The sequence below is a fragment of the Rattus rattus genome, chromosome 3 (genome assembly GCF_011064425.1).
Source record: "Rattus rattus isolate New Zealand chromosome 3, Rrattus_CSIRO_v1, whole genome shotgun sequence".
Classification (NCBI taxonomy): Eukaryota; Metazoa; Chordata; class Mammalia; order Rodentia; family Muridae; genus Rattus; species Rattus rattus.
Window position 1 is genome coordinate 173,059,382 of NC_046156.1, and position 288,358 is coordinate 173,347,739.

At 43.9% G+C, this 288,358-nt stretch overlaps 2 protein-coding genes and 1 pseudogene across 4 annotated transcripts; 1 reads left to right on the plus strand and 2 right to left on the minus strand.

Annotated features, from left to right (window-relative positions):
* Positions 1–36,125: 36,125 nt before the first annotated feature.
* Egflam (EGF like, fibronectin type III and laminin G domains) lies at positions 36,126–209,133 on the plus strand. Of its 3 annotated transcripts, XM_032898808.1 has the most exons (23): positions 36,126–36,344; positions 107,953–108,062; positions 109,882–109,965; positions 120,568–120,685; positions 121,725–121,860; positions 135,491–135,657; positions 162,632–162,747; positions 163,406–163,712; positions 164,298–164,398; positions 165,519–165,619; positions 166,666–166,810; positions 169,923–170,112; positions 172,970–173,095; positions 174,221–174,464; positions 178,713–178,824; positions 182,303–182,419; positions 184,772–184,952; positions 191,455–191,478; positions 193,304–193,382; positions 196,360–196,503; positions 204,394–204,477; positions 207,499–207,602; positions 208,306–209,133. In XM_032898808.1, the coding sequence occupies exons 1-23, from the start codon at positions 36,248–36,250 to the stop codon at positions 208,458–208,460; spliced, it is 3,042 nt and encodes a 1,013-aa protein (XP_032754699.1). In that variant the 5' UTR covers positions 36,126–36,247; the 3' UTR covers positions 208,461–209,133. The 3 variants fall into 3 exon arrangements, with proteins under 3 accessions (XP_032754699.1, XP_032754700.1, XP_032754701.1); XM_032898809.1 differs by lacking the exon at positions 191,455–191,478; XM_032898810.1 differs by lacking the exons at positions 36,126–36,344; positions 107,953–108,062; positions 109,882–109,965; positions 120,568–120,685 and having other exon boundaries at positions 121,761–121,860; positions 135,496–135,657.
* On the minus strand, positions 84,326–84,938 carry LOC116895185 (annotated as a pseudogene).
* A 14,000-nt stretch (positions 209,134–223,133) lies between the features above and the next one.
* On the minus strand, positions 223,134–284,501 carry Lifr (LIF receptor subunit alpha). The gene is made up of 20 exons (XM_032898811.1): positions 283,489–284,501; positions 260,571–260,731; positions 258,307–258,418; positions 255,931–256,064; positions 251,132–251,295; positions 248,465–248,639; positions 246,270–246,524; positions 242,374–242,503; positions 241,859–242,028; positions 239,909–240,054; positions 237,943–238,105; positions 237,570–237,640; positions 236,821–237,034; positions 234,340–234,519; positions 231,456–231,557; positions 230,734–230,901; positions 228,910–229,071; positions 227,798–227,891; positions 225,923–226,001; positions 223,134–225,568 (listed from the first exon to the last, which is right to left on the minus strand). Exons 2-20 carry the CDS (start codon positions 260,707–260,709, stop codon positions 224,945–224,947), a joined length of 3,282 nt encoding a protein of 1,093 aa, XP_032754702.1. The 5' UTR covers positions 260,710–260,731; positions 283,489–284,501; the 3' UTR covers positions 223,134–224,944.
* Between the last annotated feature and the right edge of the window lie 3,857 nt (positions 284,502–288,358).

Consider the following 288,358-nt stretch of genomic DNA (forward strand, 5'->3'; position numbering starts at 1 on the left):
AGCACTCCCCAGGGAGAGACAACTGCTCTCTTAAAGTGATAGGCGGATGGATGGCGGTTACTATGGAGTCTGTTAGGTGTCAGTCACAAGCCCTGGGTTTCTCTAACATTTTGGGGTCTGTGAGGCAGATGACAGTCTATTCTCTATCTCTTAAGTTTCCAAGAGTTTCTTTGGTATAGCTGGAGTCTTCACACCCTGAAATGGTTGCCCAGCCTCCGGAAGTTAAATCTTCAGAGTTAAATCTCTGGAAAAAAGAAAGGGATGTTGGTTGCGAGTAGGAGGATGTAGAACTGTCTGGCGAAAAATGGCCTGAAGCTGAGGAAGGGAGTTTTAACAATGAGCCATTGATGATGAAGACTTTCAGTGATGATGCAAAGAAGATATTAATGGAATCCATGGATGGGGGGCAGGGGTCAGGCGGCCCCAATACAAACAGTGCTCTGGCTTTTCATCTTTCATCTTTTGTGGAAACGTGTACTTCCAACCATTCTTGCATTTGCAAATCGGCTGAATTTCACAGAAAGACGTCTTCCTTCCCCATTAAGTTCAGCAGAGGGATATTCTCAAGTAAAACACAGCCTTTCGTTTAGTAAAACTTAACACAGTGATACTGAGCTCAAGATATCGCTGAGCAGTGTTTCAAGGGTTAAAAGTGAAAAACAAAAACAAACAAACAAACAAAATCCTGAGGGTTTGGAGGATAATCAGTCACTGTCAAATTATGCTCTTACTTTAAGAGGAACTTACAGCCCCATTTGTCATTAATCATTAGAACACTTTCCCATTTTATTTTTGATGAATTTTATCTAAATGGCTATAACACAGGTGGCTGGAATCCTTCTGTCAATTTCATACTTTTGATTCATGACTTTTATAAACAAGGACTTTACTATGTTGTTAGATAATCTTCAAATATTAGAGTGCATCGGGACCCACTGGAAGCCTGGTAAATTGTGCCCCCTTGAAGAAGTTACGATTCAGAAGGATGGGACCCAGGAATCTGCATTCGTAATCGACACCACAGGAGTAATTCTGAAGGCAGTTGTTCCATCAACGGCACCTTGCAAGAGTCTCATCTGTTTCCATTTCCGGTGTCCTTCTTGCTCATCCTAACTCCGCCCAGTTCCCACTTCCTCCATAACTCTCCATGAGAAACCCCAGTGCATACAACTTTCTCACAGCCACTTCTCAATGACGCTACAGCCAACAGCTCCATCTTTCTATTAGGAATAGTTTCAAATTCCACCTGCTTTATGTCACTGATCAGTGTCACCAGAACCATTAGTTTTGTGTTTTGGTACATCAACTTCAAAAGGAGACAGTCAAGACCACTGATTCTCAAACCTGCTTGGGAGGTACCTACCTAGGAATCTTTGGGGAATGGCACAGAATGTAGAATTTTCTACCTATTTGTAGAAAATGATCCGTGAACAATTTTTCTGGAACAGAACATGAGTATACAATAAAGAACCATAGAAGCCACTACAGGAGTGACTGATGCTCTACAAGTGGCCATACTCACTGTGTCTAATCCCAATATTCTCTGCTGCTGGTGTTATTATTGTAATACTAGGGATTGGATATGAGGTTGCAAAAATGCTGGACAGGTACTCTATCATTAAGCAGTAGTGCCAATCTTCTTTTTACTTTATATTTTGAGGCAGGTGATTCAGGGACTCACTAAGTTGCCCAGGCTGCCCCTGAACTCGCTCAGTAGCCTAGACTGGCCTTTGAGATGTTCTGCCTCTACCCTCCAAGTAGCAGGGAATTATAGGCCTGAGCTAAGCAGGCCTGACCCTACATATTCTAGCAATGTGACTCTTAATGTTAGTTACTTTTCTACTGTAATAAAATACCACAGACATGGTTACATAGAGAAGAAAGAGTTGATTTGGGTTGATAGTTCCAGATAACGATCTGGAACAAGTACATGATGGAAAAGTAGAGGCATGGGAACTGAAGGAGAAGGTGAAGATTCACATCTTGACCTTCAAGCAGAAAGTAAAGATAGGAAGAAGGAAATGGTACAAGTATTTAAACTCCCAAAGCTCACACCCAACGGCGTACTTCCTCCAGCAAGACCATGCTTCCTAAGCCTCCCCAAAGTGCCACCAACTGTGAAACAGTGGTAAAGTCGGTAGGGCACATTCTTTTTCAAGCTAGCACACGCTCAGAATCTCAAGAGGAACTTGTGACTGCTCTGGTCCACAGAGTTTGTTGAAAATGGTACTTTGTGCTGTCCAACGTAAGGTCATGAGAGATTATGGTTTCCATCTGCCTAACCTGCTACTCTACCTCCCAGTATTTTCACAACAGTCACCATGTCAGAAGGAAGCACATCTATGACATGAAGCAGGAACATTGGGACACTTAAGTGTAATGGCTGAGCTCTGAGATGAAGTCTTTCTCTGTCAGCCTTGAGAAAGCTCATTGTTTATAAGCTGCAAGAGCGTAGGAGTTTTCCACTTATATCTAGTGGTTTTCTCCAACGGATTTGACTAGCACCATAGATTATAGTAGGTTTTAATCTAAGTAACAAAAATAAACTTTTGGATTTTTGTTGTTATTGGTTGTTGCTTTCTATTTTTTTTCCTATTTGGGATGCAGGGTCTTGCTAAAATGCAAAGCTTACCCTATAACTTATCATTCTATTGCCTCAGACTTCTGAGTGCTGGAATTACAGGACCTGAGTCACTATATCTGGTTTGTTGAGTAGTTTTAAGAAGAGGAGAGACATGATGCTAATGATGCTCCTCCATTCATTTGTTTGTTTGTAGACAGGGTCTCCCTACATATCCTTGGTTGGCCTGGAAGTTGCTATGTAGGAAAAACTGGCCCTGAAGTCATAGAGATCCACCTGCTCCTGCTCCCTGAGTCCTGGGAGTACAAAGATATGAACCATGACCCCTAGACTCATGCTTTAGGAAGATTACAAGCTTATGAAGAATGACTTTTATAGACAAACATGGAATCTGGGAGACCTGTGGGAACAATTTAGGAAATAAATTATGCTGATTTGGACAAAAGTAGTAATGTTGCAAATAAGGAAAGCTCACACATTTCAGCCATGAATGGACGTTTAGGTGTGGGTTGACAGGATTTGCCACTGGGATGTTGTGGGGAGCTTTGAGGTAAATGATAATCTTAATTTTTTGACTTGTTTACCTGGATGGAAAATAGAATCATTCTAAAATAATTACAATATAGGAGTGTGGTAGTGCATATAGGAATGACCTCTACAGGCTCATATATTTGAATGCTTGGTTTCCCATTGGTAGAACTTTTTGGAAAAAATTAGAAGATGTGGCTTTGTTGAAGAAAGTATGGGCTCTGGGGTTTCAAAGCCTATAGCATTCCCAGTTAGCTCTCCCTCCCTCCTTCACTCACCCCTCTCTCTTTCTTTGTGTCTCTCTGTCTTTCTGCCTTTCTGTCTTTGTCTCTGTCTCTCTCTGTGTCTGTGTCTGTGTCTGTCTCTGTCTATCAGTCTGTCTATCTCTTTGTGTGTGTGTGTGTGTGTGTGTGTGTCTGCCTCTGTCTCTCTGTCTCTGTTGTCCTTTCTCTTTCTCTTTCTCTGTGTGTCTGTCTCTGTCTCTTTGTCTCTCTGTCTTGGCCTCTCTGTCTCTGTCTCTGTCTCTTTGTCCCTCTCTGTCCTTCTCCATCTCTCTCTGTCTGTCTCTGTCTATCTCTGTCTCTCTGCCTCTCTGTCTGTCTGTCTGTCTGTCTCTCTCTCTGCTCCTATTGCTTGTGGGTAAGGTTTTTGACTTTCTGTCTTGGTGCTACATTGCTGAGTCTTCTTCAGAGTCCACTCTGGAGATGATAACCACGGAATGGCCATAGTTTTATAAGCCAAATTGTTTTTATGACACAAAGCTCTCAATACATACCTTAGCTGGCAACCAACCCTGAGGAATATTCCATTTTTGGTACAGCAGATCTAGTACCAATCTGTGTCAGAACCCTATATTTGAATCATTATTTGGCCTGCTATTTAGCTAGATGTATGGCGTTGAGCACAGTCCTCAGCTCAGTGATTCTCAACCTTCCTAATGCTATGACCTTGAATACAGTTCCTCATGTTGTGGTCACCCCAAACCATAAAATTATGATTTTGCAACTTCACAACTTTAATTTTGCTATTGTTATGAGTAGTAATGTCAATATCTGATATGCAGGGTATCTGCTCTATAAACCCAACAGGGTTGCAACCCATAGGCTGAGAACCAGTGTCTTAGCTTCTCTATTGCTTAATTTCCTTATTAGTAAAGTTGGGATTTTGACCTCACTGTGAAGATCATTCATACTTTTTGATTTCTGAAAAAGAGACATGGGCTTTGCTGAGTTCAGTACATCTCTGTTTTGTAAGGAAGTAAAGCACACATTTCTCTGATAAAGGAAGAAAGGAAGGGAAGGGGGTAAAGGAGGGAGATGTGGAGGGGATGGAAGGTATTTTGGATACTGGCATTGGGACTGTTTGACACTTTGGGGAGTCATTTGATTGCATGTTGTAAGTTGAATCTAATTCCATTGAGAAAGAATTCCAATATATAGTAACTATTTTTTGTTTGTTTGTTTATTCTCCCGCCATTCTCTGTCCCCAGGAGTCACTGGTATCTGCTCTACCACACTTGGAAAAAGCTAACCTTGGATTTTACAAGCTTCCTTCCTTGGGGGATATCCTAATAAAGGGTGGAAGACAAGGATGTTTGGCTAACTCAAAAGCCGGGCAGCTAGCTGCCGAGTAACGGAGTTTGCTGGTCAGGCTTCGTGCTGGTTAGTGAGCCCACCAGTGCTGGGCACACCACAGCTATTGAGGGGATGCTCAGCTAGGCCTCGGAGAAACCCATAACCCTGAACAATCCAAACGCACAGTGTCCAGGCCGGTGTGCTCTGTGCGTAGCGCAGTCTCTTCTGAGTATGCGCACTGTGTTTGCTTCATCCATATTTAAAGGTAAGCCTGCCGTGCTTCCTAACAACGGGTGGGAAACGAGGATGCCTGTCTGCAACATCACTCACTTGAAGCAGAATTAAGAAAAGTAATTCCTCTACAGTTCCTGGAGGAATGTTGGCGGGATGATTTTTAGGTTCTGGGTTTAGAAATAAACAATCGTGCAATAATTAAGTGAAATCTATTTAAGTTTTAATGGGGTTTGTTTGCCTTGCCACTTTGAATGCTGAATAAGCAGGCATTTGGACTCCCAGAAGAATCACTGAAGAAAATAAAAAAGGCTTTTTTTTTTTTTTTTTTTTTTTTTTTGCATCATTCGGATGCTACTGTGGTAGAATAAAATGCCTATCAATCAATGCTGGTGGTATAAAAACTGCAATTTCTTCTACTCTCTAGCTCAACCGCCTGCCAGGGGGCTCATTAGCACAAGGTAGATAGTGATGCACTTCCAGGAGGGCATGCGTGCCAAAGGAGAGAATTCAGTGCTTTCTGGGAATAAATGGGGTCTGCAGTCATCACACGCTCTCCAAGTTCTTGGTCTTTTCCTCTGTCTTCTATGGAGATGAGAGGGTTTTCCAAGGGACCACATGCACTGTCCTCTTCTGTGCTAGACAGTTTGTCAACTTTACACAAGCTGAAGTCATCTGAGAGGAGGGAATTTCAATTAAGAAAATACCTCCATAAGATCAGACTGCAGGAAGGCCTACTGGGCGTTTTCTTAATTAGTGATTGATGGGGGAAACATAGCCAATGCGGGTGGGGGTGGGGGTGCCATCCCTGGGCTGATGGTCCTGGGTGATGTAAGGCTGGGCAAACCAAGATGAACAAGACCGTAAGTCGCACTCCTCCATGGACTCTGCATCAGCTCCTGCCTCCAGGTTCCCTTCCTATTTGAATTCCTGTGGGAAATTCTTTCCAGGATGAACAGTGACATTGAAGATTAAGCCAAATAAACCCTTCCCTCCCCAAGTTGCTTGTTGCCATGGTGTTTCATCGCAGCAATAGTGACCCTGACTAGGACTCCTTCATCACTGCCCAGGATACCACAACCTGCTTCAGGGAGCAGACAGCTAGGGCACATTTATTGAAGCATTCACCAATGAAATGAAGCTAATGGCTGGAGAGGTCCTGTGTGAAGTGGGCCTGCTCCTCTCGTCCCTTACTGAATTGCACCCAGATAATTCTTTTCATTTATAATTTATCAGGGTGTGAGTAGGGTGTCATCTTTGAAAAGCTGCAAAAGAATGAGTGTTGGGAGCGCCACCTGTGAAGACATTCTTTTTTCTCTTCCAGAAGACTTGAGTTTTGTTGCCAGCATCTAAATCACGCAACTCAGAGAGGCTACAGATTCACTGGCCTCTGTGAGCACCATCACTAATGTTTATTCATACACACACACACACACACACACACACACACACACACACACACACCAGTGTATGTTTGTGCCTTGCCTTGTATGTACACACACACACACACACACACCCCAGTGTATGTATGTGCCTTGTATGTACACACACACACACCCTAGTGTATGTATGTGCCTTGTATGTACACACACACACATACCAGTGTATGTATGTGCCTTGTATGTACACACACGCACACGCACACACACACACACACACGCGCATGCACGCATGCACACGCACACACGCACACACATTAAAATAAAGTCTATCTTAAACGGTGAGGAAAGTGAAGGTTCAGATAGTTCCGGGAGGTTTGTCCTCAGAGACATATATACAAGGAGAAGGTAAGAACAGAGCAGGAGTCTGAAGCAATCACCCTGGCTGTTATTCTAGAATACCTGGATTCAATTCCAAGTACACCTTCACAAAAACATGGAATCCATTTTGGGTTGGCCATCTGGACAAGGGACCTTTCCTGGAGGGTAGTTGATATACCCAGTGGCGCCCCACTGGAGAAAACTGATTACCCCCTGAACAGTGGATGTCCATTGCACTCCTTGGTTAGGGGTGGAATTTTGTGTCAATTTCCCCTTCTCTGGGCTAGGATTTTATCTGGTTGGAACTTGTACAAGTCCTGTGCATATAATCACAAACTTGGTGAGTTCCTGTCTATCTGTTTTGTCTGGAAGACAGTTTTGGTGGTGTCATCTTCTACCTCTGGTCCTTATAATCCCTCTGCCTCTTCTTTGTGTATGCCTCTGAGGCTTGGGAGTAGGGTGACAACAACATCCCATTTAGTTCTCCAATTCTCTCACCCTCTGCGGCAAAGCAGTGACATGGCTCCTAATGCTATACTGCTATACCTGTATATCAGCGTCTCATTCAACCCACATCAGAGAAGTTCTGCTTCTGATAGATTAACTTGGAGACCCCCAAACAGACAGCGCTCAATTTCTCTGTGTTCAGTGACATAAGTAAGTTGTGTCTTCGGCAGAAGAGGGACTTACCCTCAGGTTGGGAAGGGTAACCTTGGCAATACTCTGTGATGTATAGACAAGAGGGGTCTATGGAAACGTTTTGGCCAATGACTTACAAGATGCAACCCATCACTGTGACATCTACAACTACATCCATGAGGGATATTGATATAGGTTTTCTTCTGGTGTCGTGTCTTTGTGTGGTTTCGGTATCAGGGTACTAGCAGACTCATAAAAATAATTTAGAAATGTTCCTTCAGTTTCTACTTGGCAGACTAATTTGAGGAATATTGGCATCACTTCTTCTTTGAAGGCCTGGAGGATTCTGTACTAAGCCTATCATCGGGCCCTGGGCTTTTTTAGTTGGGAGATTTAGATAAGGTGGTGGTTCACTAGGGTGGTGTAGACCTGTGGATCATGGCTCCTTTGGAGACAAATGTTCCTTCCACAGGGATTGCACATCAGATATCCTGCATATTTACATTACATTTCATAACAGTATGAAAAAATACAGCTATAAAGTGTCAATGAAAATAATTTTATGGTTGGGGTCACCACAACATGAGAAGCTATGTTAAAGGGTAGACACATTGGGAAGGTTGAGAAGCACTGCAGTAGGCATCTTGGGTCTATTTCAATTGTTTGTCTCATTTTGATTTAATGTTGGTAGGTCGTATATATTAAGGAATTTGTACATTTCTTTTTTGTTTTTTCAGTTTGGTGAAATGCAGATTTTAAGGTATGTCCTTATTATTCTCTGAATTTTTCAGGGTCCGTTGTAACATCTCCCCCTTTCACCTCCAGTTTGAATAATTTGAGCTTTTCCTTTTGTTTAATTTGAGTAAAGGGTTTGTGAATTTCTTTGATTTTCTCCAAGAACCAATTCTTCATTTCATTGGTTCTTTGTGTCATTATTTTTTGTTTCTATTTTAGCAATGTCAACCCAGATTTTTATTTCTTCCTATCTACTCTTTTCGAGTATTATTTCTCCTTGTTTTGTGAGAGCTTTCAAGTATGTCATTAAGTTATTAACATGAGAGCTCTCTAGGTATTTGATGTATCACTTAGTGCTATGGAGTTGACTCTTAGTACTGCCCTCATTGTGCCCCATAGGTCTGGGTGTTCTGTGTTTTCATTTCCATTCAGCTCTAAAGAGTTTTCAGCTTCCTTCTTGATTGTTGCCTCGACCCATTTTTCATTCAATAGCATGTTATTTGGCTTCTGCGAGCTATATACTTTCTGCCATTTCTATTGTTGTTGACATCCAATTAAATCCATTGTGGTCAGATAGGATGCAGAGTGCTATTTCAATTTCCTTATATCTGTTGAGACTTGTTTGGTGTCCAAGTATGTGGTCAATTTTACAGAAAGTTCCCTGAGCTGAGAAGAAGGCACATCCTTTTGTGTTTAGGCGAAACTGAGGACATTGGATTTATGGTATTACTTATCACTAGCATTTCTCTGTTTAGTACTTGTCTGCACGACCTGTCTATTGGCAAGGGTAGGAAACTGAAGTCATCCACCATCATTATGTAAGCTTAGGTCAATATATGAGTTTAGTTGTAGGAGAGTTTCTTTTATGAATTCTTGTTCCTCTCCTAGTGTTTGGTGCATAAATGTTTAGAATTGCAATATCGTCTTGGTGGCTTTTTCCTTTGATGTGTGTGCAGTTTTCTTTTCCGTCTTTTCTGATGAGTTTTGGTTTCAAGTCTATTCAGTCAGATATTAAAATATCTGAAGCTAAGACTAATTGCTTCTTGGGGTGCCCCATTTATTTGGGGAACATTTTTCCATTGATTTACCCTAAGATGGTATCTATCTTTGATGGTGAAGTATTTTTTGGGGGGAGGGATATAACAAGAAGATGAATTCTATTTTCTAATTCAATATGTTAGACTGTGTCTTTTTATTGGGGGAATTGAAACTATTATTACTGAGTTATTATTGAGTAATGTATATTAATTTCTGTTATTTTGTTATGGTGATGGTGGTGGTGGTGGTGATGATGATGATGGTGTGTGTGTGTGTTTTCCCTTCTTTTATTTAATTGTTTCAGGTTATTTATTCCTTGTCTCCTCATGGGAGTAGTTAATGTCTCTTCAGATTGAAGTTTTCCTTCTAGTGTCTTCTGTACTGCTGGATTGCTAGAAATTGTCTAAATTTGTTTTGGTTTTTTTGTTTTGTTTTGTTTGTTTTTGTTTTTGCTTTTTTGTTTTTTGGGCTTTTTTGTTTGTTTTTGTGAAATGCTTTTCTTTCTCTATTGATAGTAAACAAAGGTTCTGCTGGGTTCAGTAGTCTGAGGTGCCATCTGTGGTTTGTCAGAACGTGTAGAACAACTACCCAGGCCCTTCTGCTTTTAGAGTCTCCAATAAAAAGTTGGGTGCTATCTAATAAGCCTGTCTTCATATGTGACTTGATCTTTTTCCCTTCCAATGTTCAATGTTCCTTGTTGGTGTTCTCTACATTTATTGTTTTAATCATTATCTATCTTGGGGAGTTTTGTTTCTGGCCCTGTGTGTATGGTGTTCTGTATGCTTCTTGTACCTTTGATAGGTCTCTCTCTCTCTCTCTCTCTCTCTCTCTCTCTCTCTCTCTCTCTCTCTCTCTCTCTCTGGAGAAGTCTCTCTATGTATTCTTGGTTGTCCTGGTAGACAGAGCAGGCTTCTATCTCACAGAGGTCCTCCTGCCTTTGCCTCCTAAGTGCTGGAATTAAAGGCATAGGCCATTATTCCTGGCAATCTCTTTTTTAAACGGGGAAAATTTTCCTCTATGATTCTATTTAAAAAATTTTTTTCTATGCCTTTGACCTGTGTTTCTTCTCCTTTCTCTATTTCTGTTATTTAAAAACTGTATTTTTACAGTGTTTTAGATTTTTCTGGATGTATTGCAACTGGTTATTTTATACTCAATAGTTTATTTGATTGAACTACGCATTTTCTCTACTTTGCCTTCAGAACTTGAAATTCTCTCACCCATATCTTTTAATTTGTTAATCTGAACGTTTTGCTTAATTTCATGCATTTTTTTATTTCAAGTTTTATTTTAGCTTGGTTTGTTTGTTTGTTTGTTTTTGGGATTGTATTTCCTTGTTAAATTCTACTTTCGTGTCTTCAATTGTTTTCATTATCTTATTGGACAGTCTTCATTAAGACATTCATCACATCCTCTTTATGGTCCTTGAACATCTTCATAATCACAATTTTGAAGACCTTTTCTTATGCCTTAACTAAACTGATTTTCTTGGGGCATAGTACAATAAAGTTACTGGCTTCTGTAGGAAGTAGTTATTCATATTTATGTGTTTATATTGGAACTTTGAATTTGGAGTGGTGACATGTGGGATATTTCTTGATGTAAATATCTCATCTCACTTTTGTCCTGATCTTTGGCTGCCATTGCTTCAGTCTGATTCCTAGCCAAGGCCGGTAACTGTAGGATCCCTGCTAATGAGCATTCCATCGGGTCAATGGGGAGTCACTAAGGAATGGAGAAGGGCTAGAAGAAATGGCTGGCTCCTAACCAAGTAGGGCTATGGGGGGTGGGGGTGGGAGGTAGAAAATTGTTCTGAGTCCTAAACAAGTGTGTCAGCTGTGGACTTCCTGGTGGAGAGTGGTTCTGGGTCCTAGCCAGACAAAGAGGATACAAGCCACTGGAGAGAGCAGTTCTGCAGTTCATCAGGGAGTCACAGAAATAGAGAGAGTGGCTGAAGTGGGCAGAGCAAAGAAAACTAGGGAGATCCTAGGTTCACCCCATGAGTCCCAAAGACAGATGTGGACTAGAAATAGGACTAAAATAACAATTTTTAAAAATTAAAAAAAAGAACAAATGCAACAGTGGTGCAAAGTTTTGATCACTTTGCCCCAAGGATAAAAGGAGACCGGCATCTGAATGTATGGGGAAGATATCTGGTTTGAGGTCTTAGCCTTGCTCTATCCCCGTATACTTCTGAGATGGAGTCATATGTTGTCCATAATTAGCTTAGGGGAATTGTCAAGCATATGAAACCTAAAGAGTCCATGATCCAAAGCACAAACGTCTCTTCTTTTTGAGTATGTGAAGGGAAAACTTTTGTGTCTAGTCCGCAAATAGCGAAGATTGTAGCACATACTCTTCTGTAACCTGTCACCTGCAGGTCCTGCTACAGAACAGGACTACACAAGGAACCAAGGGAAGGTGTCAGCTCAAGTGAGCAGAGGATGATGATCTGCAGAGGATGACCATCAACAGAGGATGACTGTCAATAGAGGATGATTGTCTGCAGAAGATGACTATAAGCAGAGGACCTTTCCTCCAGAGCTCAGAATTTTAAGAAATGGCTTAAGATATCATGAAACCATTTCCTTAGTACTAAATTACCAAAAGAGATCAAATTTTTTTAAGTGATGTTCATTTATTATGAAATAATTTCTCAGAAAAACTCAAAATATTTCCATAAGAGGCTTGTAATTTACAAAAGATTATTTCATTTTGAATGTACAGTAAGCATCATTTCAGAACTCTCTTCCATTGTCTTCAGTCATGGGGTCTCTAAGAATACATACTGTGTACACATTCACCAAATTATTTCCCTTTCTTCACTGACAGAATATTACTCTGCATTTTCCAGCTTCCCTTGCAGCTAGTAGGACCTTGAGAATGAGCTCTGCGTCTATGGGATGTAAGTAGCATACAGTGCTGCTGCTACTGTTAACACTGAAACCTTATGAACAGTATTCCTGGTTCTCCTGTTTCCTTGTGGATGACTGAAGCAGAGGCCTCAAAGAATCAAGTGGGCAGGAGGACCCTCTTTAATCTAAAGAGTTCAAACCCAAGAAAAGTCTATGGATAGAATTCAGGGGGATCTGAAATCTCCAATGGGGAAAATATTGTATCCTTACACTTTCTAGAAAATTGAAAATTACTTCAGTTGTGAACAACAAATTACAACGGAATTCACAATATCTGTGGTTTCATCACCATTAACAAAACAGTTGGCTGGAGAGATGGCTCAGCAGCTAGAGCACTGACTGTTCTTCCAGAGGTCCTGAGTTCAATTCCCAGCAACCACATGGTGGCTCACAACCATCTGTAATGGAATCCTATTCCCTCCCCTGGTGTGTCTGAAGACAGCAACAGTGTACTCATATAAACAAAACAGTTGCTTTTCACATTATGTTCTGGTGATTAATCATTGAACACTTTGTGGGTATCACTACTCTGACATTTTGCTAGTTCTGGATAGTGTTCTAGTAGAGAAGCATGTGCATCGCAATTACTTAATACTTAGCTGGCTGTGCTTTAGCCTGGTGAGCCTCAGTGATAACCTCCCGCTGGTTCAACCAGCATGGTGGTGGGGGAAGGGAGGAAGTGGGGAGGAGGCGGGATGGGAAGTGAGGTATTCCCCAACATCTTCCAACTGAGCACTCCCACAGGAGGTCAAAGTTCAGCTTCTGAAGGGATACAAACAACAAATGCAGTGTGATCCAAGGACAAGATGGTTAATTGTTCTGAAAGCTGGCATGGAATAGGACCTGCCTACATTCCCCACAGTCATGGCTAAGACAGTCAGACATGTCTGCCAGCGTGCTCAGTAGTCCTCTGTTCTTCCCTTCACACAAGCATTTCCTTCGACACATAACCCAATCTTCAAAAACATGCTCTTATTTCAAAAATTGGTTTTAAGACACGGAGAGCCTTTCCATGTGGTCATCAAAGTCAATAATTAAGTAAGTTAGGAAGAGTGCATCCTGGGAGCACACATGTGCTTCTCATTAAGTTGAGCTTCGATTACTTTTTCTTTCCTTTTCTTTTCCTGATTTGATTAGCAGAACATTTCCTGTGATTCTGTCTTAATGGTCTCTTGTTGGTGTTATATGTATTTACGTGTACACTTTTGGAGACCAATGGGTTTGTTAGCTTAATTAGTTTGAAAAGCATAGAAATTCAAACCAGTATCTCACAGGCAATTCTTGATTCACACCATCTTCATCTACCTTTCCAGTTACTAATGACTTGATGCCATTTTTCTTTCAGCTTTTTCCATAGGCACAAGGACAGAAGGAACCCAGCATCACTGGTGTTCCCACCACTTAAACCGCAAGGAACCATCTAACATACTTCAAGTTGAGTTTGCCAGTGAGTAGCCTGAATATGTTAAAGACACATCATCTCGTGATTAAAATTTGACTTATTTCATAAATAGATGATAGAGCTAAGGCAATATCCAAACATGAAAAAAGACCAGTGAGGTAGCAAGCTTGACTTTCTCCTGTGTTCTAGAAAACTATTTGCCTTCTGTAAAGGTTGCCATCCACCATTATCAACTTAATATATATCATTTTGAAGAATTGATTCTTATGTGTATGTTCATTTTTCCATACAAATAAGCTAGTATGCTATGGATACCCTTTAATGACTTTTAGAAACTTAATAATAACATCTATAAGATCTTTCCATAAAAGGATATAAAAAATCTTCCTTTTGTCTCCTGTATAATATTCCATATTGACTGCATCATGAAGCAGTTTCTTGTTAATGAATATTTAAGTTGCTTCTCATCTCTTATGCTTATAGCACTTCAATTAGTCTTTACCCAACAAGGTCATTTTACACACAAAAGAGTGTGTCTACTAAGCAACTACAAAGGAGAGGACAAGAGTATTTTAAACTAAATAAAAATTATAATTTTATAATACTGTCTTTTTGCAATGACCAATAAGTGAACTTCTCCACTAGAAAGAGATTTCCTCCAAAGAATTCTAGTGTTGAGAGAACCCAACAACTTATTTTGCCTCTTTGGTCCTAGGATTAAGCAGGTACAATAACTTCTACCTAGAGATGGTGATCAAAAAGAAAGTTTGCAAGATGCAAAGTGTGGGGATTCAAGTAGGCAGGCAAGGGGAGTGAGGGTGTCTGGGAAGGCCAGGCTAATGACATTTAGAGTGAGGCTGAAGATTCCATGAAGTAAACAAGAGGTCAGAAACGGCTCTGTGGAAGCCCACAGTGCAGTGGTGAGGAGGAATAGTGACAGGATGGGACTTAGAAGGCTTAGGCTCCATTTCTTCCTCCTCCACTCACTAGGACAGTGTGATGCTGAACAAATTAGGACAACACCTCACTGGTTGTTACGCTACTTACTTTTTTGTACCCAGAAAGAAATAATTTAGGGGAGCTCTGCTCAGAGCTCACAGGCCACCGTGGCAGGGAAAGCATGGTGGCAAGAACACGAGGCAGCTGGCCACATCATGCGGTTGGTAATCAGAAAGCAGCAAGCAGTGAACAACCCTGTCTTTCATGCTTTCTCCTTTCCTCCATTTTAATTAGCTTGAGACCCCCCAGGAGTTGTTGGGTCTTCTTTCCTCATTAAATGTATCCAAAAAATACCCTCGTAAGAATGCCCAGAGAAGAGTATTTCTCCTCCTTCCTTCCTCCTTCCCTCCTCCTTTTTCTTCTTCTTTCTCCTCCTCCTCCTCCTCCTTTTCTTCTTCTTCTTCTTCTTCTTCTTCTTCTTCTTCTTCTTCTTCTTCTTCTTCCTTCCTTCCTTCCTTCTCCTTCTCCTTCTCCTTCTCCTTCCTTCTCCCTCCTTCTCCTTCTCCTTCTCCTTCTCCTTCTCCTTCTCCTTCTCCTTCTCCTTCTTCCTTCTTCTTCTCCTTCTCTTCTTCTTCTTCTTCTTCTTCTTCTTCTTCTTCTTCTTCTTCTTCTTCTTCTTCTTCTTCTTCTTCTTCTATTTCTTCTCTTTGTACCCCAAGAAAGGGTTTCTCTGTGTAGCTCTTGCTATCCTGGAACTCACTCTGTAGGTCAGGTTGGCCTGGGACAAACACAGATATACCTCCCTGTGCCTCCCCAGCGCATGGATTAAAGGCGTGCACCACCACCTAACTCCCAGCTTTGACGTATCTTCTGAGTCTAAATATGGTCAAGTTGACAATGAAGAGTAATTGTCACAGGTATCCTAGGGAATAAAAAGAAAGAGCATATGAATTACGAACCTGAAATGTAACTGGGTCTGAACTACATTCTCATGCATATGGGCATAAAGGAATGCTAACTATTGGAAGTTCTCAAGAGCATCAGCACCTAGGAGCTGAGGTCACAGCATGCTGGCCCATTGGTATCTCTGCTGCTTTCAAATTGTGCTCCTCATCGAATACAGGCCAGATACTCAATGCGATGTCAAATCTGTCAAAATACTCAAGTGATGCTAGGTCAACTCCCCTACACTGGACAAGGGAACAGAAATGCAAAGTGAGGGGCTCGTTGGTGCGAGTGCTCTACTTCAGTGAGCCATATGCTTATAAATAATCACCATGAGGAGAACCTAGCAATGCTTGTTTGACATAAATGCATTGATTTGATAAGCAAATAAATGAGTGAACATTTCAAAGTACAGAAGTTATTTTTGCGAAGTGAGTGGGCTCCTCAAACCCTCCTGTAAGAAAATAAAATTTAAAAAGTATTTAGATTTGAAATGTGTGTCTAGTAGTGATGCGCACTGCTGAAATTTCGCCTTCTCTTATTTTCTTCTAGTTTTAAACTGTTTTTCCAAACATGTTTGGTTTTGAATTGATGAAAGCCTTCGGACTGCCTGCTGCTGGCTACTGGTTCTAAAACCTGGCAGGAGAGCTCTCTCCATATGGAAATGTGCAGATAAGGAGATGATAACTCAAGTGTGGCCAAGCATCGGGGTTTCAAAATAAAACCAGCGAATTGGGGTTAAGTCAACTCAGATGCTCTTTCCAGCCCTAACATTTTCAAATGTTTGCCAGGGAAGGTGTAATGGAAGAGTAAGGCTTAGAAAGATTAAAACAATAATAAAAGGGACCCAAGTCTCCTGTAAGACAGAAGCCACACTGCATTTGGAAGGGATCATAGGCACCCCATAGGCTTATCTGTCTTGGTGTCTAACTTTTGCAGTCCCTGCCTCATGTGTAGGAGAGCCTGCCCAGAGCCCAGCATCTGGAAGAAACGATGGCTTTAAGCTCTATACCGTGACTCTGAGCAGCAAACTGGCCAACAATCAGGGGCTTTGTACAAGAGCCTTCTGTCCCAAATCAAAGAACAATCTGCCACAGAGTTGAAAGGGCTATTAAATCGGGGTGGTCTGCCAGCCACAGAAACACTCAGAGATAATGTCAGTGGCAACCGAAGGCCAAAGTCTGTGACATGGACCCTTCGTGGTCATGACTCTGTGGTGTAGGCCTCTTGCCTTGCTGTATCCTTTCCGAGAAGCAGTTTTTGTTTCCTGCATTGGTGACATTTTTTTTCTATTTCCCACTTTTGATCTGAGTTAGCATGGACAATCTGACAACGCGAATCCTCTAGTTTCTTTGTATTAATATCAGGTATAGCCTGATAGTCAGAAGAGGTGAGGTGAGGACCACATCTGTGGAAGCCCAGGTCCTAAAAGCAGCACTAGGAGACCCCTGCCCCACACGTTGCTGACAAGCAGACATCAAACAGCATGCAACCCAGGAACCCCAGATTTTGCTTCTTTTGATTGGTCAATCACCCCCTGTTTGAACAGTTCAAAGATAACAATATCACAGCGGCATGGCTCAGGTAACCTATTGCTATCATGCTACTAGAATTTTCCAAACTGGCAAATAATTTGGTGCTTTTTGAGAGCCCATCTTACTGCATGAAGAATACGTATTCTTGAAACCTGTGCATTCAAGGACAGTTGGTGCTTTCTCCACATAAAGACACAAGTTGGCAAGCTATGGGACACGGGTCAAACATAGCCCATGTCTGTTTTAGCAAATAAAGTTTTATTGAAACACAATTGTGTCTACTTGTTTACCTTTTCTTCATGGCTACAAGTATTTGAGCTTCCCCTCAAACCAGAGAGCCTAACCCAGCATGAGGGAAAGTCCCGTTACAAAGGAGCTAGAAAGGGAACTTGACCTTCCAGTCCTATATGGACTGGGGGTGAACTGACTCATCTAAATGAAAAGAATATATTACCGGAGGCTATTCAGATAAAGATAAATTTTAAAAAGCCACTTCCCTCAATTCTTCTTGCTGAAAATGAAAAAGTTCACAATTTCTTAGCCATGTAATCCTATCTCAGGGCTGTCAGCGTCTTAATAGTGTATTGATTGGCCCACACTTCAACTATCTCTAAAAAGCATTATTACTGTTGGGCCAAACATGAAAAACTACTTTTTCAGGCCTTTTAAAGGGCTTTTTGATTTTTCAAAAGCTTCTTGGGGGCTTATTGAACTTCTCTGGGAGCAGAATTAACTCTACAGAGCTTCCTCTGTTCCCAAGACCGTGAATTCATCTGCAACCGGCAAAGTCTCAATGACTCAAGGAGGGGAAGTGAGGGGCCCTCGAGATGAATTAATGCAGTAATTAGTTACACAGACACCTGGGTTTCTAGTCCCTTTCTCAGTAAGAACATTTTCTTTTCTGCCACTGTATTGGAGACTCACGATAATTCCCAATGGTCTTTAAAATATGTGGAATGGACTCTAGCATGAAAAGGTAGGGAGTAAGGAGAAAAGAAGATGGATTGTACAAGTTTAATTCTGCTAGTGCATAATACTGTTTTTCAATTATCTAAATGCCCGGCGAGCAGAAATAAGACATTTTCATTTACAGCCTTCACGGTATTTATTGATCGCTCATATGTTTTCCTTCAACAACAACAAAAAATAGCATAAGAATAACTCTCACTGAATGCTTAGAAAAAGATTTGGTGACTGTACACTAAATGTTATCACTCCGGGCTCATGTTGTGCTCTGTCTTTCCTGAAGCCAGGGGCAATCTCTGTGGCCCCTGCTCCATTAATCCTATCTTCCCGAGAAACTGCTTTCTATTTCACTGCTTTTTTAGGAAATCATTGAACCCCCTACAGCCTCATTCTGCCATATGAAAATCTGTAGTATTGGGCTAGTGAGATAGCGGAACAGATAAAGGTGTATGCCTCCAAGTCCAGCAACCTGAGTTGGATCCTCAGGACCCACAGGGTAGAAGGAAAGAACTGACTCCTGTATGGTTTTTGTTTTTCCCGACCTCTGTAAGGGCAGGGTAGCGCCGATGGGCTGCCACTCACATATGCATCATAGGCATATACAATAATTGCAATAGACAAAACCCAAAGAATACAAGACACAATTTTCAAAAGCTGTGTTTGTTGGGGTATAATTTACATACAACGTATCATTCACAGAGTTCTATACACTTTGACAAACACATACAATTGGACCACCACAATCCAGATACAGAATAGTGTCATCACATACCCTTAGCCCCACATCTATGCTTCTGTCATAGTAACTTCTTCTCCCACTCACAACTTCTGCAGTCACCAGTTGGTTTCTTGGTTTCTAGGCTTGCTTACTAAGAACATTTTTCTCTTTCTTTAATTTTCCAAATGTCTGTACTTGCCTCCTTCTTGTGTGGACAGACAACTGCCTCTTTCTAGGCAAAAAGGTGCCTCATTACTTTGGCTGGCCCAGAGAAGCCCTCCTTTCATTGGCTCGGAAAGGAGAAGGATGATGGGTCTCTAGGGCAGACATTCGATGATGCCATGCTCCCTTGGGCAGGAATATGCTAGGCACTCCATTTTGACTACCTCTCCCAGAACCAAACAGATGACTTGGATTTTGCTTTTGACAAAACAAATAAAAATGGTTGCCAGAGATCATTACCTAAGGAATGATTTAAATCCAAAAAACGCACGGTGTTGAATAAAGACCCCTGCTTGCTCTAGCTCTTTCTTAAGAAAGAGGTGCTCTAAGTACATGGGTAAGACTCTACTTTCTTAAATGCCTGGACGTCCTGAGCAGGAGTCTGCTCAGCCTTGCTCTTCATGATGCACGGTGCAGCTCTGCTTGGTATTTCTTCACCCATACCAACATTCTCCAACCAACGTCTTGAAATCATGATGGCTTCCTGCCACAATAGTTCTTCATCTGAGCCCACTCAGGTTTGAGAGTAGAGTTGTTATGTTTGATTTGTTCCATATATATAAAACCCAAGTACACACCAAGGGGAGCTCATGGAGCATTTACAAGCATGGATCACTTATTAACTAGAGATCACATTTCAAAAGGTTCCCAAATCTTGGTGTCATAAACTGGCTGTTTAATGCCATGGGAAGGTTCTTGTAGCAGTGAATTGGTTAATCTGCTTTGGCTCCTAGAAGGTTATGAGATTGCTGCACCTGCCCAAGAGTTCTCTGGACACACACACACACACACACACACACACACACCAGCTAATTTTTGTTATGCCTTGACTAGCTCAATGGCTGAGCACTTCTAAACCTCACCACAGCAGTACATTTCTCCCCATGGCTAGCATACATTCTCCGCTCCAACTTTCCTGAGTCAATTCGCTAAATCAACATTTCATCTCTGCTACCCCAGACCCAGTCGGTGAGTGGCCCCTAGGGCCACTTTCCTGAATTCTTTTATAGCTGGTTGCTTTCTTTCCTGCAGCTCTTACATCTAATCCCTCTGTTTTCCTGCCATTGTGATCCTCCTCTTCTTCCCCTCTTTCTTGGTCTCCCTGCCCAGCCAATGGCTGTAGAGCAATTCTTTATTTTCAATCAATGCCAGCTGGGGCAGAGACCCGTAGGTCTGGAAGCACAGTTTTTGAGAGACAAAATAAGACAAAGCGTTAGAACCAATCCCCCAACAGGTTCTGAGATGCCTAATTGCATCTGCCCTTGTTGGGATCTTGATCAATCCTGTTACTAGTTCTGTGACCTGCGGCCAGTGACTTTACTTTTATGTGATTTTGCTTATTTGTGAAACGTGGAGGCTCTTCATGAGTGTAGCGGCTTGTATATGCTTGGCCCAGGGAGTGGTGCTATTAGGAGGTGTGTCCTTGTGAGAGTAGATGTGGCCTTGTTGGAGGAACTGTGTCACTGTGGGGGATGGGCTTTGGGACCCTCCTAGTCACGTGGGAGGCAGTCTTCTCCTAGTGGCTTTCAGATCAAGATGCAGCTCCTGTGCTATACTCCTGCCCTGATGATAATTGACTGAACCTCTGAATCTGTAAGACAGCCCAATTAAATTAAATTGTCCTTGTAAGAGTTGCCTTAGTCATGTCTGTTCACAGCAGTAAAACCTTAACTAAGACAGTGAGGAAAGCCATTGTCTCTCCATAATGTCACATTTTCCCAGGAAACATTCTGTCCCTCTTCAACTCCGTCTATTCTTGGATTTTCAGATCAAACTATTGGTCTTGGTAGCTCTATTTTAATAACATTCTTTCTCTCTGTCTCTCTCTGTCTCTGTCTCTGTCTCTCTCTCTCTCTCTCTCTCTCTGTGTGTGTGTGTGTGTGTGTGTGTGTGTGTGTGTGTGTGTGTGTGGAAATCAGAGGACAACTTGCAAGAATTGCTTTTCTCTTTCTACTATATGGGGTCCCCAGGGATCAAACTCAGGCCATCAGACTTGGTGACAAGCACATTTACCTTGCCGTTCCTCCCTCTGCTTTTCTGGAAGCCAGAAATCCACTTTGTTCTGTGCTTTATTCTATGGACGTTACTAGAGTCCCACTGCCCTACTGATTGGCAAGCCTCTGAAGCAAGAAAAGTATCTAACACTTTCATGGGTGTTCCCGAGTGCCCATTAAATGGAGGGCACTCGCTCTCCGCCCCTTACCTGTACTGACTTACTTGTCTCACAAGTCTATTGTTAGTTTCCCCACTTCACAGGCCAAGAGGCACAACACAGCAGGCTGTGTCATTTGTCCAAATTTACCCAGCTGCAGAGTAGTTAAAATGAATTTCAAACCTAAGAATTCTAGTCTCAGTGTTCGTATTTGTTATCACACTGCATTGAGAGTGTGGCTGGCTTCATAGCAGCCATGGGTGGATGCCTTCCTACCGGAATTGGAATTGGAAGCATCCCTCGACCTCGAAGAGAGGCAGGCGCGGAGACTGCCTTCAATCTTATTCTTTATTTCCCTTTTCTTGAAAATAGAATTTTTCTCTCACATAACATATCCTGATTACAGTTTACCCTCTCTCTACCCCTCCCAGTTTCTCCCGACCTCCTCTCCCATCGAGGTCCACAATCCTCTTCTTGTCTCTCATTCTAATTCCCATCCACCTGCTACTCACCTACTTTTTAAATTTATCCTACAATTTTTATTAATTATTAATTATTATTATTGTGTGTGCATATAAGTGCATGCTTGTGTACATGTATGCTTGTGTATGTGTTTGTATATGTGTGTGTTAGTGTGTGCATGCATGCTTGTCTGTGTGTTTGAATATGTGTGTAGTTTTTGTGTTTATGTGTGTGTTTGTGTGTGTATTTGTATATGTGTGTGTTTGTGTGTATGGATGTGTATGTATGTGTGTTTGTGTATGTGTGTGTTTGTATATGTGTTTGAGTTTGTATGTATGAATGTGTGTGTATGTGTGTATGTGTGTTTGTGTATGCGTGTGTGTGTGTATTTGTATATGTGTGTGTTTGTGTGTATGGATGTGTATGTATGTGTGTATGTGTTTGTGTTTTGTGTGTGTGTGTGAGTGAATGTGCGTGTGTTTCTGAGTATGCATGTGATAACTTTGTGTAGTCCTTTCTTCCCTACCTTTATGTATGTTCTGGAAACAAACTTCATCATCAGGCTCGCTCAGCAAACACTTAACCTGTTGAGCCATCCCCTGGCTCTCTTGCCCACCTTATTCTTTTGAGTCTATTTCCACCTCCCACCATGTAAGCACCTACAACTCAAGACGACCTTGGGGTAAGCTCTTCAGTCCCTTGAACTGAGTGTTTTTTGAGTTTGGCAATATTCCTCCTCCTCTTATCTCCTCCCCTCTCTCCCTCTCTTTCTTCATTTGTCTTCCCCCTTCGCTTCCGCTTTCTCTTTCCCCTTCCTCTCCCCTTCCCTTCTCCCTTCCTTTACCCCTTTTCTGTCCCTCTGTCTCTCTTTTTCAACACAGTCTTGGCTGTCCTGAAACTCACTGTGTAGATGAGACTGGCTTTGAACTTGCTGTGCTCCTTCCTCCTCTACCTCCAAAGAGCTGAAATTACAGGTGTGTAAATCCATGCGGAGCTTTTCCGAACATTTGTTTTTCCACTGACTTGATATCTAACAGATTCTCCCAATGGTTCGATGAGGGAGTTTTGTTCTCTGGCACAGTATTCATCCTGATGCAGGGCCGACTTAGGAACCCACCATGTTAATTCAAGTATCCATGCTCCCTCTCTGGGAAAATATTTTCTCAGCTGTGCAGCCGTGAGGCCTTCAGTGCAGAGAACCACAGAATCTCGGACTTGACGGGATCCTTGATGTCCCCTCTACCTTTAACTCTCAAATGTGGCCTTCAGATCGGCAGAATTGATAACCCCTGTGAGAAATGCAGATTCCCACGAGCCACCAAGAACAACTGAGTCAGAACTTCAGTTTTAACAAGGTCCCAAGAGAGGAGAAAGCTTCCATGAAAGCCAAGACGCTCTGCTGCACAGTAGCCTCTGATCAGATGCAGCGTTCCTACCGGATGGCAGCCTTCGGGCCCAGCTTCCGCCCGTCACGTGCTCTTTTGCCACAACTGAGATTCCCAACTTTGATTGCACACTGAAATCACACACAGTGATGCTAAATACAAAGCAAAACAAAAAAGCCCCGATGCTGAGACCGCGCCCCTAAATGATTAGATTGGCATCTCTGCTGTCTGAAGCCCCCAAAGACGCTAGTGACTTTGAACTCCTGATCTAGAGCCATCTATTTGCATCTTATGCTATCTCCTTTCCTCGCTTTGATTTCCTCTGAGAATGCAAATATGCCTCCAGAAAGGCAAAACCGTTATCTCTCATTTACACTTTGCTTGAAAATAGTATTATTTTTTTTTAAATCAGCATAAATAATGTATCACAAAGTCTCAAATATCAATGCGGTCGTAGGCATGGCAATTCACACAGGAACATTCTGAAGTGGAAAGGCCAAGAGTCCAGGGAGGGGCCAAAAGTACGCAGTAGGAAGGTGGCCCTGAAGGGCAAAGGTCATGTCTGCTGCAGGTCTGACCTTCATCTACTAAGCTACTTTGGTAAGGAACTCGGCGAGGGCCAGAAGCTGAAACTCTTCTTTCGCTGGCCCACTGTGGCTCTTCCTTCTGCTTCCTCATGCATTGGGTGGTGTGAGAGGAACGGGGTGAGGCAAGGAATGCCATATATGCTGAGGTTGCAGTATTTGCCAGCAAGCTTGGGGCCCCTCTTCCAGTGAATTGCCTGTTGTTGCTTATGCCACAAATTTGCTAGCTATAAAAGCTGTCCCAGTCTTTATTCTTCCATTCAGTACTTCTCTAGACAACAGAGTAACAAACCTTCCGTCTCTGACACGGCTGTTTAACAAATTAGTAGTTTTCAAACTAATTCTATGTAGACTCTATTGCATTAGATGCTCTTTGGGAAGTATGAGTTATGTTAACAGCACCTTTAAGCTGACTGAACACATTTTCAGTCAAAAGTTGTGGGGAGAGATTAGAGAGAATGTTATTTTTTTTAAATGAAAATAAAGTCGCTCCCTATAATTTCATTAATGTATGATTAATAAAAATGTAACACAAAATAGTCCCTTGGTAGTAAATAAATTTGGGGGTACAAACAATTTAGGTGAATATTATCCATATATCAAACTTTAGAAAATGTTCAGACCACTATGACTCCTTTATATATATTCATTTCTCAAACCAAATTATTTTTGCAAAGTAAGTCAATCTAATTTAGATGCTCGAGGATAAAATCTCATCACATTTTCTTCCCCGTTCCCGATAGCCGAACTTTTAAGCCTGTATAAACATACCGAGTTCTGCTAATAATGAATTTGACACATAAGATAGACTCATAGATGCCTTGGAGATATAAAAACCTTGGTTTTCGGGTCTTTAAATGTCCCCGTGGATGATCTTTACAGATAAGTGGCTATTAAAATTCACTCTTTACATCAACCATGCATTCTAGGAAGAAGGAATTTTCTTTGGAGTTTCTGGTGAGGTATAAATGTTTGGTGGCCGCCGTCTTAACCAGGTATCCCCAGATTGTTGCCATCTTGTTGAAAGAATTGAAACACACAGGTGACAAAGCAGCAAGGGATTGCACCCAAAGGCTGCAAACGTGCAGAGTAAGCACCCTGCAAGGAAGCAGTAGGTTCCAGGCAAGATAGCTTAGTCCTCGTGAGGAAGGAATTGGTTTCTAGGAGTGAGGTATAGGTGGTTTCCTGTTTTGATTGATTGGCTTGGGTTATGTATGCCTTGGTTCCCTGTGCATCCTTTCCCATGATGCATCTAACTTCAACCATATGCATATTGAATCACGCATAGACATCTGACAGCACAGAGTTCATCATATGCCTATGTGTTCATTATGAGGATGTAGTTTGTACTGCTGTGCATGCGCATAAAGCTAGTCCAGTCTGGGCTAGTTCCTTGCCTCCAGTTGCAAGATGTATGCCAGGATGTGTTTGGCCACAAAGGGGAGTTACTGGACTTGTTTTGTTTGGAGAGAGGTAAATCAATGGCAGCTGGGGGGGTCCAAGGTTGCTAAACTACTCTCACAAGCTACTTGTTTCAAGTACATAGCACATTATTGTTATCTGCAGGCACAAGGACGCACAGTAGATCACTAGAGAAGTGGTTCTCAACCTTACTAATGTCGAGACCCATAAAAGTTCTTATGCAGACCCCCACCCATAAAATTATTTTGTTGCTACTTGATAACTGGAATTTTGTTACTTTTATGAATTGGGATGTAAGTATCTGGATGTCCTGTATACAACCCCCAAAGGAGTGACAACCCACAAGTTGAGAACTGCTGCTTAGAACATATTCATGTTCATAAATAAGACTTGTTATCATTAGTAACTATAAGTTCTTTCTCCCTGGCCTTAGTGACTGTCACCATTGTTTTCTCTGTTTCTCTGCATTTGCTTTTTTTTGGTACTACACATAATTAGAGTCATATAGTAGCCATCTGGTGACTGGCTTGTTTTACTTAACATCATGTCTCCAAAGTTCATCCACGTTGTTTTATATTACAAGATTTTTTTCAGGCTGAAAAATATCCATATTATCACACACACACACACACACACACACAGAGAGAGAGAGAGAGAGAGAGAGACAGACAGACAGACACAGAGACAGAGACACAGAGAGAGACAGAGACATACAGGACAGAGACAGAGACACAGAGAGAAGGAGAGGGAGAGAGAGAGAGAGAGAGAGGAGAGAGAGAGAGAGAGAGAGAGAGAGAGAGAGAGGGGAGAGAGAGATCATTTTCCTTTCCACCCATCTGCTCAGGGAATTTAGATCATTTCACAGCGTGTCTGCCGTGAATGTTGCTGCGGGAATGTGGAAGTGTTAAGACATCATGGCTGTTTTCCATTATGACTGAGCATTTTGGTTTCTTAGGAAAATATGAGCAGAAAATGGAGAACATTTTTAAAAGCATGCTTTTTTGGTAAGCATGATCATTTTTCCCATTAATATAATATTTAAATTCTATTTGGATACCAGTTTTGGTATAGTCTACATTTTTTAAAAACTGGCTTATATTTTCAGTTCAATTTTTGTGTTCATATTTTAACACATACAGACTGAAATGATTAACTTGAATATTCTTGACAAGTTCCCATTTTCAAACTAATATACTTGGGAAATTTCCGTGTTCTTGTTCTTGTTTTGTTTGTTTTGTTTTAAGCATGAAAAGTCATTTCCCAAATGAACCTTTTGTGCAAATTAAAATTTCTTAAAGAGGGGTGCTCCTAAGAGAATTCAGTGGCGATAGTTACTCTTTCTCCACCATGAACAGGTGACATCATACAAACACTGTCCCTTTTAAAATGGCATACTTATACATTAACATTTCTCCTGGGTAACTGAAGTACATGTATTCAGATGTTTTAAAGAAGGCTACATGTGTGCAAATTCATCAGGCCTGTGCTGATTTCATTTATCTACTTTGTTTCAAAAATGTGACAACATGCAAACTTGAAACCATGTAGTCCAATGTGAACTCATGGTAGAGAACATTTGTGGCAATATCCTAAGTTGTCCACATCTGTGCCCTTATCCAATTCTGTTTCCTGATTTCAGTGTCTCGGCTTTGCCCCATGTTCCTTCCGTATAGTTTTCTCTGTGGCTAGAGAAAGCTGGGGAATGCACAAATACATCTACGTGAACAGTTCCAGGGGGAACAATATGAGGTACACATATGTGGAGCATATAGACATACAAATATACAAACTTCCTGACACCACCCTGTTGAGTACAGTTCTTCTGTGGCCACAGTCTGCTTTTCACACCAACAAACAATAGTAGTCTTGAATTGTATGGTTTTGTATAGGTATATAATGAAGTTCACTGGTATAAAAGAGCTTGGAGCCAGAGAATTATTAAGGCCACCCCCCTTATTCACTAAATAAACAGTTTCAGGGACACGTACCATATAGAAGATACCATCTCATGTTTTAAATGCCTTTTGCCAATAATTTACGTGCGATCTTGAACTCCGCAAACATTTGACCTCTTTCTGCAGCTCAGACCCAAGATTCTTATTAGCATCTCCTGGGATACATTGTTGCAGTCTAGACACAAAGAAGGAGGATGCGCCTGGGACAACCCTGCCCTAACAGGGATCCAAGAATGTGCAAGTTGGAAAGGATATTGTGTCCCACCAGTTTAGCCCAGGAAAACTAAGTCAGAGAAGCAATGTGACTCATCCAGAGGCCTATAATAAGTAACAAACAACGCAGAAGGACAGAGAACATGAAAGTCAGGCATACTGGATAAATGAAGACGGATGTAACTAAAGCTGTTGGAAACTATGAATGGGCCTAGTGTTCTCAGCAGCAGCTAGGACTAGATGGTGTCTCCTAGGTATATTCTGTGTGCACACAGAATGGTAGGGATGGACCAGTCACTATCCCTACCCAGGAGAACCCTTGTCTCATTACTGTTTTGTAAGGTTTTTCATTGTCCTAAGAGTCAGTCTTTTGATCCATCCTTAGTCAAGTTCCATATAGGAAATGTGCGACCTGGTTCTTTGTCTTGGCCTCAGATCTTGTTTGCCATCCCAGTGTTTTGGGGGCTTCAAGTCTGGAGCAGACTTAGCTTGTGACAGTGACGGGACAAAATGAAGTAAATATTTGGTGCGTGTCCACTGCGTGGTCTGCAGAGTACATCCATTTGTCCCATGAGCCATCTTTGAAAATAGAAATGATGCCCCAATTGTTCAGGACAGGAATGCTAGCTCTCTCATCCTTGACCATTGATCTTTCTTCACATTGTCATTTCATTTAACACCCCAGACCTAAGGCAGCCTCTGCTGCTTCTTTGGATACGTTTCTTAAAAACTATCCTGTGCTGGCTCCTTGGAACACAACACCTTTCTTTTGAATCTTGCTGGCCCCACACTCTTTTCTCTGAAGTAAGTCTCCTCGAATTTAGCCATTTTCTTCCTCCTTGACACCTTCTACTTGGCAACACTTCTCAGACCAAGTAATTATCCGTTATCCCTCAGTATCAGTGAGGGGTGGATTCTAAGCTGTCCCATAGTTATTCAGGTCCATTGTATAAAACTATACAGTAAATACACATAAACCAATGAAACATCCTTCAACATACTTAAAATCAGCACTAGATTATTTATAAGAGCCCAGTGCAATGCAAATTCTGTGTTAGTAGTTGTTACAATGTATTGCTTAGACAATAAAGACAACAAAGAAGTAGATTTTCAAATGGGGGTGTAGAAGGGAGCATTTCCAATTGAGGGTGGGCGAATTTCAAGGGCACTGAGGCGCTGGCTATGGAAGGCTGGCTGTACCTTCCAATCTTTTCAGTCCACTTCCTGGTTCATATTGGCCTTCTTTTAGAACTACACAAATAAAAATAAAATCAACCTCAGACTGCAAGATGTACTTTTGATTATTTTCACGGGTTTTCTCTTGGCATCAGAAAATCCATATTTATTAGCACCATTGCCAAATAACTCAAAAACGAAGCCTTCATTCTCTTACTTCCTAGGCTTACTTCCAACAGTGGGGGTCGCTCTTCACATCCTCCCTACTCCCGCCTCCCAGCCTCTCATTTCTGCTGTGTGGGTAGACTGGATATAGGCTGTCTGGAAATCGTGACTTGCCTTCCTGGATCCTTTGCCCAGACAGGGGATGGCTTCAGTTCTGTGATTTCTATGTGTGTGTGAGTGTGTGTGTATGTGGATGTGTGTGAGTATGTGAGTGTGTGTGTATGTGTGTGCGTGCACGCGCCCATGCACAGGCAGGAGCACACCCGTGCTAAATGCTACATTTTGTTTTCTTTTTACTTTGTTTCACTTTTGGCAAGTAAATGGCTTTCCAAACCTCAGGGCTTTCTGAAAATAAACCTGGAGCCGGACTTCCTCTGCTTTCAACCAGTGACAGCTGTCTGATCTGACGGGGTTGGGGGCCCTCTTTTGTGGAAGCTGAGACTGCAGTGTCTAGGTCAAAACTGAGACATCATTTTTCTGATGTCTTCACTTTATAGATGAGAAAAATAAGGTCCTGAGAGGTCGGTGGAATCAGTAAACCCCTTCTGACAATTAGTGACAGGGCTGGGAGGAGAGTACAGATCTCCTGACCTCAAGTCCATAGAGACCTTCAAGCTGCTGTGTCTTTCACAAATGAGACTGGTATTTTGCAATCGCAGGCCAGCTCTCCACATGGATGCCTTTTAAGAAGGGACGCAGTTTGAATGTGACAACTCTGGGCCCTCCTTGTTTTGCTAGGCTGAGTGTGGCTAGCAGCTATGGGAGGCCAGATGCCCTTGAAGCACTCCTCAATATCTACTAGGCATTCATACAGCAGGATCCCTGTGCTGTCTGGAAGATGGCAGCTCGTTTCTCTTTCTTGCATGTCTAAGTTGGCAGCTCTGGACAGAGTGACACCATTTATGAGGTCTGCTCTTCCTGTCCACTTCCCCCTTGGGAGTGCACATCCTACTCGCTTCATTTCCTCCTTCTCCTAAGATGTCCAGGTCTGAATCTTTCTCTTGGTTTTTCAATACGCTTTGTTCTTCCTATCCTACCTGAATTGTCCTTTACCTGAATTGCCCTCCAGCCTTTTTTTAAGGTCGTTCATAGTTTCTCCTATACCTAAATAAAGATGTTGCACCAATTAAACCATTAAAAAGAAAACAAAAGTGAAAACAAACCAAACCCCCCACTGGTCTCCTCCATTCACTGTCTAGTCATGGACACATATCCACTCACAGCAGATCTCTCGCCTGCTTCTGCTTTGGCTACTTTGTTCATTCGCTTTTTTGTCTGGTTTTGATTTGGACAGCGTCATAGGTCCCATTGTTTTCCTTAAGGTATGTTCTCAGTCTCTCCATCTAGGATGGCTATTTGTGTTGCTTCTAGGGTTGTGCTATCCAAATCTTGCACTCTGAACTTTACCCAACACACATTTCTCCTTCCCCATCACTGTGAACATGAGTATCCTATCTGCTATAGACTCTGGAGTTACTGTCCTAGGACACAACTAATTTACTGTTAAATTAGTCCTCGATATTATGCCAATGGTACCCTATTAATGTGACTTTCCTTCCTTTGCAAGAAAAAACACACCCATTGTGTGAAGAGACATGTGGAGAAAAGTCCTTAAAAGCTGCTTATCTACCTCTCTTTATTTTGTGTTCTTTAAACAAGATGTTTATTTAACTGGAAATGTATTTCAAGCAGTGGAAGCTTTCAGTACACCCAGTAAGGTGCTTGGTGATGAGTGGTCCTGTATTCTCCAAAGCAACAGATAGGATGTCCTTCTATTCGGTTGATCCCTGGGGAGAAAGGCAGTCTCTGTTTTGGCCTGCAGGAGCCCAGGACTGAAACCTTACCCTGTAGAGATAGACCTTCCCACACTTAAGTCAGAAGAGAGCATCCAGGTTAAAAAAAAAAAGCCTAACATAACTCTGTTTCATGCTCAATCTACGAGGTCTAAATGTGGATGTTACGTTTAAAATGTTCAGAAGAAAACATGGAATGGTGTGTTCATGACCTTGGGTAATGGTTCTTAAACAAGTTATACAATGTACTATCCATAAATGAAAATTTGCCAGGAATAAGTCCAGTACTCTTCTGGAAAATCCTATTACGGACATAATCATAATCTAGACTTTAATGAGATTGATGCTGTATTGATGTAGTCTTCTTGTGCTGTTGTAACAAAGTGCCATATGCTGAGTGGTTAAACAATAGTGGTGTGCTGGGGCCAGCATGGTGGGTTCTGGGGAGAACCTGTTTACAGCTGGCACATTCTTAATATGTTCTAATAAGCAATGAGTGAAGGGGGGCAGAGAAGGGGAGGGAAGAGAAAGGAGTGCTTCTTCCTTTTCCTCTTCCCCTTCTTCATCTTCTTCCTCTCCCTCTCTCCCTCCTCTTCCTCCTCTTCCTTCTCTTCCTTCTCTTTCTCCTCCCCCTCTCACTCCTCCCCCTCCCCTTTTCTTCCTCCTCTTCCTCTTCCTCCCTCTTCCTCCCCCGTCCCCCCTCTTCCTCCCCCTCCTCCTCCGTCTCTTCCTCCTTCCCTTCCTCCCCTCCCCCTCCTACTCCTACTCCTCCCCCTCCTCCCCCTCTCCTCTCCCTCCTCCTTCTCTTTGTAGCCTGTAGTTAGAGCTGGCCTAAAACTTGCTGTGTAGACTTAGCTGCCTCATACTTCTGACTCCTCAGTGCTGAGATTGCAGTCAATGTCTTTTTATAATGCCACAGTCTTATTGGATTAGGCACCTAGCCCTGTCACCTCCTCAATTTTAACTGCCTCATAAAACCCTCTTCTCCATGAACAGTCATGGGAATTTGGAGGCACCAACATATTAATCTTGGAGGACAAAATTTGACCCACAGAGATGGCCATGCATCTCACAGTAGTGTTATTGGAATGCAATTCAGTCCACAGAGATGGCAGTAGTATGTGTCGCCTATATCATGGTGCTTGCACTCAATTATGCCTCTAGTATTCTTAAGGATCAATTGATTGTGCAACTGTTTTCCTCTCCCAGTAGAAACAGGTCCTCCTGGGTCTGTTTGTATTGTAAGTTTGTTGTATTTTGGTTGTATTTTCTGTGATATATTGTTTATGTTCTTATCACAGAGGTCGGCACATAACGAGACCCATTCCCAATGGTTGTTGGGGATGGAGGAAGTGATGCTATTGTTTGCTGATCTAGTTTTATCTTTGAGTGGGGGGGGGTCTGAATTCTCTCTCAGCAATCTAGATGGGAGAAGAGTAAGTGGGACTGGATGGGTCCCTCGGAAGGATCTATTCTTGGTCTTGGTAGCATTACAATGTTCTCATCTTCCTATATGTCTTTTCAGATAGGATACCCTGTGCTTTGCATATGCATATATAACATATATGCATATTATATATATATATATAAATATAAAATTTGTTCATATGTACCATGTGTATGCCACATATATAAGTCTAATTTGGAAAGACATTACGTTAGTGTAAGTTTGTAGAAATAGTTACGTTTATCTGTCATTTGCCAAAGCACAATGCTCTTTGACCAAATGATTAAAATTGGAAGCATTTACCTTTGGCAGAGCAAGGGCTCATCTAGAAGTGAACCCTGTAGTCTATTATAACTTGAGTCCATGGTTCCACACTCAAGGTCATTCACTGCAGCTTATCAAGATACAACAGAAAACAATAGATGAGAGCACAAAATAAATCACACACTGCACGATAGAATATTATTCCGACATTCGTGAACAGGATCTGCTGACTAGGAAGGGTCTGTGGATTAATAACTATGCAGAAGCTGCTCCCATTTGAGACAAACACAAGCATATGTAATATATATGTGTATATATGTATAATTTTATTTTATTTTATTTTTTGTGTAGTATGTAGAAAACCACTCAAAACACCTGGTGGCTTTCGAGGGAGGAAAGGTTGTTACTGCCCAATCTGATTAATAAACATTGCAGATTTTATTTCATTTAAGTCAATAAAACCCAAACACATTTTTTTTTTCTTCCTGAACTTCTGTCACCTTCATTTGGAGTATCACCAAACATCCCACAGTTGATGTTTCCCTTTATTTTCTTTGCATCTATCCGTGGGGTAGAAGTCAGCATCTTCATCCCATGATATTGAGCAAGGTAGGCAAGGCCATTAGCCTGCGGGTGATACCATTAATTGAGTTTAAATCACCAGAGAATTTAAACACTTAAAAAAAAAAAGCCAAAATAACAAAACATTCAAAGTAATTTTTGCCATTGTTAGTTCCGTCCCCCCCCCTCCCCTGAAGGCAGGAAGAGGGTGAAAGTCATGTCTCATTTGTCTTTAGCTAGATGTCTAAGTGCTGTGAGCTGTTTGTCAAACTAGGAGTGGGGACCTGGAGGGAATGTGATTTTAATTGCAGAGGATGGGAATGGGCTGTTTCTAAAGCCCATCTTACATTTGTAATCATCAAAGTCCTACAAGGAAAGTTTTATGTCTGTGGTCCCAGGACCCAGAGTATGTAGGGCCCCTCAGAAATAAAACATGAGGTGAGGCCTGCAGGAAAGAAACAAGGGGGAACCCTTGGAAAAAGAAGACCTGTTTCCTCAATCAGCTATGACTACCTAGATAGGTAGATGATTAGGAAGAGACAGATGTCAGCTCCTGTCTAGCAGAGAGCCAGTATGCTAAAACCCATGTTTGCAAAATTAGCAATAGGCAATTTATATAACAGGTTTTAAAAAGACGCTATACTGGGTGGAGGGGCATGGAGGGGTGCTAGAATTCTGTTGCGCTGTTTCATTAGCTCATATAAAATTAAAAGTAGAACTAGACCCGGTGGCACGAACCGTCATTATTCCAGTTCTTAGGAAGGCTAAAGAAGGAAGATTTTTAATTCCCAGACAAGAGTGGCCTAGGCAGGGAGTTCCAGGTGAAGCTCTCCTAGAAAAGTAAAACAAAATAAATTGCAAACAACAACACAACAACCTCCCCCCTCCCTCCATGGAAATTTAGTTATGGCCACCATCCATCATTTGGGGAACACATACTCCAAGCAGAGCCGGAGGTGAAGCTCCCAAGTCTCCAGTTGGATTTGCTCTCCACCGGGTCATCCCCCTTGAGAGACCGACTCTCTGCCTGGGCAGTGAAGGTCTGAATTTTCATCCGTTCTGCACTTTTGAGAAGGGGCGGTGCATGAGTTTAGGTGGATCACGCTGTTCCGGTCTCCTTGGCTGTGAAATGGGAATAGTGCTAAGAGTGTACCTTCCTGGTGTGGTTGCTATGGGGATTAAAAGCACTTTAGAGAGGGCCCTGTACCCAGGAGATGCCATACAGTCTTAATACTCATGATTGCTATTTACTTAAATCCGTGGACCAGCGCGTCATTGTTTTCGTTGCTTGCCAATCAGACTTCTCTTTCTTTCTTCTGTATTATTTATGTTGATTAAGTTATTTACTTTACATCCCAATCACAGCTTCGCTTCCCTCCTCTCCTCCAAGTCCCTCCCTCTCAACTCCCCTTCTCCTTCAGTGTACCCCTCCTCCCCTTCTCCTCTGAAAAGGGGAGGCCTCCCATAGATGTCAACCAGCCTTGGCATATCAAGTTGCAGTCAGACTTGGTGCGTCTTCTACCTAAGCAGCCCAGTTAGGGGGAAAGGATGTCAGACACAGTCCGGTCTACAGCTTCAAAGTTCCACATGAAGGCCCAGCTGCACAACTGCTGCATGTGTGCAGGGGCCTAGAATATACTCTCTGACTTCAGTTCAGTCTCCATGAGCTCCTGTGGGTCTAGATTAGTTGATTCCTTATGATTAGTTTTCTTATGGTGTCCTTGACCCCTCTGGCTCCTTCAATCCTTCTCCCCCGTTCCACTGGATCCCCCAAGCTCCACCTAATGTTTGTCTGGGGGTCTCTGCATCACTTTCCATCCATTGCTGGGTGAAGCCTCTCTGATGACAGTTATGCTAGGCTCCCGTCTGCAAATATAGCAGAATATCATATATAGTGTCGGGGTGGGGCTCCAACCAATGACTGGCCCAGCCTCCGCCCCATGCTGTGACAGCGAGTCATTTTTAAGTGAGATAGAGCAGAAAAATAAGGAGGCATCCTCCCGAAAGCACCGGCTTGCTTCAGGATACGCCAAGAACTCCAGGGTCAAAAGTCAGTATTGATAGGAGGTGTCTGATGCAGAAGGATGGATTCGAATGGGGGTGGCAGGCCATGCTGAGACAACTCAAAGCAGATTCCTGTGTGGCATGGAGGGGGGAGAATGACTTTAGCGGCCTCGGGGATCCTAAGGGTCTACTGTGGTATAACAGAACTTATCTCTTCAGATTCACCTTGCCTGGTTTCCCTACGTAAGTGTAGTGCAGTCTGGACATTCCTGAACTAGTTCGGTTTAAGAGAAAATAGGGTCCTGGGCTTAGACATCTTTTTTCTTTTCTTTTCTTTTTTTTTTTTTTTTTTCCGGAGCCGGGGACCGAACCCAGGGCCTTGAGCTTGCTAGGCAAGTGCTCTACCACTGAGCTAAATCCCCAACCCCTGGGCTTAGACATCTTTAGTTACTCAAGTTGGGGCAGACTTTGAATTTATTTATGGAACAATTACACACCTGAAAATACCAACTTGTAAGGAAATATATTCTAACCTTGCTAACAGGATTAGGTTCATTACGGGACCAAGGGTAGAAATCATAGGGCAACACTCAACTCTCCTAATGGAAGGTTAACAAGAAGGGGCCAGGACAGGGCTCTGCCAGGTAGGGCTTGGCGATCACCTCAGACCTCTGCCAGTGACCTGCAGTCTCTATCTGCGGGGCACTTCCTAGGGCCTTTGATCTTTCCCCGGATTCTGGCAAGGGTCCATTTTCCTTTTAGTTTATTTGTTGTATCTGTTTTCAAGAGGACTTGGGGGGTCAGAACGCCAGTTTGCGCCGGAGCTCACACCCTTTGGGGGCAGAACTGTAAACTCCAGTCAGCTACACAGATCGCTTAGGAAGGGAGGGGCTCTTTCCTCAGCTGGGAAGCTAAATGCTGGCTCCTATTCCCCAGTCCCAGCCGGGCCACAAGCGCCCCCTTTCCAGAGGACCTTCTCAACCCCAAAGAAGCTGGAGTTGCCAGTATTACCTGGACTTTGTTCTCCTTTCTCTGGAGGCTCTAAAGTTGCCACCCGCCACCAAGAGGGACCTGCTCCCCCAGCACCAGTCCCTAATCTTCATTTGGCCTTTGCCTCGGAGTGGCCTAGCCTTAGCTCTCCCTCCATCTGTGCGCCTTAAATCTCACTTATCTTCTTAGCACCCAAGCCTTGGCCAGCCCCGCCCTCCTCCTCCGGACTTGCACATTCCAGCCCCTCCCTTGCGCTTCCTCCGGAGTACCTTACTGAGTAGTAACCTTTGAGGCGTTAGGAAAAAGTGGCTTAAACTGGGTGCAAGCCACCTAGAGGGGAGTGGGGGAAGAAGAGTCCAGCCAACAAAACCGAGGCACCCCAAAAGTTCAGGGTTAGGATCTAGTGGAGGACCCTGGGACCACAGTCTGAGTCAAGGAACTCCGGCGGAGTGTTGAAGTCGGTCCCACCCCGGCCCCCAATCTAGGTCACCCGCGGGGAAGAGCTGAGCTGGGGGCTGTCTGCGCCGGAGGTGGGCGCGGAGTGAATTGATTCAGACCCTGCCCCTCGCTCTTCCACTAGATTGTAATTCCATCTCCTGCGGGTCGAGCCGCCCTCCCTCAGGCGGCCAGTGCGTCCCTCCCCTCGGCTTCCAGCGTCCACTCCCCAGCCCCGAAAAGCCTTGCCGCTGAGAGCCCGCTCCACTCCAAGCACGCCAGCCTCCCAGCTGCTGCCTTGCCTCCTCGGACTCCCGAGTGGCTCCTGGTTCAGTTCCCTGGGTCCCCCACCTTCTCATCCTCGCGTCACCGGCGTCCCCCTCGTCCCCAGGAGACGCCCTTTCCCCGCGCGCCCGGGACTTGGTGAAACTTTGCAGACACCGTCGGTGAGATGGATTTAATCTCAACCTTCTTGCTCCATTTCTTGCTCCTGGCCTGCAGCCTCCCACCCGGCGCCGTGTCACTCCGAACCGCTCTGCGAAAATCAGGTAAAGCGCTCAGTGCGCCCGGAGCCATGGTGCCCTGAGCACTTCGGTCCCGGCCTTTGGTGGGGTTCTCAGAGCAGGCAGCTTCACTCAGCTCTCTCCGCTGACCGGCGTGAGCTCAGCCCGCCAAGGCTATGCGCAGAGCTCAGCCGAGGCTAGAGCCTCGCCCTCCCCCAGCCCAGGCAGTTCCAGAGATATTGTTTGTTAAAAGAAACGATCTGTTTTCCAGAGCTAGTAGAGGCGGTGGGCTCTATGTGGAACCACAGACTGCTAAAAGTTGGGGACAGCTATCGCTCTGTCTGGGTTACAGAGGACCAAGAGAGCGCAGAGGACTTTCAACAGCTCCTCCTGCTTCTTTGAACATCTTATTGGATTCATACTGCCTAGAGCCCAGCCATTTCCTGTTGAGTGTCTGAAGGTTTGCCTGGAGCCCCCCTTCCTGGCTCTGGTCCTGTCGAAGCACTGGGTAGGGACCTGCACTTTCTCTGTTGTTAGGATTTTCTTGCAGCCCCGGGCTGTTTGTGCAGAAAGCAGCCCACAGTGGGTTAACCTGATCTCTTTTAGAACTCCTGTCTTAGCTCTGCTGTTCAAACAAAGATATATATGCACTGTAGGCTAGCTAATACAAAGAGATCGGAGAGAACGCAAAACCCACAAAAACTCACATTTCCTCTAGGTAAAAAGTATGTTTTTATCAACATTGATTTGGCTGTGTCATGAGGGAAAGTAGAACATTTTAAACAATAAAGTTCCTAGCTTTGCTTCTGGGTAATGATTTTTTATTCTTTGTTGGCCAGGACCATATTTAGAATTGTGAAAAAAAAAATCTGCTTTTTCTTAGCTTACTTTACAAGTGGGGGTTGTCTTATGGGATTAATTATGTCTTCTGAACAATGGAAAACAATCTATTTTAATTCAGCCTGCAAAACCTCACAGAAAGTGGAGTCTGCCTTCACAAATGTTTCTACAAGAAAGAGGCAAACCAGGAAAATTTATCAGAATGCAAAGAAAATATGCTTGGCAGGCGCCCATTTGCATGTTCAAATATTTCTCACTGCTCCAGAATCTGCCTGGAGTTTAGGACTGTTGCCTTTGATCCTAGGAGATATCTCGGTCTTCAGGCTCTCTCGGTCATCACCTGTATCCCCTTACCTGACTTAAAATTGAGGACCATTCTTCCACAACACATTCGGATTCAGTACAAATCTGTCTGTACACTGTCCAGTTCATTGGGGAGGCAACAGCAGCCACCCAAGGTAGATTCATATTAAATTGTCTTCCTACACCTTCCAGCATCTCAATGAGGGGAGCCTTTGAACTTTCTTGCTCAAGAATCCCACACTACGATCGCTTGCCCTCTGCAGGTGTCTGCACACGAAGCCATCTGACCATGTCCGAATAGCACATGCATACATCTGTGGCTCTTAGCCTGTGTGACCCATGCAAGGTTCTTTGAGGGTAGACTTCGATCCGTTTAGGCAGGATGTAAAACTATTGCACAAAAACCTACTGTATATGATGATTCCACACATCTTCCCCACCCCCTACCCCCACTTGCCTCTTCATTGTGTGTTGTTTTGGGTCCTTTCTCTCCTAAAAACATTTCTGGTTGGTCCTCTCAGCCTCAGCGTCTTGTTCAGATACTCACACCAACAACAGCTCGTGCTGTTTTCTTTGCCTTTACTTGAAGCATTGATGGGGGGGGTGGTTTTGAAAACTTCCTTTTAAATGTTTTTGTCTTCATCAAGGTAGAAGATATTTAGACTATCTTCAGCCTAAGAAAGGCTTTAAAAAAATAAAAAAAAAAAGATTACTTTATAATGTTATCCAGACAATGGTTTTCAGGTTGAAAAGCTGTTTGGATGGAAACGACAGCTACTTCATAAACTTCGGGGCAGATTTTCCTTGTGGGCTCATTTACATCGCATGGAAAGACTCGTTTTTTGATCCGTAAAATTGGTCCAGATTAAAAAACTGCCCCAGTTGGCTCTGATGCGAATGCAAGGAGCTCATTTGTAATCTTCCCCAGACACCAGCAAATCCCGCTCCGCTCCATATGGGAGGGATTTTGTACCTTCTCCCCCCCCCATAACCCCCCACCCCATAGAAACTGACTCGGGTGCAGTACTGTGGTGTGGCCCCCACACAAGCATTGCAAAGCAGGGCGTTCTGCTTATTCCTCTTTGCTCGGCACAGTGGGCTTCTGAGAAGTACAGTTTTGTTTCAAAGTCTTGGATTCCAATTAGCCCAGAGGTCCCGTCCCTTCTTTTAGAAAGAGACAGGTAGAAAAGAGCACCTTGCCCCCTCACCCCAAGGTGGAGTAGTGCCTTCTGGCACTGAGCATGAGGAAAGAAAGCTCCACATGTGCCAAGACTCACAAGAGTTGCCGCAGCGGTCTCAAATTAAGTCAAATTAAATAATAATAACTGACACTAATTAAGTGCTTGTTACACTGTTCTGCGAACTTGACACACGCTGATTCCTTTAATCAAGCCAGCAGCCTTGTGAGCTGCATGCTGCTAGTTTCTTTGTTTTACTAAGGGGGAAACTGTGGCTTAGTGGAGCTCAGTATCTTACCCCAGGCCACACAGAGGCTAAAGAGTGGAATGGGAATTTAGGCTCTGGTATTTGGCACAAAATCCCAATCCTGAGCTGTCTTGCTTGCAGAACTATGTAGCCTTGAGTGTTTTCAAGGCTAAGTTCCCCAGGGACAGAGAGCCTTGTAACCTAGGGAGAGAGCCTCACCTCACAATTTTGTGGTGGGGGACCATGTGCCAACTCCAAACAAAATGGTACCTAGACTACTGATGTGGGGTACAGGAAGCTACTGTCCCTTGACCCCAGCTGTAAATAGTGTAGTAGCTTTAGAGAGGAATGAAGAGCTACTCACTCTCTTTGTCAGACTCTTACTGTTTGAGGGGACAGAAAGACACTGGGGCCCCTCCGGGATAGAAAAGTGAGAAGGTGGAGAGCCCTATGTCTACACCACCTCTGCAGGCCCCCACTGTGTGTAAACACAGTGGGTTGAAAGCGCTTCATTCCTGTCCTGCATAAACTGGAGGCAAGTGCAAACTCCTCACCTTGCTGTGGGACCGAGAGGAACCATGTCCAGGTTAATGCCGGAAGCTGAGCTGGGCTGGTGTGAAGACCTCCACCCCCAACACCCGTGCCCTGTGGCCCTGTAGCCCCTTGCTTCTGGTTCTCAGCAGGGATTTCAGGGAGAAGGGGCGGGGGGCTTCACAGGGCTGTGGATAGGCAGGAAAGAAGCCACCCATGGTCCACAGGCAGATCTGTCACCCTGGCCTTCATGACGATTGTTTTCAGGCAGCTTTATTGAGATGGAGAGGTTTATGAAAATTCTTCCTTTTCTGGGATTGCTTGATAAGGTCTAAGAAACATCTCCAGTACGGATAACCTCAACTACTCAGCCTCAGCTAGCGGTAACCCCCTAAGGGGCCTTGTTCTCTCTCATCACCTGCCTACGGGCTAATTCCCCTCTTGTGAACGTTTGTTTAGCAATAAATGGTCTTGGGCTATTGTCTTTACTTAAGAATATAACCTTGTATTCCATAGTAGAAAATCTAGCCCCATCACAGCCCCTGGCAAGTGGTGATCTGATTTCTGACCCTATACTTTTGAATCTTCTAGAATCTCTCATACTTTGCGTGTACTTTCCCATACCCAACACAACACTTTCAAGATGAACCCTCGTGTGGTGGCACTTATCAGTGTTTTTCCGCTTTGTTCTTGGTTAGTAGTAGTCCTTTGTATAGGTCTTAGATAACCGATGTGTTTAACTCTTCCCTCAGGAATGGCTTTTTAGGTGTTTTCAGCTTCAGCCTGTGGAGAATGGGGCTGCTCCACACGGCTATATACATACCTCTGTGTGGATATGCTTTTATTTCTCTTGGTAAGGAGCCGAGTGGGGATCATTGCTTGTGGTAGGCTGAACTTTCCAAGACAGCACTGAATTGCTTTTCAGAATGGTTGTACTGTTTCACGTTCCTAGGAGCAATGTATGGAAGTTCTACTCATCCTGGATTTCCCCGAAGCATTAGGTACATGTTTTCATTTCATCTCTGTAGTTGTGAAGAAGAGGTGGGGGAAACCTAACACCAAAACCTGACAAAAAGAAACATATGGGAGGATGGGTTTAGCTCACGATTGGAATCTATCACTGGAAGTGACAGGAATTTGAAGCAGCCGATTGTATCACATTCAGTCAAGAGCAAAGAGAAGTTAATACATGAATGTTCACTCGCTTGCTGGATGGTTTGTGCTCAATGATTTCCCTGCTATTGTATGGTCATGATCCTCCTGACTAGAGAATGGTGCTACCCATGGTGGGCCTTCCCACATCAATCACCTTAATTAAGACGATTACCACAGGCCAATTCAATGTTGACAATCCCTTATGGATTGATGCTTTTTCCCTAGGTCATTCTAGTTGTGTCAAGTTGAAAATTAAAGCTAACCATTTCTTTGTCATTTCTCTGTTTCTTTGTTTTTGTTTGGTTTAAGGTTTCTAATTGGTGTATAACGATATATCTCATCATAATTTTAATTCTTTCCTTCTCGACTAATGATATTGAACTTTTTTCATGTGTCATTTGCCTCTCAAGTTTCTTTAAATCTTTTGACTTTTTCTAAAAAAAAGAAAGGCATTTGTTTTCTTACTGAATTTTTTACTGTACATTGTACATTTTGAGTACAGCTCTTTATTAGATGTGTGCTTTAAAAACATCAGCTTTCCAGATGCAATTTACTCATTCTGTTGCGTGTGTGTGTGTGTGTGTGTGTGTGTGTGTGCACTCGTGCACGCATTAGAAAGGGTCTCCCTACATAACCCTGACTGTTCTGGAGCTCACTCTGTAGAACAGACTGGCCTGGAACTCATAAAGATTTGCCTGCCTGTGCTTTCTGAGTGCTGGGATGAAAGTGTGTGTGCTACCATGCCAGGCCATGAGATTTAAATCAAAATTTCTTTTCTGATTTGTGGCTATGTTGGCTTTATTACACAGGTACTGTTGTGTTTGCTGCTGGTGGGGTGGGTCTTTGGCTTAATGGGTTGCTGTGCATCTAACTGCCCACGGTAGCTCTTGCCATTCAGACCTGCTCACATCCTCTTGCAGCAGATATGGGGTAGCCCTGCTATTTCTCTGAAGCACCTAACAGCGCAGTTCTTAGGGGTGTCAATGCTGTGGCATGTCTGTGGCCTGGTGCCAAGAGTCAGGACGGGTATACTGGGGGCCTGAAGATTAGTGGATTAAAGGCCAATACTCCCAATCCTAGGTTGTAGAGTTGTTCTTTACTGAGACAAAAACTCATGGCATCATTGAATCTGGTACAGGTACACAGGAAGGTGAGTACATGGGTTCTGCTTTTCCTCTTGACCTGTCCTTTTTGCCTCAGGTTCCAAAGCCAATGGGAGAAGGTAAAGCAGGGTTCAGAGTTCAAAGTTTTCCTGGAGGGACTGGCTTCCTCCACGGTCATTTTTAAAATGTGGCACAAGCCCATAATCTTTCTCCTTTCAACTTCCTCAGTATTTCTCCATCTGCATAATTAGATTAAAATGAATATCTCAAAATATTTTTTAAAAAAAAGCAATCAAAAAGCCAAAATCCTAGAAGAGGAGAGTTAGCTCGCTGGTAGGCGCATCGTTGGTGGAGGATGAAGACAGGTTCCACAAGGGAGCTTCTACAGCTGCTGGCTGACACCGGGAGGCTGAGGCATCAGGAATCATCCTGGCCAACTTCCCAAATGCACCTTCATCAAGCTCTCGGGAGATTGTTGTATTCTTACTTAGAACTCCTATTATGGGCCTTTTCCATTGGGTTTGGATGTGATTTGGGGTCCTTGTCTTTCCTGGATTCCCTGCCTCATTTCCTTTTTTAATGGCCAACTTTATTCCATCACAGTGAGGTTGTGTTGGTTCTTGGGAGCCATCCCCTTTCTCTGTGTGTATAGGTAGATGGATAATAGATAGGTAGCACCATATAGGGATATATCATATGCACACATGTGTGTGCTCACATGCACATATGGTATCTAGTAGTGCTTAGCTGGTAATGCTCCACAGACTTCATGGATCACGGCAGAAAAACCCCCTGACTCCACTGGATCTGATGTCCTCCCTTTCCATGAAGTTATTCGTCATGTGTAGTAACTACAAAGAAACACTTCCATGACTGTGATCAAAACAAACGAGAGAAGTCAAGGTCAGGGTTAGATGTGGTTTAATGTAAAGTAGTACTTTCCCTGAGGAAGACTGACTTGGACAGAAACTCTCTCTCTCTCTCTCTCTCTCTCTCTCTCTCTCTGTCTCTCTGTGTGTGTGTGTCGTGCATGCGTGCACGCACACACACACACACACACACACACACACACACACACACACACACACACACCCATCCATCCATCCCCAGGGCTAAGAGTTTAATAACCTTAGAATTCTTTGGGGAAATAGTAGTCTATAGTTTTTCTTCTGTTCTGCCACCCCCAGTGTGATAATATGGTCTGAAAGTAAACAGTGATTCCAAGCTGTTGAGCCCGATATGTCTGAGGTTATGGGGAGCCTCACCTTCTGCATGGTTTGTCCTGCGGATGTCTTGTATTTCCATACCTCAGTCTCTGAGGTTAAGTAGGTTTGTAGTTTGTATTTTCCATGAATGAAATCATATGTTTTTGGTTGGTTGGTTGGTTGGTTGGTTGGTTAAGTGGGAGTAGGTCTCAAGTAACTCAGGCTTCCTCTACCTCCCAACTTCTATGTCCCTAGGTATGTGCCACCACCCCTGCACCATGACATCTTGATGGCAGCTGACTGTTTGAGCTGGCTAGGCCCCTGCTTCTTAATGAAAACTGCATGTCAGGCTGCATGTACTAGGAATCACCTATAAATTCTGACAGAAAAGAAAAAAGGCAGGGGTGGGAGTATTCAGGAAATATAGCTAGCGGAGTCTAAGGTGCAGGATGTAGGAAAAGTTCCTCAAAGCTATTTTTGAGTCCACTGGTGTGGACCTCCCTTTTGAAGAAGGACCCAAAGTGCGGCTTCTAGGTACTGAGGTAAACCAGGAAATACTGTCACCATGCTGAACCACTGATTGAAGAGGCCAGTCTTAGGAGGAAAAAAAACTACATAAATAGCCAGCAGAGGGCATACTTCCAGAGCTTGGAGAAGCAGGTCTCAGGCTTTGGACGGGTAGGTACAGAGGTCTTCAACTATGCAGAAAGAAGTTTTAGAGTGCATACCGGGCATCCGACTGTGAAACAAGAACTCCTGGAGAGCTGACGACAGGCGACTCACAGTCTACACGGGGAGAATCTGGGCTCTGCTGCCCTCCTCCCTTCTTCGTACCTCGACCCTGCTACACCCACAGTATTGTCTCCTCCATGTCACTGTGCCAGCTAGCAGCGGCATTTGGACAGGTGCAGTTTAATTAGGCAAGCATGTAGAGACTCACTGGGAATGCTGGAGGTCGTTTTGGGGATTTGTTATCTTCTTTGTTTTTATGATTACCTTTTAGAGATGGGCTTGATAGCCCAGGCTAACTCCGAGAGGGTACTCCTCCAGCTTCAGGCTCCTGAGCAACTTTCTGACTTACCGTGCCCGAATAACACCTTTCTAGAGCCAAATTGCCCATGCTTTCCTTCCCTGCGGGATGGCTTCGAGCAGACCCGAGAAAGACTGACAGCCACACCATGCTCTACATAGCCAACCCACACCCTCCATTTTTTTTCTCACAGTCAGGAAGCTGTTTCAATTAGCTTGCAAGGGTGGCTCCTGGCAGAGCAGACCTGTACGTACTTCAATATCCGGGCAATGGGAGGCTAAGCTCTGAGTTTTCCTCTTGGTTATTTGGTGACATCTGGAAATTTGTGTAAGCCGTGCACCCTTTCTCTAGTTTCCAATAAATAACGTTAAGGAAAGTACCTACCTTACAGGCTTCCTCAGAGGACTAAGGAGGTAGTGTGTATTCCAAGGCATGGGATAAGACTGACTGATGCTTAAGGCAAACCTGAGGAAACTGTTAGTCTAGATTAGAAGGAAAAGCCTGAAAGAATATATATGCAAATTATTGACTGGCTTCCTAACAAACACACGCATTTATGATTTCATTTCTTTTTATCCTTTCCCGTACATGTTAATGTATCATTGCTTGTGATTTAATTTATAGTGACTTATAAACATTTCAGATGTTTTTTATAAATAAGTTAATTTATGAATCAAAAAATTGTTCAGCCACGTACCTTGATTCTATGCTTGGAAAATGAGGCCGCCAAGTGCATGTGTTCTCTCTGAGTGGGTTACCTCTGTAAGGATGCATGACCCCTGTGGTGAGACTCACCTGGCAACTATTTTTGAGTGACGTTTTACAGGGTTAGGGGAAGAGAATCTGTTTCTGAAAGAATGTTCTTACTCTTGATCTATGACAGGGAGTCAGCCCAGCTCTCCACGGAGCCAGGTACAAAGAAATACCTCCGCTCTTATGCATGGGTTAGTGATGACAGAGAGGCAGGCCAGGCCCTGTGGACTCCTGCGGTGAGTCTACTGTTTCTTTGGCTACACGAAGGCCTCTCCTACCCTAGGGAAGCCCACTGCTACCTCAGCAGACCCGTGCTTTGAGAGAGCTGAAGTACTGCATATGGATGAAATATTCCAGGTTGAGCATCCATATTCCAAACTCTGAAACTCTAGACCCCAAACTTTTTAAGCCCTGATGCATTGCCTCATGTGGAAAGCCCCGCACGTGACTCGATATGCAAAATGTAGTTTCATGCATGAAATTATTTAGAATATTCCACAGAGTCCCTTTAGGTTCTATGGGTACAGCCCTTGTGAAACATACACGTGTTCTGTGTCTTGACTTGGATCATGTCTTCCACAGCAAGCATCATTACATAAACGCATATATTCCCCAGTCTATAAAAACAGATATCCTAAGCCTTCCTGTCCTGAATGAATTTGGGTGAAGGAAATCTGCCTGCTTCAGCTAAGAGTGATCTCCATAACTAACTGGTGCCTTCACTAGCCAGGCTGGCCATGGCTCTCCTCTACTTTTATTTCTAAGTCTCTCTTCTCAACTCCCCTAATGACACTCGAGATGGGTTTCTTATCTGACTCTGCAAAGACCAAGCAATTTAAATTTTCACACTTTTTTTTTGTTTTTGCTGACAAGGCACCCCCAAATCCTGGTTCAGTTTTAATATAACGTTAATGCTATTTATTTTTTCTTGGTGCAATAAGTTTATATTAGCCTTTTAACAGTTTACTTTGTGCAAAAGGAGTTATCAGCAGGCACTTCTCCGTAACATCTGGGCAGTTGGGAACATAATACTTAAATATAACCTTCGTTTAAAGCCTTCCTTGGACAGATGGCTAATTTTATTGATCTAATCTTACACTTAGGAATAGGTCCCATGATCCTTTGCTTGCAATTCTTAGAGTGAGCAGAGAAATAGATAAGATGGCCGATGGTTGTGAATTAGGAGCCTGTTACTGGTCTGTGATTTATCTTTTAAATACTTCCATATAAACAGTGGCAGTATGGATTGCTTGAGTCTGTACCCTAGGGGAGTCTGTGTTGCGTTCAGTAGCACAGGGAGGAAGGCAGCACATTAGCCTACGAGTTTATGTCTATTTTCACCTCATGGTGACAGTGTCATAGCATGGTTAAAGGTAGAACATTACCTCTGCCCTAGGCAGGCATCCATGCTCCCTGCGCTGGTTAGTTATCATTTGAGCAATTTTACTGTGAGGTGCACTCTCAAAGACAGCTGTGGAAATATAGCACATGAGGTAAATTTACACAAGAAACTGTGTGTGGTGGTGCATGTCTGTGTCCTAAGAATTGGGAGGTGAAAGAAGGAAGCTTGTGAACTCCAGGCCACGGTGAGCTACTATATAATGATACTGTCTCAGTAACAAAACCAAAACCAACACACACACACACACACACACACACACACACACACACACACACACAACAAAAAAAAAAAAAAAAAAAAAAAAAACAAAAAAACAACAACATAACAGACCCAAGTTCACACCAAAGGGTTTGTTAAGCAGGGTGAGCTGTGTTCTCCCTAGTGAATATGTAATTGGCTAAGAAGTTTGCATGTGCCCCTTAATATTGCACAGACAGAGTAAGAATCCAGTAAGCCCAGTTCACTGCTTCTTCCTGGGATGGAAAATTCATTTGTCTGCTTCAGGTTAGTTCATCTTGCCCTTACAACAGTGATGTGTCAAGGGCCAGTGGTGGTGCCTGCCTTTAATCCCAGCACTCGGGAGGCAGAGGCAGGTGGATCTCTGTGAGTTTGAGATCAGCCTGGTTTACAGAGTGAGTTCCAGGACAGCCAAGGATACACAGAGAAGCCTTGTCTCAAGAAAGCCAAGAGAAACCATGTCTTGAAATAAAACAGAACACTTGCATTGGTCAATTAACATCAGCTGCTGGGTGAACAACTTCAAAGTTTGTTACCTTCACACAATGTTTATTTTCCATGTATTCACAGCCCAGTGTGTGTGTGTTTCTGGTTGACTGTTCCCTCTGGATGACTCTCTTGTGTGTGGTGACCTCAAGATCTTGCCAACCTTGTTTAGTATCTCCATCTTGTCATGGTACCATCTTTAAGACAGACCTACAAGGAGGGAGGTGAACAGCATGAAGGAGTGTGGGAGAGGCTTTATGTGTCAGAGCAGATGACAGTCACATAGCTCTAGCTGAATTGCAAGGGTTCCAGGAAATACATTTTCAGTGCATACATGGGAAGAACCTGAACCCAGGACAGTAGTTGTCTCTGATGCTCTATTTTGAAGTCCCTTAAAGGACCAAGCAGAGGTGTTAGCAAATTTGTAGGAGCAGACAATCTACCACTTTTGTGTCTTTTTTTGCCTGTGCATGAGTTTGAGCTGAAGTGTAACTTTTGTGGTAACATTTAACCTTGTTTGAAAAGCGAGTGCTTAGTGTCTGTGCACTGTTACTATGTCAGGATGAGTAAAGAAATAAGTAACAAGGATGGGTACTTAGAAAGAAAGAACTGTATGTGGGTTCATGGTCCTGGCCCATGATCTTAGGGCTGCACCTAGTGATGTTCTTGTTGGTCAGAATCCTGAGGTGGTGCAGAGAGGACACTCGACATAGAGAAGGGAGAGAGCATATGTATGGATCCTTGCTCTGACTATTTTAATGAAGGAACCATTATCTAAGTATACATGCTCTCCCTGATGACCTTATCTAATCCTAAGCACCTCTGAAAGGCCCCAGCTCTAAACACTACTCAGATTAAATTTCCACCCTCTCAATGCCTCACAGTAGTGATTAAATTTCAAGGCATGTTACCAAGGGGCATGCAGTCAGGCCGTGTCTGAACCGTGGCAGTTACCATCTGTCAGAAGCCACAGCAGTATAAGGAAAGACCCTAAAAGCCAAGCAATCCGACTGATGTGGATCAGTTTGGAACAAGGCCTAAAATATGTAGAGAGCTACCTTAACCAGGGCTCCACCATTGTGGTTGAACTCTGACAATTCCTGAAACTACAGTGATTTGATTTCCCGAATAGAAGTAATCTGTTCATCCAGGTTCTTTCTCGCCCTCACAGCTGGTTCACAGAGAGCTGGACCATAATTGTATGCTATGGGCTCCCGGTCAATCACATGGCATAAAAGGTACCACTTTCCTGTGGGTTCCCTCTTTGCTGAATGACCTGAACACTCCTCAGAGCCTCAGCCATGTTATTGTGTATCTGCCTATGTAAGTCTAGTAAATCTCTGACCTCATCGGACAATCAGTGTCTCCTTGGACCCCAAACCCAGAACTTTTCAAGCTAAATGAATATATGTTTTACATGACTGTATATTCTTACCTCTTACAAGAAGTAAAACCCCTTCATAGAAGTCACCTATGAGTTAGAGCAGTGGTTCTCGACCTTCCTAAAGCTGTGATTCCTTAATATAGTTCCGCACGTTGTGAGGACCCCTAGCCATAAAATTATTTTTGTTGCTTCTTCATAACTATAATTGTGCTACAGTTATGAATCATATCTATATAAATATCTATGTTTTCTGAATTTTTGGGGGGTTGTAACCCACGAGTTGAGAACCACTGGATTGGAGAGTATATTTTTGGGGGCTGGGGAGATACTTCAGAAGATAAAGTCCTTGCCACACAAGCATGAGAAATTTTATACCCAGAACCCACGTTTAAAAAGCTGAGTGTATGGCTTACACACATGTACTTACAATCCCAGCAATGGGGAGCTGGAGACAGGAGGCTCTCTGGGGCTTGCTGGCCAGCCCGTTGCAGCTTAATTGTTGAATTCTGGGTTTCTGATGTCTACTTCAGGCTTGTACTCGTGCACGCATGCATCTATGCAGGTGTATGCACATAAATACAAAATAATAAGGAAAAGAAAGAATGACTTTCTAGAAAGACAAATTAAAACTTTAGCCACCCCACCACCAGTTTTCTAGAAGGTCTTCTACTTGTGTTTCATCGTAGAAAGGACTCTTCATGGTAGATAATTTATTCAGTAAGGTGCTTCTTAAAATAGAACAATAATCTTTTAGACATAGAGGCCTGCTGGGTAAGGACAAAGATAGTGTGGCGAGAGCCCACTGTCAATAAACTCATCGGTTTGTTTGAATGACTTTCCAAAGCACCTTCGGAAAGATGATTTCATTATGGCTTTGTCATCTTTGTCCCACTGGGAAGTCAGGACACTTAGGATGACTTAGAGGTATGGATGAAATTGCCAAGATATGAACCTGGGCTAACCAACACTCTCACACTATTGCTTTGCAGTGTAGAGGAGTACCTGTAGCCAACACAGGAGGTAACAGTGAAACTTCTGGAAGCTGATGCTCACTTAAGCCTCCCCCTGCTGGATGTCTTGCTTTCTCATAGACTTCTTTGCTTTCCCGGTGTTTAATGTATCTCCACATTGATCTGACACTAGACTATTTCTCCCTTATCTCTGCCCAGGTAAATGCAAGATGTGACTCCATTGCCCTTGGAGGGGACTTCACCAGTGAGAGTTCCTCTTTATCCTGCCTTCTTTGGAGAGGCTGTGTGCCTGTCATGGATGCTCTAGAATGACTGAGGAGTGTTGACAGTCATACTCCCAGTGGCTGGTGTGCAGATGACAGCCCCCTGAACCTTCTGGGTGTCTCTGATAGGAGAGATTTTGGGTGTCTCATGGGTCACCAAGATGGATGCCTATCTTTGACATTTCCCATCCCTCCAATATTCAGTAGCTGCCTTCTTGGGTAGTAAGCAGTAGGTGTTAGTCTTCCAAAGCGGCATAAGTCAAGGCATTCAAGTGGTAAGGCTTTCTCCTTGATGTTCTGAGAGTTTCTAATTGGTTCATGAAATAGAGAAAACATTAGGTTGTATAATGGCTATTCCGAAGTAATGGATAAACTTCAGTTCCAACCGGGAACACAGAGGAGTCATAGAGACTCCAAACACACAAGTCTGCATTTGAATTCTAGCTTCAGCTTTTACAGTTGACTGATTCCAGAGGTGTACTTCATTTTTCATTCTTTACGTTCCTCATCTGAAATTTAAGCATCGCAATGCCTAGAATAAGGTTGTTTAGGTAAGCCCATAAAATGACTAAACCTTTGGTGTTCATCAATTACGTTCTTTATGTTTTATAGGGTTTAAGTACTAGCAGAGGTGGGATTTTTTTCCAGATTGACACAACCTCAGACTTGCATTGATGTAACATGCAAATAAGCTTAGGAGCCCATGAACATGCAAATGAAAGAATTCCATTGCCTGAATTTCATATCACAGATTTTTCCAACAGACGCTCTCAAATGATGACTTGTAAGTCTAGGTTAGACATAAAGTTCATGTCCTTGACAAAAGACCTGAAATCAGAGTCAAATTTAATAAATAAAAAAAAAAAGCCAATGTTCATTTGGAGCTTTGTATAAGATCAGGAAGAAAGGATTAAGCCACTGTAGGAGTGATAGATTTTTGGACATAAACTATCAAAAAATGGGCTGTTTGTAGTTGAAATACTTTCTTGAGGTTTCTAAGCTATTTTTTTTAAAGCATGCTATTACAGAATGAATTTCACTATTTTTTTTAAAGATTTTTTGTATTTGTTTATCTGTACATGGGCACACCTGTGTGCCGGTGTCTACGGAGGCTACAAGGTATCAGATCCTCCAGAGATAAAGTTACAGAAGGTCACGACCTTCCCAACATGGATTCTGGGACCCAAACTCAGGTTCTCCCGAAGAACAGCATGTTCTCTTAATGATTTTAATCTCTAGCTCAAAGATGCTATTTCCATGGTAAATGCTGTCGTTCACCTCTCCCCCCTTTTTTGGACACAGTCTTACATAACCTAGGCTGGCCTGAAACTTACAATGTGGCTAAGAGTGTCCTTGAACTCCTGATCCCCTTGCTTCTCCTTAATGCTGGAATTACTGGCATGAAACACCAGGCCCAGTTTTTTGTATATATATTTTCCTTTTCTCGTCTTTTATTTAACAATATTCCGCCACGATAACTTTCTCCAAATGCAGTTCTGATCTTGCAGCTCTTGTATTTAATGTTTTTCTTTCAGGGCCCCTTGGCCTCCTAGAATCTAATGCTGGACACACCAGGCTTAGAATAACATGGCCTTTCTTTTCCTGTCTCCTCTCTGGATTCATTTCACAGTCTTCTCCAGTCAAGCTAGATGGTGTAGATGGCTTGCCATGTTATAGGCCCTCTCCTCCTTTTCCAGCTGTGAATGCTGTCCACATGTTGGTCTGACTTCAAATCTTGCTTTCTCATCCCCACACAGGGAAATACCTTTGTGGAAATACCAGTTGTTCCTGGCCCGAGAGTTTTCATACAATGCCCTGTAGGCAGAAGCAAACCCCCAGGGCTCCCATTGTGCCTGGACTTTTGGTTGTGGTGGCCTTTCGGTTTTGGTGTGTTTGAATCATATCTCCCATTCTTCACATCCCCAAGAAAAGCATCCTGAGTTCTCTGCCTTTGCCTCTCCTCCACCGCCTGATGGAGTGTCTTGCGTGAGGCTGGCCCTTCAGTCGACAGCTGTGAGATGGGAAACAACAGCCTCATTCTGGGCAAATGCGTTTTCACATCGCGTGATTAATTTGGTCCCTCTCGCAGCTCCCAAACTCATTTCCTTTCTCAAGTGCAATACAGAAAAGGTGTCACCCCCGCGTGCTAACGTTGTTGCTCAACCTGTGCAGACGTTTGGAAACCCACACTGCGGTGTGATTTAGAGAAGGGAATGCCCCTGGGAGTCTGTCTGCAAGCAGCAGGTAATTTAAGTCCCACCTCTGCCTGCTGCAGGCTGTTGGAGTGTCAGGGTTTTAAGGAGACCCTGATTGAGTCTAAACTGTGAACTGCATCTCTGTTGCTACCCAGAGGCCGAATCTGCTTTGAAATAACCTGTGGGGCTGAGACCTGCCTGGCATGCAGAGGTTACAAAGTCAAGACAGGACCGTATACTTAGACATCAGAGGACAAGGGTTAGGAGGGGTTACAATAGCCCAGCGTGCAAGACTCCTTTGCCCATCTGCTTTTAAAACCAGAGGAAAGCGAGGCTTCTGTGGGAATGAGACTACTGAGAGGGTCAAGTTGCAGGAGACAGGCTAAAACCGGTTGGTCGGTCTACCATAATGAGGTCTGACTGCAAGGCCGTGAGGAAAACAGTACCCTAGTTCTTCAACATTCATCTTCAGTTTTATCGTGCTGACCCTGGCTTGCTTCCAAAAATCAATTCTGCAAACCCTGGAAAGTGAAATGCCCAAAAGCTGGACATTTTGCAAAGGTGTTTTTCATTGTTTGCCTTCTGAGGACCAACGAGGCTGAAAGTGCTTCTGGGCAGCCTGATTGAAAGCGCCTGATCGATTGACCAGTTAACTGACTTCTTGATCCATGTGGATGTCAAGAAATATGTGACGACACACTCGTGTGCATATGTGTAATAGAGAGTTATGATGTGTCCCATTACAGTTGAGATTAAGAATGAATAGAACAAACGGTTTGGTATCAGGAGAAACTGTGTTGATGTCTGAAGCTGACTTTGAAATACCCTAGGTTTTCTGACAGACGGAGAGATAGACAAACCGATAGACATATATGTGATAAATCAAGTATAGTAAAAGTATGTAGAGGCCTAGTGGTGAATACACAAACACACACACACACACACACACACACACACACACACACAAAATGCTCCATCTAAAATTTTTTCACTTTTCTTTATGTTTGAATATTTTCATGATAAATTGATGGAAAAGATGAAGCAAATATTAAGAAAACAAGCATGGACACATTTATACCCATCCATGTGAGGTTCCAACATGGCTGACTCTGAGCACAGATATGAGTGGGTTTCCTTCTTTGCGGGCCTGTGGTCTCTTCCCATGTTTGTCCTCAAGTGAATGTGTATGTGTGTCTTATCTTCCTCAATCACACCTCATGTTTTGAGACAGGGTCTCTCAGTGAACCTGGAGCTAACTGATTTGGCTAGACTCATTGGCCAGCAAGAGCAAGGGATTTCCCTGTCTCTGCCTCTCCAGTGCTGGAATTACAGGGCTGGGCCACCAGGCCTGGCTTCCTACAGGAACGCGGAGATCAAAGCTTAGGTCCTCAGCACGTTACCCACTGATTCATCTCCCAGCCTCAGCTTTTCCACTTTTGTCCTGTGCCCCCATTTCTCACCTGAATGCCAACAGCTCTGCTCTGGCCTGCCCTGGGCTCCACAGGCTGGCTGCCTGGGCTTCACTTGAGCCTGGTGGAATTCCTCTCACTTCCTCACTGATTTTGAGCTGTTACACTGGCAGTAGTTGGAGTAGTTCCTAACACTTGGAGCTCCTGACACTGCATGACCCGCTCCAATGGGCTCCAGCAACACCTTTTTCTGTATTTGTGTGTCTGGCCCTGTGGGTACTGTAATGGTGTGGTCTTTGGGGGCACAGGCATTCTAGAGTCCCTTAAAGCTGCTCATGCCTCTATACATAGTCTCTTAATTAAAGGCATTTTAAAATATTAAGTAAATTCTTCTTCCTTCTGGGACCTCGATGGATACCTTTGGTCCCCCTATTTCATAATAAATGCCTTCTTTCTGCTCTGCTCCCCCCAGGGCATACCCACAAGGCTCTGATTTGTGTGTAGCTTGCATTTACAACTCTCCCAGGAGCAGGTCTGATTCAGCTGGAGGCTGGCTGCCTTAAATCCATGCAGTAACTTTCAGCTAAATGGAAACTTTCCTCTTTGGAGATTGAGCCTGTCTGCTGAGTGAGGATCTGATGGCCATTTGGACGAGAGCTGAGTGTGACACCTGTGACTGTGAGGGGCTAAGAACCAATGACAGCCATCTCAAAGATGCTCCATGGAAATTCTACCAGCGCTAGAGATCGCTGAACACATTGAGCCTATAGCATTCGCTATGCATCTTATAATTAAACATTGGTTAAAAGGGTAGATCTTGTGTTAGATCTTTATTCTTATGATAAAATAAAAGCAAAAAGTTTAAGAAACTGCTCTTGGGGTTGGGGATTTAGCTCAGTGGTAGAGCGCTTGCCTAGCAAGCGCAAGCCCTGGGTTTGGTCCCCAGCTCTGAAAAAAAGAAAAAAGAAAAAAAAAAGAAAAAAGAAAAAAGAAACTGCTCTTGTCACACATACTAAGTTTTGATGAATATAGAATGAAATCAAAAGATAAACTAGGTGTTTTATCCAATGTTACCAGATTAAATGACAAGGTTGAATTTGAATTTCAGGCAGACCACACATGAACTGAATCTAATAAATAATTTTTTTTTTGTGTAGATGTTCCCAAATATTTACTGTGGCATACTTACACCAAAAAGGTTATTGTTTATCTTATGCTGAAATTTAACTTGACATTCTGTTTCTGTTTGCTAAATGCGGCACTGTATCAATCGAGCAGTCACAGCAGTGTTTCACATTGGTCTGTCTCAGTCTTGGTGACTCTGAGGACCAATGGGAACATGCCTCTAATAGAAGTGGCGGAGGAAGGAATCTGAGTTTAGTATCTAGAATGGTGGTTCTCAACCTGTGGGTCTTGACCAGTTGGTGGGTTCACATTTCAGATATTACATTGTGATTAGTACCAGTAGCAACTTTACAGCTACTAAGTCACAACAAAATAATTTTATGGTTGGAGGTCACCATAGCATGAGAAACTGGGTGGCAATATTAGGAGGGTTGAAAATAACTGCTCTAGAACATAACCTAGTGGAAGCCTGAATCTAAGCTCTGTCCCTTACCAACTTTGAGAAACGGGACAGGAATCCAACTTCCACTGACTTTCTCCCAGAAATAGGGGTTAACTACAAAAAGAATTGAAATTTTCTGTGAAGAGGGACCAGAAATGTGTTATGTCTGATATACTACCTGCTTGGAAAAGTAACATCACTCATTGTTTTTAGTCCAGTGAAACCAGCTGGAAAGTTTTCTAAGAACCCAGAGGTGTCCAGCCTCATGTGAAGTGAGAGCTTAGTTTTCAAACCAAGCTCTCACAACTCTAGTGACTTTGAGGGGAGGGGAGCAGCAAACTTGGACTCCCCACCCCTAGTTCTTATTAGATTAAGCTTTTCGGTGATATTCTCTCTCTCTGTCTCTCTCTGTCTCTCTCTCTGTCTCTCTCTCTGTCTCTGTCTCTCTCTGTCTCTGTCTCTCTCTGTCTCTGTCTCTCTCTCTCTGTCTCTCTCTCTCTCTCTCTCTCTATCTATCTATCTCTATCTCTATCTCTGTATTAAAAATTCTGTTCTGAATTTTTTGCCATGGGATTAATAGAACTGAACATGCTTATTAGGCAGAGTAAAGAGGAACATATTAGCTCGTACCCATTCTCCTTGTTAGATTCAGCAGAAACTGGACTTCAGGTGAAGAGCTGAGTGAGATGAGTGAGAACAGCTTGTCTGAAAGTCTGCAAAGAGGATAAACAAAAAGAATGGGGGCGGACATGATGTGAGTGGTAATCACTTATCAAGCGATCCGTAGATGGGACAACTGAGTTTAAATTCACAGTTATGATGTCTAGCAGGCAGGAAGCTGGGGTATTCAGACCAGTCCTGCCAGATTCTGAAGGAGGGCTGCTGGAGCAGGGTGTCCCTCAGTCTGTCCTTTCTGTTTAGCGTATATGTAGAGCAGGTCTCTGTGTCTTTTGAGAACCCTCTCAGGCAGAAGCAGCAGGTCCTGGTGGCTGGAAATGCGCTGCCCAGCCCTAAAGCGGCGGACCCTGAAGGCTTATAGCTAGTGCAATAGTTCTGCCACGCCACTGACTGACTAATCTTCGTGGAAAGGCAGGGCCGAAGGCCCTTTACCATTTGAATAGAAATCACCTTTTTCCCTCCTGCATCACGTGAAAGTTTTCTATATTGTACTTCCTCTTACCTGTGGTTTTACTTCTGCAGCTCCAACCCGCACAGTCTGCCTCAGTCCAACAATAGCAAATGTTCAGGTGTGAACGATCCGTTATGTTTTAAAGCACTTTCTGCTTGGGAAATGAACCATCCCCACTCAGTGTTTCCATGCTGCGTAAGTTACCAGCTCATTAGCCATTCAATAACTCATCTCATATTATTATTACATATTATATTAGATCAGCTATCTCAGGAGGGCAGTGCTTAGGTTCAAGCAACCCTTATTTTGCTTAATAATGACTCCCGTTTATCCCATTTTGTTATTAGTTACTGTTAGTTACTCCGGCATCATCCCTAATTTATAAATTGTGTGTGTGTGTGTGTGTGTGTGTGTATACAAAACAGATTACATATGTTGAAATGTCTATAGCGTTAGGCATCCACTCTGAGAGTCTTTAATACTTGGAGCTCTAAATTCTGAGTCCCAGCTTTCCCCGTGATTTTCGGGAGAGATATCTGTACCACGGTATGAAACAGCTATTTTATGGAACCACCAGTTCACTAGGTAAACTGCTGGGGTTTTCCATCTGACAATTGCCTGCAACATTCACTGAGACAAATAAACCAAAACATTTTATTCATTTGTTCTGAGGCCAGTAGATTTCAGTCTTCATTGTGTAAGTCATGTCTTATTGAGAAGCTGCCTCATAGATCACTGATTATTATGATGGGGGAAGAACTTACCTTTGCATTTAAAGGCACACCTGCTTACAACAACGACAACTAATGTTTATACAGCGTGGGCCAGGCAATGGAAGTCACAGTACAGCATCATAAGGCTGGGATTATAGGACCCTAAGATTTTAGCAGGAAATTTAGAGTGAGTGTTTTCTTTAAAAGATGAGTCATGTGCCTAAGGTCATCATGGGTAAACTGTGCCCTAGGACCCCAGTCGTCCTCACCCTGGTCTGCTGCTCTGGCTACTGCTGGATTTAACCATATGACTTTGCAATGGAGAATGAATTTGCAGCCTCTGCTTCTATTGACTTGTTCTTCACTTTAGAATGCAGAGGTAACAAACCATCAACCCAGCTCCTGTGATAGCTTCACACCTAAGTAGCCCATGTAAAGATTGTTCCGACTTCCATTTCCATCAGACTGCCTTTGTGGTCACCTCTTGTAAGCTCTAAACTATAGGTTTGTGAAAGACACAAGCTTCTAAGCCTAGCAGGCCTACAGTTGGAAAGGCAGGGGTGTCAGGGTCATATGTGAGTTATCTGTATAGTATACTCTGAAATAAGTCACCTATGAAGGGGACAGTTGTGTCATAGGACTGTGGCGGTGGCTTAATCACTTGGCTTGCTTCTCATTGTTGTGGATAACCTTGAGAAGCAATTAATTCACCATGACAAGGTTCCAGAAATGTTTTTTAAAACACAATTGCAGTCATCCCTCTCAGAGCACCACCTTGTGTAAGTCCTTTAGAACCAAGGTTAGCAACATTCTTGGTAAAGGGCCAGACAATAAATGTTTCATTGGTTAATATTTCTATCTATTGGATCTATGATCCAGCTACTCATCTCTGACCACTGTAGACCAGAAGCAAACCATAGGTCATGTGTGAATAGCTGTGTGTTACTGCTGTTTTAATAAAACTTTATTTACAAAAAGAAGGCAAGGTCCATATCTGTCAACCTATGAGCTGTAGTTTGTAGGTCCATGCTGTAGAATGCTGGGAACCTCTCAGCTCTGAGTGCTCAAGTGACAGTTTAGAAGATGGCCTGCCATCTTGGTTTGCTCTTTTAACAATCTGTTCATCTATCAGTAATCTAATTAACATCTTCTTTTATTACTTAAAGACTCATTTTCTGACAAGTATTTTATTTAGTTCTCAAATGTCAACAAAGATTAAGTTGTTACACTGGCTAATGTAAATGCTAGACATTAAAGCAAGTCCAGGAGAGTTAGCCTTGGATAGTTGCTGAGGGTCTCAAATAATCTTGAGAAGTTTAAGGCTTCCATTGATGAAAGAAAAGAAAGAAAGAAAGAAAGAGAGAGAGAGAGAGAGAGAGAGAGAGGGAGGGAGGGAAGGATGGAGGGAGGAAGGAAGAGAAAAGAAAAAGGAAGGAAGGAAGAAAGGGAATACCATTTGATAGAGCTTCTAGGAAATAAATGATTACATCCAGAATATACAAAAATAGGCTTATAAACCTAATATATGTCTTAGAGTCCCTAGTTTTAAGTTTTTAAACTTTTAAAAATAGATTTATGTGTTTTATTTTATATACGTGTTTATGTACACCACTTGCATCCTTGGTGTCCATGGAGGTTAGAAGAGGGCAACAGTTGTCCTGAAACTGGAGTTATAGATGGTTGTAAACCATCATGTAGGAGCTGGGAATCAAACCTGGGTCCTCTGCAAGAGCAACAAGTATTCTATATTACTGAATTATCTCTCCGGCTCATATTTTCATGTTTTAAAAGAATAAAAACAACTCTATTACAAGAAAAAAATCAGATTTAATTGTTCTCAAGAGCAATTATTTTCATATAATTAAAGGAGAAACTCTCATCCAGTCCAATTTTCATCAGCTAGTTAATTGAGAAAAAAAAGATGGTTTTACATTGATCTAATTACATTTTATTTTCAGCTAAACATGGTAGATCTGCTTGGTGAGATTTGGATGTAGAGCAAAGCTTCCCTTTGTTCTTAGGTTTTTTTTTTGTTTTTTTTTTTGTTTTTTTTTGCAAATTAGAGTCCACCAGTTGTTCATCCTTTAGATGTCAACTGTAGCCACAGCTCAGTATCCGAGTCCAGGGCCTTTGTACAAGAATTACGGCAATTGCTCTAATTTAGGGATTCACCTTCATGCATTTACTCTAAAGTGGTCATCTTAGCTTGTACGGAAACAAGTTAGGGCATTTTGTTTTATTTCTGATACTGGTATTTCATCTGCTTACAAAAGAAGAGGTCATGTGATGACAACAGCAACCAGGGCAGTCAGGAGTAACTCTTGCTGGAATAACATATGACTGGAGGTGAGACAGGAAGAGGCCTAAGCACAAGGAATGAGTGGAGACCTGGGGTATTCAAGCCAGGTAGGGTCTCCAGAGGACATTGTCCCAGGTTGGTGTTAGGATCAGTATGCTCGACACAGGAGTGACCGCTGCTTGCTTATCTGGAGAAAAATGAGTCAGTGTTTTAGTTAGGGCTCCTATTACTGTGCAAAGGCACAATGACCATGACAAATCTTACTTAAAAATCATTTAATTGGGGCTGGCTCGCAGTTCAGAGATTTAGTCCATTGTCATCATGGTGGGAAGCATGGTGGAGTATAGACAGACATGGTGCTGGAGAAGGAGCTGGGAGTTCTGCATCAGATCAGTAGGCAGTAGAAGGATGTCTCTAATGAGACACTTAGCTTTGGCTTGAGCATCTGAAAGATCAAAGCCTACCCTGTAGTGATACACTTCTTCTACAAGGCCACACCTCCTAATATTGTCCCTCCGTGTGGACTAAGCATTCAAACACACGAATCTATGAGGAACCATTCCTACTCAAACCACCATACTCATGGAGACTTCTTTTATCCCCAGTGGTATGTGTGGCTTTGCTTTGATCTGCTAAAAATCAATTTCCCTTCCCTTGTTAACTAACCCTCATGTTTTACTCAAGAACTCTGTTTACAAGCTTCTACCAAACTCCAATGAAATTGACTATTTCTCTGTGGTGGCGTTTCAATCAATGAAATCCTTCTACAGAGAGTAATCCTCCAGCCACACCTAAAATTTGCATTTTCCGTAACAAAACACACACGTACCGATTATAGGGATCAGTAAACTTGGGATTTTACAAAAGCAAACATTTAAACAGTTTTATGACATACAGAACATGCTTCACCAGACTTGATTTAATAATGCTTTTGTTCCTCTTAACATCAGTTAGAAGCAGATATTCTTTCACGACCATCCTGAAGAGGCTAAGACAGAGCGAGGTGAGATAACAAAGCCAGGGATTGACCCCAGGCGGGCTGTGCTAGCATCTTTCTTCTAAGCCGTGTCTCCTTTCTGCTTCCCCAGGACTTCGGGTGCACCACATTGGAAGGGTTGAGACAATACCCACAGGAGCGCCATGATGGTCCTTTACATCTTACATCTTAAAGTTCACCCAGTGAGCACAAATGGCAGGTTCTCAGCAAAGCATATTAGAAGACATCAGTCTTTGGGAGACCATGTGAGCTCAACCTCCCAAGCTACCCAGTTCTTCAAGGAAGGATTGCTTGCCTTTGTAGCTAGAATAGAATTTCAGTGCTGATGAGAGTATGTTAAGTCTTAAGTTAATACTCACCGATCATTTGAAATCCTCCACGTGTCATCCCAAAACTCCAGCATACCTACCTTGCAATGACAGCTTCTGGTTGGAAAACACCCTTACTGAATTGAATTGGAGTACATTGCTACTTGTAACATCCTATTGTACTTCACATAAATAACAGACAAATGCTGAGCAGCCTGTAGAGAGATTCTGTACCAGTGAAAGCAAGACCAATGTCCATGTGCTGAGACATTGATGTCCAATCTGAAGAATCTGAGGGTTTGAACAGAGAAGATCTGGAAGAGCCTACCACAGTGATCTAGCCAGGCAGTGACTTCATGGTCACATCCAATGTTATTCATGAGTTTTAGAGAAGAGATTTTTATAGGGTGATTTCTGTAACATTATTTCTGTAACATTAGATATTGACACATTATGATATTAATGATACTGTACATTTGTAAAATACTTCGGAGTTTAAAAAACTCTTATCTACCTACGCTGTCTCTATTGCTACTTATATGGACTACCGTAAAAATAGACATAGGGTGAGACCTCTTTTTTGAATCACATGTCTTGAATTTCTAACCTTGGTAAAGTTCCTCAATCTTTCTAAGCCTCATTCTTCTTTTTCACTTATAAACTGGGGACAAATCTCTTACCTTTTGGAGTTCTATGCGTTGTCATACAACGCCTGTGTTGTGCATGAGTAGAATTTGACTGGCAGTAGATTGAATGCAAACTTTTTTATGTATATTACATGCAGAAATTTAAGAGGCATGGCAGGACTGGACCCTACATCTCCTGACTCTTTAACTCGTAGCCTTGTCACACATTACCTGGAGGTATGAATGTTTCACTTAGTGACTGATGGGGCAGAGGTACCATCCGGTTTTAATGGAGAAGGAAATGGATGCACATCCAAGAAGATGGCGAAATGAGCATCCTTCAGTCCCTGAATGTGAGCAATGGTACATCAATATGATTTTGTTAATGGCTCATTCAAGTTTGCATACCATTTGATCTGTCCAGTGGTTGTTTACTTAGCAAGCAGCATATACCAAGCATTGTGCTTACTGATGGGAAGAAAGTGAATAAGATATACAATGATTTCTATAAAACTCATTAGCACTTCAGAAAATTCCAAAGATATAGCAATTCCTATTGGAAATAGAAATTACTTATTTTGTAATTTAACTCTATTAGATTTAAATCATCTGATTACAGATTATAGAGCTAATTATAAAGCTGAAAGGTACATTATGAACTGCCTTTCAGTCTAATTTCTCATTATAGATCTTTATTAATGTGGTTTTGTAGAAATGAAAATTCACCGCACAGGTTAGATGGTCTACAGATTTCACAAAACTGTGAAAGATAAAGCGGCTTAAATACACGGAGAGGCTGTTCTATTGTGCTACACAATTTTCTTGACATCATCTAGCACTTTCAATATAATTAGTAAAATAGCTGTACCTTTGGTTAGTTTCAAAACTGGAAAATGAAAGAAGAAACCACACTGATGAGTAAGAAGAGATCTCCACTTTGGTAATAGCCTATTATGCATAGTTCTATTCTCCTCTGGTCAGGGAGAAAACCCTCTTTTTACAGTTGTACTTTATCTAGGAAAGCCAAGCTTTCTAATATCACATGGTCTGGTTGAATAGCTTTACTTTGAGGGCTGAGAGTGGAGTTTTGAATTCTGGAAGTCATGGTTCCAAAGTCAAGGAGATACAGAGAAGACTTTCTAGTTCCACAGTGAAGTTCAGGGAAAGCCTTGATTTTCTTATGGCAAAACCCTCTCAGGCTGTAACAAAGCAAAAGATAGGAAACATTTGCTTTCCCCTCCCTCACAATTTACACAAATAAATTCTCTAAACAATATTAAATTGACCAAATTGTTGAATTCTGCTCTGCTTAGACCTTTGCCTTCTACATAGCTTCTGTGTTCTTCAGGAAAGGGGTCTCTGTCCCTGTCCTAGTTAGCTTTCTACTGCTGTGATAAACACCATGACCATAAGCAACTTGGGCAGGCAAAGGGTAATTTCATCTTATGGCTCTCATCTAAAGAAAAGGCAGGACAGGAACTCAAGACAGGAAGCTGAAAGCAGGAGCTGAAGTAGAGGTCATGGAGGAATGATGCTTACTAGTTAGCTTGTGATGTACCACTTACCATGGGCTGCTCCATGGCTTACTTGGCCTGCTTTCTTTTTATACCTCCCAGGATCATCTACCTAGGCAATATTACAGGGCTGTTTTCTCAAAGGATGTTTCCTCTTTTGGATATCTAGACTGCAAAGTTGACCAAGAGCTAACTGGAATGGTCCACTAAAAGTCTTCCAAATCAGATGTCTCCTATAGAACTTGCCCTATTCTATTTTCCTGGGCATGGAAGCATTTGTAGATCATTGTAGATTTGATCTTAAACCCATTGTTAGCATGGGCCATGTTTTCTTAATAACTCCATATAAAAATGGAAGAAGAAGTCTGGTAAATGTGACTGTCAACGTGTATACACATACGTGTACATTCATTTGCTCTCGGTACCTGTCAGGTGGTGCTACCCAAGATCACATTACAGCCTGGGTTTAAGGACAAGGCAATTCTCTGTTCTCTGCCTCCTGTACCACCGTCAGCTCTCTGGTCAGCTGACTTCTATCACCTGTCCTGCCTCTTGCAGTTTCCGCTCCTGTGTAGGGACAGGAGAAGCTGCCCACCAAGAAGGTCCCCTTTCCACATGCCTTAGCTTAAAATGGATGCCATTGTTCCCACCAGAAATATAAGCAGGAAGAAGGTGGTTTGCTCAATGCACGCTTCACGATGAGACAAATGCAATTCAGTAATCTTCAGGCACATTGCCCAGGAACCTGACAGTTTGTGCTGTCTTCCAATGATCATTGATAATCAGGAGGTGATAATCGCCTTTGGCCTTGCTTGGCTAGACCTGGAGATAGATGACTCTCAGATGCTCTCAACTGATATTCAGTTGCCTCTCATTAATCTAGAAAAATTGAGGTAAACTGAAGAAGAAATTTATGGGGGATTTTTTCATTTTTCAAAGTTCCTTTTGCAAACCAGAGGAGTTTTTGATTTCTTGTCATGCCAATGAAGACTCCAACTAGAAGCTAATAGGGATAGATGATCTGGCTCAATTCACTGATCTTCTTCTGACTTTTGCTCACCACAAGGTCTTATTTCTAAACAGTTCATCATTCTCTCCTCAGCTGGTCATTTTAAATCATTGTGGACCAGGCTGGTCTCCAATTCACAGTAATCTGTCTGTCTTTGCTCCCCAATTGAGTGCTAAATTAAAGGTGTGCACCATCACACATGGTTGCCACCAAATTTTCTGACCCAACCTGTTATCATTGTTATGATTCCGGCCAAGCAGTGGTGATTCACAGCTTTTAATCCTGCTCATGGGAAAGTGATGGTGTAAATTTTGAGTTCAGCCCAGTTTCTCTGCTCATGAGTGAGTTCTTCAGACAGCAAGAGCTACATCAATAAAAAACAAAACGAAACAAACAAAAACAAACAAACAAGCACAAAAAAACATTCTTAATAATAGATGATTCATTCTAAAACAAAGGAATAAGTGACCTTCTCGCTTCCCTCCCCAGAGCAGAAACAGACCACATTCTATCGAATCCTTCCTTTATAAAATTTTACTGATTGCCTCATCAATTTATGCACAGCTTCAGCTTGTAAGTTAATCTATGTACTGTATTTAACACTTTTCTTTTATCTGTTTGAACACTGTTGGATTTCGCTATGTCCTCGTCTTACATGGCTGAATCTGGGCTTGAATGCCTTGCCGAGCTTATGTTTGCTGCTACTGGTAGGACCGCTCTGAAGAAAACATGAAATTACACACAATGGGTCTGCAAAGAACGAAAACTCAAAGTTTTCATCTTCTATGTTGAAATGCTTCCGTCAGGAGGGAGCAGATGTTCCAGTTTGCTGCTGTGTGCAAACTAAACCAGAGTCAGTGGGTTGATGATTAGTCCCATACTAAAACCAAACAGAGGTAGCAGGTGTATTAAATAATTGCCACACACGCTTGTGTAGACAATCCGGCTACACCACGCAAAGGCAAATGTTCTTGTGAATATGCATGTGTAGGCAGATTGGCTGGGACTGAGATGGGGGAGGGTAGGATTCATCAAAGAACTTTTTATGATGCATCTGAGGAATTAACCATTACTGCAATTCTGTGGATACCGTACTGAAAACAGGTAGAATAAGGAAAGTCATGCTTTCGGTGTATCACTAAGGAGCCACAACATGGCTGCCCTTCTCTCTGTGTTGTACTGTGGAACACACAGTATGGCTGCTCTTGTCTCTGTGTCTCGATATGGTGCACACAGCAAGACTGGCCTTCTCTCTGTGTCTCCCTATGGAGGCAATATGGCTGTTCTCTCTCTGTCCCACTATGAAGTATGCAGCATGGCTTACCCTCTCTCTCTCTCTGCCTCCCTAATGAGCACACAGCATGGCTGCTCCTCTCTCTTTGTCTGTCTCCCCATGAAGCTGCCCTTTGTCTAGCAGTACATTGGTAATCGCCATTCCTATTTCCGGTATGTTAGTTTGTTTTCAGGTTGAAGGCTTTTATTTTTGCGTTTGAGCCTCGATCTCCATATGTTTTTCATTTCTACTTGGAAGAGTTTATATAGCTCCTGACTGAGATCTTGACTAATTTTTAGTCTAATGGAGTCTCTTTATTTTTAACTCTTATATCATCTGATGTTCCGAACCACACGGATCTTTTGTTTCCTAATCTGGGGAGTATAAGAGTTACCTTCAATTGTCAAAATCATGGAGTTTGAGTCAGGAGAGTTGTGTTTGAGCATTAGCTCCAGTCTGAATGGCCTGACCTTAGACAAATCTGTCTATGTTCTGGACTTTGATAATGATAACAATACCATCACCCCATGGAATTGCAGTGAAGATTAAATTCAGTCACATGCATCAAAACTGAAGACGTCTTTAAACACTGGTCACTTCTCTCATCACAGTGGGACCATGTTGGCTGCCAGAAATTCCTCCTGTCAGTCTCCCTTCATTCCCAAAATGCTTTAGTGAGAATCACTTATCCACACAGGAAGCAAGTACAAACATATTTTCCCCTTAGTAGTTGCCCCTTTACAGCTCCTAAAAGTGTCTTCAAATGTAGATCTTCAGATACAAGGTAGAGCTGCTAGTTTTATTGAATTATTTCCTAAGCACCATGATTATATAAGAATCGGACCAAAAGCCAACATTACTTTTGAAAATTTTTTCTTTATTTTGATGTCTCAAAACTATAATCTAGATGCTTGGTGTCCCACGTGTGAGTTCTACTTACTGAGCCATTTTAGTCACATAGTTCTCTTCACCATGAAAGAAAAGTTGATCTTGACACTGGGAATTGAGATCATTGAGGAGCAGTGGGTCCAGGACTCCCATGTTGGCTCACTCTGCAACTTTCATATTGATCTTTCTTTTAAAAGTTAATCAACCAACTGCCACCCCATAGCAAAGCACACCAAATTCGATGACCTAAGAGAGCAGTCACTCCTTCTCACTCCTGTTCCATCAGGCTGCTGGGGGCAGGCTGAACTAGGCTAGATTCCTTCTGGGGCTGACGTCTTCTAACAGTTTTTGCACAAATCTATTTCACGTTCTGGGACCCAGGCTCAAAGACTAGCAGCACAAGAGGCAAACTCATGTGTGTGAGAAGATTTCAAACATCTTTCCACGTCACATTTGCTAATGAATCATTGCTCAAAGCAACTCCTACTGACAAATGTAAGCACAAGAAGTGACCAAATATACATGTATATCACTTACCATGATGCCAAACAAATTATATAGACAAACCGATCATCAGTGTTGAAGAGAAATATGCTTGTATACAAGGATGGGAGGAATAAAACTTTTAGATCAATACTTTCTTCTACTACCATTGCGAAGTGCGTGCTGATGAGGTTCTTTTAGTACAAATCAACTCTTCAGTGAGCAGCCTTGGTAAAGGGATATGGAAGATGGCACTCACAGGCCCTATAGTTATACTGTGAAAGAGATAAGAAAGGCCATAGGTTTCATCGCCTTGTCTCAGTTCTACCCATAATTCCTCTCCCTTGCAAGGACTGTAGTGTTCCTCAACACGAATCAATTCCTACCCACAATTTCCGCATGTGAGTGGTAAGCCCTGGAGTGTAATTTTCGTGTTTAAAGAAAGAGGTCTTACAAATTAAAACCTGAGTTGATGGTTTTAGTGGCGCTTAGCTTTAAAATTTACCTCAATTTGTTATAAAACAGGAAGTGCTGCCTGGACAGGCGGCTTCAGAAGGAAGCTAGGAGTGTGGTAGCAGTTATGGCTTCTCAATGCACTTTCTATCACTTTCAACTTGGAAAGAAAAGAAGGTTTGCAGCAGTAATGAAGACAGAGAGAGGTCATCTGAACGAATGGTTGTTTGGCATAATGCATCTGTTGAAAGGTTTTAAAATCTAACTGATGAATGAAGTCTACACAGATACTGGGGGACAGGGAAGTGACTAGTCTGGATGTTCTCTTTTCGTCCTCCAGATGCATGGATAACAGGCCCCATTATTTCATTAAGTGAAAAAGAATAGAAAACAATTGGTTAAAAATAGAAAACCGACTGAAGTTTTTCACTTAAAATTGGAACAGAAAAGTTGAATTTAATGTGAACTTGGTTCTTTCTTCTACCCTCGAAATGCACCAAATAACAAACACAATTCTGGTACAGTTATGAGGAAGTAGTAAAATGTGTCCTCCACATTTCAGGCACGAAAATAGTGCTATGTAAAGCAAAATGTGTTCAATGCTAAGCAAGCGCCATTTATCAATTGGTAGAGGTTGAAAGAGCGTAGCGTTGTACAAACTCCAGTGTGAAGGCAAATATAACCGTGCAAGCCTAAAATAGAGAGGGGCTGTGTGTGTGTGTGTGTGTGTGTGTGTGTGTGTGTGTGTGTGTGTTTTGCCAGTTACCAGTTGTCCTGGCCGTGAAATGATTTAGAAGGAATGTATTTAAAAAATGAGAAAAATATTCATAGGGTCACAGAAAAAGAACAAAGTATCTTCATGTTGTATCTTGGTGGGACAACTAGGCGGATAGAAAGAACATCTCTTGGCTGACTGCTTTAACCATTCTAAACTAAGATAAAAATTGCCCTTCAGAAGGCAAGCATTAATTTTTGATGAGTGTAATGATGATGATGATAGAATTGACTTAAATAATTCAGATTCCAAGAGGCCAGTTGTGTGGGTTGATTTTGTTATGTTGATTGAATTAAGAAACTACTCAGGGATTAGTGCAGTCTTGCGCTCTCTCTCTCTCTCTCTTCTCTCTCTCTCTCTCTCTCTCTCTCACTCTCTTTCTCCTCTCCTCTCCTCTCCTCTCCTCTCCCTCCCCCACCCGTGTGTGTGTGTTTCTCTAGAGGCAGTTAGATCATGAGTGCTAAGAGGTGATGAATGAATTACTCCACTGAATCATAATATCACAGCATTTTGAAAGCCATGGGTAGACATGGGACCTTTAGAAAAGGTGAGCTGTATCTTACCATGACCCTATTCTGTCCTCTTTCTCTGCCTCACATATACCATGATGTGGACACCTTCTGCCACATGCCTCTGCCACCATGGTCTTCTGCCTCACCATGGGCCTAGAAATATAGAACCACGGGTCAAAGCAAAGCCTTCCATTCTTTTGTTGTGTGCCGCATGCATTTGGTCACCATGATGTAAAACTCATCAGTATGCTGATCTGACCCCAAAGTCCTTTATCTACACTCAAACTGTCTTCGACTTAAAGACAATGGTGCTGTCTCTGTGGAACAAGTTCAGTTATAAAATGTTTAGGGAATGTGGAAAGTAGAAAAGTCACCACTAGGCAAATGCTGCAGTACTGATGTCCATCAGTGGGTGCTAAAATTAGTGAGCAAAAGCTTGAGAGAAAGAGAATGACCTACAGCATAAAAAAGGCCTTCACCAGAGGATATTTCTTACATGCAAAGGCAAAGTGGTAACTTTATAGTGAAAGTTGTCAGACATATCTTATTGAAATAGGCAAGGTGTAATAGGACTGGTAATACTACATTGATATTATATGGTCTTTGATGCCGGGCACAATGCTTCTCTGATATTCCTTCACAAAATATGTCATCTCAGTCTATACTGAAAACACATCACAAAACCAGACTGAGGAACATTCTACAAAATAATTGACCATAGCTCTTCAAAAGTGTCTAAGTCAAAAAAGACAAGGGAAGACTGCAGGGCTGGTGCAGACTGGAGAACATTAAAGAGTTATTTCATTTCTTTCTACCCCCTCCTACCCCCTCCAAGGGATTAGCAGGAAACAGAGAAAATTTGAACCAATGTCAAGTCTTTAGAATTTATTATTACACTGTGGTGAGACTTAATAGTAGAGGCAAATGGGGACAAAGGGCACATAGAGACCATTGTTTTTAAATGGGGACAAAGGGCATATGAGACCATTGTTGTTATTGTCATTGCCAATTTTCTGTAAGTCTAAAATTAAAGTCAAGTAAAGAATTTAAAAATGATAATCGTATAAGCTAAATTAATAAAGACTAAATACTCCATTTTACCATCAGAGAACTATTCTTTTAGTAAATGAAGATGATTATTTACTTATCCAGAAATAGTAGTTCCAAGACTGTAAAATAATACTTAACCACTTGACAATGGGTTTCAAGTTGTAAAGTTTTGCTTAGTATTGAACTGTCTGTGTGATGTTTTATATCTTTTCATTCTTCTGGGTAGATTTGTAATTTAAATAAAGTTGAAACTACTTGAGCAATAAGTCATTTCAAGAATAGGAAGTAAGTTCTCTCCTCTCTTTTACTGAAAATAGATTATTTTCCCTATGCTATATCCTGAATATAGTTTCCCCTCTGAGTTCTATCCTTTCCCTCCTCCCATCTGGATCTGTTCTCTTTCTGACTCTCATTAGAAAAGAATAGGCTTCTTAGAAATAACAATAATTCATAACAAAATAAAGTATAATAAGATAAAACAAAAAGCCACCACACTGAAGTTGAACCAGGCAAACCAACAGAAGAAAAAGAGCTCCAAAACAGGCACAAACATCAGAGACCATGTTTTAGTTAGGGTTTTACTGCTGTGAACAGACACCATAACCAAGGCAACTCTTAAAAGGACAACAGTTAATTGGGGCTGGCTTACAGGTTCAGAGGTTCAGTCCATTATCATCAAGGCAGGAACATGGTGGCATCCAGGCAGGCATGGTGCAGGAGGAACTGAGAGTTCTACATCTTTATCTGAAGGCTGCTACTGGATGACTGGCTTCCAGGCAGCTAGGGTGAGGGTCTTAAAGCCCACGCCCATAGTGACACACCTACTCCAACAAGGCCATACCTTCTAATAGTGCCATTCCCTGGGCCGAGCATTTATAGACCATCACATTCCACTCCCTGGCCCTCATAGGCTTCTCCAAACATATGAATCCATGGGTGTCATACCTAAATATAGTATAATACAAAAATACACTTAGTCCAACTTCCAAAGTGCCCATAGTCTATAGTAGTCTAAACAATGTTTAAAGTCCAAAGTTCAAGGTCTCTTCCGAGATTCATCTAATCACTTAACTGTAATCTCCAAAGCAAGATAGGAAACCAGCTGGGCAAACTCTAGACTTTACATGTCATGTCTGATGTCTAAGCGGTCTTCAGATCTCCATTCCTTTTTCATCTTTGTTGACTGCAACAATGTTCTTTCTCCTGGGCTGGTTGGACTCCCTTTTAGCAGCTCTCCTCAGCAAATAGCCCACAGCTGTGGCATCTGGAACAGCTTGGTGTCTCCAAGGCAACTTCAATGTTATAGCTTTTTTTCAATATCTGGGATCCACACCTGATCTTCTGGGCTTCTCCAAAGGGCTGGTGTCACTTCTCCAGCTCTGCCCACTGTAGCACTCTAAGTTCAGGTTGATCCACTCCACTGCTGCTGCTTTTCTTGGTGATCATCCCATGGTACTGGCTTCTCCAATACACTGGAGTCTTCTGTTGTAACTAGGTTTCACCAATAGCCTCTTATAGACTTTCTTCATGGTGCCAAGTCTCAACATTTTTGCATGACCCCTTCAGTCCTGGGCTATCAACTAAAACTAAGGCTGCACTTTCACAATGGCCTTCCATGGCCTCTCACAGTGCCGAGCCTCAGCTGTTCTTCATGATATCTTTATGCCTTCAAATCTAGTATCACCTGAATGACTCTTAACACATTACCAAGTACAACTGCTGCAGGAGGTACAACTTTGACTATCTTGGGAACACAGCTTCTTTGTCCTCTCAGGAAACACTTCTCAGAAGATTTCACCTCAGTGATGCTAGTCTCTTCTTAATCATCCCTAATTTCTTAGCTCCAACTAACTAGCATCAATTGTCCCAGTAGTCCCTTCTATTCTTGACTCTAAAGCCAGAGCCACATGGCCAAAGATGCTGAGTTCTGCTGCTTGCAGGAGCTGGAACATGGCTCCCTTGCTCTAATACATTATCATCAGCTTTCTGTTTTCTAACTCCTTCACTGCCCAAGCTTGGCTGTCCTGGAACTTTCTCTGTACACTGACTTTGAACTTAGATATATACATGCCTCTCTCCTAAACACTGGGATTAATGGCATAGTCCACCAAGCCTGGATTTAAGTTTTTCTTCACCTAGAACTTGCTCTAGGCTGGCCTTGAACTCAGAGATCTGCTTTGCCTCTTGGGATTAAAGGCTTGTACTACCATGACTGGACCTAAATTTAGCTGGGTGGAATCTTACCCAAGGTCACTACTCTCTTAATTCAATTCAATATCCTTGAACACAGGATTCAGCTCCATTTCATTTCCTGGTGCCCCTTTAATACTCAAGCCATATAATTTATATTTTTCCTTTCTCAGCTTGCTCCTTTTCATTAAAATGGTCTTCATAAGCGTGAACTTTAGTAACCACACAACAGATTTTACACCAGGCTGTTTTGAGACTTCCTTTGTCAGTGCAATTAATCTGAGTCTCTTCACCTTAGCCTCAGGCAGACTCTTCAGACAAGGACAAAAAGTAGCCACATTCTTCACCAAAACACCACAAAAACAGTCATATGGAACATATTGAAATTCTCCACTGAAACCTTTTGGGCCAGGTGGGCACAGTTCAAATTACTCACAGCAACAAAGTCTTCCATATTCCTTCTAGGATAGCCTATTAAGTCCCACTTAAAGCATTCCAATGCTTTCCAAATCCAAAGTCCCAAAATACACATTCTTCCAAACAAAAACACGGTCAGGTCTATCACAGCAATACCCCAGTCCCTGGTACCAACTTCTGTCTTAGTGTCTCAGTTAGGATTTTTCTGTGAACAAACAGCATGACCAAGGCAAGTCTCATAAAGGGCAACATTTAATTAAGGCTGGCTTACAGGGGTTCAGTCCAGTATCACCAAGGCAAAAATATGGCAACATCCAGGCAGCTATAGTACAGGAGGAGCTGTGAGTTCTACATCTTCATCTGAAGACTGCTAGAAGAATACTGACTTCCAGACAGTTAGGATGAGGGTCTTAAAGCTCACGCCTACAGAGACACACCTACTCCAACAAGGCCACTCCTAATAGTGCTACTCTGTTGGCCAAGCATTTATAAACCATCACAGACCTACTCATTCACACACTCAGTCGTCCCATAAACATACTAAACTGAAAGCTATAACACACACACACACACACACACAAACACACACACATGCACAAACACACACACACACACACACACACACACACACACACACACACACACACACACACACACACCTGGTGCAAACCTGTTTGTTTCTGTGAGTTTATATAAGCATCGTTCAGTTGTTTTAGACAGCCTTGTTCTCCTTGTCTCCTCTGTCCCCTCTGGTTCTACACTCTGCCTCCTCTTTCCAGGGACTCCCTGAGTTCTGAGGAGAGGGATTTGATGGAGACATCCTATTTAGAATGGTATATCCCAAGATCTCTCTTGCCCTGTGTAATGTCTGGCTGGAGGTATCTGTATTTGTTCCCACTTGCTACAGGAAGAAACTTCTCCGATAATGGCTGAATAAGGTACTGATCTATAAGCATAACAGAATACCATTAGAATCATTTTATCACTACATTTTCTTTTCTTTTAGATCAGCATGATCTGGTTTTACCCTAGGTCTCTGGGCTATCATGTCCCTGATTTTTGGTCACTGAAGCAATGTTGGGTATGGCTTCCATCTGGTGGAACAGGCCTTAAATCAAGTCCCACAAGGATTGATTATTCCAGCAAGCTTTGCATCATCATTGCCATAACATATTTTGCAGGAAGGATAGCATTGTAGATCAAAGGGTTTATGCCTGAATTGTGTCTCAACTTCTCTTTTAATAGCCCACAAAATACCTCCCCAAACCAAACACTAAAGCACTGGGGTGAAAGTTCTGTGTAGGCTGCCATTTTGTCCTATTAACAGTGTCCTTTGCTTTACAGAAGCTTTGCAATTTTATGAGGTCCCATTTGTTCATTCTCAATCTTAGAGCATAAGCCATTGGTGTTCTGTTCAGGAAATTTTCCTCACTGACCATGTATTCGAGGCTCTTTTCCACTTTTTCTTCTGTTAGATTCAGTGTATCTGGTTTTATGTGGAAGTCTTTGATCCACTTGGACTTGAGCTTTCTGCAAGGAGATAAGAATGGGTCAATTTGCATTCTTCTACATGCTGACCTCCAGTTGAACCAGCACCATTTGTTGAAAATGCTGCCTTTTTTACATTGGATAGTTTTAGCTCCTTTGTCAAAGATCAAGCGACCATAGGTGTGTGGGTTCATTTCTGGGTCTTCAGTTCTATTCCATTGATCTACCTGCCTATCTCTATACCAATACCATGCAGTTTTTAACCATGATTGCTCTGTAATACTGCTTGAGGTCAGGGAAGGTGATTCCTTTAGAAGTTCTTTTATTGTTGAGGATAGTTTTTGCTACCTGGGTTTTTGCTTTTCAAATGAATCTGCAAATTGCTCTATCTAATTCTATGAAGAATTGAGTTGGAATTTTGATAGGGATTGCATTGAATCTGTAAATTGTTTTTGGCAAGATGGTCATTTTTACTATATTAATCTTGCCAATCCATGAGCATGGGAGATCTTTCCAGCTTCTGAGATCTTCTTCAATTTCTTCTTCGGAGACTTGAAGTTCTTATTATACAGATCTTTCACTTGCTTGGTTAGAGTCACACTAAGATATTTTACATTATTTGTGGCTCAACCAACAGATTGGGAAAATGTTTTTACCAATCCTACATCTGATAGAGGGCTAATACCTAATATATACAAAGAACTCAAGAAGTTAGACTCTAGAGAAACAAATTATTAGAAATTGGGGTACAGAGCCAAACAAATAATTCTTCACTGAGGAATGCCAAATGACTGAGAAGCACCTAAAGAAATGTTCAACATCCTTATTCATCAAGGAAATACAAATCAAAACAACCCTGAGGTACCACCTCAAACCAATCAGAATGGCTAAGATAAAAACTCAGGTGACAGTAGATGCTGGAGAGGATGTGGAGAAGTAGGAACACTCCTCCATTGTTGGTGGGGTTGTAAGTTGGTACAACCACTATGGAAATCAGTCTGACAGTTGCACAGAAAATTGGACATAGTACTACCTGAGAACCCAGCTATACCATTCCTGGGCGCACACCCAAAAGATGCTCCAACATACAACAAGAACACATGGTCCACTATGTCCATAACAGCTTCATTTATAATAGCCAGCAGCTGGAAAGAACCCAGATGTCCTTCAACAGAGGAATGGATACAGAAAATGTGGTACATCTACACAGTGGAGTATTGCTCAGCTATTAAAAACAATGACTACATGAAATTCTTAGGCAAATGGATGGAACTAGAAAATATCATCCTGAGTAAGGTAACCCGATGGAGGAGTTAGAGAAAAGACTGAAAGAGTTGAAGGGGTTTACAACACCATAGGAAGAACAACAATATCAACCAACCAGACCCCACCAGAGCTCCCAGTAACTAAACCACCAACTACTGGGTACACATAGAGGCCACATATGTGGCAGAGGATGGCATTGTCCAGCATCGATGGGAGGAAAAGCCCTTGGTCCTTTGAAGGCTTGTTTCTCCAATGTAGGGTAATGCTAGGGTGTTGAGGTTGGAGTGGGTGGGTGGGAATGGAAGGATCCTCACAGAAGCAGGGTAAGGGGCAGGAGGTATGGGAGAGGGGATAATATTTGAAATGTAAATATATAAAATATACAAGAAAAATAAAATTTAAAAAGAGAAAAAGAAAAGAAAAAAGTGTTCTGTGTAGACACTAGGTCTATCTCTCCATGTTTAATGAACTGTGTAGGTATTGCCCTCAAGAATGGGGTCTTGCTATCAGTTTGTGGGGAACAACCTATTTTTGTGGCAACAGCCTGGATCTTTTTGAGGATTTCCAAGGGACCCTTTGGCTAACCATTCTATTGGATGTAAACCAGTCCTGATACTGGAAACCTTGTTTGGTGACAAGTAATGGCCAGGTGGGACTCCGTCTTGCCCATTATTTCGAGACTTCATTAGGTTCACCTTCACATCTTTTTGGAGAAAGAAACCTTTAAAGAACACTGTTTCTAACCGAACTTGCACTGCTTTCTTAATCTGCCCCATGTAGTAATTATCTGGTCTTTAAACTAATTTCTCCGGCAAAAAGCCAGCTAAAGCCACTCATTAGTAAGTGTGATTAGCAATGCTTTTCCCAGGTACCCTTGGCATAACAACCCCAAAGACGTGTTGTAATCACTTTGGGCTCCGAGGACCTCCACCAAAGACGCAGCTATTTCTGGTTACTCCCAGCCCCAGGTCTTAAATCATTTGGCAACGATATGTGTCCAAGGGAGAAAGACTACAGCTGGGATCTGCTATCCCTTGCATGTCCCAGTGACAGTATCTCTCCAAGGCATTCCAGACAGGATCCAATGTGTCTGTAGCAACCACCATAGGAGAAAATCAGTCTTCAAGGACTTGATAAGAGCCAGATGGACAAAGTCCTGGAACCAAGAAGCTGTGTGTGTAGAAAAGGAAGAAAATGGCTTTCTCATACGCTTGACCCATGAACCTTGGCTGGCAATGAGATTCTCTTGGGTCTTTGCTTCTTTTCCATCTGGGCAGCAGTTTATGTAATTAACTATGTTAACTGCCTATGACCCAGGCTCTATCTGAGCATTGTCAAAGTAAGCTCTAGGAGTTCATTTCTCAAGGACTCCATTCCCTACTCTGATGTTAGGAGAGACTTACAACATCACCACTTATGAGACCTTCCCTACCCACTCCTTTTTCTTTTCTTTTTTTTTTTTTTTTTATTAACTTAAGTATTTCTTATATACATTTCGAGTGTTATTCCCTTTCCGGTTTCGGGCAAACATCCCTCCCCCTTCCCTTCTTTATGGGTGTTCCCTCCCCATCCTCCCCCCTTGCCGCCTCCCCCCAACAATCTAGTTCACTTACCCACTCCTTTTTACATTGGGCTTTCCCAACAACTCGTTGGCTCAGTCACAGTGAGATCACAGCACCACATACACTAGTGACTTCAAGTCACTCATGGAAGCTCCTGTGTGGGAGTTTGACATGACACTAAGACCTCTGTCATAGATTAAGCACTCTGTCACATAACTCCTTGAATGCCTGTCAATATAAAGCTAAAACTGGTCATCAAATTACCATAGATGAAGAATAATATAAATATGCCTTTATCACTTTTTTTAAAAAACAAAGTTGCACAGAGTATTTGTTTAAGATATCCCATGGAGTCCAGGCTGGCTCCAAATTCTCTATGTAGCTGAAGTTTGACTTTGAACTCCTGATCTTCCTGCCTTTATCTTCCAAATGCAGGGATTATATATATGTGCTACCAAGCCTCATATATGGGATGTGGCAACCAAACCTGGGGCTTCATGCAGGCTAGGCAAACACTCTTATTAACTGAGCTACATTTCCAGCCAATTAAAAAAATCACTTAGTAGCCAAGATGATTTAATTTTTTTTAAAAAAAGGTTTTTACTTTAATTTTAATTCTCTCTCTCTCTCTCTCTCTCTCTCTCTCTCTCTCTCTCTCTGTGTGTGTGTGTGTGTGTGTGTGTGTGTGTGTGTGTGTGTGTGTGTGTGTCCGTGTATGTAGTTAGGTAGTGCACATGAGTGCAGGTGCCCACACAGACCAGAAGCTTTAGATTTGGAGCTGGAGTTACAGTTGGTTGAGAGCCACCTGACATTGAACTGAGAACTGAACTTAGGTCCTCTGTAAGAACAATATTTGCTCTTAACTGCTGAGCCATCTCTCTAGCCTCTGAATGTTTGTTATATAGCAAACAGTAAAACAAAACAAAACAAAACAAAAACAAAACCTCCTTCCTCTTTCCTGAGTTAGCTAATTTAACCCTCAACTGCAAATCTTTAAAATAGTGCTAGATGTCAGTTCAATGATGCACATTTAAGAGCTAAGGAAACAGTCACAGGAAGGAAATGGGATTGGCTTTAGGCGTTGCAGCCTGTGAGTGGCAGAGGCAAGTCCTAAGCAGATGAGGGAGCATTGTGCCCTGGTCATGTGTGGAGCTCTGGCTTGCGGCATAGATTCTACAGCACAGAAAAGATAGATGCAGACAAGATGGCCTCCTCGAATGCTCACTTTCATACAAGACCCATACTTCTGCTGCAATACCTCTTTGCCTATTTGTTACTACCTCCTTACAAAGCATCTCCAGCCATCTCTGTATGAACTATGTGGTTTAGAGAAACCAAAACCAATCGGTAGCAGGGTTTGGCTGTGGTATGCAAAACTTAGCCAGTATCTTAAGAGAGGATTAAGCATGATAAGTCTGGTATATGTTTATTCAGCACCTGTGATGTGCTAGGTACTATCATGTTATAGGTATTTGGTACCTCTAAATGAGAGGAGGGGTGTGTGTGTGTGTGTGTGTGTGTGTGTGTGTGTGTGTGTGTACTATAGAACACAAGAAACAGTGACTTGATTATCCACAGGCAGCTGAGGGCACAGGACAGGGACAGATATTTATAACAATGCTACAATGGTCAGGCTGGTCTCAGTGGAGTAAAGAGGGTAAGGAGGTTACCAATGAAAAGGATGGGCAGACAACAAGCTCCAGCGTGAAGTGATGCTGTCAGGCCATGGGAGCATCAAGAAGCACTGAGAGTCATCTGACTGGGCTGTAGTTAGGCTTAGTGGGAGGAGATGAGAGAGAGAAGAACCACAGTTGGAATCAAAGTCATGTGGGAAACAGAACAGGGTTTTTGAGTGGAGGGATAGCTTGTGAGACTTTTTTTTTTCCGGTCGTGCTAGAAAATGAACATGAAGCCTAAAAGTGCTTTACCACTGAGTCGAGCCTCAGACCTAAAGGTTTTCCTTTTCACCACACAACTCTGGCTATTTTCTGCTGAGTATAGGATTTAGGGGTTTGAAGCCAGAAAGGGTTGTTTTCTTTAATGTCAGAAAGGGAGGAAACCTGTCAGGAAGTAATTGCAGTAGCACAGTAGAGGCAAAGAGGTAAGTAAGGCAGAGCAAGATGTGGTGAGGAGCACTTGGGCTAGGGCTATACTTTGAAAGTAAAACCAACAGGATTTCCTCAGATATTAGCTGTCAGTGTGTGAGTAAGACAATGAAAGGTCAAGGATGAAACCGAGATTGCCTAAGCAACTCAGTGGAGACTTCATGCTGCTCTAGATGAAGATGGCTATGGGTAAAACAGATCTTAGGAGCAGGACATCGGGAGTTCCATCTTAGAGGCACAGCGTTGGAGATGTTTCTGTAAGGGTGGGAGTTGAAATTATAAACTTGAAGGTCAAGGGAGAAGCTGTAGGCAAAACAATGACATGGAAAACTTTGTGATAGTCACTCATTGTCAACTTGACAGAATCTAGAATCACCTAGGAAAACAGTACCACTGAGAGATGATCTAGATTATGTTGTCCTGTAGCCTGTCTGTGGGGGATCGTCTTGATTGTATTAGTTGATTCGATAAGACTTAGCCCATTGTGGGTGGCACCATTCCCTGGGTTTGAATTCTAGACTGTAGAAAAAAGGAGAACCTGAGCATACCTGCCTTCATTCTTTCTTTCCTCTTGGCTGTGGATATGACTAGCTGCTTCAAGTTCCTGCTACCTGACTTCTCTGTACAAAGAACTATCAGCTGGAACTGTGAGCTAAAATAAACCCTTTCTGTGTTACATTGGTTTTTGTCAGGTTATTTTGTCACAGCAACAGGAAAAGAAACCAGAAAAAGTCTTTTAGGTATGAACAAGATGAATGAGGGAGAGAATACAAGGTAGAAGAGGCACAGAGAAGTTAAAGATTTAGGATGAACTAATCATAGCTTCTCAGAGAGAGTGAGGTAACTTTAAGGGGAAGCTAGGGAGGAGCCTGAAACCCAGTGGAGGATGTAGGTCAGAGGGACAAGAGGTCAAGTAAGGCAAAGACAAATAGTACCCAATGGGTTGGCAGAGCAGAAGCTATGGAGGCCTTGTGTCATGCACCTCGGTGACTCATAAGGTTAATGCCTAAAGAAGGATGAAAATGGAGGGATGAGAATGTCCAACAATGAACAAGATATTCAGATGATGATTTGGGAAACTGTTTCTAGAAAGTAGGAGTGGCTTGGGTAATAGTGGACAGGACAAAAGGGTCATGGGGTTGTTTTCTTTAATGTCAGAAACACCAGTAAGTTTAAGTATTTTATACCCAGACCTACTAGCATGGCCTCTTTTAATGCTAGGGCCAGCAGAAGACTCATGGAAACAATACAACTTGGGAGATGGGTCTCTGAATGTGGGGTTGGCTGAGAGTGAAAGGGACTTGTAAATGGGAAATTAAAGAGAGGCGTGTCAGAATTCACATCCATTAAAAGATGTGGGCTTGGAGAGAGCTAGTGAGCAGCTGAGTCTGGGCATACCAAGTGACTCATGCTAGGCAAGCTTACTGCCCAGGACCTGATACATACCTGACATTAATCTCCTAATCCATTTGTCAGCGACAGATATCCAGCTTAGTCTTGGGACAGAGGAGTTCACATGTAGACCTCATAATCATAACTAAAGACTAAAGTCAGTTTCCATAGGATATAGTGCTGGACCTGGCACAGACTTGGCAGTTGGGCAAGCTTATGTTCAAATCTCAGCTCAGCCACTGTGTTACTCTGAAGCTTCAGAGCCTTTATTGCATGATGGGAGAATAGCATTGTGTGTCTCATAGGTTATTAAAGGAATTGCATGAAAGAACAAGTGTTAACATGAAGCCAGGCTTCGGGAAATGAGCCTCCTGGTTCTTGCTAAAGTAGAAATTAACTTTATTTCCATTCCTTGGATTGATTTCCTTCAATAGTTCAGAAGCACAGTTTCACTTGGGCTCTTGAAATCTAGACTATCTTTGAGAAGTTTGTGTTTTATCTGAGATTCAGAAAGCGTGCCTGGCAAACAAGCCTTTCTCCTCTGTGCAAGTACTTGTAAAATGGACAATATGTATTTTTCTAAAGCTTCCAATATGCCGAACAAGAGTGGAGGCTTTATTTACTTCAGCTCCTTGGTAATTTACTGAACAGGCTTAGTGTCTCAGTGGGGATTTTGTGAACAGCCTCCAGCCTCACTGCTCTAGGCTGTCCTCAGGCCTAGATATAACCGCTCATTCTGGATTCATGGAATCTCAGGGTGTAGCAGGTGTCAACCAATGTGTCTGCCCACACTGTAGGAGAACACAGAAGGCTTGTATTTACCATTTCACAGAGATTAGAAAGTGCTTACTAGGACCACATGATCAGAGAATACATACCTTGGCCCTGCTATTTGCCCCACGCCATTTTTAAAGGACTTCCATGAAGAGAAAAATACTTTCCGGTCTGTCTTCTCTCCCACAGTCCATCATAGTCACTTCCTACTTTTCAGTCTGAGAAGAATTATTATGAGGGGCCACTGAGCAGTCTCTCAGGGAGAGCTGAAATATCACCCGGAAGTAAAACTCTCAGCAGAAATATGAGCTAAGGGGAGTCATCAGAATGCCATTCATAAACAGTGCTTTACAACAGGGATCGAAATTTGAGAAAGACATTTCAAGACAGAATGGATAGGGTCCACCTCTCAAAGACAACTCCTGTTAATAAAGGGGTGTCTGAGGTGCCACAAAGGGAAGCACACTAGTTATTCTCACACCACCGTGACCATGATGATTGACAGAAACAAGGGAAGAGGAGAAGGATTTGTTTTGGTTCATGGTTTCGAGGAGTTTCAGCCTATCATGGTGGAGAGAACAGTACGGAGCAACTTAGTTCATGATGGCAGAAATGTGACCCTGGCTATTCCTGTCATGGAAACCAGGGGCAGAGACTGTGACAGGCCCCAAGGTTCAGGTATAAACTTCAGAAACTTGTCTTTAGTGAACTAGTTCTGTCAGTTAGACCTTACTTCCTGAAGGTTTACAGTCGCAGAGTACTACAAGATGCCAGACAAGGAGCGATCAAAGCCTGAGCCAGTAGGAGAAACTGTAGAGTCAACTGTAACTGGGAGAGCTGGATTGCCAGGCAACAAGGAGGAGGGTGAAGGATGAAGGTTCTTAACTTCTCTTTACCTCTTCTTGAGAGTTGCTCAATGCATGAAGAATATTAGCCCAGCTATTGGAGGGGTAGAGGTTCTTTTGCACTTCTGTTTGTGTATACTAAATTGACTTGTTTTCAAACATAAGCAGGTTGGGTCCCAAGAGTAAACAAAGACAATGATCCCAACACCCTAAGCTGGCAGTGAAGAGAGCTGAGAGACTAACGGATGAGCACACAGAACCCTTCAATTCTCACATGCTGGCATCATCTGCTGCTTCTGGAGGTGGGGGGTGAAAGGGAAATTAAGTAAAACCTGAATGAAAGTGTGATTGAGAAGCAGTCGGAATCCTGCATCCCTCTCTCATTTCCATATAGCTGGGCAATCACCTCACTTCTAAGAAGACTGGGAATGCAGACGTCTATGGTCAAAGGGCAGCTACCACTACTGAAGATATGGCTGCTTCAGCAAAAGGTGTAATACACTGACAAGACTTTGAACCTTCCCTACTTAGCATTCAGAATTTGGGCAGACAATTCTCTCCTTCTGGTAGGAACAGAGGTCCTTCCCTTGGACTTGGCCAACTTGAGATGAAAGAACCAATGTCACAGACAGTGAAAATTCACAACCACTACAGACCAAACTTCCATGGATGTCAGGGAGTGGTAGATTTCTGAACATTTAAGTATGAAGATAAAATTAAGACTGCTCAGGCATCTAAAGAATGCTTTTAGTACCCAAATATAATGTCCCATCCTCTACACAAAGACTTCCAGGCAACCAATGACCTCCAGGATAAGGAAAATTAGTCCTTCCCAGAGATGAGCCCCTTACTGGTCATCTAATGCAGAATGGTCAACCTTGAACCCATATAGACACCACCAACAGACACTTGCATTTAAATATATTTGTGCATATACTACATACCCACATGTATGTAACAATAATAAATCAAAGAAAAAGAGGCCACAAATTTGAGAGTTTGGGGATAGTATAGTGGGCCCCCAAAAAGGAAAAAATGGGTAGGGGACAGTGATATAATTATATTTTAATTAAAACAATATTAAAATAGTTAATAAAAGAAAGGTACAGCTTGGAGGGAATAGATATTTTGAAAGGGGAGAAAATATAAAAGAAAAACATCCAAAAATGCATTCTGATACTAGAAAGGTGAGACCTGCCCCTGCAAGACACAAGGGCAGGATGGTAGGTAGGAGAAGAGAAATCATTCTGGAAAAATCCTTAGTGTCTTTAAGCAGAATGTTATTTGAAATAGCACAGGGTATTGGTCAACTTATACATCCACACTCAACATTTGCTCACCTGGTCACATCTATCTAAGACAAGTGGCCTCAGATAGGCTCCTATTCCTGACTATATGCCTGCTTATGGTATACCAGCCTGGCCTTCCAGTTCACAGGAAAGGTAAAGTCTTAAATGTCTCATATTCAAGAGCATTTTCCTAAACTGCAGTTGCTGCTGTTATTGCTGTGATATAATTTATATTCTTTTTGTTTCCATGTAGCACAAGTTTTATTTATTCTTGTTTATGTATGCAATGTAATTGTGCTGCTGAGCAAGCAATTTCTCACACTGGTGAGAAAAATCACCTTGTGGCAGTTTCCTGTACTAGTGATCCTCAATGAAGGGACTATTCCTCTGGAATCCATGTCCTTCCTGGACTCCTTCCTGGAGTTGGCTACTTCGTGGGAAGGTCACTTGCAGAAGAATTCAAGCCTGCTGATAGCAGGAATAAGTCTCTCTGAAGTTCCAGCCAATGGCAGACCTGATTCTCCACCTATGTTAGTGAGTGCACCTTACAGGTGGATTATCGAGCCTCAACTGGGCCAGTCCTGCAGATGATAGGTACTGGGAAACCATGATGTTTGATCATAGCCCGGTCTCAGTTAAAGAACCATGTGGACAAGTGGCGAGTAAGGTCATTTGAAGCCTTACATTCTGGCTTGTGTAACAGATAAATAACTGGCTCTTTTCATTGGTTTGTCCATTAGGCCTTCTGCCTGATGGAGCCAGGGGTCTGCTTTGAGCTGTGTCTTTAATGCAGCCCCGTCCCCAAATGGCTACTTGCAGTTCATTCTGTTCCTTTCTGCAGGTAACTCTCTTAGTGAACTTTCTTTTTGTCCAGAGGAGAAAAAAATGTTTTAAATTGCCTAGAGATTCCAGGGAGCATACACCTAAGAGTGGATGAATTCATCAGTAAGGACTTTATTTGAAAAAGACAGGTTTTCACTATGTAGCCCAGGCTGCCCCTGAACTCAAGATTCTCATGTCTCAGACTCTTGAATGATGGTATTACAGGCATGTGCCACACACTTGTCTAGGGGTTTCTAATATTCTTGGTCAACCAGTTACACTGACCTCTGATCCTATTGCCCTGTCCCATTTAGAGTGGGACATGGCCTTCCTAGACCTTAACTGCTATCTTGATGCATTCCCAGCTTGCTATGGTTTATGGTCATGGGTTGCTTTTAGCCTTTTAGGAGGCCTGGTTGTTCCATTCTTCTAGTCCTGTGTGGGAAAAAATAGTTTCCCAGAAAAAAAATGTTGGAAAGCCATCCCTGAGGAATAAACAGATATTCCCTCCTCTGTACTTATGCGGTTCCTTGCAAAACCTCTTTTCTCACAGCTGCCGAACAAGAGATTTAGCACTGCCCTATAAAAATGTATGACCAAAAAGGTCTTGCTAACATTTTGCAACCAGACAACCTTGCTTCTACCTAGGTTTTCCCATCCACTGCAGACATAAGAAGTTCTGCACATCAGTAGGACTATGCCATGGCACATTTAGGGTGAAGTTTTTGCTGGATATCTTCTGCTCATGAGACTCTCTCCAGACTCTCTAGTCTGTATTATGAGGAAGAAACCTTGGCACTGTGGTCCAGAGTACTCGTTTTGAAACTACATGTATCTGGCTACATCTGGCCTGTGACCTTAAACCAGTTTCTCATACTCCTCAGGTTTCCTCATCCAAAAAAAAAAAAGAAAAAAGAAAAAAACCCAAGGTATTCGACAGTTGCATTCTGAGGTTGCTCCAAAGATTAAAATTAAATTATTTTAAGGACACAGAACATGAACTGAATTTTTGCTGAATGGGTAGCTAGGGACTGGAAATGTGTAGCTCAGTAGTATGTTCCTCACCTACTATGTGAGGTGCAGGGTTCAACACTCAACACTATTGAAATAATAAAATAAAAGGAAGAAATAATGACGGTGGTCATGACGGTAATGGTGGTGATGATGGTGATCGTGATGATGATGGGGATAGACTCTAGAGGGGTCTTAAATATTTCTTACTTCAAGACCTCCCATATCCAAGGTGGACAGAAAAAGGATAGTCCTGTTTTATGTGCTACAGCTCCCTGTCTATTTTTCTTTCAAGATAATCTATGGCATTTTTATTAGAGCTTTTAGTTATAATGTGAGGTAAAAGGAAAAGCATTTCTCTTTAATATTTTACATAGTGATAGTAAAATATCTGAGACCTAAAGGGACTTCCAGGGGTTACATTTCTCATAAATTGAGATCAAATAAACAGGCTTTAACTCCTGGAATTTTCCGGTTGATTCTTCCCTTACAATAGCACTAAGCTCTCATTAGTCACAGTGAGTTTCAAGGCCAAGTTTTTATTGTTGCGGATGTCTTTAGATCTGAATCAATGATTTCAGCCAATACCTACTAATTCCACTTCAAAAATGAGTTTGGCATTTGGTGGAATCCTGGCATCAGGGCTGCCCTTGCTTTCCCTTAGCCCATTCTGGTTCAATCTCCATTCGAGCCTTTTCCCCTTGGAGTCGGGAGCCCTTCATCTCATCCCCTGACAACCTTCCTTATTGCGACCTTGAAACTTAAAGGCTTGGCGTCTTTCTGCTCTGAGCTTGTGTGAATATTAGTATCAAAACCAGTCCCATCTGGGAGTGTCCCTGTATACCAGCAGTGAACAACATCTTCCTTTTTGGGAAAGTTGGTTTATCTCCCTTTTTAGAAGCGATTTTGTATATTTCGGTGGACCCTCATCAAGAGTCTCTTCAGACTTGGTCTCTCTGGGTTTATCGTCATCAGACTTCGCGTGCTTCACTGGTTCAGACTTCACTTACAGTTTCAGCATCCTTGAAGTGATTACTTTCAAATAGAAGGCTAAAGGCTGTAACCAGACGGTCCCCATTAGCAGTCTTAGCTACGCTTCTAATGTTTCTCAATAATTGATGCTCTGCAAGAAACTAGTCTGAACCACAATCCTGCAGAAGCTTGATCAAGTCCTTCTTGGGCAAATGCATCCTGTGGAACAACCCCCTGCCATCCTCTCTCTCTCCTCCTCCCCTCCCCCTTTTTTCCTCTTTCCCTTCCCTTCCGCTCCTGCTGTCTCACAGCATCTATTTGCAAGTGTGCATTACTGCTAGCTCTCATCACTGTGAACTCACTCCTCCTATGTTTAAATGCTGTAGCTTATGGCTAACATCTTCCCTTTTCTTCCAGCCTCAGTCCTGGGTCACCGCCACTCTGCTCCCTGATTCTACAAGGTTGTCATGTTTAGATTTCACATGAGCAAGAGCATGTGGGATTTCTGTCTGGCTGACTAATTTCACTCACCACGCTGTCTCCCAGGTTCATCTGTGCTGTTTCCAATGGCAAGATTCCCTTTGTTTTTAAAGGCTGAGGAGTATTCCAATGTGCCTGAGGGACATTATCTTTATTCATTCATCCGTTGAGAGACAGACTTTTCTAGAATGTGGAGATTGTCTGGCCAGTAAAGGCAACAAAATTGGAAATGGCAAACATCTATAAAACATTGAAAAACTAAGATCTTTATTTAACCACAAGCTTGGAGCAAAGTTGGCAATTTTAGAATGTCTAGGGCTAAGGAAGGAATGCAAAAAAAGGCAGAGAAACAGAATAACAAAAATATTACCGCTGATTGTATACTTTCTTAAGTAAGAAAGGAGCACCAGGACAGCAAATGTGTGTCACTTATCTACCAAGGAAGTCTTATCCACTGGTTGGGGCTAGGGGTGAGGGTAGGGGTAGGGGTAGAGGTAGGGGTAGGGGTATGGTGTTAGGCTTCAAAGTTAAATGCCTGAGCACATCGCAGCTCCATTTCTGCTAACCCTGTTGCCATGGTTACTTAAAATATCAAAGTCTCAGTTTCTTTCATGTGTAAGATAATAACAGTGGTATCATAGGGTCATTGTATGGAATAAATGCAATGATATCTGCAGAGTGTGCTTAAAGTGCTGGCTTTAGAGTCAATCTGTCTTGGTTCACCAGCTGAGTGATTTCAGAAAAGTCTCTCAATTGCCGTGTCTTGGCCTCCTGTGAGACAGGAACGTTAACACTGAGTGAGAGGTTAAACATATGGGCTCCTTGAGGGTATTCTGGCATTTATATGTGTTGGATCCGACCCTCCATCGTTAGGGAGAGATACCAATGGCATCATGTAGTATGCTACGTGATGGACACCCTCAACATTGCTTTATCAGCCGCCAAGATGCTTCTTCATCTCTCAGAAAACAACACACGCCTTTAAAATAAAACTAACATATGAAAAAAGTAAGAAGAAATTATAACCACTTTGGGGAAATTCTTAAGAAAAATGTTGTCGATTATTTTCTCAGAAAAGTTTTTCTGTTTTGTATAATCATATATTGCACGTACACTTCTGTATTACATATAGTCCTGAATTGCATATACACTTAGATATTGTATATATACTTGTGTTTTATATATATATATGTATATATATAATATTGTGTGTTGTTTGTACAGCTGCATGTTGTATGTATAGTTGTGTGTTTTATGCACATTCATGTTGTATGTACAATCATGTATTGCTTGCAGTCTTGTGCTGTATGTATACTCATGTGGTATATGTACAGTCATGTGTTGTTTGTATAGTCATATGTTATATGTACACTCATATGGCATATGTATAGTCATTTGCTATATGTATTCTTATGTGGCATTTGTACAGTTATATGTTATATGTATACTCACGTAACTTTTTACAGTCATGTGTTATATGTACACACACATAGCATATGTACTGTCATGTGTTGTATATATATGCAAGAGGTGTATGTACAATGTGTGTCTCATGTGACATATATAAAGCCATGTGTTATATATGTATTCATGTGGCATACACACAGTTATGTTTTATGCTATAGTTATGTAGCATATGTACAGTCATGTGTTGTGTGTACATTGATTTCATAGACTGCTTCGATCATATACACCGGAACAGAATCATTTCCATTTCTCATTACAAACTCCTAATGAGCATCATTTAAGCGACAGGACATTATGCACACATAGTGACCATATTCTATATTCTTGCCTAGATTCTCACTATTGGAATTTTTCTTTATTATGACCATGTTATGATGAGCATGCTTGAAGATAGAACTTTTATCCACATGAGCTTACCTCTTCAGCAGAGAGTGTGAGGATTGCAGGCATCGGGGCATATTCCTACATATTTATAATTCATCTAACTTATAGGGTCTATCTACTTTTTAAGGGTGATACCAAGCTGTGCATGACAATGCTTTTCTGGACTCTCATCTCAGCCTTTGGAATATAAGCAAGTTTGAGGTCAGCCTAGGCTACATCCTGAGACCTGGTGACAGAAACCAAATGCTGGAATGTAGCTCAGGAAAGAAAGCTGGCCTCGCTGGCATAGGACTCTGAGTCCCATCTCCTACACAACACACAAACACAAAAGTAACTGTACCAAGTTAAATCGAAGTCTATAAAAATGCCCCTATGCAACTTACAGTTATTAAACACTTGTCTCAGCTGGCATGGTGGCACGTGCTTTAATCCCAGCCTTCAGGAGGCAGACAGAGACACAAGGAGAGTCTCTGAGTTCAAGGGTAGCCTAGCCTGCATAAGGAGTGTCAGGCCAGGCAGGCCTACGGAGTGAGATCTTTGTCTTAAAAGCAAAACAACACAAAACCCATTTCACTTCATTTTTAAAAATATGTTAAAGTGTGTGCATGTGCATGTATGTGTGTGTGAGCATGTGCGAGTCAGAAGAGAACTTTGTGTCGTCCATTCCTCCTTCCGCCATGAGAATCTTACGCAGGTCATCAGCTTGGTGGAAAGTGCCCGTACCTGTGGAGCCAACTGGCCAGTATCTTGTTTCAATTACAGGAAGCAGTGGCCCCCAGGGATTCAGTAAGAATTGTTCTTCATTAACTACTCATGTGTTCTAAATATTTTTGAATGTGTGTGTTTAATTTCTGTTGTTTCTAGTCCTTTGCCCATTTTCCATCTGTGGACCGTAAAATATTTCTGTTGTGTTTTGCATGTGCTCCTTTTATGTTAAACGATATTATTCTTCTACTGGTTTGTAAATATTTGTCCTTAAGTAGTATTTTAAGTTTAGTTTTCTTTTCACATACGAAATATTTTAAAACACAATTGTGGCATGACCTGTTTCTTTGGTGGATGATTCGTCTGTGAGCAAAAGCTTAGAGGTAATAATGCCGGAGTGGTTGAGGGTGGACAGGCAGAGTGTCTCTGTCTTATGACTTTACAGGTGTTTATTTCTCAAATTTTTTAATCCATCTGGAGTTAAAGTTATGTCAGGATATAGTATGAATTAAGGCTGGAGATTGATTTTTTTTTCTTCTAATTTGCTAACCAACTGTCCTAATGCCATCCGTGGAATAATTCTTCCATTCCCCATTGATCCAAGATGCCTTTCTTATCATAAATTAAGTTTTTATACGTTCTAGGGCCATCCGTCCTGTTCTATCGATCTCCCTGTCCATTCCTATGCCAACTCCATGGGGTTTTAATTATAGTTGAAGGGTCTTTTAAGTCCTCTATTTCAAGAATGCCCAGTCGAGCTAGCACATTTGTGTGAACATAAAGGTAAGGTCAATGGATACTTAGCAAGGCCCAAGGATTTTGTTCTTGCTTATGTCTGAGCCTGAGAAGGCCACAGAAATGATTGCTGTTTATTGAAAAGAGGTACTTAGAGGTGCAGATGTGCCTTTGAAAGGGCTCCCAAACACTGCATCACTTGTACAGGACCTAAGTGGGTCTCACTATTGTTTACTTCTCTGACACAGATTTTCCAGTGTTTTGTGATTGTCAAACACTGGTAGACCATTGCTGTTAATATATAACGGTGACCAACCAAAGTGAGGTGAATCATGTGACTTGCATTGTTCAATGATAGATAAGCTATAGTAACTTTTGTCACTCCTTGGAAGCAGCTTGAATAGTGAGTCCATGGTTCACTTTCTTCCCAATTTAGTCCAGGCTCCACAGTGGGGATCAGACTATGTGGGAGGAGAGTTGTAACCAACCCTCAGTGATTTGCAAAATACTACAGATCCTTCCTGCTGTAAGTCTCAGAACTCACTTATTACAGCAGCACCAATTAGCCTATCCTGACTGGTAACAGAGAGTCAGTCAAAATACTTAGTAGCAGTTAGTACATCACGAGTTCAATTGGATTAAATTAAATCAGAAAATTAAAGTAAGTACCTGCTAGAACACCAGTGAGGTGCACATAGAATGAGTTTAACCTTGTAGTCTACTCAAGTGTGTCTCTTTAAAGGGCCAGGGTAGATCTCACATCTTTTCTTTTTAAAAAGATTTATTTATTATCCATGAGTACACTGTAGCTGTCTTCAGACACACCAGAGGAGGGCATCAGATCTCATTATAGATGGTTGTGAGCTACCACGTTGTTGCTGGAATTTGAACTCGGGACCTCTGGAAGAGCAGTCAGTGCTCTTAACCGTCTCCCCAGCCCTAGATCTCACATTGTATTGACTGGGTATTGGTTCTCTATCTCAGGAGTTATCATTCTTGTGATTCCAAGCTTGATGGTTCCTCCCATCTCTAACACCATGATGTGATTTGCTTGTGTCAGAAAATAGAAAGACGCCCATATCTCACCATTCCAATTTGCTGATTTTTTTATTGAGAAATTAAGTCCAGGTAGACACCCCAATATTCTGTAACTTCTGCCCATTACAAATGATAACATCATTTAATCCCACAGATGTATCATCATCATCATCATCATCATCATCATCATCATCATCATCATCATTACTAATGTTCATTCACTTTGTCTTTAAAAAGTTACTGTGTGATATGGCCCCATTACACTTTCTTTGCTAAGTGTAAGAAAGAGTTTTTTTGCCCTCGATGGGAAAACATGACATGGATGACATGAGCTTGGTTAGCGCCCTCTTCAACTAGAGAGAAGACAATGGAGCCTATGGTTGGGAGGTTGGTTTTTGAGTACAAGCAGCCTCAACTTCTACCTGCCACCTGTATGTGGAGGATGGGGAGTGCCAATCAGACAGCAAGCTCCAATGACGTCAGCTGTATGTAAAGTAGGGTCTCTGTGAAGCCTGACAGAGAAAGCACATGCAAATTACTAAAGCACAGAATCTGGTCCTCCAAGTGGGTGTTGACTTTTACTACTAGGATCCTGCAGCTTTTCCTGTTCCCTGGGTGAGTAACTGCATTCAGCTTAAACTGTGATTTTAGGCCCAGAACAACCTCAAGCTTTCTCTAGGATTTCTGCCCGCTTTGCCCCTCTGGCCTGTCAGAGGTTATGTGATTCACTGGTCCCAGTCAATCTAGTCTCCATCCCTTGTCAGAGACACCATTGAACAAAACAAAAACAAGGAAACCAGAAACAAATTATCCCACCACTGCCAAAAAATAAAAGGCCCAGTACCTCACTTCCTGGAACCAGAGCCCCATCTCATCACTGCAGTAAACTACCATGACCAAGATAACTTACAGGAGGAAAAGTTTATCTTACCTTGCAGATCCAGAGGGATAAGGCTCCATTATGATGGTGAGGAAGGGCATCGAATGTCAGGCATGATGGCAGGACCAGAGAGCTGAGGGATGGCAGCTTCAGATACAAATACGAAGCAAACCAAGAGTACTTTTAAAGTAGGACGAGGCTGTCAATTCTCAAAAATCCACCCCTAGTGATGTAACTCCTACACCTGAGCCTGTGGGGAAAGTTTGTCATCCAAACCAGCACACTACCCATTGTCCATCTTCATTACTGCAGACCAGTCTTGATTTCCCCGTTCCTTACACTCCTCACACCTCAGATAGGACGGTGGATGCCTTAGAACTGTCAGCAGATAGGTGAGTGAGCACGTCTAAACCTCTCAACACTATAGTTGACAAGTTCATGTCTAAGTGTTCAATACACCCTTGTGTGTCAGCACATGAAGCACGTGAAGCTCTCCTAGGTGCTGAACTGCTTAGGACGGCGAAGGCATGGAAGGCATGGAGGCCTCTCGCCATGCAGAATCTCTGGCCTAGGAGTTTGTGTTTTCTAGGAAGATAGATCTATTTTCCGTTTTCCCAAAAGTGCCTCCTGGGCTTGAGTACACTCTTCATAAAACATCAAGGTGACAGTGACAGAACCAGGAGATCACAATTAGCAAGTTCACATGCCAGACCTGAGAACTTACCAGGAGTTTCAAGTCCCCAGCTTTTGTGGGGAAAAAGAAGTGGTGATTGCTTCCTTTTCATTTTCAAATGACTGTTATTCTCTGAAAGACAAGAATTCTAAGCAATTGTGTGTGTGTATGTGTGTGTGTGTGTGTGTGTCTGTCTGTCTGTCTGTGTGCCCACACTATGTGGTTTACTAATGCTTGAGCTTTATGTTCGTTGAAGACAGTGCGAAAAATGGGGGCTGAGCAAGATGTTCCTTGCTGTTTTAGGTAAAGCACAAAGCTTAGGGCCAAGTAAGGTGGTGCATACCTTTAATCCCAGCATTCAACACTGGCAGGTAGATCTCTGTGAGCTTGAGGCCAACCTCGTCCATATAGGCTTTCCAGGCTAGCCTAGGCTAGCTACATAGTGAGACCCTGTCTCAGAATACCACCAAAACCAAATGAAACCAAACCCAAACTAACCAACCTCCCCCCCCAAAAAAACAATGGATTTTTGTCCCAGCAAGGTAATAGGTGTAGCCTTCTACCAGTGCCACATATGTTGCCAGGAGCCAGTGTTGGCTGTAGGAAAAAAAAGAGGGAGTGGAAGATGATTGGTTCTAAATAGAAAAAAAGGAAGGAAACGTTTTCTTGCCAAAGATTTGGTGTGTCGTTCTGCTGCTGGAAGTGGCACTTGGAGAAAGGATCGGTTTTGTGTTCCTACAAATACTTTTTAGAACTAATTTTTTTGAAATCATGTATGTGGCATGTGTCTTCACCAACTCCAGCTCCTCCCATTACTACCCGTCACATCTTCATGACTTCCTTCTTTAGCTTTTTAAATTTTTGAGCACATTGAGTCTCATAAGTGTGCCCACGTGTGCATGCCCGTGGAATCACTCACTGGGTCACGAGAAACCCCCCAGTGGGCATACGCCCAAGGTAAAGTAACGCCCTGCACCCCTGGCTATCGACTGCTCATAGCTCCTCAGCTGGAGGTGTGCCTCAGGCATCTGGTCTACCCTCCATGCCGGATGGTGGTGTGGTTTTGATTTCTGAAGCTGGACAGTCTGTTCCGGGTAGCCAGATTTGTGTGGCGAGAAGGCTTCTGTCTGGGCAACAGGAGGCCCCTGCTGGGGTTGTGATGACAGAAAAGAATGGCACTTTTTCTCTTTGCTCATTTTATTTTTGAGCGATTTCTGACTTACACATGTGCGCGTTCCAGCTGAATTTCAGACTCATACAGTAGTGTTTCCATGGAGCCTTCATTCAGTATCTTACATTACCATGGTGATCAGTTATCGGCTCTAAGAAATTAACGTTGAAATGTTGGTATTAATCGCAGTAAGTTATTATTCAGATTCAACTCACCTTCCCCAGTACCTTTGTTTTCTACCCTAGGATCCAATCCCAGATCCCACTGTGCCTTTTGATGTCACATCTCTTTAATGCTATCTAGTCAGTGGCAGATGCTAGGTATGCTTTTGTCTTCCAGGACATTGATGCTTTTTAAATGGGTTATTCTTTTCACAGTGACACTTAATTTAGGTTTGTCAGAAATGGCATACTCTCATCTCCTCTCATCTCACCGTGTCTGACAGAAGGCTTAGCCTGTCTCAACCCTGATGAGGGGTTTAGTTCCACTGTAGAATGAGCGCTTGACTGCCCCAAGTTTATATGTTGACACAGAGTCCCCAAGTGAGAGTTTTCAAAGGTAGGACATTTGGAAAGCAATAAGGGTAGAGCTCTCACAATTGGTATTTGTATTCTAATTAGGGAATGGAAAAAAAATAAACAGTCCCCTTTCTACCATGTATGGATCCAGCAAGAAGACGCCATGTAACCATTAGCAGACACCATGCCTGTTGTGAATTAACCATGGACTTCCCAATGTGTAACCATGAGAAACACATTTTTGTTGTTTCTAACTTACCTACGCTATGGTATTTTGTTATGATTGCTTTCATGGACTATGACGACCTCCCATTTGTAGGGAGGAAACATCAGAAAATGTGTGGACATGAAAAACCATGACATCAGTTTGTAAACCTTTCTGGTGAGATACTTTGGGGCTATGCAAACCAACTATTTCTCTTGGCTCCCTCAGGAAGCCTTCACCTTAGATTTGGCTGCAGTAATGACCTCTAGCATTCTAATAACACTACTCTGCCTGCAGTGACCCTACTTGTGGGCAAAATAGCCCCAAAGATGCTTCATGTAGTGGCAGCCCAGAGAAGGCGGCTTTCAATGGATATAGGCCCCAATCTCTGAGGTCATCAGAGGATGAAGACTGGTCACAGGCCATGGACATCCTCAGTCCTTCCAAGGGATTGTTCCATGCCTATAGCTCTGGAGACACAGGATGGCGCACATTACTTTGGCTTTTCCCTGTGCTTCTCAGTTCCTTCTTAGGAAAAGTAGGCTTTGTTACAAGGTCAGGTCCCAGAACTGAAATGGTAGAAAAGGAAGAACCAAGTCTTACAAGCTGCACACATGCAAAACATGCACACACACACACACACACACACACACACAGAGAGAGAGAGAGACACAGAGACAGAGACAGAGACAGAGACAGAGAGACAGAGAGACAGAGACAGAGACAGAGAGACAGAGACAGAGACAGAGACAGAGACAGAGAGAGAGAGTCAGAGAGACAGAGACAGAGAGGGAGAGACAGACAGAGACAGAGGGGGGTGAGAGGGAGGGAGAGTAGGTGTACTAATGAAGCCTAATTCTTTATATTCAACTGTGATAGTATTTCCTGGGGTAGAAAGAGGCTCCATGTTTGCCTGCAATAGGATATGATACCATAGCAGCTAGAAGAGCAAATTCATGTACATAGTTAACTTAGGGATGCAAGTACAGATGGGATGAAGGCTGGTTAAGGTCCCAGATGTGGTTGCAAAGGGAATAGAGGTCTAATCAGTTGCTTTTTAGCCTACTGGGTCTATTTTGTGTCAAATATTGTAAGCATGCAGAATTAAGGGACATTAGAGGGGTCACAAGTATTGCTGGTCTCACGAACTTACATTCTATGAGTGCTAGGAGTGGCAGAGAGATCCCATCTGGAACAGAAAAGAGAGGAGCCTTCGACAGTGTGCCATGATGCCCTATATTTCATAGGAGGAGAGAAGACTGTAATGTGCTGTGATGTCCTGGCTATGTAGTACATAGGAGCGGGGAGAGATATAACAGGAGAAGATGGTGTCTCTAACCTTCTATCCTGGAGGATTGGGTACTTGGTGTGAGCCACTGAGGAAAAATTATCTCAAATTTTAAGTAAGTTTGGAATTTTGTGTTGGGACACAGTCATAATTGTTCTGGGGGTGTGCTTGGCCCACTGGTCATAGAATGAACTTGCCTGCCAGCAAAGCTTCTATGCTCCATTCTTGCCAAATGACATTGGTACATGGGTTTAGGACTCCAGGGAAGGACAGGAATGCTACTTATGGCGTTTATGTATGCCTGTGTAATGTGTGTGTACTTCCATGTACATGTGTGCTTGTGTGCACATGTGCATGCATCTGTGTGTGCGTGTGTACCTATGCGTCTGGTGACACTAGTTGTGGTGGAGTTGTGCAACCTTCTTGCTTGCTTTCTTAGACAAGTGTGAAGCTCCGCCCCCATTCCTGTTTGGAGGGATGTACTCATGCACACTAACCCATGGATACCTCCGCCCATATCCTAACCCTGCCAACCGACACTCCAGAATGATTGATGGCCAACATCCTACAGACTATAATGGTGGACTTCAAAGGGAGGACTGACTGTGACAGTAATGGTCTGCCTCACAAAGAGGCCCATAGGGTTCTGGAAGACAAGACCTCTTTCGATCCGGTGCCGGGGCATTTTCTAAATCCTGACTTGAGTAGAACAACCACTGTTCCATGCTTTCAAGCCACTTTTGCAGCTGCCTTGCAGGCATTGACTCAGAAGCGTCTTCTGTGGGGAGCTTCGGGCGCATCCTTACAATGCTACTGTAGTAATGTAACAATAATAGAGCATGCTTCAAAAGACACAAGTGGGGGTGTGTTTCCTTATTCAGAGCTTGCTGACTATTTTTAGTTAGCCAGGCACTTTTCACTGCACCAGTGACTATAACGTGGTTCACTCCAATGAAAATCAAATCACTGGAGAGCTGGCCATGTATTTCTGTCACAGGCCATATTTTGGTTTGCATTTTGAAGTGTTTTTATGAATTGGTTTGCAAAACTAATTGAATCAGAGATGGATTTTGCTCAGAGAGTTGAAGTGGTTTATGAAATAAAATTACCATAAGAAATTGATCTAATTATTTGGCATTTCTAATGCAAAAAAAAATCTAATACAGTTTATAAAAAAAAAAAAAAAAAAAACTCCCAGAGAAGGAGTTTCAGAAACTCCTCGAGGCAAAGGAAAATCTTTTATTTAGCCATCTCTTTGGAGATGCAGCTCTTAGCTTATAAGAACACAGCTTCAGGGTATGTTTTATTGGTTGCTCTGGTTTATACTAGTTTTAAAGGGCAAGGCTTCCTCCACACTACATTTCTATAGGTAACATAATTTCACCACTTACAATCATCATCGTTGAGATAGGAATATTATTTTTGTCTAACCACTTGAATCTTGTTCTTCCCACGTGTGAGTGATTCATCGTCGGGAGGGTTTTTAACGCTGAGGACCCACTGGTGTGTTTCCTCACCATAATAGACGAGATCTCAGCATAATTCAGATCAAATTCTTTTCGCTTCACGGAGAGCTCTCGGAGAAACACGACTGGCTTTTGTGTGCCTTATAGAAGTCTGAACTCTGCCGGGATGACTCAGGGATTGAAGAGATGGGAAGTTTCTGTTGTGGCGGGCAGAGCTTTAGGGAGGGAATTACTGTGATCTGCTCATTGCCGTTAAGACCCTACCCAGATGGCCTCTTGTGTCTGAAGTTGATGCTGGCGTGTGTCTTCCATCTGGTTGATGCTCCATCAGGCTTTCCTCACCAGCATTTATCTCTATCCCAGGGGTGACACCATGGGCTTACCTTACCCCTTGACTTTAGCTTGACCTTCCAGGAGTCACAGAATCTGTACGTAAGCAATGTTTTCATGCTACAAATGCTACTTCTAAGAACATCGGCTGATCATCCACCCTGACCTCCAGGACACTCAGATGCTCAGAGATGTGCTCAGAGGCAGACTCTGCTTGGAGAGTCTATATGTCTCTCTTGTAGCAGCCATTGTTTGTTTGTTTGTATACAAGATCTAGACTCCCTGTCCTCTGACCCAAACCACAGTATATTCAACTGCTTCTCAGAAGAGGAAACGGGCTAGCCTCACTAACACACTCCATAGAGAGGAAAAACTGTAGGATAGAGATAGCAAAGAGGTGGCTGGTCATTGCCAGCCCTGGCTGGTTAACTGCAGCTCCCCGGCCCAGGGTTGAGGGGAGTTCTGAGACTTCATAATGGAAGACTGACAGGGATAATATGATGGTGCTCTGGACGTTGCCCTGCGTGGTGCTGGTGATTCCTGGGAACACATGTGCTACTCTGACTGAACAAGAAAAGAGACGATAAAACCAGAGACCCACCTGGCATCTGTGCTTACTTTATTGGGGCACGGAAGGCTGGTCCTGGGGCACAAGAGGCTAGGCTGAGGAAGTTCGTGAGTCACTGCATATACTTGGAGGAATGGGCAGGGAGGAAGCTGTGGAGGGGATTAAGCAGAATCACAAATCATCCTGACTCACATGGCCTAGGTGGGGGATGGGGACGGAAGCACACCCAGACTTTATTTCTCTCTATACCTCCTTCTGTCTCTTTGGTAAGATCATAGATTCCTAGACAACACAGCCCTGCTCCTTTATGTAAAAAGAATAGACACAATGTCGTCCTTAGCCCAGTAATGATCAATTAACTTCCGGTGAACGTGGTAGATTGCACAGAGATCTTTGCTACTCGTCTCTTTGATGCCTGAGCAAATGCATGCAAGCTGAGGGAAAGACCAGTAGCCAGAAGGACGAGGGAAGTTGAATATAGCAACGAAGAAACTCTGGAACCCGCAAGGCACGTGGGCAAATAAGTGCCATTAGATTTGGAAACCAAGGAAATATGTTTCTAGCCAGAAATGAGGGGCAAATAGGAGCTGACTAATGTTTTGAGTACTTTACATTTTCTGAAGATTTTTAACCTCTCTTTACCACCCTGTCTAGCCCTTTTCTCAGAGCTCTCTCCTAAAATAAAAAAAAAAATGTTTACCTCATATGGTACTGGTTCATTGCCAGGGTAACCAACAGTTGATGGTCAGTTTGGTTGTTTCCAATAAAGATAGATTAAATGATCAATCACATGAAATGAGACAACAGATTACATGAGAAGACCCAGAAGGGAGGAAAGGGGCAGAAACAGGATATAGAAGTTTATCTGTATTTGTTTAGTTTTATTTTTAAAAGAAATCTAAAAGCTAAAGTTATAATAATTAGTGATAAATTCAGTTTTATGTGCACACCAGTTCTATAATTATTTGTTTATTTTCATTTTCATGTGTGTGCCTGGGTGTGTGTCTGTACATCACACGCATACAGGCAGCCAGAGAGGTCAGAAGAGGGCGTCAGAGTCCCTGTAACTATGGATCGTTGAGAGATGCCTAGTGTGGGTGCTGGGAGCTGAGCACTGGTTGGTTCTGCCAGAGCAGCAAGTTTTCTTCACTATTGAGCAAACCTCAGAAAAGATATTTACAATTAGACATGTGGGCAGGTTGCTGTCCACTGATCACCAATCCCACTTGAGGATTTTCATGGCAACGTGAAACCACAACCCTACACATGGGCCTTGCTGCTCAACCCCTAGACACAGTGACCCCTAGATAACCTGTCCTCTATGCCTTCGCCTCCTGTGAAACCTTGTTGTGACAGCCCTCTTTTGAGATTAGAAGCCCAAGGAGAAAGATATATTAATGAGACCTCATTCCCGATTAGAATGGCCTTAGCTAATCTAGAGCAGAATAGGAAAGATCATGCAAACTTCTATTTTGGTTGTAGCCTGCCACTGAATAGCAAGTAGTGGGGAGGGGGTTGTCATTTGCCGCCAGCCACTTCCTTGTTCAGTCCCAGTCAGTGAGCACTCCCATGTGGCAGTTGTACAGCCCTAACTCAAGCCTCCCTCCTGGTCATCTTGAGTTGGATGTGATGGTTGGCGTGACACATGGATCCACAATGATGTAGGTCTATTACCTTTTGTTGTTGGGAGCTGATCTGCTTTATTAATTGCAAACTATATTTAGCCATATCATTAAACAGAGGAAGGCAGACTGCAGACACATACAACATCCCTACTTGCTCTAAGTGACTGGTGCAAATCTTCAAGTACCTACCTTGAAGATTTCCTTTGTAATAACCAGGCTCTCAGCTTGACTCCTAAGCCCACAGTTCTGGCCTTTTGGATGTCAAAAAATACTTTTTGAAAGGAATTTCTTTTAAAATGTGAGAAACCAATACGATAACATTGTGTGAAGCTTTGCAAGTAGAAGAAAATGGGAAAGCAAATAGTCCTTGGTCTCAGCCGCCTATAAATGTCACAATTAACCTTTTCTGTCTGTTACTCAGTTATTTTTCAAATAAAACCACCATAGGACTGTACCATAGGTACATAGGATAATCTGGGAAGATTTCTCAAATGTTATACTGTATTATAATCCTGTTACAGGCATGAACAAGGTGTGGCCCCCGCCTTATTCTCTACTTATGCTTTTCGATGGAAATAAATTTAAATTTATAGAAGAGTTGCAAAGGGAGTGGAGAGAATGCCTTCACACCTTGACTCAGTTTCCCCTCATGTTAACTCCTTTATGGCTGTGGTACATTTGTCAAGTCTCATTTAGTGGAAGTAGAATTCTAGCAAAGAAGCTACAGGTGTGATCTGGATTTGGCTGTTTCTCCACAAACATTCTTTTCTGTTTGAGAATCCAGTCCAAGGTGGCACAGGTGTTTGGTGGAGTCCCATGGGAGTGTTTATGCCACGTGAGTCCCACGTGAGTCCGCCCAGGTGATGTAGTATAATCGATCCGGCTATCGTCCTGTTTCTGCCCACTTGGATTGTTAGGGTGTCTCTGTGCCCCAAGAGAGGCTCTGGATAGCATCCTGCTGGTGCAAGTTTCTCTTCGTTTAAGATTCTCCCCTCAGACAGACTCACCACACTTCTGGGAGACAAAGGACAGGACAGAGTCACGGCTGTGGGTGCCACTGATACCACCTAATGGTCTTCTCAACGTGCCCCCAGACTCAGCTACACTGCCATAGCTGACTACTGGAAGGCGGTGGTGTGTACACACACGCTTTTCAGTGTTCTTTACTCTCACTTAAGCTTTTCAGCTTCATTTAATGGGCAAAAAACCAACATCTCAGTTCTTAGAGATTGTTTCTTTCATAACTCACAGATTTGAGTGTCTCCCTGTGAGTTTTTACTGGCTATACTTCTGTGTAAGTTCTCTCTTCATATCTTATTTATGATGGTTTCAGTATGGTTTTTATCAATATTTATGAGTTTCATAATAAAGATATCCCATGGCCTGCCGTTTAGCAGCAATTACTTACCCCTCAATCTGCCAGTTTGAAGTTTCCTTTTGTAATTTTTGAAGTGCGTCATGAAAGTTTCATGATTTAGAATCAACTAGTTTTCTTTTGATTTATTTTTTAACCTCTTTTAAGCCTAGAGAGTTCCATCTACCAAAAATAAATAAATAAATAAATAAAACCTAATTTTGAGATCCATATACATTCTGCAACTTGATTTCCCAGGCGTTACAGGTTCATCTGGAATATTTTTGATCCAGATGTCTGACATGGCTGCCTTTCATGTACAATTCTACCTCCATAGACAGTAGCAAAAGTCAAGTATATGTTTCCAGCTGACTGAGAGACATACATTCCTTTTTCTCTGTGGCCCCTGGCAGAATCCCTGCAGCCATCCTGATGACCCCTTCCCCCCTCTCACTCCCAGGTACACTCAGTTCTCTTCCCAGATGATGATGATGATGATGATGATGATGATGATGATGATGATGATGATGATTATGTGGTGTGTGTGGTGTGTCTGTGTGTGTGTGTGTGTGTGTGTGTGTGTGTGTGTGTGTGTGTGAGAGAGAGAGAGAGAGAGAGAGAGAGAGAGAGAGAGAGAGAGAGAGAAACATTCTTTCCTCCACTGCAGAAGAAGTTGGTGTTGCTTCTTCTGTCTAGGATACTGTCTTCAGATCCATTGTGTCTGCCTCATTCTTACATGCTTACAAAAGAACCCAGGAGGTCTTTGCTGGGTGCAACAAGACCGCCACATATTCTGCAACAATAATGGTCCTCAAACCCAGTTGCAAGGTCCTGTTAACTTGTATGTGGGCCCACATCCTTTCATCCTTACTGAGACCTCACTGGCTGACCCAGGCCCTTGTATATATCAGAAGCTCAATTTATATTTGTTAGGTGTGTTGAAAGATAAAAAGAAATGAATGAGAAGGACAATGAAATATGAGTCATACCAGTGCCCAGCAAGGTTGGATGCAAATTCTGTCCAGAGAGTAGGACAGTAAAAAAGACAGATTGCTGGAATTCATGTTTTTATGATACCAAGTTGAGTGCTGTAGGTTGACATTTTCCCTATCTATTTCACTGTCTGTAAGGGAACCATTACTGTAATGCAAAGGCTTAGAAACACACACACACACACTCATCCACTCACTGGAAATGAACTAGGTTCTACCATTCAAACACACCCTTGGGAGACATCGGAAGCAAGACAGGGGCAGAGGCCACTCTCCTGCTGCTGTTTCAGCCCAGGCCATCAGAATATGAGAAGTCATTGTTCTGGCATCCAACACTTGCTTGGCTATCTGGAGGCAGCTGTGGTACCAGGGTTAACAGTGGGAGAGTAAAGACTTCTTGGTTCTGAATCTCTGATGCAACGTAGAACCACAACCCCATTCTTTCCTTCTCTCTTTTTTATTCCCTGTCTATTTATTATTGTTTATTTATCTATCATCTATCTGTCTATCTATTATCTATCTACCATCTCCACCATTATTTACCTATTATAAGAGTTGATGGAAACTACTAACCTCCATTTCTCTGACCTTCTAACAACTTCTAGAATTACCTTTTTTCTTAAAGATTTGAGGGTGTTTTCTGATTTGTGGACTGAACCAGTACAGACATACAAGGGATATGATGACTCCCCCCCCTCTTCCTGAACTACGCATCCTGTTTCAATCCATTTTAGCTTTTCCCAGTGCACAGGGAGAGTGCTATTCCCGTGACTCCAGATACAGCCATGGCATTGGTTAAATTGGTGTCTCCTGAAGGACAGGTACAGATACAGCCATGCCATTGGTTATAGCTAACTCCACTCTCTTTGTTCTCATTTGCCACCATTGAGGTTGACTAGGAATAGGCCTTTCAACCAGCAGTGAATGTGACCAGTAGTGGCCATTATACAGTCAGACCCAAGAATAAAATTATAGTAAGAAAATGTAGTTGAATTAAGTTAAGATCTTCAATTTATCAAAATTAATAAACAAGTTAAAACAATGAGGACAAAAACTCAACCAAAAAAATTTAAGTCATAAACGTCCATAAAACACATAAAATACTTACTTTTTTTTTTCTTTTTTCTTTTTTTTCGGAGCTAGGGACTGAACCCAGGGCCTTGCGCTTTCTAGGCAAGCGCTCTAACACTGAGCTAAATCCCCAACCCCAAAATACTTACTTTTAAGTAATATGTAACATTTAACTTTAAAAATTAATGTAAAAGTATAAAATATTTAATTTAAATTTTTTTTATTTTACAAGGTGTTTATTTTGTTTTGAGACATGGCCCCTGTATATAGTTCTAACTGGCCTACAACCCATTCTGTTGACCTGTCTTTCTTTGAACTCACAGATTTGCCTGCCTCAGACTCCCAAGTGCTGAGTTTAAAGTCATACATCATCACACCCAACACAAAGGACTTTTAACTCAGTTTTTATAGTTTGAGCTGTCACTCAGGAGTCTAGTACTTCCCTTTGTATTCAAGGCCCCAGGTTCAATCCCCAGAACTACCTCAAAGTTGTAAAGGACACTTCCAGCTTTACATACAAGTATAAGATTCACAGCACACTTGAGAGTAAGTTGCAAAGCCTGCTTATATACCCTTACCTCTACACATGCTCAGACCCCCCTATTACAAACAGCCCCTACCAAAGAGGTACATTTGTTCCATGTGCTCTGTCTCCAGTCAACTATCAGCTGAAGTTTACAGTTCACATTAGGGCTCATATTGCAGTTGAATACGACACAAGTATGGCTAGCCCTATAATGGCATGCATATATCATTATAGTATCATATAGCAATGGTTAATCCTAACTATCATCTTGATTGGATTGAGACAGACTCCTGGGAGGTTCATCAGGCACACATAAGAATGTGTCTCTGATAGTGTTTCCAGAAAGGTTTAACCGAGGAGAGAAGGCCCACCTCGAATGTGGCTGACCACCCCTAAGGCTGAAGGCACAGGTAGATAAAGGGGAGGGAGAACGTAGAACTTGCTAGCGTAAGCATCCTCTCTCTTGGCTTCCTGACCTCCATGAGATGAGCTGTTCTGTTTCACTTCCGTACCATGATGGCCTGGAGTCTGAAACTGTGGGCCAGAATCCTTCCTTCTCTTGAACTGAGTCTCTTGAGTACTTGTCACATACAGACTAGTTTCACTTGTAAAAATTCATCTATTCATCTCTACCTCCGGCAATCACTGACTTTTCTACTGTCTGCAGAATGCCCACTATCCAGAATCCCTCAGTGTGGAGCCTTTTCCAGACTGACTTCCCTCACTTAGTAATATGCATTCGAATTTCTTCCATGTCTCTTTGTCATAGGATATCCCTTCTATTTTTGGTACCAAATAACATCCCATTGTCTGCATTACGACAGTTTATTTATCTATTCAGCTGTTGAATGACATCTTGGTTATGTCTAAGATTGGGCAATCATGAATAAAGTAGCCGTAGATGTATGTGCATAGCGTTTTGTGAGAACAGAGGGTTTTTGGTTTCTTTAAATAACAAGAGGTTCACAGTGCTGGATCATATATATGGTAAGGTCATTTTTCTAAGAAACCGCCAAACGCTTTCTTCCAAAGTGACTGTAGCATTTTGAATTTCCATCAGCATGAATGTGAGATTGTTTTTAAAACTGGGGACTGAACTGGCTTCACAACAGATGCTAATCCTGGTCAAAAAGCCCGACCCTCTAATCACCTTCTAATTGTGCTAAGGTTCAGCAGACAAACTTTGGGAAGAACTATATATACCCAGACACTCCTCTTACTTTTGATTTTGAGACTGTCTCACTAGATTGCCCAGATTGGCTTAAAACTTCCCCTGAAGTCCTGACTCTGATCTCCCAGCCTTGGTTACAGAGTAGCCGGGCTCCTGGCTAACATTACCAATCCTATCTGAGTGGGAGTTCTTATTGCTCCCCATTCTTGGCAGGGTTCTGGATTTGGGCCATTCTTGTAGGTGTAGACTGAAATTTCATTACTGTTCTAATGTTCATTTCCTTCCTAATGGACGTCAGCCATCTTTCATAGGCTTGTTTGCTCTCTGTAAATCTTCCTTCATGGACCATCTATGGCATGTGTTAAAAACTCCATTTTTTCTTAGAGTGGGCATTAAGAGTTCTGTGTTTGTAGTTTGTTCAGTAAAAATAATAGACTACTGTGGTTTATAAACAACAGAAATGTATTTTCACACTTATGGAAACTTTGGGGTATGGGACATAGTTGCAAGATAGAGGGTGATGAGGGAAGGCCTTGATGGAGATGCCTTTATATGGTGCGTATGGCGATGCCCTTATATGATGTGGAGAGTATAAAAAGTCCACAATTATGTCACCAAGAGATTTGGTGCCTATAAAGGGAACACCTGGTCCTCTTGCTCAACTCTCATAAGGCAGAAGGGGAGATGCAGGTGGGTAATTAAGGTTCCTTTTCTTTTAAGATTATATATATATAATTACATATATATATATAATTACATATATATATATATATATATATATATATATGAATAACATTGTCACTCTCTTCAGACATACCAGAAGGGGGCACCAGATCCTATTAGAGATGGTTGTGAGCCACCATGTGGTTGCTGGGAATTGAACTCAGGACCTCTGGAAGAGCAGTCCGTGCTCTTAACCACTGAGCTGTCTCTCCAGCCCAAGGTTTCTTCTCTAAGAGCACCACAGAGGCACAACAGAACAACTTAACAGGGGGAAGTTTCTTTTGCTCACACTCTCAAAAGATTTAGCACATGACATAAAGCCTAGAGGAGTTGTAAGAACTGATCTTATCTCGGAGGACTGGGAAGCAGAAGGCTTTGTGTTACTAGAAGCAGATGTTTCTCTAAAAGCTTCCCCCAGCAACCTATATCTTGTAGTTGGGCTCATGTCCTAAAAGTTTTATAACCTCTAAAATTGTACAAGCTTAGGCCCAAGTGTTCAAACTTGAGACTTCGGGGGACATTTAAACTGAAAGCATGACAGGACTGATTCTGCTTGTGAGGCTGCCCCTCCCCCATCCAATTACCACCTAAAATCCCTAAGTTGGGGGTTCCGGTGAACAGATAAACTTGTGGGGAAACACGTTTAGCACATAGATTTTATATATTTACAAGTAGCCCTTGGTCAGATATGCTTAGTACAAGTCCAGAGCTTGTCTTTTACTCTCTTGACCACACGTTTTGCAGAGCAGAAATTCTGACGTGCTGCTTATTTGGAGCGTTCCCCACATCACCATAAGCTTGGAAATTAGTTAATTTCTCATATATAAGTTTGCTTCTCACCGAGTCTTTAAAAATATTGATTCTCTTAAGTTGGCAGTTCTCAGCAAGTTTTAAGAGGTGTCAATAGTTCACCTAGATCTCTTGGGCCTGGTCAGGATGTTCTTGGTTTTTCCAGCTGTATGAGAGGATGCTATTGCTGAATGGAGAGTCATTAACAATGCCGCTAAACAGTGACAATGTTGCTAAAGATCCTTCCCTACTGTAGAATCACTGGGCTTTCAGTTACCTAACTCACAATGTCAATAGTATCAGTAGACAACTGAGAAACTGTCTTAGGCCCAGGAATTCTGTCTAAGAGATTATTCAGATTAATGACTACATTAATTAGAATGCATGGGCATGATAATTCTGAAAGATACCCATCCTTGAAATATGTGTTCACGCACATGAGAAGTCACATGTAGACGTTCCTTTTAGCATTTTCTTACGCGAAACTTCCTAAACAGCCTCAGTGTCCATCAACAAGGCTGACGATTAATGTATAAATGAGCTCTGTGAGAGTGTTGTAGGCCATGTGACCTCTACCCACCTATCGACCATCCTACAGTCCTTTTGACTGCCCTCTATTTTGTTCATGGGCTTGATATAAGATCAAATCCCAGGACTTCTTTCATTCTGGTATTCCTGGCTTGGAAACTAGGAAGGACTAACCCTTTCTCTGTGAGTCATGTGATGAGGCAGTCACATGGCCTGAATTTGGACTATTTGATGGATCTTTGAGCCATGAACTAAGTAGAGGTAGACAGACCACTAGAGAGTTAAGTTCCTGAATGTAGGTATCTATCGGAAGGAGGCAGCTGCCTCCTGGTCTCATAGTTCTTGCAAAGTGAATCAAGCTTCTATTAGTCCATCTGAAGACCTTGAGTTCTGTTACTAGAAACATTGGTGAAGCAGTTAATTACTTAATTACTCAGGAAAGAATCAGAGCAACAAGGTGACAGATGCCTGAAGACATTTTTAAAATACATATAGAATATCAAGTTAACAGCATTATACAGAGGATTAATTGAACAATTTCCCTGGCCTTTCTGAACCATTAATACAACTCAAGTAATAAAACCACTGAGGTCATGAGGGGGGAGATGAGAGCATTGGTGGACAGCCTTACAAGTAAGAACTTAACCCATTTAAATAGATACATTAGCTTTCTGTACCTTGCAAATATGCTAACTAATAAATTGCAGAATTCTATGTTATAGTTAAAAGAAATGCATGTCTGACACACTAGAAAGGAAAAAAACAATCAAGATAGGACCTTGCAATATAGCCTTGACTGCTCCGGAGCTGGGTGTATGGACCTGGCTGGCCTTGAACTCACAGACATCCGTCTGTCTCTTCCTTCTGAGTGCTGGGATTAAAGATGTACATCACCACAGTCAGCAAAGAAATCAAATTTTAGAACAATCATTCACTCAAGGGATGTTTTCTGAGCTCTGGTCATTTCCTGCTCTGTATACTGGACAGGACAGAACTGGTTTCTGACCTCGTGGAATGCTATTTAAAATAGTGAATTATGGGAAATAAAAGTGTCTACCGGTGGTGGAATGACAAATACTGCTTATTATGGAAACAAATATGCTAAGGAGGTATTTACAGTAATTAAAAAATTATTTTAATGACAGAAAATTAAGTGAAATAAACTATAAGATTGGGAGCATGTACACATATACACATAATCATTAAATTATAAATGAAATTATATATAACTGAAATTAAATGCATCATGAACATACAGAATAATTTTTTAATTGCATATGACCAAAAGAAGGTCTACTAAAATGCTAACAGGACTCACTTCTGAATGATAAAACTGTGGGTCTGTGTGTGTTCTAAATCTTGACAACTTTCAGATGCTGTTTTAGAAGTATAAAATATATTATTTATGGCCATAAAATTGTTTAAGAAACATAGATGCTGTCCTAGTTTCTTTTCCCATTGTCGTGATAAAATACTGTGAGAGAGAAAGGGTTTATTTCAGGTTATGGTTTCAGGTTATAGTCCATTAGCACAGGTCAGTCAGGCATCACCTAGTCACATGACATCCACAGTCAAAAAGCAGAGAGCTTTGAATGCATGCATACTTATGCTCAGCCATTGTTCTCCATGCTTCAAACTATTTATTTATTGATTTATTGTGTGTGTGTGTGTGTGTGTGTGTGTGTGTGATTGTTTATCTGTGCACCACGTGCATGCCCTATCCCTCAAGGCCAGAAGGAAGTGGTGGATCTCCTGAAACTGGAGTTACAGAAAAACATGAGCCACTATTGAGTGTCAATAACTGAGCCCAGGTCCTCTGTCAGAGCGGAGAGGGCTCTTAACTATTTAGCCATCTTTCTAGCTGTGTCTTTCTCCTTCACAGTTCAAGATCTAAACTCAGGGAATGTTGCTATCCGTGGAGCATGGGTCCTCCACTTCAATAAACATAATTAAGATAACTATCAATAAACATGCCCACAGGCCAACCTGGTCTAGACAATCCTTCAGACTCCCAGGTCAGTCTAGAGTGTGTTAAGCTGATAATTAAAATTAGCCATTGCTGACTATATTTTCAAAACAACCCATAAGAATATCTTAGCTATATATACAGATACATGTTTGTAAGATGCACACACACACACACACACACACACACACACACACACACATGCACACACCACATGTTATAAGTAGATTAAAACTGATCATCTTATTAAACCCTTTTCAAATTCTAATGGGAAAGCCATAGAGTTTGGCTTATTCCGCTGTGAGCTGTAAATCTCGTTTTGCTGGTCTCTGGTGACCACAAGTTACAGAATGGATCAAAGGCTAATTTAGTTTGACCACTTTCTCTACCACTGGCAGGTTGGGAGTCAGTAGTCAAGTTCTAGTGAGGTTGTCTGAGACCAATGTGGTGTGTAAGAGGATGTTGCATTAGCCTTAACTACAGTCTTTGTCTGAGGACACAGTCAGGTCTTGTTTAAATAATACTTAAGACAGGGTACACAGATGGAGCACCTTACACCATCTCTTTTGTCTGGGACAGGCAAGGTGGGACCTCCTCTTGACATCAAACTGGGAGCCTTGAACTGTACAGCCTTCAGCATCCAGTGGAAAACACCGAAGCGTTCTGGTAGCTCCATTGTTGGGTACACAGTGAGTATAGGGGCATGGGGGATTCTGCAGTCTCTCTCTCTCTCTCTCTCTCTCTCTCTCTCTCTCTCTCTCTCTGTGTGTGTGTGTGTGTGTGTGTGTGTGTGTGTGTGTGTGTACATGCAGCGTGTGCATAGGCACATGGGTGCGCCTGTCTGTCTGTCGGTCTGTCTGACTGACTGACTGACTTCATTTTCACTATGAATACCTCCTGTACAGGTTAAGTCTCTGTTATCTGATTAGGATCAGAAATATTTTGAATTGGGGATTCTTTTTCCCTTCAGATTTTAGAGTATCTCCCTACTATATAGTTAGAATACATTGGGCTAAGACCCAAGCTAAACCCAAAATCTAATAACAGTTCATATGTACCTTACACGTACATACAGCAGAAGACAATTTTATATACTTTTAGTGTATCTAGGTTTTCACTCACCAAGTGAAGCCAGGTGTGAAATTTTACTTTTTTGTGTGGTTTGGGGTCATATCAGCACTCAAAATGTTTCAGATTTCTGAAGCAGTTGAGAGTTTGATTTTTCTAATACAGGTACTCACCCTGTTTTTGACCCTTCACATCAATCCTCTTGTGTTAATGAGTGTGTCATTCTCCTCTGGTGACCTGGTTAGTACCCTTCATCCACTGGGCTCTACCCAGTCTTTTTGGTATTGTGGCAAAGGGAAATCAAAACAGGTAGAATGCATGGTTTCTGTTACCAGCTGCATAGCATCAAACTTAGATAATAATACATACACAGAGAAAATCACAGGGAGCCACTGACAGGATCTGAGTTAAAGGGGCACACAATTAAAGCAGGGGAATGGTTAGTGACTGTGTCCTAGGCCAGAAGAGACGACAAACTGGGCTGAACTATAGCAGTTCACCAAAATATGTTTTCTTTGAGTAGAGTTAACTGTAGAAGTCAGGGTATTTCAGACTTCTGAAATCTCTGTGACATTAGGAGAGTTAGTCATACCAAGCTCACGATGTCCTGCCCCTGGGGTTGAGCACTTCATCTGGAATGGAGAAAATGCTGCTTGTTCCCCTTGCTTCCTCCACTGCCTACTGTCTTTGTTTCACTGAAGAACAGAGGTTGTTGTCCATGGTCCATGCCCTCTGGTCTTCTTAAAGTAGAAATCTATTTTGAGATAGTCTTAGTGTTTCTGGTGCTATAGTTCTACATCACGACCAAAAGCAACATGAGGAGGAAAGGGCTTATTTCATCTTGCAACTTTCAGGTCACAATCTATCACTGAGGGGAATCAAGGCAGGAATCAAGCAGAGCAGGGAGTTGGGGATAGGAACTGAAGACAAGGCCATGGAAGAGTGCTGCTTACTGGTTTATGCAACCTGCTTTCTTCCAGCACCCACAACCTCTACCCTCAGAGAACTGGGTTCATCCTCATCAATTATCACGCAAGAAAATGCACCATAGGCTTGTCCAGGGGTTAGTCTTATCGGGACATTTTCTCAGTTGAGGTTGCCTTTTTCAAAATGACTATATCTTGTGTCAAACTGTCATAAAATGAGCCAGCAGTGACTCATCTACAAATGTGAGAAATGAGTGCCCCAAGAAGGTTGTAATTTGGGGGAAGGGGGAAGAACTTGAGTCCAGCTCTACCCATTTTTCCTCACTGTAGGGGTCTTTCTCCCAGCCTGTACAGGCTGTGGTTCTACTAGATACTACCCTTTAGTCACAGGGACCTAGTACTTATAGGCGAGGTGACATATCACAATAGCCACACACTTTCTGAATGGTTTTGAACTTTTGATGTTAAGTTAATGTTGTCTCTATTCTCACCAGAGTCTCTGCTTCTTTTCAAGGTATTTTACTCCGAGCTTGGTTCAGATAAGTCCCTCCGGGAACAGTCACATAATGTACCTGTTGGCCAGGATACCCTAATCACTGTGAGTATTTCCACGTAGGCATCAGGGTGTTTGGGACCTCAGGGAAACACAAATAGACTTCTGGATTGCTACATGTATTTCCATGTATGTAATAGTAACAAGGGTTTGTCTTAGCATTCTCAAGTGTCTCCTATGTGAACTACTCTGGTGACATACCCTTCTCTCCAGAAAGGCAGGCAATTGTTACAAAGGACCATCCCAGATCCTCTTCATTCTAACCTGAGTAGAATCAGTCACACAAAGACCTCTCCACTCTACCATCTTTTTTTTTTCATAAAATTCAAGACTGACACGTTTGTAATCTCAATAAAACTTTATAAATAAAGATGTCACATCTGTGTGTTCCCAACCGGCAGAAGACAATGATGTAATTTGAAATGATATTCACATGGTCTCTTGTTTATTTTATTTTCCCAGCCCAGCATGTGTCAACTTCTCCCGTTTCTTGTCAGAGTCTCTCTGGGTGAAATTTTTGCTTTTGGCTTCTTCTGGTTCCTTCTTGCCCCTCCCCCCATCCCTCCTTCCCATTCTGCCCCTTAATCTGCAGGCCAGAGCTTCAGAATAGCTCCATAAAGCATGACACTGGTGCCTACAAACAACAGTGTCATGATGGCCGTGGTGGCACTGTCTGTCACTCCCATTTAATAAGTGCCTGCTGAGTACAGCACAGCCCGGAACCCATTTGTCATCTTCGATAAGCCACTATTACTTATTAAGTGTCTGTCACCGCCAGGCACGGTCCCTCCTGCTTTATGTTTGTTTTTCTGTTTAATCTTCACAACTCTTCCATGACCTCATTCCGCTGACAGGAATGCTGAAACAGAGAGGTGAAGTAACTCCCCCAAATCATATATTATGGAGAACCAGTAGCATCTACACACCTCCGGTGGCGGCCTGAGCCACAAACCTGTCTCATCTTTACTAAAGCTCTCATGATCTGGGAAGACTAGCTATGCATTTCAGCTTGCTTGTATCTTCCTGTCTTCAGCCCTATTAGTGTCCCCCACCAGCTTCCTGTGTTTCAAGGCTTCCTCTTGTACCTAAAATACAGTCTGACCCAGAGTTTTGAAACTTCCAAAATAGAAGACCAGGAAGTGTGACAATTAGCTTCTGGAACTGCCACTCCCATTTGCAGGTCAGAATGTTAGCCAATGTGACTTTGTCTAAATTCAGCTTTGTCCCTTAGAAAGAATACAATAATCACACTGTGCCTGCCTAGAGTAGATGGAGCTCTGTCATAAAGCCTCTCATAGACTATCACGAGAATGCTCGATGTCATGTCTGATGCTTTGGTGTTGACTATACGCCCTCTGTTCTTTACATCCAGGCATTACGGTGCCCTGACAATTTCTAGTATTCCAGCATTTGCTGATGTAACAAATGGCATAGTTACTTCTGTAAGGCCACTGCAAGGTAACATGCAGTCCCTGTTTAGGGACAGCATTCAGTCTTGGGAAAATTCAGTCTGGCCTGCTGGCATGCAATCGTAGCTACACAGGAGGCTGAGGCAGTTTAAGGCCTGCTGAACTACAGAGTGAGTTTGAGAATATACCATAAGCTACTTATGAAGGCCATGACTCAAAAGGAAAGGAGGAAGAATAGAAATGAAAAGGTAAAAGTGGGGAGGCAGTAACTCAATGGTAGGGTGCTTGACGAGTATGTGAGGGGCTCATCATTCAAATTGCAATGTATAGATTAAAACAAATGAATAAAGCTTACATTTACTCCTCAAACAATTAGAGGACAGTATAAGACCAGATGCCATTAACCTGATATTTAATAGGCAGAATTTGAAAGGGATAGATAAATATTGACATGAGCAGTCAAGAGATAAAGCTTGGGGCTAGGAATTGAAACAGAATTTTCTAGAAAGTCAGATTCAAGTAGGAATTCCTACCATTCAAGTAGGAAGAAGTGGTTTGAATATTAGGAATAGGCTTATGTGTGTGGGTGGGTGCTGGTATTATTAGATAGAAGTAAAGACATGTCTCTGATATACAAGACTAGAGGAGAATTAATACCTATGCATGAATATGATAAATCTATAGGACAGAGTGGAAAGGCTTATAGAATGGCAATCCCTAAGTTCAGATTCCTATGCTATACCCAACTGACCAACCAATCAGGCAATCCTTCTGAGTCTGACTCCCATCAGCAAACTTAGGATTCCAATGCTGTCCAAGGCCACAGACAGTGTTTGTGGTTGCCAAAAGTGTGTCCAAGTCTCTCAGTCTTTGGCAAAGCTTATATGGGCACCCTGTAGTATTTTAAAACTTTGGAGCTGGCAAGAAGGCTTGATGAGTAAAAAGAAGTTGATGTACAACCTGGTGACCTGGAGTTTGTTTACAAGAGCAAGTAAAGGTAGAGTGGGCTGACTTCATAAAGCTATCATGGCCCGCATATATCACACACACACACACACACACACACACACACACAAGCACACACAATGATGATGGTGGTAGTGATGGTGGTGGTGGTGATGGTGATGATGATGATAGCAATAGTAACTTTCAAGAAAAACAGCAATATCTCTGTTAATTAATATTAAGAAGGTGTTTGAATATAACTATTTCGTCAGTGAAGTTGTTGTGTAATCCATTTGACCCAGAGATGGTGTAAAGTGTTTCTGAGAAGTTACATGTGCCTTAAGCAGAGGATATTTGGAACCTTGGTACCAACCTATAGCATATAGATGTTGTGAGGATTAAATGAGTTAAATGGTTATAGCGTTCTTAGCATGCATACACAGAATAAGACCTAGGAAGTGGTTAATACAATTTACATTGCAAAAGAAGGAGTGTATTTGCCTCTGTCATACTTGTAGGCAGAGGCAGGAGCTCTGTGGATTGAGTGTAGCCCTGAAGAATTTTTCTTCTTCAGTTCTCTTCTGCTTTCCTTTCTCTCTCTTCAAGGACTTCCTGATCATCAGGCGATTTTTGTATGTCTTTGAGAAGTTGACTCCCATCCCCAGCCCAGGATGGGGAAAAGGGGGGGATCCTCTTCATTGAATGGTTAATTTTCTGCATCCTTTTGTCCTATGTAAAGCCCATGTAGATAACTAATCATAGGGTTAGCAAGTGGGATTTTAATCATTTAGGAAGGGGTATTAGCATCTTTGTGCCTGATGTGTTACCTCACAAAACAAAGAGAGGCTAATGTGAGGAAGTCATTAAAACTCTGTTCTAAGATTATGGGAAGCTAGTTAAAAAGAGAAAATATTTAAACTGGTGAATCACATAATAGAGAAGTCACCCCCCACCCCTATTCCAACATCTTCTCTCCTTACTTTTACTGCCACAGAGTGTCCTTATTGTAACCTTGGCCCCCATCACCAAAAATCAAACTTGGTTTGATTTTCAAGATTGAGTGCCAAGTAGTTAACTAGCTTGACAAGGCGATAGTCAGACTTAAACGATACATTGAAAGGGGAAAACAAAACAACAGTTAATCTGACCAAAATCACCTGGCTGGCGATGTGGCACTCCTAGAGATTGTTTGATAGACTTCCTTCTAGAAGCTTCTGATACAGTTAGCTGTTTGCACCCACCTTATCCTTTGTCTTAGAAAGATGACTTGCTGCTCTACTCTGGAAAACAAAATAGTGAAGTAAAACAAAGAAAATGTGATAATATTTTTGAGCCTTAGAAATAGAGAATAACTATTCGACTGATGATGTTTACATTTTGATCATGTATCATCAGTTAAGTGTTTGAGCACACACCAATATATGTATATTTATGTATTTATAAATTATACATGTAGGGCTATTCTAATGTATTATGTACATTATAAAATCCCACAGAATCTTTAAAGAAGAGATAAAACAGAAATAGAAAGTTCTGGTTTCTTTGGCTATCTCACTGCGTCGTGTTGCTTACTTAAAGGCTCCAGGCAGTTCTTTAGACTCTACTGGTCTGCCTGAGCCTGAACATTGTTTCTGTTTATGTTACGTCTGAAGTCAGAGAGAGAAAACTTATGAATCGTTGGACTTGTTTCTAGTTCCCACTCTATTATCACCCGAGCAAGGGTGAACTTCAGGAAGGTTATTGAGCTCATCAGAATCTGTTTGACAGAACCTGGGTAGACTAGATCCTGGCAGGAGCCACACTGGCCAGTAGAGAGCATATGGAAATATATGTCAGTCAATAGATAGCATATGGAAGTATGTCAGTCAACAGGGCATATGGAAGTATGCCTGAGTATCTTAGTGGGCAAACATGAAGGTTATAAACTCTTCATGGGAGATTCTACACAAGAAAGATTTTTATCTCCCTTCCATCTTGTTGTTCTTTTAAAGATGTGTGTGTGTGTGTGTGTGTGTGTGTGTGTGTGTGTGTGTGTGTGTGTGTGTTTAGAAAAGGCATTGGATCCCTTAAGACTCATGATTGTGTAGATATTATCAATGAGTTCTTTCTACAGCCCCCCACCCCTTTGTGCCCTCATCCCCATGGTTTAAAGCAGCCATGTTGTACCAACGAATGAGGAAAAAAAAAAAGAAAAGAGGGAACATACACTCCTTCTTTCTAATGAATAGTTCAGAAATTAGGCTCTGCATTTTCACCTGTGTCTTATTGGACCAGTTTTGTTCAGGTGACAATGCCAAAGGAAGGGAGGCTAGACATCTCATGCCATTGTCCAGCTGAAGTGCAGGGACTCTGTTATGGATGAGGATTGAATAAGTCGAGTCATAAGACCAAATTGTGAATGGATGGGATACTAGGACAGTAGATACAGAAAGGCAATTGAACTTCAAACAAATAGAGATATGAATGTGCTATGCCTGGAAGCCAGGAGATTGGCAAGACTAAGTTGTGGAAATTTTTATAGTGGAAGCTACAGTCACAGTTGCTTGGGATAACATCATTGCTGTTTTGGTCCAGCTTCAGAGTCTATAAAATGGGAATAATTGCACTGACCTCTCAGAGCCATTGTGTGAATTGGAAAAGGCACTGGTGTGCTAAGACCTTATAGATTCCAAAACACTATGTAAAAGCATTTTGCTAAACCAATCATGAGATGCAAGTATCATACTATGCCCACCTGTGAACAGGGAAGAATCCTGGGGAAGAGGTATCTTCACTCAATTAATTGAACTTTCTCTCTGAGCTCAGTGAAATGCATGACTTGCCTTTCAAAATCCCTACAGATGTGAATCAATGGACACTGAGTCACTGACAGACGTTCCTGGTGTTGTGGAGATGCAACTCTAGGAAGTGGTTTTGCACTTCAGGAAAGACTAGGCAAATAAGCAAACAAAATCAGAGTTCTCTGGCAGCACCCAACCTTTGCAAAAAACAAACAAAATAAAGATATGGAGAGATAGTTAGAGAAGGATCCTGAATTCAGTCTGGCTTCCCCAAGAAAGCATCCCCAACAGAAACGAAGCACGAGAGAGAGGAATGTCTTGGCTTGCTTTCAGACTTTGACAAAGTACCAGAACACAGCAAAACCTTTTTACTTAGTGAAGAACATATTGGGCATTCTCTCCAGTTTCATGGAAGCCTGAAGTGACATTTATAAGAGTTTCAAGGGCAGACATATAAAGATTTGTTGAATTGTCTGGTATTTCACTAATCATTCAAAAGCTTTTCACAAGTCACACTATTCTGAGAAGTTCTATTGGGGAAGGGAATGTCAGTAGAGGAAATGAGAGTAAATCACTGAATCCATCCAGTTCTTTCTTCACGGCCCCACCTTCTCAGTACTCTTGAGCCACTCACAGGTGGGCCACCTGGCTAGCGTATCAGCATGAGAAATGATGAGCTAAAAGCAGTTGGCCTTTGTTTCTCCCCATCTGAGGGCAGCACTAATCTTCCAGGTCTAACTCGTAGTTTGGGTGCTTGCTAATGTATATATGCCACTTCTACAAATATAATTTTTTCTCTCTTTTTATACCTGAAACACCCACAGTTTGGATCTATGAACATTCATATCACAATAATGTTCTACAGGCTTTTGCTGTAGATTGTATTAAATAATAATCTAGCTTTCATTATTTATTATTGATGTAAACCTCACAATACTTTCCAGTATGGATATAATTAATTTAAAACTCAGGTTTCAGAGTCATGTTGAGCAAGGTTTGGATTCTAATTTGTCCCTTACTAAGTATATGTTGTGAGTACACTGAATTTAAATAAAGGTATATGCACAAAGGCAAGGACATAGGACCAATAAACCAGCCATAGATAGTAATTAATGTTAGTTAAATTTTGTATCTGCTCCTGGCCAAATCAACACTAATGTATGAAATTGCATTATTTCCTTCCACTTTCATACATCATACACACATATACATACATCATATACATACACACGCATATACACATACATATACATCATGTACATATACATCATGTACATATACATAATATTACTATATACATAGCTGTGCACTATTGTAGTTCACCTTATCCTATCAATATTATTTTTATTTTGACTTCAAAAATTATTTTACTTTCTCTATGATGACTTCCCAGGAGAAAAGGATCTTACAGAAAAAGCCAGTGGAACATTCATTTAGTTAGAAAGTGCCAGCTGAGAGAAGAGAAAACCTGAGGTTTTGGACCCACCACTCCTTCTAGACTCTAGACCTCTCAACTTGGCCTCAACCTTGAGATAGAAGATAGAGTTAGGAGCCCAGGAAGCAGAGCAGGAGGGGGCACTATGGACGTGGGCCTCATGTTCACCAAAGATCTCCTGTGAAGGAGCATTTAGGAGGGAGAGAGAGAGAGAGAGAGAGAGAGAGAGGACTAGAGAGACAGAGGAGAGAACAAGGAGAGAACACTGTGCAGTGATCAGATATCAAGCCAAGGGACTCTGAGGTAGAAATGGAGGAAGGGGACAGGTCTGAGGACTTAACACAGTGGCTGGCAAGAGATACCCAGTCCTGTCTGTGGAGTTGCTGACTACAGAGCCTGGAGCCGGGTGCTGTCTTAGCTTGTTTTGTGCTGCTACAACAGAACATCATGAGTAATTTATAAAGGGGAAAATTTTATTTGGCTCGTGTTTCTGAAAGCTGAATATCCAAGGGCATTAAGAGTCACATCTGTTCAGCATCTGGTAAGGGCCCCCTGCTGCGTCATCCCAATGTGGAAGGCGAAAGAGACAGAGAACAGGAGTGAGAGGGGTCAACTCACTTCTATTTAGATTTTCAATGTTTGCTCTTTTCTTTTGTTCTCTCTTTTTTCCTTTCTTCTCTCTTTCTTCCTTTTCTATCTTCCTTCCTTCCTTCCTTCCTTTCACTTACTTATTTATTTTTGAGATACAATATCTGTATCCCAGGCTGGACTCAAAATGAACATGGATTCATGTAGTCAGAATGACCTTGCATTTCTGAGCCTCCTGCTTCCCTGGTCAAGAGCCAGCTCCTTCAATAACTAACTAGCCTACTCCCATAGTAACTAATATTAGTCTATTCCTGAGGGTTCTGTCCTCATGAACTAATCACCTAGGACTTGGCTCAATCTCTAACACTGTTGTACTGAGGATTTAGGTCTCTATTAGATGATGAACGTGGACTTAAGGGGAAATGCAATCAAGCTCTAGAAGGTACTATTGATCAAGATGGCCGGGTCAGTAGTTGAGCTCTTTTTGTAATGAGGTAATCTGCTTGAGGACATCTTGGTTCTTGATTCCTTCCTTTCATTTTACTTCAGTTTACTTATTCATTCATCCAAAGTCCCACGTGAGCACTGGCGGTATGTCTGGCAATACTCTGCTAAGCTCTGTGATGCCAGGGGAACAGGAAGTTGCATCTTGCCCTCAACTGGGTAGGGAGAAGGTGAACAGGCAATTACAAGACAAGGTGAGTAGTGTTGAGATTGAGGCCCACCAAGGACACCAAGGAAACATAGAGGAGGGGCATCTAACAAGACTGGGGGACGGGGTAGAGAAATGAGGTAATGTCTCAGTTGAGTCATGAAGGATGGGCAGGGTGAGCCAGGCAGAAGCATGGAGAAGGGCATTTCATGGAGAGGAGCAGCAGGTTCAAAGGCCCAGAGGCAAGGAATTGAATAGCAGAAGTGTGATCCCTGCCAAGTTCTTAGGTATGACTGGAATGTAGAATGCAAGGAGGGGCGGTAGCATGGGTGATGTTAGAAGGATGAACCAGGGGGACACATGTATGCTGTTCTAAGGGAAGTTTTAAGTGTAAAGTGATAGGGTTCGATTTGCGCCTTAGCATAGCAGCATGGGGTCCAAATTGGAGCACAGTCAGTACTTGTGGTAGACAGAGTCAGCCCATTGTCATCATTATAAGGTCTAATACTTAAATGGCTATTTGGGATAAGGTGGCATAGGTGGATTCCAATGGAGTGAAAAAGGTGTCATCAACTACACTGATAACTGATTGGGTGATCTGGAAAGAATGGATATATGAGTATCAAGAATTTCTGGCTTAGAAAATGGGAAGAGGGAAGTAAGTGTTGTATTTTAATTTTCCTAGTAGGAAGAGGAGTAATTGGTTATGTGTGTGGTCAGATCTTAATGTTATTAGGTATGTGTGGTCAGGAATTACAATTGATGTCTTAAGTTTTCATAATTATTAGTTGAAACTTTTGAAGCATTTTTTAACCTCTTAATTTTCTTCAGTGACAATGAACATCTAAAGATGTCCTGGAATAAAATTAAGATGTGATCACAGCTCTCAAACAGTGCAATAGTGTACAACCTTGTTTGAGAAACAGTAACAGTAATGGTTTGTAGTGCAAGTTGATGGTTCATATTTTTGGACTCTCTCTCTCTCTCTCTCTCTCTCTCTCTCTCTCTCTCTTTCTCTGTGTGTGTGTGTGTGTGTGTGTGTGTCTGTGTGTCTGTGTGTCTCTCTCTGTGTGTCTATCTGTGCATTAGTGTCTCTTTACGTGCTTGTCTGTGTGTCTGTCTGTGTCTGTGTGTATGTCTTTTTTTTTTTTTTCGGAGCTGGGGACCAAACCCAGGGCCTTGCGCTTGCTAGGCAAGCGCTCTACCACTGAGCTAAATCCCCAACCCTTCTGTGTGTATGTCTGTGTCTATGTGACATCTATGTGATGAGGTAGGATGTATATAGGGCTCGGCTATAAACAGGAATCACTTCCGTCTTATCTAAATTCTATCACACAGTTTGAAGGTAACTGCATAAGATTATCTTAGCTCACCAGTGGTTTTTGGCTGACATGTCACATGAGGTCAAATGTACAATTTTGACTTCTAATCACATATGAGTGTTATAAAAATCTTTGGTTTTGTTTTTTTGAATTAGAATTTTTTTCCAAATTAGTGGCAAAATACTTAGCAGTTATGCTCACCAAGTTTAGGTGGTCCAGAAAGGTGTCAAGGAAAGCATTGACTCCTGAAGTGGATGATGAACCTAGGTAAGCATCATCATAGACACTGGACAGTTGGTATCACAACTTGTTTCTTGAGCATGGCTTCCTTACCGAGTATGATACAGTACACACACTACTAATTCTATGACCATACAGGACAGCTACATGTCCACTACTGAAGAAGCTGACACTAGTGAGGTATCAATTGATGTGAAGAGCACAGCTAGGGAAGAGTAGAAGGATCAGGTTCAGGCCAGAACAGGTTGGCTCTAAGCTGGTACCCTTTCCACTGCAATGTACTCTACTGCTTCTCTCTGTTGAGGCCAGCTGCACCTCCCACTTAGCACTGTTGTTGAGGACAAGACTCTTTTCTTGAAGCTGAAGAGGCAAATCTTCTTCAGCTAGGGCTTTCTACTCAGTATGGGTCTGCTGGGAAGTTCACCCATGCATCCAATATTAGTTCTAGCAGTTGTCAGGGAGCGGGAAGCAGCCAACATCAGCATCACTATCAGCCTGATCTGGAAACTTGTCAACAATGCAACCAATCTTTAAGCCACTCCCCATTCAGGACTAGATTCAGGTCAGACACTATGGGACTTGAGCCCATTGTTTACCTTAAGAAAACTTTTACTGTGTTTCTATCACTTTAAATTTTGAGAACTCAAATTTTCATCCCTTACTCTATGGTACAAATCATAACTCAAGTGTGTCATGTGGCTGGCCTCTCCACATTGCAATTTAAGAATGGAAAGAAAGACTCTGGGCATCCCGGAAAGATCCCTCTGTGTTTCTGTGCTTTGCAGCAGCTCTGAGAACAGCATCTGAGGTGTGAATAAGCTCCCACTCTATTAGAGTCTGAGCTGTGCAGACTCTAATAAAGACTGACCCGCTGGACCTGTGAAATATGTTGTGCTGCTTTGTGGGTTTTGAATTTTGTAACTGGTCTAAACCTAGATAGAGCAAACAGTCTCTGCTCCAAGCAAGTTCCCAAAAACATAAGATGCAAACCTTACCGAAACTGTTTAGATCAATAGTTCTCAAGGTGTGGCTCACAATCCCTTTGGGGGTCAGAGAATTCTTTCACTGGTCCATATATCAAATACTTACACTGTGGTTCACAGTAGTAGCAAAATTACAGTTATGAAGTAGCAAGAAAATAACTGTATGGTTGGGGGTCACCACAGCATGAGGAACTGCATTAAAGGGTTGCAGCATTAGGAAGGCTGAATGACCGCTCTAGACTGTCCAAATAGGACTTCTAATTTTTGACGTCTTCTTGTTTGATTACTGACAGGAGGAAGTGATTGGAGATTTGAAGCCAGGCACTGAATATCGAGTGAGCATAGCAGCCTACAGCCAGACTGGCAAAGGGAGGCTTAGCTTCCCTCGGCATGTGACCACTTTGTCTCAAGGTAAAAATAGGCTCAAAATAATTAATAATGGGAAAGGACTTCCACCTACTTATGCCCTCAGTCATCAAAATTCACATGCCAGACACTGTTTTGGGCTCTAAGAGGCCAGTGGTGACCACAGTAAGCATGCATCTGCTCTATCAGAACACAGCAGGGCCAGTCAAGGCATTATCTGATTAGCACATAGTGACAGATTGTAAAATACCACAGGCTGCAGAGACTTAGCACATAGGGATGCGGAAGAAACTCACCAAGACAATTTTAAAAAATGAAACTAACCCATGGATAGGAACCAACATAGTGAAGAAGGGGAGAGAGTGGGAGAAAGTCCAGCAAATGTTCATCCATGTGGTACAGAGGTAGACCCTGGGTCCATTGCTGTCACTGTTCACACTGTGCTCTCTGTCAGGAAATGTCATTAATCCATCTCCATTCCACTACAAGAAGTGCTTAGAAAAGTGGAAAAGTCTTCCAGGCCTAAACAATAGTGTGCACAAACCCAGGAGGTTTGGAGGTCTTGACATGTAGACAGCAGTAGGTACGGGGTGACATGATTCTTTTCATACCTGAGGGGATGCACCCATATGCTCTACCACAACTGTGTATTCTGGTCATCAGAAAACATACATGCACATACATACAAGCACACATGCAGAAGGGTTAGGAAGTAAGCGGCAGTAACAATGGGGATTTATCATCCTTGGAGCTAAACACCAATTACAACATGGAAACAGAAGAACGATTGATAGGAGAGGTGTAGCAGAAGATTCTCAGGGGTACATGTCATGTGTCTCTGGGCCAGTGTAGCTAACTGAGTTGTTTGCCAGCCAGAGGTTCTGGAAAGAGAAAGGAAGACAAGATTTCCAAGTGTATGCTTCATGGTAAAGTCATGTGTGGTTTTGTTGATTGGTGTGGCTTTTGAGGCCATACCAAATAGATATGTCTCGGTAGTCGAATATGTACCTGTTTTGGACGTACCCAACCTCTCCATCAGCTGAGACAACTAGCCAAGTTTAGCTGTGTTTGTCATCCTGCCTAGATTCCTGCCTGCCCCCTGAAGCACCCCATCAGCCACATGTCCTTGTGGTTTCTGATTCTGAAGTGGCCCTATCTTGGAGACCGGGAGAGAATGAAGGAAGTGCCCCAATTCAGTCCTACTCTGTGGAATTCATTAGGTAAGTCATGGGTCATGACGTAAGACAGGGGCAGATCTTCACTTGACCTCAGCTGCATGTGTGTTCAAGGTGATGCATAGTCTTGGAGGACCATGTCTGCAACTGGGCCAACGTATGTCCCTGAATAGTCATCTTAGGTGAGCTGTCATTGGCGATACTGCCCCCCCCAGTCTCTTTTGCAGCCAAACACCACTCTGAAAATGCACCTTCACCAACAAGCTGGCCTCCATTTCAGGCTTGAAACGTGCCCTTCTGACTTGAAAGTATTGTATTTGAAATAAATATTTGATGGCTTTTCTCAGAGAGAGAGGGAAGAACATTTTTACATACAGACACCATGCACTCCAGATCCACATTACCTTGGGGTGACTTTCTAAGTTTGAGTTCAACTTGCTGCCTTCCTATCTGCATCCTAAGCTCTTGTAATGCAGTTTGATGGGCTGCAGAAATTCATGTGGAACTCGTGGTTGCCAAATCCGCTGTGCAATTCTATTTTAAAAAGAGAGAGAAGAAAAGGCAAACAAAGGGAATTCCCAATGCAAGGTCTTCGGCCTGGGGTCTCCATTTGATTCTGGGTAGAAAATGAGCGTCTAGGGTCGGGCCACCCTTCACTAAAGATGAGGGGCCCCTCTGAGGCTTCCACACTGTGGATTCATAGAGACTCGGCAGGATTCACTCTTCTGGCTTTCTGAAGCCAGGGCAATAGGTCCTGTCAAGACGTGATGGGTTGTTTTTTCTCTCTTGACCTCCCAGTTTATTCCTGGGCTGTGGGAAGCAGACATCTGTGTCCTCTGAGCTTGTTCTCAGGGAGAGCCTGATGAATTCCAAGTGGCAGAGACTTGAAAGGAGATTGAAGCAATAATCTATCGGCTTCTGTGACTGTAAAGTCTAGTGGCTGGTCTGGATTCAGGGAGCACTAGACCCATACAGCCTTGGCAGTCTGTGTTCAATGTTCATCCATCTCGCTGTCCATCAGTTCATTTTCCAGCAGGCTTTCCCTAAGGTTTTGTGGTCTTCCAGCTTAGCTCCCTACTTTCAAGAGAGGATGAATTTCTCTTTGGACCCAGCAGAATTTCTATGTGCCTCCTGATTAGCCAAGTCTAGGGCCTTTATCATTTTCCAAGCTGATTGTGATGGCCAGGGTGGGAAGAAGTTGTGAATTAGCCAAGCACTGGTTGTGTTGTAAGCTCTGAAAGCAACCAGAGGTGGAAATTTCAGACCTGGAGTGTGTAGGCTCAGGGCTCAGGAGGAATAACCCTCAAAGGGAAACTGTACAGCAACTCTTGGGAAGTGGCAAATGGATGGTAGGAAAACCTAGAAGAAAAAATGAAGGAAATAAGGAAAAGGAGGAAGAGAGGGTAGGAGGAAAGAGGGGATGGAGGGGAAGAAGAAAGAAGGGAGGAAGGAAAAGGGGGACAAGCAGGGGAGGGACACTATGGCAAAGTTCAGACCAAGGCCAAAGATAGCACATAATCCTGCCTCTCAACATATCTTTTAGGCAAAGTCTGGAGTGTGCCGAGAATAGAAAGGATTCTAATCCTGGTTCTAATACTTAAGCAATACTTGGAGTTCTAAGACTCCGGTTTTCTCATTGAAAAAGCCTGGGAGGGATTTAACCCATGATTTACTTCCACAAATAAATGAGACAACACCAAAAGAACAAAATGAACTTAAAACGTAAAAGAACTTTAAACTTTGAGAAATGAAAACTTGTCATCGTCTGCCTATCATGGGTATAACCCCCAGCAAAGAAGGCAATTCTCCTTCCCTATTAATTTTCCACTCAAACATGTATTTTTCCATATGTGATGTTAATAAAACATAGAAATAGCAGTTTCCTAGTCTTGCCAGCACACAGGAAGTAGAAAACAAAAATATTTACCTTCAGAACTAGGAGAGCCAGGAGAGAAGGCTGAATGCTTAAGTCTCCAGTCGCCATGTGGCCCTAGACAAGGCCCCTACCTCCTGAGCCTCCAGCACCTCTCAGAGTTTTTAATTCCCTCAAAGAACAGCTGGGGAAAAGGCTCTGGGTATAACAAGTTTCTTTAGAAGCCAGAATGAGAGACGAGGACTCTGAGACAGGCATAGAGAAACAAACTCGCAGAGGGTGTTACTAAAGATATTATTACAGGCAATGCAGTCTGTCCTGGAGCCTGGATCAGACAGATGCTGGGGTATGCTTGAATACTGGTCGTCGCTGGTTAAATAACTAGCTATAACCTTGAGCAAGCTGGGTAACCCTGGGGGTCTGACTTTCTTTAGCTAGAAAATTCAGGTGGTCATAGGAGGAAAAGACAAAAGATATCTCTCAGCACTTGGGGGTGCTCCATGGAAGGCTTTTTATCCTGAGTCTTTTACCCTTGAGCTACTTAAGAATGATTATATTACCCACCATTTGTTTTTAAGGAAACAACGTAAAAAGCATTAGAGAAATATAGCTAAGGGAACACTTTGTCGCCACTAGTAGGGGCTACAAAGGTAGCCAACATCCGACCCCACCAACTGCACGAATAAAATCCAGAAAAGATCCAATGTGATTTTGTACATGCCCACCCCACGCAGCCCTGCCCGTTTTGGGCCACTGTCACCATCCAGCCACCACTGGAACATATTTACTGATATTGGTTTATAACCACATAGTGGTTAGCAGATGCCTGTGAGAAGACTCAGCAGGTAAGGGGAGCTTGCTGCAAACCTTGATGGCCTGTGTTTGATTACAGAGCACATGGTGGAAGGAGAGAATTGATTCCAGCAAGACCTCCACATGTGGGCTGTCAGGCAAGCATGCTCACGTGTATGAACACACACATGCACACACACACACACACAATGCACACACACACAGACACATACACACACTGTAAAAGAAAAAAAGGTTATCAGTTCACTATATGGTGAAGCTTCAAATGATCTCAGAAGGCCCTGGCTGCAACTTTGTCCCACATGGCGTTAAACCTGAGATTTAGTGATCTTCACAAATTAGTGAACCACTAGCTTTCTTCTAAGAACTTCACTTACAGCTAGAATTTATAGCCATAAACCAGATGAATCACCACAATATTTAAGAGGAACGTGGACCTGGATTAGTTTCCCTAACCCTCAGATGTTAATGTTGAAAACACTTAGGGAGTCTTTTCTTCTCTGTTATTTTTTTGCTCTGGTGCAGGAGGACCTCCTGCCTGCTTCTGAACTACATACCCAGCTCTAAAGACTATGCTAACACAGTCCTTTTAGAAAGAATGGAAAGCAATGAAAAATGTCTCCCACCCCCTTTTTTTGGGGAGGGAGAAATTATTTAGGAACTCAGGTACTCTAGTACAAGCTCTCCTTGCCAAAAGGACCAAAATTAGCAATAAGAAGACTAGCTAGCTTAGATACCGGCTGAGACTCCAAGTTAAAAAATGACGTCATGTAAAAGCAAGAATTCTTTTTTATTATTTCGCTTTCAAAATTGAAAGTCTCAGAAGCACCTTGCAGACTGCCACATGGTCCTAGAAATTCTGCTAGCCATTAAGGCCTCAGGCTTAGATGAAAGGGATAAATGTTTTTGCAGAAATAAGATCTCCAGTCCTAAAGGTAGATCCCTTCAAACTTCAATTCGTCATTCTGTGATGGTTCCTAGTGAAACTTCTTGTCAGGGTCTCGGGAGTTGATATAAATTGAATTCCCATGTAGCAGCTTTGGGAGCCATTTGTAAACCTCAAATGCAAAAACCTTCTCTCCTACCTACATAGGACAAACTGTCTGTCAGGTTTATCATTGCCCTGTTTCATCCATCTGTTTGTGGTTTGATTAGTTTAGACCAATATGTGAATGAAGAGAGGCCAAGTGAGCTGAAGGTCAGATTTTTTTTTTCTTTTTTAATGTGATGACTTAATGGTTTGGACTTCACACCACAGTTCATTTTTGTGGGGAGCAAACTTTGCATGAAATTAACCTGTAAGGAGCAAACTTGGCATAAATTTGGCCTGTAAAAAAGACAGTGTAAGCTCTATCCAGAGCATGGGACTTTCTCTCCCTCCTGTCCCATGGGCCCTGGCTGATCTATGGGATTGAATCTCTTCCCTTAGAGCTAGGAGCATATTTTGCAGTCTTTAGGTCCCCAAAGACACCTTAGATAGAAGGGGTGTCTGTTCTCAGTTGGAAGATAACTATATTTTTCCTTTTGGCAAGCGAAACTTGACACGGTCCTCATAAATCAATAGCGACTCCAAACCACAGGGACAAAGCAGTTCTTGAGACTTTTGTCCCAGCCCAACCACTGGGCGGCCTTTTCTTATCCCATTCCAGTTCCTGCACAGACCTCAAACAGAAGCTATGTTTCTCACTAAGCAGAAATTATCACCGTGACTGAAGTCCATCCCTGGGTTCTCTCAGTTAACATTTTAATAAAGTAGTACATGTGAAAAATACCATACTTATTACTTAGATTATTGCTGTCAGCATAGTGACTGTGACCTTATGTCCAAATTTATGCACATAAAACCACTCTAAGAAGGGATACACAGGCTTTGTCAGACAGTCACAATGGCATAAGAAGGTTAAAGACTGTACTACAGGTCAGGGATTGGCAGACCTTTCCTTGAAGGACTAGAAAGCATTTTGGCTCTGTCTCAGACACTCTGCTCTACCATTGTCATAGGAAGGCAGTTGTGGACTTTAGAACCTCAGCGAGTGTGCTCCCAACAAGGTTGACAGCTGAATGTTCTTGACCATTGGATTAGGGTATCTTGTTATTCCTAATATATTTTAACTTCCTCCAACACCTTATAGGAGTCTACTATAGACATCTACTCATACTGGCCTGTGTTACTAATGAATGTGTACCAATTATGGGTAAGATAGAGGCAATTAAACTGTGACCAGAGCTTTGTGACAGTGTCGTGAGGAGTGTAGAGTCTGGAGTGTTGAATTGCACAGTGGGACTGAGGGCATGGGCTCTGGGGAATACGTTCTTGGCACCTCAACTTATTTTTAATCTTGAAAGTTTTAATCGACAGATCAAAGTTGCACATATTTGTGGGTGACCCAGTTCTGAAGGCGTCTGGGTAGGCTTCCTGAGGTAGCTAGGAAAGATACATCAGTGGTAGCTGCAGAAGATGGAGGGGGGAACAATATTAAAGGGTTAGACTAGAGGAAGCCATTTAAGCAATGGCTTGGAGGCAAGAAGAAAATGTTCCTGCAATTGCTGAGAAAGCCTGGAGCGATGTGTGGGGAGAGGAGTAAGCCAGCGTCAGACCAAGAAAGGCATTAAGAAAGAGTTCACTTTTTATCCTGAAGGGAAAAGGGAACCGCAGAAAGTTTTAAGGAGGAAAGCAATTTCAGTATTAGCATTTTTGAAAGACCATGTAGACTTCTCAAGGAATGTAGAGACGAACTGGACAAAGTCCCAATGATTCTTGAGCTTGCAGTCTAGAAAGAGAGACAGAAAAATGAAAGAAACTATATCTAAAGGTGGTCGTCAGTGTACCAGCAGCATTGGGTTCAAGGCGCCAGGAGATTTTAGAGAACCCCATGACACTGGCACCTGAACTAGTGCTCCTGAAGAGTGAAGTGGGAAGTGGGAGAAGCTCCTAAGCCATCAGCAAATTCAGTGTCCCTCAGCAAATGTTAAATGTCATATCGGAGGAACCATTATGGTTTGAAAGGGACCACAAGTATCTGAAGCTATTATGCATTTGATCTGCTTTACCTTCGGCCAGCGGGGCAACCTCCACTCTCCAGGCCATCCTGTATATGTTACCACATCCCCCGGAGGGTGGCTTCCTGCTCCAACAAAATCTACCCTCAAAAAGATTTTCCTAGTGTGATGTAAGTACCTTGAGCCCAGTTTCCAGGTTAATGCCTGTAGGATGTTTACGCTTCACCTCCGTCTCAGCTTCAAGGACACCGGTTCTCAAACTGTGAAAGATGATGGATTGGAAGGCATTTGGACTCATTGAGGAGGTCGTGCCCTACCAGTTTTTCAAAAGGAAAATACAATAGAATAGAAAGAAAAAATGAGAGGGAGTCTAAAGGACATAAACAGGGGTTATGAAACTTTGTTTCCTCTCTCTCTCTGTCTCTCTCTGTCTCTCTCTCTCTCTCTCTCTCTCTCTCTCTCTCTCATCTCTCTCTCTGTCTCTCTCTCTCTCTCTCTCTCTCTCTCTCTCTCTCTCTCTCTCTCTCTGTGTGTGTGTGTGTGTGTGTGTGTGTGTGTGTGTGTGTGTGTGTGTGTGTATGTCACGGTGCCCAGGACCTGTCTTTCTGTGAATCATACAAAAATCATTCCTCTGAATCAATGTGGTTTGAGGTCAAAGGCTCCCTACCCTGTTCTAGAAGTTGCTTTTCACTCAGCCTTCCACAGCTGATGGCCACCTTCCTCTGCTTCTGTACAGCCATTGTTTCAGGAGCCATCCCACCCAAGGCATACATACACCTTTATTCCTAACCACTCTTAACTGACACCAGGGTTTCCCTTCTAATGGCTCTGTAAGGAGTCACTGGGCATCTTATTCCCATGTCTAATACTCAGAAGTGTTTACACCATCATCACCAGATACAGTCTTGTTTCTTTACTAAAGACAACTGCCCTATATCTCATGCATTTAAGCCAAGCAGTGTCCATTCTTTGAACTCTGCCTCTAGTGGTCAAGGACTGACTTAGTCATTCTTAACCTGTGGGGTCAAAAGACCCTTTCACAAGGGTCAAATATCAGATATCCTGTGTATCAGATATTCTCATTATGATTTATAACAGTAGCAAAACTATAGTTATGAAGTAGCAACAAAAATAACTTTATGGTGCGAGGTCACCACTACATGAAGACCTCCAAAGGATCACAGCATTAGGAACCACTGTACTGACTGATCAACATAGAAAACCATTTCCTGCTATGAGCAGTGTGCCTTTTCTACAAAAATTCACAGTGAGCATGCGATTACTCTGAAAGTTCATATTAATGCCTTTTCTGCTATAGGTTTTTTTTTTACTCAGGTTTTTGACCCTTATGTCTATTGAATTGATTTGCTTAAAAATTAACATGAGATTTTCTAAATACCCTGTTGAATTTCACTTGGGTTGGCTTTGCCCTGGCATTTCTATATATTGAAGTCACTTTGAATTTTGATTCTATCACAGATCTTATGGAGAGTGACTTAGTTAATCTTACTATTGCTATGATAAAACACCAAAACATAAGCAACTTGGGGACAAAAGAGTTTATTTCACTCACAATTCTTTATAACTGCTCATCATCAAAGGAAGTCAGGACAGGAACTTAAGGAGGGCAGGAACCTGGATGCAGGGGATGATGCAGAGGCCATGGAAGAATGCTGCTTCCTGGCTGGCTCTCATGGCTTGCTCAGCCTGCTTTCTTATAGAACAGAGGACCACTAGCCCAGGGGTGGCACCAATCACAAAGGGCTGGGCCCTCCCAGATCAACCACTAATTTAGAAAATGCCTATTGGCTTGCCTACAGCCTGATGTTATGGAGGCATTTTCTCAATCGAGGCTTCTCCTCACTTGAGTCCCTGATGACTCTAGCTTGTGTCAAGTTGACATAAAACTAGCCAGAACAGAGAGTTCATGTCCCAGACCAATATCTGTATTCCCTAAAATTCTTTGGATTGTTTCTTTTTTTTTCTTTTGAGTTCAAACTACTAAAATCTTTGTTGATGTTTTTAACTTGACCATGCCTTATTTATCTGAGAATTCTTCCCACCCTGTGTATTTTTTCTTCTTCTTAACCACTTACATTGTTCTTGGAACCGTACCCTGCACCCCCCCCACCACACACACACATTCCTTTTTTATCCATTTGAACTTTTCTGAGACACATGGTTATTCCATGCTGGCTAATTAAACAACAGTCATTTAATATTTTCAATATATGTATTTAGAGGTAGAACATCAAAAAGTTAATTATGTTTTCTTTCTTGTTTTCTTACAAGACCTTCAAGGTGCTTGCAGTCCAGTTTTGTGTTGTGTTGGTATGATCCCACCCTGCAAAGACCTGTGAAGTGTGTGTGTGTGTGTGTGTGTGTGTGTGTGTGTGTGTGTGTACACTCCTGTGCGTGTGAACTTGTATAGATAGATATCTTGAGCATAAGTCAGTTTATATGTTCACACTCATATTATTTAATTTTCTCATTGCTGTAACAGAATGCCAGACAGAAACGCCTCAAGGAAGGAAATTCATTGTGCTTCACAGTTTGAGGGTATAGTCCTTTATGGGATGGAAGGCATGATGGTGACAGCTGCTCTAGCTGTGGTGGCAGGAGCTTGAGGCAGAGGGTCACATGGCACCAACAGTCAATAAGCAGAGGGAGATGAATGTTGATGGTCCACTTGCTTCCTCCTTGTTAGTTAAGTTGGGATCCCAGCCTAGGGAATGGTGGCACCACAGCCTAAAGAATGGTGTTACCCCAGCCTAGGGAATGGTGTCACTCCAGCCTAGGGAATAGTGCCACCACCCACAGTGGCCCTTTTCACTTCAGTGAAGCCTCCTTAGGAACACATTCACAGACAACACCACCTAGGTAATTCAAATTTCTGTCAGATTCACAATAGAAATCAACCATCGCATCCCCCCATTTGCTTACTTAGAAGTTCTCGCTGTGCAGCACTGAGATCATTGGTGAAAGTTTAATTTAAAAAAATCAGTTAAAATTATAACTGATATTTTAAAATGATGGTAATAACTGAAACATCCTTTTTAAGAAAAATTCTGTAAATGTACATTAATTAACCACTTTGTTAATATAGCTATGGTAGTTCCTTTGTATGTGGATTTCCTGACTGCATTGCCACCTTGATATTCTTATGTACTAATAGTTTCTTGAAGAGAATCAAACTTAACCAAAAACTTACAGTTATTTGCAATGCTGAGGGCAGAATTTTACAATAATTTCTCAAATTCTCCCTTTTCCTGGTTCAGAGATAATTATTTAGGTTTCAGCTTTATCGAGTTTTTAAAAAACAATATAATTAGCTCCCATTTTATTCTTATATCTCATTGCTTTCTGAAATATTAATAATTATAATAAACATGAAGGCCACAAAATGAAGTCAAATGTGGTGTTGTATGCCTTATAATTTATGCACTCTGGGGGCTGAAGCAGGAAGATCAACATTGGAAGGAAGACAAGGCTACAGAGTTAGGCCCTTTCTCAAACATAGCACTAATAAATCATCAATAGGTTTTGGGATAAGCTCAATTGGCTTTTGGTGAGTTGGGTGTTCAGTTGGTAGGAGCAAATACAGGTCAGTCATTAAGCAGACATCGATACAGAAGACCTTGACTGTGTACAGAGAGAAAGAAAGATGCTCCAGGCTTGTTTACCTACTCGTGTTCTGATATTTTGTGCTAATCTTTTGTGTAGATCGAATGGGCATCCTCATCAGGGCTTACCCCTTCTCTTGGTCATCGCACTTACCTACATGCACTTAGTACTTAACATATTACATGACATACTTGGTGTTGCTCTGATCTCCTCCGCCCAAGGACTCTTCCTTTGTTCCCTGGGTTCCATTCCTACGTTTGTTCAAATCCAAACACTTTCATAATTTAATTTAAAGCCTTCCTGGTTCTTGCAGACTTCCCAAAAGAGGTCAGTTTACATTGAACTATTTTAATTGAGTTCCTGGGGTTGGGAGATGGCACAGATATTGAAGGACCTTGCTGTTCAGTTCCTAGTATCCATGCCAGGCAGCTCACAATCACCGGTAACTTCAACTCCAGGAGATATTATGGCATTATGCCTTCTTGTAGCCTCCTGATACTTACATATAGGTGGAGCACACACGTGCATGCACACATGTGCACACAAAGCACACATGCAAACACACACTTAAAATTAAATTTCAAATACATTTATTAAAATATGCTATTTTGTTTTGCCTTCCTGCTGATCCTTTGAGGTCCTGTTCCTGCACTGACCTCCAGAATAGTACTATTCCCCCAATTACACTATTAGCTCCCCAAGGTAGGTGTCTTTATACTTTCTGAGAAGCCTCACAGAATACAATTCCTGTTATATTGGATCCTGACAAGGCAGAATTTCATGGTATCAAGAAAATGATTGTTCATTAAGATTTTGACCGGCAGTGGGTAAGGTGGTCAAAATGTCACAAGAAAAGAAATAAGAGAAAAATACAGTTCAATATCTTTAGGTAAATTTTCTTCAGTCTATCTTTATAAAGGTAGAATGGTAGATCTGGTTCATAAGTTTCGGGGATCATAATTATCTTTGAGAATATGATGGAGAACCTATGGGGGGGCTCTTACTTAGAAAAGTAAAACAAGGGCTCAAATACAAAATCTTGCTTATAATTCCTGGGAACCCTTAAACACTCACCAGGCTGCCAGTGGTAAGCAATTCTTCCCAATAAAGTGAGTCAGTGGGTGAATGCACCCTGATTGCTTCAGTTGACTTCTTGAATTTCGAGAAGCCATTGCTGGCTCTGGATTCATTGCCCGGTCATCTAAAAGAGAGGCAGGAATGTCCTAGCCTAGCCTCTCCTACGGTGTGAGATGCCTGAATTGGCTCCTGTCCACTTCTTAGAAAGTGTTGCAAGTTTGAGCTGCTGATAGCTGGCCTTCTGTACGAGATTTGTAGCTTAGCGTTGCTATGGTGACTTGGCTGGCAACATTGTAGTTAGGATAAAAGTCCCTCCAGTGGAAGAAGAGAAAGCTAGTGTTGAGAATGGTTTAAGACAATACTCCCGTCAGGTTACCTCTGTCAGCCTCACCTTTGTCCTTAGGACCTCAAGAGACTCTGGAACCAATGAAATGGAAAACCTGACGCAAAACTAGAGGCAAAGTATTAAAGGTTTTGAACGATTATTCAGCCCATGTGAGCTATATATTATGAAATTAAATGTTAATGATTTCCATTGGAAATAGTTGGTTTTTTCTTTTTCTGTCTGCATGGGATGAACAAAGAATAGACAATCCTCCCTACCAGCCTTCCCCAACCCCTGTAACTTTTGCATGAAGATGGCTGCAGTCATTTGTGAGTACCTCTGGATAAACAAAAGCACACCCAACGAGATTAGGGTTCTTTCCCCTAGAAATAGCACAGGGGAAGCTTAGCAAATAACAGGAGAGTTTTATCTAAAGACCATATCTCTTCTGCCTTTACTTCTGGGTATCTCCAGTGGCTCTCCTCTGTGAAGTGATTCTGTGCTAATGGGAATTTGCAAATGAGTTTCCTTCCCTGGCTCAGCTTTTTCTCTTAGATGATAAAGTCATTTTAGAGAAGAATTCCACCTTTAGGACAAGACGGAAGGAAGGGAAGGAAGGGAAGGAAGGAAGGGAAGGAGGAAGGAAGGAAGGAAGGAAGGAAGGAAGGAAGGGAAGGAAGGAAGGAAGGAAGGAAAGGAAGGAAGGAAGGGAAGGAAGGAAGGGAAGAAGAACTCAGCCCTGCTTCCTCCAGTAGGCATGCCCTGGGATTTTTCTTTTTTCCCCAGACCGCACACTGACAGCACCCACAGCTCACATCCACTTGGTGTGGTAAGCCGGAGGAAATCTCGATTTCCTTCCTGGACTTTTAGTAAGTCCTGCTAATGAAAAACTAGGCAAGCACACATGTAAGAAAAAGAGTCCATCTGGGCTTGGAGTTTTACTTCTGATATGTTCTTCACAAAAAACAAACACCAACTACTACTTTTTAAATTCCTGGGAGTAGGGGACATTTAACACCAGATGGGTTAAGGGAGGAACCAGCTGAAGGTCTGCCCACCATCAGGGTTTTGTTTTTGTTGTTTTGTTTTGCTTTGCTTTGCTTTCATTTTAACTTAACCTCATCCCATCAACCCAAGTTGGACTCAGCAGTTCTCAGTTGTGACCTTGGTCAAGTCTCTTGCCCTTTGAGAACATTAGTTTCTCTTTTAGTATGAAAATCAAAACGCAGAAGATTGAGCCTTTTAAGGTTAGTGCCTACTACAGAAGGTAGTTATTAGAGGTAAAGGAGTTAAGGCCACCAGAACAGTGCTTGGCACTTGGATTTGATAGATGCAATTAGCAGCCATTCACATGAACCCTCCAGTTAGGCTGCCTGCTGTGCACTGCCCTTCCCAGCTTCACCCTTCTTACAACCTGCAATGTTCTTCCCCTCCTTTACCCTGAACATCCAGATGGGTTACACTGTCCTAAAGAGATGTAGGACAGCGCTATGTGAGTTTATGTTTTAATTGTGGCGTTACGGAGGTAAAAGGAGACAAAATTTAAAGATGAATTTATCTTGTGTGTGTGGGTGTTTTTGCCTGCATGCCAGTGTGTACACCATGTGTGTTTCTGATGTCCCCTGGGACTGGAATTACAGGTGGTGATGAGCCATGCATGACATGGATGCGGGGAATCAAATCCAGGTCTTCTGCAAGCAGAACTGTTCCTAACCACCAAACCAGGGCACCAGCCCATATAAATGAGTCCTAAAAAATATTTTATTTTTATTATTTGTATTTAGAATATATTATATTCATAAATATATCGTATATTGTAAATATAAAATAAATTATTTACATTTATAACTTGTATTTATTATTAATAATTTGTGTATTGCTATATCCAAAATATTATCATTTCAACATGAATTCAGCATGAAGATAAAATCAATTTTGTATTTATGGAGGAGTTAAACTTCCTTTCTTTTTTCTTAAAAAGCTTGTATGCCTTTTGAACTTGTAGTACATCTCAATTCATGCTGGCTATATCCCAGGGGCTAACTAGCCACGTGGGTTAGCAGTACAGTATGGGAAAGGGCAGTAAGCAAGCAGCTGTGAGTTATTAACTACAGTAAATAAGTCCCCTGAGTAGTGGCTGGCACATATTTACGGTATGATACTAGCATGTGTGCTCCATGCAATCTTCATGCCAGCTCCCTTATCTTGGTCCCTACATCATTCACAGTTTACATATAGGAAAACTGAGACTTAAAGACATAAAATTTATATAATATATATATATATATATATATATATATATATATATATATAACAAAAGGATCAGCTGCTACTAAGTAGAGGAACTCAGATTTGTACTTGGCTCCTCCGGTTCCAGAGACTATCCTGGCTTTGTGAATACCATTTCCTTGATTAAAAATCTAAATGAAGACCTACCATCATTGCAAGGCCCTCAGATGGACATGTGAAAAGGTAGCACATTGACACAGACATAATTTATTGAGACTAGGAATGTCTGTGGATGTCGTCACCCTATAAAATTTGTATTTGTTTACTCAGGAATAGATTGCAAAGAGATGGAATCTTTGCTCTCCTGATCTCTAGGGATGGAACTGCCAAGGAGGAATCTTGGTTAGGGAACATCTGGAAAATACAGTTCTTGCAGATAAATGCTCCCACGTGGGGTCTTTATGTCCTGGTGAAGGCCAGGCAGGCAGAAGTAGATGGTCTCTAAGCACTGCTTAGAACTGGCCCTAAAGATGATCTACTTGCTTTTATTGGCAGGCGCTTACAGTTGATGACGTTATGGTTTGAAAGCAGGACCACTTTCAGATAGGAAATGTTAACTCACTTTTATGAGCATAGCTCTCAGAGTGAAAATGGTGTTAGCCCCCATGGCCAGCCAGCTTCTTTTCCCTATGGTATTTCTGAGCTGTTGCTTTTCTTATTTTTAATCATTAAAGGCCAGATTTTGACAAGAGCTGGACCATAATCCAAGAGCGCCTGCAGATGGACTCCATGGTTATCAAAGGCCTTGATCCAGACACCAACTACCAGTTTGCTGTGAGAGCCATGAATGCCTATGGCTTCAGTCTGCGCAGCCAGCCCAGCAACACCATCCGAACCCTGGGTGAGTGTGTACCTGTCCTGAGGAGTGTGAGCCGCTGTGGGAGCTGAGGTTGCCTCTCAGAGCCTCACTTGCCTGGGGCTTCTTAGTGCCCAACAGATGAACAGCCTGGGATGCTGCTCTCTCCGGGCTTCTTCCTGCAGTTTTCCCAGACCTTTTGAAGGTTCGACTCTCCACAGGGACACGGGCTATTTCTGTTTCTAAGCAGTCAGGGAAGGTTTATTTTTGCATCGTCCTTGGGGAGTTTCTGGTCGGTTTTTGTGCACAATCACGGGGCCGATCACACAGCAGATGACATGCACAGTCTCTCCCTGTCTCTAGTCTCATCATCAGTTCATCTTGATACCCTGGGGGGGGGGACTAAAACCCACCCCCAGACTCTTTTGGTTAGTGCTTGCCTGCCAAATTGAGGACTCTCAGCAGAGTGTGGTGAACATCCCTGGACGACTGGAGCAGGAGGAGCAGTGTTAATTCAAAGCCAGCTTAGGGTGCTTACTAAGAGCCTGTAACAAAACAAAAGGGACGTTCAAGTGACATCCGCCCCTCTGGGTGGTGGCCAGCACATCTCAGGACAGATGTTGGCATGCTAACATGTAACTTGGGGGGCTAGTTGACTGTGTGAGTTCTCATGGTGCCTCTGGGGATCTGGAGGAAGCTTAGGACCAATGTTGAACAAATAAACCGAGGCTTATCTTCAAAGTCCAATCACATCTTTGGTCTGGGGTTCAGTTAGCTGTCACATGGTGTCAAAAGCTGAAGGGTTCAGGCAAGCTTGTCAAGTCCCCCCCAGCCCAGCCCAGCTCCAAAGTCTTTGTACTTTGGGAAAACATGTACATAAACCTAGAAGCATGGGCAGTGAGGACTTAGAAGGGAGATACAAGCACATTTTGTTTGAAAGGTCTTTGCAGTTCAGCATGTGAATTCCTCAAGAGCCCTGCAGCTGGGGCAGGCCTGTTTATCCAAGAGAGGCGCTCCAAAGGGGAAGCTTACCCTGAGTAGCCAGTTTTCCATTGGCCTTGCACAAAGCCCTATTTTTGTTGTTAGGATCTGAATAAGGACCCCCGCTCCACCCATAGCTGTCTTCAAAGGCTAATGCTATTCCCAGGAAGATATCCACCAGGGCTTGCAAGTCCTTGGGCTTTGGTCTCTGTTAAAGAGAGTACCCATCCTGTAACCTCCAAGGTTGCGATCTTCTTCAAACTGAGTTGTTGGAGTTGCAGTGGGGCCTCACCTCTAAAATCACTCCCTGTCTCTCTGCTTTCCCACCACGCAACAGCTACAGGGGAATAGTAATTGTCAGCTTGTTCTTCCGAATCGAGATGCTGCCCAAACAGACTGTTAGAATGAAGACCCTTCTTTCCAGAAGACAGACTAGCATTCTACTCCAAGGGCAGGCCTTCCGTTCTCGCTAAATGCGTTCTCTTCTATCATCTCACATTGACCAAAATATAGAGAACTGGAGCTGAGGGCTTGCCGTCCTTCGGAACACGTAGGTGGTCTTGTTTGTGTGTACTCTGGCACCTTGTGTGGGTTCACTGCTTTTTCCCATCCCTTAACTTGGAAATTCTTTGTTCCACACCTCCATCTGTCCGCAGCATCCTCCAAGTCATAGAGTAAAGAACAAAGAAAGATGATATGGAACAACTCAGGTTGACCCTGTCCTGGGATGGACGTGGGAGAGGACACTAGCGTAAGGAACAGATTTGTGGGTGGATAGAGCAACCCCTTAAGGATTTTCTTTTGGTAAATGATGTGGTCTTTGAGGTTCTACTTGTTTTTTCTCCTTTTCTTGATCCTATTGTTAACGGAAAAAGTAGGGAAAGAGACACAAAGATACTTTATAAATAGGAAACATTTTTTTTGCATTTGTGACTCCCAGAGGAAGTAAAATTTTATAATTTCGTAGTGACTATTCACAAAAAAGTACAACAAAGTCAAACAAAGGCAAACAAACAACAAAACACCCTCCCCACCCCCAAAAATCCAAAACCTCAGTGAAGACTTTATGAGAGTTTGTTATTGTTATTTGGGGTGTTTTGTTTTGTTTTTGAGACCTGACTTAGGGTAGCCTCCAATTCTTTATGTAGCAAAGGATGACCTAGAGCTTCCAATCCTCTTCCTAAGTGCTGGGATTGTAGACATGTACTACCGTGCCCAGTTTATGCCATGCTGGGTATTAAACCCAGTTCTTCATTCATGCAAAGCAAACCCTGTAGCAACTAGGGTACATTCTCAGCTCATAATATTAACCAATATTCTGAAGTACATAGAAATCTGGTGCTCCCTCACAGGTATGTATTATCAAGTTAGGATTTCAGGAGTAGACACCATTGGATGAATCACTGCATGGAAACACAAGAATGTGCTGTAAGTGATGCTTCAGGTGAGGTTTTCCTCTTGAGGCTATATTACTGCCTCAGAAACCCCTTTATTCCAGCACATTCTTGTTCTTAATTTGGTATTGGTTGTAACCTATATTGCTTCCAAAGCACATTTTTTTTTCTGTACAGAAATTATACACTTGCCACTAGGCTTTTGTGAGTTAATGATTTTGAAGTATCAGGGTTGACACTGGAAAGCCTGTTGTGAGCCGGGCCTCGTGCTGACTACTGTGCTTCTGTGAAATCCATTAATCTCTCCCAGAAACTTGGGGTGGGAGGGATAGCATCCTCTTCATATAGATGGAGAAAAATAGCATCCCTGAACGATTTCTGATTTTCCCAAGACCGATAATTATGAAGGCAGTACTTGAAGTTGGGCTTGCTGACTGAGTAGCTACTTCCCCGGGTATGAGCCTGACCAATGGAATCAGTCTGCTAACACACGGCAGCACAGGAGAGGGTCAGTCAGTGATTCAGTGAAGGGTGGGCTAATCTGTATAGAATCTCAGGACTGGGGCGGTGCTGGCGGCACAGGGCCCAGCTTCCAACATTTGCATTCCTTTCCTTTACAAAACAAATATTGCTTTCTCCTGTCTTCCTCTCTGTGCCCTTTTGCAGCCACATTTCCATTCTACACTCCATTCCTAACCCCTGACAACAACACTTCCATCCCACCGTTCATCTGCTAGCATCATTTTGGGAAGATCGGGCAGATAGTGATGGGAGGCCAGAGCCCAGCCTGCGCTCAGCCGACGTGAAGACCAGGGTGGTTGGGATGGAGGCTTGACAGGTACATACCTCATCTGCTTCAGCCTTGTTCACACACAGAACAGAATGGGAAGAAAAAGATCCTTAAGACTTCAAGTATCTGGTCCTCTCTTGAGAAACATGGTTTTGTTGGTCACTCTAAATAATGGTGCCCTGCCCTGCATTTACCTCAGGCCTCTCACGGGAGGGAGGCACCTCACTACTCAGTCTCTGTGTTGTTGCCACCAGGAAAGGGAAATTAAGTAGATGTGTATTTTTTTTTTAAAATTCCGTGATAGGAAGACCAACAGCGTTATAATTGCCTTTGATCTTGTAAGTGACTAGCTGATATGCCAGGCTGGGGGTGTTGTAGGCTATGCACCCACCCCACTTACCTTCTGAGCTTCACGCTTGGCTCAGTTAGGAAGCATAAGGGCAGGGAATAAAGGACACGAATAGTAAATAGAGAGGAAATAAAGCATAGACAAAGATTGACATACAATACATATATAACCAATCCTGAGGTTATGTAACATCCCTGAGGAAGACCGTGAACCTTAGCACCCCAAATCATTTTGTCTCGAGTGTTCTGTCCTTGTAATATAGTCAGAGAAAGAATCAATAAATTCTTTATTGAAGTGGATCTTGGGTCCTCAGGGCAGTCCCTCATAGATATATTCTTTTCTCTCCTGCCAATAGTCACTTTGCTCTCACTGCCTCCGGCCTTGGGCACCTGTTCTTTCCTCAGCATAGAGCTTTCTCAGATCTTTCTGTGGCTCTGACAGTCCTCTCTTTCTGCTTTTGGGTCCTCGCTCACTTCCTTAGCCTTCCGTTCTTCCCACGCCCCTGCTTCGTTCTCTCTAGCAGTGCCACTGTCTGGAGGTATTGTATGCATTTCATTATGCGTGTTTCCCCGGACAATAAGCTCCTTGATGGGGCTGGGGTAAATATGGGACTTGGTCAATGCTGACGGCCCCATGCCCTCCACCATGTCAACTCATAAATGCCACTGAGTTCATGTGCGAGTGTGACTTAACCAGCGGAGAGGCTGGCGTAGAGGTTGAGCAACCGTGTGGCTGATGTCAAAGCAGAAGCAGGCAAGGGTAATCTAGAAGACCATGCAGGCCCAAAGTGAGCTACCCAGTGGGAAAATTCTTAGGCAAAGACATTGAAGTCCCCAGAACTACAATGCACAGAAATAAGGGGAAAGGGAACAGGATAAAAGAAGAGGAGGGGAGAGTGGGGAACAGAGAACGTAGCCTCAGTAAATTTAAATTCAAGGCAGTAGGGATGGAGGAGAGGACTTGGTGATGGGGCATTAGAAGGAATATTAACATCCTATTCCAAATCAAGCTGTCAGTTCTTGCCTGTGCTCTTTCTTAACCTTCAGCATAAATATTATTTATTGTCTTTGCCTCTGCTCCCACGAAGTTTCACTATGGCCCCAGATCTTCACAAACATTGTTCATTTGGATTTTTGCCATCTTCCCAAATCCAAGCTTTTCTACAGTTTTAGACCTTCCTCTTCCAGTGATCTAAGACAGGCGTACATGGCTCCAATTAGTCAGATTTCTACACTAAGCGCTCCTCCCCACTTCCAGGTGTCTGGTGACGTCTGTTCCTATTTTTGATTGTTCAGTGTCTGTGTGTGACCCGGACTTTTGTCCACTTTTACTCTGAGATTGGGACCTTTACTTCTTTCCATTTCAACTTTCTTCATAGAGACCAGCTTCAGTATGCTGGGGTTCTCATGTACATGCTACACATATATAACCACAGAACAGATTTCTGCCTCTCTCTAGTCTCAAGTAACATTTTCTACTTGGGAGTGGTGCTTCAAATTGACTGTAGTAAGAGCACAGACAGGAAGCGAATGGGGACAGGTACCTGTTCTAAGGATCTGTAGGAATCAATCAGGAACTAGTCTGAAATCCATGCCATTACCTCTCTGTATTCCCTACAGCCTGGTGCGTATGAGAAACCCTTGCTGATCTGGAGCTTTTAGCTGTCCTGTAAGCCCTGTTCTTTATAAAACAAAAATCTAGACGACAACTGAGGGCTTGAGAAATCTGTAGATTCTCAAAATCCCATACATTCCCTTTTGCTCAGTTTCCCCATTTCTATGATAGCATAGTAAATGAATGGTAAATGTAGTAATCTCTAATTCCTGGGATTGCTCTGAGGAAGTACCTGTGGGGCACAGATTGTTCTTTCTGTTCACTCTTCAAGTGATGCAATGTGTTAATAGGCAAATTAAAACCTAACAGAGCCCAGAATTATACCCTCGTGTCTCTAGTTTTCATTGTTGTTGTTTTTTTTTTTTAATCTCTCCAAAGTCAGCCACGCACTCAGACAAGAATCTGTAAATTTTTCTATGAAGGTCTAGTTAGTAAATATTTTAGACATTAGACTTGGCTGTTGCTGAAGATATATATAGCGTGCCTGAGTGTGCACCAATAAAAGTTAATTTATAGACACTGAAATCTGAATTTCTTATGTTTGCACGCCATCAAAAATTTATTCTTCAAAATTCTAAAAATGCCAAAACTATTGTCCATCCATAAACAAGCTACATGAGCTGCCATTATCCCGTGGACTTGTTTGTTGAGCTCGTAGTCCTGGGATTTATCCTCCAAAGTTTTAAGAGTCTTTAAAAACTTTGGAGAGTTCTTTTTTTAAGTAGCCATTTCGTTTTAAGCTTGGAAGGAGCCAATTAGTACGTAAAGATGAAATTGTTCCTGTGGCAGAGCTCTGTGATTTAATTTTTGAAAAATCTTCTTAAAGAAGAGACCCGAGAGCCTCAGCCCAGCAGCTGAGAGAGGTTGCACGGCTCGGTTTGAGAGAGGAGAAACATGGGGAGGGGAGAGCTGCCGCGCTGGGCTTTTCTCCAGGATGGAGGAGAGGCCTGTAAATTAGAGCTCCACGGCTTTGTAAATCTTTAGAATGGAAGATGGAAGCGGAGACCGGAGGAGGAACAAATCACGGGTTTCACTCCTAGCGGAAGAACCTGCATCCTAAGTGTGTATCTGCGCATAAACATAACTGCAAATGTGATTCTACATTCAGGGTGCCCGCTGCCGTAATCGCTCTATTGATTTGCTAATGCCTGGATTCATGTAAATCTGAATTACACCCATTTGCACAACTTTATTGGCTTTGAGGGGAATGATTCACCTCGTGTTTAAATACCTGATACCTATTAATTGCCCCCTGGAGGCCTTTGTGCATGCCATCATACATTCATTTAGGATCAGCACACCCATATTTTATCCTCGTGCTAGAGAGAGAGAAGACAAACTAAAGCAAATGATAAGAAAATATAATTTCTCAAACTCAAGGCGAACCCCGTGCTCTGCCCTGAGCCACAACACTTTCCTGTTGGGTTCATCCTGTGGGGAACGCGGCATTCCTAACACCTCAGGGGGACTCCAACTTTAGTTAGGGTACCCACTGCTCAGGTCACACAGACTTCCACAGCACCCTCATAGTTCTTGTGTGGCAAATTAAAAGAGTGAAATCTGTGAGCCACAAAGGATGTTTTAGAAATAAATTTATTACAGATTCGTGGGTGAGGGCGTAAGGAAAGCAGGGAAGAGGGAACTCCATACAACAGGGGAATTAGGGGGCGCCATCAGTATCTCTGTTAGACTGCTGGTCTTGGGGGCTTTTTAAAGAGCTTCTAGCAAAGACTAGCAGAGGGATGAGAAGGTGTCTGGGTATTTTCGTTAATGTCCTACTGATGTGAGCAGACACCATGACCATAGCAACTCTTCTAAGGACAACATCTAATTGGGGCTGGCTTACAGCTCAGAGGTTTAGTCCATCATCAGCCATGGTGAGCATCGTGGCAGCGCATAGGCAGACTCGCTGCTGGCGAGGGAGCTGAGAGTTCTATATCTGGATCTGCAGTGAGCAGGATGAGAAAGTGAGCCACTGGGCTTGGCATGAAGCCTCAAAGCCCACTCTGAGTGACACATCTCTTCCAATAAGGTCACATTTCCTAATGCCACTCCCTAGTGACCAAGCATTCAAATATATGAGTCTATGGAAGCCATTCCTACACAAACCACCACACTGCCTTCTCTCTGTGTTAGCCACTTCCTCGTATTTCCATTTCAGGCAAAGATCACATTTAGGAGAAGAGCCAGCAAGGACCAGGAAGCAGGACTTTTCTGGCCCTTCTGGCCTCCATCACAGTCATGGTCAGAGCTGCTGATCTGGGGTCATGCTGATCTGGGGTCATGCTGATCTGGGGTCATGCTGATCTGGGGTCATGCTGATCTGGGGTCATGCTGATCTGGGGTCATGCTGATCTGGCCTGCTCAGGTAGAACAGCATCTGTCCCATATTCATACCAATCACTTCCTAGCCTCTGAGTTCCCGTTCCGGTTAGGTTCCTTGGTGAGCATCTAGGATAGCAACAACAGTTCTCTCGGTGTATACCAGAGTCTGGTGTGTTCTCACCAGGAATTCCAGGTTCTTATGTAGAGCAGACAAGGACATGTGGGGAGTGGTAGAGGGCGTGCACTCTTATAAAGTGCACCTGTGAAGGAAGAGTGCATTTCTCATGGAGAAAGTGGGCCAGAACTAGGCAGAAAAACTCAACGGAACGCACAGCATCCATGATTGGGACTTTTATGGGATATTTGTATGTAGTCAGTTTTTTACAAATGCTTTATCTGTAACACAGCAGTCATGGTAGTGAGGGGCTTCTAGTCTTGTTGCTAGATAGTTTCTTTGACACACTGATTTTGGTTTCTCCAGCTATAGTTTAACATACTCTAGAGGTATACAGAATAAGCTTGCAACAGTGACAGACACACACACACACACACACACACACACACACAGAGACATATACACTCAGACACAGACACACAACACACACACACAGATACACACAGATACACAGAGACATACACACCCAGACACAGACACACGTAGGAGGGGTACAATGGGTCTGACGGCCCTTATCTGTTAACTGAATTTTGAACAAATATTTACACACACCTTAGGTGTTACTAGTCTCCTAAGCAGGTAATAAAGAGATGGGCGAGCGAATCATATGAGGCAAGCTTAAAGAAGAGCTTGTCTGTAAATGCTTGCACAGCCTTGCCAGCATCTGGACAGATAGGAAGAACCATGTTGTAAGAGTTGTGGTTTCCAGATACAACGTGCAAAATCGACACAAATGGCCCACAAGTAGAAATTATGGGGAGTAAACACCCTGACTCCTTGTCCTCCCTCCTCCTTCTGCTGGTGCTTCCTGATAGCTGAATACACCAGAGAGCCAGACAAGCTAGCTTCCCAGAGCACAGGGAAGAGTGGAGCAGGGCAGTGTGTAGGTCTGGGGCCAGAGAGAGGAAGGCACCCCAAGAGGAATAGTACAATCAAATAGAGCAACAGAATGGTGTTGGTTATATAGGTGATAGTGTGTGTGTGTGTGTGTGTGTGTGTGTGTGTGTGTGTGTGTGTGTGTGTGTGTCTGTCTGTCTGTGTGTCTGTCTATGTGTGTATGTGTGTGTCTGTCTGTGTGTGTATGTGTGTATGTGTGTCTGTGTGTGTCTATGTGTGTATGTGTGTGTCTGTCTGTGTGTGTATGTTTGTGTGTGTCATGTGTATGTGTGTGTGTGTCTGTCTGTGTGTATGTGTGTGTGTCTGTGTGTGTCTGTCTACGTGTGTATGTCTGTGTGTCTGTGTGTGTGTCTTTCACTTGCTTAAATAGGGCACAGGCTTACCACCTCTCTGTATATTTAGCATGTTGCTCTGAACATAGGCAATGATGAGCTCCCTAGTCAGGTCTCTGTGTACTGAGGTTTATACTCACAGAGCTGGGGAGGGGTCGCCTCTGCTTTGCACAGAAAGAAGCACATCTGTAAGCACTGTAGCCTTCTCAAGGTTACTCACTGGCAGATCTGCATGGAAACCAGCTGGTGACTGATTTCCACACTAGATCTGTTAGTGAGTGAGTGTCTCTTCTTCTTAAGAACTGGCCCCTTACAGTTTTCAAAGTGTATATGTTGTCTTGTAGCTAGCAGCCCTGAATCTGTTGCCTGCCTGTGGATCCTCTTCCCTTATCTGAATATCTTGTCTGGCCTCAGTGGGAGAAGATGTACCCAGTCCTTCAGTATATTAATGTGCCCAGTGGGTACAGCCCCCTTTGGCAGGATAAGGGAGGAAGGGTATGAGGGGGAGGGGCTTTCAGGGGTGTGGCTGGGATGTAAAGTGAATAAATGAATTAATTAATGGAGAAAAAAGAAGAACCGGTCCCCTGGGTGCTCAGGGAAGATGCTTCATCATTGCAATTGTGGGATGGGGGGGTTGAAGGATAGAGGGGATGGGGATGGATGGAGGGCTGAGGGGGTGGAGGGGGAAGGTGGATGGAGGGGGTGGAAGGGTGGAGGGGTGGAGGGTGGGGGAGAAGGGGGTGGAGGGGTGGAGGGGTGGAGGGGTGGAGGGGTGGGGGGTGGAGGGGTGAGGGGGGGGAGGGGTGGAGGAATGGAGGGGGTGGAGGGAATGGGGGGCTGGAGGGGGGATGGAGGGGTGGAGGGGTGGAGGGGTGGAGGGTGGAGGGGTGGATAGGATACCTACATAGGCTGGGTACAGTTGGGAGGACTAACTAGGGTCTGGAGGTCACTGGAATCCACTGACCTTGGCTGTTTCTCGGGGCAACGTGGGGATTCTGAGAGAGCCGGAGCCACTAGCTGAACAGAGTGTAAAGTCTTCACTTAGATTTTAGCAAAATCGTTTGAATGAGGCTAAGAAAATCAACACATTAAATCCCAAAACAGAAATACCATCCTTGTTTCTAAATAGAAATGGGTTTCATGCTCTATAATGCTTAATAGAAGAAAAAAAAAACCAACAACACAAAATAGTTTTAAAACCCAAACTGCAAATCCTGTCTAACCTTAGTATCTGACGATAGCATTTTATTATAGAGTATCTGCTGGATTTTAATGGGATGATGAGGTCATAAAACATATACTCTGTTTTGCTACAGAAATACTGAATATGAATGAATATAGGCCTGTCTCATTACGTTAAGAAGGATGGTATATTCCGCTGCGAAGTTCTGCTGAATGCGTCTAATGAGATGTCCTTTGATGGCTGTTTAGATCGCTTACAAGTGTGACCACATCAGCTTTCCTGCTGCTGCCTCTGACCACCCTCTTCTTTTTTTCTTCCATGTGTTCATACATGCATGTATGGGTACAGTTCACATGTGTGTGGACATACATGTGTTTACATATAGAGGTCCAAGGTTGATGTTGGGGATCATCTCCAGTCTGCAATCTTGTTGCTTGTGGGCAGAGTCTCTCAAGAAAATCCAGATCCCACCTCCACACCGCCCCAATATGTCCTGCTAGCCAGCTTGCTCTAAGGCTCCCCTGTCATTTCCTTCCAGAGTTAGAGACAGGCCACCACACCCACTCCTTTTTCCTGGCTACCGGGAGACCAAACTTGAGCTCCTTGCTTCCTTGGGAAGTGTTTTAACTGCTGAGCCATCTTCCTAAGACCTCCCTCTGCCCCATCTCCTTATCTCCCCACCCCACCGCAAAGGAAAATGAAGTCACCTGTAGTAAAGATGTGCCTTTAAGTTCAGGTCTCCTGCTGGTATTCTTCAGGGTAGGCTTGCCTCCCTGACCTCATGCAAAAGCATCACAGGAAAGGAAATCATCTACTGTGGGAGTCTCCCTTCGCCTACATGTCTAGTATATGGGTTTTTTCTTTCACTTAAAAAGTTAGTGTGGTTCACAGTCAGATCAGAATCTGAGCTTGCAAAGCTGCCCCTATGCGCCTATCAGAGACCTGGACCTGAGGATGAGGGACACCTTCAGATTAGGAATATAAAGTTTGCCAAGACCCACCGGAAGCTCTTTTCTCTTTTAAAAATGAGTGAATCTCCCCTTCCAGATAAGATGGAGGATTAAAAGCCACCTTTGCATGACTTGGCGAAAGATGAGTCAGGATGAGGAAACGAAGGCCCTACTCCTACAAGAGAAAAGGCTGAAGAGGAGAGAGAGAGAGAGAGAGAGAGAGAGAGAGAGAGAGAGAGAGAGAGAGAGCGCCACATCCAGATTCTCTGTGCAAGTAAGCCAAACCACATTACTTCCTCTGGTTGGGGTCAGTGGACTCTATCAGGGCTGCTCTGCTTTTCCCTGGATGTAGGAGCCACAGGACTGGCAAGCAGAGGAGACACTGACCAGGCTGCAGAGATCTTCCTAGAAACTGAATTCATCCTGTTCAGGGCGATAGCTAGGGGTGGGGGTGGGGGCTGTGCAGATGGACGGGAAGAGTGTTGCAGGAGCCAGTAGCTGAGATTCTCCACAGGTATTCTGGAGTAAGTCTCTAAGGAGGTACCATCCCTGCTACTTCTGTTAACGGGCCCCCAATGAGATTGCTACAGAACAAGAGAAGTGGGCTGCTGAGGCTTCACATGGGCAGGCCTTCCATGCGGCCTCAGACTCACTCACGGAACGGACAATCCCTCACTGAACCACCCAGTGTACCGGGACATACAGTAGCAAGTAGACGTTTAGATCCCAGAATTCTGGAAATAATAGAAGTCCCTTTAAATTAAGAAGGACATACTGACCGGTGGTGTTTGAAGTATGGGGACTAGCACCCCTCCTCACACCTGCAGAGGGAATTATGGGAAAAAGAGGAGGAAACCTACATCGCCCCAATTCAGAATAAACCCTAATGGGGTTCTATATTCTATTTTACTTCATTAATTATTATTCCTTGAATTTATTTTTGCTTTGAAAACGTTTAAACTTCTGTACTGTAACAGTTTGGCTGTTGTGTTTTGGTTTGTATCTCATCTGAGTCGGCCTCTGTGACAGTTCTTTTTTTTTTTTTTTCAGCACCTAATCTTAAAATATTTTCCATGTTTCTCATAGTCTAGCCCATGTATTTTTCTTCTCCTTTACTTTTTCTTTTCACCTTCCCCAGTCCGTCCTAATCAACAATTTAATCACTGATACCTTTATAATTAAAATCTATAAACTTCATTCCCCCCAACCAGTACCCCAGTGCTGCTGTCTCTGAATCTCACTTGGGTGGGGTGGGGCGGGGCATGAGGAATTAACTGCTATTTCAAGTTAGCACTGGGACTGCTGCTAATCTCTGTATCTATCTGCTGCTGCAGTCAGCTTTCTCCTTAAATAATACTGCAGAACATAGAACATATCCTGGGACCACAGCTCATCAGAAAGACTCAGATAAAACAATCAAAAAGATCAGGAGGAAAAGTTAATAATGGAGGATACATTTATTCCAATGTCTCTCAAAGCACAGCCAAGAAACACAACACACACACACACACACACACACACACACACACACACACTCTTCCACAAGCTCACAATTTACCAATACTGGACCCCAAAGATAAAGAGATAGCCAAAATGGCAGAAAAAGGTTTCAGAGTCCTACTTTTAAAATAACCAAAATAAATGGAATAATGAAGTAAGAAAATCAAATCAGGAGCTTAGATAAGAAAGTTAGCAAAGGGGATAAAATGTTCAGCTACTTAAAGGAGAAATTCAAAACCAGAGGGAAAAAATCAGCATGGAAATTGAAATTCTGTGGTGAAAACAAGCAAATCCATACTGGAAATGAACGAATCCATCAGTCAAATGGAAATCACAGTGGAAAACATTGCCAGAGCAGGAGACCAAAAAGAATGAGTTTCAGATGTGTAGGACAAGATGGAGGTGACGATTTGTTCTGACATATATAAACAAGAAAGATTCATAGGCATGACTGAACTGTCTAAGAAGTATGGGGTACATTCAAAAGACCAAGCCTAAAAGTTCACAAGGCAGAAGAGTCAAAATCTAAAGACAGAAAAATTACAGGGCTACAGAGGTAAGTTAGTGTTTAGGGGCACTTGCTGTTCTCCCAGAAAGCCTGGGTTCAGTTCCCAGCACTCACATCAGGCAGTTCACAACCCCCTGGAACTCCAGTTCCGGAGGATTCTCTTCTGGCCACCATGTTCTGCTAGATTTCTTAGATAGCCCAGGTCCACCTGCTCAGGGATGTCACTGCTCACAGAGGGCTAGGTTCTCTTACATCAATGATTAATTATGAAAATGTCTCACAGACAACCAGTTGAGGCAATTCTTCAGTCAAAGTTCCTTCTTCTCAGGCCAAACGAGGTCCATGCTAAATTGACAACTGACACTAACTATGACAGTGTTAGCATAGTAAGCCAGTAATCCCTAATACTAATAGCAGAGGAAGAAAATCAGTATTATAGCTACCAATGATCCCACCAGCCAGAACAAAAATCTGCAACACCATAGGAAATGGGGAACCCCTCTCAACAAACAGCCTTAAATGCAAGTATTTTCAACTCACCATTGAAAGACACGGATATAAAGCGAGGCCCACCCATGTTGTTATGTTCATTGGTGCCCTTGTTTGGCTCATATGGGCAGTTGATGAGACTTTATGAGTGTACCTGCTGACGTTACTAGGAAACATACTCTCACAGCAAACCCATGACCCTCTGGCAGGAATATATATGTATATACATGCATGCAATAACAATGAAAACAAGGCCATAGATTTGAGAGTAGGGAGAGGTATATGGAAAGATTTGCCGGGAGGAAAGAGAAGGGAGAAATATAGTAAGCACATTATAATATTTAAAAACCCCAAGATCAAACTATCGGCTGTCTCCAAAAGCACATTTCACTGGCAAGGATGTCCACAAACTGAGGGTCAAAGCATGAAAATCAATTTACCAAGCAAATGAGATCTGAAGACAAACTGGCATCGTTATTCTGATATCTGACATAATAGATTTCAAATCAAATTAGCCAGAAGACATAGAAAAGACCACTACATATTAATAAAGTAAAAATGAATCAAGAAGATATAATATTTTTCAACAATTATCGAGGTTCTTGAGTAATGAAACAAATACTGAAAGACACGAAAGTCAGACAGGAAGTGACACAATAGCAGTGGGAGACTTTGATATCCCATTCCTATCTTCAGAAGGTCTTTTAAATTAAAACCAATGACGAGACTTCAGAGTTAAACTATACCATAGATAACTGTGTTTAGCAGAGATTAACAGAACATTCTATTTAATGGATGCAGAGAACGCATTCCTTTCAGTAGCCCATAGAATCTCCTTTAAAATCAACTAATGAATAGGAAGCCAATAGAAATAATTCTTGTGTTTTATCTGATCATAACCCTTGAAACTAACAGCAATAAAAACGTCAGAAACTACAAAGATACTTAGAGGTGGAACAATTTGAATGAATAGTGAGTCACCGAAGGGTCGAGGAGAAAATGTTTCAACCTATAGAATCAAATGGAAATGAATGAATAAGTTAGCAAACGTGTGTAATATAGCTAAGGTCATTCTAAGAGTAAAGTGTATGCATATAAGTGCTTACGTACAAAGAATTGTCACAGTCTCAAACAAACAACCTAATAACCCAAGGCAAGTTTCTATAAAAACGAGAAGCCAGACCTAGAAGCCATACAAAGCAAGAAATAATAAATATTAGAGCATAATTTCCTGAAAGGAAGATTGAAAGAATGAGATATCTAATCGATCAAAGCTTTTGTTCTTTGAAATCTAGGTAAGACTGACAAACTTTTCAGCAAACAAATCACAAGCGCGGGAGAGAACATGCCAATCGATGAAATCGGGAATAGAAGGGGGAATATTACAACAGACCCAAATAAAATGCACGGGCTCATTAGGAGATAGTTGAAAATCTTATATTTCAACAAGTGAGTGAATCAATAATGAACACAGTTTTCGAAATACATTTGACCTACTGAACTCAGGTCAAGGAGGCATCACAAGCTAAGTCTACAACAAGCAACAGTATTGAAGCAGGGATTAAAATTCTCCTACAGAGAAAAGCCCAGAGCCAGGCAGGCTGACTTCTTCCCAAACTTTTAAGGAAATGCTAAAGACCTAATTACATTAACACCTTTCAAACTGTTCTACAAAATAAAAAAAAAAAGGGAAGGAATACTACCAAACTCATGCGATGATGCTGAAACTTGAGGATGCGTCTACGTGTGTTATAGTGTTATAGTCTATTTGTGTTATAGTGGCACAACCATTATGGAGATTACCAACCCCTTTATGCTCAGATTCCAGACCAACTCAGGAAGAGAGAATCCATATCTTACATTGTAAATGCAATCAAAAGCATCCATAGGCACTAGATCTCCCTAGTCCTAGACTGTTGTTCAGTTAAATCAACATAGCATTAAACTGTCTTCTAAATTTCTGTTTATACCCTCATACAAGTGATACTCTCCACTTTAATCTGAGAAACTTCTCTTTGTGGCAAATGGTGTTAATGCAAAGACACACAGCTGCGCATGGCGCTGAGGATAAGTGACTAGTGGGTGTTCTGTCCTAAACAAGAAATTTGGATCACCTCCCATAAGGTTCTGAAAACATCACAGGATGCATGTAAGAACTAGCAGAGAGGGAGAAGGACTATTAAATGTCGTCTGCGGTTATGACACAGCCATTGCAGTCACAAGTGTACAGCAGCTGAGGTGGCCTATGCTGGTCCTGCATGAAATTAGCCATGTCAACAATCATGGATGTGGACGGGATTCATGAGGTCATCTTCCTTTATGCTGAGCGATTGGCTGCTAAGAGATGCTAAGAGAGGGCATCTCTTAGCATCTTATTCAGTGTGTACTCGCTAATGAATCCACCAAACCTATGACACAAGCAGAGACCCTATTTCTTTAGTCCATTTATATGAGGTCCTATATGTGAGGGGTATGTATATAAAACTCGAAAGGGGCCATGAAGAGATGAAAAGAGATCTTAACGGGAGGGAGAGGATAAATGAATATACGTGTGATGATCAATATTGCTTACTTGACAAGATCCAGAATCACCAAAGAGGCAAGCCCTGGGGTGAAGCTGCGAAAGATTTTCTAGATTAGGTTAATTGAGCTGCGAAGACCCACCCCAAATACGAAAGGTAATGCCACGTGGTCTGGGGTCCTAGACCCAGTCAAACAGAGAAAGCAGGGGCAGTGGTTAAGAGCACCGACTGCTTTTGCAGAGGACCCAGCTTTGATTCCCAGCGCCCACAGCTGTTGTTAGTCTAGTTCCAGGAAAGCCGGTGTCGTCTTCCAGTCCCTTCCAGCTCCAGGCATGCATGCTCTGCACTTACATACATGCCGGCAAAGCACTCATATTTGTAAACCATCAACCAACCAATCCGTCAATCAATGATTTGAGAGAGAACGAAATCAAACCAGGAACCAGTGCTTCCTTGCCCCCTCCTCTCTGTGGACGCACTTGACGAGCTGCTTCAAGTTCCTGCCAGTGTCACCTCCCTCCCATGATGTTCCCTCAAAATACGAGCAAAAGAATCTTCTTTTATTAGGGGGCCTCCATTTGGTGTTTTGTTACATAATGCAACATGTGTCACGAGAAGAGGAGAGAGGACCAGCAGGAAGGGACGGGAGTTGGAGAAACAGACCAGGAAGAACAGAGTGTTAGGAAAAGCTGTAAAGAGGCCCACTATTCTGTGAGAACTTAGGAAAAACTAAAGAGAGGGGTTGGGGAGGGGTCTGTAGGACATTTTCTTTGTCCCGGACTTGGATAGAAAATTGATGTTGCAACAGTGAGGCGATGTTCTGGGGCTCAGGTCCCCTTCCCCCAGGAGAAGACTCACTGACATCTCTCACAGCTAAATTTACACAAGTTATCATGTCTTTCGGTGAATTATAAGATGACTACAGGCTTAATGAGGAGGGGACTGAGAGACTCCAAAACTCACCCACAGCTCCCGAGGGGTGTCCTCCAGCAGGTGGCGGTAATTTACAAGTCATCCAGCAGGTGGCGATAGCTCACAGACTTCCAGAGCAGGAACCGCAGGGTGCATCAGAGTAGCCTGAATTGAATAGGGACTAAGAGAAGTTCTGTAGATTGCCCTGAAGCTGGGTTTCTCCTTCTTTCTTTTTTTTTTGGGGGGGGGGATTCTCCTTTCTTAACCAGTCCCAGCCACAGTAGAGCTATGCTTTACAGATCTACATTTTAGTTCTTAATCCAAAAGAAAAGCTCTCAAGTGTATAAAGAACTCATAGTCTTGTTTCTTTTTAAGGTAAAATATGCTTAGAAAGTGTTGCAACCTCATTGATAAGTGGCTATTAGCCCAAATGCTCAAATTACCCTAGATGCACAGAACACATGAAACTCAAGAAGGATGAACAAAATGCAGATGTTTCACTCCTTTAAAAGGGGAACAAGAATACCCTTGGCAGAGAATAGGGAGGCAAAGCGTAGAACAGAGGCAGAAGGAACGCCCATTCAGAGCCTGCCTCATGTGTGGCCCATATATAAACAGCCACCAAACTAGATAAGATGGATGAAGCAAAGAAGTGCAGGCCGACAGGAACCGGATGTAGATCTCTCCTGAGAGACATAGCCAGAATACAGCAAATACAGAGACGAATGCCAGCAGCAAACCACTGAACTGAGAACGGGACCCCCGTTGAAGGAATCAGAGAAAGGACTGAAAGAACTGAAGGGGCTTGAGACCCCATATGAACAACAATGCCAGCCAACCAGAGCTTCCAGGGACTAAGCCACTACCCAAAGACTATACATGGACTGACCCTGGGCTCCAACTGCATAGGTAGCAATGAATATCCTAGTAAGAGCACCAGTGGAAGGGGAAGCCCTTGGTCCTGCTAAGACTGAACCCCCAGTGAACGTGATTGTTGGGGAGGCGGTAATGGGGGAGGATGGGGAGGGAAACACCCATATAGAAGGGGAGGGGGAGGAGTTATGAGGATGTTGGCCTGGAAACCGGGAAAGGTAATAACAATTGAAATGTAAATAAGAAATACCCAATTTAATAAAGATGGAGAAAAAAAAAGAAAGGGTTGCAACAATGAAAACAGTTGATTAGAATGACTGAAAACAAGTTAAAATCTGTCACAGGCTACCTTCACCCCTTTCTTCATGCACCACCGCCAGTTGGAGTCACCCTAAAATCACTTCACTGAAGAAATGTTAGCATCTGGTTTATGAGCTATTGTTGTGAGGAAACATGGCGACCAAAGAGCAAGTGAAGGAGAAAAAGGTTTATTCAGTTTACACTTCCAGATTATAGTCCATCACTGGAGGAAGTCAGGACAGGAATTTAAGCGGGGCTGGAACCTGGAGGCAGGAGCTGATGCCATGGCCATGGAGAGGTGCTGCTTACTGGCCCACTTCACCTGGCTTGCTCAGCCTGCTCTCAGAACCCAGGACCACCAACCCAGGGATGGCACCACCCATCATGAGCTGGGCTCTCTCCAGTTGATCTCTAATTGAGAAAATGCCTTACGGCTGGATCTCATGAAGGCATTTCTTCCACTGAGGGAGGCTCTTTCCTTTGATGACTCTAGCTCAGTCAGTACATGAGACTATAACGGCTATTTTTCCTGTTTGACCACTCATTGACATAATTCTAAATCTGTGTATTTAATGTCTCTTTAATGCCAGGCAATTTCCGGGTAGCGAGGTATTAGCAGTAAGTAATACAGCCAGTGTCTCTGCAGATTTAGAGCTTACATGTAAGAGGATCTACCTTGGTCAAGAAGTAAAAAATACAGTATATGTATATGTGTATGTGTATGTATATGTGTATGGCTATGTGTAGGTTTATGTGTATGTGTATGGGTATGGGTATGGGTATGTATATGTGTATATACATACATGAGAGAATTGTTATATTTCATAAGTAATGCATTAGTAATGATAAACAGTAGGGGGAAAGATAGAAATAAGTATCAAGTCACTATCAGGTTGTATGGCTGGCTTTAAACCTCCCAGTCACTAAGATACTTCTAATGTGTCTTAGCCTCCTCTGTTGCAGAACCCAATTTGTGCGCATGGTTGGCACTCCACATGCAAAGGTAGAGTCACTTCTCATTACCTGAACCTGGACTTCCCACCCATCTCTCACCGGCTTCCTTTTGGAGCCATAGGTGGTCGTGTCTATAATCCTAAGTGCAGACTTTCTACATTCGTTTTCTGAGTTGCTTCTTTAGTGACAAGATGTTATGTCCTCAACAAGAAGCATTGAGGTTCCATTCCCACCTCAGTATGTGTAGGAATACTTTCCGACTCAAGCGTACACTGTACCCTTCTGCAAGCTTCAGCAGCTCCAGCAGGAATCCTATCACAAATGGAAGACACTGTACAGTTTGGTCCTGTACCCTAAGAGTTAGTTATAAATCTGAGAGAAGTTAATAAACACCTGCTTCTGGCCTTCACAGCACACACACATACACACACACTCACACACATGAGCACACATATATGCATGCACACACCATGTACATATATACATAATTTAAATAATAAATTTTAAAGCAAAGAGGAGGTGCGTGTGTGTGTGTGTGTGTGTGCGTGTGTGTGTGTGTGTGTGTGTGTGTGTGTGTGTGTGTGTGTGGTTTTATTAGTATCTGACCCTTGCTGAACTAGAACTTTATATTTTTAGAGCTTTATATTTGGCTCCATTTTTTAAAAAATATTGTTTATGGCCCACTGAACTGTTTTCACAACCCTCTAGTGTCCTGAAGTCTGTAGTTTGTATAATACTAGATCAAGTACATCAGGAAATTAAGTAAAGTTTTTTGGAAAGTACATATTAACATCTAAAGGCTTAGAGGAAGGGAACATTAGTTATGTCCATGAATCGTGCATGTATTTACTTTTGACGAGTTTCTTTTGGAGGAAGCTGAAGCTTTAAGCCAAGAGTTCATGGTCAAGTCCCCTGATTATATGCATCTAAAACACCCTGAGTGCCTGTGTTATACTGTGTGCAGTGCGAGCAAACGTGCCCTAGTGTGTAGAGGAGGGCAGTGGTGGCCTTGTGCTGAGGACTCTGGAAAGGGGATTTATAGTAATGTTACAGTAAGGTGATGTTGAGGATGGCTGCTAAAAGTGGGGCTGCATTTCCCCAGGAGGCTGAGAATATGGAACATGGGATCCTGCTGAACATATCTTTTGATTCATTGTTAAGTAAGGTCTAGAAAAAGAGTATGCTTAGACATTGTTCAGACACAAAAGGGTTCAGAACTCCAAGGCAGAAGTTAGAACCTAGCCCCACACCTGCTAATGTGAAACTACAACCTGCATTCTCATATTTAAAATAGTCCATGTTCCAGCCCCAGCTAACTCTGCTGCATACATTTTTTCCTGGGTTTGGGGCAGGAATTCTAGCAGATGGTAGACCAGTTGTACCAACTGACTCAAGGGTCTCTGTGGTCTTTTTATATTCTCTTCCCCCACTCAGTCAGCTCTTTGGTATTTTCTCAGGGTGAAAGTTTAAAAACACTGTAGAAACTCTTCCATCAGAAAGCAACTTGTGGTGGATTCTGTTTGTTATTCAGACAGCGAGCTCTCCGTCTTAGCAGTTCATGATTTTCTTTCTAATGGAGGTGGCCTTGTGATGGTTCATGCTCAGAAACCCTCTGCCGTACCTCGAGTTCCTCTCTGGCTCAGTCTTGCTTTAATCAATATGCCAATACTTATTTGAACATGAGAGCAGATTACTCTTGTTTCTATTTTTTTTTAAAAAAAAAAAGGTTTCTTGGGCACAGATTAATCTCATGGCCCAGAGAGAGGCTGGCTTGCTCTTGTCACAGACTGTCTGGAGTTTTCAATTACTGTTGAGTATGATTATGGATCAGAGAGAGGCTTTAACCTAGGCGTATTCTCTGGGGTAAAACTGGCTCTGCTTGCACGAACAGAGAAGTATGCATGTCAGTGAAGGCTGCGGTTGGGTCCTGCCAGCTTAATGGCCACTGACCTACTCCAAGAAGAAGGAGGCTACTTGTTGCTTAAAGTCATAAGAGCTCGGGCTTAGTCAAGGACTCTGAATGCACAGCTAGCCCTTAATGTCTGTAGACCCTGTAGCTGTAGATTCAACCAACAGCAAATGGGACATATTTGGGGTGGGGGGGTTGTGTTTTATTAAAGACATAAAGACTTTATTTTCTTGCCACTGTCCTCAAATGTTGTGTGACTTTTCCTCGTAAGAATATGAAAAGTGAACAAATGTTTATTCACCCGAGATAGGGCATCTAGGACAGCCCTCCCCCGCCCGATAAGAAAGATTCCATCCAAGGCTATTTTCATGAACCAGTGAGTTGTATTGAGGGTTTATACAGGAATGTGCGTGCACAGTTATTTACAAGAGTGTGGGAGGCTCAAAGGCAGATGGGGGACCAGTCACAAAAGCTTTTGTCCCTGAACTTCCATGTACAACTTGTGGGAAGCCCCACTGAGGAGTCTGCTCTCCCCCAGCCATTCCTTACTGCTTACACAGTCCAGGGAGAGGCCTTCTGAGAACTGTAGCTTTCTGGATGCCTTAACTCCTATTTTTTTTTTTTTTTGGAGCTGGGGTTTATATGAGACTCGAGCACCCATAGATTGACTGTCAGTGGACACCAAGGCTATACCCTATATTTAAGTCATGATATTTAACCACCCTGTGAAATAATTTGGCGAAGTAGATACATTTCAGTTTGTTTGTTTGTTTTTAACGTAAGGTTGAGGCCTTGTGTGCTCCTCCCTGCCCTGTCCATATACATCAAGGACTACAGGCAACTAAGGAATGCTGAGAGCCAGAGAAATAGTCTTCTCCAGGGAAGAGCTCACCAATTAGTCATCTAATACCAAATGATCAGCCTTGAAAATATACATTCAAGTAACATGATACAGACTGGTCATGTATATTTAGGAATATATATATATATATATATATATATATGTATGTATATATATACATAGATGTATATAACAATTTTAATGAAGAAAGAGAACATGAATTTGAAAGAGAGCAAGGAGAGGTACAAGAGAGAGTTTGGAGGGAGAAAAGAAAAGGGGAAATGATGTAAATATAATCTCAAAAATGAAAGAATTTTATTTCAGTGTAAGGGCTAACAATATGGCTCAGTGTAAAGTGCTTCCTTCACAAGCATGAGGACCAGAGTTCAGATCTTCGTCACTGAGTAAGCTGGGTGCAACTACACACACCTACAACCATAGCATTGGGAGACAGACAGGTGGGTACCAGGGCCTCACTGGCCAGACAGTCTAACCAACTACAGATTCAGTGAGAGGACCTGGCTCAAGAACTAAGGTAGAGGACAAACAAGGAAGACACCCCAAGTGATACTTTACCTCCACACATGCAAGTACAAGCACGTGCACATGCGCACACACTAAATAAAATGTATAGTATAATGAAAATAAATCAATTAGATGTAGCCAATAAAAGTCACACCCTGATGAGGTGAGCAACCAGGCTTTGGCCCTCCCCTATACTCCCAGCACTTGGAGGCTAAGGCAGGAGGATCGCCATGAATTTGGGGTCATCTTAGGCTACGTATTTAATTGCAGGCCAATCTGGCTACTGATATCTGGATATCATTGAATGAAAAGCTTTCTATTAAAGTCTAAGAGTAATTTAATATAATTATTATCAAATAATTATTATCAAATAATTATTATCAAATAATTATTATCTAATAATTATATCAAATAATTATTATCTAATAATTATCTAATAACTATTAACTAGTAATTGTTGTCCAATAATTATTATTTAATAGTTATTATCTGGTGATTATTATCTAATATTATTATCTAATAATTAGACCAAGAGAAGTAAAAAATTGATTTTTTTTAACTAGATGCAGTTGTAATAAGAAATTGTCAAAATTCAAGCAAGCAATGATAGCAAGTTTCAAAGTGGTTTTATTGTACATGAAGAATTACATTTTGTGTGGCTAGATTCCTTTTTACTGTTCCTTATAAAAAATTAAAGGTTTCAATTTGAAGTGTATCTGACTGCTGGCAGATCCATTCAATTCAAAAGAAAGAAAAGCCTTAAAATCAAAAGCACTCTGGTCAACCTATTCCTCAGATCACTCGGCTTGTGTCTCATTTTTTAGAGGCCACCAACAAATAGTCTGTGCTGCCAAAGACCTGAATTGTGTCTTTTAGCCACAGTTCAAGTTGATATTTCTAAAGTATCTCTATGTGTAATAGGATAACAATACATCAAACAGATATAGGGAACAAAACCATACGAAGATGGGTATGCAGTCAGACATTTTGGCTCTCACCTGTAATCCCAGAACTTCGAAGACTAAGACAGGAGGATTACCATTAGTTCGAAGCCATTTTAGCCTACATAGTGAATGTGTGTGCACATGCACACATGCATGAGAACACAAGAGTATAGTTATGTATCTCTGTGTTTGCACATGGAGGTACACATGTTTACAGGTATGTGTGTGAAGGTCAGATGACAACATCAGGCATGTTCCTCAGGCACCGTGCACCTTCTTTTTTTGATACATGGTCTTTCCCTGATTGGGTGCATGCCAAGCAGGCAGGCCAACAAGTTCCACCTCCCCAACACAGGTGTTGCAAACATGTCCCACCAGACCCAGAATTGTGCAAATGGCCTCTGGGGATCAGGTCTGGGTCTCTGTGTTTCTTTAGCCAGTACCTTATGCACAGAGCCATCTTCCCAGCCCCATCCAAATGCCTTTATTCTTTTTAATTCAATCTCCCTGATGGTAGAGCCTCTGTCCACCACACCATGTACTACTTCCACTGTCCCTTCTGGGCTTGGGTGCCTCTTGTCTGCATAGAAATGAGTCTCTCGATTCCGAGACCCGTTGTTAGAGAGTAAATCTGTTGTCAGCCTGCCTCTGAATGAAGGACTCTTAGTTTTTGCTGAAACATTATCCTTAAATTAAGTCTAAAATTAATCAATACCTGCTATCCTTCTTTTAAATGATGAAAGACCCAGGGGCTTCACACAATTCAGTCCCCTCTTGTTTTCCATGGAACCTCTCAGTATTTTTCTGTCTTATTTAATGGCCATAGCTTCAGACTTTGACAAAAGTAGAAAGCATTAACCCTAGGATTAATCCTCTTCCTTTTCCCTATCTCTTCTTTCTTCCCCCTGCTTCCCTCCCCCTTCAGCTTTTTTTTTTCTGTAAATCATTAAAGGTCTGTCAGTGATACACTGTCTCTGATAATGTCTTTCTTTCACGTTTAACACTGAACCATCATCATCTGAGCTCATCAAACACAGAACTCTGGGCAATTGTTTCCTAACATCACTGTGTCATAGGACTGGGCAGGGGTGCTAGTGTCTTGGGTTTGAGCAATGTTTTTCTTTGGAATGTCTAAAAAAAACTGAACTATGTGATTTTCCACAGAGGCCAGAAACACTCAGGACGCCAGTGCTTGGTCACATCACAGAATTAGTCCTCTTGCCAGGTAGACACAGGGACACATGCCTGCTCACAGACAAACACATCTCATCTCCCTCTCTTGACCACCCACTCTCTTGTTCTGATTCCCGACCCAGATGCAGGATGTCCACTGAGCCCTGTCTGTGGGGAGCCACATCAGCATTGTGAGGCTTGCTCCTCTTTGTCCCACACAGCCCCCCACCCCCATACTCTGTTTTCCCACTAAACTCTTCCTGTTGGTATAAAAACATGCATTGTCTGCTCAGAAAAGGTCATGAAACCTAAAGGCAGAACCAGTTTGAAGGGTGCAAGGTGAGGGTGAATGTGAGATGGAAGGTGGTTAAGGTTCTGACCAGCAAGGCCAGGTCACAGAAGGTCTTGGGAGACTTTGAAGTGACTCAGGCCGTGGCTCTTCCCCATTCCCATTTCCCACCTGACCACACACCCCTTGTTCATCTGTATCGAGCTTCTTTCCATAGTCCATCATCTCTCACAGAATAGCCTTTCCTCCCAGGCCATTCTTGTCCCACTGACCACAGAGGGTTTTGTTAGTTTGGTTGGTTTTCAGCAAATCCTATTCACAGCCCTTTTTCTCTTTGCCCACTTTCAGAATCAGCTTAGAAGAAAGTCAGTGCCATTAGTGAATAGGCATCCTTATATCTGATAAAGGCTGAGTTAGAAGGCAAGTTTTCTCTGACAGTCAAGGTTGGTTTTGCAAGGACCCTCTGCCTGGTATGGAACCTGGGATAGCCTGCTTAGGAGGCATGGTCTTTGTGACAGCTCTACCTACCAAAGCCACTTTTGCTCCCAGCCCTGCTGTAGAAAGGTTACAAGAGGGACCAAGTTTGCCCCCAGTTCCTCTCCCTCCCCCAACATCTCTCAGTTCGTAAGTGTGGGCCAAATGCTTCTACCTGGTAGCTTGATCCCTACTTCCACCTCGTGGGGATGAATAGAAGAGATTGGACAAGATCTCAGTGATTCTTAGTTCTTATACTTCATCTTTGCCAGGGAAACTTCAGGGGTGAGGAAAAGCATCTCCATAGAGACTTCCACAAGATGAGCTGTTAAGACAGGTTCCCCTGAAGCCAGCGTAACAGATGATTCTGACAGTGATACGACATGGCTTCCCAGAAGTCTAGCATACAAAGCTCCAATCCCCAGAGCATGTGAGCTCATTGTAAACTAGCTTTTCATCCTTGTAAGTGAAACTTCCCAGTTGTTTCCTTCTCAAACCTTGGCTGATGTGTAGCTAGCTGTCTGAAGCATGTCCACCTCAACAGTATGAATTCTAGGGCCACAGAAGTTAAAGAGCTCATTGGTCCTGCAATCTAATTTTCCTCCTTGTTTATGCATGGGAAGAGGTGTGGGGGGGCAAGAAGACAACCCCCGATGTCATTCTATATACACTGTCCAGTTTATTCATTGAGACAGAATCTCTCTCTGGAACCTGGATCTCACCAAGTCACCTTAGTTGACTGTCCAATGAGCCTCAAAGATCTGACAATCTCTGCCTTCCCAGTACCCAAATTACAAGTGGTCACCACCATTTCTAACTTTTTCTTCTATGGGTTTTGGAAATTAAACTCAGGTTCTCATGCTCATGTGGTAAGCACTTTCTTGATTTAAGTATCTCCCCAACCCTCATTCCTTATTTTGTTGAGACTCATGGGCTCTTACAAGATTAAATGACTTTCCTAACAATGGAAGTATTGTGTCCAGCTCACATGACCACAGATATTTCCAACTATATCATATTGCTCATCAGAGAAACAATGTGCAGGAAAACCATAATGTCTTTAAAAACTCAGACATATATGAACTTTATAAAATAAAGGGCATCCTTTTGTTGACCAACAAGATTTGTATTTTTTTTCCTTAATGTGGAATATCCCAGAATTTGTTTTGCATTCAGTATGTGGTTTGACTATTATGATTCTAATAAGTGTCTGGTTTTTAATGTTCTCTTTTCTTAATTAACAAAGTGCCAAGTAGAAAGAGATAAGTTGTGTACTTTAATTACAACAACCCCAGGGCACTCAGAGAATTCTTATCAGTAGCATAGAATGCTCGGCCTACAAAATTGTTGGAAGCTCCATGGCTGTGAGAAGGAGGAGACGATTCAAAAGAACGATGGCTTCCACATCCCAGGCCTCCTGCAGTCACACAGGGCCTGGTTTATCTGTATTTATTTCCTTCTCGGTGAGCATGAAATCTGCATAATCTGCATCACTGTCAAAGACTGGATGTTTAGAATGCTGCTGAGAGGCTGCTCTGCAGTGTCGTGAGCTCTGTACGATGACTTCCCTCTTCTGGAGCCTTCCATGGGCTCTCCAAGCCTCAGTTCACTCCTTAGTAAAGTAGATCTCAATGTCTGGATAGAAGGTGGGAGAGGATGGTCAGGAAGGAGAGAGAAGGTAAATGACGACAAAGTATAATGTAGGAAAATGCCACATTTCATAAAGAGATCTGAAAGCTGCTTAACTAAAGAAGGACAGAAGTTTGGACAAAGAAGACATGAGGTGACAGGAGATGTGCCACTTTTCTTTGTGAAGGTCCCGGGGAGGCTGGAAGTGGACACTATGGACCTGGGTATATCACTGATACCGGCGTGAGTGAGGATGATGATGCATCAGAAGACGAGCTAGATCTGGATGTTTCCTTTGAGGAGGTATGGTCACATCTGATGTTGATGCCATGTCCCCGCGCTGACCACAGCAGGTTAGCCATGGGCCATGGACATGGAACTTCAGACTGAAATGGGCCCACTTGTTCTCAGCATGGATTTGTTTTCTCTGACTATGAGATTGGGATGGGAGGCATAAATTAGTACCAAGGAGTTTCCTAGCAGGCTGTTATGAACAGCCTCTGTCTATAACTAGCTTTGCATATGTACATGGATGCACATATATGTGTCTGCATGTATATATATACATATATATACATATATACATATATATGTATGTGTTATGTATTTATACATGTATATATTGATAGATAGATTTACCACCCACAGAATCTTGTAAGATTAGGCCGTATAAGAAAATTAATGGTTTCTTGACAAAGCCATGCATTTTGTAATATTTAGTAAGAGCAAGGCATAGGATATCAGCTTTACCTCACCACAATGTTCTGAATAATACAGGGCAAGGTGCTTAACCCCCCAAGTCTCCAAGTCTTCCCCATAGACTGGGGTCGATGTTCCTGTCCCACAGCCATTCTCGTGTTTTTAGACACTATTAACATTGTCCTGTAGCTCAAGAACCACATATGTGCAGTATAATGACTCCATGTTTACACTGAGCTCTTCCTTTCCTTCTCTAACTTAGGTTAAACCACTTCCTGCTACCAAAGTTGGGAATAAGAAGTCCAAGAAGACTTCTGTCTCCAACTCAGAGATGGACTCCAGACTTGCCCAACCTACCTCAGCATCTCTGCCTGAAACTACAGTGGCTGTCCCACCCACGCCAGCCCAACGGAAGGGGAAGAACAGTGTGGCTGTGATGTCAAGGCTCTTTGACATGTCCTGTGACGAAACCCTCTGTTCAGCTGACAGCTTCTGTGTCAATGACTACGCCTGGGGAGGCTCACGATGCCATTGCAATCTGGGCAAAGGAGGCGAGGCCTGCTCAGAAGGTAGGCCCTGGAAAGGGAATGGGCAGAGCAGGGTTAATCCTGCATCATCTAGTCCTTCTAAGAGAAACCCTTTCTTCCATGTATTGATTGGTAAATTAGCCATCCCTCCAGGCAAAGTGAGAAGCAGCTTTCGTTGTCTTTCTGAGGGATAGCCATGTTTCTGGGTAGGTCAAGTGTGAGGTCCTTTGGAGCAACTATTTTGAAATCTCAATAGCACCAGGGAGGTGGACTCTGCCATTGACACATCTCTATCAAACATTCAGGAGGACAGGACATTCAGGGAGGTTGAGAGGGCTGATGTCAGAGCCATCTTGGGGACCGCAAATGCCCAGCTTGAAAATGACTCATAGTGGGCTTTAAACCACTCATTTCTTTTCAGGGAAGCAGGGACCAATCTCCCAAATCCTATCCCTTCCGAGGAGTTTCAGAAGCTCCTTAATCTCAAGGGAGATGGGAAAGAAGCTAAGTGTTACCGGTTACATGGGGTTTCCTGGGGTGATAGGCAGACAATGGTGTGTGTTGATTTCTGCTTTGAAGAATGAGACAACAGCGTGCTTGCTGTCCCATTGTGCTTTCTCTTTTCAGATATCTTTATTCAGTATCCTCAGTTCTTTGGTCACTCCTATGTAACCTTTGAGCCTCTGAAGAACTCTTATCAGGCATTTCAGATTACTCTGGAATTCAGGGTAAGAGCTGCTGGTCATTTGAACACCAGTTTATATCAAAGGAAGAGTGGGAAGAGGGAAAGTAAAATATCAACTTTGACCTGAAGTCAGTCACAAAATCCGGCTGGGATGGGGAGCGTTCACAATGTTCAGGTATACAGCTAGGAGAGGGTGGGTTAGTGTGTCACAAACGATGGAAGATTAGATCCTCAATGAGAAAACTACTTCCGTAGTGATGCCCCAGGAGCTGGATTTCAGGGTTAACAATGCATTCCATTCCCCAAGGCTTTTTACAGAGACCTCTCTGCTTTCAATCATTTAAAGATTAGCACTCCGCTAGCACCTTGAACTTAGTGGGATTCTTTGAGTACCTTTGAAGAAGCAAAATGGCCAGGAGTCTGGAAACCTATACCCTTTGTCACAGGGTCAACTGTCAGAGAGGTGACTTGTCTGTCAGCTGATACACCCGGTGTAACTACCCACTGGACTGTTGGTACTGTCCGGATAGAAGGAAAGTGGCAAACCTACATGCTTCCCAGGTAGAGAGGAAGAGTAGAAAAAACACATTAAAAACAGAATGCTTGGGGCTGGGGAGATGACTCGGTGGCTAAGAGCACAGGCTGCTGTCCTTCCAGTGGAGCTGGGTTCGATTCCCAGCACCCACGTGGCAGCTCACAGCTGTCTGTAACTCCAGTTCCAGGGCTTCTGACACTCTCATACAGACATACATGCAGGCAAAGTACCAAAGACCATAAAACAAACATAAATTTTAAAAAATGGAGTGTTCATCACTGACAGTAGAAATTTGATGAGCACAAACAAGGTATTCTGTGACCCAGACTTTAGGACACAGACTTTTCTGGAAGGTCCGCAGATGCATCCACAAAGCCGAGCAAAGAGCCGGTCAGATATGGGCCTTCCTCTCCTCAGAGTTATTCTTCCCACAATGTTTGTTCGTTTGTGTTTTAAACAAGGAAGTAGCCTGGATAACCCCTCGTTTGTGCGAGGACTCTCTGGAGTCCACATGCTTGCCTCAGTAGGCTGGCAGAGGAGAACATCCATGTTTTGTCTTCACGAGAGTCTATAGGTGAAGAAGGAGAAATGACCGTGCTTTATGTGGCTTTTGCGTGTGTGTTCACAGGCAGAGGCAGAAGATGGCTTACTGCTCTACTGTGGGGAGAGTGAACATGGGAGAGGCGACTTCATGTCCCTGGCTCTCATCCGACGCTCCCTCCACTTCAGGTAACTCTTGCCCTAAGTCCTATAGATCTTAAAATTCTATCATGCACTTTGTGCACACTACAGTACACACAACTGGATTCTAGTCACTAAAGAAAGTATGCGCAAGAGAGGAGCTGAGACCAGTTTCTCCAGTACTGGAGAGCTGTGATGAGGGTAACCTTTGAGGTTTGCACTTTGGAACCTTGGCTCATTTATTCATTCTGACACCAGTTAGGTACGAAGCACCCACTGTGGGGTCATGGTAGTGTGGTGAAGGCCAAGTCCCGTCCTTCCAGAAACTCAAGAAGGTGGGATCTTCTCAGGGCCTTTTTGCAAGACGATGGCTGACAGCTATGGAGGGTAGGGAGGGACCACAGGCTCCTAAGGACTGACAGAAATCCAAATGTTGTTATGACTTCCCTGGGATTGGGCTGAAGCCTTAGGCTTGCCCTCCGTACCCTGGTCATTTCCCCCCAGAAACTTCAGAAGCTGCTTTTAGTTAATTTTTTATTTTGCATGAGGCAGAGTTAGGGCACATAAAGTCTGTCTGTGAATGATTGACAGATGTCAGCCTTGACATGGTGTCCTAGGTAGTCTCCTGATAGCATCATTTCCTTGCTGGCTGACCTTTGGCAGATGATGTGAGCTATGGAAGTTGCCTATTCTCAAAGCACTATGCTAGGGATTATACGAGCTGTCTTATGTGCTTAGTACAATGCCTTCCCCAGGGCAAGCAGTACATTTATACCAACCCTAATGGTTTATTTCATTTATTTAAGTACTAGTTCTCTGGCTAGTATGTTCTAGCCAAATGGTAAGGTCCCAAGAAAATAAGGCCCTGTATCCAAAGATACAATGGAGAACAATTGAGGAAGATACTAGTGTCAACTTCTGGCCTATACACAGGCACACACACGCACGCGCGCGCACACACACACACACACACACACACACACACACCAGCCAAACCAAAGAAAGGAGACATTCTCCTAAAGGGATAATATGGAGTCTGAAAACACGAACTGGTTCATTCTAGAATTTTTCCTTCCCATTTCATTTCTCCACAGGTTTAATTGTGGAACTGGGATGGCCATCATCATAAGTGAGACCAAAATCAAGCTTGGGGCCTGGCACTCGGTGACACTGTATAGAGATGGGCTGAACGGGCTGCTGCAGTTGAACAATGGCACCCCAGTGACAGGCCAGTCCCAGGTGAGTGTGAGTGCACACCCGCTCATCCCATCTGGTCCTCGAGAGAAGACTGCTACAAAGAGCAAAGCTCTGAACAATTCTCAGAGGCTGAGTTTTCATAGGGCACACAGGAAAGCTCTGGTGGGGTCCCCTCAGCTTTGCCTGCCTGAGCTTTCAAACCCCTTTCATACATGCCTACCGGAGGGATGGGTGCACACCAGGTACGCAGGCATGAGTTATCCTTGCACATTAAGTCAGAGGTCAAGAAATGCCCACATGGGAAGCAAAGGACCCGTCATTAGCATCAGATACAAAGGTAGGCACTAGTGTTATGATCTGTGGCTCTAGCGAACAACCTAGAAAGAATTGGTCTGTGTAGTTCCACATATAAGAATAATCCGTTTATCCTTATTGGGAGGCTTCATTGTAGGAAGAGTAAGTTAGTTATCTCTTGGGTCACTCTGGAGGCCACTGAGGTACTCACACATCTGTTGTGCTCATAGTAATTTAAAGATTATCTTTAAAACAGTTTGGATTAGCATCTGGCAGGGAGCCAAGCCTAGAGTCCCAATCCGCAAGGTCTCTATATTCTCCAAAGGAACAGGCAGCACCGGAACCTTTGAGCCTGCATCTATGCATCCTCTCCACTGCCAGGTCCTCGCTGTGTTACTAACAAGGCACGATGTAATAAAGGTGCATGCCGGAAAGTCTTACTGATTTGCATCCAACCCTAGTGAATTACAGTACCCGGAGATTGCTTATACTCATCACGAAAGAGGAAACAAGGCACAGTGCACAATTCTAGTACAATAGTAAGAAATGGTCGAATGAAGTTTGATAAGAGTAAAGAAACTTCAGTCTAGTCTAAAATACTACCATGAGAGACAGGGTGGTTGAAAGCAAGAGGGCTTAATAGAGATTGGCAAACGGGGTCAAAAGGTAGCCTTGATAAACTAAAGGAACGTAAGTCTGCACAAGTGGAGACCTGGCATCTAGGGGAAGCAGTGATCTTCTGTTTCAGGGATTCTCAAGTACTATAACCTTCAGGAGGAATGTGAGGACGTTTCAAGAGATAAGAGTAAATTCCAGAGGCTGCCATCCAAGTTAGGATGACCTGAAATGCCATCAGTGAGGGACTGACTCAATGGAGCTGTCAGGAGGATGGCAAAAGGCATGGGTCAAAGAAAGAGGCTTTGGGGGGGTTGGGATTTAGCTCAGTGGTAGAGCACTTGCCTAGCAGGCGCAAGGCCCTGGGTTGGGTCCCCAGCTCCAAAAAAAAAAAAAAAAAAAGAAAAAAGAAAGAGGCTTGGGGAGGAAGGCTGACCCTTCTGGGAGAGCCCTGGGATGTCTACTAGGGGTAAGAGACTGTCTCAGCAATGGGTCCCTGTCCCAGAGGTAGGGGAGAGGTACTGAGAGAGCTGTGTATAGAATCCAGTAACTAGTGGGAACCCTCATTATATGAGTTTTTATATTTTCCCAATCCCAGCATTCAATGACTTTATTGAATAGAAACATTAACTGCAAAGCAGCATGTAATTTTTGAGGCTGGTCAGGATGAAGTTTGCCTCTGTATACTGGGACTTTGCGAGTACAGCAAGTGTGAGCAGGCCATCGTCTGGGGACTGTTTAATAACTGTCAAGAGACAGAAAATTCTATTTTAAGCTGGTTCCCCAGAAACAGGCTCAAGGTGAGGTCCTGGGCATAGGATGTTTTTAGAAAGTACTCCCTGGGGAGACCAGTACTGGAGAGGAGAAGTTGGGTGGGGCAGAAGAAGGTGTCAGCAGGACTGAGAATCCGGCACAATTTTTCCTAGTATGGATTCCATCTAGCCCCCTGAGAGCTAGGGAGTAACATTATGCCTCAAAGCCATGCCAAAACGTAAAGGCTGCCAGGGGGAACCCAGGGTACTCACATGCATGGGTAGTCAAAGCGACTCCAGAGAAGCAAAAGCCAAAGTCAGCAAACTCTCCCTCTTCACACATTTATGCCTCAGGAAAGAAGTGTTGAGCTTTAGGCTCTGTGCTGTGTGGCCCTGGATGGGAAACAGAACCAGAAGGGAACAGTGAGGACGAGATGGCAATTGACTCCTGAGAATCTGGACAGAGCAGGCCAAAACAGCATTTGATTCATGTGTAGGAAGGGACTTAAGAACCATTAAAGCTTCTAAGTAACTGAGGGGTTCAGCCTCCTACTTACAAATCTTCTTACCTGATCATTGGAAAAGATCGGACAGTGGTTAGATTCCCACGAGCTGGAAGCAACCCCTTTAAGGGCTCATACAGATGATAGCCAGGGACTGGGGTTGTGCCTTCCCCCAGCTCTCACGGTTATCACTTACTCTAGATGAATGAGAAGCCCATGTACTACAACCAGGACAACCAACGCTATCTTAACGTTCTCTTAGCTTCACGTTCAGCTCCGTATTTTCTGACCTCCACATTTATACTTCAGACTATTGGTTTGGCCCTGGTTTAGAAGCTTCCTGACTAAACACTTAAAATTAAAATTAAAAAAAAGGACTCATATAATTATACCCATGAGCGAATTTTAAGATATGTTTAATACAACTTGTTGGATATTTCCTGAGAACAGTTCCTCTTACAGTGTTTAGTGTGACGGTGGCTGGGGCTGGGAACTGTGAAAGGGCCAATGTTTAGGTCAATGGTCACTCACACGTGTCAACCATCGGATGCACATAATAGCCCCCATCCAAGGTACACACTCGATTGGTGTGAAGATTGGACAGAGCACTGCTGGTTTTGGATGCCAGCTTGCTTCAGAGCCTGCTAGATTGGCTTGGATGTGACCTCCTTCCTTCCTTCCTTCCTTCCTTCCTTCCTTCCTTCCTTCCTTCCTTCCTTCTTCCTTCCTTCCTTCCTTCCCAGCCATTCCCAAACCACTGCTTCTGGAAACTCAGTCCTCTAAGGAGTCAGTGAGTTGACTCTGGTAGTCAATTACTGTGGATTTTATTACCTAGCAGGGCCATGTCTTAAAGACAAATCCAGATAAAGGAATCCCTAAGGCTTTAACCTATATCTTAGCCACACTCCACCTCACAATCTAAAGTGTTTTGATGTTATATTTTACTTTCTATTTTTAAAATGAGATAAAGTTTTCATTTTTTTCTTAAAGGGTCAGTACAGTAAAATTACCTTCCGGACACCTCTGTACCTTGGTGGTGCTCCCAGTGCTTACTGGCTGGTCAGAGCAACGGGGACAAATCGTGGCTTCCAAGGCTGTGTGCAGTCACTTGCTGTTAATGGGAAGAAGATTGACATGAGGCCCTGGCCACTGGGAAAAGCCCTCAACGGAGCTGATGTTGGTGAGTGCCCTTGGGCTAGACTGGACCTGGAGGGGGCGTTCTTTTCTGGTCTGGGTGAGCAGTAGGGCAACTGGTTCACACGGGGGTTCAGGAGTCATAACTGTAAGTCCGTACGATCTATGGTCGCATCCATCTTGAGGCCAAACGTGTTGTGATTTGCCACCATCCTAGTCTAAGCTCATTGGACAGAGCTTCTGATCCTTCTGATCATCCGCGTCTGTGTGCACGTGTGTATGTGCACTGCTTGTGTGCCTGGTGCCCACTGAAGTCAAAGCTGGGCACAGATCCTCTGGAAATGGAGTGACAGGCAGTTTTGAGCTGCAGTGTGAATGCAGGTAGTGGAACCTGGGCTCCCTGCAAGAGCAGCAAGTGCTCTTAGCCACTAAGCCATCTTTCTCGTCCCAGAAAAAAAATCTACTTGACCATAATGTCCCATACTTCCTTTTACCCTAATTTTAGAAGGAAGAAAATGTTACTACAGCCACCATCTGGGTGAGTGATCGGGGCTTGCAGAGATAGGTCACTTCTCCTGACTGACAGCAGAGTTGGGATTGTTTCACAGAATAAGATCAGAAACAAGGTTTCTGCTCAACTTCAGAAAGCAGCAGGGTGGGCCGTTTCCTTCGGGGACTGCCTGTAGTTGAAAGAGCTGAGTTTAAGGTCCAGGGATTGGTTTCTCCTAGGCCTTTCTCCTTGGCTTATAAATTATGACAGCCTTCTCATTTCCTCCACACATGGTCAGTCTTTCCTGTGTGTGCAGACCCACTGTCTCTCAGGTGTCCTGATTTCTCTCCTAAGGACATTAGACAAACCAGATTAAGGTGCCCCCCTCTTATGATCTCATGTAATATTAGAGGTCTTATTTTCAAACTCAGCCTTCACTCTGTGAGCTGGCTGCTCCCCAGCCCCCACCCCCAGCCTCCAGAATAAGCCCCCCCCCATCTTTCTGATTCTTCACAATCTCTGTTTCTACTACTGTTGCCCCTCTGATCCCCCACTCACCTTCCTCATCGGATCTCTCTCTCTCTCTCTCTCTCTCTCTCTCTCTCTCTCTCTCTCACACTCTCTCTCTCTTTCTGTCCCTCATCAGGGACCTTAATGACATTAATTGAGCAGTCCCACAGGACCCCTCAGGGAAGTACCCACCTGCCAAAGATGGTGACGCAGTCAGTGAAGGGGGGCTGTCCGTCTCTGGAGAGTTAGCTACCAAATCAGGCAGTGGTGGCAAAGCACCGCAAACAGCAGAGCTGGACTTTATATCCCAAGCAGGCGCATGCCCCCTTTCCCCTCCTCCCCGGAAACGGTGCTTTGCACTCACCCAGCATTTCCGGGAAGACTGTGATGAGACAGGCAGAGGAAAGGGGGCCAGGGCAAGCCCATGTGTTCCATGTCAGATGATGTGCACACAGTGCCAGAGTAGTTCTTCCAGAAATCTCTGCTTGTTTAATTAAAAGACACACACATACAAGCACACAAATGCATGTGCATGTGAGCATGCATGCACACACACACTCTCTGAACACACACTGTAACATGCACACATACTCTCTCACATACATACATTCATACACACAGTATACATACACATACGCTCTCTCTCACGCACAAACACACTTATTCTCTGTAACACACAAACACAAATGTGCTCTCCATTACACACACTCTCTCTGCCACACACAAACTCTCTCACACTTATATATGTATATACATATACACTCTTTCACACACATATATTCATATGCACATACACTCTGTCACACACATATACTCTCTCACACACACAAGCACTCTTTCACACACTTGCACACGCACTGTCATACACAAACACAAATGTGCTCTGTTACACACACACACTCTCTGACAAACACACACACTCTCACACACACATTCCCCACACAAACACATACTCACACATATTGTATGTCACACACATTTTCACACACATACTCGCTAACACACACTCTGTCATACAAACTCTCTCACACTTACGCATACTCATATACACAGTCTCACATATATGCATCCACACTCATCCATACTTTCTCACATGTGTGTATGTTTGTGTGTACACACATACAAACATGCTCTTACTCATAAGCACACATACACACACTCACATACCTATATACTTACACACATATACTCTCTATCTGTGTCCCTTTCTGTCCCTGTCTGTTTCCTCTGTCTGTCTCTGTCTCTGTCTCTGTCTCTGTCTCTATCTCTTACACACACACACACACACACACACACACACACACACTCATCTTGGAACATGAAGATGAGCTTGAAGCACTTTTCTTTATGAGGTGTCTCTGTCCTTAAAATTAACTGTGAAGAAGAAACGGGGTTCCAGAGCATTTGCCAAGGCACCATGACACTTCCCCTCTTCCTGTCACTGAGAAGAGAGCTCAGCAAGAGTTCTGCTATTTCCATGCTTGCCTGAGTGGCTGAGCTTTGAACCAGTAAGGCAGCAGCACTTAAGCTAATTGGGGTCACATAATCAGGTTGCTTTTAACATAAACAGGCTGGTGTGTGTATGTGTGTGCACGAGAGGCGGGGGGTGGGGTGTGTTATCCATCCTGCTTTTAGGAACAGTAGAAGTAGATTAAAAGCAGGAACAATTTCATCATCCCCCTCAGTGGTTATAAGATGTCCAGCATCGTTTGGAAAAGTCTTTAGCTCTTCCAGAGATAAAGCCAACAGAAAATAATAGCAAAGGAGAAGCAGGTTCCCCCATTCTGGGAGCTGGCCCATCATGCATGGGTGGACAGTAGGAATGGGGGAGCTGCATGATGCTGGGGTCAGCTATATATCTCCGGGTGGGCACCTGTGACCTGGCTCTGTGCCCTCTGTTTAGGGGAGTGCAGCAGTGGGATCTGTGATGAAGCCTCCTGCATCAACGGGGGCACCTGCGCAGCCATCAAGGCCGACTCCTACATCTGCCTCTGTCCCCTTGGGTTCAGAGGTCGACACTGTGAAGATGGTGAGATGGTGGCCCGGGCTGTGATGCATGTGGACATAACTCCCCATCAGTTCCCGTTTAGCAACATCCTGTATTTCCCTCAGGGATGTGGGTTGCATTGCCAGGAGGGGTGGGAGAGTATCAGAAGACCAAAGTTCTAAACTAAGCACAGATGCACTCCTTTTAATATACCAACCATGGGCCGGTGCCTCTGGCCTCCTGTAGTACTTAGAGGCCTGCACTCGTAAGGTTTTTACAGGATTGGCTCAAGTGCACTAAAAGCTCGTGTTCTTTCTAACGCCTAAGCGTTTCCAAGAAAATACTGGGAACGAGTACACACAAATCAATAACATGATATGACAAATCTGCTCTGATTTTTACCTCTGCTCTGATCTGATGGCTTAGCCTACCTTTTTGCTGCATTATGCAAATATACACATGTATACATATGTATACATATATATTTGTACATATGCATGTAATGTACAATCACATGCAATGTGTACATATGAACATTCAGGAATAAAAACTGAAAGTTTTAAAGATTTAGGAGGGAAAAATACAAAGGCTTGAACCTGCTTTAATTTTTGCAAAATTCAAAAATTAGAAGCAAAAGAGTATAAAATTTAGAGCCATGATTATAAAAGAAATCAATTTTATCTATAAATGATTCGGGTTTGAAACTAAGATGTTACACAGGGGAGAATAATTTCAATATCTCCTCAAATCTCATGTCAGTGGAAGAGTGTCCCTGAGCCAGGGCTGGCTGGGGACGTCTTGGTTTTGTAGAACCTCACATAGGAGGGTTTGACTCCTGTTCCCAAGCTACATCACCTCAGGTCAATAGTGTTAGAGGTTATTCTGCTCCATAAAGTCACATAGGTGAGACCCCTCTGAGTCTTTTATCTAGCCATCATGTCAGAAGAGAGAGCACCAGGGAAGGAAGGAACTTTTAGGGGCCAGACATGAGGTACCATATAATAATCCACCCACACTGCACTGACAGAACTCAGCCATACCCCTCAGTACTCACAGAACAACTAGGAGATAAGTCCCCACCCAGGAGGAAAAACAGCCCAGTTTCATGCAGGCCACTTGCTGGTCTCAGGCACCCAGGGATCTCTAACCCTCTGCTTATCTCTTCAGCATTTACCCTGACCATTCCTCAGTTCAGAGAGTCGCTGAGGTCCTACGCTGCCACTCCCTGGCCCCTGGAGCCTCAGCACTATCTTTCTTTCACCGAGTTCGAGATCACATTTCGGCCGGACTCCGGGGACGGGGTCCTTTTATACAGCTACGACACAGGCAGCAAGGACTTCCTGTCCATTATTATGGCTGCGGGCCACGTGGAGTTCCGCTTCGACTGTGGTTCTGGGACCGGAGTTCTCAGGTGAGGGTCTGGGCCTTGTGCGACTTCCTCCCCTCCAAAACCACAGCCGCCACTATGACCACTAAATGGCCGCCCACCATCCTCTTCCTGTTTTCTCTGTGCCAGTGCCTGTGGAACCCTGTGCTGCTCCTGAACTATGCCAGACCACCTCTCTCTCTCTCTCTCTCTCTCTCTCTCTCTCTCTCTCTCTCTCTCTCTCTCTCTCTCGCTCTCTCGCTCTCTCGCTCTCTCGCTCTCTCTCTCTCTCTCTCTCTCTCTCTCGCTCTCTCTCTCTCTCTCTCTCTCTCTCTCTCTCTCTCTCTCTCTCTCTCTCTCTCTCTCTCTCCCCCCCTTCCTCTCTCTACCCCACCCTCCTTCCTTCCTTTCCCCAAATACTTATCAAACAGGTATTAATTCCCAGCTTCTGTTTATGGAAAATGACGTCGCTTCCTATGGGGGCCACTATAACCCATCCCACCGTACACAGTGAAGCCTAGGTTGGGCACATTTCCTTCATGTTTTTTTAATAATCCACTATATCCGGTTAGTGTTTGTGGGTAGGAGACCAACCACTATAGCGCAGAAATCCTACCAGTGCCCACGTCCTACAATGAGTGGTTCTCCCCTCTCCAGCAACTACCAACTGCCAACCGCTCCTTGATGAGGCTGGGGACCTAGGTATCATCCTCCATCTCTGTGTCAGAACTTTGCCTGGCTTGGTCGTATGCAGGCAACTACAACTGCTGGGAGTTCGCATTTCCCATAGCTACATAAGATCCAGAAGACAGCACACTACAGCACTCCTCCCTACCCTCTGACTCTTACAGCCCGTCTGTTTCCTCTCTGCTGATCCCCAGCCTGGGTGGCAGGGGTGGATGGGTGAGGGTTGGGAACCACTCTGACTGCATGTGCATCTTTCCCTTTACTACTGCATCCTGCAAAAGGAAGTACTTCTGACCAGCACACGTGATTAGGTGTCAGTTTGACAGCATGGCCTCTCACTATGCTCAGGGACCCCTAGTCTAATGCAGCGGTCAGTGCTGCTGTGTGTATCCAATGCTTCTTTTCAAAGAGCCCGGATGTTCCACTTCCACCCCAGCATGGGCTGTGAGTCTGTTATTTCTAAGGAAACCGCGGCAGGAGCTTGGCGGCTATTCGAATTGCTAACCTGTCATTTTTGGAAGGCGTGTGTGGGGGATGGAGATGCTAAACTGCTGACTGTTTTCATGGCTGATGGGAAATGCTGTCTCTATTAAATGTCCACTGTTTGTCAAAGGATTTTTTTTTCTTTTTCTTTTTTGTCCTTGTGGCTGAGTTTCTAAACCAGTTGACACCTCCCACCCCAGGGAAGGGATGGGACATTTTTTTCCCCTCTAGTTATGTAAAACATCTTATATCTCAAGACAACTTTTGTGGGTATTTAATTGATTCAATTTACATATGATTATGCAAAACAGCCCAAGCATTTTGCTCAGAACTATATGTCGAGTTTAGAGAGGGAGACACCGTGATAATCACCTTGTACTTTGAGTCACCTTTTCAAGGTAAAGGGTGACCTCAAGATCTGGAAGCACAAGAACACTCACCTCAGAACACTCGCCTCTCCCACCTGCCTCTCTGCAAATGCAGACCCCACTTTGGGGGTCAGTGGCAGCCAGATCCTAAGTTCTGAGTATTTCTATTTCATAAGTTTATGCCAATTATCAACCAGAACTATTTTAGGTTGTTTTTTGTTTTGTCTTGTTTTATTATTATAGTATGAGGTATCCTTTTCTGACCTGCTGGGGAAGGTGACCAGAGAAAGAATCCTTGGATCCTGAGTGAAAATAAGACAAGAGTTACCAGAGATTAAAGCACTATCGGCCTTCCATTCCCACATCTGTCTTCTGCAGCCTGGCAACAGAGATCTCTGTTACCATTTCACATGCCTCTTGGGAAGTTATTTATTTTGAAAACTGTTTCAAAGAAATCCCCACTTAATTAAGAAAACTAGGGGAAAGCCTGAACCATACATAGGAAACTGTGGACTTGGCCAAGTCATTTTAATTTTAGGAAAAGGGTATTGTGGTCGAAATGATTATGGCTTGACTCAAACATCAAGACGATTGGAATGAGCTCTCGATGGCTGTGATCGATACACTGTGCAAAAGAAGGTATTGGATTGACAGCCAGTGACCTCTGCAGGACAGAAACATGACTAGTATGCTGTTAGTCATTATGGAAATAGACCACTTAAAAAGGCCTGCTTGTTTCTTTATTGCATATTGATTTAGCCAAGGTGATTAAATTCTAATTGCTAAGGACAAATTACAAAAGCATTTGCCTGAGCAGAGGAATCAAATTAGGGGGTGCTGACCCTTTAATAATCACACCATTGGCATTCTTCATAGTTTTCTAAAGATGATACAGAACCAAAAAGTAATTGGGAGGTTCAGTGAAGGCCAGGAGCTAGACGTTGTTAGAAATAGAAATACAATAATTACGTTATTTCTGCACACCTCACTCCAAAAAGTAATGCTCAAAACCCTTGCAAGTCACATTTAACCATCGAGTGCCCCCACCTTGACTTAGTAACTGAGCTTTTAAGGTCATTTTAATCCTTCTGAAATCACCAGTAAACTCCAGTCTGCTTTTCCTTGTCCGGATTCTTTGCATGTTGCTCTAACAGACTATCGGAAACATGAAGAATCTATGAAGAACAGAAACCTATGTCTCACATTTATGGAACCTGTGAAGTTCAAAGTCAAGTAACTCACATTGCGGCAGGGGCCTTCTCTTGTCTCCCCAAGAGGGAAGCTAGAGAAGTATGAGAGCACATTAGCATGACCATGCAGGAAGGGACTGAAATCTAGACTCATAACAAACACCCAACCCAGGTGATTATGATGGTCATCCACCCATGAAGCAAAGACCACACTACCTAATTAGTCACCTCTCAAAGGTCCCAACTCTCAGTGTCACATTGGGCATTAAAAGTTTTTAAATACATGAACAATCTTTAGAGGCACTTCCAAACCTGAGCATTTCCATTATTCTAATATGAAAATTTTCAAAATGAGACAGATGTTGCATATCTGTAATCCCAGCACTCAAGAGACAGAGGCAGGCATAACTCTGAGTTGGAGGCCAGCCTGGTCTACACAGGCAGATTCCAAGCCAGTCAGATTTCTGTTGTGACACCTTGTTTCAAAAACCGAACAGGGGAGTGGGGGAGCTGGCAAGATGGGTCATCTGGGTGCTTCCTATGTACCCTAGTTTGCTTTCTATGGCTGTGATAAAACACCACAACCAAACACAACTTGGGGAGGTAAAGGTTTATCTGGCTTACTCTTCTGCATCGCAGCCATTCATTGAGGGAGGTCAGATAGTTTACTCCATCTCCACTAGGGCTAGGACTCCTAAAACTGTAAGCCAAGATAAGGCCCCCATCCATTTAGCTGCTCTGTGTTGGGTATTTGAGGATAGCAACTTGAAAGGTAACTCATGCAGGAGTTATTATATTATAACTCCTGTATTAGAGCTATATATCAAGTTTAGCAAAGAAGACACCATGGTAATCACCTTGCACTTTGAATCACCCCTTCAAGGGAAAAGGTGACCTGACTGACACAGGTATGCCTCACACTGCTTCTTCAGGTGCCTAAGGTTGGCATCGATTTCATCATAGCCACACTGATGAAATGGTGGTGCATACCTATGACATGCTGACTCATGCTAAGAGTCTCCAGAGAACCAAAACCATTGGGGATTTAGACAGAGATGGAGAAAAATATTTGCCTGGTGAGACTATCTCACATGACTATGGGACTGAGGCATCCTGCAGTTTTCTACAGGGAAGCTGACACCCCTCAAAAAGTCTATGGTGTAGTTCTGCCTAAGCCTACAGGGGTGTCTGTGGCACAAGTCTCTGTGTGAGTCCAAAGGGCCAAGAACCAGGATACTTGTGACGTAAGGTTTGGCACATGTCTCAAGAGCTAGGAGTGATGCTACTGTCCAAGGGCAGGGTAAGATGGATGTCTGAACTCCATTCAAATGAAAAAAGTCTATGCTTCTCCTGTCTTTTCATTCTGTTTGAACTCACAAAATGCTGGGTAATGTCCATCTGCTTTGATGAAGGCTATCTTCTTCACTCTGTTTATCAACTCAAAGGTTTATCGCTCAGAAAAAAATCCTCATAGAGACACCCGAAATAATTCTGTACCAGTCAGCTGGATTTCTTCATCTAGTCAAGTGGATGTAGAATGTTAACACCACATCTTCCTTCGACAGGAGTGAGGATACCCTCACCCTAGGCCAATGGCATGACCTACGCGTGTCTCGCACAGCGAAGAATGGGATCTTACAGGTGGACAAGCAGAAGGCAGTAGAAGGAATGGCAGAGGTAAGAAGGACACACTTGTTCCTCCCAGTGGTTGGCGAGGGCCAGGCCATTGTTTTCTGCTGATGTTGATAGAAGAGCAGTGCGAAGTGGGAAGGCCAGATGGCTCAGTGGGCTAAGGGGCTTGCTTGTCCTTAAGGCTGATGACCCGAGTTTGATTTCCAGAATCTACGGAGTAGGAGAGGACTGGCTCCTGCAAGCTGTCCTCTGATCTCCAGACGTGTGCTGTAGCACACCATGTATGTAAACACACACACACACACACACACACACACACACACACACACAAATAAACAAACAAATAAATAAATAGATGTTTTTTAAAGCAGCATTGTGTTATATCTGAGTACACAGGTTCTAAAGCTGAGTTGGTATTCAGTTCTCCACTAGACAATGATGTCTGTTCTGCCTCTCTCAATGGGAATGACAGCAACAGTATTGATCTCACAGGCCTTTTTATAAGCCTGAGTTATACTTCATTAATATTTAGTGTCTTAGTTAGGGTTTTGCTGCTGTGAACAGACACCATGACCATGGCAAGTCTTATAATGACAGTATTTGATTGGGGCTGGCTCACAGGTTCAGAGGTTCAGTCCATTATTATTAAGGCGGGAGCATCGTAGCATCCAGGCAGGCCTGGTGCAGGAGGAGCTGAAAGTTCTACATCTTCATCTGCAGGCTACTAGTGGAAGACAGACTTCCGGGCAGCTGGGATGAGGGTTTTAAAGCCCATACACAGTGGCACACCTACTCCAACAAGGCTACACCTCTAAAGAGTGCCACTCCCTGGGCCAAGCATATTCAAATCATGACACTTAGTAACCAGGGCACGTTTAAGAACTTGCTTTCTGCTCTTTTTACCCTGCCCCTCATCAACCTTTGACCTCGTCATTTATATGAAGTGACAGCTGAGATCATAGACTCAGCAGTGTAGGGATGACATGTTTGACAAGAACATGCTACAAAACCTGACTCCTGAGCTTCCAAATCCAGCTTCACTAGTGGCATAAGCTCAGGCTGGTCATCTGACTCTGAGCTTGCGCTTTTCTCATCATTATCCTCAGATCAATGGAGACTGTCCTGCTGGTGACAGCACACATCTGAGAGTCACTGTGAGAATCAGGAGAATCACGTACACAAATCACAGCAGTACCTAGCACATAGTTGCCTCTGCCCTATTATAGATGCTAGGGCATTTGTCAGTGCAATTGACTATTTCCAGGGTCACAATCCAAAGGAAAATAATTTAAAGAGAAGATGAGGACAATTTGCATGAAACTATAGGCTACCTTCCTCCTTGTCAGCAAGAGGGATGGATGGTCCTTCAAAAGCCAGAATAAAATTGTTCTCACCCCATTCACTGGACACCTTGGAACTCAAAGTCAGAACTTGTACTCAAAGAAAACTCTTCCCCTGACTCCATAGCCTTCTTCCTTTTCTCAAATAGTTTCTCTCAGCTCTGGAGTCAGAGATGCTGACTGGAGGGAGAAATGCTTGGAAGTGTGTTATGATACACATTATTGGGCCACCTGAATTCCCAAAAGTCCCTGGGTTTCCTTCATGACCGTGCATTGAAATAAGACCTATATAAGGCTATGGTTTAGCTCACTGGCAATGTGCTAGCCTAGGATAAACATGGACCAGGCCTTAGGCTCCACCCCCAGTATTACAAACAGTAGAAGCTAGATCCCATAGGTACTCCTAGAGATAAATGGTCATCTGAGATCATCTATTTCCTCTTCACTACCTCTGATTCCCCAATCCATTCTTCTCTCTCTGACTAATAATCTTCCTAAAACACACAGCCCCCAACCTCCACCCCCGGCTTCAGACTTGACTTTTTGGATCAAGATCAAACTCCTAACATGGCTTCTTAGGCTCTGCACTACCTGGTCTCCCAACCCTGTCTGTTACTTATAAACCTCCAACCCCAACTTCTTCCAGTTCCACAGTTGACACTCTGCCTTGGTCAACTCTCCCATTCCCTACAACCAGTGTGAGGTAAGAGACCTCCTTGTCCTCAGGCATACTCAAAGGAACCTGGAGAGTTGTCACCTACACATGGATCTCCTACACATGTTCTCCACCAGTATAAATCCAGAGGGGACAACAAAGATTGGGTCTTTCCTATTTGTTAATGTCTGTCTAGCATTAATACATTGCTTGAGCACAATAAGCTGGTGCCTAATCATGTTTGTTAAATGGCTTAATAATGTGCCTATTTATATTTATTTTATCACAAACATGATGTCTTTTAAAGTACCTATGTGTGTATCTGTGTATGTGTGACCATATTTGCTTCTCTGTCTCTCTCTGTCTCTCTGTCTCTCTGTCTCTCTGTCTCTCTGTCTCTCTCTCTCTCTGTGTGTGTGTGTGTGTGTGTGTGTGTGTGTGTGTGTGTGTGTGTGTGTGTGTGTATGCATGGAGCAGGGGTTCAGAAGAGGGTGATGGATCCCTCAGAGGCATTTGGGAAATTTTTGGCTTGTTGCATGGTTTCTGTGACATGAACTCTGCTCCTCAGTGTTGTTCTCAAGCACTTTTAACCACTGAGTCATCTTTCCAACTCCAAGAACACTATCTTGTGTTTCTTAAAGTGTGCGATGCCCAGCAATCTCAGCTTTTGGGACACTACTGCTGCTGTCTTATGATGGTTTCACATTTTGCTTATGGGTTTTATTGAGTGAGTTTAGACATTAATTGTAATACACGTGTTGCTACACGTGGGATGCAAGAGAGGACAATGGCAGGTTCTCCAAGAACTGGGAGGATGAAAAAAACTTCCTTGCCCTTTACATGTATTTGATCACCAGAATCCCAACCCTATGCCTTCACTTAGTTCTTTGTCTTGGAGAAGCCCTATCTATGCCATTCCCAAACAGAACAGTAGGCACCTAGTGGAATACTGAAAATGCATTCAGCTTTGGCCAAAGTGTAAATTCAGAGCATCTCTGCCCTTAGAATAGGCTAGAGTGTCACCAACTGCTCTAGAATATCATTAATTTATAATGAAGAGTAGGTCCTCACTCATGCACATAGCCACCAATGACTAGTTGCAACTTCCACTTACGATCTACACTGAAGGAAGATGAGAGAAGAAAGGATATAGAGACCCACTTCCAAGATCTGAAATCTTCCATCCAGAGGCATTTGTTGCTTTTCTGTTCCATGATCTCATCTGAGCTCCACTGGTTGGAAGCAGTTTTCCCAAGTAGAGAAATGGCACTGCTCACCAATCGACAGTGATGTAGTTTGTACTCACATTGTGATGCTTCTGAGAGTTGGATATTATGCTCTATTTACACACAATAAAAATGGGTCTCAGGGGACTAGGAAACTTCCTGATATTCAAGGTCAGTCACCTACCAAAACAACATGACAGTTGAGCTAATGCGTGGCCAGGTTGCTGGGATGGCGCCCGGGGTTGTTGTCAGCATCTGTCTTGAAGTTGGTCTGTTACTTGCTTTTCTTCGTGCTTTGACAGGGAGGCTTCACCCAGATTAAGTGTAATACGGACATTTTTATTGGAGGAGTCCCAAATTACGATGATGTCAAGAAGAACTCGGGTATCCTCCATCCATTTAGTGGGAGCATCCAGAAGGTATACTTTCACTTCCTCGTGCTTGATATCTCTCTGACTGTACATAGCGTTAAGTATTATAATCAATGTTTTCTTTTGTGCCTCGGGAAAAGGGTTTGGAAAAAAAATGCCAAAATGCTTAGACGGTTTTATTTTTAATACTTACAGTCTAGTTTCCCAAACACCTGTTCCTGGATTTCTGTTCAGCATAAAGTGATTCTATGAAGTGACGGTGAATTTTTTTTTTCAGCAAGAGTTTTCCAAATTTTCTAGGGCTCTTGGGAGAGATAACTGTCACCAAGATGCCACCTGTATGGCCAGGGAAGGGGCAAGTAGAGCAGGGGAGTAAGCTCCCTGTCTTAGGCTTTCTCTGAGTTACTGAGTCCTTTGCTCCACGTAAGAGTCAAGTGTTATTCCCACCCACTCAGGAGCAGTTGCTCCTCATCAATCATACAAGAGCTCTCGGATTACAGAAACGTGATCCAGAAAGCTGAAGATAAAAGAACTACTTGGCTAGTGGAAGGTGCTGACCCCACTCTCATGTTTCCTATTCATTCTCTTGGGGATGCTCAAGATCCCCTGGGTCATGAACTTGTGCTCCTTGGCTACAGACATGCAGTCTGAGTCAGAGCCTAGACTTGCAGGGCTGCCTACAGGGAAGAGAGTGAACTTGGACCCTGGGTTAGCCTCATCTTGTTTCCCTTTAGGGATGGAGGGTGGTATGGGGACCAAGGTCAGACTCGTGACAAAGAATGAGAATAGAGGATGAGGGAGCAGTAACACTGAAAGACGGTGCCATTGTAATTTGAAGACTGTCCCTGGGAAAGGCTGCTGGTGTGTGTCTCCTTCATATCTCACTGCTAGTTCAGAAACAGTCCAGCGAGTGCTTGCTTGCTCTCACACGTCTTTTACAGCTAGTGCCATTGTAATCCCAGGTGAGATCTTGGTTCCCCACAAGGGGCATGGGTCACATTTTCACATAGATCGTAGGTTTGAGGTGTGAGAAAGCTCACCCACACTTCCCTCCATCCTCAAGCTTCACCTCTGATTCACAGGGCCCCCAGCCCTTCTTTCCTGTCCTCTAGAAAAGCTGTCCTTCCCTTCCTGACTGAGGCACTGTCCAGCAGGAGACAAATGCAGGGCTTGTATTGCCGGAGCGCCTTCTGCTGGGCTTTGTATTTTTCACCTGCAGAATGAGAAGAGGGAGATATGAGAAGGTTGTTTACTAGTGGCTTCTCTGATTCAGGACCTGGAGAGGTTTTCCCCCAACCTCACAGCGCTCTCCAAAGACGAGGTATATCTTTGGAAATGGAAGCAGATTCCCAGTAGAAAGCACCTCTGCTAACCTCTTTTAACATCCCAGACAATAGGAGATTCCCCCAACGTATTTCTTCTGTCAGTTGGAAAGCCGACAGCAGCTCAATGTACGTGGTCATCCTTCATTCTAAGTCAAGGGCTAAAAATGTTGGAAAAAGGTAAGGCACCGAATAATGTTTCCCAGAAATATATTACTCTGCCTAGAGCCATTTGTCAGGGAAGACAGAGCAGGACTTGTCACCCCAGGATGGATATGCATAGCAAAGAGGAAGCCTGAGCTTACCCGTACTTCTGGAGAGGATGTGGAGAGAGAGGAAACTCAGTAATGTCAAAGAAGAAAGACAAGAGGAATGAGGGGTTGGGTGGGGGGGGGAGACTTGGTGAGGGCCAGGTGCTGGTTTAGGCAGTATCACAAAGTTTACTAGGAAAGTGACTTATGGGAATATTGGTGAGAGGGGTCACTTACAGAAGCAGAAATCACCTCCAAACAGTTATATCATCAAAGCCCACCCCAGCATGGATGACAGTTCATAAAAGCCAGAAACCTGGATCACAAAGAGCAGCCTACAGGTCGCTCAACAAGTCGGAGTTTCCTTTCCCAGTGGTTCCTTTCTTCTTTGACATAGTTCTCCTGATCTCTGCTTCTTCCAGGTTATTGGCCTATCTCTTCCAGGATGCTAGGCCTGGGCATCTTCTAAGCAGCTCCATAGGTCTGAGAGTCTGTTTTGTAGCTCAGCTGCTCTGAGAATGTCTCTCAGCAGGCTTTATTGCTTATACACACTTGGGAGGAAGAGCCCTGGTGGTCAGTTTCAGGGACTTCTTGAAGCTATTTTGAGTTATTTGCTTCCAGTCTTAAGGAGTGTCCCGGCAGAGGTAATGGATCACAACAGAAGGCTCTCTTCGGCAGCTTCCAGATATACCACAGTCAACTCTTCTAAAGGATCCGTCTCCAGATTTCCGTTCTATGTTAACCACCTTCATTATCGGCAGCTCAGGTTTCTGACCTATAAGTTTGGTTTTTGAGTCTTGAATTTCTTTGTGTTTCTCTATCCAAAGATCATCCTAAATGACCGGACCATCCATGTGAGGCACGACTTTACATCTGGTGTGAATGTGGAGAACACAGCGCACCCCTGTGTGGGGGCCCCCTGTGCCCATGGGGGCAGCTGTAGGCCCAGGAAGGAGGGTTATGAGTGTGACTGTCCCTTGGGCTTCGAAGGCCTGAACTGCCAGAAAGGTACATTTGGGGTGGTTTTAGCTTTGCTTCTTGGAGGGCATGGAAGCCACAGACTGAATTATGGGGACTACTCTTTTTTTTTTTTTCCCCCACAGTACTTGGACTTGAACCCATAGCCTGACCCATATTCAGCAAATCACTGAATTGCATGCCCAGCCCTTTCTGTAATTTCTTATTTCGAAAGAACTTCTCACCAAGTTGCCCAGGCTAACCTTGAACTCATTTATAGCCCAGAAAGGCCTTGAATTTACAAACCTATTTCCTCAACATCACAAGAAGCTAGGGTTACAGACCTATTCCTTGAGATTTGGTAAGACCAGTGCTTTAAAAGGGAATATTGGTAATACAGGTACAGCTTTATGGGTCATTTTGATCAACAACTTTACTTAGTAACATGTATATGAGGTAGCCATTGTATCATATAAGGTACTAGAAAGGCTTAAGGAGAATTCAGTCAGAAAGTATCTCTGTTAGAGTAGGTAAGTGGCCTCTCTATTCCCTGCTCTGACCCCTTCCCTAAGAAACCTCTTGTAGGCTCTCTTCCAAAAGGTTAACCTGGACACAACAAAGTCTTAAGAATTGATACACATGAGCTACTTCAAAAACATCCTAACAAAGGAATCCCTTTATTTATGTACTGATAAGCATGTGGACTCCATAAAGAGAAATGTTGCCCAAACACAGAAAAATAGGAACAAGAAATGGAAGCTATACTCTATATACCATAGCCAGAGTATCTACCACCAAGGACTGAGTATAAACTAAATGAGGGAGTGCATAGAAGCATGTAGAAGGGGGCTTACTGATCACTGCATTAACACTAGCCACTATTAGTACTGATGAGAGAAATAAGCTCCCCTAGTGGGTACTGTGAGCTTCCATCAGGCCCTGTCTGAAAGGTTGAGAGGGCCCCAAACCACAGACCCTTCCTGTACCTACATAAAGGAAACAGAAGCCACGGTCTTGGCATCTTGGCCTGTCTGTACCTGTCCATATATCCCAGGCAGGGCTCCATAGACCAAGACATTTCTACCATGGGAATGACCCACCTGCCTGCCCCAAAGCTAGTTTCTGACTAAAGCAAACATCTCTGAAAGAAAACAGATCAATGAATCTGTAAAGGAACCCACATGTGCTTTCTTATGATTTTACTTGTCACAGATGCCTGATTTTAACCAAAGGAAGAAAAGTCTAGATTTTATAGGTAGACATTTTGTAAATGGAGTGGCAGCGGCCATGGAAAATATAAAAGATGCCGAATGTGGTAGTTAACAGCTCAGTAGTGTTTGTTACATTTACATGGTTCCTGGAGTTTGTCTAACAGAGCATGGCATTTTTTTTCTAAGCAAAGAAGAGTTACTATTTATGAACCTTGGATTGTAACAGGCACGTTGTTATGGCCCTATTAAAAGATGAATCTTGAAGGGATGTCTAGTTAAGGTTCAGGAGTAACCTGTGCCTTCAGAAACTTAAGTTTGGAGTCAGAGGAGGTGGCTCAGTTGGTAAAGTATTTGCTGTAGAAGCACGAAGACCTGAGTTCAACTGCTCAGCACCCATGTAAAAAGCCTGGTGGGACAGCATATGCCTTAAAATCCCAGGGCTAGGAAGGTGGGGAAAGGGAAATACTGGGGCTTGTAAGCCAGCTAGTATTGTGGAGATCAGTGAGCTCAGGACTCAAAAAGAGATCCTGTGCCAAAAATAGATAGATAGATAGATAGATAGATAGATAGATAGATAGATAGATAGATAGATAGATAGATAGACAGATGATAGAGAGAGCGAGAGATAGAAAGATAATAGTGATTGAAGAAGACTCCAAAAGTGAATGAATGGCTAAAGAAAGAAAGAAACAAACAAACAATGGAGAGTGACTGAGAAAGATACCTGATATCAACCTGTCTTCCACACACAAATATAAACATGTGTGCACATATCAGCATGAACTCTTAGATATGTATTATTTGTGTGCACATAAACTCATACACATATACATACACGGAAGAATGAAACTTGAATTTGGGGCTCATTCTTCACTGTTAGCCCTAAGTCTGATGGGTTGAAATAGACCATCCAGTTTGCTTCTGACACTGATTGTCTACGTATAAGATCTGGGCTTATGCGAACACTTAACTTTGGGGATTAAAGAAGGAAGGAAAGGGCATCTTATGATCTTGTTAGTCCCATGTTCTGTTACAGAACTTTGTCTGGATTAGACATAAAATGTTCACACAGTGGCTTTTGGACTCTAGGCTCTAGAATAACAGATCTCACTAGATTGACAAGACTTGGGTAAGAGGTAAGGGAGTGGGCCATGGCCGGGAGCAAATGGCTCTTTTCTGGAAAATCAGGCTAGAAGCTAAGGAAACATCAGCCACCCTGCACATTACCTTGGTATCCCTGCCAGCTCTGAAATGAAAATACTATTTAGGACGGGAAAGCTTTGCAAAGACCAGGAAGGCTTGCGTATGGGAGGTATCACCTACATTCCATATCTCCTCTCCTGTGACAATGACTTGGTGGATTAAAGGGGCTCTGTGACAGTTTCTTCAGGTTGCAATGGGCATGTAACTGTGGATGGTAACCTACATGCTGCTAGGATGTTGGAAGGATTGGGAAAATGTAAGAGAAATCGGCAGATTCTATCCCTTAGAGAGGGAAGACACCGAGACTCTGTGAGCTGGGCAGATCCAAAGCTAGAAAGACCAAGAGTGCTTGGAAGCCATCTGCTGTTGTCAGGGAGAATCCTGCCTCGTTCAGCAAAGGGGTTCTTCTACATTTCACAGCTGAAGCTTTTCCTACCTCAAAATAAATCTATATTTCAAAAGCAGTACTCTGCTCTAAACATTCAACACAGAAGGTTTAACTACTTTGGGTTTTTTGTTTTATTTTGTGATGTTTTTGTGTATGTGTTCTTGCCTATGATCTTTATTTCTTTGGCCTGGTCTTTCACTCTGTAGTCCAAGGTGACCTTGAATTAGTGACACTCCTCTTGCCTCCGATTCCCTCAGCTAGATTACATACATGTCTTCTGTTTTATGATTACAATTATTGTTGTTGCTGTTTTAAGCAAAGGGTCAGACAATTGAGTTAAGGCCCAGAACCAGACCTCACCTAAGCCACTCCAAGAGCACTTGCTTCAGGAAGAAGTTGGTTTTTTTCCATCATTACTCTGATGCCTGAAGGCTTTAGTAAAGAAGGACATCTGATACTTCTCCTTACCATTAGATGTCATAGGAGGATGGGAGTGAGAAAAAGATTCCAAACCCGTGCAGGCCTGCAGACCACCATGGGGAGTACACACACACATGCACATGTGTGCACAACACACACACACACACACACACACACACACACACACACACACACACACACACACACACACTGCACACAATTTCTCCACAGCATTTGCAGCTGCACAGAATCAAGTCTCACAGCATCAACCTCAGACTCCATGATGCTAGGGGGAGCTAGAGGCCCTCAGCTCCACCCATCACTTCTGGAGTCAACAAAACCATAAGGCTAGACTTCACTGGTGTGAATACTCCCAGTTTTAGAACTCTTTCCGCCCCCAAACTGTAGTGCCTCTTGCAATACTACTACTGTAGTCCCGCCTCATTGCAAGAGGGATGTCAGAGGCTAACCTCCAGCAGCACCATTTCCACCATGGGCCCTCTCCTTCCTTTCTTCTCCTTCTCTTCACACTCTCTCATCCACCCACACTCTCAGCCCCTGCAGCATCCCTTGTCTAAGTAAGCTGCCAAGAGTTTAGAGCTGAGCCTTTTGACGTGACTGGAAAGGGTTTTAAGGTCTATAATGACTGATTTGTGCATGACATTCTTCCTCCACAACCTCCTCGACACTTACAAACACATGCTTCCACATGCCCAAAGCAGGAGCTGGGGTCTGTGGTCAAATAAATTTGGATATATATGAGTTAAACAGTTAATGTAATGCACAGTTCTCACCTCAAAAAGAATGAGAAATTACACACATATATATGTATATATATGATTATTATTATGTGTGATATTATATATAGTTTATTCTGGAGCTAAGAGTGGCATTACCCAGGAACACAAGTTCAGTCAGATTGCTCAAAATATCCTGTTCTAATGCACTATTGGTTTCATGAGTTATTTATAGATATAGGGGGGAAAAGATAAATCAAAGCATTATTAAAATGTATTAGTGGGAGTGTCAGATAGTGGGTTACAGGAAAGCAGGGATATTTATGGTATAGATTTCAGATGCTATCTGATGATACACTTAGCTTCTAGCTTGGTGGAACCTAGTGCTTGTTAATACACCACAAGGTTTCCTGTGATAGTCACTAAAATTTTAGGTCAGACACAGAGGACAGACAATGGGTGACAATTAAGGAAGCTAAAGGTAGCCCAAGACAAATTGGCTCTGGCTTAACAACATTTCAATTCTCTACAATCAGAGGTTCTGATCTGTCAATCAGCCTTGCACACTTTTTCACATGGTGTCTTTTTTTTAACCTTTTCTGGAGAATTTCAGTTCACACAGCTCACTCTTCCGAGGGAACTCTAAGAGCCTTTGCTGTATTCAGAGTACCCCGTGGGTGAGCACAGGGCGCAGTTGTTTTTCCTGGGGCCCACCCATCCCCATAAGCAAACAAGTCACCCAAGAAAATAACTCGTTAGCTGTGGTTCCTGCCCTCCGTTCAGAGCAGCTGGGACTCGGGTGGCACGGAGTCAGGCCGGCCACTAGATGGGGACATTCCTCCATAGCAGGTAGAGTGTTAGCCACAACACAAAGCCAACGACCTTAGAGGCCCAGCCTGAGCCTAGGGCATAACATTCCTGAGCAAGGCTGGGTCTTAAAGATCCTTCTTCCCTGAGCCATGCTGACCTAACACTTGGGGTGCTTTATGCGGAACTTAGCAGATTTGTATTTTTGATATAGCTGATTTGGGTGATTAAAAAACTATTTTCTGTTTGTTTCATTGTGTAAGAAAACAGCTTCAGGAGATATAAACCCCACTTTTAAGACTATTCACTAAAACATGTTGCTAAAACATGTAAGTCGTGCATGCTGCTGGGGATTTATTTCCTGAGCACACCATTAAACACTGGGAAATGTTTGAGCTGCACTGGTCTTTAGTTAGCTGCGGGGCTAGTTGGATGGACAAAGATTTTGTCTATATATATCATACCCTGATAGATCAGGTTGTATAGACCTTATCCAAAATGCTTGGGACCAAAAACGTTCCGGGTTACAGACTTGTTGTTCTTAGAGTTTGAAAGACTTACACACACATAAAGAGATACCTTGAGGATGGGACCCAGATCTAAATATGAGGTTTGTTTGTGTTTCCAATATATCCTCTTTCCTGTAGAACCCGGAAGCAATTTTCTGCAGCATTTTTACTGTGTTCACCTTTCTGACTGACCTGCACCCCGATCTCGGGTGTGGAACTTTCCAGATGTCAGCTCCCTTAAATCTTTGGATTTAGAGATTGGGTGTGCTCAGCCTGTACACTAAAGAATTACATACCAAATAAACTGCCCTTGAAGGGTGTATCCAACAGCTGGTGAGCCCGTCATTCCCTGGCCTTGAGGTGTACCCAGAAGCAATGCTGCCCACCAGCCTCAGGGGTGTTGAGACAGTGAGTCCATGACACCCTCACGGTCCTCTCCGTGTAACGTATTGAGAGCTGTCCTTTCAACTCTTTATCAAACACTTCAAATCCCTCACGTAGCGGGTCGTCTTGGGTGTGTGGGGCGGGGGGGTGGGACTTGCACGTGGGAATTGCATTCTTCATTGGCAGTTTTTTCACCACCTGGACAGCCTGCGCTTTAGCATACAGATGCGAGGGAATGACAAGGCATTTTCATTAGTCCACAAACAGAGGAAAGGCCAGGTCTAAAGGTTAAGTTAAAGTATAAACATGTTTACAATAAAACTTAAACCATTGATGGTTGGGAAACCGGCTTGGTAGTCACTTCTGGAACTGGTGTTTTTTGAATGGAACTGCTTTTGACATGCACGCCTTCATGACTAACTTGAGGGCATTGTTGTGGCGCTTGATGGCGTGGTTTCTGGAGAATGCCTCGCCCTTAGTCGATCATAAGAAAACTTGGTTTCCAGAATCCAGCAAAGGGCAGTGGGGGAGCGTGTGGCTGATTGGTTTATTGTTGCTTGATTGCGGGCAGCCGGGAGTAGACCATTGACAGCAGGTAGCAAGCCATTTTTCAAGGTGTAGTAGAAAGGTGGGTTGAAGGTAGTGTGGCGGGAAGTTATGGTAAATGTCTCTTTGGTTCTCTGCCACCTTCAAGTGCAATAAACTCAAGGGTGAACAACACCAGCGATGCCCTGAAGAAACTGCCAGGGTTTCATGCAGCAGCCCAACCTCCATTTGATGGTGGGTCTTCCTTAGGCTTTGGAAGCAGGCAAGTGTGGTTGCCAGTGATCTGCGCAGAGTACAATGTCTGTGAGTGCTGATTCTCCATTTCTCTTTCATGCTCGCACCTGGCAGAGTGTGGAAACTACTGCCTCAATAGTAAGTACAGTAAGCTTGGAAGAGACTGACCGGCTTGGGCTCCCGCCAGAGACTGCCAGCCTTGGCCAGGCCCCTGAGCACAGGGCAGCCAACGGCAGGCAGAAGGGAAATGGGGTGAGCAGGAGTGGGCATCAGACACACCCACCAAGGTCCTGGGGATCTGCCTTCCAGCATGGGCACCCAAGCGAGCTCTTCCTTAATTGTGTCTCAGAGAGCTTGGCGTTCTAGTCAGCAGGTAGCTGGACTTCACTCTTGCAGACAGATGCCTCCTGGGGTCCTGTTTGCAGAGTGGACTTGTGACAAACACAGCATGATCAGTTCAAGAAGTCCAAAGAGAATGATGGCTCTTGGCCACAGGCCCACAGACAGGGCCAACAACAGCAGTGATGGGCCCTGGCTGTACCTCTCACCCTGGAGTGAGCAGGCCCACTGGGGCCTTCTTGGTTATGTTTAGCCCAGGGTCAGACTCTTATGCCATTCAGCTTGGGCACACTCCTCCTACTTCCTTATCAGCACAGTTCCTGAAATAAGGGACTGGCACCTCTACCAAGAGCTCCCACTCCCTCTTTTTCCTCCCTATCCCCCCCTCTTCCTCCAACCTGCACTCCCCCCAACCCCACCCCAAGAGTCCTGGGAGTTCACCCCTCATCCCTCTGGTCCTTCCTTCTCCTTTTGCTTTCCCAGTCCACAGTCTTTCTGCTCTCCCAGCTTGTGGCTGTCTATCCACTAACCTTTCTCTCTCATTCTCTTTGTATGTTTAAAAGTCAAACTGAAACTCTTTTTCACTGCTCACAGTCAAATGATAGATTTCCCTTCCCGAGTGTAGAGTCCTTAGGCACCGTCTTCTTCATATCAACCACATGTGTTCATGGAGCTATAACTGTCTCATAAGCTAGTTATGCTCTCATTTTACACACTTTATTTTCAGCGTGAGATCTACTCTACCTTGGTTTCTTTAAGCTGTTATTTCTGTATCTTTCCAAGGGGGAGGGGGAGGGGGGAGTGCGGTTATTTCCCTAGCAGAAATCCCCTCCACACACCCCAGTGTGAGACACCACACACGCCTGTTCTTTTGATGTATTTGAAAGTGGGATTCCTCAGGGTGACCAAGAGATGGGAAACAGGGAGGAAGGAAATTGGTTTCTAAAATATTAGAAAGTGGGAGGTGGGCAGGAGCCAAAATGGGGCAAGCCGCTCTGGTTCATGGTCTGCCGGAGTCCTAGCTGGGGAATTGGCCTTTACGATCTGTAGTTCTTGTTCTGAAATGGAAATGACAGGCCTACCCTGCTTCTTGTGCTTCTGCATGAGCCTGGAGGGAGGGCTTCATCAAATCTCACCCGAGGTGATGTCTGAAGGAAGAGTCAGAAGCTTCTCACTCGCTCACATCAGAGCTGGGGGCTTTGGAAGATGTCCCCAAATAAAGAACCCCACCGGGCCCTGTTTGAGGATGACTTTCTCTGCCTCCTTTGGCAAAATCCTGGGGTTATCCCCAGCTGCTCTCCACATGGCTCAGGCTCTCTTCCAGCTTCCAAGAAGCACTGGGGACAGTTCAAGTTTCAGCACATTGCAAAGCCTTCTCTGTAGAGCCAAGATTGGTGACAGTGACCGCCAGGCTCCAGAGAAAGGAGAGAGGGGCGAAACCCTTGCCAGGCCACTGGGCCAGGCCAAGCACATGCACAGCTAAGAGGAAGGGGCTGACAAGTCGTCAAACAGCACATTCCACAGACAGCTTTCCTGCCATGTTCCCGACGTGTGCGAGTACTGAAGTCAAGGTTGTGGGGGTGGCACACATGTCGTATAACCTCCATTTTCTGTTCTGTCTCAGCGATTACAGAAGCCATCGAGATCCCACAGTTCATCGGTCGGAGTTACCTGACCTATGACAACCCAAATATCCTCAAGAGGTAATGAACCCGAGACAGCAGCTTGCCTATTCCCTAGATGTCAGTTTCTTAATATCACTCCCTGAGTTTATCCTTATCGTCTCTGCCAGACGATAATTCTTCCCCTGGGCTGGGGGGGGAGGGGGGAGGGACACATGAAATAAACATAGAAACAAGAACAAAACAAACAAAACTAAACTTGGAGGCATCAGTTTTCCAAACAACCCTACCATAAGCACACCAATCCTTTACTGGTCAAAGGGCCTGGAAGAATAGCTCTTGCCCCTGGGGTTTCCAGTTTGAGAGGCAGAAGGAATTGATCGCTCCTAAAGCTGGAGTATGATTACATCATACCCGCCCCCACCTCTGACCTTCTAGAGCGTTCTTAGCTCTTTGCCGTTCTGGGCCATAGCCTGCAGAGCTGCCTGGAGCCGGTTGTAGAAGGCTTCAGCTGCTACCAACCAAATAGTTGGGAGCCATTTCCTGCCAGGACAGTACCTTTGTCTTCAAAGGTCCATGGTCCTCGGGCTCTGCCTGTACAGTGAATATGGCTCACGTCTCTTGGTGTGGACAGAAGAGCATGATATAGGCACGGAAGGCATGATACCGATGCTCAAGTTGCAACTTTCGTTCCCTGGGGACAGGGACGGGCTAGAATTTCCAGCGGCCTGTATATGTGGCAAGGATTGGGGTTGGCTCTTAAAGCAACCCTCCAGGCAGCCAAGCTTCTTGTTGGCAACTACAGTTTGTCCCCCAGTCCTTTGACATTGGAGCTGTTCATCCATCTTTAATCACCAGCAAAATTGTTCTAGGATTTTTTTTTCCTTCCCCTTTAGTTTGGGTAAACACTAACATGAAAAAAAAAAATCTTTAAAGCCACCATGCTTTAGGGTAGAATTTAGGGTATTGAGAAGCAAGACTAATTGGAAAATCTTTTCCTGGGTTGTGTGGGGTGACTGTAGGCACAACAGACTATTGTAGTGGTTTGAATAAGGATGGCCACCCTGGTCTTGAATACTGAATGGTTCCCAGTTGAGGGACTGTGCAGGAAGGATTAAGAGACATGGTCTTGTGGAAGGAGACAGACCCGGCTTCACTTCCCTAATCACGGCTTCTGTTTGTGGCCTTGGAATGAGGACTTAGATGAGAAGCAATCCCCAGACAAGGCGCACCCTTTGCTGCCTTTTCCTCTATCTCCCCAACAGCAGAAGGCCGTTCAGCACCCCCAAAGCAGAGCATAACCAAAGGAGTCCGAGTCTTCGGCCTCTAGTGCTTAGCCAGAGGCTACCAACTGTTAAGGGAACTACAGCCATGGTGGCAGTAAAAGGAGGAGAAGCCTCAAGTCAGAGCAACTCTGCTGGAGCGCATGCGTGGGCGTGTGCGGATAGACACATGTATGTGTGAAGTCACTCAGAGGGACATGTTCATGACCTCCTTCAGTGTAATGCCTTTAGAGAGTCAAGAAACATAAAACTCAGCTTAAAATGTCCTTAAAAGGAAGAGGATTTATTATAAGAAGTATACATACAGCTGGGCTAATTAATCCAGAGAACTGGCAGCATCCTCAAAGACCCCAAATCTCACCCATGTTTGCCATGTTCCTTCAGGTTATTCCCTAGCTGCCAATAGGACACTCATAAAATGATTATCAAGTTAGACAATGTCCTATAGGAGTAAAAGGACTCTCACTACAGAGAAGAAAGCTTCTGAAGACTCCTAGTAAACTGTGTAATAACTTATGTGTCCATTCTTAAACCAAGCATTGATCAGAGAAACCAAATTGGCTTGACTGTATTGGCCAGCCCGTATTGCCAAGGGAGGAGGGAAGGAGCAAGACTGGAAGTGAGAGACCAGCAGGTTCCTAAAGAACTGTCCAGGGTTGACTTGTCTGTAGCTGGTCTGGTGTCCCTCTGCATGAGGAAGACAAGCTTGATGCTTCCTCTCTAAATCAGGCCGTGGTAAGCCTAGACGGAAGTCCCCTCCCCTCTTCCTAGCATTTACTATTGAATGCACTATACAGCTCTGAAATTAAGCATGAGGGAGACAGAGCTATGGTAACATGGAAAATGGAAAGGAGAACATTTTCTCCCTGTTCTTCTTACCAGAATGGGTAAGACAAAAAAAAAAAAAAAAGAGCTATGTGTGCTCCTTGCTTGTTACTACTGTTTATGTCCTACCTGCAGACTCGAACCCACATAAGTGGTACTGGTCAATGTGTGAAAATCTGGAGATCTAAACTCCAGGATCCTTGATTTTAGGTTCTAGGAGTGCCTTACTAATGCAGAATATTTCCTCCTGCCTTACCTTTTGCTGGAGACCCTCAGGCCACATCAGATAAATGCTAGTAATTTTAGTCAGATGAGTTTCTAAACTAGCCTTAGGAGCTGATGGGCACACAGAAGCCCAGTGGCCTCTTCCCAGAAATTCAGACAGCCCAGACGCCATCTCGCTTGGTGTCCACTGTCCTCGGAGCTCTATCATGGCACCCTTCTAAGACCAACAGCCACTCCATCAAGTCACCTCCTCTGAGCCAGTAGGCCTTGTCTGTCCCCCCCATTCCAGAAATGCCCCAATAACAGTCACTGCTGCCCTGGCTGGCTTTCCACTGCCATGATTCCATCCCAGAGAAATTTCAGATTTGAGCCTTGTGGCAACTAGGAGGCCCCCTTTCTGCTTCAATGAGGATCAGCTCCCCAAGAGTCATTGAGTAACAGGGAAGAAAAGAGAAAGTCTAGTGCACAAAAGCCACCTGCCTGGGACTGGGATATTGTCCAAAAGTCTTGCTTTGTAAGCACCCTGTTGTAGGGCAAACATTGCTGCTCCGTGAGCATCCAGAATGTCTGTGAAGGGTGAGACCAGCAGGGACGATGCTCCTCCCACTCTCCCGTGCACAGAGAGGCCAGATCACCTACACACCTGGATGCTTAGGGAAGTCCAGCAGGGATGACTCAAAACAGATGTTGGTGGTTGAGCTCATGGGCTCGTGTATTCCCTCCAGGGTGTCTGGATCAAGGTCAAATGCTTTCATGAGGTTTAAGACAACCGCCAAGGACGGCCTGTTGCTGTGGAGGGGGGACAGCCCCATGAGACCTAACAGCGACTTCATTTCCCTGGGTCTTCGGGACGGAGCCCTGGTGTTCAGGTAATTTCTTCCCAAGCTGCCTTCAGCAGCATCTTGAAGTTTTTTTTTCTCAAACAGGGCAGCAATGCAGGGATGCAGCAGTCAGCCCCAAACACACTCCTCTGGAGTTGGCAAGAGCTGAGGGCTCCAGTCTCATTCCAGTCCCCTGATCTTGTTTTCCAATATTGACATCATGCCCAGGAGGCAAATTTACACCACTCTCCATGTTTGCCAATTCATTCCAAGTTTTATTAGACTACTGTCATACACACTTGTCTATATCTTGTCTCTTACTGTGTTCAGGCGGCTGTAGAACTCTAGGGTAGCTTCAAGGGAGACAGGCAAACGCTCAGTAGCTATTATCTGACCCCCTGGAGAGCAATTCTGTGCCCCTTGTTCTAGTCTCTCTCTACTGTTTGCTTCCCTCTTGGGAACTAGAAGCCGTGGAAGTGATACTGGCCATCGTGGGAAGATCTGAAGATCTGAACTCCAGGAGCCTTGGCTTTACGTCCCATCTGCTTCCCCTTAGCTACAAAGCCTGAGGGCACACGTTGCTTTGTGGCGTTCTGCTGCTAGGAGAGGCAGATTCTTGTCTCCACAGAGCAACTCCACACCTGGAACTTTGTAAATTCTTGAGCGGTACTAATAAGGCCATCCCAGAAGCATTTATTTTCTCTCTCTCTCTCTCTCTCTCTCTCTCTCTCTCTCTCTCTCTCTCTCTCTCTCTCTCTCTCTCTCCCTTCCTTCCTTCCTTCCTTCCTTCCTTCCTTCCTTCCTTCCTTCCTTCCTTCCTCTCTTCCTCTCTTTTTTATGTGCACTGCTGTTTTGCCTCCCTGTATGCCTGTGAGAGGATCCAGGTCCTCTAGAACTAGAGTTACAGACAATTGTGAGCAGCCATGTAGGTGCAGGGAATTGAACCCTGGTCCTGTGGAAGAGCAGCCAGTGTTCTTAGATGCTGAGTCATCCTCTCACAGGCCCTTACTTACTTTTTTAAAGGTTAATTTCTTAAATTATTGAAATTTGTGTGTGTGTGTGTGTGTGTGTGTGTGTGTGTGTGTGTGTGTGTGTGTGTGTTCTGTCTGTTGTATTTTATTTTTGAGTCAAGATCTCATTGTTCGGTCTTGGCTGACAAGAACCTTTCTGTATAATCCAGGTTGTTAAATTCACTAAGCTGGGCCTGTCTCTGCCTCCCTAGCATTGGGGTGAAAAGCATTTACCGTGTCCACTCTGCGGTTCTCAGTTCTTTTAAATGAGATTATACAGCTCTCCATGCTGTCAATTGGACGGCTGTGCCACTGTTAAAGAATTACTGGGTCAGGCGGTGGTGATGCACATCTGTAATCCCACTGAGCAGCTGTGCCTTTGCAGAACTTGGAGAAATGTCAATCCCAGGCTGCAGCCTCACCGGGCTGCATCTTGACCATTTCCCCCACAAGGTTCAGGCCTGCTCAGAACCTCTGCTTTGGCTCTGGGTCTTTAGCCCCATGGGAGGTATTGTTAAGGATTTGTTAAGCTTTTACTCCTAAAGAAGGAGCCTTGAGGGTTCATTAAAAAAATAAGAAGTTATTTGAAATTGTACCAAAGGAGAGAATAAGGACATGGTAAATACTGAATTCCCTGCTTAAGTCAGTCACAAGCTGGAGACCGTGGGGTTGCTGCCGGGTAGGAAAAGATAGTGTGAAGCTATTGAATTTGAAGAGAAGGCATTTTGAGAGGAAATGTGACTCCCCTAACATCATACCTGCTCTGTGATTCAGCCTTGTGATAGGGGACATTGTCGCAGAGCAGGACTGACAGGTGAGGGACAGCTCTTCTCTAACTATACCTTCTCCCCTGATCTGTTCTGTTACCCCACCACGGCTCCCCACTCTTTGTTGCCCCAAGGAGCTCTTCCCACCCCTGTCAGCTCGCTGCTTCAAAGTCATTTCTTTGTGGTTTTCCTGTGGTTAACCTCACTCAGGCCTCAAGTGCTTGAATGTGCCCAGAAAAGGGAACTGAAACAGGAGCTGAGTAGAGGGCGGGGTAGCCCAACTCCCCCTCAACTACCAGCTGAATTCACTGCGTGGGGACCTGACCACCGGCTCCCACCAGCTCTGCCCTCACCCTAGGCCCTGAAGGAGTCCATGGCAGCCCCTTCTCAAGACTACCACACTTCTAATCCCCTATTCCAAGCTTTACTCATGCTCTAGGTTACTGCTTCTTTCTCAAGTTGCTGAAGTTGTCTCTGTGCTTTCTTGTGTTCCGTATAAAATATACTGGGGCCCAGGAAGGGATACAACTGACACCCACATGTAGAGCCCCCTATTGCTGTTCACTGGACATTTCCATCTGGGTAGTTACCCTACCACATCCATCCACCCAACAAAGATGCATGGGGAAGGTTAGGCTGAGCTGAGATCAAGCAGGGTTATGATGTATTCAGGTGGTCTAAAAAACCCAGCACACAGTGAGACACCTTCACTGGGGAGCTGTCCCATAGGTAGATTCCTGGGCTTGCCCACCCTAGGCTCTGATAGAGTTAGTGAGATTACACACAGGGATTTTATTAGTACCAAGCAACCCAAGTGTTTTCTAGAAAGCCCCCCCTGAGACATAGGATCTGAAGTAGCTTCTGGGTCCCACATACTTGATTCCCCCGGCTGTGTGATTCCCCACAAACTTCTACCTTCTCTCAGCCTCTGGCTCCTGGTCTGTGAGAGAAAAGGCTGTTTGGGAGGATTTGGTGGGAAGGTGTGTAGGCACACACCTGTCTTCCCAGCTCTTCTGAGGTGGAGACAAGGAGGTTAGGAGTTCAAGGCTATTTTCAGATTCATAATGAGTTCTATAGGCAATGTGTACTACATGAGTCCTTGTCTCAAAATAAAACATAAAAAATAAAAAGATAAATAAAGCAGAACAAAATATTCTAAATGGGGAACTTGCATCAGCAAGGCATAGAGCGTACACTATTCTCCAGGATGCACACACTCACTCTTAAGGTTGCAATGTTTCTAATACAAACAGGAGAGAGATCCTGAGATAATAAGATGTACTCAACTGTCTAGACTCTGTGGTGGTTTGAATAGTTTTGGCCCCCATAGACTCATGTGTTTGAATGCTTGGCCACAGGGAGTGGCACTATTTTTTTTTTTTTTTAATTAGCTTGAGTATTTCTTATTTACATTTTGAATGTTATTCCTTTCCGGTTTCGGGCCAACATCCCCTAACCCCTCCCCCCCCCTCTATATGGGTGTTCCCCTCCCCATCCTCCCCCCATTACCGCCCTCCCCCCCAAGAATCCCGTTCACTGGGGGTCCAGCCTTGGCAGGACCAAGGGCTTCCCCTTCCACTGGTGCTCTTACTAGGCTATTCATTGCTACCTATGAGGTTGGAGCCCAGGGTCAGTCCATGTATAGTCTTTGGGTAGTGGCTTAGTCCCTGGAAGCTCTGGTTGGTTGGCATTATTGTTCATATGGGGTCTCGAGCCCCTTCAAGCTCTTTCAGTCCTTTCTCTGATTCCTTCAACGGGGGTCCCGTTCTCAGGTCAGTGGTTTAATGATGGCATTCGCCTATGTATTTGCCATATTCTGGCTGTGTCTCTCTGGGGAGATCTACATCTGGTTCCTGTCAGCCTGCACTTCTTTGCTTCATCCATCTTATCTAGTTTGGTGGCTGTATATGTATGGGCCACATGTGGGACAGGTCCTGAATGGGTGTTCCTTCTGCCTCTGTTTTAATCTTTGGGGAGGGGCACTATTAAGAGGTGTGTCCTTGCTGGAGTGGGTGTGTCCTTGCTGGAGAGGGTGTGTCCTTGCTGGAGAGGGTGTGTCCTTGCTGGAGTGGGTGTGGCCTTTTTGGAGGAAGTGCATCACTGTGGATGCAGAGCTTTGAGGTGAGATATATATAGATATAGATATAGATATAGATATAGATATAGATATAGATATAGATAGATATAGATATAGATATAGATATAGATATAGATATAGATATAGATATAGATATAGATATAGATATAGATATAGATATAGATATAGATATAGATATAGATATAGATATAGATATAGATATAGACTCGAAGAGAGCCATCTTCTGGCTGCCTGAGGAATTCCAGGCTCCTCCTGGCTTCCTTCAGATCAAGATGTAGAACTCTTGGCCTCTCCAGCACCAGGTCTGACTAGATGCTGCCATGCTTTCTGTCACGATGATAACTGACTAAACCTCTGAAACTGTAAGCCAGCCCCAATTAAATGTCCTTTATAAGAATTGCCTCGGTCATGGTGTCTTTTCATAGCAGTGGAAACCCTAGCAAAGAAACAACGGCCCTCACCCAACTTCAGTTCCTATGCTAACTTGCCACTGAGATTCTTACCAGCGAACAGGAGCGAGCAGAGCAATGGAACTCTCAAGCAGAACACCTTTAGGAGCCACAGAAAGAAATCAAAGTGCTCACTGAAATGAGTGTGACTTTCAGTTTATTGTGCTTTGTTTCATTTTAGTCTGTCATACGTGGAGCACAAAACCAACCAGGAAGCTTTATGGATGTCATCTAATGCCCTTTCCCACTTATTTTGACCACATAATTCTTTCAGGTACCAGAGACAAGGATGAGATCCGACATTAGTAAAGTGCCCTGTACCGTGGTTTAAAGGGGACATTCTTAGAAATGTCACCACATGAAGGCCTGAAAATACCCAACTAATTTCCAAGGGCCACTGCCCAGAGCCACTTCTAGGTGTCCCACCTTGGTGGCTAGTCTGTCAGCCATTGGTGTACACCAAGCTAGGTGACTTGGTAGTAAGGGTCAGGGGACATTGATAGAACAGCCAGGCAAGCATTTATGTATTGCTTTATTGGCTTGATCGCAAGGCACAATTCCTGTGCAGTACACATCTTCTCAGTGGCCAGTATGGGGAAATTTAAAATATGTAGAGGTAGGTGTGTTGGTGAATGACTATGGTCTCAACACTTGGGAAGTAGAAACAGGATGATGGAGGATTTCCAGGCCAGCCTCATCTACACTGTAAGTTTGGGGCTGTGTATGTATTTGATGCATATAAAATAATCTAGGGACAGTATGGTTCTTTGTGGGTCCTAAAATTATGGAGTCAGGACTGGAAAGTTAAGTCATGATAGTGGGATTTGTTTTTTTGTCTGCCAAACTGTATTTTAACTCCTTTGTGCATGTTCTGTCCTTCAAGAGAGTAAGAGAGCTAATGGCTGCAGAAAAGAATGAAGTCTACCCTTGCTCCACCTGGTTCTAATACAATGGGAATGTTTTAGTCACCGGGACACTGACTGGCACATTCAAGCGTGGCTCCCTGCAGTTACACACAGGTTACCTGATTGTAGGACCTGGGTGTTCATGACACTTTAGTTACATGTTTATCACCTTGGGTTCATGCCTTACAGGCTCCCCTCCCAGAGGAGAACTCAGGAAGTTAACTCCTGATGGTGCATTGTCAACCTCCTAAATAAGCTTCACCAAGTCCCACAATTTTGGCATGGTGACATTATTTATTTAGGTCCTACCATGTACTGTGTTAGTTAACTGTCTCTATAGTCCTTCAAGGAAGGTGTCTTGCCTATATTTAATAGAATTAGGCAAGTCATCCTAAGTCATGGAGCTGGTAAGTTGACAAGACTGAGGGTCCGGGCAGGTCTGTAGAAAGTGAATATCCATGCTCTGCCATCCATGTTGTTTTGCTCAGCAAAGCTACATGCAGTGAGTTAACTAATTCTCTAGCTCTGCTTCATGATCATTCCACATTTATTTATTCTCCCACCCATTCTGTGTGTGTGTGTGTGTGTGTGTGTGTGTGTGTGTGTGTGTGTGTGTGCTCACTTCATAGTGCACATGTGGAGATTAGAGGAATACTTCAGGAAGCTAGTTCTGCCCTTCCGCCCTGAGGGTCTTGGGGCTTGAACCCTGACTGCCAGGATTCATGCTTTATACTCTAAGCAACCCTACAGACCCAGGTTCATTCTTTTCTTCAAGAAGCTTCAAGAAGCATTTGTCTCCCACATAAGGTATTCTCCAAAACCGCACCTTCTGGCCAGTCTTTCATAGGAGACACTTGATGTGGGGATATGGGCTGTACAGTGGTGGAGATTTTAGGGTTGCAGTGGCAGCTCTGTCCCTTGGTTTATCAAGACTTTGCAGCTTCTATTCTTGGTTCAGTGCTGGGGCTGTGTTGTTTCTTTGGGTCTCTGTTAGGAAATGAACGAGCTGTAGAACTTTCTCTGGGAAAACTGAGTGCTTTCTATTCTCACTCTGTTCTCAGAACAAGGATCTCTGGAGGAACCAACACTTTATCTCAGCCTCCCTCTCCCCGCTACAGTGTGTAGACTCCTCTCTTCCCACAATTCGAGCAAAGCTGCCCCTGTGGGCCTCTCTCTGGACGTTTCAGCACGTGGTCTGATTGTGTTATCCAGGGAAGGTCTAGGCAGTTGGCTCCCTGCCCAGGCTGGAGTAGTCACTCACTAAATATTTGCTGGATTGAATTAAATTAGAATAAAGGAATGGACGGTGAGTGGCTGGAAAGGGCTGTTTCTCTTGGGAAGCATGTTTTCTGATTCCTTGAGGGTTTCAGAGTATCTGCGAATTGAGATGCTACAAGGTAGGTCTGGTATTGAAGGGGGAGGGGCAGAGAACACAAGATGTTCAATTTTCTTTCTCACCTCTGTGATTTAAGGCAAAGATATCTTCATCTCTTTGCAGTTCGGCTTACTCTACAATGCTGGGGGGTTTTTTTTGTTGTTGTTGTTGTTTTGTTTTTTTGTTTTTTTTCTTTCTTAAAATGAAAAACGCTTTGTAATTTCCTAAGAGTTCTGTAATAAATTATCATGAAATTTATAACATTAAAAAAAAATCAATGTTTGGCCAGGTGTGGTTGTACACACTTTTAATCCCAGCACTTGGGGGGACTGTGGCAGATAGACCTTTGTGAATTCGAGGCCAGCCTGATCTACAACGGGCTGCTACACAGAGAAATTGTCTCCAACAAACAACAAAAAACAACAAAAGCAAAATAAAACAAACAGCAAACAAAAAACACCCCACATGTCCCCACCCCCAAATCAATGTTTGTATGGTTCTGGAGACTAGAAATACAAAATTCAGCATGTCACCAGGACGGCTTCCTGGTTGGGACCGAAGGGGTTCTGTTGGTGTTTTGATGCTGAGTGGGCAGTCCTGGTGTTTCTAGCTAATAAATGGATGCATAACTGCAGCCTTAGCCTTCATTGCCACAGATCATTTTCCCCCATGTGTCTGGTACCAGTCATACTGGTTGACTATCCCTTCAACCCAGTGTGGCTTCATCTTAACTAACTGCAAACAAGGTCGTAGTCCGAGGTTCATGGTGGGCAGAAATTTTGGAGAAACACTGTGCAAAGCAGTGCAGATGATAAGATCTTCTCATTAGTTCCAGTGCAGTAGCTACAATGCTTGCATACGTGTGCCTGGATCACCTCGACGACTTTCCAGTATGGGAAGTAAGGCCATCACAAAAAGGCAGCTGCCCTGTGATTCATTCTACTGAATAAGGTATCTGGATTAGTCAAAGCTAATAAGTAAAAGGGTGGCACTCAGAGCTTGGGGCAGAGGAAGCTAGAGCTGTGCCATATTCATTTTGCAAGATGGACATATCCTAAATGTTCGTGACATATGAATATTCTTAATGGTCCTGAAAGGTACACATAAAATAGCTTAGATGGTAATGCTCATCCTACCACAACTGAAAACGTAAAAATGCTGTTCATTCATGTACTAAGCTGGAAAGTGACCCCCTTCTGTGCCAGCCTTGTTACCTCAGTTAAGGACATTACACTCTGGGTGAGCTTTGGCATGAGAGCCTTTGTGAATGGGCAGCTCCCTGCACTTGCGTGTTTCATCGTTTCTTTCCTTGTTTGTCCCTAACAAACCTTTAGCTACAACCTGGGCAGTGGTGTGGCTTCCATCATGGTGAATGGTTCCTTCAGCGATGGCCGGTGGCACCGAGTCAAGGCTGTCAGGTGAGCATCTACAAAAAGGGAGAGAGAGCCAGGCTACGAGCTCACCAAATTTCACTGTGTATATTCCCTTACCATCACACTGTGCTACATAAGAACATTTTTATACACGTGTACAATGTATGCTGAGCACATCCCCTGCCACACATCCATCTTCCCCACCCTTTCCTTTGGCCCTCTTATTCCTACTTCCCTTAGGCTATCTTATTCCTACTTCCATAGCATATGTATGTATATGATTTTATTTATCTGTAATGGAAGAGACCACCCAAGAGAAAAAGAAACTTATATTCATCTTTGTGAGACAAGCTTGATTTGATTAATATGATTCTATCCAGGAGCATACATTTTCTGAAAAATATAATTTTTGTTCTGTCTATATGGCTGAAAAAATATACATACCACATTTTCTCTAACCACTGGGTGGTTGCTTAGTACCTAGGTTGCTTCCGTAACTTAGCAACAGTTATTATTACCACACTTTTGAACAGCACTGCAGTAGACATTGATGAGAAAGTATCCTATGACAGGTAGGGTTAGATCCTTTGGAGTTTTGTCAAGGAGCAGTATGACTGTAACATTAGACTTACTGAGGTATCTCCGTATTAGTTCCCATAGTGGTTAAACTAGTTTACATTCCTACCAGCCTTCTATAAAGGTTCCCGCTGGTCTCACACAATGAAAATTTGAGGCCATGAAGACCTTATAGGATGTTCTAAATGCCCTTGCATAAGCGATCCCCTCCCCTTTCAAAGAATGTTATCTAAGTGTTAGAAGTCATATATGATCACCTAGCCCCCATGACATATCTGTGCCCTCCTAATGACTTTTGATTAACTTTTGGGCAGATCATTCTTGTATCTTTATAATTTTGTTGCGTGAGTCCTTACTTCTATGTTTTTAGAAAAAATAAAACACAAGTCTAAATCAGCAATGCTGATACGGCATATTAAATTAGTCCAAGGTGAAAAGGAATCGATACTTTGATTGTAGTTCCCTGAAAATGTGTATAACCCTTGCTGGGGAATCAGATGATGGCCAATGTGAGGTCTGAGAGCCACGGGGCCTCAGCGTCATCAACTTCATCTTCTACTCCCCTGTAGGCTGTGTTAAGACCATCCTTATTTAGCCCCCTGCCCTGACCATGGGGCCTACCATGGAACCTCAAAAGGGATTTGAAGACACAGACACAGACCTGTGTTTGTCTGCTACTAGGCATCCCAAAGTCCAGATGTATGCCTAGGGATCTCAATAAGCTGAAACTCTAGTTGTTACAAAAAGATCAATGATTTTCCATAATGCAGATTTACAGGTTTGGATCTCATTTTTTTTTCTAGAAAACAGATTGAACGCAGAGTCATGCCCTAGCATTCAGCTTGTGAAAGGTTCATTTCTCTCTTCCTCATTTACAAAAGAGGTTGCACACAGGCATCTCCAAAGGAATGTGAAATGCTTTGGTTCTCAATTCCAACCTCATTGAATCCCAACAGCTGCCCCAGGAACACCAGGCAATATACCCTGCTTCTATCCTTGGGTCAAAATGGTTGGTAGAATAGCCACACAATGTAGAAGAGTTTAACTTTCATAAATATTGTGGTTTGATTGTGTATATAAAAATACACAACGTTGTAGATACCAGTCCCTTCCTAGACATCTAAGGAAACAGATGTTAAATGAATTTCCCAAAACTATATAAATTGCTGTGGGCAGAACCTAACATCAAAAACCATTTCTGTTCTACCCCATGATGTAGCCCACACACAGGGATTTCAGATGCTTGGGAGAAATATCGTAGTGGAATGTTCTCTCAGGAGAAACTCATATGCCAGACATCAAGCTCGGCATGTGCAGACAGCTTAGTAGACATAGCCCCTCCTATTGACATGAGCCATCTCATCTCTAGTCTAGGGTTACAGTGAGAGCTGAATAGGGGATTCAGGAGCTCATACACTGTAAGTCGTGAACAGGCTGGCCTAGTGGAAACTGAGTGGATCGAGGCCTTAGCTGTCACATATGGCAAGAAGGACTGGGCTGATCTCAATTCTCTACCGAAGGCTCCAGGTCAGAGATAGTAAAATAAACAAGAGAGGGAATCTCTAAGGGGAAGTGGGCTCTGCTTTGTACACTGTCTTGCTTTGAATGATTCTGGTCTTGCGAGCATGACTCCTAATAGAGTAGAGGAAATACCTTATCTATCCAACATCTTGTGCCAGATAATTTAGACACTGTGCTTTATAACATTCCATATCTACAGAAATTTAAGATCTGTATTTTGCATTCTTGTGCATAATAATAATCACATGACAATATGTAGATAACTACAGCAACATGCCTCTTGGTCAACCTCAATAGACCAAGATGTATGCTAGGCCCTGTGCCCCTGTGCTTTGCATGTTAACAGATGGTCTGCACAGTAGCTTTGGAAGTTGACCCTAGTTATTGCCATTGCATGTACAGAGGTTAAGCTTTAAAGATTCATTTGTTCATGCATCTATTATGCGTCATACACTATTTAAGATACCCAAGACACATTCAGGAAAACCAGTTCCTTCCCTTGGTGGTCTTGCATTTCTGTAGGATGCGACAATGAGTAATGAAGACAACAAGGTGCATTATGTCTTCAACTCAGAAATATAAAAAAATGAAAATATGCTCATAGTTGATGAGATCAAGTAAGCCAGAGTGGTTTAGAGTAACGGGGGGGGGGGGCAGTGCAAACAAGGCAAATTGTGGAGGCCATTGCCCATCATAGCATCCAGGTATGAGGGTGGAAAAATCATTTCTGAACTACAGAGGACGTGGCAGGAAGACATTCTTGAAAACTCAATGAATGAAGAGATATGGTATCAGGAAGGGAGCTCGGGTTGGTCCCACTTCTGATGGGATTATAAAAGCTGGCATTTTGTGGAACTGTTTTTACGACCTCATTACTTAGCACGTAGTAGGTACTTTCATCCCGCTAAACCAAAATGATTTCATCAACTCTAATAATGATAGTTTATTTCAGTTTACTTTGCTTTGCAGGGATGGCCAGTCTGGGAAAATTACGGTGGATGACTATGGAGCCAGAACAGGCAAGTCACCTGGCCTGATGAGGCAACTTAACATCAACGGGGCCCTGTATGTGGGTAAGTGACCTTGACCAAAGCCTAATCTGTCAGGCCTTTTCCTCCTTCCCTCATTAGCCCTTTATTTGTTGTCCCACGACTGTATACTCCACAGGGTCAATCAAATACCTGGAAATCAGGAAGCTGTCCAAATAGTCCATTCTTCCATGTTCTGAACTTCTGACTCACAGCTGAGGTGGCAGGAAGGGACTCACTCACATCGCTTTTGTGCTTGGGAGTGATCCATCAGGAAAAACCATACTTTTTTTTCTTCTTTTGTTTACGGAATAGGAACCTTCTAAATATAGCCATATGAATTCTCTCTGAGGAAAGAGGATCTGGCTGTGTGTGTCCTCTCTCAGAATAGAATGAGTAGAATTCCTATAAATGGCTAATAATCTACTACACAGACAAAAAAAAAAAGGCGTGAATTGGTACCTTTTTGTTTTCTAAATGAGCTTAATTAAAAGCAGCCAAGACAGCGCCTATTGTTGATGTCACACAACATTTAAAAATCTATTGGAGAACTATTTGGTTTTAAGGTTGTCAGCTGAGCCAGAAATCAACCTTTGTAGCCTTCAGAGGTGTATTCAATTGATCAAAATTAATCGAATGTGTGTGATGTACTAGATGCTCTGTCCCTGGCCGGGGGACCATAAAGGACCTCCAACTGATGACACCTCTTCCTGGTTCATTTTCTGTCCCCCTCTTTGCCTCCTCACAGGTGGAATGAAGGAAATTGCTCTGCACACGAACAGACAGTACATGCGAGGCCTTGTGGGCTGCATCTCCCATTTCACCCTGTCCACCGATTACCACATCTCCCTTGTGGAAGACGCTGTGGATGGGAAGAACATCAACACTTGTGGGGCTAAGTAACACCAGCTGGCCTTGCCCAAGGGACATTGACAGCCTCTATCCTGAAATCCCAGGGGCCCAGAGACCCTGCCTGATGCTGCACTCAGAGGTCTTGAAATCAGGTGTGTTTACTTTCATCGAGGACAAAGTACACCCTGGTGAGAGCCAAGACTGAAGGCCCTGAGTGGCCTTCTCTGCTAATGCCCTGTGGACCAAACCCAATGGACTACTGTGGATGGGAAGCATTGGACTTTGTCACTCAACGTCTAGAGTCTGTGAGAGATGATATCAGTGCAAGCTCTGGAAAAACTCTGCTGTAGCTCAATGGCTGTGCTGTATTAGAGAGAGCCAGACTGGGTGAGAAAAGAGTGAATGAGTGAATGAGAGAGAGAGAGAGAGAGAGAGAGAGAGAGAGAGAGAGAGAGAGAGAGCGCAGAGATAAGCAGAGAGAGACAGAGAGACACCCCTCCGAATAGTATTAAAATATTTTTGCTCTTCCTTGACTTATGACGCTAGCAGAATGACTGTGTGACCCTGAACTTCATACTTCCAATCTCGGTCTATGGATTGTGTAGATTAACCCCTTCCATGCCTCGCTGGCTGACTCAATGTGCTCTGTCTAGTTCGTGAAAATAAAAGTCAGGGGGTAAATTAAACATATAATAATAATCAGATTGTGACCTCCTTCCCCCAAGCTTACCTCTAAGGTAAATATTCTTTTTTTATGATGCAGAGTGAAGAAGGTGGGCCCCCTGATTTTGTAGCTGTACTTTTTGTATGTGTCTCTTTTTATAGCCGCAGACTGTACACCTCATGGTGTGCTTTGGAAAGTTAGTGGCCGATCTGCCTCACGGCATACCTTCCTAATAGTTTTCCCACAAAGGACACATGGTTGAGTCGCTTGTAGTGTCGGTGGAGTGGTAGAGAGTGACTAGGGTGGGCTACTGGCAGAAGGGACCATTCTCTTTCAGTCTATGCTGATGGTTCAATATATGCTGATGCGTCCTACGATGTATGTGACGCTGTCCAAAGTGAAGAGATTAAAAGGCATGTATCACCGAGGTGGGTCATGACCATTGTTGTTTTAAGAGAAGGAGAGTATCTGTAATAAACGTGAATAAGGGAAAGAGGAAGAACTCATTCAGTCATTTGCAGAGGTGCGCCTGATCATGCAGAAGCCACCTCTGCAAAGCAACAAGGCTACTAGAGAGTCCAGTGTTGTGTGGGATCTAGGGATGTGTCCTCAGCAGGGTCTGCGGACCTGGACCAGACAGAAGGCTGTTTTCCTCTTCTGTGCCGTCGGCTGTGCCCTGTGCTATGTATACACATGACTGCAGACAGCTGGCTCCCTGGCTGGTCCCCATAAGAGGACTTACCAAGGGAAAGGTGAGATGAATGTCGCCCCTATAAGTGGAAGGAAATATGACCCGACTCCCGAGAGAGCCTATAATTAGTCTCAGGCATGACTCTTCTCTTGTTTGTGCCGCATCCATTCAGCAAAGACTCGAGCCTCATGCAAAGCACAGTTTTTAGGCATATCAAGACTTCTAAGAGATGGCTAAATAAACCAGAGAGGTTTGCCTCACACCCCAACCTTCTGCTTCTTACGTTCAGGAGCCTTTTTTGGCAAGTGATCTCCCTCTCCTGCCCACATCATCCGACTCTGAAAAAGAGTCGTGGGGTAGAGTGTGAACCCCATTACCTCCCAGTCACCCTCACCTCAACACCTTTTCCTGGAGGCCCCCAGGGCCAGTACTTCCTATGATAAAATACTCTTGTTTTTATAGCACATTTTGAATGGCTTGCCTCTGGAAAAAAAAGATAATCACTGTGATTTTAGCAAAATATCCAGCTGAGTGGAGGCCAGAGAATTGTCCTGCAGACGCGTTGTTGTTCTCCGCAAGTGTTATCCTAGGGAAACGCAGTGACCCGGGGATGAGGGCCTGGGAGTGTGCACTGACTCCAAAGCCCTCTCTGGGTGGGAAGCACATGGGGTTAAGGGGAGGTGGGGACAGTGACAGGGTGATGGAACACAGGCCGGAAGGGTCCTATAGGTGCAAAAGGAGTGAAGTAGAAGAACCCAGAAGGACAAAGAGTTTCAAAGTCTGAGTGGAAGATAAGAGATAGAGGATCATGACTCTCCTTCCTCTCTGTGGACAGAATCCAGGCACTGTGGAATGAGTTTACAGCAGATGTAATTACGAGGCTCAAGTCTTTAACCTCTAGCTGAGGGATTAGACCTCCCTCTATACTAATGGGTAGGAGATCTGGGAATAGCTTAGCCTGGACTTGTGAGTAGGCTGCTTTTATCTCTAAGTGTAGCCATTATCTCTTGCCACAACAAGGCTGCCTAACTAACACCCATACCTCACCCCAGCCTGCGGTTCACAGCTGTTTCAGTTGCTCCTGTGCCTTGAATAGCCAGCCTGGAGGCTCTACGGGCTTTGGTGGTATCGACAGGGTAGTTCTCCTAGCCTTTGGTGGGGTCACTCATATGCAGAGTGACTGAGATGGGGAGGTAACTTGGATCTGCTCTATGTGCTCCCCATCCTGCTGGGCCCAATTGGCTAGTACTGGCACGCCTGTCTCATGACAGCGAAGGAGAGTAGGAACACTAGAGGGTAGTGCCAGGCTCCTACAGCCTCGGTTGAGAACTACAACGCAGCATTTCCCTTGCATCCAGTTAACATCTACAGAATTGAGAAACAAAGCTTCTCTTCAATAGCATAGAGGGGGACTCTTTATAGCCAGAGGACCTACTAAAGGAGTTGCCATGGGTACAAGAAAGAGTGAGAAAAATCAGGACCATTGATGAGCCAGTCGATCCACCCTAACAGATCATGTTAATGAAAGACATGTATGCCATAGAAGTGAGGTGACCCCAGTGACTGCTGCCTTCCGCAGAAGTATTGGGACTGACGAAAGCTGACCTGCGTGCGCCTATCAGAGACTGACCAGGCTCAATGCAAGTAGTACTGGCCTCTCCCCTGACCCTGGCTTTGGTGACTCTGTCTCGCTTGACTACCTATCCTTACTGTTGCCTGATCTATGGTAGCTCTGTTTTTCTGAGGAGGGACTAGCAGGGAACAGAACCTTAGCCTTGGTTTTATGTGGCTGCTGTGTTGAGAAGCAGGTTGAGAAGTCTGGCTGGGTTTCTGGCTGGGAAGAAGGTTCAGGGAAGTGGGGATCCATGTAATCTCATCTGAGGAGAAAGGGTTCTGAGAAGTATCAACAGTTCCTGAAAAGCCCCCTTAGTCTTTATCTGAGAAAACTCCCTGGAGCCTTCCACATACTCTAAAAGGTATGATGAGAACAAAGTGCTTTTTCTATTAAAGTGGACGTTAATAACCTTGTATATTCTCTAGACCTGCCTCGAAGATCTCCCTGAGACAAGTCTATGGCGTTGTCTGTCCCTGCACTGCTCCCAGAACCCCTATCAAATCAAGCTTGACTGTCACTGTTGTGGCCGGCTCCCTGCTCTCTGTTTTCTTGCTTGCCTTTCACTTCCTGGTCAGCCCCATTCAGGCCTTGAGCTGCTCCAACACAAACAGGCCCACTGGTTTCCACACACCAACTGCCTCAGGTCCACAGTAACCGGCCTTTCCTTCCGATGATTCCCCTCCTCTGCTTTCCGACACCTCTTCCCCTCCTCCCTTCCCCACCTCTCCAAGTGGGAGGAAGGATCTCGGACATATGCCCGGAGCTGGCGGGCGGAGTACTTTCCACTTGGAGGAAATGCTGCATTTTTCACCTTTAACCCAGAAAAATATGGTTCTCAGAAAGCTTGTTTTTAGCACTGAGAGTTCCCAAAGGAAAAGAAAGTGAGGGAGGAGGAGGGGCCCTGCAGCCCCTCACAGTGACCTGACCACCAGCCCTTGCCCCATTTGGCTGCTCGTCCTGGGAGAGAATTGCCCAGGGGCAGCCCGTAGAGCCTCAGCTGCTGCTGCATACAGTGAGAGAATCACACTTGCAAGTGCAAAGAGGATATGTGTACTCGGGGACCTGGACAGAAGAACATTAGCGGCTTTCCCATTCCTTCCTTCGCATCCCTGCCTCATCCGGCTTCCGCCAGGCCCAGGAATGTATAGTAGTTACTCTTGAGCTAGAAGTTGGTGAGGGCCTGGACCACCCATGCCAGGACCCTGAGGAATGGAGTTTGACAGTTCTCTGAAACTGTCGCTCTGAGGGGGCCCAGGGGAAAGACACACCAGCAAGAATCAAAACCTCAGTGCCAAGTGAGGATGTGTGTGCCTGTCACCCAATCCCACAGTGGGGTCTCAACCCAGAGGCTATGTCTTTCAAGTGCATTTTAATTGAGCATGCACATAAAACAGATCAAAATAAAAAGGGCCTGATAGGAGCCCTGCCCCACTCATTGTGAAGCCATAAAAGGCCAAGTTTGGAGGCCCCCAAGATGGCAGGCAGTGGTGTCGGTACCAGGCTGTCTCCCGGAAATTCTAGATTACAGGTGACTTCATGGAGGCCAGCATATGGCTACCACAGTTTGACAGTGTGGACTAGCTTCTGGGCCAAGCCTTTGGAGCGATCAGCTTCAAACACAAAGAATGCCCATGTATTTGACCTTCATGATTGTGCTCCTAGGATGGCCTGAATGGGTAAGCTTGTTTGGCTTGAGGCGACAGAAGCTATGCAAAAAGATAGGTGACGACTTGGCCAGTGTTATGTCAATTTGACATAAGCTAGAGTCATTTGGGAAAAGGGAACCTCAATTGAGAAAATTATCACACCAGATTGGCCTGTGGGGCAAGCCTGTGGGGTGTGTGTGTGTGTGTGTGTGTATTGTGTGTATATATGTGTGTGTATGTGTGTGTATGTGTATGCATGTGTGTATGTATGTGTGTATATGTGTGTATATTGTGTGTATATGTGTGTGTGTATATATGTGTGTGTATGTGTGTATATATGTGTGTGTATGTGTGTATATATGTGTGTGTATGTGTGTACATATGTGTGTATGCATGTGTGTATATATGTGTGTGTGTATATATGTGTGTATGCATGTGTGTATATATGTGTGTGTATGTGTGTATATATGTATGTGTATGTGTATATATGTGTGTACGCATGTGTGTATATGTGTGTGTATATGTGTGTGTATGCATGTGTGTATGTATGTGTATATGTGTGTATATATGTGTGTGTATATGTGTGTGTGTGTGTATGTGTGTGTGTGTGTGTGTATTGATGATTGATATAGGAAGGTATATCTCAACCGTAGACAGTGTTATTCCGGGACTGATGGTCCTGTGGTCCTGGGTGCTATAAGAAAGCAGACTAGTTAAGCCACGAGGATCCAGTGTGTAAGCAACACTCCTCCATGGCTTCTTTTTTAGTTTTTACATCCAGGTCCTTGGCTTGAGTTCCCTGATTGAGAGACTACAAGCTCTAAGATGGAATAAACCCTTTCTTCCCTGATTTGCTTTTCGTCACGGTGTTTGGTCAATAGAAAAGTAGCTGTGACAGGTGAGTTGCCTGCGGGCTCAGTGAGAGGACATAACCCTGACACGGCATTGGGAACAGGATCATAGAGTCACACAGGGGCATGCTGGAGCTTCCTGGTGGTCACTGTAGGGAGGTCTGAGCAAAGGTCTCAAGGGTGTCCTTGTCAGTCTCTTATATCTCTGTTGAGAGTCAATTCTTCCAGAGTTCTTCCATTGCAGGTGTAAAGACGGAAAACTGCTACAGTTGGGTGGGAGTCAGGCCCCCCTTACAGGCAGTTAGGTCTGGATTCAATTCGTTTCCCTCTTCTCCTTTGCCTTCAAGTCCAGAAATAGCCTCCGAGACTCAGGGGAGTTGTTTAAACTATTTCTGGCTAAACGCTGATCCCTGGGCCCCTGCTTTGCCTTGGCTAAACCACATGCTCCAAGAGGCAAGACAGACAGCAGGCAACACCTCTCTGCCTCACCATCTTTTGCTGCTTTCCCTTGCGAAATATCTTTGTCCTAGAAAGCCTGTGGTCCCTAGGAGCGCCTGTCCTTTCCTGGAAAGACAGAGAGGAACATCATGTCTCAGCATTTGGAGAAAGTCTCTTCTATTCCGCTATCTTGTTCTGCTTTCTGTAAGATTCAAAGGGTGTCTGGAGGCACAGAAGGTTCCCAACGTGTAGTGTGGTCTCCCCCTGTTGTCCCAGCTGACCATCTCTAAGTGGGGGGCCCAGCCTGGGGCTGCAGCCTCCTTGGACCGTCTGATGTGAAAGAGCTGCTGCTCTGACTTGGCTGTGCACAAGAGGTCTTGGATAGAAATATCTCCGAGAAGGAAGGCCAGGGAGGCTCAAGGAATTTGCCGTTTATACTCATTTAATAACAAAAGTTGGGGGCACCAAGCCAGGGGATTAGCTGAGGAAAGCCCTGCTAGGAAGTTGGCTGGAGGAGAGCAGAGTCAGAGAAAATGAAGTATCAGATAGAGCTGTGGGAGGAGAGGCTGAGGGGTCACAGGGCCCCTGTATGATGAACTGAGCGCCTGTGCTGAACATTCCACATTCGATCCGAACTCGGTGGGGGTGGGGAAGGCCTCAGAGAAAACTATGGGAAAGGGATATAAAAGTAGGGTACTGCTTAATAGACAATGTGCCTACTGGTTGTCTAGGGCACATTCACACGACCTCGGACATGAAAGAAGTCTGTGTGATGGTTGGCTCCAGCCTGCTGAACAGGCTGGTGGGGTAACACCACTTGCCAACGATGGAGGACTCACCTGGAAATCCCTCTGTCTAGTCTGCAAACCAAAGCCCCTGAGAGCCTCAGGCTTGAGGTTGTTGGTCTGCTAGGGCCTCAGTTAGCCTTGCTATAGACCTCCCGCCACAGAACGTCAGCAAACCATACTCGTTTCACTTCCTGGGAGCTTTGTCACAAGAAGCTGGTGACAACGTAAAACAGAACTCAAGGCCCCTGGGTAGTCTAGTCTTTTGAGACTCAGTATCTCATCTAAGGTCGCTGCTTACTCTATCCTTTCAAGGCCAAGAGAGGCCATCTCTTATGGAAGGGTCTTGTCCTTTCTGGAGTCTCTCCCTCATTCAGCAAGCCTCTCAGGGTACCAATGTTTTGTTAACTTTAAGACCACTGATTAGTAACCTAACCACAGGAATAATGTTTTATTTATTCGGTTTGAGACAAGAACCTTTCAAGCCACAGGGCAAAAATCCCAGGGAGTTTCTTAAAATCCTGCCTGCTGATAACCATTTACATACTAAGAATATACTGCTTATTCACCCAACTTCCCTAAACAATGAGTCAAAGACTCATAGGATGGGGAAATTTTATATTCAGAGGGAAAAATCTATTTTAGACCTCCTATTTATAGTGCCTGAAGATCCATTTTCTTTGCGTATAAGGCTGTATTGCCAATGACTGCATGGTCAGGGTGGAGCACAGTAGCTCAGGTTGGTACCCTGGGGACCGAGGAAACTGAGTCATAAAGCTGCCCTTTCCAGTTGTCACTCAGCATTAACCCTGGGTAGACCTGGCTCGGGTATGTTGGAAATGACAGATAAGCAGGACTCTGAATTAGGTTCAGATCTTCCTTAGTCAGTTACAAAATACCACGTTTCGTGGCAATGTGGCTTTGAGAGTTCTTGTACGTCAGTGGCTCTTGGTTTCGAAAGTCAAGTGCCATCTCTTAAGTCTGACTCGACTCAAGCCGAGTATTTTTGACATTCAAAGTCATCCACGAGTTTTGTTTTGCTTTGTTTTTAAAAAGATGGGCAATAGAAAAAAAGTTTGTTAGATATAATCAGACAGCCCATCTGTCATCTACCTGTTGGCACACTATGCACCCATTCTTAGAAACACTGTTGATAAGATTCTCGAGATGTATTCAAGAAATGAATCAAGCTCTCAAATCAAGTTTCAAAGGGCAAAGAGTAAAATGTTAAAGAGAGCCAATACTGTCCAAGGTTACATAAGTTTCTTTTGTCTGTTTCTATTTTTCCTTTAGTATTGTCCTAATAAAGATTTACCTACTAAAAAAATTGCAACCACAGGGCACTTTTAGTCCAAGGACAGAGGTATAATGAGGGCTCTTCATCAACTCTGAAGGGGATCACCCCACGCAAGATACCCATGGCTGCACTCTGTCCGTTCCCTGTCCTCAAAGGTCAAAGATTTGCCCAGCTTCAGAAATGTGACAGATACTACACCAAGTGGGAACAGTATCAATGCCAGCCCTCCCCCGCGCCCTCTCTGATTTCCAAACGGAGCCCCCTGAGGCCTCAGAGAGGTACATGGTGCCATGGGGAAGTGCAAAGAAGGGAATAAATAAGCTTAGGAGTGAAAACCTAAGAACTCTGACAGGATCGCCTAAGACCCAAGGATGTTCACCTGAGGCCTGGGGTCAAAGAAGTTACCTGAGCAAAGTGCAGCCCCAGCTGAGCTCTAGTGAAACAGACCTCAGGTCACTTTCCAAGGCTTTTGCCGTGTGCAGTCACCTTCTGACAAGTTGAGTGGTGCAGAAGAATGTGTGTCTAAACTATTATGCAAGCATTTACACCTTTACAGTGCCGGCCAGAAAGAGGGCCATGCTGAAAGCAAGCATCTATCCTACGGGGAGTGTTACATGTTATAAAAAGTCTTGGCATTCTTGTGATACACACTGGGGCCCGGGCTTTACAATGAGGAATGGGGTGAGAGAGGTTGAACATCTTCCAGTACGGTCCAGGTGACCAACCAGTGGTGAGCTCAGGTATCCCAGATGGGACTGTGTAGCCTCATGCATGACAATGTCCCTCACGGCCATTTTGAAAATGGAAGAACCCGTCTCAGCCAATAGTGTCTGTGGTCCTGGAGTAATGAGACTCTTTGTTTGCTTCTGATAGGGTATGCAAGCTATTTCACACTGTTCCTAGGCAAGAAGGGGGAGGAGAGGCCATCTACTCTCAACACTACTTCCTCTGCCTATGTGTTTTGGCAGCATCAGCTCTGAGGGGGAGGGGTGGTAGTAAGGAAGAAAGAGTCCAGTTATGCCTTCCTCCCAGGCTGCCTGGAGTGGTGACAGGCCAGCTGGGGCCAGAAGGGGACAGATGATTTAACTCTGAGCTGGAACTTAAAATTATTTCTCCCCTTTCAAGCATCGAGCTACCAGAAAGATTAATGCACTGGGGTTTCCTCCATTTTAACATCATTTCTCCTTGACAGCTTATCAAAGTAATTTTCTAATTCTTCTCTTATCCCCCACAACTTGAGATTGATCTCCTAAGCAAAAAATCATCTCCAATTTAATCTTGAATCAGTTCAAGTCGTCTCTCATTATCCATTTCCTTGGGTTATAAAGACTGAATGTCTTGAAATTAGTTTTACTGCCGGTCGTGTATGGGAAGGGGACTGGATCAAATATACGGGTCATTTCAAACAGATTCTGTAATTCTTCTGTAAGGGACTGAGGTTTGCTATCACGGCGCGCTGTGATGTTGGATATCCCACATTACCACTTCTCATTCATCTCTAGGTTTTCTCTTCCTAATGAGCACACGGTTCTTCTCTTTCCACTTTTCAGCTCCTGAAGGTAACGGTGGTATATATTTTGGCTTCAGAAGTCACCTTCTGGGAACAAGTTCTGCATTGAGAATTCCCCAAAGCGCAGACCATATGTGTGAGCTTTGCTAGCACTTAAATATTAACACGTGTTTCACAACTAATTTACAACTGGCCTGTACTTTTACAGGCTAAAAAGTCAGGCCTATTCATGCTGATTGATGTTCATGGTAAGTCTGAGCTACAAAAGACAAAGACCATTTCTCTAATGTCACTGCGTACCTTTAAACGGCTGGAGTTTTGTTAAGTCCATTACTGTATTTCAAAATTAAGCTGAAATTTTAACGCATTCCCAGAAACTCCTGAAATAGTTCTCTTAGGAGATAATATATTAAAACCCTGGCTTTAAGGATCAGAACTTTTTTTTTTTTTTTTTTTTTTTTTTTTTGAGACAGTATGTAGCCCTGGGTGGCCTGGAACTCACAGAGATCCTTCTGCCTCTGCTTCTTTACCGCTGGCTGGGCCTAAAGGTGTGTGTACCTGGCAATGATCTTGTTACTTGCTAATGCTGGGTTCTCACTTTGTAAAAATTGATTTTTTTATTTAAATATAAGGATTATTTTTTTTTCTCTATAAATGTAACAGGGATTTAACAGAGCAAATAGAGGGAGCTATCAAGAGCACAGCAACAGCTCCACGCACTAAAGTCACCGGGAAAACTTCTTGATTACTTTAGAGTCTCTGTAATTATTATGGAATAACAGTAAAAACAAACAAACAAACAAAGACAAAGCGAGGGCCACATTTCCTAAATGTTTGAGACATAAGGGAAAGCACCCCAAACCAATAAATGTCCAAATTTACTAGAGTAAGATGTAAGAAAATATATTTATTTTTTCATGACAATACTATGATAAAATTGTTAAATACATGCATGTTTTAAAAACAGACATAGGTAACATCTTTATATAATTAACAGCCAAGCGATACTAATTTTATATTTGCAGTGTCTTAGTAATAGGTTATTTACATAATCTATGTTCTTGTGATAATCATGTTTCCCAAAAGGTATGGTAGCTAAATTCTGAAATTATGATATAAAAAGTTCAAATTTCCAATTTTAACAGCGACGTAACATTTCACAAGGCCGGAAGTGCCCCCGCTGTCAGTCTCTGTGAGTACTGTTTTATTCCACGCTCAACCCAGAGTCGTTTGAGTTGGGGTGAATCACAGAGACACACACATCAATCTCATTTACTTCCTGTGTGTGAGCTTTGAAAAGATTCCTTATAGGACTGAACATGATTTCAGGTATTGCACATCATAACCGATCTTTTGATTTAACACAACCAGGTCTGTAGTGGTAATTTTACAAGAAATGAAAATGGGAAAAGTTACAGAAACTGCAATTTCTATCCTCTTTCAGCTACATGGACACACACCTGACCAAACAAAGGTTAGTAAACAGGAGCTAGCATTTACAGAGACCTGAAGATATTTAACATAACACCATCTTTAAAACAACATTCATTCTACAAACCTTACAAAAAACAAAGACTTAGATCTGTTCACAGTATGTGTGTCTTGTAAACAGTAATGCACTGTAATGCAAATCTGAAAGGAAAAAAAAACCGGTAATTTCTTAGTGTTACGGGGAAGATGGCTGATGGTCTGCTAATGAAAGATCTGGTAAAATAATTAAAAAAATTTTTTAGTGGGAACACTGAGCATTTTTAGATAGCTTACTTTACCTTTGAACATGCTTGTAAGTTGGTATCATCTTGGACTCGCATCTCTCTCCATCTAGAACAATCTTTTTGAAGCAACTCTGAATACCAATGTCTTTGAGCAGTTGTGTCCTGGGGAATCCACTAACACCCACCCCACCACAAGGAGCCTGACTGGGTTTATTCTTCAGTGCTTCACCATGCTATTCATACTTTGGTAAAGAATACGTTGGGAAAAGAGTCAACGGAAGGAACTGGTGCTTATAACTGACCTAATGGGGAAAGACGGTGAAAATGTTTGGATCAAACAGGGAGAGTATCATCTGAAATCCATCCTTCTAGCAGGGAGAGTATCATCTGAAATCCATCCTTCTAGCAGGGAGAGTATCATCTGAAAACCAGCCTTCAGCGTTTTGCTCTTTGACCACCTGCGGAAGGACTAAGCTTCTCATGACTTAACCTAAAGATATTTTAATCTCTAGGACATGCTACTGGATCTTGAAGTTAGTTGTGAAGTTGAAATGCCCACTTAAAATGGAATAATTAAAAATAAGAGCGCATGCAAGGAAACAAAATAAATTTAAGTAGGCAGCCAATTAGATGTACCAAATCACCTAGGCATAACTACAGCAAAACAGTCTGATTCCTTCTAATGTTGATTGTCTAGTACAATGAAGACGCATATGAATCAAATAACATTAATTTTCTTATCTTTTTTCCTCGGCATGTTTTTTTTTTCATCTTTAAAGTATTTGGTTCCAGCAACCAAAAATGGCACCCTTGTTTAATGTGCAATCAGATGTGGTTTGTTTATAATAAAAGTATGCCATGGTTAGAATTGAACTTAAGCAAATTCTATTTACACGTTGGATACAAACTGTCATTCGTAATGCAGGAGAACAAGCACTACTCTGGTTAAGGACAACGGGATCCAGCCACAATCTCATACTATAATTAGAAGCATGTGGATACTCTCGACCAAATGACAACCCCGGAAACTCTAACAAGAGGAAAACCAAAACGAAACAAAACTTGGTACTGCTCAGCTAAATGCTGTTCCTGATCCTTTATGCAATCAGCATGAATTTGATCATGCAATTATTAAGATAAATCGAGAGGGAGTAGAGATCTAACTACCCTAGAAAACTATGAGGCTTAAACAGTATGAATAGTGCTGGGCAGAGCCCATGATTCAAGCTATATGAATCTGAAGAATATTCTAGGGTTATACCTGAAAGATTCATGTTCTGTAAGCTTGGCCACAAGTTTTCCGTCCCCCGCCCCCTTCGGTAAATTTTTTGTTCTGGACACAGAGCTAAGACAGGTATGACAGCATGAAACTTTCAGCAGAAAATATCAATTCAAAGGAAATGTCTTGAACTGTCTTAGAAAGATGATGAGTTCTTCTGCTGATCAACTAAGCTCACACACATTGCTTGGCATAACGTACACCAGATCCGTGCAAAAGCATCTCCAAACTGAGTACTGATTAGATAACAGCAAACAACTCTGTGGTTAAAAGTGTGCTGACAGTGTCTATTGAAAGGCCTGAAGAGTCTTCAGTTTCCCCTCACACTGTGGGGCTGTTTCCACAGTATATCCAAACCTTTCAGTCATTTCTTACCGATTCGAGTCACGTCTGAATCGCTACCGTCCTTCAAGACAGCTCTGCTGAATCTGTCACACTCTAGAAAGGGCCTCCATCAATCCAGCCACCGCACTCTCACCGTGTGCCTGGCATTAGCAGCTACACGGCCCTTCCCCCACACTTCACTTGAGATGCCAACTACTGCACTTTCGAGATCCTTTAAAGGGCCATTTCACTAATTCCAACTCAGTTCCAAACAGAAAACAGCAGAAATTACCTTAGTGCAAAAGAAAAGAAGAGAAAAAGAAAAAGCAAAGAAAAAAACCAACAAAAACCCCAAGTAGTAAGAGAGTTTGAGATAATACTTTCTGCATATTGATATAGAGGGGTACTTCAAATGCAAAATACCATGACATTGACTTCAAATTTCTATCAGGAGGAAACATTCTCTACCCTTTCACTAAAGTAGGTTTATTGAGCACGGAAAGGGCTGTGGTATCTGATAAACACAGACAGGATTGCTGACAGGAGAGGTTTCTAACAAGGGTTCAGTTTGTAAGAACTTCTAAAACTGTGACTTCCTACCATCCTGTCTGAGTGCGATGGTGCCGGGTTTGGAATGCAATCCTTCCAGTTCCCTGAACCAGGAACGCAAGGCTCACTGTGAAGACTGTGGCTGACAGTTCCTCCCTCGAGCTTCCCAATGAATGGCGGCTTCTGTTGCCAGCTACAGGAACAAAAGCACCTCTATCTATCAGCAGCTCAGAAACACAACCCAACTTTCCAGATACGCAGGGCTGCCTGCTCAAGCCCAGGACACTACAGGTTCAACCAATGGGAAGATCATGGAGGTACACGTGCACTAATTAAGGTAGCATGAAACTCATAAAAAGCCTAGTTAAATACTTGACAATGTCCTTTTAAATTAAATATTATTAAAAATGCCCACTCATAAGTATTGGGATACCCTCAATCTCCATTTCTCTCAGGGGAAGTCTGAATGAAACCGGCTTACAAGTAAGGGTGGCCACAAGTGCATGTGGTTCTGTCCGACAAATAGAGAGGAACCTAATTGAGGTATCTGTAGTTGTCTGGCCAATGACTGGGCTCTTCTTAGGAAGGAACAACCTTTCTCCTTTTCCTAAGGGCTGGGAACACATGTAGCCTCCTCTCACAGCTACCTTCAGCATATCCACTGTGAGGCCCACAGCAGGACACGAACGGCCCTTGCACTGATCCTGCAGCTCACAAAGTCCCAAACCAAGAGGCAGGTGATAAGAGCTTGCCAAAGCTTCTCTCCCGTCCTCTGCCTGCTTAGGTTACTCCTATACACACAACTCAGGGGGCGCTGCAGAGCTAAGAACACCGCCCAGGGATGCAGCCATATTCAGTTCAATGGGAAAAAACAAAAGACGCTTGCCTTGGCCTTCCCCAAGACACGTTCTCCTACAATAATCCAGGGCTACCCCGCTTCTCCACAGCTCAGTGGTCCTTGAGGATGGACTTCAGAGGCGGGGTGGGACGAGCAGCATTCTAAACTTCCAAGGCTCTAGACACGTGTCCAGGGGACAGCGTTTGGACGGGCTGAGTCCATTTCTTCTGAGCTTTCCCTGTGTTCCCAGATTAGTGCAGTTCAGAACTATGAATCCTTCGCAGACACTCACCCCAGTTAGGTGGGAATGTGAAACTGATCAGCTTCACTGGGGAACAAGGCCTGAGCTGAGGGCAAACAGAGCATTGCAGTAACAAGATGTGGTGGAGGGGGAGGGGGAGGGGGGGGGGGGGGGGGGGGGGGGGGGGGGGGGGGGGGGGGGAGGGGGGGGGGGGGGGAGGTTACAGGGCTCAGAGTGGCTGGGAGGAGGGAGCCAAAGAGGGTACAAGTAAGACAAGACTCTTTGGTTATGGCTCTGATTTGGAATATTTTTCAGTACAGACAATTTCTAAGAGCTACTCTCTACCTTTTATACACTACACAGTTGCATAATTAATTGTATTTCCTTCCACATACCATCATATCATGAAGCTCCAAAATGTAGCTGAATCCTAGGGTTAAAAAACAGGATCATGATTTTATCCCTTGTCATCCTGTATTTTTCCCCCCCATGATCCTTTAAAAGATAAAATAAGAGGCCGGGCATGGTGGCACACACACCAGCACTTGGGGGACAGAGCCGGGTAGATCTCTGAGTCTGAGGCCAGCCTCATCTACATAGTGAGTTCCAGGACAGCCAGGGCTACATAACAAGACCCAACCTCAAAAAATAATAATAATAATAATAATAAAGTAAATGGATAAAATTTGAACTGAAAGAGCAATCCAATATTGAAAAATTTGGGGGACTTCAGACGATACAAAGGTCGTCTACCCCTCAGGTGTTTCAAACTGTCATGTACTTTGGCAACCAAAGTTGACAAGACAAGACAAATACATGACATACACTTCAGGTTTTTACTGCTTTTCTAAGAATGGCATTCACTCTACCCATTCTGCTGATGAGAAACCAGGGTGTTTTGAGGGTGCTGTGCTCAGGACCTGCCTCTTCATTGCTGACAGAACAATCATGGGCTACCACCTACCAATCCCGTATGTTTTATGACCTCTATTACAAAATCACTAACTGCTGCAGGGCGAGTTTGAAGTAGGGTCTGAGACTCTGGACCCCCAACTGCTTGAGGGAGGAGGGCTGTGACCCATGAGCAGTAGAGAAAGCTACAGAGACGCCTCAGAGATCATCCCAGCCATCGGTTAGGCTTCATGGCCTATCCCCAGGGGGAACTGAGCCTAATTGGACCTATGGAGTCAGCACATACCACCAGCTATTTCTTAGTAGTCATCTTACGTAGCAACCCATTACAATGATATACCTGTAAATAATGTGGAATTTGCTCTCACGAAGCAGACCCTATAACACAACATGGAGCAAATAGAGAGAATCTGGATACAGTTCTAGAGATTTCCAACATCAGGGCAATCGACTGTACTAACGGAAGCTATCATGCAAGCTTTGAGATAGGAGAAAGGTTTGTCACACCTCTCGAAAGCGATGTGATGCTGATTTGGGCTGGTCAGTGTCACACTTGTTTTTTCCAAGTTTGTACCCCTGAGACGACTGTTTGATAACCACTATACAGTAGGCACAGAAATCAGCACGCTTTATCAAACAGAACACCAGACAGCTGCTGCTACATGAAAAACTGGACTCGGCCTTTGTGAACGCTGTGGGTAGAGACATCGTAAAGGTTTTAAAATCTGTGCTTGGTTTTCCTCTAGACCGCAGTAAATGTCAGACAAATTAACGTTGTTTTGACTTGGATGGTTTTCTCCCTTGCCTGTAAATCCACTTGCGATTCCATAACATACAAAGAGGAGAAAACCATTAACAACAGAAAACAGTTGTGAGATCTGTTTTGCATGTATGTACGAGACAGAGTTAGTCAGTCTTGAGATCCTTCGGGAGGATTCTTTGGCTCAATCAAAAACAGCTTCAAATCTTGAGTTTCTGGGGCTGAGGGCTGAGTCACTGCACTCTGGCTTTTAGGATACATTAAAAGCACATTAACACTTCTAGTGTCACTTGCCCAGAGTGAAGGTCCCTGGCTATCAACATTTGCAGGGTCCTTCCAGAAATGCCCCAGCTGCTGCCGTGACGGCGGCAGGGAGGGCTTTACTGAGATGGCAGACTGAAGTGGCAAAGGGTGACCTGGTTAGTCATTTGGTTTGTTCTGGAAGAAGTTTGTAAAGGACCACCCTCCTCCATTAGATTTAGGAGAGTCTTCATCCTTAGGAGGAATCAAAAATTGCCTGGAATTGATGGAGCACGGACTTCCAAATGAGACAACTTCACTGTTGCTGTCTGTGGACCTTGGGGAATCTGGGGAGACCAAATTCCACGTATTTACGTTGGCCTGAGGTCTGTAACCTGCGGTCTTGTCCGCTTCATCTTCTGCTGTTGTGTCTTCCGCTGCGGGGTTAATGGGGAGGCGCATCTGTGGCTTATAGCCTGCCACCATCACGGGGTCAGCGTCCTGCTCGTCCTCTGCTTTGGCTTGTGGCTGATACATGGACTGCACATCAATGTACACGACCTGGGAAGCCCCTCCCGCCTCATCTGCGGCTGGGTTTGTTATTTCCTCCTCAATGATGGGTGGGCAGTAAGACACGGCCGCCTGGTTCTCGGGATCTGTCTCAGAGCTTTCGCCGGGACGCTCAGAAACTGGGGACGTTATTTCTGTGTCTTCTATTTTAGGGGGTATTGACCGAGATTCCAGGACTTCGACGTGATTTGGGGTGCATGGATTCATTTCCAATGTCTTAAGAGCGTTGCTTCCCTGGAAATAAATGTGGAACCGTGGTTAAGACAGCAGCGCTGCAGGCTGTGGGGCCCCTCTTACAGAAAGACTCGTAATTTTTTTTTCCAACATCTGTTTATAAACATTTGCCTCTGCAGCTCTGGAGTTCACATCCAGAGCGAGGCTACTTTTTTTCCCCCTCCATGTCAATATTTTCCTTGCTATTAATAGCAGCGAAAGAAGCATGTGTAAACGCGGAACCTCTGGACACCAGACAGAGTTAAGCATGCGTGCTCTGTTCTCCATGCTGAAACCCACACCTCCCAAGCTCACAACAAACAGAGGAAGGAGGCCCTTTGTCCTCACAGACAAACAGAGAGAGGGAAGGATTACCTCACAGACGCTCTTCTGAAACTGTAACGCCTTACAGTTTTCTGGATTGGGAATATCAGGGTAGAATGTTTCTTTAATCCTTCAAAGAAAGAATGAATTAGGTTTAATAACTATCACTCAGCAACCATGGGACAGAACGTAGGAGCCATCTAGCTTGGCTGGAGACTTTTTGTGACAATGTCAACGAGCACCTGAGGCATAAATGGAAGCTCTTTACCACGGGACCACACGCTAGAGCCTCCGACACAGGGCTCCAGTGTGGACGCTGTGAGCCACCACTCTATGCTCTAACTAGAAGGCCTTATTTGGCTCAAAGAAAAAGTAAATAATTTACAATGATGGCTGTGATCATGTCTCACATGAAGTGTAGCCAAGTTTTCACCATGAACCGGATTGAGCAGGGTCAGTTACTCAAAGGACCTGTCTGCGTATGCAGGACTCTGGTCATCACAGGGTCTGGCCCGCACAAGGGGCATCTCCAGTGAACGGAAATGCTCAACCAAGTTGGATAAGCCCATGAGCATTGACATTAAAACAATCAATTCTATTTTCATTTGTGTGTGTGTGTGTGTGTGTGTGTGTGTGTGTGTGTGTGTGTGTGTGTGTGTACATGCACACTTTTTGGTTTGTTTTTCTTTGGAGGTAGACACTCACTATGGTAGCCCAGGCTGCCCTTGAATTTGTGGCACTCCCCTGCCTCAGCCCTCCAAGTGCTAGAGTTGTAGGGAGTCACCATACCAGGTTAAAAAAAAGTAACAGAAAATATTAAAGTTGACAGCCATGAATGGCAAGGAAACTAACTGCCTGCTCAGGGGAAGGGGGGAAACAGTTTCAATCTTAGACAGAATTTCAACATCAGTGAAAAGATTTGTTCAACACTGTGTTCTTATTATACTTGAAAGTATTAAGGACGCTATTGTTTGGAATTCCTCAAGGACAGTGACTGTGTGGACCTGAGTCTGAATGTTCCAGCTTCTGGGTTTCTCTGGTTTTTTGTTTCTTGTACTGAAATAGTTGTTTTAAAGTTAGAATTAGTGGCCAAAATAGGTTATTTTATTTACAAGTATTACTGGCTTCATGTAGGAGCCAGGATTGTTCAGAACATTCTCTTCTATCACAAACGATGGCATTTTAAAGAATAGTGGAGCCCTTTCTGTGATGCCGGCAGCCATTTGTCCTGTCCTAGCCAGGATAGTTCCTGGCAGTCACTCCAGAGCCCATTGCTCTCCTCTGAACCCCTGTCCACTTTAGCCCCACTCCCACCCCCCAACTATACAGTGCTTCCAGTTTCAGACTCTCACTGAAACCACTCTCGATAGAATTTTCTCCACCCCTGACCAACGTTACCCTAACCAGGGTTCGCCACAGGGCAGCCTTCTGCTTGCCTCTTCCTTCCCTGGCCCCTGTTCCTCTCACACTCTGTAGGCACATGTTGACAGATGCTCATGTGTCCCTCACACTGTGCTGGGAGACTCTTAAGAACCAGCCTTGCTTTACTCACAACTATAACCCCATCCTCATGGAAGGGGCATTCGCATGGGATAAACAAATGGACAAAAGAACCAATTCTAATGGGTCCTCAGGACCCTTAGGTCATAAACTTGCATTTAATCTTGCAGATAGCCATTGTCAATTTATATGTGAAAATATCTTTGAAGTAAATATGCCATTGTGATAAATTATTAGTAAAGACAGTAGGGAGAATGAACACTTTTATTCTATGAGTCCTTAAAAGTATTCAATAAAAATGTCATCTTCTTACTTGATAGTGAAGGCCAATATTCTAAGTGAAAAAAAATGTCCAGTTTGTATGACATGACTGCACAATGAAGCTTGTCAAAACAAGACAGGGAGAACATACACAGGTACCATTACCATTCTCGCTTCCGATAGCAGAGGATGCTTGTTACCACGCCAACAATGACAGCCACAGCCACTGGGATGAGGATGGCAATAATCAATCCCACGGCTGAAAAGAAACAGTTATCAATATTGAAAATCACCACCTGAAGCACTGCGTACAGAAGACATTTATTATTTGAAGGGACAAAAACCTAACTGATCTAGGGGCACTGAAAAATAGAGGACAGTTACTCAATCCTGCCGCTGGTGACATGTAGGCCAGCTGCTTCTGGTGTGAGGAGGGGTGGGAAGGGCTGTTCTGTGCTCTCTGGGAGGCTCAGCCACATCCTGGTCACTAACCATGAGTTAGGTGCCAGTAGCACTCCAGTTACGAGAGTCAGAAACATCACAGGACACTGCCAAGTTGTCTTCGATGGGACAAAATCAGGTCCCACTGGAACAACGTTTTAATGCTCCAGACCTGGACATGAACTCTGTCCTGGTAGAGAGGAAGCCTAAAGCCAAATGGAAGCTCGTGCTCTCTCTCTCTCTCATGGTGAAACAAAAGCTACCGCCCTTGTCTACTGCTATCTCAGACCTATACGTGTGGTGTCTCACGGAAGCTTAGGGAGTGTCTCTTACGCAATTCCCTAGACCTATTCACCTCAAACTAGCATGGAAAATATTTAAACTGCACTTAAAAAAAAAAAAACTCAACTATACATTTAGGATTGTAGATTCTGGGTGCATCCCTAAATTAATTAATTTCTGACATACTCATAGGGAAGAAGCTTGAAATAATTGACAGCAAAAACAAAAACAAAAACATCTTCTCATGGCCTTTAACACTGTGTTCTTCCGGACACGAAAAAGCAATGAACTGTGAAACCTGTGGCTCTCCGCCCATCTGGCCAATGTCTACCTCTAAAAACATTAGCGTTACAATTCATAACATAGTAGCAAAATTACAGTTATGAAGTGGCAATGAGAACGGTTTTGAGGAACTACATTTAAGGGGCTCAGCGTTGGGAAGGTGGAGAACTGCGGGCTCAGAGCTTGGAACAAAGACACCTGCATAAACCCCAGACGCTAAGGACACTATCGCTTCAGTGGCAAAGGTGTTTCTAGGGCAGTGTTGAACTTACAGTTCTCCTTGGTCACCACAAACATGCTCTTCTCTGGGCCTAGTCCACCGTGTGTATAAGCCCGCAGGACCAGGTGGTAACTGGTTTTACCCTGAAGGTCGGCAATCCGCAGTGTCTTCTGGGATATGTCAGTGATATTCTTTAGCTTGATGTCAGAGTGACCTAAAGCAAAGGATATTCTCACTCATTCCAAGGTCACTTTAGACTCAGGGACACACAGCCTTAGGGAAAACACTTCCTGCTGGCCACGCCCAGCCAAGGCCCTGCAACCACACTCAAGTTCTTTCCCTGACGGTCACACCGCCTAAACTATTCTAAACACTGGCTTCTCTGACTCTGCGAGGGGACAGACAGCGTGGCTTGGCTCCTGGTGTCCTGTAAAATTTTCATGTACATTTGTTACAACTTTGATCCCTGGCATACAACAGGCAATTCATAAAAGTCACTTCCCTGAAACTCACAGGCACTCAGAACAGATCCCATGGAAAGTGGCAGAGGCTGGACAGGGCAAAGGTGCAGAGCAGTCAACACAACTTCAGTCCTTACGTAAGGACACAGAAGGACACACGGAAGGAACACGGAAGGACACACGTGGTGGGAATTCTCAAGGCAAAGTAGACAGGGTGCCTTTGGGTTGCTTTGATGGGAGGGGTGAAGACCGTTTAACTGTTTGATTCATAAAAGTCACCACCAAAATGATGCAAGATGAGAGTTTAAGGAGCCAAGCCGTGACAAACAGTGGGCAACAAAAACAAAGCGAAGCGCTGTCCTTCTGTCCCTTCCCCTCTACTCTACAGTAACTTCAAATTCTTGATTTCAAACCAGCAAGCTTGGTTCTTAGCCTTCACTTAGACCCTGTCTGTTTGTGTTTGAAAGAAAGGGTGAGGATTTAGCTCTTTTAGATGATCCCTGCCCCTCCCCCACCACATCATTTACATAGAAACATCACCATACTGGGTGGGTGAACTCAGGGCTCACACTGCTATGATCAGATAAATATTGGCCATTGGTTTATAAGAAAGAAGAAGATGCTGGCTATCTCTGTTTTCCTTCTCCTATTGTAAAAAGCCCTGCTTTTGCTTAATTTTCTTAAAATTTCTAAGCACTGATTTCTCAGTTCTTCCCAGTGAATGCTCAGTACATTTCCCATGTGTGGAACCAACCACTCCCCAGCCCCACACTCTCCCGCTGCCCCCCAATGGGGGCTGCTTCCCTAGGCACCGGCCAACACCATCCCTCTCAACTGGCCCTGCCCCTAGCCCCAGATCCTTTCTCACTTCTTCCCCACATGCAAGGCCTTCTTTCTTCGAGCGGATTCCAGAGAAAGGAGAGGAGGAAAACACTTACAGCCTTGCATGCCTAGAAAAGTCTTCATTCTATTCTGTACTGAGCTGCAGAGTACCAGGGCACAGAACTTTACACTGAGGAGAACGGCATTTTAAAGACATTTCTGTGGTCTCTTAGTTATCTGTTGACAGCGAAGTCTGCCGCCATTTTGATTCCAGGGCATAACTGGGACTCTGAACCCATTTTTTTTTTGTATTTTTTTCTTGCCTCTTTAGTTATTAAATATAAAACCATATTAAAATGAATAATATGCTATGGTATGGATCATGGGACACTGGTAAGAAGTGGCCAGCATTCGGTGGGGCTTGTAAGGAAAGGATTCTAAAGCGATTTTGACTTTTAAGGAACTTAAGTACTATTCATTGTATACGTTTTCAGATAGTTTTGGAAACTCTGTTTAGCCTTTTCTTCCTGGCATGGCCAGCGGAAGTCTTTTCTCTTTACACAGCACTAGAACCCAAGCGGTCATCTACTCACTTGTCTCCAAGCTCCGTGTCTTGGGCGTGTCTCTCTCTCCTTTCTGGAAGTAGAATAGATACCCTCGTAGGAAGCCTCGGAGCTCCTCCACGGGGATATCGTCCCACTTCACTAATATCGAATCTGCAGATGTGTCTTCCACAGTAAAGTTTGGTGCGACGATTGGAGCTGTCAAGACAAGCAGTCAACTGCTGAAGGCAGGGGAGTAACCGCTCGGGAGACTTCTAGCTTCAGAAACACCCAATCTTGGAGTTAAACTGTGCTCTTTACTCAAGCATGAACTCCTCAGATGATTCAACGACATTTCTACGCTAGTAACCAGGCAGACCTCAGGGAGGAATCAGCCTGTACCCAAAATAGGCATGCAGGGATAGCCTGTGCCGTGTCTTTTAAGTGACCTTTCAAACAGACTTCAGGAATACTCCCCCTCTTTGCTGTTGGTCCTGTACATTTCTAAGTTTTTAAGCTTCTGTAAACACAAATCAAGTATGACAGCCATGATATAACTTTCCCAGTGTCAAGACTAAAACTGTGAAATCAACCAGCAGTAGAGAATAAGTGATTAGTAATTTTGACAAATCTGTGATAGAAATTATTTTATCTTCTTTGATCTAAACAACTAAATTCGGCATGTTTTGGAGAGTAACTCTTGGCCACTTCCCTATTTATATATAACTTCTCATGTTAGCCAAACTTTAAAAGAACTCACCCAACTAACTTACCTAATTCTTCTATGTATCCAATTGTAGAACGTAACAGTTGATATCCCTGGTTAGTACACCCATAGAGGTAAAAGTTATACCTCACTCCTGGCTGAAACTGATCTGTAGGATAAACACATCAGTGAACTTTCAGAAGCCTATGTGGGTAAGCAAGAATATTTATCTTAGAAGCATAAAATTTGTAACATGCTAAAATTTCCAAAGCTAACTACATATTTATTATAAAAATATATTGGTTTTTTTTTCAAAATTGGCAAACATTTAGGAGTATTAAGAAAACCATGAACACCCTCACGTCTATAATAAAGAAAAGGCCGTAGGATAACAACTCTTTGAAGACACAAAGGAGGCTGAGTCTGACATCTTCTTCCTGCCTCCCAGGCACCACCATCAGTCAGCTCACTGTGCTACTGCATGGTCACGGCATGTTAACAAATGCTTTCCCTTCCCTATGTGTCACTGTTTTGGGGTGGGAAGAAATGAGGTTTCCCCTAGTTCCAGCACTAGAAACCCTGCTCAGCTTAAAGCTTCAGGGACAAAGAAACCAGGCCTTCAGTGTTTGCTTCTCTTTGCAACACTCACTGAGCAAGAGACACACAAGACATATCTGAAGGTTTTTAAATTACTTTAGGTTAGCATACAAAGTTGTGAGCTTCATCCTGGCCTTTTCACACAAGCGTCCTTCCACTCTGGTCCTCTGCTGCCCCCCTTCCTTCTGTGCCCCACTTCTAGTTGATTCTCTTTAAGTCATGAAGCACTCTTTAATGTCTCATCAAATACATAGGATGAGACATGAGAAACCCAGAAATGCACAAAGCTTTTTTCAGCACAGAGAAGCTAGCCAAGCGTGGGAAAACACGGGACAAGAGTAACCACGATTGTCATGTAGTAAGTCCAGGATCTTAAGACAAACACAGAAAAGGCCCCTCAAAGCGCTCTTTGAAGAGGACTGTGGAAAGCAGGAGGAGGCTCATCTTGGAGGAAGACCAGGGCTTTGTGAGGTCCTAACGGTGCAGGAGGTATCCGTTTCTGGGTGGAACATGTTCCGGTGTGGCTAATACAGTGCTTCTTTAAGCCACACGTCCAAAGAACACCTGAACCCCAGAGGCCAAAGTGAGGAGGTCAGCCTAAAGTCACGTGCTCTAAAGGAAACCTGAGCTTCTGTCTCTAGCTACCTCCCTACCCTATTTGTTCTAAAGTGTTTGCTAAGTGCTTCCAGGTACTAAGTAAATTGATGGCAAGTCCAACTCAGCCAAGGGCACCCAATTCTGTGCCTTTCTTCATGGGGGGGTGGGGGGAACGGAACACACTTAAGGTTATGATTTCATACTACATGTGAGCCCATACTTCCTTTTATGTTAAAACTGCCTATTATCAATATTGAAATGGAGTGTGTCACTCGGAAGGGCCTGGTGGGTGATACAAATACCCTCAACCGGGGCGGAGAGCTGAAGGAGAGGAAGACTGCACAAAGGGAAGACGAGAGAAGGGTCAGCACAAGCTCAGCAGGGAATACCAAGATCCCCAGCCCGGGCCTTGTGACCCAGAGCACTTCTCCAAGTCCTCGGTGCCTTTGCTTTTCTCAGCTACTACAGAGTCCGCTCACACGCAGTGGCAGCCATTACAGCAGCTTCTCCCCACCCTGAGGGATTCCAGCCACGACCTGTTCTCCCAGAAACACTGCAATGTGAATTGCCCTGACCAAGGGCACCCCACTCATTCTGCAAAGCCAGGAGGGAAAGGAGAAACCATAGGCTCAGGCTCAGCCAGTCCCCCATGAGAGGGCAGGCGTAGGAAGAGAAAGATGGAGGTGACCAGAGGAGGAAGGGAGCGACTGAGAAGACCACCAGCACATTAGTCGACTGCACAAGTGCTGTGGCAGAGGGGAAAGATGGCTGAACACTGGTTCATCACCACACACGCAATCCTTCACCCTTTAACAGTGGAAACAGCAAATGAGCAGAACCCAACGTAGGGAGAGGAGCTATTGGGGGCCCTGTACCCTCCAGCTTGCTTCACCAACACAGAGGGTAGAGCCAGCAGCTGATGTCTCTAGAAGTATCATGACCTACAGGCCCACTACAGATCAAGAAAAACCCCAAAGGTGTAGGCTCACATTTGGTTCAGCAGAAGGCAGGGCAGCACTGCTGGGAAGTGCTTCCCTGGAAGGGGAAGCGCAGTGGGTCCTTAGCACCAGTCAGGACTGGCTCACTTGCCAAGACTCAGTCTCACTGGCTGACATGCACGCAATCACAAAGCTGAAGCCATTCCACGCCCACTTCCACAGAGTTACCCTGTGTCCTCATATCAGGGAAGTGTTGGTGGTAGCTTCGAGGCCTCAAGGACCCAAGTCCAGGACAAACTAAAGGGGCAACGGGGCAGAAACCACACTGTGTCTGTTGTTCAGAAGTGTGTTCCTGAACTGTTGCCTCTTTGACGTAACTTTTACTCCTATTGAAGTCTATTTTATCAATGTGCCACCACTCACGCGCTCCTTTGTCTGTCTCCACCACTCACGCACTCCCTTGTCTGTTATTTATGAATTTTCAGAGTACAGACAAAGCTGTCAAGAGCATTTTCAGAGCTGGGTGCGGGGAAGCACACCTTTCATTTCTGCAGAAGCAGCAGCCAGACCTCTGAGTTTGAGGTCTTACCTCAAACGACAACAACCACCAACAAAACCCACAATTACTCAGATACAAATCTATGCTGCTCTCTCTGATGACCTACGGAGTGGGTTTCTGGACAAGGAATAACTGCAGTTCCAAGGCTTAGTCTTTTCCATACACATGCCACGGTTATAGCAAATGAAACTAAAGCAGGTCACGCCTGCCATGGCTTTTCAAAAGCCCCTTGGAGGTCTCAGAGAGCCATGGATTCTTACCAGACTCGATGACAGTCCCCGTGCTGTTTGAGGGAACCTTTATCCAGTCCAGGAGGCAGGGCTCAGACCATGACGAGTTGCACCATTTAATCACGTAGTCACAGGTCATGTTGGGGTTGTGCTGCCAGCTGAGGAAGATCCTGTTTCCTATTCCAACCGCTTGCTCTACCGTGATGTCATCTTCAGAAAAGAAGAAGAAGAAGAAGAGGAGGAGGAGGAAGAGGAGGAGGAGGGGGAGGAGGAGGAGGAGAGTAAGGAAGGAAGGAAGGAAAGAAAGAAAAAAAGAAAGAAAGAAAGAAAAATTAATTTTACTGGCAGTCAAAACAATACCAGATGGCAAGCTTCAAGAAAATGGGCAGTAGTTATAAAAGCTATTTCACTGTACACAAATTTTAAAATAGTGGTTGAACTAGATAGCAATGCTTAGCAAATACAGTGTTAGTTACTCTCTTATTGGAATAACTATAGCACTTACCTTTTTCAGAAAATAAATCACAAAGAAGCTGAGGAGAAAATATAGAGGCTTCTAGAATCCAGTAGACACAGAGTGGGGTCTAGACTGGCTCTGGGGTGAGGGACCCCTTAAGTGTTCAGCATGGCCATGTGGAGAGAAGAAGGCATGAGTTTGGGAAGGACCAGGGGACAACTAGCTCTTGCTCTCTCCATTCAAAGTGAGCAGAGCTCACGGAAAAGGAATCTCACAGTACGTGCAGACGAAGCATCCAAACCTGGAAGAGCTAAGCATCTGCTTTCCAGGACTTCTGCATCCCAGACCCAAACACTGGGCACGAAGGACTCTCCAGGGGCAATGTGGAGAATGCAGAAGGGCTGACGTGGCCAAGCCATGAGGTGGGATGAGCAGTGTGGCCAGAGGCGTTTTCCAGAGACCATGGGAGACTGGGGTTGGGGGTGAGGGTGGTGTGCACACCCTGGGGAGTGAGAGCAGGCACTGTGGCTATGGGAGGTTCACTTGCCTGTTCTCCTAGACCTGGGCCTAAGATAAGTGAGGATGGAGGTCAGGTAGGGGGGACCAGAGTAGAGGGCAGCCCAACATGGCCAAGAAAAACAGGAGTCTCCCACGAGGACGGGAGACAAGAATGACTTCTTCAATTAATCTATACTTAAGAGTTTGGTTTAGAAAAAAAAGAACAGCACTGGGTACAAATGAGGGGCCATTAGACAGACGCCCTGCTCTGATCCCTGCTTCCCTGCACCGCCACACTATCCATTGCTTCACTTCAAGCTGTGCTGAGGTCTGGGTGTATCCAGTCTTTGAAACAAACCTGCTACATTCCTGCCTCACAATTCTCTGTGGGCACTGCCTAGGACAGATGAACAAACCAGGTCAGTACCAAGAAATAAGAAACCACTTCAACACAGCGCTGAGAGACACTCGGGAGACCTAACAAGACTTTTCCTTTCTGTCAGAGTGCACTTGTAAAGAGTTCTTTCCATACTGAAGAAGCCACTGGAAGAGGAGAGAGAAATGGTCATTTAAAACCCCTGCTCTCCAGCTCTGGGAAGGGGAAAGGTTAGCAGGTGGGAGTGGGAATAAATGAAGGTCATCCTCAGATAAAGACGTTATATATGCCTGTGTACAAATAACCAGTTCAAATCACTAGTTTGTGCACTGAATGAAGACTAATAAAGTCTGTGAAAAGCTGAGAAGGAACGTGGTAAGTCATCGACTGGCAATCTGCACAATTTAGAGGAAAACACAAGAAATTTCAAATTCCATGTGGATTTTTGTTTTTTGAGAACCCCTATTAAAAATCTAATTTAGTTTTTAGAAAGGCTTTTATTATTATTATTATCATCATTAATGAAGAATTTCTATGCTGGGCTTGGAGACTGGAAAATCAGGAGTATAATGTTATCCAGGCAAATTCTAGGCCAATTTGGACTATATAGACCTAAACAAAAACAAAAACAACCCCCTCCAAACAAAACACAAACAGAAGGGAAAAATTCACCACAAAGCTGCCAATTAAAACACATATCTTCTTTTCCTGCCCAACAGGCTGCAAAACTAGAATGACAACAAAACCTCTTACTACTGAAAAGAAACTTTTAAACAGTCTTTGACCAAACATTTAAGTATTTCTTCCTAAGAGTACTGTCGGCACCCAGAGCTTTTCATACTCTGTGTCAAAATAAATGGATACAGTCATTTTTACCTACCACACACTCTAGGCTTCAAATCAATCCTGAGGACATCTGGGCAGTAGAGGCAGGAGACTACCTGTTCAAGTCCAGCCTGTATTCAAGGCTAGCCTGAATCACATAACAAAATCTTGTCTCAAAACAAATTAAAAAAAAAAAAAATACTACTGGCTGCATCTCTCATTGGGCAGCAGACTTTCAAGGACTTGATTCCCTATTTGCATATTATGCAAATAGAATGGGAGGAGCAGGAGACTCCTCCCATCAGGAAAGCCGAGACCACTGGGTTTCTGCTTCCCTGCTCTCCCAAGCACTCACCATTTGGGATTTCCATACTGGCTATTTTTGAAGGTGGAGATGAACCGGCAGAATTTCTTGCCACCACACTGATGATGTAGTCATTTTTATTAACCTTTATCTCTGCTTTGTGTTGTGGATCGAGGATCTCGGAAAGGGACTGTGTCTCCTCGCTTGATGAACAGGACACATTGTAGGAAAGTATTTTTCCATTAGCTTCATTGATGGGTAAAGGCTATGAAAAACAGAGAAGCGAATTCTGTCACTAAACTCAAGGAAAGTTCTGAGGCCCACGGCTGAGTTCACATTAAATGGGGACAGCAGGATATGAAGCCGTCAGTGCTGGGTGAGACTCAGATTCTAAGACACAAGGTTAAGCAGAAATGGGAGGAAATACTTTAGAGTTAAGAGCTTGTTGTTAAATATTGAAAACACACAAAATCTGAAACATTAAGTAATACAAAACAATGTTTATTTTTAGTTTCCAAAAGCAAAAATGTAAGACACGTGGCCTAAAGGAGTAAACTATTGAGCAAAAGCAGCAGTGTGGGGAGAAACATGATGTTAGGAGATGGTAAACTTAGCCAGACTGGGAAGCCTCAGCTCCTTGTACACATTTCTGAGGTGCTGTATTTCATATATCATTTATCAGTATTGCTGAATAAGCAAGTAAAATCGGAAATACTCACCAAATCCAAGCTACTGTTCATACATTAAGCACTTGGGCAAAATAAAAATTTTAAGCATCCCAGATAACAATAGATATTTACCTTCCAGTAGATGATTAAGTTTTTCCCATCAGAACTCCACTCTCGCCAAGTATCTGGTCCCTTTGAAGGAGCTAGCAAAGAGAATCCTAAGTTAGACTTTGAAGATGCAAACTGCAGGGCAGGGGACAGTATCGGTGACCTAAATGGAGGTGCTTGAAATATGGGTATCTGGAATTCCCCATAAAAGGTGGCTTCCACTTGGAAAGTGCTTCAGCAGGGAAAGGCTAAAGTGAAGCTGGCCTCTCAGCATCTTCAGAGCACAGGAGCCCAGAGATCGGGGTAAAATGACCCTGAAGGCCAGGTGGCTGTCCCTCCCTGTCATCCATCCCTTCTCCCCACTCCTCATCAGCCAGGGCACCATCACTTCACTTACTGGCTTCAGTGGTTAAATATCGCTTTTCATTACTCCACTTGCTCCATTTCCAGAAAGTTTCGGAAGAACAACGAACCCGGAAAGTATAGATAGTATATGGGTTTAGTTTGTCCACAGCAACATGGTAGGTTGTATCCTCAGCTCCTCTCATTGTGACATTCCGCTGTTGGAAAACAAGTAAATATACTTGGGCACTTATACGTATGAATATGTGATATGCCATACAGTCTGGGGTATAAAACTTGTGACACAAATCAACTGAGTGCCGTACTTAATGCTTGCAATTACAACAGCAGAGTTCATCGTGTTTAAGTCGTATGAACTAATACGCTAAGAGAGTTAGGCTTCGTAGTGAATGAAGATGAGTATAAGACCACTCTGGGGTACAGTTAAGGAAAAGGCTTTTATTGTAGAGATGAGGGAGAGAAGAGCTAAAGGCATCTGGTAGAGTCCAGACTCAACATGGCCAGCAGAATAGGCCGGGCCATAGACGGGGTATGGGTGGAGCAAGAGAGGGAGCGAAGATAGGGGGAGCAAAGAGAGTAAAAAGCCTGTAGCCAAAATGGCTGAGTTACACAGGAATCAGAGAAGCTTGAGGAAGGGACAGACGGGAAGGGAAGGTAGGGGTGGGTGAGGTGTAGAAATTTTGGGTAGGGGTGGAGTATGCCAGCCAGGAACACAATAGCAGGTACTTGGAGTACAGTCAGAGGGAACCTAGAGGCTAGCATAAACCTTGATATGCTAATAGGAACCGTAAGTGGTTAATGGGAGAGCCCTATGTCCCTTCTTGCCAGAAATCAGGAGAATGACTGAGCAAGTGAGGACTATCTTACTATCTTAAGTCCCTGAGAGAATGCCGGCTTTCCGTCTAAAAGACAGACTTAGGAAAAGGAGTTTCTTGGGAACTTACACATAGCAGTAGTCAATAAAATATTGGTATGCTTTTAAATCTGATTATTAGATCTAAATGATTATGGTCAGTTAAATTATACAGATGTTATTATTTTGATAATTGGTGAATAGCGAGTGACCATTAAACTTTAACACGATTTGGTAATTAGAGACGAGCTTGAAGATTGTGTTATTGCAAGGATACTGGGAATCATCCTGAGTGCAGTGGCATGGTTTGCGCATATGTCATCTAAGGCCTCTAATATGTGCTGAATGTGTAGTAAACAGACCAAAAAAAAACTTAATCCATCTAAATAAAGTTAAAATGAATCAGTTTTACACAAATCTGAGGGTGAATGTGCCAGGAGAGCCTCTGAGCATCCAGCTGCTCGTTACAAAGTGGCTTTTCAGGTCAAACTGTGCCCTTCTGAATGCTTTCACAGACACCAGTGAGTTTCCAAATTAACGTTCAACTACAGTACCATTTACTTCAGGGTTACCACAAATTACAGAAGGGTACAGTATAAGTCAATCTGATTATTTAAAATGTATTAAAAAGTCCTGTTTTGACTTATAATTGCCAATTTCAACTTGCTTCCATGGATGCACTTAGTAATTTAAAATTCCCTCCTACTCCCTTGCGCCAGTTAAAGCCTACAGTAAAAGATACTTTTTCATTCACAAACTTAATGAGCACTACATACATGTAGCTATTACACACCTACATACATGCAGCTATTACACACCTACATACATGCAGCTATTATACACCTACATACATGCAGCTATTACACACCAGGCCTGAGAACATTCTGAACAGTGACAGTTCAATTTATACTCTTTACTGTCTAGTAACAAACGTCCAAACATAAATTACAATGATGCCATTTCTTTGCAATTGTAAGGTCTTTCTTGGCTTGGTGACTCTGTAATAAATGTTTGGAGAGTTTATATATATATACATATATACGTGTGTATATGCATAAACACACACACACACATATTTGCTTATTTTTGAAACTGGGTGTTTTATTCAGAATAACCAAAAAGAAAGCTATGGGAGCATTTTACTTACCACTTCTCTCTTGGAATTAGCTTTACAAATTTCAATCTGACATACAAGATTAATCTTTGTAAAATTTCCTGGCAAGTACCAAGAAAGCGTGACGACTGTTGAATTGACGTCCTTCACTTTCAATGAAATAGGAACATGAAGAGCAACTGTGAACAGAATTACAAAGATTAACGCCTTTAAACACTGAAGGACGAGAAAGGTCTCTCTAGTAAGATAAACTAGAAGCAAAGTATATGTGTATATGGTGGGGTAGAGAGGAGCAGGGAGGTATTATTAATGACAAAAGCCAATACGGTCTGGGTGGACCTTTTTGTTACTGTTGATACATCATACTGTGATCTTAAAGAACCAACTGTGCTCAAGGTTCTTGACCTGGTGTTGAGGATGGTAAGAGGTAGTAAAATCAAGGTGCCTTTAAGAGGTTTGTAGTGTACACTGGGAATGACAGATAAAGAGTAACTGACAGCCATATGTACTAGGTGTGTGTGTGTGTGTGTGTGTGTGTGTGTGTGTGTGTGTGTGTGTGTGTGTGTGTGTAAATGATGCTGACTACTACAGGAATTCAGTGTGGCTCGGGAGGGGGAGTCTTACAATGGCTGTAGACTCTGAGGTTCAAAGGAAGAGTCATGTACATGGGAACGGAGGGAAAGACTCAGGTCAGACAAACACAAACAAAACCTTCAGCTCCGGTGTCACTTCTCACTCTGGGATGAAAAAGAAATGAGGACAACAGGACGGGGTGACAGGATAAAAAGCTGGGGCTGGAGATGGCTCAGAGCACTTCATACTCTTTCAGCCAACCTGACGTGTGTTCCCAACGCCCACACGAGGCAGCTCAAAGCTACAGGGATCGGCCCCTTCCTCTGGCCTCTGCAGGTACCTACATAAGGGGCACACTTAGCACAAACATACCCACATAAAATAATATAAAATGAAAATTCCGTTTATAAAGTGATGGAAAAAGAACGAAGCAGTAGGACCCTTTACTGTCCACTTGTCGGACTGGGGACAAAGGCCTGGCTTGTTGTACCCATGAGGTCTCAGGAGGTGTCAGAGCCTAGCATGGAGTTAGTACATTGGGCTGATGGAAGGACAACCACAAAAAGACTACGAGTGTCTTATTTCTATTCTGAGCTGTTACATATTCTCCAAAAGAAAAAATTATCAGAGATCTGGCACACAAAGAAACGGACGATTGATAGCATACTATTTAGATGTCCTTCAAGGATACCATCCTTAAAAATGCCAGCCTGGAATGGTTATACCATGTGGTTTCATTTATAATATACTCCAAATGACAAAATGGGGGTGAAGGACAGGTAGAGCTGGTGCAATCTGACAGAGACAGAGACGGTGGTGGGATTCCTCTGTGTAAAGGTTCAGGTGACGGCCATCACAGCTAAGATATATACCGCTCTGACAGCACAAAGGAACTTCCCTATGTCGTCCCTTCCACGTGTTTAAACATTCTAGTGAGTACACGTGACACGGAGCAGGACACCTGGCCTGGTGAACAACATTCACCAGGGTCACTGTCCTGGTTTGGGTGTCATTGCTGAGGAAAGACTGAGTTGTGAGTCATTATTTTTGCAATGACTTGGGAGTCAGAAAGGTGTTTTAAAATGAATGTTTTTAAGAACTGGGCCAAAAAAAAAAAAGTTCAGAAATCAAGAATGAGTAGACAAAGCCATATATCTAGATGAATCAAATTTTTATCTCAACTCAAAAAAAAAAAAGGTCAGATTTGAGATAATTCATTTTAATTCTTTAAAACAAAACTATAAATAAATATATTAATCAATTAATTTTAAAATTGAAAAAAAAACCTCCAAAGAAAATAAACAGTAACCACTAATCCGTACAGTCACTTCTCAGGCGTGCCACGGCATGCCACGCGTTATTCTCACTGTGGTAATGACAGGCGCAGGCTGGTAACAGCGGCCCGCTCACCTCTTTCAGTTGCGTTGATGACTATCGCTGATTCTGTTTGGCCCAGTGGATTGCGAGCAGTCAGGGTGAAGTTATGAATTTCTTGGTCAGGAGCCATTTTCAAGGTTAACCAATAGGTTTCATTTGCAAGTTCTTCAAACCTGTGGAACACTGCCGATTTTCCTGAAATGCTGTCAGTTAGCAAAGAAGAATTTCAAGATAGTAAGATGTAAATATTGTGGGGGGAAAAAAGAAGAGATTTCTATTGATCTTTATAAAAGTCTGTTTTCGTTAAATAAAGGCTGATTGTAATAAAACTGTGCGTGACATAGAAAATAACCAGGCACAAGCCACCGCCTGGGCCGACTATCTGGGGCTCCTCCTTTTAGGCATTGGAGAGAGGAGGCACAGAAGTAGAGATGCATGCAGGTCAATTGCAGCTATTACAGTATTTACGGTACCCATACTCCCCTGTGTCACTCAAATGGGCCCTTCCAAAGTTTTTGCCACCAGCACTCTTTCCTGGTTAACATTACCTTTCAAATAAGGTGTATTCTGTGTTTCGTGGGCCCACCAGTCCCGTTATCCTTCCTGGATTCCAGCTACATATAATCTCTTTCAAGTCATGTGTCTCACAGCTCAGCTTCTGAGGAACATCGGGTGGATCTAATAGGAGAAAGAAAGACAAAGGGGTGATTTCTGTCTTCTTCCAATCTACAGTTTTACGGTTAAGTGAGATCTTGCATAACTCCCGTAAAACAATTTGCTGTTTACACATTTCTGCACTTTGGAATAGTGCAGAAATTATCACTGTTTCTGCAAGATGTGTTTGTTACAGTTTGCACTGCATTCGAAACAGTGTATTACGTAAGGCACTCTGGGTTCTCAACTCAGCCTCTGTGCAAAATTCCCAACAGCAATTCGGGAGATGAACCTAATTGCTTTTTCCTTAAACTTGACTTCCAAGTCTTCTAAGTTAAACCCTCAGAAGCTACAGTTTGAAATTGCTACCATGTCCCATCCATTTGCACAGTGTGGCTGAGAAAGAAGTATCAGGATGCTTAAAGTCATACAGTCACTCACAGGAAACATTCGCTCTAGCGTTACTTTTGGGCAGAGGGTAAAGGTCAATTTCTGGGGAGGGAGGTGTAAAAACGTTAAAATGGTATCTAAAGCCATTACAGTCCGGCACCTGATTATACAATCATGTATAACCAAACACATAGAGATGCTGATCTAGCCTAAAGTAATATTTATACAAATATTTTTCATTTTCCCTTTTTAAAAAAATTATTTATTTTATGCGAGTACACTGTTGCTTTCCTCACTCAAGCACACCAGAAGAGGGCATCAGATCCCATTAACGATGGTTATGAGCCACCATGTGGTTGCTGGGAATTGAACTCAGGACCTCTGGAAGAGCAATCAGTGCTCTTAACCACTGAGCCATCTCTCCAGCCCTTTCATTCTCTATAAAAGTTAAAAACAATTTATCTGCCCGTTAAAATATCCTGTAGAAAGAATACTATTTCTAAGGGAACTGAATTTTTCCAATAGGACCTAGATGTCAACCAAAATGCAAACTGTTCTATAAGCTCCCAAGAGATCCCAGTCACAGTTTACTCAGTTTAAGTTTTTTTATTTATTAATATTGGATGTGTGCACGGCCTGTGTTTGGGGGGGGGGGGTGCCACAGAGTGCATGTGGAGGTCAGAGGACAATTAAGCGGAGTTCCCTCTCCTTCTGTCTTATGTGAGTTCCAAGGGTCACACTGAAGCCGTGGGACAGTGGGGCAGAGATTTCCCAGGCTCCTCTAATGGCATTTTCCCTGACACTGAGGATGATGAGTGAATGTTTTGATGGCAGTTTTACAACTAGACAATTAATTAAACATTGACATGTTTATTTTGAAAGTTATTGTAAACCTAAGGCAAAATTATCTACCACTTTTATTACACTCTTATTACACTCTTATTATATGCTGAAACTTGGAATACATTTAGAGTGATGATTATTTTAGAATATACACATTAATTTGTTTAAAGTTCAAATAATAATAAGAATGAATTGAAAAGGAACAGGAGTGTGATGAGAGGAAAAAAAGAGGACAATGTTTGAAATGTAATGGTTCGCTTTTCAAAGAAGTTAACTTAGAGAAGAATTCAACTGGAATTGGTAAGTCTCGATTCAGATCATCTGTTTTTAATACACCAGTAAACATAAGATATATATATTTTTAAAAAAGCTAGTAAGTGGTGCCGTGGTGACACACACCTTTAATCCTACCATCTAGCAAAAGAAGACTGAGTTCTGTGAGTTTGAGGCCAGTCTGGCCAACCAGAGCTACATAGTGAGACCCTGTCTCCGGAAACCAAAACCAAACTGACACCAAGTTGCTAGGAATAAATTCAACCAAAGACACTCAAGACCTTGTATTGCTACAATAGTTACTAAGTGGTTCTGCAAGACTCGTAAGAATGAAAGTCTTGCATTGATCTACATTTGAGTCTAAATGTGTTCAGGTCAGGGAAAACAATTTTAGAGGTCTTTTTTTTTTTCTTTTAAGGGAAAGCAAAATAGAACAACAACAAAAACAAAATACCAATCTTGATCTGTACTTTAAACTAAAACTTGTTCTGGAGGTTTCTGACTCGCTCTCTCTGTCGGGAAAGGCTACTGTGGCACTGCCCTGAGCTGATGAACACCAAGCCATATTCCCAACCTTCCAATGTTACACGCAAAGGTTAAGTTATGACTTTAAGAGGTTTACTCCAGTGCCATGATGATTAAAAGGTTGTCTGAAATAATAGAGATGGAAGGCATACATCTATGTACTCTCATGTTTTAACTTTTCTTTGTTGGGAGACAGTGTCTAATGTAGACCAGGTGAGCCTGAAATTGGCTGAGGAGGAGGGCGAGCTTGAATTCCTGAGCCTTCTGCTTGTACTGTGGAGAGGCGAGGGTTGTATGACAAGCCTGTGTGTCTGCCACTGCCTAACCCCATTTAGCCAGTCCTGGGAAATGACCCCAAGGCCAGTAGTCTCCCCACTGGGTTACTTTACAGCACCACAGTCTCATTTTTTAAAAGTTTTTGTTTTTCGTGTGTGTGTGTGTGTGTGTGTGTGTGTGTGTGTGTGTGTGTGTGTGTGTGTGTGATATTAAAATTTTATTAGTTTTTGTTTTATGTATAGCAGTGCTTTGTTTGAATATATGCTACATGTGTGCCTGGTGCCCGTAGGTGTCAGAAGACGGCATTAGATCCCCGGAATCTGAGTTACAGATGGTTGTGAGCCACCACGTGCATGCTGGGAAGGGATCTGAATCCTCTGGAAGAGCTGCAAATATTCTAAATCCTGGGACCCTCTCCAGCCCTCCTTTTACATTTATAAGTGGGTGTCTCACTTCGCTGTCACCTCTGAAGTGACTTCACTACGTTCTTGCTGCCTCTCATTTCAGGCTCCCGTTCACTTGGGAAACTGTTACAAAGAAGTCCCCCACATCCCGTGAGGAAGAGAAGGCAATCTGAAAAACTTAAATGTGATCCTACGATGACTGTGCCTTGGGTTCCAAAAGGAAATGCTGCCAAGACAAAAGGAGGACCAGGCTGATAGGCAGCCAACTCTCTCAGGTCCTGGAGACATCCTGGTTCTTCACTCAGTGTCCTAAAGGGATAAAATCCCTAAAACAGAAGAAACATCACAACATCCGCTCAAACCGCCACACCCACCTTTATTCCTGAGTCCCAGAGACCAACCTCAGAACCTATACGTTCTCAGCTCAGGACACAACGGTATCATTGTTGCAGGCAGCCCCATCGGGGAAGACATAGAAAGTTTAATGTCAAAACTAAAAGCCCTAAACACGTAATTATCTACGGATTATGTACGAGCAGCCCAATACCACAACTTCTAGACCTATTTTAGGACACAGGAGTGAGCAGTCACCTCCCTGAGTGAGGACACCCACATTACAGGCAGAATGCATGAAGAATGAGACTTCTCACCCCGGGTCTTCCACTGCCCTCAAATATGCTTCTTCAAACTGGATAACCGATACAGTATGCAATGTTTAAGCAAATATTAAAATAAAATATTAATTTAAAATTTTAACATTAAAACAAATGTGTATAAGCAATGTCCAACTAGGAAATTCTCTGTACACTGAGGACTTCAAATCAATTCTGAGGTTAAGAATTTAAACTAAACAAAATCCTAGTTGCTAGGTGTCTCAACCATATTATGAAACTTAGGACTGGTATAGGAACAGGTATGAAAGAAATAAGTTCCGGGCTCCTATGCAAGCGTTCTGGAGACTTTGTATAGTATTTTTACTAAACAAGGAAATAGAAAAGGAATAGAATCAGCTTACAGAGAAGAAATTAAGGTTGGAAAGGGACCAACGCGGGGTGAGAGGAACTATTTGACATACTTACAGCCTGCGAACACGACCGTTCCATACACATCGTCGACTGTGCTGAAAATCACATTTGATCCACTGTTTTCAGAAACAGGTATGTTCAGGATGTGGATGGCAACAGTCTCCCCATAAAGATGGATAAGAGGACGGAACGTATTTCCAATCTGTCCTGAAAGCACCTTCGTTGTACTTATACAACAAATTGTCATGTTTGAGCCTGCAAGTACCACTTTGTCTTGAGGAAAAACGTTAGTCTCGGTATTACGCGTCCCTAGAAAGGAACAAGAGGAATCACAAACACTTCAGACATCTTTTACACAAACCTGTCTCCTGACAGCATCCTTCTTATCTCCTGCGATGATTTTTATTTTCACTTATTTACTTACTTAATTTCTTTCTATTCCTTTTTGTATGAGTGTATGAGATACATGAACATGCCTGTGTACGTGTATGGAACTAAAGGTTGACGTGGAGTGACTTTCCCGATGTCTCTCCACTCTACATTTTGAGATGGGGACTCTCGCTGAACCTGGATCTCACTAATGTAGCTAGACTGGACAGAAGTCGAAGCTCTGTTATCTACGTACCCTAGAGACTTAGGGTTGTAGACGTTACCATACCCAGCTTTGAGGGAGGGGCCGAGGATCCAAACTTGTGGCCACAGAAACTGCTTGAGTGGAGGGCACTTTCCCAACAGAGCTCCTCACTTTTGTAATTTTTAAACAAGGTGTTACCCCGTAACCGAGAATGGCTTGGATTTCACCATGGAGCCAAGGCTGGCCTAAAGCTCTCAGTAATCCTGTCCCTTGCTGCATGCTGGGATTACAGGCATAAACCACCACATAGGAGAACTTAAAATAGTTCAGTGTCTACAAAACACACTGTGGATGTTGTGAACTAACGCAGACCCAAATGCTAAGCACAACACTCAGGTTTTAAAGGAGCAGGGCACAAATAAGAAGCAAACCGGTGGCCTTATTTACTTATGCAGGGACAGAACCAGACCACAGGCCGTCGCCGAAGGTCACAGGTTAATTTTTAAGGGTTTATAGACACATGCAGAAGATGCACACAGTATCCCTCGATAAGTTTCTTTTGAAACTCTCCTGTGTTCTTAGAGCAGGTGTACTTTTCATCAGCAAACTAGTGGGGAGCACTCCACACCCTAACTCACAGCTGCTGCTTTAATCGAACCCTTGAAGGTCAAGGTCATGCACCCCAGCTCTGCCCCTAACAGCTGGTGTTTACACAGTGACCTCTGGTCCCCTTTGTCCCTCACTCTTCCCTGACATCTCGCTTCTATGTCCACCATTCTACTAAAAGGACTCACCAGGCCCATGTTTGATCCAAGGGCCCCTTTGATTTACCGCCCAAGTACCTCTTCAAACTCCTTCCTCTCTTGGGTTCCACCACATGGAACTTTCCCTCTTAGTCCTCAGGCTACTGGCCCTCTGTCAGTATTTCTACAGATGGGAGAGCTTCCAAGGGGAAGCTTCCATGTGTCCTGATTCCCTCTCCCAAAGACACACTGGCCTTCACCATTTGAGCACTTCTCATCGCATACATCTTTGTGACCCAAAGGGACGTCTCCAGCTACACCCATGACCCTGGATGCCAGACTGCCTCAAGCTCAGAGTATTAAGGGTGAAACTGTCCTTTCCTAACCAACCGGTTCCTGTATTTTGCATCTCTGTGGACGGCCTACCCCTCAGCCAACCCAAGTAACAGACACTGTTGGGAGACACAAGCACCCCGACCCCAAGTCTGATTCTGCAGCTCCCCTCTCGTTCCTCCCTCCCTCCCTAAACTCAGCTGTCCCGGGTTAGATTTACAATGTCTTGCTCAACTGCCGCACGGTCTCCTTATTTATTCAGCTGCTTCCGGTCCCTCCTTATCTGATGCTGCTCCACGGACTGTCCACCTGTAATGATCGCTGGTTTCTGGACTTCATTTTATTGACCCTGAAGACCCAGGGCCCCTGCTGACTCTGCCAGAATTTTACATCTCCCTGTTGGAGGACTTGTATTTAATAGACACGTGGCTTTCAGCACAGCCTTCTGGAGTAGGTCTCAGCTTTCTTTAACCCACAGTTCTGGGGTGAGCACTTTTGGAAGACAGCTACCCGGATTCAAAGAACCAAGGGCACATCTGAACCCTTACTCGTAAGCAATCTAAGCCATGTGAAACAAGGGTCTGTGTAGGTGAGCTTACAGGAAATGTTCTTCAGCGGGCTCCATTCACTCCACTCTTTGTACCCGGAGAAACGAGGGTAGTCGATGTGCCATCTGATGCTCACGGAGTGAGTGGCACACTGCAAGGGCAGCTCTGAGGTCCAGTTCCAGTGGTGAACTTTATCTTTACCACTCAGCACTGTGTTGAGTGACACCTAAAGAACAAACACAAAATTATGCTCCCAAATAATGCTAAGGTTCTGCCTTTCTCCAGGATAAATGAACAGAAAGGCCTCACAGACCAGCCATGGGGTATGGTGAATGAATGGTCTGCACCACTGCACAGCGGTCTGTTTCTACACAGTGTAACAAGGAAGTTAGACCAACACAACCATTACCCGATTATATGCCCTTGTCGACAACTGGTCCTACGGGATTCCCCTCTGTTCCCTTTCAGGGGTTGATACTGGTCAAAACGGTCAATAAAGCAACTAAGAAAATACACTGCTGTAGAAATGATTTCCATACTCTCATGGAGGGAAAAAAAAACACGAGATCTACTATATTAAAAAAGTAAAGTTAAAGAGGGAGTGAACAAAAAGAAGACACAGCAAGGGCGGATGGGAAAAATAAGACAGTCTGAAAACCAGTGGTCCAGTTTCTCAAGAAGAAATGTTCTAAGAACAAAAAAGGGGGGGTGGGGAATCAAAGAAATCAAACAAGTTCTGGGGGTGACAAATTAGACTCTGATGAGCCACTCAATGTTTAGCAGTATGGATGAAGCTAAAAGCCACAATTAAGGAATGGAGCATCCTCTTCAAAACCTTGATGAAACTGTCCAACGTGTAAACTACATCTAGTTAAACTAGCAACTCTGCCGTAGACATGCTGTGCCTTGCTCCCAATGCTAGCCTTTCGTGCTTCCAAAAATAAGAGAGGAAGCTTCTAACTGTCCTCGTCAAGCTTCTGATAGTTAAAAGTTAGGATCTCTCAGCAGTGTACCGCTCTGCCATCCACGTCTATGGAGAAGGGTCAGCCACAGGGCCACAGAGAGAGCCACACAACGGTAAACAGAAAAAAAAAAAAATACCTGATACATTGGAACATTTTGAGGAGATTCATTTGGCCCAGAGAGGAATTAGTATTGAACTAATTAATTGCAGAGATGAAACTTAATAAGGCCTAAGAAGCTCCATTAAAAAAGAGGAGGTTGAAGCTGGTATTGTGCTAGTTCAACTACATTTAAAGAAGGTAAGAAACTGGGAGGGGAATAAAGAGGGGAAGGGAGCAGGGAGCCAGAGAATAGTGAGTTAGGAAAGAAGAAAGGCCTCCCATCTTCCACTGCAGGGAGTTAATAAAACACTGCTGGGGACTATAAAGGAACAACTGTGGCGTGAGCCTGCCGCTGCCTGGGGAATGGAGTTACAGAACAGAAGGAGAGAGCTGAAGGAGTTAACAGAGCTGCTGCAGTCCTATCACTGGGAGGGCTGAGACCAGATTGCTGCACTACAGTGAGGCCTTGTCTCCAGACACAGTGCAAGCTTGTTCCCAAGGAGCGACAAGTGGGAGCCAGAGGGCCACTTCAGGACAGCTCAGAGGCTCTCTGTGTCCACCTTCAGCTGAGAGCATTTCCCATGGCTCTGCACCTTAAATGCAACACTACTGCCTAGCATCCCTCTTGTCCCAGGATCCACATGGCCCCTGTCCAACTTCTCACACCTGCTCCTCATGTCTTAGAACAGTGGGAAGTAATGTGAGTTACAGAAACCCATGGGGACTGAGTAGGGAGAGGGAGAGACGTACTGTATATGACAATGCCACTCCAGACTGCTAAGTTAAAGCTTACTGGTATCTCAATTATTGTTTTATTATTATTACTATGGTTAAACATGTTTCAAATACTCATCTTATGTACAGTAATGGACAAAGGAAAATAACAGGTTGGATAAAATAAACTTTTATTTAATTTATGTAAAGGTATGCTTAAACAAAAGGCTGGGCAGTTACTATATCCAAGGGGGAGAATTAGGGAATAGCTCTCCCTTTAATTTCTTAAATCTTGCTTTATTGTTTCGAGTCGTTTTTTATTTTATTGCTAATTATTCTGTCATTGTCTGTGTGTATAAGTGTGTGTGTGTGTGTGAGAGAGAGAAAGAGAGAGGGGAGAGAGAGAGAGAGAGAGAGAGAGAGAGAGAGAGAGAGCGACGCACATGCCACAGTACACAGAGAGGTTGGAGGAGAACTTTCAGAACTCCATTCTCTCCTCCCACCAGGATTCCAGGATCAAACTCGGGCAGTCAGGCTTGAATGGCCACCCCATCAGCCTGTGAGTGAGTGATCTTTAAGTCACATCATAGAGTTCTTAAAGAACCCCTAAGGATGGGCTGGAGAGATGGCTCACTGGTTAAGAGCACGGACTGCTCTTCCAGAGGACCTGAATTCAAATCCCAGCAACTACATGGTGGCTCACAACCATCTGTAATGATGACCTCTTCTGGTGTGTCTGAAGACAGCTACAGTGTACTTATATATAATAAATAAATCTAAAAAAAAAAAAAACAAAACAAAAGAAAACAAAAAAAAACCCTAAGGACACACAATCTATTTCTTCCATAATCCCAACACTCAGGGATGCTACCTTGAAAGCTTTACGAGCTGTGTGATTTCGTTGTATCACAGGGAAATGTATTTTTTTACCCAAACTTACTAGTGCTACGGGCTCCGTCCTCGGATTCTGCAGAACCTTAACCTCCCAGGTGGCATTGGAGGGATAAGGGAGAGCAGACCCTTTGTCGTTCCACTTCAGTTGTAACGTGGAGGTCGAGAAGTCAGCAGACAAACTCAAGATCTCAGGGGTATCCGGAACTAAAGCTTAAAACAGGAAAGAAAGGCGCGTAGTTAAATAAGTATTTTCCACAGTGTGCTCCAATTTATCAGTAACTTCTAAACTCCATACATAAATAATGTGGCCTGCAAACAAGCCCTTGTGGGGGGAAAACTTGTCACTGGGAAAACACACAAACAAACAAAAAAGGAACAGATTGGGGTTTTTATTTGTACAGGCAGCTCCCGGTAATTAAAGGGACAAACTTGAGAAAACTGTCAGCTGCTCATTTCAAATACATGACACATTTCCTACTGCAGGCAGCGGCAGCGTTCCCACAATAACAGTGTCACCTGGCTGGGGACCTGAAAGGAAGCAGCATTAGAGCTTGCTTGGGGTGTTGGCGGCGGTGGCCTGAACCTAAGAAAAGGATAGCATCCGGGAAAGGGCTTATGTGCTCTCACAGTGCGCCTGTGTCTTCCGGCAGCAGAGCCCCTCGTATGAGGGGACGACACCCACTTAAGGAATTCGAAGAGCTGCTCCAAGCTGTGGGTGTCATTAAACGACAGAGACTGTCCTAATGATTTTGGTACTGAGCGAGAAGCCAAAGGCTAACTCTGAAGGGCCGGAGAGAAGAAGCCTCCAAAGGCTGGTTCAGCAGGGTCTGCAGGAGGTTGAGAAGCAGCAAGGGCCAAAGAAAGTCCAAGTAAGACGGAGTCCGGGCAGAGGAAAGGGGCGCACAGAGAGGAGCGAGGCTGTGGTCCTTTTGGTCACTTTGCTATTGCTGTGTTAAAACACCATGGACAAGGCATCCCATAGAAGGAAGGACTTGCCCGGCCTTTCTGCAGGAGGTTGGGACAGCTGTGGCTCTCACACTGAATTAGAGACCGTAAGAGACAAACCTGCTTGAGAATTCGGGCGTGTGTGGAGAGAAGCTGGAACCTGACATGGGATGGCAGGAGGGGAGATGCTTACGTTTGCTGGTCTCCCTGCCCACATGGTCAGAGCCTCGGTGGGAAACAGGGCACACGTGTGACCTTGCAGGTGCAAGTGACAGAAACAGACATAGACGCTCCCGCAAGATTCTTCCTCAAATGATAGGCGCGTGAGGATAAGTTAGAGGAAATCCAAAGGTGTGCCCTCTCTTTTCTTTCTTCTATTTATTTCTTAAGGAATTCCAGGGCCATTAAAATAAAGTCACGGTAAGTGAGAAACTGCGAGAGTAAATCAATGTTCAGGGGTAAGTCAGCTGACTGTCAAACACACACAGAATAGCCATTATCACCTGTTAGTCTTGGAACCTAAAAATAACTTGTAAAGTTTGGTTTTAATAAAATTTACTGAACGCAGTGTTTTTATACTAGATTTAATAGTAAGAGTTGTACATGACCTGGAATGTGTGGATTTAAAGTCTGAGCTACAGAACCGAGTCAGTTACATGTCAACTATATGAGGGCACGGAGCACGCATGTGTCACAGAGAACCCTGAAGTGGTAGCTGCGTGCAAAAGCAAGGATAAGTGAGAAACACAAAGTAGACCTGGTCCCTGGAGAGAGCTGGTTCAGATGCCAGCACAGCCAGGGCAGAGCCAGCAGCAGCCAAGGTTGGGATTCATGACATCAAAGCGCAGTGAGTTAAACATGATGACACAGGCGCTCTGCAGCAACGCTAACCCAATAGGAAGGCCTCCCTCCTACAACTAACACTGGAGCCTTTTGATCAGCCATAGAGCCCCACTACTGCAGGAGCTCTCTAAAACACACATATGAATGGAATTCAAAGGAATGGAGTCACCATATAAACGGGGAAGACAATGCCCCAACTAGACATATTGTGCCAACACCTCCAATACTAGAAATTGGCTTATATCTTATTGAGTCATTGCCAAAGAAGTCACAAATCACCACCACCACCACCACCGGCAAACATCCCAGATGATTGCCAACTCTGCGGTTATTCTCTATAACTTAATGGTAAGGTCCTATCTGCTGAAGACATGACTTCCTTGTGGCATTGCACATGGGGAAATTGAGTTGTACCCAACTAGCACCTTCCTCCCCACTGACTAGCATTTATGCTACTGCAGGAGACATTTGCACACTCCTGGAGGAGAAAGGTTATCGTAAATTTCCAAATACAAGCCCTGTGACTTACCAGCAACCTACCTGCATGGTAGACTGGTGCAGTAGGGCATGAATCTAACCAACCCTATTTTGATTGGATTTTTAAGGCCTATCCCATGAAAGGGAACCAATATGTGACATTCTAGAGTAGTCACGAACCTGAGACTAGTAGGCCATGGGCCCTAGGGGAACCTGCTACTTACTACTGTTCTACTAAAGGATCCCGGCAGTGAGATGACTCCTAACGACGTATTGCTATACCCACAGACCACAGCGCTGCTCGATACTCATCAGGAAGCTCATTCTTGCAGTAGACAGTACTTAACACAGACACCCACAACTGGACAACGTGCATAGAGTGAGACAGTTTAGAGCACTCAGTCATAAATGGGATGTCTAAACCCTCCCAACAAGGACCGTGGATCTGTGAAAAAGAAGAGGTGGGAAGACCGTAAGAACCAGGGGTGGTGGTGCCCTGACTTGAAGGGAACACGTCCTCCAGACACACCTGACTGATGTGAACTCAGAGGCTGTGGCAGCAAGCACAGGACCTGTACAGGTTCAAACCAGACAAAATCCCAGCACTGAGAAGGGGAAGTGGACACAAAGTTCCACCCTAACCAAGAAGCCATTTGCAATTGATGAAAGCAGAACTGGGTGTCCTTCAGTAGAGTGTCAATGGGCGTATCAACTATACCCCAGGGCAGGCCCCAAGTCCCGGAGCAGCAGTCTAAAACAAAATGGACTCCATGGGGTTTTTTGTATGTTCCTTTTGGTTTTGTTTTGTTTTCTTCTTGATTTTCTTTTTCTTTATTTTTTCCAGTTTGTTTTAATTTTAGGGTTTTTTTATTTTTTTTGTTGGTTCACATGAACTTGACTAAGTAGGGAAGTGGGGATCTGGGAGAATCCTGGAGAGATGGCTCAGCGGTTAGGAACACCTGACTGTTCTTCCAGAGGTCATGAGTTCAATTCCCAGTAACCACATGGTGGCTTACAACCATCTGTGAAGAGATCCGATGCCCTCTTCTGGTGTGTCTGAGGATAGCTACAGTGTACTTAAATATAATAAATAAATAAATCTTTAAAAAAAAAATACACTGTATGATTTTATCATTGGATTTACTTTTAAATAAAACATATATATATATGGAACATGAAGAAAGAAAGAAAGAAAGAAAGAAAGAAAGGAAGAAAGAAAGAAAGAGAGAAAAAGAAAGAAAGACAAGATGCTCCCTTCCCTAAGAAATCCACGTAATTTACTCTTTAGCAGAGCAGGTGGGTCATCATCCCTATTTTCAATGAGAGACGAGGAAGGCCATGATTGCAAATGAAAGTATCTAAAAGACAAAAACCCACTTGTCTTTTCCTTCTCTTTGTAATGGTAAAGCAAGCTGCCCAGGGGGGCCGCAAACTGCCATATTTTGGACTAAAATGTACGTCGGGAACAGTTTTAACCTGCTCTTTAGAAGCTCAGAACTTTCCAGATAGAAAGGAATTTGCAATGACGAAATGGCTCAGCTAGCACCCCACCCCCACCCCTGTGCTGGGCAGAGGACAAGCTGTGGGATCTATTCTCTCCTTCCACCTATGTGTGAGCTCTGGGGACTGAACACCACCACCCCCCACCCCCCCCCCCCCCCCCCCCCCCCCACCCCACCCCCGGCAATCAGGAAAGACTGTCTGACATAGATCTTTCCAATACATACACTCCATGGAAGTGGACAAATCAGAGTTAACTATATCTTCTACCCCCTGCCTAAAAGTCCTTACACAGCTCATCATGTTACTATGACGCCAACCTCTCAATGGTGAAAAGCTCACAGACCTCTTGGCTGCAATGAGAGAAACCTGTGAAATTCAAGTTCTAAGCCTGTCTGCCGGAGTTGCCTCTGTCCTTCCTCTACACTAGTGGCCAGTCAGTGTCCTAGGTGTTCGTGTAGGAGACCCTTGCCAATTGCCTGTACACAGTACAAAACACAAGGTCCCTGTCCCTTCCCTCACAGAACACACTTCCTGTGATGAAGACACACGGTAAGCACCAAACTACACAATGGACGGACTATGAATTCAACTGAGGGAACTTGCCACGAAGGACTACAGCATGTGCAAGTGTGAGTGGACAGTGGGCCAGGATCACCGCTGGGGCGGTCAGTGACTACTCCTAGAACAAAGTACACCCAAGAAATGCTACGTGCAGGCATCGAGGCTAAGGGAGTTAGGATAGCGACAGAGAGAGGGAAGGACCTCCACTTCTTCTACTTTGGAAGATACATTTGCTCCCTTCCCCAGCCAGGATGCAGAGTGAACGGCAGCAGTAACATAATTCAACGAATCACAGCGACCCAGCACCACAGCATCAACGGTGACTTTGTTCACTTAAGATTAATTTCCAGCCGGTGTGGTGACACACACCGCTGAGCCCGATCCTCGGGGCCTGAGGCTGGAAGTCACAAGTTCAAGGCTAGCCTGAGCTACATGGCAAGCTCCTGTGTCCGGAGGGAAAAAAACAAATGTGGATGATGATAATGAATAGAACGGAGCTTTCTTTTAAATACTTACAAACATCTTTTTCATTCAGTGTGAATTTACTCTGAAAGCCGTTTTGGTAATTTATTGTTACTTCGTGATCACCACCGGGTGAAAGAGCTGGGATCTTAACATTTGTTGTCTCTAGTCGATGGCAGGAATGGGGCCTGTAATGAAGAAAGGGGGCTTTAAACGGCAGATAAAAACAGTGCCACGCTCACAAAAGCCTGGCTAACATTAGAAGCGCTAAGGAAAGTGCCCTACGCTTCTGTGTAATGTTGGCTCGTATGTACTGTATGCAACAAGCAAGCAGAGAGGAGTTGATGGTAACATGAGGAAGAGTAACTGGCCCGCCACAACGCACAGAGCAGGCAGGCGTGGCTCAGAGGAACCTCGAGGTTCGCACGCTGTTCAAATCCCACCTCATCCTCGCCAGTTCCCTTCAGCACAGAACATGAAGGGCACATCACCTAGTGCCTCATAGTGGAAGCAGGGCTCATCAGAGGCCATAGTGGAAGTGAAACTGGCCCTGTGCACACACCCTCTCTTCTTACCCACTGAGCTCACAGTTAACTTCAACAAGGCCTTATCCATTCGGACGTAGAAGACTTCCGACCCCTTCTGAGTCTCACGGACAACCACTGTTCTTCCTCTCTGGTTTCACGGCCCTTTGAATCTCTATGGGGCACACTCACATTCACAATGCTTTTACTAATAAGAACTTTCCAGGTCTCCTGCATCCCTCATCCAGCACGGAGCACAGCCCTCTCTCTTCATTGCTTAGGACTTTGGACTTGATGCCCTAGGCTCACTTCTTAACCGGAGACCATTAGAAGTCTCCAAATCACACCGGTTCATTAGTTTATCCTGGGTACAAGGTCTCACTCTCTTCTTGCGCGGGAGTCTTCTAACATATTCCATGGTTTCTGCTCCTTTCTAAGTCACTTTACGCCTCAGCCAGCAAGCCACCCACAGTGCTGCTGGGATCTGTTGTGAGCCACTGGTGAGCAGGACCTAACTTTCTCCCCAGTGTACCACAGCCAGCATTCATTTACCCAAAGTTCCGGATCTCCTCCCTAGGACTCAAGATAAGACCATCCTCTGTCCCTCTGAAAACAAGGAGTGGCCATGTGACAGTATGTGGCCAGAAAAATCTGAAGCAAATTCAGTTACCCACTCAATGAAGAAAGTTCTAAAAGCCAACACAGGCTATGTCCTTTTTTGTCCCCTTCCAATGACCTCATAATAAGAAGAGGTTCAAGGTGAAAATCCCAGCTGACACCAGAACTTGAGCAGAAAACAGCCTTTCATTCCCATGAGCAAAACATCATGGTTTGAAGGCTCTTTCTGCAATGTACTCTAACGTGTCTTAACGGACACGCCATCCTGGCGTCTGCAACAGTGCTTGGTAAATGTCCAAAGGGGGATGTCTGGCTCTGCTTAAACATGCGTCCGTTTATGTCAGGACCACTTGTTCATAAACTGGGACTTGGAAATAAGCCTGCTAAACCTGTGGGGCTTTGCTAAGTAATTCACTGTCCTGCCGGGATTCGGGAAAAGCAAGAGACACTGTGTGGGCCTCCCCTCTAGGAAGCAACGTGTGAAGCCCACCCAAGGTTACCTGAGCTATGAGGTGATGTTGAGAGCCTTCCCCTACTACCCAAGGCCCATTCACCCTCCTTCTTTTTTTTTTTTTTTTTTTAACAGCATGAGTTCACCCTCCTTCTTAATAACGTGGACTCAGTGCCTGCTGAACTTTGTCACCCGCCAAGGAGAAGTCATCCCCAAGCCTCTAGAGGAGCCAGTAGTATCAGCCATCTGACTAGATCTGGCCAGGGTAGGTGTTTTACGAGACTTCTTATGAGCCTTTTAAATACAAAGTCACCCTTCCTTTTCCTGCTTGCTTCTTCAAATGCAGACCTAAGGGCTATTCCTCATGTAGCGTGAGATTCCTAGGCCATTAGACTCCAGACAAGAGATGGCAAAGAAACCTGATGAGAAGGACAGACTCACTGACAACCGCACCAGCCCGAGACTGCCCACAGCCAGCCCACTTCCCCCTAGAGTCAACGCCAATGTGTGTAGCTGCTGTTGCTGGCGTATTCTATAAGGCACAGACGAACCTGCTACAGGCAGACAATGGCTTGGGGTAGCCCTGTAAACCCCCCTGAGCAGATCAGAACACGGTGGGTGGTACCCCGCCTTCACACTGCACACAGCAAAAGAAAAGCGCTTCTGGCTAGAAGATCGAGTTTCCGTCTGGACTAATGCAAGACTTGGAATTTTTAAGAGAAAGAGGACTGAGTGCTAACGTCCTTTAAAAAGTCCAGGAACAAAACTGTTGCACTCAAAAATAGCTGGGAAAGAAGCTCCCGGTTACAGCTTCAGGGGAACCCCAGGAATTCATACCTGTCTTTAATGCAAATGTCTTTAACAGTTCCAGGGCTGACCCCGGGGGGTGCTGGCCACGAGCAGTCCCACACTCGCATATTGTTGGTTGTGCATTTCAGATCTTGTACCCCTAAAAAAGGAAAAATGACATGTACATGCATGATACAAAGCACAAGTGGTGACTCTCTGGCACGCTGAGGGGGCAGTGTCTCAGTGGTGAGACAAGTACTGGCCCCCAGAGGGCCACTCTCTAGGAAGAAAGGCCTCAGTCACTAGATAATACTTTATGGGGGCTTTTCTAACCTTTTGTGGGTTTTTAAAAATACTTTTCAAAACTTCTTAAGATTATAATACAACCACATCACTTTCCCTTTCCTCCCTCTCAAAACCTTCCTGTGTATACCTCCCAACACCTCCTCTCTCTTTCATGGCCTTTCTCTCTTCAATTGTTGTTAATTGTTGTTACATTTACATGTGTGTATGCATCGAATTGCAACGGATCCAAAGGAAGAACTCTGGAGACCAGGGCTAATGGCTATGTCTACAACACAACTCCAGCACTTAGGACTACTGGATATGTCTACAACACAACTCCGGCACCTAGGCTCAGGGCCCACTGGAGAAATGAGGGTGCAAAGAGTGTAAGAGCTGGGGGAACAGGGAGTTTGCTGTGGGACTGCATCTCCTAGAAATGTCAGAGGCTACAGCCTGGAGGCCTCACCATGGCTGGCTAGGCATGATCGAACAAGGAAGATACGGATAGATATGTTAGCATGGGAGACCGCTCAGGAAGGAGGCCCCACCCCTAGACGAAGAACTGCAGTCAACTAAGAAGTGTGTGTGTGTGTGTGTGTGTGTGTGTGTGTGTGTGTGAGAGAGAGAGAGAGAGAGAGAGAGAGAGAAAGAGAGATAGAGAGAGAGACAGACAGACAGGCAGAGACAGAGAAAGAGACAGAGACAGAGACGGATAGAGAGACAGAATGTTCTGTTTTTGAAATTAAAAGGCCCACTATAATGGGGTAGTGGAATAGTAGCAATGAAGTTATACAACAAGCAAACACTTCACCTCTAAGGAAAACAAATATCGCAGAAAGCCTCGAGGTCTATCCCACATCTGCAGACCCACCTATCTGGGGCTGCTACACTGCTTGCAGCAGACCGCAGCTCCATGGGAAGCCACAGTCAATCTTTTCGTTATTGCAAAGCCCATTACATCCAAACAGTGAACTCCCACTGACCTACAGAAAGTATTCTTGTATGTGTGGCTTAAACAATGGGGAAGAAACAACTCAGGAGATTACGTCCTGAGAGTCTTTATCTACACTGTGCCATGACGCCCCGTCACGGAATGTGGGCACGTAAGAATGATGCAATGAAAAGTCACCCTGGAATAAGGAGAAAGGAAGAGAACACAGAGGGTGGGAAAGGGGAGGGAAAGGGGAGGGGCACAGACGGAAAGAGGAACAAGAGATAGGGAAGAGGAGCAAAAGGAGGAAGGAGAAAACTAGACATTATCTTATACTCTGTAATATCTATGGAAGAGCCAACCCTAACCCTAAATAAGAGAAGCGTGTTATTCGCGCTTCGCATGTGAATTACAGACACGATATTCACTGTTGCCATAAATTACAAATCCAAAAAAAAAAAAAAAAAAAAGCAGAGATGCCTTAGAAATGCTAGCATTAGGAACCAGCAGTTAATCACAATCAAGTTATTTACTCAATAACCTTGGGGGAAGCGGTCTGCTTCACTGTGTAAATCCCATGAGGACAAAGTCAGTGGGCAGCCGGATGACACCCCTCACAGAAATAAGCCAGGCGGTATCTGCAGAAACATTCTTAAAGTTTTAAAATAAGACACAAGGGGCACAGGAAAGGATTTTCGATTCCATTTAGAAAACTTTCTTAAAACACATTTGAGACAGACCAGAGCATGGCTGGCTGGGCGGGGCGGGGCGGAAAGAGCTGGCGACCGGGACACAGTGGGCATTTTCTGTGTTCTGGAACAGAGCCAGATCTTGATGGTGCCTGTGGTGAGCCGATGTGTATTGTCAAAACTCAGAGAACTGTATCCTAAAGGAATGGCAGCCCTGTACGAGAATTATGCTTTAGTATTTGTATAGCGTAAAGGAGTATTTTGATTGCCCTTTAATAAAGGGGCTTTTAAAAAGCAACCAGAAACACACAGGAAAAGGAATGCAGAGAAATGGATGGTGAGCAGTACCCAGAAGAGGTCAGCAGAGAAACAGGGCTACTCTCTGGTTTGCTGTGAGGATCACTTACCTCTCTTAAGACCATTCACGTGCATCATCAGATGCAGAAGAGTCAGAGCCGACAGGAGCCGTGGCAGGCTTGGAGTCATCCTCCCTCTTTTATTGTCCGCCATCCAAGATGGCTGTCTCCACCATGAGACAGCTCCCATTGTCCGTGCTATTCAGTCAGTCCTAGGATGAGAGAGGAGGAACACAGAGGCTGTTCAAATGGCCCAGAAGACACACCTCACTCTGGGTGCACAACAGCAGATGGCGTCATGACACGGCACACGGCGAAGCACGCCGCACACCCCTGAGTGGAGAAGCCAAACTCTGCTACTCTGGCTGGCGGATATCAAAAGCTGCTTAGAGATGCTGTTTTTGGGTGGTCGCCACAGTCAACAGTCCAACATCCGGCTTCCCATTTGAGATTATACCTGAACGCTCGTGCATCCACTCTACCCTAATACTGCTAATAGAGGAAGTTAGCACAGATTGGGAGGGAGGCCTAGCTCTCCACTTACTGGGTAGCCCCAAATATATTGCACAGGACCCCAGCCAATTGATAACTAGGCACTCCTCTGCAAACCTGAGGTGCAAATGTAGTGATTAAACACACGAGAAGCAGTTGAAATGTGCAAAGCCCGTGGTCAGGGTTATATGCTTAGAGTATTGTGTGAGGGAATCAAGAGTGACCAGATTAGTGGCTAACCGACGATGGATGGATGGGTGATGTAAGTCATCCCCGGGCACATGAAGAAGCAGGCAACGAGATAGGAGGTGCAAACTAAAGGGTTCAAAGATCTGTTTCCAGCCAAGCGTTAATGTGCTTCCATGCCACGTCCCAAAGAGAGGCTGCCTCCTACAGAACTTAAAACATTGCCCAGGGAGAACCAAGGAGCTCACATAGACACAGGTGGTTCTGCTACTGAACCCAGATCCCCTAGAATAACTGCACCCCTCCCACAGCCCAGCCCCATGCCACAGCTAACAAAGCCTTCCACTGCACTGACATCCTGTCAGACCTAACAGTGCCTAGCTTCACACTGCACAGAGAACCAAGGGCCACAAAACATACGAATGTCTAAAGTGTGAGGGATACTCGAGATAAACAAGAAAATGGAAGTTACTCCCAGACCACGACCAACATGGAGAACCGCAAAATTCTGAAGATCACATTTTTCTTTAGAGCTGAATAGTATTCCATTACACACACACACACACACACACACACACACACACACACACACACCAAATTTTCATTATTAATTCATCTGTTGATGTACAACTAAGTTGATTATCATTTTTTGCTATGGTAAATAAAGCAGCAACATAATGTTACAAATATTTCTACAGTAGGGTATGGAGAACTATACAGACATTCGCTGAGACTTAGAGACCTGAGGGCTGCTTTAATCTCAGTATGTGGTGTTTTTTGTTTGCATGGATATTTTTTTATTAGAAAGTTAATAAAAGAGAAAAGCCAAAAACTACACAGAGTTTCCTATAAGCCCAGGGACAGCCATAAGAGCGAGACGGCCTTGCCATGACTGGAGCAATTGGAAACAGAAATAGCTCTACAAAGGTAAGTGTGTTGGCTGATGTCACATTATAAAAGACGTTGCATTTAAAAGTGTGTGTGTGTGTGTGTGTGTGTGTGTGTGTGCACATGTGCAAGCATGTGTGTGTGCATGTGTACCTCCACATGTCTCTGCATGCATACGGCTACCTGAGGATGCCAGAAGATGATGTCAGACCTGCAGGAGTTACAGTCACATGCAGTTTTAAGCTGCATCCCATGGGTGCTGGGATGGGAACTCAGATTCTCTACAAGAGTGGCAGACGCTCTTAACCACTGAGTGATTTCTCCACCTCCCTTTGAAAATATAAAATACTGAATAACCATGAAACAAAAATAGGAACTGGATGAGAGATGGAGACTTGATAATAAAAAGAGATCCAACATCTCAGTAACTAAAGTCCAAGAGAGAAGACATGTGTCACTGACAGAACAAGGAACACTCTCTTCTTGGCTACTGTCGAGTACTGTGAAAAAGCACAGAAGTGAATCTTAGATACCTTATGACATTATAACCCACAAGTACACACTTCTGGAGTGTTTGCTTATTTTCTAGATGAGTGAGCGAGTTCTTGTCAATCCCAATGTCCCTGAGCACACTTATTAGCATGAAAATGTATTCACAGAATGTCCACCTTGCCTGTTGCTGAGGTTACAGAATTACCCGGCTGTGCAGAAGGGCTTGAATGATCACAAACTATACCACCAACTGGCGGAACGTAAGTTGAAAGAATGCCTCAGTAGCAGCTTACGGTTACTCTAGAAGGAAAACTCAGGTTCCATTGCAATGCCAGGAAGAAGGGATGAGAGGGGCTGGGAGGAGGTGGCCAAGGACGGGCTCAGAACCAGGTGCTGCCAGACAGGGACTCTAATCTTGGCTCCATTACTAATTAGCAGTGTGACTGAGGGCAAATCACTTAATCCTTCTGGCTTCGGCCTCCACCGTGCAGCCCAGAGGCAAGTTCTGTTTACTGGCCCCAGCAGGCTCGGAATGCAGTGTCCCATTCCTGCCAGCAGGAGCAGGCAGTGCAGAATGCTGGGTTGGGCAGCCAGCTGGCTGCTACAGACCAAGCACAGGTAGAGCACTGTGCGTTAGGATTAGGTGATCCAGCAGAAGGAAACCAATGCGCAGGTAAGGCCTGCTCAACTTAAGATAGGCAGGCAATACGGAAGATAGTGCTTTGTCTTAAGGCTTACTTAGAACACCGGGACCAAGCCCTTTGGGCGAGCATCACAACATACTAATAACACACTTAACCTCTCTTCCAACCTGGACTTTCAAATGAACTCATTCGAGGATCGGAGTAACAACATGGCTAGAACCTTCCAATGTACTTCCCGGATAAGAATGCTGCTAAGAAATGCCTCTCTCCTCACTTCTGGCAGAACCCAACACATTAAGGATTTATTCTGTGACCGGTGTTCTAACATCCCACCATATCCCCCACCCCACTGCTATCTCTTGAAGCGGCCACAGAGCTACTACAAATATCTGGTGGCCAAAACAAATAGCATACGGCAGGTGGGAACCACAGTCCCCAGCCAGTTAAAGGAGAGAGCCAGCAGGTATGCTTTGCTAAGTTCAATAGATTTTCAAGACGACACAGCAAGCTGGGATTTCTTATGGAACACTCAGATTTTTAAACGCGGGCAACCGATCCCTAACTTTTAAGTGTTCTGGACTCCAAGCAAAGGACACCTTCAGACTGAATACCTGGCAAGATTATTTCCTATGTTTGGTTATCTTCAAAGATTTTAAAGTGTTCTTAAACCCTTCTGTTGAAGACAAGTTACTATATAGAACCAACATATCCAACTGTTACATGGAAAGAAGAAAGTCTGGCTTTGTCCTTAATGCACACTCGGACATCAAGTTCAGGGGTCTTGACGCCCAGGGCGGGGTTGGATGGAGCCTGGCCCCAGGTGGCTCGGCACTTGTCTGTCCACAGTGTGACCGGAAGCCTGGAGTTCCTTCCAGAGAAGCGGTGCATCTGTGCATATACTCTGCCTTGGTTTGTACTCTGCAGCTCAGATTCTGGCTCCAGGACCATGAGGTTTTGGATTCTCTGCCGAGGCTAATCAGAAAAATGAGCCGAGAAAAGTGAAGCTTGAGCCAGAAGCTATGGTCCTAATAGAGTTTGTTTAGTCGGTTTCTGGTTTTCCTATTTTTATTTGGGGGGGAGGGGAGGAAGCTGGATGGAGGGAGGACGTAACGGGATCAGAGTGTTCCCGTACCGTTCAGGATGTGAGCCTTGGGCATGTAGGCCTTTAACCCTGGTACGGCGGGAAGAGTCTGAGGGAGTCTGCTGCCCAGAGCATCTTCTAGCTCCACCTCGGTGAGACACCCTCTTGTGATTCACAGGAAAAACTACACCTAGCTAGAAACTTGGGAGAGCAGCCCTACCCTACTGGAAAGCAGAGGAGCACGGTCGCAGAGGTCACAAGGCACCCAAGCAATGGGAGGATACGTTCCCGCTCCACTCCAGGATTCTCCGTCCAGAAGCACAACTCTGGGGAGCTCGCCAAGTGCATCTGTACATACACCCAACCCTGCACCGCAGGGACCTGACGGTACCATCGCCTCAGCTGGTGACACTGTGCAGGAGACACCCGCACCGGTTCCCACTAGAGTTCTTTACTGGGCGATGCACACCAGACTTCTTAACACTGGGAAATTGAAAGGAACATTTTCGAAATATAAATAACTGTTTTCAGACTTGATGAAAACACAGAACAAGCGGCTGATAAGATAAAATGCATTCAATTATCAAGACCTGTAAGACTGCCAGAGGTGTATCCCCCGTTGTTTGTTCTTTGGAGGGTTCTGAAGAACCAGGCTTACAGAAACAAGGCAGGGAGTATGAAAGACAAGAGATGGGGGAGGAGAAGAAATAGGGGAAAGGAAGGAGGAGGGGGCTGAGGAAAACAGGACTCCAAACTGCACTCCAAGTCCAGCAGGGATCTCCTTCCAGACTGTACCAGAAGGGAAACTGTGCCTCCTCATGCCTTCTGCCTGTTCCTCTCTGGAAGGTTCCCTCTGCATCCATTTCTATAACCTCCTCAGGCTGCTGTACCGAAAATCTGGCAGGAGGAATGATGTGCTCATGGCCGCTGTGGAGGCTCTACAAAAAGGGCAGTGCTGATCTCTGCCAGAGCGGCGCAGGGTCTGGCCCACAGCATAAGATCAGGTCCACACACTGCTCTTCTCGTTCAGCCATATCATATCCCAAGTGTTGCCCGCACATGGAAGGGAAGTTAGAGGTATGGTTTACTGCGCATGCACTGAGGCAAGCCCAGGTACCAAAGCAAACTGACAGGGTCATCACGGGGTTGGCTGACTTTCTGGAAAAGCAGTTATCTACCCAATGCTTCTAAGAGCCTTGGTCAGGTGCTACTGGGCTTCCACATTTGGTCGTGTTAGATGTCCTTCAGTGACAGTATATCTTTGGTGACTGATGGAATAAACCAAAAGGATCATCCCCAAAGATGTACGTGCCAATGGAAAAGAGGGTAGTGTGAAGTCTGTTTCCAAAGTCTGAGAAACTGTGTTGTGCCCAACAGGTTCACATGTCACCTCAGTGAGTGTGGCCCTGGGAGAAGGAAACAGGGACATTATTTTCCCTTTTGAGGTAACACACATGGACTTCTCCAATCAGTGTTGATGGTCTAGGTCATCAATGACCTATTAACATGGTTTGACTTGGCAATTTCAGATTGTTGGGTAACTCTTCTGACTAGGACACTATGAAAACACTAATACAGAACTCTGGACATGAGAGTGCTGAGGGATTCCACTGTATCAGACTTTAACCAGCATTCTGCAGAAAAGGACAACAGTGAAATTCAACCTTTGCAATATTTTAAAAGCACATATCACTGTGAGTGAATATTATAGGATATTCAGTCCCCGAAAGAACGTGTTGGTCTATGATTTAAATAGAATATTTTTGTTTATTTTTTGCTTCAGTTTATCTCAGTTTTCAAGAACTAGCACACACGTCTTTGAGATTTTTTTTTGTTTTTTCAAGATCTTTGACGTCAGGTTGGCTAATTTTCATTATGTTGAGGCTTTCTGGCTCATTCAAAAGCCTGTCTGTTATCCACTCCAGAATATCAAAACAAGAATGAAAATCCTTTAAGGCTTCCCCTGGCCTCTACATACAGCTCGTTACATGTGGTGAACAAGGCCCTTCTGGATGGTTGACTGTGGGCCTCCTCCAGACCAAAACAAGACACACGCCAATTGGTCTCAGCACCTCCCCCAAACCCTAGCTCCTATGGGCTGTTCCTTGCAATGTCTCCCGGTCAGTGTTCAGTGTCTGGAATACTTTCCACCTTTCAGGGCTGGAAGCTCCAACACCCCCACCCCCAAACTTCAGCCAAGCTGTAAGAGTGGCTGGCATGCAAGTGCCTCAATGAATATTACTGCATCTCTTATGAAAGATAACGTGGCGAGGGGGTACCTCTGGTGGGCCCATGCCAGGTGTACCCCCCTGAGAAATTACGCCATGCAGCAGATCTGGTGTAAAGGGGGTTTACTGGGAGAACAGAGAGGAGTGAGGACCTGGGGAAGGGATAGAGACAGATAGGGAGCAGAGCCATGAGAACAGACAGAGGGGGCAGAGAAGGAGAGAGAGGAGGGTCATGTGTGGAGAACAGAGAGAGAGCTAGGGTGTCGGGAGGTCCTTTTTATCTGCAGCACATCTGGCAGCAGGTGATGACGTAAGCGATTCCCGGGTCCTAGGCAGCAGGCCAGTGGAGTTGCCTGTACACCAACACTATCACTACCAAACAAATGAACTGCAAGGGCGAAACACTCTATGATTATTATACTATTATACTACCTGGCTAGGGAGATAGCTCAGCCGGTGAAGTGTGTGCAGTACAAGTATGAGGCCCTGAGTTCAATCCCTGCCATCCATGTACACCCATGGTCACGGGCACTCTTGCGCTCTCAGTGCTGGACAGGCGGCTATACTAGGACTCTTGGGCATCTGAGAGCATCAGGTCCCACTGAGAGACAGACATTGTTTCAAAATGCCAGGTGGACAGCTCCCAAGGGACAGCGCCAGAGGTTGACCTCTGACCTCCACATGCATATTCATGCATGTGCACCAGTGCTCATTATCACAGACATAAAGTTAAGGAAAATAAGTGAATAAGTAACCTGGAGGACATTCCTTTGTGATTAAGCATGAACAAAGCTTACATCCAAAACAATCGAGGATATTCCCATTCCTCAGAACGGGGCACATCCACGGCATCCAACCGGGTAGAGGCTGAAATGTTTCAGGGTCTGGGCTGGTCTTCTTTTGCACCTTGGCAGCACTCGTGTATAATGAACTATCTCAGAGAAGGGAGTCCAGATACCTGAGGCTCCTTCACATCTCATACTGAGTATGAAATGGGAATCTTACACAAGGGTTTTGGTGACTCTGCATTTTGACTGTAGCCTGCAGGTGCAGCCTTCCCCCACTGTGTGCTGGCATTTCAAGTTCCCAAGTTAAAAGGTTGCAGCTTTCTGACTTTTGGATTACAGAGAGCTAACTAACATGGCTGTTTCTGCTCCCCTACCAATACCAAGGATCATGTCTTTCCAAATCTCACCTAACGCTTGGGTTGTGAAGGTAGCAATTCCTTGAGTAAAAATACTTCTTCACCTGTAATTGAAAATGTTTCCTTTTGAATCACTCATTCTGGATGAGTTTGTTTGCAGCAGCTGGGTGTTAATCATCTTCCTGGTACACGGCTAGAGTCCTTTGCTTTAGCCCCATGGGTTACATACAACACACGTGAAGAATGTGTTAAATAATCTGAAGCACTCCTCAGCTTGGTGATGGCTGGCTCGTCTCACCCTTTTCCCCCCTCCAGCAATATTATCCGCTCTTGTGGCTTCCACCACCACTCAGACACTAATGACTTCCAAATCTGTTTCACGGAATTGGCCCCCGCCCAGTTGCGGACTAACCATTTACCAGACGAGTGTGTGCTTATCTACACAAATCCACTCAAGTCGGCTCCCAAACCCATGTGGAAATTCTTGGATGCTGCGTGTGTACTTGGATGCCTCGGAGTCCTTAAAAGTCCAAAAGGAAGCAGGAAATTCACTTTCCCCTCTAGGCCCCGGCCAATTCATGATTACTCAAGACACTCGTCATGTCTTCATCCTTCCCACCTGACCGACAATCCTACCACAAACGCCCCTTGTTTTTCCTGTCCTCTCTCTCCTTTGCTATGACCCACATCACTTCTGACACAGGTAACTTAAGCCATCACTTAACTCATTTCAGACTGCAGCAAGGACTTCAGCAACGCCATCTTCCTGGTGAGACTCCGGGCTTTACAAAGCAGTCACACCCCATCCTCCCACCCTCCCCTTACTAAAGGCATTGACGCTTCTTGAGTCTGACCCTCAATCGAAGGACATTACCAGTACTTTAATTTGCATTTCCACATTTATCATAAAATAAGGAGATAACAGTCCCTCTTTCCACTTGCTTTTTAAAGTCTTTTAACAGAACATTGCCTTTAAGAGCACGTTACACCCTCTGTATACTCAAGATTTACTTGACAATTGGACCAAACTTATTCAAATGAACATCTTAGGGAGGAGATACAATAGCTTCTCTGCCCCCAACCCCAACCCCCCACTGTTCCTTTATATCCCCAAGAGTAAGGAAAATGCATTCATTTAGAGATGAACCAGCAACTTGGCTCAAGTTGCTGTTAGTTTCTTTTTTAAATATGCAGATCAAACTCTCTCCTAAAAGCCGGCTTTAATTGAGGGAGGGAAAATGCTCGGTATGCAATCATTTCATGGGTTTCAAATGCTGACTCTGGCTAACTCTATCAGACAATAAGCAATTAGCATTTTCAGAGAGCACGCACTGTATGTGCATTTGGGTCTAATCCTCATGCCAACTCTACGGGACGCCAGAGTCTATGAAGCCTTTACAGTAAGGCGCTGAGGCACAGAGAGCTCACACATCTGAGGCAGGGCTGGGGACCTGAACTCAGCACCACCTACCAATCTCAGCTCCGGAATAATGCATTTAACTGTGAATTCACAACAGAAGACCCCCGAGACCTGAGGAGTCCAGGCCTCCAGCACCCCTTCTGGTACTAACATGATAACAGCAGAACAGCATCAATGACAAACAGCCACGGTGTTAGGCTTAGCTCTCAACTGACCCGACTCTGACTCAGAATCGTCCTTCCTTACATGGCATCAAACTAAAAGAGACAAACACAGTCATACAGCCATTGTACTTTCAGGATACCTTGTCTATTGCCTCAAGCAACCAGCAGCTGTGGAACGTTCTCTCCTTCCACCCTGTCAGGTGAATGCTGTCCTAGGAAACATCACTTGCTTCTGTGGGCACGAGATAATCATATCCTGATCTGACAGTCTGCGCCAAGGGGACAGCATGGAAAATAACTGCCATCTTCCTGTCCTCCTTCCAACGCTAAGTAGACTTTTGATTAGCTGAGCTCTTAACTGAGCAGGTGCAAACTCAAACGCAGTCCAAATGCCAGACAAAGTGGCTGAGACTTGCCAAGGATAGTGGGGTGCTAGGTGGCCAGCAGCTAACAAGCCAGAGCCTCTGTCTGTTTTATACAGGCGATAGACAGGACATCCCACAGCCACTGGGCTTCTGACTGAACTGCTGTTTTGTGTTACACAGACCCGGAAAGAAGAGGGAGGAAGAGCTGCCTCCCACAGGGCAAGCACCTTCACCTGCATGCACTGCAGATCTATCCAGGCCTTTCTTCTCACTCTCAGAAGAAGGCCTTGCTATCTTTTAAAAACAAAAAAAGCCCGGAAAAACATGTGAAATCTCAATTTTAAAATGCTAGCAGCTAATTTAGAGGGGGTGGAAATACCACAACAGTGTACAAGCCAAACAAAACACATTTCCAGGCCAAAACACTTCTTAGGGAGCCAACTAAGAAGCCTGATTTAAAAATGAAAAAACAAAACAAAAAAACAGACAAAAAAAACCCCAAAAAACCCACAAAACAAAACAAACCAAAACTGTCTTAAAATACAAATTGTTCTAACATTTGCATTTCAATGCATGCATAATAACTTAAACGTGCCCTAATGGTACATTTTAGAGTTATAATCTGAAGCTATTATGTCAACCCCCCCCCCAATCTCAGAAATCAAAGTCCTAGGTATCAGTTTAGACGACTACAGCTGCTTTTCAAAAGAACAGGCAGGTAGGGAGGCAGACAGAGGAAGAGGACTCTCCCCACTGTCAACCAGAGAATGGAACAGAAAAAAGAAATGTTTGGAAATAATTGGCTTTTGGCAGAAATACTTCAAAGAGTCTTCTTTGTCGAGAAGTAGACTGTATTCGATGTTTGTGACAGGCAGCTGACAAGAAGCCATTTAAGGAAGGGAGGGTTTATTTTGCCCATTTCAGGGATCAGGCCAGCAAGGGGGGGAAGGCAAGAGTCACTGGTGGCAGTGACTCTTCCGGTCGCTCATTAGCATAAAGGCTCATTAGCATAAAGCTGAAGCTCCTGTTCTGACCCCCTTCTCCTTCAGACCAGACTGACTGGACCCTGAGGGATGGTTGTACCCTGCAGGGTGGGTCTCCCCCCATCACTATCACCTCTCTGGAAAAGCCCTCATGCACACATCCAGAGATTTGCTTCCTCCGAGAGGATCCAGAAGAAGCATCAGCATTGGCACAGCTGTGATCTACACTCCCAGAGATCGATGGGCCTGGCACTGCTCCCGGATCCGAAAAGTATTGAGAAAGGGATCTGGAAGGGAGGTCAGGTCAGTGCGGCCAGCTGCACCCCTGACCTGACAAACTGTTGGACTGGGAGAGGATGAACCTTCTATCAGCTGACTGGCTCGCACAAGATGCTACTCGATGGTGACCATAAGGACAAAAGTGACAGAGGACAACTGCCAGTTGTCTGTGTGTCATTTTTCATGAGTGTGCCGGATAGAGGAATGCCAGGCATTAAATGTGTGGCAGGAAAAACAAAAAGGACCAGGCAGCAAATCCACTGAGTGTGGCGATGGAGATGCTAGCAGACCAGTGCAACTGATCTGCAAACTCACGAAAACAGATGTACCACTCACTGGTCATTTCACAGTCCCGATGAAAATGGCAATAGCGGAAACGAACAGGTACAAAAAACTGTGGGGAGAAAAATATAACTTAGCAACACTATGTGGGAAAACGCTGTGAAGAAAAAAAGTGGACCCATGTTGTAATATGGCGGCCAAAGTAACGGTGTAAGTAGCATTTGCGACCCTGTCCTCAAGGGGTACTGAAATTGGAAGGTTTATTTTTAGTCTTAAAAAAAAAAAAAAAGCAACAGATAAAATACACAAAATGATTCCTCGAATTATTAGCAATTCTTAGCAACCTTACCTTTACCCTTACATGCTCTCATCCCATCTCTGCCCAGGGACGAGCTCCTCCCTCCCTACAGCACCCCTCTATCCTAGGGTGAGCAAGTTCCAAAAATCTCCAGTCACACGCCAAATGCTTCTCGATGCTCCAGCCCCAAGAGGCTTTATATAAAGAGCATGGTAAAGTGAGCACACAGGGCACCTTTTAAGGACATCATAGTCCCTCTCTCCTTTGAGGCCGCAGTGGTATAGGGGAGATAAAGTCAGGATGGCTGAGTCCTTCTCAGCCCTCACTTACCGCAATGATCCCAGCCAACTCCCCAGGGCTGGAGGTCAGCCATACTATGCTGAAATCGTTCACGGCTCTCCCTGGCCTGCAGAAGTCCCGATCTGAACAAGGCACAAGTTCTTTGCCATTTCCTGCCAGCTGCACCCCTGAGCCCCATGTTTGTCCTACCCCTTCCTCCATGGCCTGTGGCTCAAGTCCAGTAAATGTGCAGGGCTCTGCCATTGCTCCACCCACGATATCCCTTTCTTCATCTCCCAAATCTTCTCCTTTTTTCCTGTCTCTAACAAATGTCAACTTGTGCAACAGATCCCAGCTCGTACCCTCCAACTCTGACTCCCGTGTGCCCATCCCTTTACGGCATATGCTTCTGTTGGAAGGCAGAAATAGCTCACGGAACTATCTTGCTCAGCAAGGTGGATACAATCATTTTCCCCTTACGGAAAATGCCATGCAACAAATATGACAGCTTTAATAGGCAAAAACACGGAGGGGGGCAAACAAAAATTAAAAAGCTACCAAAGCAAGATGGCTGCCTTCAACAGCGGTAAAGACACACAGCTCAAACTCGAAGACATCGATGGACAGGGAGTGGTGAGTGTGGTGTGAGATACAGTCCCATGATGGTTTAGACAGGGTTAGTAAGAATGAGGCCAACAGCCACTGGGTGACTGTATGACCATCTCTGGTGCCATCGCAGTGCTTCGGGGCAGTGCGGGGCTGGGTGCCCTTCATATGACACCAATGAGGAAACAAAGGAGCTGAGTGACTTGCCCAGAGTCTCGTGACCTGTAAAGGACAAAGCCAGAACAAAGCTTCTGAGCACGACTCCAAGGTCTGAGTCATGTTGTGATGTAATTTTATTTGATGTTGATGGTGGTGATGATGATGGTGATGTTGATGGTGGTGATGATGATGGTGGTGGTGGTGACAATGACAGACCAACCTCAAAAATCTGATAAGCATTTATTGAGCATTCACCGTCTGCTCAGTCAGCACCAGACGTGCTTTAGTCAGAGCGGTAAAGAGGCAAAGAGGCAGGAGAATATTTGTGAGTTTGAGGAGGCCAATATCCTAGTTCTCGGATATCCAGGATTGTGTAGACAGACCTCGTCTCAAAACAAAACAGAACAAAACACAACCACAACAAGCCCCACATACTTCTAGAAACTGTTCTGCAAGAGATACTAGACAAGACTGCAAAGAAGATGTTCAGTGAAGACCAGAGTGACTGTCACTGAGGCCCACTGAAGGTCCGACCTCCATAAGCATTCTGGTCCATCTCTTGCTTCACTCTTAAAAATTTAAGAACTTAATGCTAATTTAAGTAAAACCTACATTCATTTAAAACTGATTCTGGTCCCTCCCCCCCAAACGTTCTATATAGCTCCCACCAGTTCTGTCTCCAGATGTAAGCACAGTTTGTTTCTTGCACGTCTCAGACATTTTCAGCTCACACGCAAAACAGATTCTTGATTCACAACCCCCCTGACTTATTCTTCCTTAATCTTCGGACTATCGAAAACAGTACAGACATGTCCCAAAAATGACTCCCAGAAACCGTAAGCCAGGTATGGTGCTTCATGCCTCTACCCTCGGTATCCAGGAGGGCAGAACAGGAGGATCACCTTAGTGAGCACAGTTCAACCAACGAGGATCCCGTCTCAGCCTCCCCCAAAAGCAGAGGCAGCAAATCTCCGAGGGCAGTCCTTGATTCAGCCCTTCCTGCACGGCAGCCTTCGCCTCCTCTGCATGTCTGGCGGCTACAGCTTCCTCAGCTCTGAAATGAGACACTGCCCACTATCCCTGCTGCTAGCCCCAGTCGGCCACCTCTTGCCTGCACAGCTATTAGTCAGCGAAGCATCCTTGCTCCCCACACACTCTCCACAGGGCAGACACAGTCACCATCCAAAAATATCCGTCAGACCCTGCCACTGTGCACGTAAAAGTGGGGTCAATTCTTATAAACACCCTCTACTTTCTCTCCCATGTTCCTGAGCAGTCCCATTCTCCTTCCAACATCTCACTCTCCTTTCGGCCACCATGGGGTCCTTCTGTTGTTCCTCCTATTCACCAGGTCTGGACCCCCTCAGGAGCATCCTTCCCTGACCTCTCCTCCAGTCCTATGTGCCATTTGGGTTTTGGGTTAGAACTCACTTGCTCAGGGAGTCCTCTCCCATCACCCAGGGAAAGAAGGAGTGTCCCCTACTGACCTCCCAGAAGCCCTGGCACCCCCCCTCCTCGCTCTACATTACCGCACCCAGCTTCCTATCCTTAGAGCACTCACTGAGATCTGGATGTGCAATTCTTGTTTACTGCCTGCTGCTCCCTAAGAGGCAGGAAAGCTTCCGGGGTAAGACCCAACCCTCCTCCTCAGTGCCATAGCCCCCAGCAGGTATGGAGGAGGTACGCCCAATACAATGACTTTATAAAAGGAACGTTATGTATAACTGTGAATCATGGAGGATGATTAACTCAAGTTACATTTTTAAGTCATATTACAAGAGCCATGTAACTGTGTATGTTCCAACCACAGCTTAAAATACCCAGAGGCATGGATACTAAATATATACCTACCATAGTGAGGGTCACTATTGCTGTGATGAAATGCCATGACTAAAAGCAACCTGGGAAGAAGGAGTTAATTTCACTCACTGTTCCATACAACAGATCATCATCAAAACTCACCCAGGGAAGGATCTTGGAAGCAGGAGCTGATGCAGAGGCCATGGAGGAGTGCTGCTTGCTGGCTTGCTACTGGTGGCTGGCTTGCTCAGCTTGCTCTCTTATAGAACCCAGAACCACAGGGTCCAGGTGGCACCGCCCACAAATGGGCTGGGCCGTCCCCCATTCGTTACTGATTAAGTTGCCTTACAGCTGGATCTTACAGAGGTGTTTTCTCAACTGAGGCACCTGCCTCTCTGATAACCCTAGCTTGTGTCAAGTTGACATAAAACTGGCCAGTACAAAGGTCTGATTATGCCCAGAAATTAATCTATCATATATAATATCATACCATATGCAGTTACCTCTAAAGGTTGAGACTAAAACTTTAAAAGGATTAGTCTCCAAGCTTTCTCAAATTGTATAAAGTATTTTACCCATGTAATTTTAAAAGATAGTTCCCTTATTTATTTATTTATTTATTTATTTATATCGAGACAGAATCTCACTATACAGCCCTGACTAGCCTAGAACTCACTATGCAAACCAAACTCAGAGCTGCACTAATCTACCTTCCTGATACCCAAGCACTGGAATTAACACTGTATCTATTGCATCTAAAGATAGTTCAAATTCTAAAAATGTACAGATGTAGATGCAGAATTTAAAAAAAAAAAAAATCCCAGTAAAGAAATGGCATCTAATAAAACGAACAAGTATTTTTCTGACTACTTGGTTGGAACAAAATGATAAAAACTATACCAACGTCTTTAATTTCTGGCTCAGGAAAGTCACCAGAAGCTGTGGTTTGAGGGCTAACATCCCCCAGGGGTCGGCCGTGACCGGCTGCCAAGGTCTTGGGGCTGGTAGTATTAGAAAATGGAACTTTTGAGAGGTGAGATTCGCGAGTCTGCCAGTCATTTTAGGTGTGTGCTCAGAAGGGATCATGATATCCCAATCTTTCTGATTTCCAGTTGGAGGATGGGCGCTTCCCCATCCATCAACACCTCAGTGATGATTAGAGCAGAGGGTCCTCACCTGAACTGAGTCAATGCCAGCACCACATCCTTCCCTGGTAAAACCAGGTCTTCTCTACAGGTAAGTAGCCTGTGTTGGGTATTTCTGAGCAACATACTCAGGTGGGGGTAAGGGCTTTATGCCCAGTGACTGCTGCTTTAACTATGAATTTTAAAAGATGAGCAACGTAAATTCTCGAATTATGGTTTGGGTTTGTTCCTGACAGCATGTCCAGCTTCATCAATTCATATCGAAGAATTTTTAGTAACATGGGGAACGTTACTGGAGGCCGTGTTACTAAATGGGGGGGGAGGGAGGAAACTGAATGTCCAACATGACCCACATTATGGGATGTGGGAAAATATAGATGAGGAAATCCTATAGTTGAATGCTAGTCCTTCATGACCTTGCCTCTTGATATTTAAAAACGAACCCTGCATCCAGACACCCTATAAATATTGGCCCCAAATCCTCGGCCGACAATCAGCTGTGCTGCTCTGGAGTTTTCCACAGTCCATCTTTCCTTACAGGTTCCTGTGTTAACTTTCTGTCAGTCACAAAACGTCAAAGGAAACCAACGCATGACGTTGGTTTACTGCCACCGTTTTAAAGGTCTGTGTCCATAGGACCCTTTGCTATATGTGTACAATGAGGCAAAACACTATGGTGGGGGGCATGTGGAGGGGCAAACCAACTCACATCGCATCGGGAAGCAGAAGAGTAAAGGGGAACCACTGTCCCACAAGACAGTGACCTAAGGACCTCTCACAAGTATCGACCTCAACAATACAGCCTTTGCCACACGCTGACAGCAGGCGTGGCTTTGCCCCCTGTGAGCTGGAAAGTTCCAGAACAGAGTCCTCTGTGATTTCATTGATCCTGGCCTTGAGGACAGCATTGCTCCATCCTATACTTGGCCAACAGTCTGCGTCTTCGTGCCAGCACAGTGCAGCTGCCGTCTATGCACCACCGCACACGCCTCGCCTCTCACCAGGAGCAATTCTGGAAAGCAGCCCGCACCCCAGGAGAAAGAAGCATGCTGACTGCTACGTCCACCGTAGGAGCAGGGACTGCGGTGGGCTGTGGGAAGCAACGCCATAGATGGGAGCTGACGTACGATAAAACGTGGACCTTGCTGCGTCCCCTACCTATGTCTATGACCTCCCATGGGGGGACACAACGTCCACGATTCATTTAGCCTTAGGAGGGAATGAAATGTAAGGTCAGCATTTGTCACGCAGGTACCTTTTGTGAGGACTGACTCTCCACTTTCATCATAGAGCCTGACATGTATACTGCAGATCCACAGATCGTGTGCGGTCCACAACTGCTACCGACGTTGAAGTCTCTTGTCTCTCCACAGTTCATTAAAGCTAGGCAGCTGCACGTACTCTCAGGTGCAGGCACCATTGCCCTTGTCCCCTGGGAAGATACATGCTGGAATTTCTCACTCAGAAGATGCATAAATGCCACACATCCTGGATTTATTAGGAGGGGCTCGGAGACTTTACAAAAGATAAATTTCAAAACAGCATGAGCCCTCCCTCCCCGTTGCAGAAGCGTGCCCTTCGCAGAAGATGCAATAGCAGTTTTCAGCCTAGAAGCCTGAGAGAGTGTCCCCGAAGTTTCAATAGATGTCATCTGTCAGTGTCAACAAGGTGACGTAACGGAGCTGAGGCTCATCCAGCAGGTTGAACAGGCAGATGGCAGTGTTTGTGTTCACTGGAAAGTAACATCGCATGCTTTCTTTTGAAAGTACAGGACAGGAGGCCAGGATCAGCTGCTTGCTACCTTACCTTAGTGACCTCCTGGCTCTGCAGTGCCCGTGGTTGCTCCTGGGGTCATTCAAGGGGCAAGGGCACCTGTACCTGGGGCACTGTGGCCTGTCCAGTGCTTGGCAAAACAGACACACCCACCACTGAATGAGTCACACAGACCTAACCTTGAAAAATGTATTGCTGGACTACTCAAGACAACAACAGAAGGGAAAAAAAGACTTCCAAAGAGGAAAAAGAAAAAAGAAAAAAACCCACAATGAGCATTTGCATCTAAGCAGGCAAAGGCAGGTGCCACCAAGCCTGACCACCTGAGTTCAATCCCTGGAACCGCAATGGTGGAAGGAGAAAAGACTCTCCTGAGAGTCGGCCTCTGACCTCAGCGCATGCGCTGTGGCATGCACCCAACATGTGCATGCTCACGCACAAATAAATGGATGATTTTTCTTTTAAAACCTCAAATTATTTCCCAAGGACCAGGAACAATGCTCTGTCAGGGTGCCCTGGAATTTTTTCCCCCGACCCATATAATTTATAAAACAAAACTCTTAAGGACGTTCAGTCTCCGTCATCCTACGATCTCGGGGTATGTCTAGCAAGCCACCTCTGCCGGTAAGCAGCAGGCAGGCATCGTTCCCCCACTCAACCGGGACCGAAACAGACACGGAACTTACTCAAGTTCACACAACCGCTGGGAACGGAACTGGAACTTCCTCCCAGCCCCTGCCCTGCACCACATGCTTTTTAGATATTGGGAATTGGGGGAGGGGCGGGGGTTCTAAAGAGCAGTAGAGCTATTGTTGCTCCACACAGAAATAATCTCACCTAGTGTCTAGAGAGTGTAATCTTGGCAGCGCCCTACGCAGTGTTCTGGAACACATGTGTACACGCACATGCACACTCCAGAAACAAAGCTTAGATCAGCCTACACAGGCCGCCTGGTCCTCCCGCTTGTCAAATGCTAAGTTTTGTGTAACTCCTCTACCAACGGGCATCCCCCTGCAGTACTTTGCCTTCCTTACTCATGAATACCATGATCCATTCCTATTACTGCGCACCGAAGCGGTTTCCACTGTGTAACTGGTGCTTTAGAAAGTTACGAGAATAGTTTGTCAAGTTGCAAGGGTGGTTTTAATATGTGCATTGTAGGGGGGCAGCCCTCAGCATCTGCAGACAACTTTTTCCCCTGATCTCCCTTCCTGATTCTCATATATGCCACTTATATGCCACTAAGTAGAATTCCCACCAAGTTGGTCATCCCTGTGGGAAGGACCCGTCTCACGTCAGGAGACCCACACACTGGTGCTGTGGGGCCAGTCCACAGCTGTAAGCTGGTTTCTACACACACGTTCCCCCACCCCCACCCCCTAGTTTAAATTCCTAGGGGTAGAAATGCCTGACTAAGGGACAGGGCACATTTTTGAGGCTTCTGATGAGTAATATACAAAATTGCCCTCCTGGAAAGTTACCACAATTCAAACATCCGCCGGGCATCTCGAAGGGACAATTTCCAGAGCTTGTGGGGCTTGCTAGATTTGATTTCAAGCACCCAAATTCCAACGAGGCCGTAAGGTTTTGAAATTTCGAAATCCCTGACTGATAAAGACACATGTAGAAGAAAGGCAAACAATTCAAGGCACCGTTCAATCTTAAAAGTAAATACATTTTCAAACAGCAAAGATAAAACGTTAAGGATACCAGGTATTAGTGGGTTCACAGGGTGACTCCTGGAAAAGTCACTGCACGGTCAGTAAGGGACACGAGGCAGCCACACCTGCCCAGTTGGCTAGTGCTAGAATTAGGAATTTGGGTTTCAAAAGTAGCATACTGTTTGTTTTTTTTAAAATGAGAAATTATATATTCATTCATATTATATAAACATCCTCTCACAGATAATGTGCCCATAGGACAGTCTCAAAACTTTTAGATATTTATTAACAACTAGGGGAGTGCCTGCTGCGGGCTGAACACTGGCCAGTGCTGAGGACACATGGAAGCCCACAGTGGTGAACCCCTCAGGGAGACGCTACTCTAGACTCCTATAGGTAGCCGTCAGTAAGAGAGCGTCAGGATGCCAGTCAGTCATCACCAGCAAATGGTGACCTCCTTGGATCTCAGTTTCTTTACACATTAAACCCTAGAAGCTGAGCTGGTGAACCGAACCGGTCCTCTGCCTCTCAAGCTCCACGGTGTGGCTACGTTGTTTGAATTTTCCTAAGAGCTTCCATGTTCATCTCTGTCTAGACCTTGCATATGTTCTCCCCTAAAACTCCTTATAACAAACAAACAAACAAACAAAAAACTACAGTAAAACTGCTGTTCATGGCACCTTTAGGAGTAAACACCAGGTAAAGTTCCAGTCAGATGACTTACGCTCCCAACTTTAACAGTTTCTTTGGAGAAGTTTCTCGAATGTTCTCACCTTACTCACTTTTATGCTCTAAAGAAGGGCATAGAGGTGGATCTCAGGCCGGCTGTGTGGAAACAGCAGGCATTTTGTCATCGTGCCCTAATGTTCACAGTGGCACTCGACTAGCCCCGGGGTCACAGCATGTCACTCTGGGCCACAGTCTCACCTTCACCACCACCCACCATCACCACCAACGGGCTCAACCAACTCACACGTTTCTGTCCACAGGACAATTACAACCCATCTGCCCTGTTAGCATTTTCTAATATTAGAAGCGGGAAGCTGTTCTCTGTCAGCACTTGTTATTTTCCACCAGATGTTCCTGCTACCACCATGTCGACTGTCCTTGGATCTAGGGACTTCTTACAGAAGTGTGCTTTGGGGATGAAGGCATAACCCAACCACACACACACACGGACCTTCAGAAAGAAATATCGCCTCCTAGTGGCCCTTCAAGATACCACCACGTAGCAAGATTATGCTTGATTCTAGACATGCTAATGCCAATTTGTTCGGCCTTATAAGCCAAAAGAATGAAAAATAGAGAAAAACCTCCCACCATGCAAAAGTACACTAGAAAACAAAAACACACGCCAGAAATTTCTCCTCGCCTCCCAACACTGAGTGGCAAGGCTGTTACTTCAGCCTCCTTCAGCAGCAGCAGCAGCAGGGGCAGCGGCAGCACCACATGTGTCTAAAAGGAACACATGCGGTATCACTCAAGACAATGTAAGACAACTGGAATTCCTGTCTTTCGGCAATCTGTACAAGGACTGCAAAGCAACTGCTTGGAAGTGCTTGCATTTCTAAGCTTCGAAACTCCCCACAACTGCTCCCTGGCTTCAGCTACTTGCCGCAAGTAAGACCGACCAGTAAGACCGACCGTGAAAAGGAAAAAGGCAACTCACTCAGGGAGCAGGGAAGAATCCACTCTTTTCTTAGTGTCTGCACAGGCTGTTTCACGCCCAGCTGGGAGATACAATTATTTTACATGGAAGCAAGTCACTACTATCAGGTATCAACTAGTCAGAGTAGGAAATTAAAAAGAAAGGGGTGGTGGGGGTGGGGGTGGGGGGATCAAGCTCTCTCATTCTGCAAGATTACAGAACTCCTAGTACAGGAGCTCCTAATAGGAGCCCAACAGTCGATCAGCAAAGAGACTCTTATTACACAGCTGTAACAATTGCTTGGCATGAAACCCATTTCCCAAGCTTTCAATTAATATAAAGGAACATATATTTAGAATAACAAACAGATTAGGAGTTGGGAAGAGGAAATACCACAAGTTCCTGCTATTTCCTAAAATAGAGTAGGCACACACACATTTCTCCTGGGAGAATAACATACCTGAGTTTGGCACAACTCATTGGTCAGCCACACGCCCAAAGACCCAAACCATCACATACAAAAAAAGCATCTGAATTATTCACTCCCATGTAAACGACTGTTCCACTGGAACCAAAAGTGAAAATTGGGACTAAATATCTCTCGGAAATCACTATGATTTACTAAAAAGGGGCTGTGTTAATGTTTTGTTTGTTTTTAGCACTTCCGACTTGAATCTCATGGCAGAAGAATGAGACCTAAGGCAACAATCTGAGAGTGTGTTAACTCTCACACACATGGTAAGGCCAAGCAAGCGCCAGAGGCAAGGTGGAGGATTCAGATAAAAAGACTCCGAAGAATTCTGACCAGAAATCAGGCAAGATTATTTCTTAAGGTTTTTATTTATTTGTTCATCTATTCAACAAATAAGGCAGGACAGAGGTGGAGCCTCTCCTGTGCTTGCAACAGGAAACAGCAAGATCTGTCCCTGAACTCCTGGAGCCAGCACAGAGGCCTCTCTCTGTTCTTCTCCACAGCAGCACCCAAATCCAAGCACATGCCCGCAGCCTCCCCCTTTCCTCAGCATCGGCATAGCACAGTGGTGGCCCTGCCTGGGTGTTGATGCCTGAAGTGCCCTCTACCTGAGCTACACTTTCCGGTTCTCTAGAATCACAGGCTGTTTCTTCCCAAAGTCAGTGCTCAGCAGTCTACCCTAGAGAAGCTTCTCTGAGGTGGCGCTCTACCTTGCCTACAGCCTCTCTAGCTCAGCCACGCCCCCACCCCAGCCACGCCCCTCTTCCTTAGCCGCGCCCCTCTCTAGCTCGGCCACGCCCTTCTCTGACTAAAACACGCCTGCCTCTCTACCTCAGCCACACAGGTTAGTTGTTTCCTGGTCCTTAACCCGATACCATCTTTCTTCACCGCTTCCTCACTTTTTTTATCCATCTCCACAATTCAGATGGGAACTCATGACAGCCTGTCTGTGTCCTGTATAAGCTGGATCTCAGGTTCCCGAAAATTGACCGGAATATTAACAGAAGACTGATAAACACCTCTTTCTGAAGAACAAATATGGACAGTGTTAACACTTTTGTATGGACACCACATGTTTGGTCCCATGTAACAAAGGGAAAAAAAAATACAATACTCTAAATGCTAAGCGTGGATTGGGTTTTAATTAGATGTTTAAAAGGTTCCTTACAGCTTATAGAAGGAGGAAAAAGAGGAAGAGGAGGATGAGGAGAAGAGGAGCCTCCACATATGGCCACATCAGGCTACATAATGCAGCATGCTCAAATGCTCGCATCTGCACCACCTAACCTCTACGATTTATTCTGCTTCCAAAATCACTGTAAGAGATGCCAAGGACAAATATTTTTAAAAGCATCCTTCCCCTAAGAGTTGGCAGCAATCCTTTCCCTAACTATAAAGGTGTGAAAGCAATTTATTCGCACTGAAGTACAAGCCAGTGGTGACCGACCACAGAAAGCAGACTTTATCCTAATGACAAGCAAATCTTCTGAAACACAAAATACCCGTCCTGTCTTCACTCTATATTTAAAAACATTTAAACGATTAAGATTTTTTTTTTAAAGACAGGGCCCATAATATAGCCTTGGCTTGGAACTCAGGGCGTAGCCTAGGCTAGCGTAGAACTCACAGAGACGCACCTGCCCCTGCCTCGGGAGTGATGGGATTAAAGGCTCCACACGGGGCCTGGTAGATTATTCTTATAACTGCACAATTGTTATTTTCTGTTGTCATTAGGAGGGTCACTTTAGGCCTCATTTCACAGCAGAGATGCCACAAATCCCCACGGGTCACTTTGGAGTCCTGAGAGGGAAGAATGTGCACTGGGCAGGGCAGTCTCCACTTCCCTGCGATGTGAAGACCCAAGTTACTGCTGTCTGTGGGCCCTGGGAATGACTGAAATCCACCTAAAAGCCTCAAAAAAAGGGCTTTACGACAACCTCACAGCGAGGTATATATATATATATATATATATACCTCGAGAGAGAAGCTTAAGTAAAGTATGGTTCATCCTTAATGGAGTTCTCAGATGGTGGGTCTTAGAGAGACTTAGGGGGACGAGAGACTTAGGACTTCGTGGAGAGGAGAAGCTGGTACAGAACAGGGCATGAAAGTATCCCAGTCAGTAGGAAGACAAAAAAGAGCAAGGCGTTTACCAAGCATCAGGCTACATTCCGAGAGAGACAGGAGCCAGTAAGCGGGATGCCTTAGGGCTGTGGTGGGAGATGTGCCCTTTACTCTGAACTCTAGCTACTGAATTGTCTCTAACGTGAAGAGGCGTCCCACAAATTAACATGGTGACATCCTCACCCGATCGGTTACCCTGTTCCTAGCACTGTCCTCCAAAGTGAGTCTTCAGTAGCAGTCGTTTTTAAATCTCGGGAAATTTTCATTTGGTTTTCACAGCACAGTCCCTGACTCTCATCTCCCGGAGGGAGACGCCAAGTCTCCTCTAATTGGAGCAGAGCAGCTCGTGATCTCACCTATTACAAAGCAAATACACCTCGGTTCAACTCTGGCAGAGCAAACAGCTGCTCTGGCCTCCTTGATAGATACAGTGTTCCTATTGAAACCGAGCTTAGGGTTGGTTCTTCAAGGATGCCTTCCTATGGGCACCGTCTCCACCTGGCTGTAAGACAGAAAAGTCAGGGAAAGAAACAAAGAGTACAGCCCAGTGTTTTTAAAAGTACAGGCTATCCTGAGATTTGCTTCCCTATACCAGGCTTACCCTAGGAGCCTCTGCTCCTAGTGGAGGATGACTTCAGATCTGTGTCAAGATAATCCTGTAAGGGGAGGGGACAGCATCAATTGCAGTAAACAAATGCTTTAGTTCTTCATTGGGAGGGTGCTTTAAATAATATAATTTGGGCACCACTTTTGAACTCCTGACTCTAGGCAAATATTATTTGCTGAATTAAATATGCAAGCGAGGACATTGGACGGCAAAGTTTAAACTGGAAAGCTCTGCTGAAAAAAAATTCTTTAAAGAAACACAAAGTAAATGTAAAGAATGTCTTCCCATATAACTGTCAGTCAATAACAGCGCACGCACGCGTCCTATTAGTATCTGACTGCATTAAACACACATACAAAGAGGGTCGCAAAGATAACCCTAGCGTAAATGAAAGACTCCTCGTGTGTTTTGGCAGCTGAAGGTGGGGGCCAGAATCACATTACTCGAGCTCCCGTGTTAAGTTCACAACACTTGCTGTGCAGTTTTCTGTGCGTCTGGATTCACGATCCCAGCTTTGTGCTTTAGACAACACATCAGGAAAGCCATCCATCACGAAGCCTAACTTGCTCGCCTTACACTTTAACTTGGAGTTTAATAAGTTTAGCGCCTTTGGACATAAGCACTTAGAAATGCAGACAGGTCAGTCAAATGCACCATCAAAACAGAAAGGACGAGGAACTACTTTTCTGAAGCTCTGAGGTTTAGGGACAAGAAACCATCTGGCAGGTCGCAGCTCCGAAAGGGAAATTAAAGGTCCTGCCCATCCCCTGGTAACCTCTGGCCTTGGAACTCTCTGCCCTCCGCGCCGCACAAGTTTCGCGCGGTGCAGCCCGCGTGGGCGCGGACTGCAGGGTTGACCCTCGGCTGGCGCGGACCGCGCGAGCCCGAGCGGCGCTGCCCTAGAGCCGGGGACGCGCCCCCCCCGCACGCGCTCCGGGCTGCCGCGCCGCGCCCCCGCACTCACCGGCCGCTCCCGCGCCGCTATCTTGCCATCCCAGTCGGCCGCCGCCCGGGGCAGCCCGGACCCTGCAGCACCGGACTGCAGTCGGGAAGAAGCAGTCCAGCAGCAGCCGCCGTCCTGGCGCCGCTGTCCCCTTGCAGGCCGGCTCTAGCGGCCACCGACGACGGGCCACCGCTGCCTTCTCACAACCCCGCGAGCCACCGCAGCGCCAGGCGACGATAACGGCCCCGGCCACAGCCGAGACGCTCAGGCGCGGACTGCGCGCCCGGAGGCGGCGCCTGCAAGAAGCTTGGCGGGGGGCGCAGCGCCCAGGCCCCGCCCAGGCCCGCCCCGCGCGCCCCGTAGCCCTCCCCGCCGTCCCTGCCGCGCGCACGGGCCCGCGGGCCCGCGAGGCCGCGCGTGAGTCGGAGGCGCTCGGTCGCGCGCGGGCTCGGCGCCCAGGGAGGTGCCTCTGCTGAGACTCGGGTCGCGCGGCCAGCCTTGCAAGGTCACGGAGCGGCGGGCTAGAGCGCGGCGGCCCTGCGGGTGTAAAGCTTCTGGAAAGGCCAGCGGAACCCAGGCGGCCCTGCGGGAAGCAGCGCAGCTCCCAAACCGCTGTCACTGCTCTTTGCAAGCCTTACATGGAGGAGGAAACTCTGGTCGCTCTGAAAAGGCACACGGATTCCGATTTCTGCATTAGGCACGCCTGTTTGCTTAGATTTTTTTTTTTTCTTTCTGATGTTGTGAATTACCTAAACTGCTCCAAGGCCGTGGCGCTGCCACTCAGTTCCCCTACCTTCTTGGTGAGGGGACCTCTCAGCTCCTGAGGGCCTGCGGGGGCATCTGAGAACATCCTGGAGCCATCTAGTCGTGCCTCCGAGGCGTGGTGGGCTTATTTGTGCAGAGAAGAAACGGATCCCTTAATGGGGTGAGATTTTTCCTCCGTGCATTGTTCCCGTTTCCGCAGTTTCACTTGGCCTCGGTGTTCCTCCAGAGTAATGCACCAAATGAAATTGGTAGGAGTGTTTTATGGCGCAGAGTCGTGGTTTGAAGATGTTTACGCTCTGTGCCGGACGCGTTTGATGGTGTTCTCTTTAGCACAATTAATTTTGCGAAGTTCAGAAATGTGCCAGACAGAGCCACTGGCACGCAGTCACTCGGCTGTGCAGACACACCTTCCATAGGGAGCCGCTTGTTTGTTTTCAGATGTGATTTATCTGGTGAGCTAAGGCCAAGCAGTTTATGAGAGAACTTTGACTGAAATTCTAGACTCTAGAATCTACAGCAATATGCAAATTGGCAGGATGGAGACTATTTTCTAAAATAAATAGCCCCCGATAATAACATGACTCCAAAATGGTCAACAAGACACCTGAAAATACACTGCGTGAAAAATAGATTCTTAATACTATCTTTCAAAATTAAGCCAAGGTTATCTGAGTGGCCAACTACTTTGAACACTAAGTGCCTCCTTCCGTCCACATGACTGTTTCCGGGCTGTGCACTGAACCCTCCCCCATTTAAGTTGAACCATATTGCTGTTTCTTTCTCCTCCTTCTTTGCCACAGCTTGAGAAACGTATTGTTCGCACTGGAGAATTCTGTCTTCTTCATTAGATACAGCACCTATGGCTTATAGAACTTTTAGGAGCCAACAAAGGTGTTTTGACTTGTTTTCAAGTCAGAAGAAAAAAAATAGACTCAAGTGTTTAAATATAAATTAATATTGCTGCCTTTGCACCTAAGGTAAACAAAGTAAGAATGTTTAATTCTCAATAACTAAAGAGACTCAGACATATCTAGAGTCCATGAAAATTATGGCGCGGCCTTTCTGCCCCGGACCTAGCATCCTTTTGCATGGAAAAACAAATTAAGCAAGACAACATGATTTTCACCTTGCGTAGAACACTGACCTCGGCCGATGGCCTTGCTCTCTGACATGCATTTACTATTTAATCCTCATAACACACCTGTGAACTGGGTTCTGTTCGCACATGTAGGAACAGATGCAAGTTTCCCGGGGCCTGAAATGTATGCAGTTTGGGTGGCCCCCTTAAAAGAGAAAACAAAAGAAGTGAGAATGTCCTACATGGTCCAGCACCACTTCCCACACGGTGGAACAGAGGCCATGCAGCTGGAAAGAGACCTCTGTGTCCACCATAGTGGTTACCTTACCTTACTCTTACAGTACAAAGCACATGAGCCTATAAACGCATCACCTAGGTTTTCTTGTGTGGAGACGGAGAAAAGCTACCTGGAAACTTTCGAGTCACAGAAAAACCGGCTTCATGTGGGCCCATTTCACAGGGAAAAAAATTGGGGATTTGTCACAACCTGTTGAATTCCGAAATACCTCCATGACACCGTGGAATGGCTAGAGGAGTTGCAATATGCACATTTCTCCACGAGAAAGTATGGCTTTCATATTTACGTGCAAATTGATATTATTTGTTAATAAAGAAACTGCTTTAAAAATAACACTAGCAATATTGGATGTGACCAGTCCGTACATAACTCATGGGAAGGCATTTGCTAAGATCTGCAATAAATGATGGCTAGAGTAAATTCTTTCTATCCCTTGCATAAAAAATGTAAATTAACCAGTATGGATTCTTAAAGGAGGTACAGCAAGTGCCGTGGGTGGAGCCCATTTTTACTTACCTTCCCCGGAGTCAGTTTGTTTTTAAATACCACTCTATCTAATCCCTACGAATTGCATTTTCATGAGATGCTATGATGTTTGTTTGCTATTTAACTGTGTAATACAAAGAGCCTGACACATCTTCATAAACGTCTGTCAGATAAATAATAAGTCACATCATTAGAGGTAAAAGTGTAAGTTACTGTGTAAGCGGAAATTGAAGAGGCATGAGGCAGTGAGACACCGAAGCATACTACTCGATGATTTCTTCTTAATTAATTACTTTGTGTTTAAGACCCACACTCTTCTGCCCAGCAATTGTCTAGTCTCCCTGACTTTCTGTTTTGTTTCCTCCTCCTTCTCCTCTTCCTTTTTCTCCTCCTCTTCATCCTCCTCCTCTTCTTCCACTCTTCTTTATAGGAATTTTTAAAAATCATCATGATAACCCATAATAAACATTCTGGGATTAAAAGGCTTTGTCCTTCTCAGGACAAAAAAACAGCAGCAGAACAGAGCTGACAGGAGGTTTGTTTTTGAATCTCAACATCTCGGCCCTTCAGACAGCTTCTCTTGATGAATGACCTCATAAGTATAGAGCTTGTCAATCAGCAAGACAAGGAAGGTAGGCTGTACTCCTGAAGAAACGGTGAAGCAGATAAGAATCTACAAATTAAGCATAGTTATTCACTGGCAGATGGTTGGAGTGGGTGAAACCACTCCTCATTTTAAGTCTGACTGATGAATGTAGTTTTAAATTGGTTTATTTCAGAGCACAGCTTTGGACAGGATTCAAAACTTTAATTAGATCCCTGTAAGAAGACATATGAGAGTAATCAGCTCATTCGCTCTAGATTTGATATTCTTTCCCCAAAGTGCTTCAGAATGCTATTTAAGGGACATTTTTAAAAAAGCGATAAACACTATGAAACAAAGTATCTTCCCAGAATCCTGTCTCAAATATATTCTCGTTCAGATAAAATGATTTCAGGAGTATCACAGAAAATACATAGGACACTCATTTTATCTCTAGCACGGGGCA

What these genes read in the sequence shown, in the direction of transcription:
- Egflam (XM_032898808.1), top strand. Translation starts at nt 36,248, where the DNA reads ATGGATTTAATCTCAACCTTCTTGCTCCATTTCTTGCTCCTGGCCTGC. An exon ending in GCCAGGATACCCTAATCACT is followed by an intron (nt 109,966 to 120,567) that starts GTGAGTATTTCC and finishes GATTACTGACAG; the next exon opens with GAGGAAGTGATTGGAGATTT. An exon ending in CAGTGACAGGCCAGTCCCAG is followed by an intron (nt 166,811 to 169,922) that starts GTGAGTGTGAGT and finishes TTTTTCTTAAAG; the next exon opens with GGTCAGTACAGTAAAATTAC.
- Lifr (XM_032898811.1), bottom strand. Translation starts at nt 260,709, where the DNA reads ATGGGAGCTGTCTCATGGTGGAGACAGCCATCTTGGATGGCGGACAAT. An exon ending in CGTGAATGGTCTTAAGAGAG is followed by an intron (nt 258,419 to 260,570) that starts GTAAGTGATCCT and finishes TTCCTTTTTTAG; the next exon opens with GGGTACAAGATCTGAAATGC. An exon ending in GGGGACTGTCATCGAGTCTG is followed by an intron (nt 231,558 to 234,339) that starts GTAAGAATCCAT and finishes TTTATCCTACAG; the next exon opens with ATCAGTTTCAGCCAGGAGTG.